Below are 288,358 nucleotides of genomic sequence, written 5' to 3'. Positions count from 1 at the left end.
TTGCTTTGCTATGAATGTTTGCAATATCATAAATTGCACTGTCTTGTTATGAGGTAATTTATTAACAATCAAACAGTTTATCATTTTTTAAAAGTTCTTTGTGAGTTCTTTAAGACTTAGGGTAGGATTTTCAAAAGTGCCTAAGGGAGTTTTTTGAAAAACTGACCTTAAATCTTAATTTTGCTGTCTCTGGCTTGCAGTACAGTCTATCACAGCAGGGCAAGTGGCTTGGCAAGGAGCAATCACACCACATTGTGCTGCAGTAAGGTCATTAAACTGTTGTACCATCCGCACCCCTTACCCCAAGGCTATTTGCATACCCAGTCCCCCTGCTCCAATGATTCTTGCATTATTTATCCACAGGGGAACAGCTTCAGTGTGGGCATCCCACATCAGAATATCCCATAGCTTATCTTGAAAACATGATGCTAAAAGATTCAAAACCAATAAGGGAAATTAAAAGGACTCCAACAGTTTTTTAATCCAATCTCAGAATTGGGAGGAGGGGGCTCCCTTGTGATTTTTGAACAGTTGAGATTGGCAATTCAGGAAGAAAAGACTTGGGATAGAAATTGAACTGGTGGTGCAACTACTGAAACTGTTAAGGAATACAGATACATTTTACATCTAGCACAGAAAGAGTCTCTTCAATGAGATTTTGTATCCCAGTAGCAGCTGCATTGATATGACCCCTTCTGATAATCTACTATCAGACAAATTCATGCGAGAGTATTACAGCGCAAATAGGAAGAGGCTGATAATTGTGTGTTATACTTGGGGATTTCCCACTCCATTCTCTTCTCATGCTATCATTTACCCACCTTTCCTAACACTAAAGACTGTCATTTAACTGAAAGCATGCACACACACAAGTTTCCAATCTGTTATTGAAATGTTAATATAAGGAACTGTGATTCTGGTCAGTTTCAGTCCAGTGTGCTCTGATTTTGCAGACTTAATGCACAACACAAAAACTCATCTCAAACCAGATAGTGTGCAAGCTACTTTGTTTATAACAACAAGAAATTCAAGGTGTATATACCACTGAGTCCCAGTCTGCTCTCACTTCCACTGATGAAAATCTGGAGGAATTTCAGTTATGTCAGTGGAACTGAGAGCAAATTATGGCCCTGGGGTTCAGACATTAGGCAAACCACGAGGTTACAAATGCCTCACAGCAGATGCTTTGTTTAGGCAATGAACGCACATGTATTGGCGCTACCCATCGCAGGGGCAGTACAATAAAGACTAACATGCACACAGGTTCATTTTCTCTATATTGGATAGGTTTTGTTTTCTGTTCTTCTCCCCTTTCCCTAACCCCAGAGCAGGGCCAAAACCATTCCAAGAGATCCCCCTCTCCACGAGAATGTGCTCTGCCCAGCATCAGCGTACCAGTAGGGGAGAGAGACTCTTGCTATTCAAGCCATTGCTCCAGGTCGCTCGGCTGCTTTTATGTTGACGCCCTGGGAATTCTCTCCTTTCACTTTAGTGAGTAATCTATTCCCAGGCGGCTCCTAGCATCAGGCACCGTGACGCCCCGGCAGACCTTGGACAGAGCATCTGAAGAAACCAGGCACAAAGTTTGGGATCCCAGATGAACTAGCATAGTGGAGCTAGCTCCGGGGGGCCAAGGAAGGAGCACCTTAAAACTTGGGTCCTTGCCCTCTCCACACATACACACAGGGGATCATACTGAGAATACAAATAAATTACACACACGTATACAAGGGAGAAAGCGTTTTTTTCTTCCAGCGGGCAGCAACACTGGGATTTAGGGAGATAGTCATAGAAAGAGTCAACCAAACTTCATTTCTTCCCCCAAACCTAACAGGCAGGGAGATCCTGAATGAAAAGCCCTCGCTGCCCAGAGTGCGGGGAGGAGGACGGGAGACATCCCTTTATTTTGTATCCAGGGGCAGAAGTACCTATGCCGCCCGCCCGCCAGCCACCCCCACCTTCCCCTCCCTTGGACCCACAGACGGTGAGCACTGATTTTGATCCCACACGGTCTCTCTGCCTCTTACCTAATTCCTTCATGTACTCGTCAAAGCCTTCGCTGCTGATGAGGCTCCACTTGCCTACAAAATCGTCTATGCTCATCGTGCCGGCTCGCTGGGCAGTGTCCGCGTCCCGCAGGAGGTGGAGGCTGGAGGACGGTGTAGGAGGCAGAGGGGGGCCAGATGCGTTTTTATCCAGATGCCCCTGACCATGCGCTGCGGCAGAGAACAAATGGGGACCGGCAACGTCAGGGGTTCCTACTCCCGGCCCTCGCCCCCTTCGCTCTCAGCCCGCGGGAGAACAGGGCGGGGTGAGGTTCACGCCCGCCCGCCAGGAGAGTGCCTGCCCGGGGGCGCCGGGGGAGGTGTCGCCCCGTCAGCGCCGGCAAGCAGAGACCTGCTGCTGCTCCGGTGTGAGTGCAGCGTCGGCATTTCGCCGGCGAGCGGGGGAGACGAGGTTGCGTTTCTGCCGCCTGGCCAAAGGCAAGTGCTCTGGTTACTGGAGCCCGAAGGAAAAGTGCACGTGCTCCGCGTTTTCCAGCGCAGCTCCCCACCCCCCGAACATCTGCAGCCCTAACAGCGTCACCGCGGGGAGAAGGTAACTCTAAACCCACCCACAGCCACCTGGGTCCTGCCAATTTGGTTACAAGCCTCCAGCGTGTCCCACGATCACTATAGTGTGCAAGGGCAGCACATATATACACGTCCAGACCCTGGTGCCTACTGCAGCACCAGTGCCGCAAAAACACTGATCTAGCCCCCTGCATCCTGCTGGATCCAGCCAAATCTTGGCCATATGACTACATTGTAGTGCCTAACTAAACAAGGCGAGCTGCTCTTACTGCAGGTGGACCTTCCTGCATTCTGACAAATGAATGCCACAAAACCACAGAATCTAGTGCATGGATCCTACTAGAGCCATTCAATTTTGAACATAAGGACATAAGCAGGAGCAGCGCCAGGGTTTTTGGTGCCCTAGGCGGGGGTCCTCCTGGTCAGCGGCGGCAATTCTGCGACGGGTCCCGGAGCGAGTGAAGGACCCGCTGCAGAATTGCTGCCAAAGACCCGGAGCGCTGAAGGACCCCCCCGCTGCCGAATTGCCACCGAGAGTGGCAAAATGCTGCCCCTCCAAATCCTGGTGCCCTAGGCAACCGCCTAGGTCGCCTAAATGGAAGTGCCGGCCCTGGACATAAGAAAGGCCACACTGGGTCAGACCAACCATCCTTCAAGCCCAGTATCTTGTCCTGTGACCGTGGCCAATGACAGGTGCCCCAAAGGGAATGAACAGACAGGTTATCATCAAGTAATCCATCCCCTGTCACCAAATCCCAGCTTCTGGCAAACAGAGGCTAGGGACACCATTCCTGCCCATCCTGGCTAATAGCCATTGATGGACCTATCTTCCATGTATCTATCTAGCTCCCTTTTGAACCCCATTATAGGGGTTCAAAAGGGTGGCCTTCACAACACCCTCTGGGAAGGAGTTCCAGAGGTTGACAGTGCATTGCATGAAAAAATACTTTCTTGTGTTTGTTTTAAACCTGCAACCTATTAATTTTGGCTCTCACATTCCAAGGCCTGAAAAAAGAACAAGTGTAGCTGCTCTTACTGCATCAGAAAATCCAGCACAGACTGATGCAAAATGTGGATTTTGCACCTGGATCCATGGAGCTTTGCAATTTCTGGTTCCAGCCACCAAACTGTACGATTTCTTATTAATTGTTTTTTATGGTAGTGCCTGAAGATCAGCCAAGAATGGGTTGTGTGAGGCACTGTACAGATACAGAATAGTAGACAGTCCCTGCCCCAGAGAGCTTACAATCTACATCTAAATAGAAAACGAAGATAGCCATTCCCACTACACTGGAAAAATTGAACCCCGCATGCATCCCAGCCTAATAACACTGGAAAAATGCATTTCTGATACCTGGACCTTGCCAATGTTTAATGACAATGCTCCCAAATTCTACTAAATAGACAAAATATAGCAGCTATTAGCTGCTGCGAAGTGACACAGAAGCACCACAAAAACATGTATCTGGCATCTCGACCCTGCTGAATCAAGCTAGTTTTTTTTTCCAAAATTCTACCAGCTAAGTAGAGGAGTGCAACCATTCCAGTTCCACTAAAAACTACAGATCCCAATGCATCCCTACTCAAAAGCATCCCAAAGTACATATGCAATTTCTGCAGTGGCTGGATCCTAACACTTTTTTGGCCCCAAGCTATCAAAACAGACAACATGTGGTGTCACTCCTACTTGACCAGAAAAATCCATGCTCCAGCAAACCTCAAGATGCACCAGGGTCTGGGGTGTTTGGATGCAGTAGAAACAGCTATGCTTGTTTTCTATTAATGCCATGGAATTTAAAGTTCAGGATCAAAAATTGAATGAATACAGCAAGATCCCTGTGCTGGTTCTAGGTTTTTGCACCAAGATACGTCAGGGTTCTGAATTGTTCAGGTGCAGTTAAAGCAACTGGTCTTGTTCTCTCTGTAGGCATTAGATTTTGCAGCAAAGCTAATCCATGAAGCTAGCTGGAAAAATTTGAAATTCCAAATTATTTATTGAAAAAAGAGACATATTTTTCACCAAAAAATCATCCCATTTTTTGACCAGCTCTAGCAATCAACCAGGTTTTTTAAAAAGATCTTGTACAAATCCAGTTGTTCAATCCCATAAACCAAGCAGTGCAATATTCCCTTCCTGGTGGCACTGGGTTGTCAATTACTGCTCTATATGTCCTTAATCTTCAGTAACCCTATTTTTTAAAATATGTGAATAATGTCTACTCATATGAAAGCAAGTCACATTGTTTTCTTGTCATTAAATAGCTAACTTTAGATATAAACACTTCAGCTTCCTCTTCTTTGATCTTTCTTGCTTGCGCAAGTGGATCTGAGTGGGTTTTAAATTAGCCTGATATTTGCCATCTATTTCATGTCACAGCAGCTACTATGCTGTTGGTCTAGTAGTCTTGATTTCAAAGAGAATAAATTAAAAGCCATCTGATTACAGATCAAACAGAACATCTGTTAGTCACAATCTTTAATATATTGGGAAGCATTGAGTCTTGTGACTGAGCACAAGACTGTAGGATACGCCTCCCTAGAAGCAGAAATCCTGCCTTTACTCTACCATTGCAAAATATTAATGTCTGATCCAGGACTTCTGAAGTCCTATCTGCAGAGAGTTTACGTGCACATAGACTTCTGGTTCACCCTGTTGGCAATACAACAGGGGAATGGAAAACACTCTATTTCCATCTAGTGGTGAGACAATATTCCTTTACCTGAAATCTAGGTATCCAGATAGAGATCTAGTTACCCATGTATCTACAGTGATGACAACTCTTGTGATTTTAGCATAAGTCTTATGATATTTGGTGTTTTTCTTAAAGTCCCAGCTCCAGGAGTCAAGGGAATATGGGAGAATCTTAACTTTAATTTTTTAAAAAGTGTCTAGCCCCACTAGTTTGCAAAGAAAGCTTGAAAATCTAACCTAACTGTACCCTAAGGCATTAAGGACAAATACAAATTGTCCCCATTTTTAAAATAAATCAAACGCATTTTAAGATAATCCTGTTATTTTTCAGGGGAAATGCAGTCTAATGATTTTTAAATGCTTGGGATTAGCAATGTTGAGTTGTAGCTATATCTCCAATAGTCAGACTTAAAAAAAACTTCCCTGACATGAGAAATACTGCTGGAACTGGTGATATCTCAGACAAGAGAAGAAACTTAGTAAGTGTGACCAATGTAGATGTATCTTTCTGCACACACGTACATTGCGCTACAACATATTATTTGTGTTTGATTACTGTAGTAAGATGAGGCCCAGAGACATAAACCCTTGGTATCAGAGGCCCGGTATGAGGCCTGAGGCTTGAGGTGAAGTAATGATCAAGACGTTGCTAACATAAAGCAAAGTTAGGCTACCACACTGGTAACATCTGACGACAATTACTTTACATAGTGTTGATATTGACCAAACATAGCAAATATGGGTGAATGAATTTAGGCACCTAAATCCATATTTAGGCACCAAAATAAAAGTGGCTGCATTTTCAGAAATGCAGAGCTCTCATTGGCTCCCACTCAAATTTCTCCTCAGATTTCTCTCTATAAATCCCTATTCACGTCTGAGTTCAGGTTGGCATCAAGTTTGAACTACCTTCGAAAGAGCCCCTCTCTACTGGCCAGCTTCCTCTCCATTCCAGCCACATCCAAAGGGAAGGAAAAGCTGTACATTTACATTGGAGCATAATGAAGCCAATCCATGTGCCAAGTATTGCAGTTTCAGTCTGGATAGGATGAGCACTTTGAGAGTGTGACGGACCTGAAATTCTGTGTGTGTCACTAGTCGATCATTATTGTCCAAGAGGAAGAGAATAGAATCAAATTCAGTGCAAAGAAAATACATAGCCAAAATTAGAGACACAATTTGACAGTTTGGGTACAGCCACAGAGGGATAGTACAGAAGCATGTTGTCCCCAAATAGGCAGATCCTGCTTGAGTTGTGTAAGGGTGGGGAGTAATTTTGTTGTTTATCACTGACTGCAAGGGCAGAAGGTGGGGAAAGGATGCAAAAAGCCCTTCCTTCTACACAAGACACCTGTGTATGATGCAGACAGATCATGGACTTTGATTGCAATGAGAGCTGGGAACTGGGGCCAGCTAGCATTACTGGCAGATGAGGTTTGTTCTAATGTGACAATAGTCTCACCTCCTGCATTCCAGCCAAGGGAGGAATTAACGTCTTTTAAAATTACCATAGATGCTGCTTGGGCAGGGCACCTCCTCCTCATCCACAACATATTGCTGGCTTGTGTGAGGCATAATTCTGTCCCAGACGTTGCCTCATTAAAATATCCATCTACTTAATCTGGGAGGAACCCGTATAAAGTTGCAATCTGATAGTGTTATGTGTAGGCTATATTGGGTAAGAGAGAAGAACTTCCTCTCCTCTAATTAATTATATGTCTAGAGAAATGGCCAAACTCTCTTTACACCAGACTCCTTATAGATGTGAGGTGCGTCAGCATCTACTGGAGCCTTGCAAAATTGTCCAAAAATATTAACAGCACAAACAAAATCGACTCACCTGCCCTTTAGCAGTGCAAAAGCTAATAGCATTCTACTCAGTCAGGGGTAGGCAGTCTATGGCACGTGTGCCAAAGGTGGCACGCAAGCTGATTTTCAGTGGCACTCACACTGCCCAGGTCCTGGCCACTGGTTGGGAGGCTCTGCATTTTAATTTAATTTTAAATGACATTTCTTAAACATTTTAAAAACATTATTTACTTTATAACTAAACTATTGTTGTATATATATTATAGACTTATAAAAAGAGACCTAAAAACTTTAAAATGTAAAATGAAACCTTAAATTAGAGTGAATAAATGAAGACTCACACACCACTTCTGAAAGGTTGTCGACTCCTGTACTAGGCCATCAAGAAAAGTTACTCACCTTTCCTGCACCATGAGTAAGAAGAATTTTGCAAGGCTGACTGTTTCTATTTCCTTATTGTATTTGGATAGTACTCTGTTGCCAGCTGTGTAGTCACTGGGCTAACAAGATGAAACATGAGACTCTGGTTACACAGCTTTTGTGGGGTAAGCCTTACTCAGTTCAAGAGGTACTATGATACTACATGGAGAATTGTGAAGCTTTGTGTGACCTTGATGTTTGCATGTCAATACTCTCGCTATCCTTTAGTTTACAGATACTTCAGTAGTGTCTGAGCTCTGGGAAGTGGGTTTTATGTATATGTAGGGCCCTACCAAATTCACAGCTGTGAAAAATGCAACACGAACTGTGAAATCTGGTCTCCCCCGTGAAATCTGTTTGTATACTTTTACCCTACACTGTAACGATTTTATGGGGGGAGACCAGCATTATTCTCAAACTAGGGGTCCCAACCCAAAAGGGAGTTGCAAGGTTATTGAAGGGACGTCATGGTATTGCCACCCTTACTTCTGCACTGCCTTCAGAGCAGGTGCCCAGCAGCAGTGCAAAAGCAGTAGTGCAATGCAGAAGTAAGGTGGCAATACCATACCATGCCTTCAGAGCTGGGCAGCAAGAGAGTGGCAGCTGCTGGCCGAGGGCCCAGCTTTGAAGGCAGCAGCACAGAAGTAAGGGTAGCAATACCATACCATGCAATCCTTACTTCTGCACTGCTGCTGGCAGTGGTGCTGCCTTCAGAGCTGGGCTCGTGGCCAGCAGCCACTGCTCTCCTGCTCTCCAGCTCTGAGGCAGTGCCAGCACCAGCAGCAGTACAGAAGTAAGGGTCGCAATACCGCAACCTCTCCCACACCCCTCTTTTCGGTCAGGACCCCTACAGTTACAATGCCATTACATTCTAATTACATCAGATTTAAATGTCTGAAATCAAAAAATGTATTATATTTAAAATCCTGTGACCATGAAATTGACCAAAATGGAATGTGAATTTGATAGGGCCCAATCTATGTGCAATCTGCTAAGATTTAAGTCAAAACAAGGTTGCTCTAACCCCGTGCCCAGCAAAGTCTCCCTGGTATCTGCAAACCACGCTACATGCTTTCTATCTCACCAACTAATATCCAGGAATCAGAGCTTGGTGTCCCATTCTGCCCTTGGATGTGTGCACCATATCTAGGCAGAGTTTTGCCCTTAGGTGGCAGGTTTCCCAAAGATGCATGTGGCAGAAGAATATACAAAATGATCCTAATGACCTATATTTGCTGTATATACAGTAATATGTATTTATGTGCAACCTAAAGAAATGACTTCTTAAGTGTCACCGTGAAATTCATTTGAGTGATCAAAAATCACACCTGAAGGTTTTCATCTTTGGTCCACAGCTAGAGAAAATTTGGCTTTATTTGTTCTGTTTTGGCTTTTTCTTCCTGTCAAGAATTTAGTCAGAAATTTCAAACTTTAAATTGTAAGGTGTAAACTTCGGGATTGCAATCAATGCAATTTAAATTCCACCCTAGCACTAGTCATCAAAAGGTATGCATGCTCCTCCCCACAGCTGCCTTTCTATTATAGTAGGGGACATATTCTGCCCACATACAATGGCTCCGAATGCAGTGTGGCTTCACAAATGTAGGTGGGAGTATAGCATGGCAAAATTGTCAAAATCAGTGGTTGAGATTTTCAAAGCCAAATAGGGGATTTAACCTTGCAACACCCATTGAAACTAATGAAAGTTGTGTGGATACATCCCCTAGGCAGTCAGCTTGGCAATCTCGACTGACACCTTTTAAAAAAAAATTAATGCATTTTAGTTTGATCATTTGATTAATTTTTTTTCAGTAAGAAAGGCCTCTCTCCTGCAATAGCTACACACAGGCAAATTCTTGTACCCCTGCAGAGTCCCTGTGAAGTCTCTGAGACTCTACCTGGCCACCAGCGCAGATCTAATTGCTGGATAGCAGCCCTTAGCCCAGAGGTGTAGTAGAAAACTGTAATTAGCCAACCAATTAATTTAAAAAGCATCCTGTGTCACATTTTATGATATGGTCAAGGCTTGATCAAAAGGCAGTTCCATTAATTATTCCAAGATCTTCTGTAAAGAGCAAAAGTTATGCCTTTAAAATTATTCCTTATTTATTTGGGGAGGAAGGGCAGCACGGGAATGTTATACTGGTAAATGGTGAGACCTTGCTGAGATAATCTCTAGTCAATTTCCTTGTTAGAAACAGAATCAGACTCTAAAGTACTCGAAAGATGAAAAACACGGTGGCCTGATGCTGGGTGACCTCATCCAATATTAATGTCGATGAGAGTTCACAGTCCGCAGCATCTCAAAGGCAGCGCTGGCATAGGGAAGCCTCTTGGTCCTTCAGCTAAGCTCTGGAGTGGGGGTGGGGGGAAGAGGAGGGAAGTGATTTCCAGACTGTTCCTGCCCCAGACCTGCTAGCTCCACAGAAACCACCCCGGGCAGGGGCTAAGCACCCTCTTCACCTGCCCCACCCCCCACCACTCTGAGTCCTGCCCCCAGGGAGTGGGGGCTGTTCTGTCCCCTAGGCACCCTCCTCTGCTGAGCCACCTCTCTGGCTGGTTCACTGAAGCCCCAGCAGTCAAGTTCCCTGGGCCCTGGTGCACAATGTATCCTTAGGGCTTAATCCCTTCTTGCCCGTTCTGTAGCCAGGGGACAAGAGGGGGCTGGGTTATGTCGGTGACCAGCAGCAGCCTGCAGGTGTTAGCTGCCTTTCGACACTGTGCAGGCAGGAAGGGACAAGCTGCTTCCAGCCATGGGGGTTAAGGGGGAGAAAGAGATGAACTCTGCAAAGACACAGGCCAGGTCATCCCTTCCCCCTCTCCTCCTCCCCTGCGACTGGAAGCAGCTCCCGACCCTTCCCTCCTGCACAGTTCTGAAAGGCTACTGCTGGCCAGGTTCTGGTGTGAACCCTGGCAGAAATCGGGGCGGGGAGGGCAGGAGATGTGACCCCTTGTGCCCTGCCACATATGTTGCCCTGGAAAAATGCATGCCAGATAGCGAGAGAGGCAGATCTGTCCCAGGGGCCCAGCCAGTCATGGAGGGCAGAGAGCGCCAGGCAGGGAAGGTAGAGTCAGTCGGTCACCCCCTACCCCCATGTGAGAGAAGGGCACGTGTGTAGGACCTCTCCCTTTGTAGAGGAGTAGGGTAGGGATTTGTGTCACCTCCCCTGTGTGAACACTAAAGCCTTAAAGAATAGCAGGTAAATAAAAATAATCCAACTACTCAGTATTTCTTTTTAATGGGGGCTCAGTCAACTTGATGTTAATTGGACGTTTGTACTGCATAATTGTACGTCTGACTGAATGCCATTGAACTCACTTGAATACAAGTAATTTTACCAAGTGTCCTGTATTCAGCACAGGGAAATATGGTCACCCTAATCAAAACTAGTATCTTGCCTCTGATACTGGCCAATAACTGATGATTCAAATAACAACAAATGTTACACATTGTGAAGGGAGCTCTTTTCTCCCCTTTGCAATGATCAGCTTGTCCCCTCCAGCATGAAATTTCATTAACTTTGCCTCAGTGCGTAAAACTAGAAAAATTGTTATTGATCCTAAATATCTAGTTTTTTTTAAACCCAACTAAAGCATTTGACAAGCCTGTGGCTTGTGATTGTGAATTCCACACTCTGACTACATACTGTGTGTATGTAGTTTTCACTTTGTAATTCAGTGTATGTAATTTTCACTCCATGCATCTGAAGAAGTGGGTTTTTTACCCACAAAAGCTTAGGCCCAAATAAATGTGTTAGTCTTTAAGGTGCCACTGGACTCCTTGTTGTTTTTGTGGATACAGACTAACACAGTTACCCCCGATACTTGATACTGAGTGTAGAAGTACTTCTATTTGTTCTCAGTTTACCTGCCATTAATTTCACTGAGTGTTTCTTCTCCTTGCGTTATGAGACAGCATAGAAAGGAAAGCCCAATCTGATTTTACTTGGTTTTATCAGTTTTGGACCAGATTTCTGTGCATCCTTTGAAGAGCAATACTAGAGTATTATCTTTTAAACTGTCTCCTCTCCTCTCCTGCTAATGAGCCATTCATTTATACTAATCAAAAGGCCGTTTTAACTATCAATTCAGATATGGAAAATGTGTAACCAGTCTAATTACTCGTTTTACATTTTTACAGTTATAACAACCATCAAAAAGAAATCTACATTATAAATATCAAAATCCTAGAATCTAGTACAGACACTTTTACTAAATGAAAAGGATGTTTATAAGCATCCATAGTTTGTCACAAACTTGAATAACTTATTTTATATTCTAAGGGATTGTCTACATATGGATGTGACCCTGTGTCTGGGGCAGCCCTCAATGAAAATGCAAAGGTCAGGGCAGGCTGCAAAAGGGAGAGCAGATATTCCCAAAACTGGGAGTTAAACTCACCAACCACTCACAAACTGTGCTTCTGATCCCTCACACAGGCTATCAAGCTGAAAAAACAAATCACACAGCCCCCTTTATTGCATTCCAGTTCTCTGGCTCCCAATCAGCGCATAGGTACAGCACAATGAGAAGTTATTTTAAAACGCTGCTCACTATACAAAATGTTCTTCTGACCCCAAAGGGTCAGCCATGGTCAATTTTAGTTTAGATCTTACTCAAAATATCACACTGCCAGCTAATGCTTTAGTATCTAAAACTAAAGGTTTATTATAAAGAAAAAAAAGAACAAGAAAAGAGTTGTTAAATGGTAAAGCACTCAGATACATACAGAGATTTCAAAGTCCATATATCAGGTTCTTAGCAGTATAGCTGAGTTTGCTGGCTTGAAAGTCCCTCTGGAACACATCCAAAGCTTGGGTCATTCAGTCCTTGGTTCAAAGCTTTATCTGTAGAAAAGTTACTCCAGAGGTGAGAAGCAGGAATGAAGACAAAATGGAGATGATGCAGCTGCCTTTTATATCCTTTGCTATCCAGCTTGTACTTCCTTTGTCCCAAACACAAGCTGCACAGCACATGGCATGGAAAAGCCTTACAGTTCTGTCCATAGGCATGCCCCTGCATATCTTGCTGACATATCAGGTGTATGCCCTGGCTCCTTTCAATGGGTTAATTGTACAGATGATGACCCTTGATGGGACGTCGAACAGGCTAGGCAGTGCTGATGCCAATCTATCTGGGGTGTCACCCAGAAACACAGCACAAGTTCAGAAATACAGATATACATATCTATAACTCACAATACAAAGGTGATACAAACGTATAAACAAGATTATCATACTTGGCAAATCAACATTTTCACAGATACTTTACATGGCATATCTAGCACGATTCATTGCAATGTTATAATATTGGTATTAATAATGATAATATAAAATGCTTCACAATTCCAAACAGCTTCACAATGGAGTTATTCAGGAGTAACTATTCCAGAATAGCTATTCCTGAGTAACTCCATGCATGGACCCCCTTATTGTGGAATCTGCTTTGGAAGTGGAGCTAAACCAGAAAAAGTCACTCTTACTCTGGAATAAATGTATTTCCTGTGAGGGCATATCTACACTAGAAAGTTAAGTTGACACAAGGTACTTACGTTGACCTAGCTATGGAGGTTTATACACTGCAATGCTCCTCCTGCCACTTTAATTCACCTGTTATGCTGACCTAATAAAACCACCTCTACGAGTGACATAGAGCTTAGGGCAATGTAGTTAGAGTGACACAGTGTCATCACCCTGGCCCTAGGTAGACTTCAGGAGGTATCCCACAATGCCCACCATTACCACTCTGGTCACTGTTTTGAACTCTGCTGCCCTGCAGCCAGGTACCCAGGTGAACACCCCTCCCCGTTAAAGGCCCAGGAAGTTTTGAACTTGCTCTTCCTGTTTGCTCATATAACAACCACCCAGCTGAGCATGCCAGCTCCATGCAGCAAATGTGCTCCTGCCTGGAGTAAATGGGAGGTGGTGGAGCTCATGGGTTTGTGGAGAAAGGATACTGTACAATTAAATTTCCACTCTAGCTGCAGGAACTTGCTGGGGGAATGTAGGAGAAGGGCTATGATTGGGACATGCAGCAGTGCCATGTAAAAATCAAAGAGCTGCAGCAGGCATACCAGAAGGTAAGGGAGGCAATAGTCACTCTGGTGCAGAGCCACAGACATGCCACTTCTAGAAGGAGGGGGCTGAGGTCAAGGTGATGGTATATGAGTGGGAGGCTGGTTGGGGGAGCAGTCAGGAAGAGTGTCAGGGTGCTTAGCCTTAGGCTGTAGAAAAAGAGGGCATGGTTTTAAGGAAGAATGAAAAGAAACAGAATTAAAACTTTCCCTGTATAAATAAACGCAGATACCACTGGCATTCACTTTTTCATATAGATGTAAACTGCACAGGTTAAATTACTGATGGAGGGTAAGAAATTGATACAATATTTGTGTGCCTACTGTCGATTATTCATTAAAGAGATTTACTTCTCTTGAGGAAGGTTCTTGTCTTAAAACAATACCCAGCTTTCAAAACATCTCTACTTTAGTAAACATTATGTTAAAATAAATTGCAGCGTTACATGGCTCTGTACAATGTTATTAAAAGTGAATCAGTGTCATGTGGACAGAGGGTGTATTTCCATTACATTGCATGTATTCAGAATTGGAATGAACTTTTATTATCTGGACAATATGACTTGGGTCTGTACCTCCACAGTGATCACAGATCCTCTGGACTCTTCCCCTCTGTCAAAAGAAGGAGGTGTCTGAAAAGCAATCAGGTTTCAGAAAAAAACTGGACCAGTGCCTCCAATTTCAAGAATCTCTGGGTATGTCTACATCTACAATTTTGCAGCGCTGGTTGTTACAGCTGTATTAGTACAGCTGTATAGGGCCAGCGCTGCAGAGTGGCCACACTTACAGCAACCAGCGCTGCAAGTGGTGTTAGACGTGGCCACACTGCAGCGCTGTTGGGCGGCTTCAAGGGGGGTTCGGGGAACACGAGAGCAAACCGGGAAAGGAGACCAGCTTTGCCGCGGTTTGCTCTCGCGTTCCCCGAACCCCCCTGCAAACCGCAGGGAAGGAGACCAGCTTGCATGGGGGTTCGGGGAACGCGAGAGCAAACCGGGGAAGGAGACCAGCTTCGCCGAGGTTTGCTCTCGCGTTCCCCGAACCCCCCTGCAAACCGCAGGGAAGGAGACCTGCTTGCACGGGGTTCGGGGAACGCGAGAGCAAACCGCAGGGAAGGAGACCTGCTTGCTCGGGGGTTCGGGGAACGGGAGAGCAAACCGGGGAAGGAGACCTGCTTGATTACCAGAGGCTTCCTCAGGTATGCTGGGATACCTGCTTATTCTACGGAGGTCAAGAAAAGCGCTGATGTCTACACTTGATTACCAGCGCTGGATCACCAACGCTGGATCCTCTATACCCGAGACAAAACGGGAGTACGGCCAGCGCTGCAAACAGGGAGTTCCAGCGCTGGTGATGCCCTGCAGATGTGTACACCTCCTAAGTTGCAGCGCTGTAACCCCCTCACCAGCGCTGCAACTTTGTGATGTAGACAAGCCCTCAGTCTTTCCACTGCAGCTGTAGTTACTTTTGCTCTGATATGCTCTTTTGAATCTATTGCCTCAATTCCATATTGGAGTGATAGTACTGAAATGTATTTACAGCAGAATTCATAAGAGCTAGTAGCTTCAGAGAAATTATAAACAAAGGGTATAAAATCCTTCCCTAAATGCACAAGTCCTGATATAAAGAGAAATCACTGTAGGGAAGCAGGGGGAGAGAAGCACAAGGGAGTTCTCGTACACCTCATACTACAGCATTCTGCATGTGAATTACAGCACTCTACAACAAATCATTAGATAAAAATGTAAATAATCTCTATCTGAAACAAATTCACATTTGAGATTTGTTTTAATTCTGTCTGAAACCTCCAATCATACAAAGCTTAACTAGAAAAGAAAAAGCATTCCAGGACCTCCCTACAGACACACCCTCCACCCCCACCACACACACACGTTCCACGTATCTTTGGGGCTGCAGCAATACCCAAGGCACTCCATTCTGTGAGGTATTAAAAACACGACAGCCACACATACACCCACCTGTGAAAGACTCATTGGTGTATGTGCTTGTAAATTCCCTGTTCCCTCTCCTTTAAAGATACTTTCCCCGGCACGTATCAAGTTTACCTCAGCATTACGTAGGTATATTTGAATGCATGTGGAATAAAAATCTACTTATGGAAACTGAATTTATCTTTATTCTTCTCCATCACATGGTGGCTGCAGTTAACCATAGCAATATGCGTGTGTGCATTGTTATAGTCAGGCACACACAGCAATCATTACAAGGTTCATAGCACAGGCAAACAATGCCAGGTTCAACACACTACAGCAACACAAATTATTGTGGCACAGTATTAAAATGCTCCTTGAAGACCTCCCTCAGCCGAATAATCCTCTCCCCCGTTTAGCTCCTCTTATAGCCTTGTGTTCATAACGCACAGGACAATACTGAAGAACAGTGCAGGGTCCATGCTTTCTGACAGAGATGGCTGGTGTGCAGGTCAGTTGAAAAGAGACTGGAAACAGAGTAGGATGCCCATGGAATGATGGGATTGAGAAAACCACATCATGTGATGCTGAACCTTCCCCCATCAGGCATTGCAAACCCTTTCCAAAACACCTTCCTACTAGTTGCACAGTGGAATAGCTACCCACAGTGCACTGTTCTGTCAGTGCAAGAACTGCTATTGTGGATGGCTCTGCTGACGCAAGGATCAGAGTGTGGACTTGTAACAGTGGTTTAATTACAGTGGTGGCTGTTCATCAACATAACTTAAGTGGACTTAAGGTAGAGTAGATATGGCCTGAGTTATTCAGGAATCGCTATTCTACACTCAATTCACAGTTTGCCTTAATCCAGAATAACTTTAATGTGTAGATAAATCCTTAATTCCTCCAAGGTTTCCCATTATTTGTATAAGGAGTGGAAAGACCAGGTTTTAGTCCTTTAAAATACTGATCTAGATTTGCCCAGTGCTACCTTTTGTGTTTTCTCCCACTTCATCCTGCTCTGTGTATAGTCAGGTTTTATTAATGCATTTTCAGTGTGCTACAATAGTAATCTCAGATCACAGTTTAAGCATTTCCTTTTAAATTTGCTATGAACAGGCTGAGTTCATGTTTGCCTACATATTGCACATATGCATAGGCTGATTATAACTTGTATTACCGTACTACATAGAGGCCTCAACAAGGATCATGGCTGCACTGGGCTAAGCACTATGCAAATAGAGAGTAAGAGACGCATCCCTGCCCAGAATGTCTTGCAATCTAAGGCTCCAATCCTGCAAATATTTATGCCTATGGTTAACTTTATTCACATGTTTAGGATTTAAAAAAAAACATATTACACAGTTCAACCACCAAGACAGTGTCATACAATTTCTTTTAAATAACTATTTATATAGAAGCATAATCTGCTACCAGCATTTGGAATGCTTGTGCAAATTTTACTTAGACAACTCATATGTTGTAATTCTATTGGTGTTTTCCCACATAGATTTTCTTCACTTTGGTACCGTTGCAGAAGTTTCAGCACAAGGTATACCAGGATTTCAAATGTTTGCTCCTGGGGTAACGCCCACAAAGTAATCAACCATGCCATGTAAAATATCTGCAAAAATGTCATAATTTACCAGCTCTGATAATCTTGTTTATATGTTTGTATCACCTTTGTATATTATGGGTTATAGATATGTATGCATGTCTGTATTTCAAACTTGTGCTATGCTTCTGGATGACACTCCCAGACAGTTTCGCATCAGCACTGCCTAGCCTGCTTGATGGCCCATTAAAGACAATCACCTGTACAGCTGACCCATTGAGAGAAGGCAGATACACCTTATGACTCAGCAAAGCATGCAGGGAAATGCCTACGGCAAGAACTCTGAGGCCTTGGCTACACTTGAGAGTTAACAGTGCAAAAAAAAGCCACCCACAGTGCTGTAATTCACTCCCCGTCCACACTGGCAAGGCACATACAGCGCTGTATCTCCATGGCTACAGCGCTGCAGGTACTCCACCTCCCCAAGAGGATTAACAGCTGCTGCGGAGTGGCTGAGATACTGGTGCTCCAGTGTAAACGGGGAGTAACCTTATTACGCGGTGATTGACCTCCGGAAACTCCCCATAATCCTTTTAAGTGATGGTTCCTCTCCTTGTTTTCTTGTGATGCCTCTCTTTGTTTTGTTGTCAACTCCATGCTCCCGGACCTGCTTATCAAAAAAACAAACACAGCTACTGTTTGCTGTGAATGAGTAGAGGCTGGCAGGGGGGCTCCCTTTGGAAGGCCCACACCTAATGTTTGCTTGAAGGGGGGTGGGGAAGAGGGAAGGGTCGTGTCCGTGAGGAGCTGCTTATCTGGTCTGTGAGAAAAAACAAACAGCTGCTGTTTGCTTTCAGTGACTGAGAGAGGGGTGGAGGGAGGGGGGTTGGAACTTGAAAGACAGCATGCTGACAGTGTCTGCACACCAAAAATCCACTCTCTCTTCCCCCACGCTCCCTGTTACACTCCACCTCACCACCCCTTTTTGAAAAGCACATTGTAGCCACTTGAATGCTGGGATAGCCGCCCACAATGCACCATTGCAAATGTGGCCACTGGCAGCTGGCAGTGTGGACAGACTGCAGCGCTTTCCCTACTCAGCTGTATGAAGACAGGTTTAACTCCCAGTGCTGTACAGCTGCAAGTGTAGCCATACCCTAAGGCTTCCAAGCCATGTGCTGGGCAGCTTGTGTTTGAAACAAAGGAAGCACAGATCGCATGTCAAGAGACATGCCTTTTATAAGGCAGCTTCTCCATTTTGTCTTCAGTCCTGCTTCTTACCTCTGGAGGAACTTTGCTACAAACTATCAGGAGGTAGCCATGTTAGTCTGTATCCACAAAAACAACAAGTCCGGTGCCACCTTAAAGACTAACAGATTTCTTTGGGCATAAGCTTTCGTGGGTAAAAAACCTCACTATCAGAAATATCTTCTGCCAAAATGTCACCGAAGCCCCGGAGCGGAATCCCCATCCCCCACCGCCGAAATGCCGCTGAAGCCCTGGAGCGAACCCCCACCACCGCGGGGCCCCATTCCGGTGAATCAGCTTAAAGTCTGCCCTGCTTGAATCAAAATCAGTTACTTAGTGACAGACAAGTAGAACACTGTAGAATCTGTCCTGAATTTTGTCTAAAATACTGTAGCTGAGTGACAGCAAATCTAGATATTTTAAACTTATTCATCACATTTATATTTACTGACTAACTTTAAAAACAATAACGTTGTTTAACAATCTAATGAAGTTTTGGATACCAGTGCATAGCATGTATGCTGAAAACACTATCTAAACTTAAATTTTCCATTTGTAACAAATTTCTTAGGCTCATCTTCATTATTCATATTAATATACAAATAGGCATGGCATTGATCCAGTGTGTGCATGGTCAAGAGACTGATGGTTTGTGTATATGGCTAGAGGAATTTATTTGTGCATACAAGACTTGCCGACCCTGCCAGAGTTAACGATTTTAGCTTCTCCATTATATTTTCCTTAGGCAAAATATATATTTATATGAATCATTCAGCTGTATGTTGAATTGGCCAGCATTTTGTCCATGTCTCTTTTTAAGATTTCATGTCAGTTATTAGTGAAGTTTCCTATGTAGTTCTGATGACAAAAGCTGCTCGCTGCTTTTCACATGCCTAAACAATTTTAAGCATAATTGTTCCTTTGATCTTCAAGCACCCTTTTTCTTGGTTTTCTCTTCTGCTTTAAGGTCTTTTGCTATGCATCTGGAGTTGAAAGCCGATAACATTTCTGCTGCTGTCAAGTTGGCTCCTTTCATTATCAATCTGTCTCCATCAGCTGTAAAGGAAAGATTGTAAGTTTTAGAGGTGATAAAGTTATAAGAAACAATTTAGCATACATTCAAACTAAAAATCAGTGTAAACACTCAGTTCATTCAGTTTACTTAAAAATATTCAGTGATTTCATATACCCATTACCATTGAATCTGTGCGCATACCATACATTAAGAACATGGAACACATTAAAATTAACTGCCCACAACAACAAAAACAGCATCCATCCCTGAACTGCCTCATCCAAACATAAGGAAAAGCTCCCCAGATATGATCTAGTTTCAGAACAGATGTCTTACTAAAGTAGTTCACACTATCCTCTGAAAGTCAGCAAACTTGGACTCTAAGGGTATGTCTACACTAGAAAGGTAAGTCGACCTATATTATGTCGACTTACAGCCACTGCTGTAATTACTGTAGTGGTACAGTTCCACACTACCCTCCTTGGGTCAGTGGTGTGTGTCCTCACCAGGAGCACTTCCACTGACCTAAGAGGAGTAGTGTGCAGAGCTGAGAGACCAATCTCTCAGTTCTGCTGGCAGCTCCCTACTGGGAGCCCGGCTGCCGCACAGACTTCCGGTGTGTTACCCTCCCTCCACTCGGGCGGGGGTGTGGGGGAGGGGAGCTCACAGCTGGGTCCAGGCACCTAGGCTTCTCACCACGGCTCCCAGACAAGAGTGGAGTCCATTCTCACCCCAGCTCCCAGGCAGGAGCAGAGTCCACCCTCCCAGCTGTCCAGGGGAGCTGGGGGAAGCTCGACTCTATCTGCCTGCTTTCTTGTTAATTTCACGGCTCCTGTCAACAGTTCATGTAAGTAACACAGTGTCTACCCGTACACTGCATCGCCATAACTACATCGACATAAGCCTTACGCCTGTTGTGCAGGCGGAGTTATAACAGTGCAGTACGGCACTGAGGCTATGTCTACACTTACCAGAGATCAATGCTGATGTGATCAATGTAGCGGGGGTCAATTTAGCGGGTCTGATAAAGTCTTACTAAATTGATCGCAGAGCGCTCTCCAGTCGACTCCAGTACTCCACCAGAATGAGAAAAATAAGGTAAATCGACGGGAGAGCATCTCCCATCAATGCAGCACGGTGTAGACACCACAGTAAATCGACCTAAGCTACGTCGATTCAAGAGTGGCATAACTTAGGTTGACTTACCACGGTAGTGTAGACAAGGCCTAACATCGGCAGGAGGAAGGCTGTTGTGTAGACACCGACATAATTAGGTTGACATAAGCTGCCTTACATCGACCTGTGTAGTATAAACCAGCCCTAAGGGAGTGGATTCCACATCTGAAAGAGACAAGGTGGGTGAGGTAATATCTTTTAGTGGACCAACTTCTATTGGTGAGAGAGACAAGCTTTCTCACCAACAGAAGTTGGTCCAATAAAAGATATTACCTCACCCACTTTGTCTCTCTAGTATCCCGAGATCAACAAACTACAACTATACTATATATTGTGTATAGTCAGTTTCAGTTTCCCCTGAAGAGGAAGCAAGTTAATCAGTTTACCCTGTTCGTGTGCGTCTTTACTACAGAACAGGTAAGAACAAACATTTTAAAACTTAGGAAAATTTCATTTTAAAACCTAACAATTGTCAGGGAGAACTAGGAACAAAATGTAGTGCCTAAAACTAACTGTAACTAAATTCCAGAGTGACTAGATTTTTCAAGTTGACAGTATCCCTCAAAAAATTATAGCAAGCCCAGCAGCATAATGCACTGTGTTGTGCAGTTACCAAGTTCTGGTCACAGAATCATAGAATATCAGGGTTGGAAGGGACATCAGGAGGTCATCTAGTCCAACCCCCTGCTCAGAGCAGGACCAATCCCCAGACAGAGGGCCTGCATTCGCAGGCTGCAAGGGCTGGAAATGCTTCCTTGGTAACATGCTCAGCACCTTAGGAAAGTGAAAAACTGAGAGCAATAGTTCCTAGCATCAGTAAAATAATCGCTTTTGGCAGAGGCTCTGCACAGCATTGAGCTTCATCTCTAGTATACCCAGGCAAGAGGTAAAGATGGGAAATAAATGAAGAAGGAAATACTGTAGACACACTGATTGAAAAATATATGTTTGACATATCAAAGCAAAACCTTTGCATTGTTCGCTAGAAATGGCAGCTGACCCGATTAAAATATGAAAGTTTAAAGGAAAACAAATAGATAATCATTAGTGAAGGAAAAAACTTAATAGACTGGGTTTTCTGTTGGACCTCTTAGAAGGCATCAGAACAGAAGGTAAAGCTCAGGAGAGAGGAGAATGACGGTGGATTAAAGCGATTTGTAAAGTGCCTCAAATCGGGGCTGCTCTGGGGTTGACAGAAACCTCCAGTATAAGTTAGAGGAGCCCACAGAGCTGGCTGCACATCTTGTAGACCCATTTCTGCAAACATTTATACATGTGAGTAGTCCCACTGAGGTGGCACAGCTCATATGACCAAGTTACTCAACTCATAGAATCATAGACTTTAAGGTCAGAAGGGACCATTAGGATCATCTAGTCTGACCTCTGCACAACACAGGCCACAGAATCTCACCCACCCACTCCTATATTTAAAACGTAACCTATGTCTGAGCTACTGAAGTCCTCAAATCGTGGTTTAAAGACTACAAGGTACAGAGAATCCTCCAGCAAGTGACCCGTGCCCCATGCTGCAGAGGAAGTAGAAAAACCACTAGGGCCTCTAACAATCTGCCCTGGAGGAAAATTCCTTCTCGGCCCCAAATATGGCCATCAGTTAAACCTTGAGCATGTGGGCAAGACTCACCAGCCAGCACCCAGGAAAGAATTCTCTGTAGTAACTCAGATCCCAACCCATCTAACATCCAATCATAGGCCTTTGGGCATATTTACCGCAAATAATCAAAGATCAATTAATTGCTAAAAATAGGCTATCCCATCATACCATCCACTCCATAAATTTATAAGCTTAATCTTGAAGCCAGATATCTTTTGCCCCCACTGCTCTCCTTGGAAGGCTGTTCCAGACTTTCACTCCTCTGATGGTTAGAAACCCTTGTCTAATTTCGAGTCTAAACTTCCTGATGGCCAGTTTATATCGATATGTTCTTGTATCCACATTGGTACTGAGCTTAAATAATTCCTCTCCCTCCATGGTATTTATCCCTCTGATATATTTATAGAGAGTAATCTCCCCTCAGCCTTCTTTTGGTTAGGCTAAACAAGTCAAGCTCTTTGAGTCTCCTTTCATAAGACAGGTTTTCCATTCCTCAGATCATCCAAGTAGCCCTTCTCTGTACCTGTCCCAGTTGGAATTCATCCTTCTTAAACACAGGAGACCAGAACTGCACACAGTATTCCAGATGACTGCATAAGTAGCTGCAGGATCAGACCTTAAGTTCTCAAGACTGAGAAGTCTACGACTCCAATATTATAAGCAAGATGCACAGAGGTGGACAGCTCTCTGAGGCAGCATGGAGCCACAATGACTTCAAGAGGGCTCTGCACAGGTACAAGGGTCCACTTGCAGACCTCTCATTTAAGTACTGGAGCTTTATGTTTGTAATGAAGTCAATCTCTTTTTTTTTCAGCATTCCCTTTCTTCCCAGTAGACCAAATTTTTTATGATTTCCTTCCATATCCATTAACCTGACTGATTCCATCCTACTTTTGCTCAAAAACATGTTTGTACAACATCTAACACAATACGGTTCTGATCCATAACTGGGATATCAAGGTACTACCACAATACAAATACAAATTACAGGAAACAACCACAAATATCTTCCAGTGTGAGTCTAGAAAGGCTACATTCCCTTTAAGATGAATGATAAGCTCCTTACCAAACATGATGTCTACAACTGGTTCAGATCCATCATGTCTTACATCTGTTGTCACTACGCAGCTGATATTGGAGGCACGAGCTTTTTTACTGTTTACATGTCCAAGAAATATTCTGACAAGATTAAAGAAATATAGATTAAGTAAGAATATACAGAAGATATTTCTGCAATTAATTTACATAGTTTGATGTTGCTAGCTAACCAAAATACAAACCAATTGGGATTTATATTTACTGCTCCAGTTCTACAAGGAGTTCCATAAGTGCAGACTCGATTGCATGATCATTTTAACAGGTTATTACTACAAAGAAATTTTAAAATCCAATTTGCTTTTTACTATTTTGTTTACTTGCTGCATTTCTTTTTGCGAGCTGGGATAATGCAATCAATCAATCAAATCAGTTTTATTTTTCTTTATAACCAATTTTACTTTCAGGTGGTCAATGTTTCAGTGTTTGGAGTTCAGAGAAATGTCTATTTTGTTTAAATATCTGTTTCCATTGGATTTTTTCCCCAACTCCATGGTAACATTTCTAATGATTTGCTGAAGTTTGTGTAATTTGTTTTTCAACATTTAAATTTTGGCATAAGTACAATTAACAGGGTCCCTTTGAAGACAAGTCAATCACCTGCAGGAGTCAGTAAGGGATTTCCTGCATGCACACCAATGTATTCTGTTGTGGGTTATTTTTATTGCCTTCCTCTGAAGCATCAGCGATGGCAACAGCTGGAGATATGACACTGGAACATAAGAACGGCCGTACCGGGTCAGACCAAAGATCCATCTAGCCCAGTATCTGTCTACCAACAGTGGCAATGCCAGTTACCCCAGAGGGAGTGAAGCTAACAGGCAATGATCAGGTGATCTCTCTCCTGCCATCCATCTCCATCCTCTGATGAACAGAGGCTAGGGACACCATTCTTTACCTTTCCTGGCTAATAGCCATTTATGGACTTAGCCACCATGAATTTATCCAGTTCCCTTTTAAACAATGTTATAGTCCCAGCCTTCACAACCTCCTCAGGTAAGGAGTTCCACAAGCTGACTGTGTGCTGTGTGAAGAAGAACTTCCTTTATTTGTTTTAAACCTGCTACCTATTAATTTCATTTGGAAGGGGTGGGCCAGAGCTCTTAGGCGGCATCAGGCATTCTCTCTCTCTCAAGGTGCTTAGTTGGCTGGTTCTTGCTCATATTCTCAGGGTCTACCTGATCACCATATATGGAGTGAGGAAGGAATTTTCTCTCAGGTCTCATTGGCAGTGACCTTGGTTGTGTTTCACCTTCCTCTGTAGTGTGTGTGGGTATGGGGTTACTTGCCAGGATTAGCTGGGTATCTCTAATCACTTAATCATTTACCTGGCATTGTGAGGGTCTTGGACACTGGTGCACCTTGGCCTCTCCTATTCCCTGCCTGTGGCTCATACTATCTAGTTTCATGAGAGCTGCAATACTTTGGTCTAATTTCAGTTGTTGGGTTTAGCGTGAAGGCACTGGGTGGTGGTGGCGTTGGCGACCTGTAATATAGAGGTCAGACTAGGTGATCTGGTTGTCCCTTCTAATCTTAACCTCTATTACTGTGTGTGCATGCACATGCATGCCTGCGGGTGTGTCCTAAAATAACTCCTCAAATCTGCTCCAAATTTGTGTTTTATGTTCCTTTAGTAAAGCAGTTATGTCATGGAAAAAGCACAATTATTTGGTCTTCAGGCAACTGATTACCAAAGAATATCAGCACTGTGTTTTTCCTCACTATTTCTAAGTATTGTAACACTAATAACTAGGGCCCTAGCAATTTCACAGCCATGAAAAACACATCATCATGGACCATGAAATAATCCATTTCTCGCAAAGGAGGCAGGCTGGCGGACGACAACTAGAGCCACCTCTGGGAGCCTCCGACTGCTGCAGGATGCTCTGGAACTGGACAGCAGCCCCAGAGATTCCTGCAGCTAGAGGAGGCTTGTGGAGTTGGATCAGATCTTCCCTGTGCTGCTGGGAGCATCCCAGCAAAGGGGGCTCCTAGCTGATGGTATGGGGAGGACAGAACTTGCGCTTTCCCTGCAGGGGTGCTCTTGGGTATCTCTCCTGGCTGCAGATAGCTCCGCACCTCCTCCTCCCTACTCTGTCCAGCTCTGAAGGCAGCACAGAAGTAAGGGTGGCAACTCCATGACCCCCCCACAACAGGTTTGAAACCATCCCACACATTCCCTTTTTGGATCGGGACCCCCATGGTTAAAACACCATGAAATTTTCAGATTTAAAAATCTAAAAATGTGAAATTTACCAATTTTCAAATCTTATGGTCATGAAATTGAGCATAATGGATCGAGACTTTGGTAGGGCTGTACTAATAACAAAGGCCCTAATCTTACAGCTGACTCCACATGGGCTGACCCTTGCACTCATGTGGATCCTCAGTGACTCTGGGATTGGGGCCTCTGTGCTTAGCATAGTAAAGTTAAGCACATGCATGTTTGCAGGCCTTAGTAAGTAGCTCTACACTTTGAGCTGGAGGTGCAAATTCTAGCTAGAGAAGACTTAACCCATGCTAGCGCTGACTGAGCTATTGTGCCAAAAATAGAGTGTAGCTGTGGCAGCAGGAAGGGCTACCCACCCACCACATGCTTAGCGTCTCAGACTACATAGTGTGGCTAGCTCCATCCCCTCTACTGCTACACTCTATTTTTAGCATGCTAGCTCAGTCCCAGCTCCAGCAGATATGTCCCCTCAAGTTGGCATTTACACTTTCCAGACATAGTGTAAAGTAGACATACCCAACGACACTGAAGCAGAAGACAGACTAGTTGTATTTCAACCCAAGTTCTGATAATTTGTTACAGGATACCTTTCCTGTGGAACTTCATTACAATATCTTTCTTTGAAAAGTTCATAAAAAATGGCACCTTGCTATTAAAGAATTGCCTCCTCAGTGTGTTCAGACATATATCTGCTTTCTGATAGTAAATATCATATCATCTTATTGTAGTGACAGTAATTTTCACTGTTGCATTTTACTCTCATCAGTGTAGTAAAGACAGCACATCAGAGGGGGAACTAGATTCTATTCCTTCTTTTACAACATCAACAATTGTTTGCTAAATTCATGTAAATTACATTTGAGCAAATGGAGTGAACACATCTGTGCAGAGAACAGGAGTATTTGTGGCACCTTAGAGACTAACAAATTTATTTGAGCATTATCTGTTCAGGTGTCACCAAACCACTAGTCTGAAAACAATGGGGTTGCATAGGTCTTGCTGGGGTCTTAAGTTGGCCAACTCTCATGATATTTGCTATTTTAACTTAAATATAAGAATGGCCATACTGAGTCAGGCCAATGGTGCACCTAACTCAATATCCTATCATCCAATAGTGGCCAAGGAGAGATGCTTCAAAGGGAATGAACAGAACAGAGCAATTATCAAGTGATCCAGCCCATCCTCCAGTCCCAGTATCTGGCAATCAAAGGCTTGGGGGCAAGGAGGGGTATAGGGGGATGGGCTGCTCCCCGTGAGGAAGGTATAGGGGAAACTGGCTGCTCCCTGTGAGGGTGTATCAGGGGATGGGCTGCTCCCCGTGAGGAAGGTATGGGGGGTGGATGGGCTGCTCCCCGTGAGAAAGGTATGGGGGGTGGATGGGCTGCTCCCCGTGTGAAAGGTATGGGGGGCGGACGGGCTGTTCCCCGTGTGAAAGGTATGGGGGGGGGACGCGCTGCTCCCCGTGAGAAAGGTATGGGGGGGGGCGGACGGGCTGTTCCCTGTGAGGAGGTATGGGGGGGGACGCGCTGCTCCCCGTGAGAAAGGTATGGGGGGGGCGGACGGGCTGTTCCCTGTGAGGAGGTATGGGGGGGGGACAGTCTGCTCCCCGTGAGAAAGGTATGGGGGGGGGCGGACGGGCTGTTCCCTGTGAGGAGGTATGGGGGGGACGCGCTGCTCCCTGTGAGAAAGGTATGGGGGGGGCGGACGAGCTGTTCCCCGTGAGGAGGTATGGGGGGGACAGGCTGCTCCCCGTGAGAAAGGTATGGGGGGGGCGGACGGGCTGTTCCCCGTGAGGAGGTATGGGGGGGACGGGCTGCTCCCCGTGCGAAGGCGGAATTGGGGGGTGGCCGCCCTCCCGAGCTCTCCTCACCGCGTGGTTTCCACGTTGGTCTGGAAAGGGCAGAACCGGACCATGACGCTCTTCACGTGCCTCAGCACCACTGCGGCCTTGGGCACGGCCATCTTCCCCTTGCTGTGCCCGGGACTACAATTCCCAGACGCCCCTTCGCTAAGGGAGGACGCAGAGGGCTGCGGTGCGCGCAGCTCTGTGGGAAATGTAGTGCTCGATGGGAGCGCGGCGCTGCGGCAGGCCCCGGATGCCGGAGCTCCTCTGCTGGTGCCCTAGGGGTACTCCCAGCCTGGCCCCTCCCCTCGGCCGGGGTCGCGCCTCTCCCGCTGCGGGGTGACGAAGTTTGCTGCTGGGGCTGCTGCCTCAAATGAGGCGTTTTCACCCGTGTACAGAAATTGTCCCCGTATTGGGATCGGACTCAGATGTTGCCCCGGGAGCAGTGGGATGGGTGCGGGGCAGTGTGCGCCCCTCCGGGTATCGTTCATTACAGTGCAATGCAATGAACAGAAATACGTGAAGAGCAGGACACCCCCGACCTCCTCAAAGCTTTCAAAAGACAAAGGGCAAAGATTCGAGTTCAGGGCAATTGTTCGGAAATTTGATTCTTTTCATGTTAACATTTTTATTTGATTCTTTTTTCTTCATCAAACTTATTAAACAGCAGGAGCAAAAATGTAGAACTATAAACATAGTATATATCCCTGCAATGGTGCCCTGTAGTTTGTTTGTACAGGGCCCCACTCCAGCTGGCTTTGTGCAGATGGACATTCATTGGCTTCAGTATGGGTTGTCAATAGAATTGCCAGCCCTCCAGGATTGTCCTGGAGTCTCTAGGAATTAAAGATTAATTTTTAATTAAAGATTATGTCATGTGATGAAACCTCCAGGAATATGTCCTACCAATATTGGTAACCCTAGATGGCACATGAAGTATCAGTTGCAGAATCAGGACTTACTGTAGTTTCTTGTAGGTTTCTCTGGCTTTATAGAATTTAGAATTGCAGGAGTTAAGGATATAAAGATCTATATCCCTGGCCATATATGGCCCTGAGCCTCTAATGCATTGCTGTGTGGGCATGGATACATCCATGCAGAGCTCACTGCAGGATCTGAGTCTATTTCTGTAAAATGTACCAATTGGTTTCCACCACTTCTCCTAGGAATTGTGTCTTGCGTTGGTTTGCCTGGCCTCTTCTGATAATAGCTATCAATTTTTTAAACAAATCTTTTTTATAAGAATGGTTGTATACTAAACAAGGGCAATCTGAATCATTACTATTATAAAATATAGAAGAGAGACCTACCGAAGAGTCTGATAGAAATGGAAATAAAGACTTTTTTAAAATAGGTGCATTAGAAAATATATAAAAGGAAGTAAGATAAACCAGCTAAATCACAAGTCATTAAACAAACACTGTTGAAGTTGATTGGAATGCAGCATAGCCAATGCAATTCATCAATTTTACAGTAGAGGGCAGAAACAACTTTTGCAAAGTTTTTGGGAGTTATATGCTATCTGAAATTGTTGGTAGAGTACTGGGATCCTAGCAAACCTTCGGTGTGGGAGCTTGGAATAAATCAGCTTTGGTAACAAATTTAAATACAGTGTGAAATTCTAGGGAGTCTTTCAATACTGTATTTAATTTTTACCTTGGTTGAAGTGCTGCTGATGCTTTTTTCCCCAGTAATTAACTGATGTACAAAATAGAATAGTTGGCATCACTTGGAAATGCTAAATTATTGATGTAATGTAGCTTTAGCTCTTTTTTTTAAATGTAGTCACTAAATTAACTCCATCTTTCTAGTGGAGATGCAGCCTAAACAATAAATTAAATAGTTAAACTAATTTCAGAAGTAAGTATTTTAAAACTTTGTCTCCAAATTCATTTATATTATAGCTTTGTCTTTGCAAAAATAAGTCTATGAGAGAAAGCATTGTAACAAACATACTTCTTAAGCAAAAACTCAGTGATTTAAAAGAGGATTTGCCTTAATAAGAAGTGCCAGATCAGGCACATAGGGGGCAAATAGAATGTTTTATATTTAAAAGGTGAAACCAAACTATAGAACTTCAACAATCCTTCTCTTGCTTCATTATAATACAAATCAGTAACAACATTTCCATCAAATATCAGAGGGGTAGCCCTGTTAGTCTGGATCTGTAAAGGCGGCAAAGAGTTCTGTGGCACCTTATAAACTAACAAACTTATTGGAGCATGAGCTTTCATGGGTGAATACCCACATTTTCATCAGCCTCTCTTAGAGCAGGATGGATCAACCTTGATTTGGGAATGCGGAAGAAAGGATGTATTTTATTGATCATTAAGAGTTCAGTTCTGCCAGGTGCTGGGCACCCTGTACTCCTGTTGATTTCAAAACAGGTAGGGCAGAAATAATCTTTATATGTGTTTTGATAGCAATTTCCTGTGGAATTTGTACAGTTTGCTGTGCAGAATCCAGGGCAAAGAGAACCTTCTACAATCATCTCCTCCATAATGCAAATCAGCCAACCTGTTGGCCTTTGTCATAATCTATAAAAGTTTTATCTTTCCTCTTAGATTTTAACCATCACTTTTGAAAGATATAAAAAAAATCCCCCTTTCACGAATTTTTTAGCTGCTTGAATGTGATTCATCCAACTTAAAGTAACATAAGGGAAGATATAAGTTTGATAACCTTAATACAACATATTCTTTCTTCCTCCCTTAAAAAGATAGAATCTTTCTATGAAATGAAGCCAAAGGAAATGACTGTAGGCATCTTGTTTGCTTAAAGAAGGATCTTCTCTGTACTTGATTACAACCAAGTACTAGAATGAATATGGAACTGAAGCAGGAATTTTAGTTTTGATTTTTTACAGTTTAAGCCCATCAGTGTCTCTGCTTACCCTGGACTTACACAGGTGTAACTGAGATTGAACTCTGACCCATAGTGTCTTAATTTGATTCCAGAATAGCTCATAACAAATTATCCACAAAGGACCTGAATCATTCCTTTCCATTCCAGCAGTTAATCTGAGAACTCTGAAATGTCTATGCTAGAGACTATTCTCCAAGGATTCACATTTGAAACCAAGTGATTAATTATTCTTAAGTACTGTATAGTGATAACTAGAGTATAGTTACTTTTAACAATGAGGTTGTAACATCTGTAACGCTGGTATCTCAACCTAATTGATTTTTATTCTAATTACTATTTTAGAGAGGCAAACTTTCTCAAAAGGAAAAATACAGTAGTCCCATTGACTAATTTAGCAGTCCATAGTTTTATATCTAACCAATGTATGCATCAGGCAGCAATTCAGCCCCTTCACACACCCTCATTATGGAAAGGGTGTTAGCCTGAGACAGTTGGAACTAGGTTTTACTTTACAGAAGATGCACTATCTGCAGTGTTCTACCCCCTCCACATTTATCATCTGCAATTGTGTAGTTAAGACAAAGGCACACTGAGGTTAAAAATAGTCAGGAGGTATTTATTAAGAGTAACAATAGCAGGCTAGGACTCCCTAAAAACTAAGATAACACAATAACAGCTTGGTTGTTAACACAAATGATGTAAATGGGGGTGAACCCCAGAGCCCCAAACCCTATACACAATTGAGTACACAGGACTTAACAACAAGGACTATACTATATCGTGCAGACACTGGACAGGAGAACAGGAACACAGACGGGAACCAGGTTCTCAGGGACAGGTGCCAGGAACAGGAACACAACAGGAACTGGAAATTAGGAACTTCGGTGACAGGTAAGTAGATCTTCAGTATGGTTTCTTCTGTCTTCTATTCTTTATTTCATCATCCTGCATGCTGAATGCAAATGCTATCTCACGTGATGATGGAACAGGTGAGTGGAGATAAGTTAAGGGAACCTTGGTAGACGTTAGTGGTTCACTTCGAGTCCTAATCCCTCAGGGCTCTAGCTAATAGCAAGGCTGGTACTCTGTGGGAGGGCTTCTATGCCTCATTAGGTTGACCTGCTTTTACAGCATCCAGAGACACATAGTGCTCCTAAGAGGGTGACACTCCCTTATATGCGTTCTCTGTTACTAGGCAGCTTCTACTGCCTCGAGACACTATCTTTCCCATCTTTTCCTTGTTTTGTTGCCAACCTTGAAAAGTTGAAGGAGAAGGGATGCCAAGATGGAGGACTGATTATCCTTTTGCCAATCCAAAATGGCGACTATGTACCCTTAATGAATTCAACCTTTTCTGCCCAACGACGAGTGGCAGCAAACTATCATTTTAGCTAGATTTGTCAGCCTGTTTTTTTCTCTTTTTTCCTCTTCCTTGTTCTGATCGTTTTTTCTTTTGGTCTGTCCCTTGTCCATTACTTCTTCTCACTTTCATTTTCCTTTCTGTAATATAATTACATAGAGAAATGCATGCGCTTCAGTGTTGAGATCTGGCTGCAGTTTCTTCAAAGGTCATGTTTGGTTCTGGAGTCTTGGTTCAGGCTCCTTTCTGCTATTAAGTTGATTCCTTCCCTTGGATCCTTTCATCTTTTTTTCCTGATTATTTCCCCAAGACCCTCTGTCACAGATGGCTACAGGCCTAGGATTTAGCATCTGGTAATTAAATTCCAAACACCTATTCCTAACACAAGGTACTCTCTGTATGAATAAAACATAATGCTGCCTGGGGGCAGCAGCCCTCAAAGAAGAGAGGTGAGCCAAACAAGCCCTGCCTGCCTGCCTGCCTGTTATGTGCAGAGGCAGTGTTTCCAGCTGGCTGCACAGAATGCCGAGTTTGGCTGTATAAAACAGGTCTTTTCTGGAAGCAGAGAAACACACACACCATGTCTACACTATAGGGACTATACTATCAGAACCCAATGCCATAGCTATGCTGACATAACCCTGTAGTGTAGTTTCAGCCATCTAAGAGCAGTAAGAACGTGTAGGATACCCTTGTTAAAATTCTGCACCAAACTGAAGGGATGACTTCCCTATCTCCCATGGAGGATCATTGACTTACCACTGAGGTAAGAGATGACTTGCCACTGAGGTTCATAAAAATACTTCAGAAGATCAATTACAAACAGAGGAAGCTAACAGGGGAGTTTCAGAGGGAGTAGTTCCAGGTGCAGCCTCGTGCGTGGAGGTAGCAGGGCTTGATGAATGGTGCATTTGGTCTATCTGTGGGTTGTTTGTTTGACTCTGTTTGTTCTTTATGTACCGGCTGTGGACCCCTGTGCAAACCCTGGGGGCTTTGATGAGCGCTTTGCTAAAGGCTGCCAGGGTCTAGTCCTTGGAACAGAAATGATTGGGGGGGGGATATGACAGATGTCTATAAAATTATGACTGGTGTGGAGTGTTATTTACTTCTTCATATAATACAAGAACCGGGGGTCACCCAATGAAATTAGTAGGCAGCAGGTTTAAAACAAACAAAAGGAAGTACTTCTTCACACAACACACAGTCAAGCTGTGGAATTCATTGCCAGAGGATGTTGTAAAGGCCAAAACTATAACAAGGTTAAAAAAATAACTAGCTAAGTTCATGGAGGATAGGGCCATCAATGGCTACTAGCCAAGATGTTCAGGGATGCAAGACCATGCTCTTGGAATGTCCCTAGCCTCTGATTGCCAGAAGCTGGGAGTTGACAACAGGGTAGGATCACTCAATGATTGCCTGTTCTGTTCATTCCCTCTGAAGGGCCTGGCATTGGCCACTGTCAGCAGACAGGATACTGGGCTAGAGGGTCACACCCTGAATGGCAGTTCTTATGTTCTTGAAGCTTTGATCAGCTCAGCTGTTTGAAGTCTGAGTGGTTAATTTACCTAATGAGGTAAATAGAAAGGAGCATAAACACTGTCAAATTAAGTGTAAAAATGTAATAAGAAAAGCCAAAAAGGAGTTTGAAGAACAGCTAGCCAAAAACTCAAAAGGTAATAAAATGTTTTTTAAGTACATCAGAAACAGGAAGCCTGCTAAACAACCAGTGGGGCCCTAGACCAGTGGTCCCCAATGCGGTGCCCGCGGGCGCCATGGCACCTGCAGGGGCATCTAAATGTGCCCGCGTCCTGGCGGCAGTTGAGCATCTGCCGAAATGCCGCCAAATTTTGGCAGCATTTCAGCAGCGACGCTCTCGATGACGCCACTTATTGGCGATATATCGATCCCCGAGCGTGGTTATATCGATTCTGGAACTCCATCAACCCCAACGGAGTTCCAGAATCGACACGGAGAGCCGCGAACATCGATCCTGCGCCGTCTGGACGGGTAAGTAATCCGATCTTAGGTATTCGACTTCAGCTACGTTATTCACGTAGCTGAAGTTGCGTATCTAAGATCGATTTCTCCCCCCCTAGTCTGGACCAGCCCAAAGAGAGGAAGTCAGAGAGGAGGCCTGGCAGTTCACAACCACCAGAGACAAGATCTCACAGCAGCATTCTATATGATTTGAGACAGATGAGGATAGGAAAGCTGTGGCCACCAGACAGAAGAGAAGGAGGAGGAATTTGTTGCTGATTGGAACATGGACAGTCAGGCCTAGTGGTGAAAGTGAGAGTTTTAGAGCTGGGTCCAGGAGGGGCAAAGTCCAGGAAATTAGATGAGGGTCAGTACCAGAGGAGCAGAAGCCAAATGCCAGAAGTCTGGTGCCAGAGAGGAGCAAAGACTGGAAGCAGGCTGGAGCAGGGACTGGAACAAGGGCAAGCACAGCAATAGGTGTGATACGTGGTGAGCAGCCGTTGATCTGCTGTGGGGCCAGACGTACTGGCAGGGCACTAAACCAGCCGCCAATCAGGGGCTGTGGCCACTCTGAGTTCTAAGGCAGTGCAGATGGGCTTATTGGTTGCCTAGCAGAGCAGTTAGTCAGGGAGCAGGCCAACGGCTATTCCTAGTTGGTCTGGTCCCTCACAGAATTCCATACAGCTAGAAGTTTCAAATAGATGCCACATCCTCAGTATGGAAACTATTGGAAGATACTGCTCAAGATCCAGCAGGTCCAAGGGAATGGAGAGATGTACAGAACACATGTGGACAACAGCTCAGTCCATCCTGTAAGGAAATTAATCTTTACCTGCAGAGTTCTCCAGCCATCCAAGAAGACAGACGATTCTTGTTGGAGATTCAGTACTTAGAAATATCAAAAGAACATTTTGCAAGAGATAGGCAGACCACAGGAGAGTGTGCTGTCTTCCTGGAGCCAAGACACAAGACATCACTCTAAGACTGTAGTCTTCTGAGGTCAATGCACAAGTGTCCATTGGTGATGGCTTATATCAGCACAAATGACACTACGTCACAGGATATCTCACAGATAATACACTTCAGGAAACTTGGAAGTGTGCTAAAGAAGAATGTCTGAGCCATCTTGTAAATCAGTCCCTTTAGGTTTTTCTTAGACAGTGGAAGACCCAGGAAATGCCCAGTTATCTACACGGGGTGGCTTATGTTCAGGGCCCAGTCTCTAGTCCTTGCAAGGGAGATCCCACCCTTGGCAGGCCTTTTTATGTCTCTTCTGATGAGGTATCAAAAAGAAAATAAATGTTCCAGCGCACCCAGGAATAATGTCTTCCTCAAGTCAACTCAAAGGGAAAAAGGCCAGCAGGAGCTTCTTACTCTGAGGATGCCTGTACAGTGATTTTCTAGGAGTCCTTCTGGGTGGGTAGCTGAATGGGGCTCACCCTGGAAGTTTGCTGCACTCCCTGAAGGATGGGAATTCTCCCTGCAGCTTCAGGAGTTGCTCCAGTCATTTCTTGCTCAGAGTGATCTCTCTCCCTAGCAGGGGCGCCATTTGAGGGTAGGCAGAGGGGTCAGGAGCCTCCCCCTGAGTTTCGTACAGGATGTGTGTGAGCTCCCAGGTGGGGCTCTTAACTAACTACAGCACAGAATTAGTGTGAAATGTAAGTTCTGCAGAGGAGATGTGGGCCTGGGGCAGGGAGTCAGTATTTTGTTTACAATCAGAGGCAGGGTGATTAAGATAAGAAAGGCCAGGTGATTAAATTAAGGATCTGGAAGATAAGCCTGTAAAACCGGAATCCCTGAGAAAGTGGGTGGGTGGAAGGGAGGGAGAGAGGAGGGGTTGTTTTAGAGATAATACAGGGGACTCAGAAAAACTACAACTAAGCCCTCTGAGGGCTTGTCTACACTTACATTTTATACTGCTGGCTCAGGGGCATGAAAAATCACCCCACTGAGCACTCTTTAAAGCACTAGTGTAGACAGGCTCCAAGCGCTGGGAGCTAATCCCCTCGTGGAGGTGGATTACCAGGACATCTGGGAGAGCTCTCTCCTAGCACTCACGCATGACCACACACACACTTCAAAGCGCTGCCACAGAAGCATTCCTGCAGCAGCACTTTGAAGTTTCCAGTGTAGACATACCCTCAGCCAAGGTTACACTCAGAAAAGGGGGAGATTTGGGGGCACAGGTGAAAATAATGGCCCAAATTCCAGGGAAGGGATAGCAATGATATAGAGAAGTTTCCACTCTACCTGTGGTACTTATGTGACCCCATCACTGCAGTACAGTGGTTCCCAAACTTGTTCTGCCACTTCCGCAGGTTCGGCCAATCGCAGCTCCAAGTGGCCTTGGTTCGCTGCTCCAGGCCAATGGGAGCTGCTGGAAGTGGCAGCCAGTATGTCCCTCAGCCCACGCCGCTTCCAGCAGCCCCCATTGGCCTGGAGCAGCGAACTGCGACCACTGAGAGCCATGATCAGCCGAACCTGCGGACATGGCAGGTACGCAAACCAGCCCGGCCTGCCAGGGGCTTTCGCTGCACAAGCAGCGGGACAAGTTTGGGAACCACTGCTGTAGTATCTGAGTGCTTCACAAGGTCTAACCTATTTCTCCTCACAGCCCCTCAGTGAGGTAGATCAGTGCTGTTATCCTCATTGTACAGAAGAGGCACTGAGGCACACAGACTAAAGGCCAGATTTTCAAAGGTATTTAGGCACCTAGTGGGATTTTCAAAAGTGCCTAGAAGGTCAGGTGCTTTGTAACCCCCCCAGATGCCCAGCTGCACCTTTGGGTTCCTAAAAAGTTTTGAAACTCTGTCCTTAAGGCACTGACTTGAAGTCTATGGGAGAAGTAGAACCCAGGTCCTTCAGCGCTAGCTCCCTATTCATCAGACCAGCCTCTCTCTGCTGCATGCTGGGAAAAAAAAAAAGAAGAAGATTCTTGTAGATGGGAGCAAAACCAGTTCTCTGAGACTCCTGCAAACAATTCCAAGAGGTTGGGATGGATATTATGATTGACAGCATGAAAAGCAGCACAGAGGTCAGTAAGGATGGAGAATGAGAGTCAGATGAGAGAAGATTTCGTAACTCCCAAGGGGTGACAGGTTCTTCCCCATGCTGGGCTGTAGAGCAATGACTGCTGTACAATTTTGCATTTTAACGGAAAACCATTTTGTTTTATCAATTTTTGTTCTTAGTTTGAGAAAAGGAAGGAATCAGAAAGTGTTGTATAAGTATCAGATGTGTTTATGCCTCAAATTCTTACGGTTTCAGCTATATCCAGGCCAATTCCAGAACAAAGAACAGAAATTGCATCCACAGAGTCCATAAAGTTGACAATTATTATCATGATTTGTATTATCCACTGGCGTCATTTGTGTGCTCAACACTGTTCATAATATGCCAGAAAATGTAGTCCAGGAGCCAATGTGTATAAAATGTGTAGCCCTAGATAAGATGGCTTAGATATTTAAGTATGAAGCATATAGTTATTAAGCACATGTAAATATTCTTCAGAGAGAACTGCATCTCAATCACTGTAGTGTTGTGTCTAAGTAACTAGCCTTTAAATAGAAGTAAAAGCAGTGTTGCCAGTTCTCATGATTTCGTCATGAGTCTCATGACAATTATTGTTTTCCTTAAAGCCCCAGCTCCTGGAGTCAAGTGGCTATGTGATGATTTCAGCCTTCATTCTTAAAGAAAAATAAAGTTTCTAGCCCTTGTGGCTTCTGGAGAAATCTTCAAAATGTGACCCCAGTGCACCCTAAAAGCTCAAAAAGCAGAAGGCAAATAAAAAGAACACCAAATCTATTATTTTTAAATAATCTTGTGATTTTAAAGCCAATATCATGATTTTTGATGACACTGATTCATGATTTTTGAACATTTGGAATTGGCAATACTGTGAAGTGACTTGAAGGTGTCAGTTTTATTCCTATTTAAGGCCAGTTTCTAGTCAATTTGTAGTGAGGTAATACCCTTAGAGCTCCAGATAGGTGCAGTATAAACTCACAGGGCCTAGGCCTGGTAGGATGTTTCCAAAGTTAAAGGATCTATTCCAAGCTTGGTGAACTGCAAAAAAAGTGATCAAAAGTAATCTAGATGTTTCTGCAATTGTTGTATTCAAGAGTTAGTAACAAAGTAAAAATATATATTAAAATTTTAAACTTAACAAGTGTCTCTTAAGTGACTTGACACAAGAGGTGAGAACATAGTATCAGAGCTGAATGGATCTAATATTAATTTAATTCTCTTTTTTTATATAGGAATTAGATACAGTGCTCCTATCATCGAATTTCTAAATTATCTGAAACAAACAAACAAAAAACACCTGGAGTTTTCAGATGCCTAAGTAGCCCCTGATATCATGGTTAAAGCTGCCCTCTCACTCCCCTCCCATCAAATCTGAAATGGCTCCCTTGCTCCCTAGCTTACTGCAGTTTCCTCCTTTTGTAAATGCCTCCTCCCTAACATACATGATTGACAGGGCTCTACACAGAGCCTCTCTGGCTCCTTCCTCATCAGTGTGAAGTCTATAAACCCATCATATGCCCTCCCCCTCAAAACTTACACAAGAGTTATGCCTGCTGTGGTGGGCATGCTTTCCTCATCCGTTGTAGTGTCTGCACTCCAAGAAAAGAAATCAGCATTAGTAAGAGCCTTGCCTGACTGATGAAGCACTTGGAACTGGTAGAGTTATAGAGCTAGGTATTAACGCATGATCCTCACATTTGTGTCCTTCATCATATGTAGCTATCAGAGCGGTGCATGATCCATAACCAGCAAAAAAGAGTTCCCTAATAAGTAATATCATACAGACAGACCCATCAGATGTGGGACTTGGATGGTGCTCGCCAAGACCTCTGACCAGAGGTACTTAAGTTGAAAGTTATTTCCTCATGAAAGGGTCTTCTCTCTAATAAAAAAGGAAGCCCATGCATCTATGGCCCACTTTGCAGCTAGGGCTTCCTTTTTTATTACAAAGAAGACCCTTTCAGGAGGAAATAACTTTCAACTTAAGTACCTCCATTAGAGGTCTTGGAGAGCACCATCCCAAGTCCCACATCTGATGCATCTGTCTGAAATATAAATTCCTCCCAAAAGTCTGGGTTGAAGAGCATCTACTCGTGACACAAAGGCTCTTTCAACATTATAAAGGCCATATCACATTTGTCTGACCACTGCACTTTCCATGGTTTCTGGTCTCTCCACAGGTCTGCAAGGGGGGCTGCAATGGCGACAAAGATCCATCAACACCAGACAGCCCATTGTGGGATGTTAAAGGGGACAAAATACTTTGTTGTTCTGCTCTTTCCTCCCTCCCCTGTGAAGAGGAGTTATCCAAATGGATTCCTGCCACCAGCTGAGTTTGCAGCTCAGAGGACATAGCAGAAAGGGGATAAAAACCTCAAACAAAAGGAACTTGGTATCTTTATGTTGCTTGGAGTGTGGAGGGCAAGGGTTTCTAGGAATAAGCAAGAGATCCCCAGCTGCTTAGTCTGGGTTAGCCCTAAAGGACATATTGAGCTTATCTAGTGTAGAAGCTTCTATCATCTTTTGAAACTTAAGACTGTAACTCATTTGTGTATACATGTCTGATGGTACATTCACCACTGACCAGCATGGATGGGGTTAAAGTGGCTTGAGAGGCCAATTAGTCTTGGGCTGCACCTGCTGGGCAACTAAGGGGAAATGAGACTGATTGAGAAGGAAGTTCACCTGGGCAGGAACAGGAAGGGCTTCTATAAAGTCTAGAAGCTGAGGCTAGAGCAGGGAGTTGCAGTGGGGAAGGCTGTAATCACATTATCTGATAAGGGGGAAGGGACTGGAGTCTAGGGAAGGAGCAGTAAGGTCTGAGAGGGAAAGATCTGAACTGCTGGTTTGAAGATCCCTGGATTGGAAGCTGGTGTAGAGATTGGGCCTGGAGGCCCCTCTCAGCCATGGCAGGAGTGGGGCAGTCAGCACAGTGCCAGAGCCTTTGAGGAAGGGAGATTATGATTAAAACCCCAGAAGGGAAGGATAATGGTGACTTGACTGGAGGGCTAAGCTAAGAAGGAGAGGTGCTGCACCTTGTGATGACCAAGAGAGGGTCTGCAGTGCAAATGACAGAGGCAAGAGACTGAACAAATGCTGGGTGGGGCACAGACAGTGATGAGCTAATTCTGTGGATGAGCCATGAGCAAGTTCCACCAAGTGGTGAGTAGCAGACCCCTTGAATATGTTTATTTGCTTTAACTGTATAATTTTTTCCTTTTTACTAAACTTTCATATGTCCTATTATAGTAGGGGTCGGCAACCTTTGGCACACGGCTCACCAGGGTAAGCACCCTGGCAGGCTGGGCCAGTTTATTTACCTGCCATGTCTGCAGGTTTGGCCGATCGCGGCTCCCACTGGCTGTGGATCGCAGTCCCAGGCCAATGCAGGTGGTGGGAAGTGGTGGCCAGCACACTCCCCTGACCACGCCGCTTCCTGCAGCCCGCATTGGCCTGGAGTGGCGAACCATGGCCTGTGGGAGCCGCAATCGGTCAAACCTGTGGATGTGGCAGGTAAACAAACCGGCCCGGCTTGCCAGGGTGCTGTTGTATCAACCAGGCAAGGTACTAACAAACTTCAACAGGACTTTATTTTCATAGTGGAAACCTCTGTTAGGCCTGAATAAAGATATAGCAGACAAAACCAGGTATGCCAACCTGACCAAAGTCAGGCTAACAGAGGTTTGTGGGTAATCCCTGAGTGGAAAACACTGAGAAGCAGCAGCATGTCTCACAAGCGCTGGGAAAAAGTGAGATAAAAGAGAAGCTGCATTCCTGGCATAGTACCAGATGTGCTGTGTTCGGGCAGCTCCTTCGAAGAACTGATAAGAGCCCTAGTTTCCCAGCCTCCTTGTTTTCACTCCCTGGTTTTGTTCGTTGTTTGTTTTGAACTCCCCTACATTTCTAATACCATTCAAAACAGCTTTTAAAAATCCATCCAACTTTGACTTTTGAGCTGGATTATTGGGATTCCAGTTAGGGTCAGTAATTAGCCAAGGTGCATTCAAATGAGCTGCAGATTTTTCTTTTACTTTTTGTCTTTCATCTTTTGTCATGAGAGTATCTAATAACTGCTTTACATTTGCCCAAGTGGGCACATGAGTGAAAAAGATTGTGCAGAACATTCTTTCCACTGCCTCAGGATTGTCTCATAAGTGAGGCATAGTGCGCTGCCAGTTAAACAAATTTGAAGTTGCAAACAGGATATGGGTAAAACCATCTCATGTTCCCCAGCAACCAGTAGAACCAGATAAGTTCTCAGCGAGGCTTGTCATATCAGGGGTGTCTCAGAAACATTTTTCCTCATGGAGTTAAGCAACCTAGTGGGGGTCCACAAGGGCAAGGACGAGGGCTGCTGTAATATTGGGGGTGTTTGAAAAGCAGCCCCTGACCAAGTTTGCGAAAGGCTGGCTGGAGGCTGCACAGAGGGGGTGAGGCTGCCTGATTCTTCTGAAGATGAGGGACCATCACTCTGAGCTCCCCCTTGATTCTCCTCTGTCCCTGAACTGTCCCTAACCTGCTTTTGAATCTTTGCACTCCATCAGGCGGGGAAAAACAGGAACAAATTGTCCTCCTCCCGGTGCGGCTCTGGGGCATATGGTGGGGGATTTTTTTTACAAGAGCTCTCCATACAAACAGCTTCAAAAGCTAACCGTCCCTTCATGGGTTTATAATTATACCATACAAACAAGTAATCCATTTGTCCCGGCCTAAGATCAACCAAAATATCCCTTAAGGAGTTCATCCTATCTGTGGAAAAGGTTTCACCCTCCGGCCAGTCTCTAGTCAGGAACAAATGAAAGGTAAATGATGGCCATTGGATCCAATACAGATTTCTTATCTTAAATTTAATTAGACCAGCTGTCTCAGAAATCTCTTTCCAATCTCTAAGTATCAGAGACAACGGGGCGTCCCCCGGGCACTTATTGCCAACTTGTCCCATTTTAATGAAGGGACTCTAACCCCTCTTTCCCGGGTCGAGGTAAAGGGACTCTAACCCCCACCTCCCCGCGTCGAGCGCTTGCTTACCTCTCCGGGGACTCAAACACCTGGACTGGGACTCAAACCCAGGCTGGGACTCTAACCCAGACAACTTGGATCCTGCGCAAACCTGGACTGGGACTCTAACCGAGACCTAAGTTGTCAGGGACTCTAACCCCGACAACCTGGACCCTACTCAAAGGGTAGGTAGACGTTGCTGGATTTCTACGAGCTTCAGCTGGTTCACAGAACACGCCTTATCGCCAACGCAGAGATCAGATCACCAGGCAAGGCTCCTCTAAACTGGAGGATGCGCGCTGCGTTGCCTCAGGGTCCGATCCCCCGCCGGAGAGTCAGACGGGTCCCGGCGGAGTCGCCAAAGATGTCAGGGACTCTAACCCCGACGGCAAAGTTCGTTGTCTGACCGCAAGAGAGACAGGCAACACCAGCAAGGTCCGATTAAAAGCTCTTTATTGACAAGTGCACGCATCAATAGAGAGCAGCTCGTCTCCCGAGAGAACCAGCCCCCTCTTACATCTTAGTATGAGCCTATATAGACAGTTCCATCGCGTCATAAATTATTCACTGGAGCAACCCACCCCCTTCTTCCAACAACTAGAAACTAGACACCTTTAGTATACATGCATGCCTAAAGTTAGAAATGTAGGGGAGTTCAAAACAAACAACGAACAAAACCAGGGAGTGAAAACAAGGAGGCTGGGAAACTAGGGCTCTTATCAGTTCTTCGAAGGAGCTGCCCGAACACAGCACATCTGGTACTATGCCAGGAATGCAGCTTCTCTTTTATCTCACTTTTTCCCAGCGCTTGTGAGACATGCTGCTGCTTCTCAGTGTTTTCCACTCAGGGATTACCCACAAACCTCTGTTAGCCTGACTTTGGTCAGGTTGGCATACCTGGTTTTGTCTGCTATATCTTTATTCAGGCCTAACACCTCTTTACCAAACTGCTGCTGCACCCTCTAACTCTCACTCCGCCTCCCCAACTCCTGCCCCCTCCTTCCTGTTTCCTGTCCTTTCAGACTCCCAACAACCAGTACTCCCAGGTTTAATAATTACAGCAGCATCTAAACACCACAATGCTTACCCTGGCAAGCAGTGTGCCAAAGGTTGCCTACCCTTGTATTATAGGATAGGCTACAAGTGTTGTCTCAGTGTGAAATCTAACTTGCAACTGACCTGGAGTGAGTGACTGGTCCTTGGGGACTGGGAGTAACCTGAATATTGCTGTGATTTATGGTGTAAGGGACCATCTGTCACAAAGGTATGCTCACCAATGTGACAAGATAGATCGGAGCACTCCAGGAGACTGTGGTTAGGCTGTTATAGTGCCTGAGGAGTTTTATACTTTTATTTGTATAAACTCCCAAGCAATTTGGGGTTTGTGCTTTGGTTCCTAACAGTCTACCCTGAGGCTGGTAGTCATGCTCTTGAGTTACTGTAGATAGTGTTACAAAGTACTGGCCACTGTGAGACACTCCAGTACCCTAGGCATGGACTATGTATTGAACTTGGAAATTGCATTGACCCTACAGAAGTCAATGCAAAACCTCATCGCGCCACTGGATTTTGGGACAAGGACTATGGGGCTTCACCCATTCCCTGGGATTCCCCAACTATGTCAATATGAAATAATTGGGAGCCATTTAAAAACACCTCACTAGATGCCCAAACGCCACAATCAAGGAGGAAGGCTGTGCAGGTTAAACAACTGATCTGGTTTAGAGGGGAAGTGAAAGTAGCTGTAAAAAATGTAACACATGAGACAGGCAGACAGCTGAAAGCAGAGTTTCTGACCCTAGAAGAAACATATGTTTTGGGTCAGGGTGCAGGCTGAAGAGAGAGTTTGTTTGTGGTGTGGTGAGCAAGAGAAGCTGTTTCCTGCTGTTTGATTCCTTCTGCATTCAGAGACATAAGACTTTGTACATTCTTTGTAAATAAACCAAACTACATCAAAGAGATACATGACTATCCCCAATCTCTCCTAACTAGAATGTTCCCAGCACTCCAAGCTTTGACTAGCTGTTTGGGTCAAAGAGGTGCAACAATATTTCCCCTTCTTCCTCAATTGTTGTGCTTATCACAGAACTTTCACCACATATTCCAGGTGCTTATTTATGCAGATGTGATTTGATTACCATTCAGTATTTTACAACACATTTTGTTTCATTTGATCTGTTTAACATAGGAACTAGATATCTTTTTAGTGAGATACTCTAAACTTACTTTCCACGGATTTAATTGTAATAGTGTATCTTGGTAAAAAGTGAAAACAATTTTTCACTTTTTACCAAAAAGGTTTAGTAATTGGATGTCTAACATAGTGATGGTGAGTGAAAATGAGGTAGGGTCTAAGGCTCAGATAGGGAAAGAACAAGCTTAAAATTACTTAGACCAGTTAAATGTATTTCTCAGGCCCTGGTGACTTGGATACATCCTAGAATTCTCAAGAAGCTGACTGAGGAGATATCTGAGCCATTAGCAATTATCTTCGAAAAGTCATGGAAGCTGGGAGAGATTCCAGAGGACTGGAAAAGAGAATAGTGTGACTTTATAAAAGGGAAATAAGGGCAACCTGGGGAATTAAAAACCAGTATCTTAACTTCAGTACCTGGAAAGAAAATAGAGCAAATAATTAAGAAGTCAATTTGTGAACACACAAGATAAGGTGATAAGTAACAGTCAGCATGGACTTGTCCAGAACAAATCATGTCAAACAAACCTAATAACTTTCTTTGACAGGGTAATAAGGCTTGTGTATGAGGGGGCGGGGGGAGTGGTATACATGGTATTGCTTGACTTTAGTAAGGCTTGATACTGTCTCGCATGACCTTCTCATAAACAAAGTAGGCAAACACAACCTAGATGGAGCTACTATAAAGTGAGTATATAACTAGCTGAAAAACCATTCCCAGAGTAGCTATCAGTGCTTCACAGTCAAGCTAGAAGGGCATATTAAGTGGGGTCCTGCAGGGATCAGTTCTGGGTCTGGTTCTGTTCAATATCTTCAATGATTTAGATAACTTCAAGTGTACTCTGCCATTTGCAGAGCATACCAAGTTGGGAGAAGTTGCAAGTGCTTTGGAGGATAGATTAAAATTCAAAAATCTCCACAAACTGGAGAAGTGATCTGAAGTCAATAGGATGAAATTCAAGAAGGGCAAATGCAAAGTTCTCCACTTAAGAAAGAATAATCAACTGCACACATACAAAATGGGGAAATGACTGCCTAGGAAGGAGTAACTATGGAAAGAAATCTGGGGGTCATCGTAGATCACAAGCTAAATGAGTCCACAGTGTAACACTGGTGCAAAAAAGCAAGTAATTATTCTGCTTTACTCCATACTTATAAGATCTCAACTGAAATATTGTGTCCAGTTCTGGGCACCACATGTCAGGAAAGATGTGGACAAACTGGAGAAAGTCCAGAGGACAGCAACAAAAATGATTAAAGGTTTGGAAAATATGACTTGCAATTAAAGATTTTTTTTGGTGGGGGGGACCTCTAGCCTGGAGAAGAAGATATGGGGGTGGGGTGGAGAAAAGCTGTGACAGCAGACTTCAAGTACACATAAGGTTGTTTATAAAGAGGAGGATGACAGAATACACCCCTGTATTCACATCCTACACACTATTGTGTAGCCTGTGACCTAGTTCACGCCCCATACTAAACTAGTCTTAACCAGCCTTGTGTAGCCCTGGGACTTAACACATCCCCACACTGAACTAGCCTGGATTAGCTTTGTGTGAAACTCAGGGACTTTCAACACTATAAAAATTAAGAAAAATTCTCCACTGCTAATAAGATGTCCCTAACAAGAGTTATAACACCAAGGGTTGTAAAGTAGATGCACCCAGGCACTGGGAAGTTTAGGAAGGATACAGAAGGAGCCCAACAAATGGTAAAATACATAAGCTCTGACCAGCAAATTTATGCTAACCATCTGCACAAACAAAGAAGGTCATAAATAAGTTACAATTTGAGTATGAAAGATGTAACTATTTTAGCAGGGAGGAGGAAACATACATGCCAGTGCATGATTGGTTTAATTTTGGTACCTGGGGGTATAGAATAAGGTGATAAGTGGTAGCTAGTTTTAGCTATATAATGTAGCTTAAAAATCCATGCTCTTTAGGAACCATCTCCAGACTGCAGTTCAAAATCATGCTGCTAGAACTGACCCCTCTGCATGACCATGACATGCACAGGCATCACCAGCACCCCCAGATGAGTGAATCCTGACTGACCATCAGGTGAAAGTTGTCCATATATTGGGAGTAGTGAGCATAAAAGATTCGTTTGGCATATGTATTCTGTGTATGTTGCTAATAGACATTTAGAGCATAGCTGTGTAAAGCTCTTTCACTGGGAAAAGGTTCTGCAGACCCATATGGCCCTGAGCACTGAGTAAGGTGGTACTTAAATTGATCAGGTTTTCCTTGAGCCCCATAGGTAAGGGTAGGTGCTTTACACCTTGTCATAAACAGAGTGTTAAGGGTTAATGTCTCTTATACCTGTAAAGGGTTACAAGCAGGAAACTGGACACCTGACCAGAAGACCAATCAGAAGACAAGATACTTTTAAATTCAGGTGGAGGGAAGTTTGGGTGCGAGTTCTTTGTTCTTCTTCTCTCGGAGGGTCTGAGAAAGACCAGACATTACTACAGGCTCTCTAAGTCTCTTTTCAAGTAGTGAGTAAAAAACAGGCAGTTTAGGTTTTTTAAATTGTTTTACTCTATTTACAATTGTGGATCTGGCTGGTTAACTTTTATATGTGTAGTTGCTGGGAATATTTTGATTTGTATTGGTACTGGTGGGAAAGTCTCTTTCTGGTGTCTGTAAGCTATAAGACCCTGTAATATTTATATCTTGAAGTTACAGAGATAATTCTTTACTTTTTCCTTTCTTTTATTAAAAGATTTCTTTTTAGAGAACCTGATTGTTTTTTCTGTTTCCCTTGTTTTATCCTAGGGGATTGGGATAACCCACCGGGACGGGTGGGGAGACGGGAGGGGGAGAGATAGAGATTTTATCTGTTTTCCTTGAATCTGTTTGCCTCTTGGTGGAAGGGAAGGGAGATGCTTCTCTGTATGGTGATTTAAGAGGTTAGATCAGTATCTCAGGATAGGGAAGTTCTGAGAGGGGGATGGTAGGGGAATGGTTTTTCTCGTTTTAAGAACCCAAGGGATCTGGGTTCTTGGGGTCCCCAGGGAAGGTTGGGGAGGTCAGAGTGCCCCAAAACACTATATTTGGGTGGTGGCAGCCTATCAGATCTAAGCTGGTAATTAAGCTTAGGGAAATTCATGCTAGTATCTCATTCCTGGACTCTAAGGTTCAGATTTGAGAGAGAATGCTATGACATGGTGTGCAGCGTGTGGGAAAGATAAGAATCCAAAAGCCAGTAAGATTATTAATTTGCTTCTCTGCTGTCTGGTTATAAGCAGAGGGAAAGGGTTTATTTTTTTTTAAACTGCAGCTAGAGAATTTTTTTTCTTGCTCCGTCTAGCTGTGCATAGGGAGGGCTATTAAGGTTTAACAACGGTCGTTTGTTAAACAAAGCAGCCTTAAGTGGTCAGCAACGCACTCTAGCCAGAACACATTTGTAAATGAAAGACAATTTCTTTTGCTTTTTAACGCTTTCGGGAGAGGCTAGGAAGTTAAAAGGACTCTGTTGCTAAGCAACCCCAGGAAGCCAACAGAGAACCTGCATTTCAGGCAGTAAACACCAGAGGGCACCCCAACACAAAAAAACGGGAACCATGACTTCCAGGGCAAAAAATGGATGCAGAGGAACAAATCAAAGAAGCAGACCACAGGCGACAAATGGAAAAAAGAGAAAAAGAGGTGGAGCTGAGAGAAAGAGAAGAAAAAATCAAAGAGGAAACCTACAAAAGAGAGCAAGCAGCCAAAGAGGAAACTTACAAAAGAGAGCAAGCAGCCGAAGATGCAGCCCACCAATGAGAGAGGGAGAAACACCAACAAGAAAAGGAAAAACAACAAAAACAGAGTGAAGAGAGGGAAAGAGAGAGAGCATGAAATGGACTTGGTGCGGGCCAAGCAGGATGCTCCCGCCAGTCCTAACAACCCTGCACCAATGATTGTTCCACATCACAAGAAATTTCCCACCTACAAGGCAGGTGATGACACTGAGGCCGCCTTAGAAAATTTTGAAAGGGCCTGCCTTGGGTACAGCATCCCTGAAGACCAGTACATGGTGGAACTGAGGCCACAGCTCCGTGGACCCATAGTAGAGGTGGCAGCTGAAATGCCTAAGGAGAACATGAACGATTATAAACTTTTTCAAAACAAGGCCAGATACAGAATGGGGATAACCCCGGATCATGCCCATCGGCGTTTCAGAACCCTAACATGGAAACCAGATGTGTCATTCCCCCAACACGCCTACCACATGGCAAAGAATTGAGGCCTGGATATCAGGAACAAAGGTTAACAATATGGACAAGCTGCACCTCCTGATACAAATGGAGCAGTTCTTAGGTGGTGTTCCTGAGGAAATAGAGAGGTACATCCTAGATGGAAAACCCAAAACAGTAATCGAGGCAGGGGAGATTGGAGCCAAATGGATGGAAGTGGCAGAAAAGAAAGCTACTGTAAAGGGGAACAAATACCCCAGAGGGCACACCGACAATAAACCCTATAACCAAGGGCAGCACAAGACCCCACTGACAATCCAAGGAAAGCCACAGACACCCTATTCTTCCACCTCGACCCAGTGACCAGTCAGCTGGAAGATGTTTTAAGTGTAACGAACAGGGACATATAAAGGCCAGCTCCCCAAAGAACCCCAACCAAGTGCAGTTCATTACACCACCATCACACCAAAGATCCCCAGGCCCAGATGCCTCTCAAATACCCTTGGAGCAAAGGGAAATTTTGAGAGTGGGCGGAAAGAAGGTTACCACGTGGAGAGACACAGGGGCACAAGTGTCAGCTATCCACCAATCCTTCGTCGACCCCAAATTCATCAACCCAAAGGCCCAAGTGACAATTTACCCCTTCATGTCACAAGCTGTAGACTTGCCTACAGTGAACTGCCTGTCAAGTACAAGGGCTGGTCAGGATTGTGGACTTCTGCAGTCTATGACAATTATTCCATCCCCATGCTACTGGGGGAAGATTTGGCCAACCAGGTGAAGCGGGCCAAGAGAGTGGGAATGGTTACACGTAGCCAAACCAGGCAAGCTTCCAGACCCATTCCTGTTCCTGAGCCGTCCACTGAGGCCCCGTGTGTGTTACAAGAGACCCAAACAGAGGTAGTGAACCTGGATCCCATGCCAACAACAGAAACAGCCACAGTGCTTCCAGTCCCAGACCAGGAACTGGAAAAGCAGCCAGCACCAGAACCGTTGCCAGCACTGACGACAGTGCTTGCAAATCCATCTTCAACCCCAACACCAGAGGGCGCCAGCGAGCCTGAACTGGCAGAAGCAGCAGACAACCACACCCAAGAGGCTCAGCCAGAGCCTGAAATACCCCCTGGTGCACCAGCAGAAAGCGGTTCACCAGCAATGAAAACAACCCCATCACCTACATCGCTTCCAGAGGGACCAAGTCCACAGTCCAAAGAAGAACTGGTGTCTCCAGCCTCAAGGGAACAGTTCCAAACTGAGCAGGAAGCAGATGACAGCCTTCAGAAAGCTTGGGCGGCGGCACAGAGAACCCCACCACCTCTCAGCTCTTCTAATCGATCCCGGTTTGTTGTAGAACAACGACTTTTATACAAGGATACTCTTTCTGGTTGGCACCAGGAAGACTGGCATCTGCAAAAACAGTTAGTGGTTCCAGCTAAGTACTGGGAAAAGCTCTTAAGCTTAGCCCATGATCATCCCAGTGGCCATGCTGGGATGAACAGAACCAAAGACCGGTTGGAGAATTCCTTCCACTGGGAGGGGATGGGCAAGGACGTTGCCAAGTATGTCCATCCTTGTGAGGTATGCCAAAGAGTGCGAAAGCCCCAAGACCAGGTCAAGGCCCATCTCCAGCCACTCCCCATAATTGAGGTCCCATTTCAGCAAGTAGCTGTGGATATTCTGGGTCCTTTCCCAAAAAAGACACCCAGAGGAAAGCAGTACATACTGACTTTCGTGGACTTTGCTACCCGATTGCTGGAAGCAGTAGCTCTAGGCAACACCAGGGCTAACACTGTGTGCCAGGCCCTAACAGACATTTTTGCCAGGGTAGGTTGGCCCTCAGACATCCTTACAGATTCAGGATCTAATTTCCTGGCAGGAACCGTGAAAGAACTGTGGGGAAATTCATGGGGTGAATCACTTGGTTGCCACCCCTTACCACCATCAAACCAGTGGTCTGGTGGAAAGGTTTAATGGAACTTTGGGGGCCATGATACATAAATTCGTCAACGAACACTCCAATAACTGGGACCTAGTGTTGCAACAGTTGCTTTTTGCCTACAGGGCTGTACCACATCCCAGTTTAGCGTTTTCACCGTTTGAACTTGTGTATGGTCACGAGGTTAAGGGGCAATTACAGTTGGTGAAGCAGCAATGGGAGGGTTTACACCCTCTCCAGGAACTAACATTCTGGACTTTGTAAGCAACCTACAAAACACCATCCGACACTCTTTAGCCCTGGCTAAAGAAAACCTAAAGGATGCTCAAAAAGAGCAAAAGGCCTGGTATGACAAACATACCAGAGAGCATTCCTTCAAGGTAGGAGACCAACTTATGGTCTTGAAGGCGCAACAGGCCCATAAAATGGAAACATCATGGGAAGGGCCATTCACAGTCCAAGAGCGCCTGGGAGCTGTTAACTACCTCATAGCATTTCCCAATTCCTCCCTAAAGCCCAGAGTTTACCATGTTAATTCTCTCAAGCCTTTTTATTCCAGAGACTTACAGGTTTGTCAGTTTACAGTCCAGGGAGGAGATGATGCTGAGTGGCCTGATGGTGTCTACTACGAAGGGAAAAAAGACGGTGGCGTGGAAGAGGTGAACCTCTCCACAACCCTGGAACGTCTGCAGCGGCAACAAATCAAGGAGCTGTGCACTAGCTTTGCCCCATTGTTCTCAGCCACCCCAGGACAGACTGAACGGGCATACCACTCCATTGACACAGGTAATGCTCACCCAATTAAAACCCCACCCTACCGGGTGTCTCCTCATGCCCAAGCTTCTATAGAACGGGAGATCCAGAACATGCTACAGATGGGTATAATACGCTTATCTACCAGTGCATAGGCATCTCCAGTGGTTCTGGTACCCAAACCAGATGGGGAAATACGCTTTTGCGTGGACTACCGTAAGCTAAATGCAGTAACTCGTCCAGACAACTATCCAATGCCACGCACTGATGAGCTATTGGAAAAGTTGGGACGTGCCCAATTCATATCTACAATAGACTTAACCAAGGGGTATTGGCAAGTACCGCTAGATGAATGCTGACCTTTCCTTGGCAGGTTCATCACCCATGCAGTGATGTATGAATTTAATGTACTTCCTTTCGGGCTGCAAAATGCACCCGCCACCTTCCAGAGGCTGGTAGATGGTCTACTAGCAGGATTGGGGGAATATACAGTTGCCTAATTCGATGATGTGGCCATCTTTTCTGACTCCTGGAAAAGGTCTTTGAGCGCATCAGGCAGGCTGGACTAACTGTTAAGGCCAGAAAGTGTCAAATAGACCAAAACAGAGTAACTTACCTGGGACACCAGGTGGGTCAAGGAACCATAAACCTCCTACAGGCCAAGGTGGATGCTAGCCAAAAGTGGCCTGTCCCAAAGTCCAAGAAACAGGTCCAATCCTTCTTAGGCTTGGCCAGATACTACAGGCGACTTGTACCACACTACAGCCAAATCGCTGCCCCACTGACCGACCTGACCAAAAAGACCCAGCCAAATGCAGTTAAGTGGACTGATGAGTGTCAAAAGGCCTTTACCCAACTTAAGGCAATGCTCATGTCTGACCCTGTGCTCAGGGCCCCGGACTTTGACAAACCATTCCTAGTAACCACCAATGCACCTGAGCATGGTATAGGAGCAGTTTTCATGCAGGAAGGACCAGATCACAACTTCCATCCTGTCGTGTTTCTCAGCAAGAAACTGACAGAGAAAGCCACTGGTCAGTCAGTGAAAAGGAATGCTATGCCATTGTGTACGCCCTGGAAAAGCTACGCCCATACATTTGGGGACAGCGGTTCCAGCTATGCTGCGCTAAAGTGACTTCATACTGCCAAGGGGAACAACAAAAAACTTCTTCGATGGAGTTTAGCTTTCAAAGATTTTGATTTTTGAAATTCAACACATTTCAGGAGCTTCTAACAAAGTAGCTGATGCACTCTCTCATGAAAGTTTCCCAGAATCCAGTAGTTAAAAAGTGTTCTTAAAATGTAGAAGTCTGTTATATACTTAGTAGTATATGTAAAGCTGCATGTGTTGTATTAATCTGGTTATTTTTGAGTTCTAGGAAGAAATCACCACCAGTGAGATTCCCCACTGTCTGATTTGGGAGGCATGTCATAAACAGAGTGTTAAGGGTTAATGTCTCTTATATCTGTAAAGGGTTACAAGCAGGAAACTGGACACCTGACCAGAAGACCAATCAGAAGACAAGATACTTTTAAATTCAGGTGGAGGGAAGTTTGGGTGTAAGTTCTTTCTTCTTCTCTCGGAGGGTCTGAGAAAGACCAGACATTACTACAGGCTCTCTAAGTCTCTTTTCAAGTAGTGAGTAAAAAACAGGCGGTTTAGGTTTTTTTAATTGTTTTACTCTATTTGCAATTGTGGATCTGGCTGGTTAACTTTTTATATGTGTAGTTGCTGGAAATATTTTGATTTGTATTGGTACTAGTGGGAAAGTCTCTTTCTGGTGTCTGTAAGCTATAAGACCCTGTAATATTTACATCTTGAAGTTACAGAGAATTCTTTACTTTTTCCTTTCTTTTAATAAAAGATTTCTTTTTAAAGAACCTGATTGTTTTTTCTGTTTCCCTTGTTTTATCCTAGGGGATTGGGATAACTCACCAGGACGGGTGGGGAGACAGGAGGGGGAGAGAGAAAATCTCTCTCTCTCTGCTTTCCTTGAATCTGTTTGCCTCTTGGTGGAAGGGAAGGGAGATGCTTCTCTGTATGGTGATTTAAGAGGTTAGATCAGTATCTCAGGATAGCCCAGGGAGGGAAGTTCTGAGAGGGGGAAGGTGGGGGAATAGTTTATTTCTCCTTGTTTTAAGAACCCAAGGGATCTGGGTTCTTGGGGTCCCCAGGGAAGGTTGGGGAGGTCAGAGTGCCCCAAAACACTATATTTTTGGGTGGTGGCAGCCTATCAGATCTAAGCTGGTAATTAAGCGTAGGGAAATTCATGCTAGTATCTCATTCCTGGACTCTAAGGTTCAGATTTGAGAGAATGCTATGACACACCGAGCCCTCGGTAAGGAAAGGGTGAGGGTGCCTAAATTAACCAGGTCATGCCTTGAGCCTTGTTAGGGTATGGGTGGCGTACCCTAGGGTCCTGACCTGAGAGTTTGGTCATCTGCTGGAGCATATGGTGAGAAACTTTTTGCTTAAATCTAATATAGTTAGGCATTTGTACACTTTTTTCTTGTAACCATTTGACTTCTATGCCCCATTACTTGTAGTACTTAAAATCTATCTTTGTAGATAAAACAAGTTTATTAACTAATCCAGAGTATTTATTCAGGCACTTCAATTTAACTGTTTGAGATCATTAACTGGCATATTATCCTCATTAATTTTAATGTACTTAAAATATTTGTACTGTCCAGGAGAGGGCTAGACAGAACAGGACATACACTTCTGAGGGGAAATCTGAGATTAGGGGTATGTTGGTGTCATCCTGCAGTATAATCAAGGCTAAGGAGACCCAGAGTTTAAGTCAAGTGCGATTGGCAGGCTGCAGTTACACACGCACACACGCACACTCAGGGTGTGGCCTGCAAGCTATTTGGCTGTTTGAGTGGACCAGATGGAAGGTACTTCAGCAAAGCATTGTAAAGCTCTCCAGGTTGCAGGGCAGGGGTGACAGCCCCACTGATCTGAACTGTACCCTGGTATATCAGTGATGAATTGTTCTTATCCACTGTGAGAACAAAACAGGAAGTAATGGTTTTTAATTGCAGCAAGGGAGATTCAGTTAGGAAGTTTTTACTACTATCTAATCTATAAGGGTAGTTATAAATTCTGGAACAAATAACCTAGAGTGGTTGTGGAATTTGTCATTGGAGGTTTTTAAGTACAGGTTAGCTAAACAGTTTTCAGGGATGGTCTAGATAATACTTAGTCTCCCTTCAGTGCAAGGGACTGGACTAGATGACCTATTAAGGTTCTTTCCAGTCCTACATTTCTATGATTCTATGTACCAATAGTAATCTTTTTTTATTTTTATTATAAAAACAGTATAGCAATTCTATGCATGCATAGTAACTTGTGCCATTTGTCCCCAAAACTGTCAGTATATTATATCTAGATAAATAGTTTCTTAATATTGCCATTACTTCTCACTAGAGCCTCATCTTTTGTTTGCAGTTTTATGCAGTTATGGAATCAGAAAAATAATTGATACAAGTGTTGCCACAGTATATTCTTGTAGTGTAATGTGCATCTATGGACACAAGTTTCCCAAAGTCAATAAGAGTATGTCTGTTGCTTCCACACAAGAATTCCAAATGCAGTGTAATCAAGGATGCACATACTTATTGCAGCATTATTAGATATAGATCTTAGCCACTTTGAAGTATTTGTCAGGTGTCTCCTTAATCTATAATATGATACATTAATTGGTAACAATGTAATTGCTATGTCAAATATAAGAAAATGATCATACAGGAGTTGTGCAGAAAGGAATTAAGTTACGCAATAGGTTTTCTCAGGAAAATTACCCCACACAATTCAAAGTAGGAACACAGGATGCTGCACAAATGATTCCATAGTAGTAAATAAAATGAATTGGAAGTTTTTAATTAACAGTGATCCTACAGTGTTAGCTACAGGAATGAGACTTCTAGAATATTATTCACTGTCACTGGAACTTTGCAATACGATAAGCAGACAGAGAATTTTGTATCTAGTTCTAGAAGTTTAACTATTTCAGATCAAGATTATAGATGCTTTCAAAATACCTGTCTTCTGTCTCCCAGAACTGAAGAAACCTCTTAATTTATATCAATTTTCATTGTCTTGAATTACTGATAGCATATTCTTATTGAATTCCCCTTTAACTTTGAGACATTAGCTAAGTTAAACATCTGAGCCTCTAGCAGGGCAAATTCAGTGCCCTCTATTCACTTGTTAAATATTTAAATTTACACACACTTGCATATAAATTTACAGCACTCACTTATGCTTAGTTTTGCAGCAGTTTATATAATACAACATGCATTGGGAGAAGGTTTTACTGATTCAATCACACTTGTCCCAACATAATAAAGGAAAAAAGCAAATCCCATTTTTAATGTATGCCAAAAACTGACACTTGTTGCCCAAGTCATGAGCAATGTGGTGGCTCATGTCCCCAATGAGATATTAAAAATATATTAGGTGCACTATTAAAATTGAGTGAACTTGCCTGAAGCTGGCTTCAGTGAGTTTTTCATTAGCTATAAAGCTCATTTCATGAGCTATTAAGGGATGTTTATTTCTTCTTTGTGATCTTATGCGCTGAACAGGCTTCTGTTATACATTCATCTATCCGTCAACCTTCTACCATTCTACAAAATTTACTGATCTAGAGATTCACCTGGGTTTTTGGGTTTGAGTGGCTTCAGTTCTGGGAAGTATGGGGCGGGGAGACGGACTGGTAATCTCCAGGTTTGGACCTTCAAGAATTTGACAGTCAGAATTGAATAGCAAGAACAGGAGAAGTGGTAGACACAAACATGCTGAAATATAGGTACTTGGGTGATCAATATGAAGGATGTACATCTCAGGTTTGGTACCTAAACATATTTAGGCATATCCATTATAAGGATTTAGGTGCCTGCCTTTAGGTACCCAAGTCTGAAAATGTTGGGCATACAATCATAGGTTAAAAACCAGTGTTCATTCTCTCTCTCTCTCTCTCATCATTTTAAAATATATTCCAAAAATAAATGCCTACATAGCAGTCCTTTTAATTTCAGTTTCAGGTTTGTGGTGGGGGGGTGTGTGTGTGGTTTTTTTTTTGTTTTTTTTTTTGTTTTTTTTTTTTTACAAGACTAAGCAGCTTGAACAGAAGTGAACTGTCTATTGATTTCAAGTATCAGGTCTTACAAAAAGCCAATGTCAGGCTGTGGGGGAAAGGAGAGAATAATTTTTGACAATGTTCGATCTTGCCACCTCTCTAACTTGATAAATAGAACACACACACATTTACTGCAAGTATTTCTAGTTTTGACTATTTATGGTTACTATTTGCAAATTTTTTTTAATTATTTTTATAAATTAAAGATGATTCCTAGCATCTGGCATGTGCCTCACTCCTTAGTAGAGGTGGACTGGAAACATGGAACATAATTTTTAAAATGAATATGTGGCCTTGCTCTTTTTTGCTACAATAAATAGTTCTAGAGTAATTCAAACAAGTATTCAGAACAATACCTGTCACTACTTATATTGTCACCTCTCTGCAAGTGGTGTCAGATTTGGGGAGCTTGCAGGTCAGATTCCAATTGGAGAACTTAGTATTGTGGAGGCTGGGCTTTTTTTCTCAGAATAATTTGTTTATTTAGACTTATATAAAGCCCTGGAACAGAGGAACAAACTGCCTGGAAGCAATCCACCCCCTTCCTCCCGCCCCCCCTTTTTTTTTTAAATGAATGTTAGTCAAAACACTAATACCTGTTTCCCAGGAATCCTAATGATTGACTCTAGTTAGAGATTAAGATAAAGAGCTAATTTTCTTGCTATTTGCCACAGCTCCCCAAAATAATTTGCATCACAAAACTAACAATACATCATTATTTAAACTGTACGTTGCTTGCTTGGTTAGAAAAATGCTTCCTAAAACTGTGCAATAGTTCTGCTTGGAGACTCCAGCCACAACAGTGTAAGTTCTTTTGTTCTGCTTGTAGCTCAAGGGGGATGAGGTCTTTAGGCACTACTTGTAATAGAAATAATGAATAACAAAATGAACTATCCTTTTTCATATCTTAGTCTGAAATTATATCACCAAAACATAAACCAGATGGGTTTATTCAAAACATTTTGTCCAAAATCCGTAGAATGATGCTCATCCTTTATATCTTAAAGGCACATACTCTATGAAGAGGGTGACTAAGCATGACAAGTGGGATACTATGCATTTAAGTTCACACAAGTAGATCTTTATGATAGCTGGCTATTGGGTTGAGTCTAGCTCACTGATGAAACCAAGGCCTTCACTAGCAACACTTCTGTCCCTTGTGAATCATTCATATAATCTCTTTACTTGATTGTAAGTGATCATCAGCTCAGACTCCTTTGCCCAGTATATTTCAGTTATTGATTCATGCCCTTTGGTTGTGGTATTTTTAAATCCAGAGAAATTTCTGCTGTCTTAAGTTCTTTCTATCTCCTCTCCTGGGGCTTTCAGAACATACAATACCTATAAACTTTAAAGAGATGACATGATGCTTCATCTCACTCAAATGCCTCATAAGTGAGGATTACTTAGCCACCTCTTCTGATATTTGATTTGTCATCATAGCTGGTGACCTTGTTGTTTCTCCAACATATTGTGAGTCCCTGGGGCATGTAATCAAATGTCACATGATTCATATTAAATGGTTTTTGCTTTACTTTATATACCTTCCAAATACCACTAAGAGAAATTTCTTGTGCATGACACAGTTGCAGTAGCAGTAATCTATACACAACACCCTTTCCTCTCTGACATCAGCTGGTAGAGGTAATTTTTTCCATCACTTTCAGATTTACATTGAGTTCATTAATCTCTTTCAAACCTGTCTTACAACAATAATATTCCATGGTAGGCCCAAATCAGCTATCTAAAAATTCAGTTCCCCTCTGGAGATTGGGTTTGTTTTTTTCCTGGAGTTAAGGGTGCTGTAGCTGATAGAATATTTGCTGCTTGTGTGGGTCTGACTGTGCCATGTTGTGTAGGCCTTTCTTCATGGTTAATTTCCCATGGCACTAAGGCTTAAGTCCCCTGTCCAGCAGTGAGAACCGCATAGGCAGACTCCCCCATGCAATGATTTACCAAAGTTTAATAACTTTACTGCGCATATGAATTTATGAAACATGCTACCACGTGCCAGTAGATGGCACTCTTTGTATTAACGAATGATTTTACATAAAACACATGTATAAAGAACTCTAATCTAACACTCCCTTAACACTTAGGCCTGACCCACAATTAGGAGGAAAAATGAGGCATTTTTAAAAAAAAAGTACCATAGAAAAGAGAAACTAAAAAAATCATAGGGTAAAAATAATCACTTACTACTTCCCTCCCGTGCGCTTCCCACCCCCCCGTAGTACTTAATTGTTTTTTGGCACTCACATACCATTGTGGCAAATATAAAAATATTTGTACTGAAATAAATATGGTACCAACCTATTCAGTCACTATCAATACATTACAGTGAATGTTCTTTACTTATGCTGACGTTCATGCAACATTAGTGTGCCATTCTCTAGAACATTATTTGAAAAGTCTGTCATTTTGCATCCACAGGGATGAACATTCCATAGAAATATCAGATGCAGTGAGCTGAAAAAGAGATGACATAGGGACAGAAAAATCCCAGTCAGTTATTTAAATTTTAAACCCTTCAGTACATAATCAGTAACTGCACCAAGATGAAAAAATCAGCCTCTGAAAACTGCTGAATTACAATGTTGGCAAGAAAAAAGGAACAAAGAGTAAATCACCAACTTAATTATTGAGTTGTAAAAAAGAAGTTAACCTAGGAACTTCTGAAGTAGGCTAAATTATAATGCTGTAGTGGGAAGCAAGAAACAAAACCAGAAATAAGTAACAGATTATATAACTCTGATATTTGTGGTATTATCAAAGTGAAGTAATGACAGCATATTTGGTAAATATAATCTACTGATTGTTTCTTTTACAAATACATTGTAGTAGCATGTATTTCTAGCTACATCTTTTACCAATATTTATGCATAATATTTTTCTAGGGGTATCAGTATTCCTCATTGTTAATGATTCATAACTTCTTAACTGTGGTTTTCTGATGGTATAACTTCATTAAAGTCTATAGTTATTCCAATATTAAACTGGAGGAATGCAGTGGTGATACAGATTCGAGTGAAATATTGGCCCCATTGAAGTCAATGGAAGTTTTTGCTTTTGATTTCAATGGAGTTAGTATTTTGCCCTGGAGACTTTACTCTCAGAGTGGATTTTTATACAGAAAGAGTAGGAGTAAAGGGGTGGGGGGAGGGATGGCCTGCTAAACCCAGGGTTATGAGTTCAATCCCTGAGGGCCACTTGACCCTACTAGTGAAGGCAGGAGGCTGGACTCAATGACCTTTCAAGGTCCCTTCCAGTTCTAGGAGAGATATCTCCAATTATATTAAAAAAAAAAGGAATCCGTTCAATCCTTCACAGCCTGCCACACAGATCTTGCCATATTTATGTATGAGGTTTTTAGATGTGACAGTCTTTTTCCCTATGTTCACCTTTTCTACAAGACTATGATAAATTTGGTATAAAGTATACCTTGTAAGGTAGATCATATGATAAACATCATTGTCCTGGTACAATGTGTGGCAATAGTGTATGTAAAATTATGAAATTCCTAGATTAAACTTACTGTACAGATAACAGGTACACAAATGGCTGAAACTGTACTCAGAGTAGTTATCAGCGGTTCACTGTGAAACTGGGAAGACATGCCTAATGGGGGTCCTACAGCTGGATCCAGTACTACTTAATGTTTTTGTTAATGACTTGGATAATGCAGTGGAGAATTATGCTTACAAAATTTGCAGATGACATCAAGCTGGGAGAGGTTCCATGCACTTTGGAGAACAGGGATAGAATTCAAAAGGACCTTTATAAATTGGAGAATTGGTCTGAAATCAACTGAACTAAGTTTTAACAAAGACAAGTGCAAAGAACTCCACTTAAGGCTGATCTACACTGAAAAGTTACAAGGTGACGCAACCCCACTGGAGACTGCACTAGGCTGATAGAAGAATTCTTCTGTTGACCTAGTTACCTCCTCTCGGGGGGGGGGTGGATTACCTACAGTGAAGAGACCCTCTTTTGTTGCTAGAGTAAGTGTCTACACTGAAGTGCTACAGGGCTGGATGCCATGCTTTCAGGAATATGTGGAAAAACTGAAGAGTCCAGAGGAGAGCCCAAAAAAACCCAACAATGATGATGAAAGGTTTAGAAAACCTGACTGATGAGGAAAGGTTAAAAAAACTGGGCATGTTTAAGCCTGAGAGGAGAAGACTGAGGCGTGACAGTCTTCAAATATGTTAAGGGCTGTTATGAAGAGAACTGTGATCAGTTGTTCTCCATGTCTACTGATGGTAGGACAGGAAATAATCAGTTTAATCTACAAGGGAGATGACTTAAGTTAGATACTAGGAAGGACTTTCTAACTATACAAATAGTTGTGGAATCCACATCACTGAAGGTTTTAAAGAACAGGTTAGACAAATACCTATTCTGGATGGTCTAGGTTTACTTGGTCTAGGGTAACCAGATAGCAAGTGTAGAAAAATTGGAACCGTCCCTATAAAATCAGGACATCTGGTCACCCTAACTTGGTCCCCCGTGTGTGTATGGTAGGGATGGCCTAAAGGACCTTTAGATGTCCCTTCCATTCCTGCATTTCTAGTATTCTGTGGGATCTCCTCTGGCCTATGCTGCCCTGACACTTCCTTGGTGCAGGAGAGTGTGATCTGCAGCCCAATGGGGAAAACTCATGTGAGTTACTGCTGATACTGGCCACTGTTTTGAAAGAGCCCCACCCAGTTCTCTCCGGCTGGAGAACTTGTATAGGCAGACTTCCTGTGGAGAAAGATTCAACATGATCTAGAATAAGTGGAGACATGTCAGATGCTGGCACTTCATTTCAAATGAGAATTAATTTGGAAGGATCTTACAAAAATTGGAGCACTCTCCAGTGTGTTGGTACTACAGGAGTCACCTTCTGGACTAGCTATTGCAACCAAAAACCAAAATATCTGAGCCTCATTAAAGCTATATCTAGTAAGGAAAGGAGTGGAAAGCATCTTTTCATTTTACATTTATTTTCTTTCCATCCTTCCCTGGAGTGTGTAGTTTGTGAACTGAGGCAGGCATTTCCAGTTGGTAAAAATAAAGGGATGAGAATATATAAAGTAATTGGTAGTGACAAGTCACAAACTGAGTACAGGCAGTTTGCTGTGAAAAATCTTCAAGTATAAAAGAAGGGAAGGTCTGTGATATTTCATCTTGCATGAAGAATGTAGTAGTGGGGAGGATCCCTAAGAAAGCCAACTTTTCCCCAGAAGAATTAAGTGCAACATAATAACCCGTATTACAACAAGTGACATACAGTATGTCAGCTGTTCACAGTGAGAAAAATAAACAACGTGTAAAACATTAGACCATACTCTTTTCCTGGGTTAAGGGAAGTCACTTTGAACTTGACTATCATGTAACATCAGAACTTTGGGGGTGGGGATATGGACAAGAAAAACAGTAGGTAAGAAGGAGAATCATGGGGTACATTTCACTGCTTGCTAGACAGAATAATAAGTGTATTGTGCTATTGTTAAACTCCAGCTCAGATGACCCTTTTGAGTGTCTAGCAGCACACAAGTATGTAAAAAGTTTATTGCTGTAATTGTAACTGAAGACTAAAAGAGGCTACAGTGGAGGTTAATTATAAAGGTTCCCACCAGGATTTCAGTGTTAGTTTCTTGTTGCCATTTGGGCTAGCGGTGAAGCACCACATTGGTATGTTTGGGAGATTTAAGCCCTCCATGGCAAAACAGCCTTGAAGGACCAACTCTAATACTAAAATATTAGTCTTCACATTTGGCTGACACTGTTCATATTTTCTTTAGTAGTGGAATAGGTGTGTGCTGCCATTTACAATGTTTGGAATATTATTGTAAAAAATTCTATTCTTTGACTTAGCTAAACAACCAGGAAATTTGATTAAGCACCTGAGGCTGGAAATGCAGTGTGCTGTACAACACATTGTCTTGACTGGGAACTTTTCATTTATCCTTTAAAAGGCTCAAATGAATGTTCTTTAGCTAGATACTCTCAGACCACTTTAACATAGCCAGCTGAGGTGTGGCATAAAGTAACCATTTGATATCCCTAATACAACACCTTTTCAGGGAGGTGAGTTAAACAGGGCCGGCTCTAGAAACCAACCCTCCAAGCATGTGCTTGGGGTGGCACTTTCTAAGGGGCAGCAACGTGCCCTCCTTATTTTTTTTTTCTTGGAGTGGCAAAAGCTACTCACCCTGTCAGCGCACTAGCCAGGATCCACGCCCTCTGCCCAGCCTGGCAGTGCTCCGCACAGCTCACTCAGGCAGAGAAACACCACACTGCCCTGAGGAGACTCAGAACGGCAGCGGCAGCAGGCCCTCCCAGGCCCCACTTTTCTCCCTCCCTCTCCAGCTCCTCACACACTCCGGGAGCCCCTCTCGCTGCCGCAGCCCAGGCTCGGCTACCCCTCCCTCTGCAGCTCCTCACATGCTCCGGGAGCCCCTCTCATCACCTGCGCTCAGCTCCAGGGCCTGGGCTGCGGCAGCGAGAGGGGCTCCCAGACTATATGAGGAGCCAAGGAGGGCCGGGGAGGGGAAGAGTCCTGCTGCCACTGTCTCCCCAACCCGGCATTTCCCCACCCCAGTGGGCTATGCAGGGTGCCGCAGGGCTGGGCAGGGGGCATGGATCCCAGCTCATGTGCTGACGAGGGGGGGGGGAAGTGGGGTCCCCTGGAGCTGAGCCTGGGCTGCAGTGGCAAGAGGGGCTCCTGGAGTGTGAGGAGGTGAGCGGCTGGTTAGGCTCATCGGTGCTGAGCAGGTAGCCCTGCAGCCAGAGATCCTCACCTTCCCACCTGCTGGGGGTGGGCCAGGGTGTGATGAGGCTAAAGAGCACCAGGTCTGGGGGGCTCTCCAGGTCCTCAGCCCCCAGCATGTTAGGGGTGAAGGCGGTGAGCACGAACTGATCCACTTCTGCCACCAGCAGCGCTGAGAAGCCCAGGGCGGGGGCCGTGTTCTCCATGCCACTCTGCAGCTGCACTACCACCTGTAAGTACTCCCACTCCATACTGCCCAGCAGCCTCACCCGCATGGGGATGGAGTCACAGCTGGGTCAGAGCTCAGCTGCCGTGTGCTGGTAGCAGATCCCACCTTTGGGGTTGGGGAGCCTAGTACTGGGGCAGCTGGGGAGTGGGTGAGGTGGGGGGAGAGAGCCTAGTGCTGGTGTCATGGGGGGGGTTACTGGTGGGCAGGGGGAGCCCAGGGCTGGGGTGTGGGGGCAGCCAAAATTTTTTTTGCTTAGGGCAGCAAAAAACCTAGAGCTGGCCCTGGAGATAAACAAGAAACTTCATTTGAAACTACTATAATTTATCTGCGTTTATTCATTAAGCACTACCAAGCTGTGTAATATATAGCTAAAGGTACAGTCCCTACCCAAAGGAGTTTACAATATTCTAGGACAGGATGGCAGTAATTTAGAGTGCTAGATTTCCTTTCTCCATCTTCCTTGTATTATAAATTGGGGGTAATGATGGTATTCTGTTGGTGTTTGGGGAGGGGGGACAAAAAGGGGAATTTTAAATAGACAATATGTGAAGATACTAGATATTAATCTTTCCAGCTCTCCTAATATAAGTAGCTATGGGTCCGAAAAATACCTGACCACAGTGTGATGGGTTGGATCACAGAGACCCCCCTTGGGACTGTCACCTGATGTGTTGAGACTACCTCTGAGTACATTTTCTCTGCCAGTTTGGGCTTCCAGAACGCTGCCTTGTCAAGCCAGACACACCAGTCTGCTCCAAAGCTGAAGACTGAAAATGGCTTAAGAAGGGCTCCTGTCTCTACACCCAGATAACCAGTTCCCAATGGAATCCAAACCCCAAATAAATCTGTTTACCAGGGCTGCCTGGAGGGGCAAGTGGGGCAATTTGCTCCAGGCCCCACAGGGGCCCCCACAAGAGTTTTTTTTCCAGGGCCACTGTAGCAGGGTCCTCCACTTGCTCCAGGGGCCCTGGAAAACTCTGTCATGGGGCCCAGGTCCCCGGAGCTGCTTCTGCTCCAAGTCTTCGGTGGTGGGGGGTCTTTCTGCTACGGGGCGGAAGGACCCCCCTGCTGCCAAATTACCGCAGAAGATCCGGCACTTCAGAGGCGTGTCCCACTTTGGCAGTAATTCGGTGTGTGTGGGGGCCCTGCTGCAGGTCTTCAGGGCACTTCAGTGGGGGGTCCCGGAGAAGAAGGATCCCCCACTGCCAAATTACTGCTGAAGCAGGGGACCCCTACCGCCAAAGACCCCAGGCCCCCTGAATCCTCTGGGCAGCTCTGCTGTTTACCTTGTGTGACCTGGTCAGGCCAGATGGCTACAGGAGAGTGATAAAAGGCAGATATATTAGCCCCAAGTTAAGTAGGTACCTTACCCAGGGAAAGGGAACAGGCAGTTCCAGAACAATCAGGAACTTGCTGGAACAAATTAAGGCAGATGGGCTAATTAGGACACCTGGAGCCAATTAAGAAGCTGCTAGAATCAATTAAGACAGGCAGGCAAATCAGGGCACCTGGTTTAAAAAAGACCTCACTTCAGTCAGTGAGAGGCATGTGTGAGGAGCTGGGAGTAAGAGGCACAAGAAGCTGAGAGTGAGAAGGCATACTGCTGGAGGACTGAGGAGTACAAGTGTTATCGGACTCCAGGAGGAAGGTCCTGTGGTGAGGATGATGAAGGTATTGGGAGGAGGCCCATGGGGAAGTAGCCCAGGGAGTTGTAGCTGTCACAGAGCTATTACAGGAGACACTATAGAAAGCTGCAATCCACAGGGCCCTGGGCTGGAACCCAGAGTAGAGGGTGGGTCTGGGTTCCCCTCCATCTCCTCAACTCCCTATCTTATATAAGAGGAGTTGATCTGGACTGTGGGTCCCACCAGAGGGGGAAGGTCTCTGGCCTGTCCCCTGACCCATTAGGTGGGCCAGGAGAGACTGTGGGGGATTGTTCTCCTCCTTTTCCAAATGCTGGCCAATGATGAAGTTGGCCAAGTGAATGGCAGGTTTGTGCCACTACAAAAGGAGCCACACTGTGGACTGCTGTGAACTTCTGAGGTGAGCAAATCAGCCAGAATGCACAGAACCAACCAAGGCAGAGGAGGAACTTTATCATACTTGTATAAAGCTTATACGAGGTAAACTCATAAATTGTTTGCCCTCTATAACACTGATAGCCACAGCTGTTTGCTCCCCCAGGTATTAGTCACTAAACTTATTAGTCAATAATAAGCAAAAAATGATTTTATGAAGTATAACAAGTAGAATTTAAGTAGTCCTGAGTAATAATAGACAAGTAAATTAAGTTAAACGATAAAATAAAACAAACACACAGGTCTAAGCCTAATACATTAAACTGATTACAGATACAATCTCAGCCTCAGATATTCCAATAAACTTTTTTCAGACTGGACTTTGTCCTAGTCTGGGCCCAATCCTTTCCCCTAGTACAATCTTTGTTCCGGCTCAGGTGGTAGCTAGGGGATTTCTCATGACTGCAGCCCTTTTGTTCTGTTCCACCCCCATATATAGCTTCAGCACAAGGCAGGAATCTTTTCTCTCTGGGTCCCCATCCCTCCTTCTAAATGGAAAAGCACCAGGTTTAAGATGGATTCCAGTACATGGTCACATGTCCTGGGAGACCCCAAGCCTTTGTTCTTCATGACTCACAGGAAGACTTGCAAGTAAACAGAGCTACTTATAAGCAATTGTCCTAGTTAATCGGAGCCATCAAGATTCAAAGCCACCATTAATGGCCTACACTTTGCATCATTAAATAGGGCTTCAGTTATATTTCATATTTCGGGTTTGATACAAGAATCATACATTTATACAAATTGGATGCCCACACTCAGATTATAACCTTTTAATGATACCTTTACAAGAGACCTTTTGCATGAAGCATATTCCAGTTACATTATATTCACATTCATTAGCATGTTTTCATAAAATCATATGGAGTGCAATGTCACAAACAGAAAACCCAGATGTTGCAGAAAGTTATGCTGGGTATCAAGTAGCTCTCAGTTTCACATCTAATTCAGTATGTAACCATTGTAATAGATCAACATTAAGAATCGTGGTGAATGCTCAATTTTTTAATGAAATGTAAAATTATTATACTCTTAATAGTTTTGACCATTACAGATTCCATAAGACTTTTCAGTGTTATGAGCAAAATCTGTTTAAGTAATTATATATGGAATGGATCAATTATTTCTGTCTGAATAGAAAGATTAGATGTGATCATTTTACAATGTTTCTAGCTGAATATTAGACCAGAATAACTTGCAATGAATAATTTAATGAATTTAGCCTTTTTCTGGTCTCAGAATGTGCATTAGCGGATCATTTCCTTGAATTTATTTGGCAACATTTTCAGTACTTAATTGTTGAAATTTGAGCTGTGCTGCTTAGTTGCAACAGGCCAGTGTGATGGTCCTCACTTGTGGTCTGGTTGGGGAGTGTGGCCTAGTGGTCATGGCCACAACACCTGACTGCCAAGGGGGTTGTGAGGAGGGGAGCTCGGGCCACCCTCCTTCATCCGGCTCCAACCCAGGGCCCTTTGAGCTACGTGTGGTCTAGCAACCATGGCTGCTTAAGGCTGTCCTCCCTGGGCCTCTTCCTCTTTGTTCCCTGCCCCCTTCCCCTGCCCTGGATCAGCTTAGCCTATGGCTTTTTCCTGTTGCCTTTATAGATTGACTTAGATGTAAAGATTTGCAAGCAGATTAGAAGGGAAATCCTTTCATAAAGGACTAGAAAAATAAGAGGCTGTTAAACAAATCAAATTCAAGATTTGAGAGGGCTGCAGTATTTGTGACAAGTTTTAACCAATTAAGTAATAGCTTTTGCAATGGGGGAACTGCCATCTGAGTGCGCCTAGAAACTGCTAAATTAGATGCCCTCTGGGAAAGCTGAGGGTAGTAAATAGACAAATTCCAGTTGCAATCTAGATAATAACAAATCCCTAATTGGCAGACATTAGTACTAGTAAAAAAAAAATTAATAAAAAGGATGATTGTTACTCCTCTGCACAGCTACAACTGTGCTATTGCCCAAAAATAAGCAATCTAGATTTACACCATATAAATGTGATTTAATTCTGCTATAGACAAAAGTGTCACTCCTAATTTACATTGGGATAGATTAGAGCAGAATCTACTTCCCACCTTCTCCCTGAACCCATCTGTAGCATTTTAAATTGTGTCAAACATCTTACTAAAGCTTGGAGGTTGTAGCAAATGGGTTCCTGCTTCAGTAACAGCTGGGTTAATTTGTGAGATGGAAAAATATAGCTCCCATGCTGAATCATGGAAATCAGTACTCACTGGATGGCTTGGGATTTTTTTTTTATAGAGACGGTTCTTTGCTTGATATTTTACTGCCAGCACAGCATAGAACTATACAGTGAATTCATCCTGTTTACTAGTTGGTGGGATTGTGGGTTTTTTTAAGCACATCTGAAATCATATTGCTTAACTGGAACTGCATCCACCCAAGAAACAAGATCTGACCACAAACCAGCCTGAGATGCTACCTGCAATTGGTTACACAGATCTTCTTAATATAATAGTCCCTAACCTTTCTTAGGTGCTTTCTTAGGGCGGGGCATTCACTCAGGCCAGGACTTTATAAAGCTGCGCACAAGCGACCAGGGAGCTTAGCGAACAGGAGCTGCTAACAGGGAGTTTTGCAAGGGAGTTCTCCAGGTGAAGGAGAAGCACCTACAGCATCTGTGGGGTAAGTGACTGTCTGCAGTGTTTGGGTTTGTGTGTGTGTTTGGGGGTTACTTGCTGTGTGCTGAGCTTGTGTTTGTCAGTCTGTTTGGTTTGTTTGTTTGAAGGACCGTGTGCTGTAGCTGGCAGTTGGAGGTGGAGCTACTAGGAAGGTTTGAAAGCTAGAAGCCTCTGGTAATTGGCTGAACCTTAACCAGTGGGCGGGGCATTCACTCAGGCCAGGACTTTATAAAGCTGCGCACAAGCGACCAGGGAGCTTAGCGACCAGGAGCTGCTAACAGGGAGTTTTGCAAGGGAGTTTGGAGGGGGAATAGGAAGGGAGGGGGTGTCCCTTGTCGGTCTCATCTGTGACCCACTGGTCCCCTGAACCCATAACCTGATCACATTGAAAACCTTTCTGTTTACAGCAGAGAGGACTTTGAGAGAGTTTGACAGAGGGAGGCTTACAATGGTGAGGAGGACCCGCAACACCTGTGCTAGCACTACTTCTGTCTCCTCCACCTGCGCCTGTAGCCAGACAGAGCACCAAAGCATGGATGCTTTTACCCAGATTCTGGTGTGGGCTTGCAAAGACTGTAATTTGCAATTTCCACTTACTGATATCCAGGCTGGGGGTGGCATCCAATGTGAAAGGTGCCTGCTGGTGGAATCTCTCAGGCAGCAGGTGGGAGAGCTACAGGAGGAGGTGGCCAGGCTGAGGAACATCCATGCCCATGAGCAATTCCTGGACAGTATCCATGTGGAGACAGCTGATGGTGCTGTCCCTGTTGACAGGACTACTGACACTCCAGTGGAGGAGATGCTTCACATTCCAGTGGAGGAGGAGGCTCAGGGCGGACACAGCCAGCTGGTTACTTCTAGCAGCAGGCAGTGCTCCACCGCTGCTGCGAACCCTCCTGTTGTGGTAAAAGATAACCATTATGCTCTTCTTGATACAGGAGAGAAGAAATCACCCCCAGTAGTTAAGGGGGTGAAGCCTCGTACCCCTAAGGCTGGGAGGACTGCTGCCACCACTGCTAAGAAACGTAGGGTAGTGGTGGTTGGAGACTCTCTGCTGAGGGGGACGGAGACACCAATCTGTCGCCCTGACCGTTCGTCCCGGGAGGTATGCTGTCTGCCAGGGGCCCGTATCCGAGATGTTACAGAGGCTTTGTCGAGGATTATCCGGCCTTCTGACTACTATCCCATGCTACTCATCCATGTAGGCACAAATGATACTGCGAGGTGTGATGCTGAGCAGATCAAGAGTGACTACAGGGCTCTGGGAGTACGGGTTAAGGAGTTTGGAGCGCAGGTGGTATTCTCTTCGATTCTTCCTGTTGAAGGTAGGGGTCCGGGCAGAAACAGATGCATCATGGAGGTGAATGCCTGGCTGCGAAGATGGTGTCGCCAGGAGGGCTTTGGCTTCCTCGACCACGGGATGCTATTTGAGGAAGGACTGCTAGGAACAGATGGCGTTCACCTTTCGAAGCGGGGAAAGGCCTTATTTGCGCACAGACTGGCTAACCTAGTAAGGAGGGCTTTAAACTAGGTTCGACGGGGACAGGTGAGCAAAGCCCACAGGTAAGTGGGGAACAAGACCTGGGAGATGGGTTGGTAACAGGAGGGAGCACGGGCTATAATGGCAGAGAGGAAGGAGGGTCAGGGCAAAGCTGGGAGGCGAGATCAAACCAGTATCTTAGATGCCTTTATACAAATGCAAGAAGTATGGGTAATAAGCAGGAAGAACTGGAAGTGCTAATAAATAAATACAACTATGACATTATTGGCATTACTGAAACTTGGTGGGATAATACACACGACTGGAATGTTGGTGTGGATGGGTATAGTTTGCTCAGGAAGGATAGACAGGGGAAAAAGGGAGGAGGTGTTGCCTTATATATTAAAAATGTACACACTTGGTCTGAGGTGGAGATGGACATAGGAGACAGAAGGGTGGAGAGTCTCTGGGTTAGGCTAAAAGGGGTAAAAAACACAGGTGATGTCGTGCTGGGAGTCTACTACAGGCCACCTAATCAGGCGGAAGAGGTGGATGAGGCTTTTTTCAAACAATTAACAAAATCATCCAAAGCCCAAGATTTGGTGGTGATGGGGGACTTCAACTACCCAGATATATGTTGGGAAAATAACACCGCGGGGCACAGACTATCCAATAAGTTCCTGGACTGCATTGCAGACAACTTTTTATTTCAGAAAGTTGAAAAAGCTACTAGGGGGGAAGCTGTTCTAGACTTGATCTTAACTAATAGGGAGGAACTTGTTGAGAATTTGAAAGTAGAAGGAAGCTTGGGTGAAAGTGATCATGAACTCATAGAATTTGCAATTCTAAGGAAAGGTAGAAAGGAGTACAGCAGAATAGAGACCATGGATTTCAGGAAGGCGGATTTTGGTAAGCTCAGAGAGCTGATAGGCAAGGTCCCATGGGAATTAAGACTGAGGGGAAAAACAACTGAGGAAAGTTGGCAGTTTTTCAAAGGGACGCTATTAAGGGCCCAAAAGCAAGTTATTCCGATGGTTAGGAAAGATAGAAAATGTGGCAAAAGACCACCTTGGCTTACCCTTGAGATCTTGCGGGACCTACAAAATAAAAAGGCATCATATAAAAAATGGAAACTAGGTCAGATCACGAAGGATGAATATAGGCAAATAACCCAGGAATGCAGAGGCAAGACTAGACAAGCAAAGGCACAAAATGAGCTCAAACTAGCTATGGGAATAAAGGGAAACAAGAAGACTTTTTATCAATACATTAGAAGCAAGAGGAAGACTAAGGACAGGGTAGGCCCACTGCTCAATGAGGAGGGGGGAACAGTAACGGGAGACTTGGAAATGGCAGAGATGCTTAATGACTTCTTTGTTTCGGTCTTCACTGAGAAGTCTGAAGGAATGTCTAGTATAGTGAATGCTTACGAGAAGAGGGTAGGTTTAGAAGAGAAAATAACGAAAGAGCAAGTAAAAAATCACTTAGAAAAGTTAGATGCCTGCAAGTCACCAGGGCCTGATGAAATGCATCCTAGAATACTCAAGGAGTTAATAGAAGAGGTATCTGAGCCTCTAGCTATTATCTTTGGGAAATCATGGGAGACGGGGGAGATTCCAGAAGACTGGAAGGGGGCAAATATAGTGCCCATCTATAAAAAGGGAAATAAAAACAACCCAGGAAATTACAGACCTGTTAGTTTAACTTCTGTGCCAGGGAAGATAATGGAGCAGGTAATCAAAGGCATCATCTGCAAACACTTGGAAGGTGGTAAGGTAATAGGGAATAGCCAGCATGGATTTGTAAAGAACAAATCGTGTCAAACCAATCTGATAGCGTTCTTTGATAGGATAACGAGCCTTGTGGATAAGGGAGAAGCGGTGGATGTGATATACCTAGACTTTAGTAAGGCATTTGATACGGTCTCGCATGATATTCTTATAGATAAGCTAGGAAAGTACAACTTAGATGGGGCTACTATAAGGTGGGTGCATAACTGGCTGGATAACCATACTCAGAGAGTAGTTGTTAATGGCTCCCAATCCTGCTGGAAAGGTATAACAAGTGGGGTTCCACAGGGGTCTGTTTTGGGGCCGGTTCTGTTCAATATCTTCATCAACGATTTAGATGTTGGCATAGAAAGTACGCTTATTAAGTTTGCGGATGATACCAAACTGGGAGGGATTGCAACTGCTTTGGAGGACAGGGTCAAAATTCAAAATGATCTGGACAAGTTGGAGAAATGGTCTGAGGTAAACAGGATGAAGTTCAATAAAGATAAATGCAAAGTGCTCCACTTAGGAAGGAACAATCAGTTTCACACATACAGAATGGGAAGAGACTGTCTAGGAAGAAGTATGGCAGAAAGAGATCTAGGGGTCATAGTGGACCACAAGCTTAATATGAGTCAACAGTGTGATACTGTTGCAAAAAAAGCAAACATGATTCTGGGATGCATTAACAGGTGTGTTGTAAACAAGACACGAGAAGTCATTCTTCCGCTTTACTCTGCGCTGGTTAGGCCTCAACTGGAGTATTGTGTCCAGTTCTGGGCACCGCATTTCAAGAAAGATGTGGAGAAATTGGAGAGGGTCCAGAAAAGAGCAACAAGAATGATTAAAGGTCTTGAGAACATGACCTATGAAGGAAGGCTGAAGGAATTGGGTTTGTTTAGTTTGGAAAAGAGAAGACTGAGAGGGGACCTGATAGCAGTTTTCAGGTATCTAAAAGGGTGTCATCAGGAGGAGGGAGAAAACTTGTTCACGTTAGCCTCTAATGATAGAACAAGAAACAATGGGCTTAAACTGCAGCAAGGGAGATTTAGGTTGGACATTAGGAAAAAGTTCCTAACTGTCAGGGTAGTTAAACACTGGAATAGATTGCCTAGGGAAGTTGTGGAATCTCCATCGCTGGAGATATTTAAGAGTAGGTTAGATAAATGTCTATCAGGGATGGTCTAGACAGTATTTGGTCCTGCCATGAGGGCAGGGGACTGGACTCGATGACCTCTCGAGGTCCCTTCCAGTCCTAGAGTCTATGAATCTATGAATCTATGATCAGTGGTAAAATAGTTAAGTGTTGACATTTAAATTTTAGGTCCCAGAGTTAGCACCCTAGTGAGGCAATTGGGGCAGCTTACACCTCTCAGAACCACCAATTCAGGCTGTGTGCAGATGCAGGCAGACAGCATAGCATTGGTTTATACTCAGTTTACATTCCTGAAGGTTTTCCTGACTACTGAAACATCTAGAATTTTTTTTAAAATGAAGCTTGGATTCTACAGAACAACATAGCACTTTTTCATAGTGACTAGCTAAATGAGCCACTGCAAGCCTGCCAATTCGGTATGTTTATTCCAGAGTAGCCTCACATGGCAATAGTTCAGCATATTATAGTACAGTGAGCATATAGCGAATATGGTAAAACTTAAATCAATAAGATTTGCTGACATACCTACAATTAATGGATCAAATACCTAATGCCATATATTTTTGGAAGTTGATTAATACAATTATTTCTCCCTCCTTCCAGATTTATAGTATTAATAATCACTTGGTGTGTAGCATAATCAAACTATGTGATATGAGCAGATGTATTAACAAAACCAATACATTAACTTTGTTTTTGTTCTACTTTATATTTGAAGTGACTGTGCATCGCTCAAGCACTTTCATATTAACTAGAAATATTCAATATCACATTTAATTCAACCTATGCAATAAAATGACCCATCTGTCACTTCATTCAATATGTTTATATGATGCAGTAATATTATGGGTTAAATCCTGTTTCTACTGAAGTCAGTGGTAAAACTCCTGTTGACTGCAATGTGTATAGAATCTAACCCAGTTTACTGGATCAGATCCTTTAACCCACCTCCTCCCCAAACGCCTGAGTAAACTTATGCAATGATAGAATGAAAACTCACTAAGAAGAAAACATCATGGGGATAATACAATGGACTCTTCATACACACTCTTAGTCTGTACTTTTTCAGACTCTGTCACAACCCAGCTGTTGCCATCTGCTGGAGAGAACTTTTGGCAGGCATGTGTTACAAAGGTCTGCCAAGCCACCAATCTGTTGAAAAAGTAAATCCTCAGAATTCTCCCAGACAGAATCGCCTTGAAAAAGGAGTAATTTTGTATGTCTAAGAAGAGTTCACATTTGTGTCTCGGTTTGCTGCCTGGATAGCTCTCTGTAGCAGTCTGAAGACTAGGAAGTGACTGTATTGGTAAAAATAAAACGCTGATTTGAATTTTAAACAGAGCTACTGTAGCTGTTATGAAAGCAACACCTTTTTGATGCTTTTAATTTCCTCGCAGCCCTCTTTCAATTAATAATCACTAATTTTAGATTAAAGTCCTCGGCTCAAGGGCTAACTGCTAGGATTTATTTAAAGGATAAATTACTGATGAAATTTTTCCTATGGTGGTTTCATCCACAAAGTTTCCCCAATTTAGCTAAGACTTGTCTTCGTGGAAAAGTTAACAGTTTTTTATACTAGTAGTTTGTCAAGTAGCTAAAAATAATCTGCATAAATTGACATCTTAAATTACATAGAGAAAATTCCATATTCCAGATAACAGATTCTGTTTAAGGTTGCTTCACGGTGAAGTATCAAATCCTTTTACTATATGACTAAATTTTAATGCTTTTTGCTGAACTTATAAAACGATCCCATTTTTCTTGCATGGATTTAAGTGTTTTTTTCCTCCCTTTTTCTGTCTGTCTCAAGCACGTCACAAAGACACAGAGCTACTGGTGCATTACCTCTAGAACTGTTTTCTTCAAAAGAATAAGTGATCACTCTACCGACATTCTAGGAATTCACTATGGAAATAACCATATAACATTAAATAAAATGCAAGCGAAAAAGTCAAGTGAAAGCACACATTATAAGGCATTATCTGGAGACCCAGGGTGTAGTCCAGAAAGGGAAGTCCACCACATTTGGAAAGTGATTTGTACTTCAGGCCTTGGTAAAGTAGTAGTTTTTTGTTTTTGTTTGTAAAGTGGCCTCCCCCCTTCCCAAAAAAGCTATTCCTGGGCTAGTGTAGTTAAATTTTAGAAATGTTGTATCCCATTTTTGAAGTTCTTTCAGAGTCTTATCCATTCTCATCTTAATAACAAAACCTTAAATTAGATTGCTCATCACTTACGTACAAGTAGATATTGCTTGAATCACATGCATACACACAGTTTTAGTAGATACATCAGTTCCAGCTTATTAAACCCAGCCGTTCTCTACATTTCCACTTTCCCCTTTTGGGTTCAGTGGTGGTCACTCTCACTCCATTGGTTAGTTACTACTAACCAGAGAAAAGTGGTAGAATTAGCATTTGTTGGGGTTTCCATGTTTAAGAGCTTGCCTATGTGGAAAATTAACATCCTCTGCAGTATAACTACTGCAATAATGCCACTTTCATTCCAGAATAGAGTGTCCACATGGGGACTTACAACAGAATAGCTACAGCAGTATAATTATACCAGCACAGTTCTACCTGTCAATTTCCCAGTGTAGCTGAGCCCCTATTTGGTTCTTAGGGCCTGATTCTGATTTTACACAGAGCAGTATGATTCTATTTACTCCAGTGGTGTATATCCTGACTTACACTGGTGTAAATGAGAAGAGAATCAGGCACATATGTATATTTGCAATCAGTTGCCCAAATTTTCATCACACTCCACTGATATTAGTAGAGTAGTTATGGAATTATATGGGTATAAATGATTCTCTGATTCTGTAAAGAGGAAATGCAATGCCATTGCACAAGGCATAAAACTATTTTGAAACACAAATGACTGGCTGGGTCCTAATGTAAATGCAAGTTTGCATCATTATCTTCTCTTAAGCATCAGAACTGGATGCCGTGGAGTACTCCAGATGTCCTTTTGAGGACATGGTTCATGTTAATGTGCTTAGGAGTTCGCAACCTTTGTAGGGCATGCTGAATTGAAATCCTATTCCCTTGTAGCACAGGAGCCCTGATAAACAATGAAACTTGTGAATTTACACTGTGGGGGAAGGAAAATGTGAGGCGCCTTTGTGGGCTATGTAGACACCCTTCATCCCATAAAATATAGCTCTAGCAGGGCTTCCAACACCCTAGTACATAGGAGCTTTAAAGCAGGAAAGGCTGCAAGACAGAGCAATATATGTAAAAAGTGATAAGGTATAAGGAGCACAAAACTCATTGCTTGCGTTTTGACAGTGAGTTCCCCAATCCAGGCGGGAAGTATTTAACATGGTGACCGCTAAAGGGAATGAGAGAGTGACTCCTCTCTCAGAATGGAGTATGTATGGAGGCACAGTTTAAAAGAAGGGACATATTGTCCACTTTCTGTGTGTAACTGGTTGAAAAGGTCTCATCCTCAGCTAAGCAAATAGTCATATAATTGGTAAAGGCATGAAGCAAAATATCATTTGCCTGATGAATGGCTTGTCTAGTTCTCAAATCCTTCTTTAGGAAGAAGGCCATGACTTGCACAGAGATTAGAACTGTCCTAATGAAATAAATCCTTCAAGGTGGTATCTTGATATTTGTTTCAGTTGATGAGGTCATCTGCCCTCTGGAACAAACTGCATATCTGTTCCACTGAGGTTCTCAGTATCTGCCACAGACCTCAGTCAGCCAGTCATTCACATGCGTATAGATAAAAATCACCTGGTATCTTTAATGAGTAGCCCTCACACCAGGTACGTGGTGAGGACTCTGGGTACCATGGACACATCAAAAGGAATGGTATCAATAAAAAAAAATGACATTTTTTATGAGAGCATCTAATATTGTTATGAAAACAGGCATCTATGAAGTTGAGACCCAAACCCGCCCTGTTGGGAAAGGGAGAGAAGGAGAGAGGCCAAAGTAAGTGTCCAGAATTTGAAACTTCTGAAGAAAATTCTCAGCATTCTGAGGTTTGTGCAAGGTGTCACAGTTCATGACAACTGCACCCATATTTCTCCCTTGCAGTCCAGCAAGGGCACCCACTATAGGCTCCTGGCTCCTCAGCCATCACCTCTCTTGTGTGGTGTCACAACCGGAATGAAGATGGTCAGACCTCATGGCTGGAGCAGGAGTTAGGCCGAGTCACGCACATTAGCTCAACGCACCCATGAATAGGTTAGTCTATTCTTTATACAGCTCAGGCCTTTGATCTTCAGACTCTGGGAACAGGACCCTTCCTCAGGATGTGGCTTCAGAAGACAGATTTTTTGCATAACCGGAGATGGAGAATTTGCATCATCTCTAGAGATTCCCCGGGCAAACCACTTGACACTTTTTTTTTGTCCTAAAAGTGCATTCTTGTCTGTCACATTGTTAAGTATAGTCCTTTAAAGTTCTAACATTTCCCAGGGTTCTCATAGCCTCTCTAGTGAGGGAGATGCAATGTACAATCCCAGCCCACAATAATATGTAACCTTTGCATTTAATACAACGGACTCCAAAGATACTTCAACTTAATTCATTAAGGCTTTTCAAAGATATTGCAGGAAATTGCTGTGTGTGTCATATTAGGGCAAAAACTCTTCAGAATGAGGTGCCTGAGTAGAAACATTTCGTTCTCTACCCTTTAGATCTTCTGTGGCTCCCAACTCCAGTAAGGCACTGCAAGGATACAACTGCAGAAGAGTCAGTCTTCTAGCAATACACTGGACATAACCAATCCTGGTGGGGGCTGCCTGACTGATTGTATTTCCTGAGAGGTGGAGCTAGCTACTACTTGGCCCAGCAGCAGCCAGAGCTCCCTGGCTGTTTTTGGTCCTGCTCCTGCCCAGTCTGCTGTTGTACCTACTTCAGCCCCTACCCTTCTCCATCCTTCACGTGCCTAGCTCTGGTTCCTGACCACCTCTCCAGCTCACCCATTGGTGTCAGATAGCATGTTGTCAATTATTTGGGTCTAGAGTCTGTTCATGAGGATCCATGCATCAGTCTTGCCAGCAATGGAGAGCAAAGAGACACCATGGTGGTTACCACAGTTGCTCATTGAGCATTTGTCACTATAAGTATAATGTTGGCATATTTCAGTTATTGTGGTATAATTTCTTGAAGCCAGGCATGTAAGAAAAACTCTAAGCTTATCAATGGGAAGATTTTCTGTGTTTGAAAACCTCAGCTGGAATGGCATCAAGGCTAGGAGATTTATTATTTTTCATTACTTGAACAGCCTTCAACACTTTGGATTGTGGGTGTGGCTTGGCAGTGCAGTAAATGTGGGAATTTAATGGCTGTTATCCAGCAACTCATCAAAAACTGTAAAAGAATGATTAAGTAGCTCATTAAAATGTTCACACCACCTTTATAATACATTATAAGAGATTTGCCATCAGCACTTGTTAGTATGAAAGTAGACTGAATTTTATTGTGAAAATAGAAAGGACTAAAGAAATGCTGTCTGTACCTTTAAGCAAAACTGTTGGAATGCTGCAATCCAGGTGTCAGGAATACAGACATAACACAGAACAATTGCACTGTTTAAGGGCAATTGGTGAAGTATTAGCCTTAGATCGATAAGAGTTAGTAAGGAAGTAGGATATGCATGCTGTGCCCCAGGTGAATTTTACTGTTTTGCTTTCTTTGTCTAATTCCCGCTCTTTTTTATCTGTATAAATAAGACTGTTTGGCCACTCACTGCATGGCCACTCACATTATCTGGGTGCTATTGGTGGAGCGCTGCGCTAATAAAACATAGTGATCTGACAAATTGTGAGTCCTGATTCTAACTTTGACAATTTGGAGGTCCCACTGAGATGACAACCATCTTCACTGGGGTTGTGTGATTCCTGACTGTTTTTGTAGGACGACCATGGCAGCTGGCACCTGGGCATTTGGCCCAAGCGGTCCTCCACTAGAACGGAAAGGCGCACGACCACAGTGAAGTCTACGCCATCAAACTTGTTGGTTCTCACTCTGTTCTGGTAGGGATCCTGGGATCTGACATCAGGAATCTGGTCAGGTAATTATTTCTGTGTTTTGTCTGAACTGAGGACTGTCCTGTCTGTGTCTATCCATCCTCTCTGTGGAGTGTTTGAGTTTGGGTGCCGTCTCCATCTGGGGATCGGCCGACCAAGGGGTTCCTGTCCTCGTGGTCTGAGTGAGTGAAATCTGCACAATTGCAGCTGCACCGAACCTTAGGTAAAACCCTTGGTGTGAAAGCAAAGGCGATTGAGGTAGTAGCCTGTGGGCTTCTTTTGTGGGTTGCACTGGGCATCGCTCTGAGGAACCCAAATTTCCTTATTGTGTGATTGGTGTGTGAAGTCCTCCTGTATGGTTAACCAGATGTCTAAGTCGAGGCAGTTCCCTAAAGGAACACCGGCTCATTTTATGTATTTTAGGAAGGGTCTGGACTCCTGTAAATTTCTGGAAAAATGGTCTAGGCTAACTCAGGGAGATCCCAAAACTCAGTGGCCAGTGTTAGGATCTTGGGACAAGGACTGAGTAGATATCCTAAAAGACAAACTCGGCCAATCTAAAACTAAATTGGCAAAAGAAGAGGTTGACTGTTTCATGCAATGGTGGGAAGAGGCAAATCGTAGATGGACAATCGAAACTTGCCTCTCTCAAAGATTCAAATGATAAGTTAAAAGCTTTATTGGAAACCTCCTCTCCCACCACTAGACCGAGCACTCCCCTTTACCCTGTTCTCCAAGCAGACCCGCCTTCATACTCCTGTCTCCGGGTGGGAAAAGACAAAGAGAACCCCTTGCTAGATTCCAGGGATGAGGGTGAAGAAGACGCATTAATTGGCCTGGCAGCCTTGCATCGAATCAATAGACGGCCTCCCATGTCCCCAGCTCAGGAACAACTGTCACCAGATCTCCCAGCTCAGGAACAATTCCCAGAGATCTCCAGTTCAGACTCATCCGGATCATCTGGTACTGCCTAGGCCCATTCCTCTGGACTCACTCTGCCTCGTAAAAGCTCGCACTTGGGCCTTAAAAATATCCAGGCTCCCCTCTGAATCCAGCATACTGGGGGCCAGGACGGGGATCCCACTTGGAGCTTTAAACCCTGGACTCGCCCTGAGCCCCTTTCAATTGTAAAAGGCTTTCCAAAGCCCTGAGAAAATCCTACCAAATTTGCAGAGGAATTTTTGTTGGTGTGTGATACCTATGAACCCTCTGAGGCAGACCTCCTGCAGCTGTGCAAGCTACTTGTAGCAGCCCCTAGTGAGCATGAAAAATGGCTCACAGCAGCAGATTGGCTCGCTGCTGACCACCACTCTACTTTACCAGACACTGGTCCTAATGCTGAACACCGAAAAAGGTGCAAGGAACGAGCTAAAAATCTACTTGAAGCCATCCCTCGGGTATGGACTCCTAAAACCAACTGGACGGCCATAAATGGCTGTAAGCAACAAGAGGGAGAAAACCCAGGCAACTATCGCACCCAGCTAACTGACATTTTTCTGCAACATTCTGGTATACAGCAACCAGATAGAAATGGACAGGGCGCCCTGGCTAGTGCATTTGTTAATGGCCTCCTGCCTGCTATTGGCAATATGCTAAAATGAATAAGTGTCGGTTGGGAAACCAAAACCATGGACAAATTGCAAACAGTGGCAGAGCACTGCCAACTTACTTTAAAAGGAAAGGAAGAGCAAACGGCTCAACAGTTAATGGCCTTGCAAATACAGCATTATTCAGGGCAGGGTAAACAGTACCAGGGACAGGAAAATACCAGGGACGGGGACGTGGTAGTGGGAGGGGCAGGGAACTGGATTTTCGGGTTATGGGGATGTTTGTAATTACTGTAAACAGCCGGGACATTGGAAGAATGAATGTCCAAGCCAGCCTGGTAACTCTGTGAATAACCAGTTAGACCCCCTGTCAGCACAGCCAGTCAGTCCCCAGCCTGCCTTTGCCCCACAGCAATGATGGGACACCGGGGAACTGCAGGAAATTTTAGCTCCTTTACTACCTCTCACCCCCACGGGTGAGTGTGTGTTAACTATCAATGATCTTTCTCTCCCTTTCCTTGTTGATACGGGAGCTTCGCTCTCTGCAGTTCATACTACTGACCTGCCTGCGGTTCCCCGCTCCGGAAAAACCATGTCCACTGTGGGCATTACGGGAGTCCCAAACCTTTATCCCCTTTCAAAGCCTCTACCGGTCCAGGTTGGTCCCCTTTCTGCGGATCATGCCTTCCTTCTCTCTGATTCTACTCCAGTAAACCTTTTGGGTCGGGATCTGTTATGTAAGCTTGGCTGCACCATATACTGTTCCCCGGATGGGGTCTATTTACAAATTCCCCAGTCCTCGCTGAGTGATTCTGTAGCCTCCCTGCTGTCTGAAACGTCCCTTTCTACTCCGGTTCCTTGTTGCCTGCTGGTCCCATCCCTTGAACACCTAATTTCACAGGTCCCATCCTTTCTCTGGCCAACCCATCCCTCTGAGGTGGGCCGCTTAAATACTGACCCCGTCTGCATTACTGTTGACTCTTCCAAACCCCTGCCTTGCCTATCTCCGTACCCTTTAAACCCTGAGGCAGAGGCTGGTATTGCTCTGGTCATGACTGCCCTGCAGGAGCAAGGCGTTATTGTTCCCTGTTCCAGTCCCTGTAACACTCCTATCCTCCCCATTTGAAAAGCTGATGGCAAGTCATGGCTATTTGTTCAGGACTTTCGAGCCATTAATCGTATTGTCATACCCGCTTTTCCTGTTGTCCCAAAACCAGCAACCATCCTGGCTTCTATCCCACTAGCTGCAACTCATTTTACTGTTGTTGATTTGTGTTCTGCTTTCTTTTCTGTTCCGGTTCACCCTGACTCCCAGTACCTCTACCTTTTCCTACAAAGGACAGCAATATACATTGACCACTCTCCCTCAGGGGTATACAGAAAGTCCATCTTACTTTTCCCAGGCATTAGCCCAAGATCTAGCTGACCTTGTTTTCCCATCCGGGTCCACTCTAGTCCAATATGTAGATGATCTACTCCTCTGTTCCCCCTCATTATCTGCCTCAAACTGATTCTTTAGTGCTTCTTACTGCCTTAGCAAACAAAGGTCACAAGGCTTCTCACTCTAAACTACAGCTCTGTCAAGCCTCTGTCACATACCTTGGTTTTCTCCTCTCCCAGTGTTCCCGTATGCTTTCTCCCACCCGTGTCCAGGCTATCCTTAGCTTTCCCCGACCCTGCTCCCCATGCCAGGTCCAAAAATTTGGGGGCATGGCTGGATTTTGCAGGCAATGGATTCCCCAATATGCCTCCCTTGCAAAACCTCTACAGGAACTCACTCGACTCTCTATGCCTAATCCCATGCCATGGCCACCTGAAGCAGAATCTGCCTTTGTTTCCCTCAAACAAGGTTTGGCTTCTGCCCCCGCTTTAGGGCTGCCAGACTATTCTAAGCCTTTTACCCTTTTCTGCCATGAACAATCTGGATGTGCACTTGGAATTCTCACTCAGGTGCACAGAGGCAAGAACCGCCCAGTGGCTGCTTACTCTGCCACTCTGGACCCTGTGGCCCAAGGCCTACCCCCTGGCTGCATGCTGTGGCTGCAGCAGCACGCCTAGTCGAAATGTCTGAATCCCTTGTCCTTTGCTCCCCCCTTACTCTTATGGTCCCTCACTCTGTAGAAATTCTGCTGTTACAACACAATACAAGCCACCTCTCCTCCGCTCGTCTTACCAGATATGAACTTCTACTGCTGTCGGCTTCATATATCACTACAAAGCGCTGTTCTCAGTTAAATCCTGCCACTCTCCTTCCCTTGTCTAATGACGGTGATCCTCACGACTGCCTTGCAACTGTCTCTATCACCGTCCCGCACTCTGACCTTTCTGATGTCCCTCTCCCTAACTCTGACCTTGTTTTGTTTACTGATGGTTCCTGTTTTCGAGACAACCAAGGTCATCTCCTTGCAGGATACACTGTAGTGTCACTCTCTGAAACCCTAGAAGCTGTGCCTTACCTTCTGTAACCTCAGCGCAAGCTGCTGAATTAGTTGCCCTCACTCGTGCCTGCTTTTTGGCGGAGGGATGTTCCGCCACCATTTACACTGATTCCCGCTAGGCTTTTGGGGTTGTACATGACTTTGGCACCCTCTGGCAAGCTCGGGGTTTCCTTACCTCTGCTGGTACCCCTATTAAAAATGGCCCCTATATCGCTGCTCTCCTGTATGCAGTTTTACTTCCCTCTGCCCTGGCTATTGTTAAGTGCCCTGGCTACTCGATGGCGGATACAGATGTTGCTAAGGGTGACGCATTTGCTGATGCCTCTGCTAAACATGCTGCTGCCGTAGAACCTTCCCCAGATGCATTTCTAGGTTCCCTCTCTGTTTCTATACCACCGCCGTCCCTCACTGACCTCACCCTGCTCCAGGACTCTGTCCCAGAAACCAAAAGACTCTTGGGTTGCCCAGGGTTGCTCTCTACATCCTGATTCCCTTTGGCATTCACCCACTGGTGTCATTGTGGCCCCCTTTTCATTCTACCCACCACTGGCCACCCTGCTACACAGTGTTTCGCATGTTGGAAAGGAGGGGATGGTCTCCGTTCTAACTAAGGCGGGATGGTGGGCCCCCCATTTCAGCTCTTTTGCAGCCCGCCACTGTGCCGCCTGTACCACTTGCCAAAGCCACAATATTGGTAAACCTGTAAAAGTAGCTCAGGGATTCCGGGGCTTGCCCCAAGCACCCTTCTTGCATTGGCAACTTGATTTTGTACAAATGCTGAAGTGTCAACGATATGAATTTATTTTGGTTATGGTATGTTTATTTTCTAGTTGGATTGAAGCCTTTCCTTGTCGCAAGGCTGACTCACTGTCTGTTGCTAAATGTTCGTTAAACCCTATTATGCCTGCCAAGGGAATTCCTGCCACTCTGTCCAGTGACCAGGGTACACACTTACTGGACAAATTGTCCAGCACCCGGATTGTATATTACATGTCACACACCTGCTGCATTGTCCCTACCACCCACAAAGTGCAGGGGCTGTGGAAAGGCGAAATGATGTACTTAAGAATAAGCTTGCTAAGATTTGTGACTCCACAGGGTTAAGCTGGCCAGCAGCTTTACCACTAGCCCTTATGGAAATGCGATCCACTCGATCCCAAAGGCATAAACTGAGTCCTTTTGAAATCGTTATGGGATGCCCTATGCAAACTGTGGCTACCATTACTCCAGTCCCAGACTTGAACTTGACTCACAATACGCTCCTTCAATATTGCAAGGGATTAATGCAAGCTGTAAGCCACTTCCATTCACAGGTTCGAGCCGCCTGGCCGACGGAACCCATCTCTGACGCCTGCCACAACCTTGAACCAGGTGACTGGGTCTACGTACGGCATCACCATCGAAAACACGCCTTGGAACCTCAGTGGAAGGGTCCTCATCAGGTACTGCTTACTACCCAGACAGCTGTTAAACTATCTGGCATCGCAGCATGGATACATGCTTCACAGTGTAAGAAGACACCCTCCCTGGTGAACCAATCAACACCTCAGAATGGTGCAGAGTCAGTTTTGACTCCAGGAGAAGACGTAGAGGAACAGCCTGCAATGCCTTACAATCTACGCTCTCGTAAGGGTTGCCAGAAGCAGAGGATGACCTAAAGCAAGGCCTAAGAAGAAGCAGTAGTGAGCCTAGCGCCTGCTGCCTGGCGGACATAAAACCATGACTGCAGTTCCCTCAGTTGAGGTTGTCAGAATCAGAAGGGCCCTGCCTCCAACATGCGCCTCTGGTGGCGCCTGTTCCTCAGCTGCTGGTGTCTTAAGGTCTGGAGAGCCCACAATGACAATTCTCTTATCCAGCAGCAAGTGTGGATAGCTCAGACCTTTAATATTTCTAAATGCTGGGTCTGCAGCCACATCCCAGCCCACTCTCAAGCTGGTGTTCCTGTCCTGACTATCCCATTCAATTCCCCAGACCTCACTGGAGGACCTCATCCATTTAACAAAACATGGAACAGCAATGACACTTCAGAAGCAGTGGGAATAAATGTATCTAAATGGATAAGTGTGGTGGAGGGAAAAGGTCATTGGTGTTGGGTGTGTAATGGGACAGGGCTGGATCTGGGAAAAAGCCGTTGCCTTCAGCATATTGTGGCAAATGGTGTATGGGATTATTCAAACAAAACTAAAGAGTGGTGGGCCGGGTATGACAATATGAATTTTTTCTCAATCTCATGTTCCCCCTACAGTAATCTTTTTGTATTATTTTTACTATCTTCCAATGCCATACAAACACTACCACTCCTCATAAGGAGGATTACCCTGTTCCCTTTGGAGGATATTACTCCTCATTTGTAGATACCTATGTAACAAATGGATGCAATCAATCCTTCCCGGCCTTAATAGGCCATCATTGGGTTTGTGGAACCAAAGCTTATACTGTATTACCAGCTAACTGGTCAGGTATGTTATCCCGCCCGATTCTTCCCACAATTCCAAGTACTAGAGTCCTTTCCATGAGAACATCTCCGTAATTTCAGGCAAAAAAGAAGGGACTTACCAGATGCCCAATGGTGTATATAAATAATATAAGCCCCTTAACCTGGGGAGAGGACATTGGCCGTTCCTTTATCCCACTTGGGGGAGTAATACACCATGCAAAAAACTCCTGAGGTTACAAGCAGTAGTTGAAATAATGGCAAATGAAACCGGATAAAGTTTAAAAACCCTGGCCAAAGAAACGGCCGATCCGACAGGTGGCCCTCCAAAACCATCAGGCATTGGACATAGTGCTGGCGGCCAAAGGAGGGACCTGTGCTCTCATTGGAAAAGAATGTTGTGTGTTTATACCTGACAATACCAATGAGGTAATAGAACAAATCACATATCTTCCATAAAGAACTCAGCTCTTCATGGGGAAGTGGCTAAGTAACCTGTTCAATTTCTCTGACATAGGGCTCCCTGAAACAACCAGTTTCCTAACTATCCTGTTTGGAATCTTAGTGATTTTTTTGTATGCTTTCAGTTAATCTCCTGTTGTATCCAGAATAGTGTCACCCAGGTGACTGCTCCAAAACAGTGCTAATATGATGATTTTGAATATCACTGATGAACAAAGAGATAAGGAACGGTTAATTTGTGGAACCTAGTAATTGTTGGTCATGGTATGCACTTGACCAAAAGGAGGGATTGTGAAAGTAGAATGAATTCTATTGTGAAAATAAAAGGTACAGACAGCATTTCTTTAATCCTTTCTAAGCAAAACTGTTGGAATGCTGCAATCCAGGTGTCAGGATTACAGACATTTAACATAGAACAATTGCCCTTAAAGGGTGCAATTGGTGAAGTATTAGCCTTAGATCAATAAGAGTTAGTAAGGAAGTAGGATATGCATGCTGTGCCCCAGGTGAATTTTACTGTTTTTGCTTTCTTTGTCCCTTTGTCTAATTCTCGCTCTTTTATCTGTATAAATAAGACTGTTTGGGTATTGTATGGCCACTCACATTATCTGGGTGCTATTGGCGGAGCGCTGCACTAATAAAACATAGTGGTCTGACAAATGGTGAGTCCTGATTCTAACTTTTGACATGATCCATATCAAGGCAGATTGGATAGGGTCATACACAGCTCTGGCCACATCACAGAAACCATGTTTCAGAGTGAAACCCTGTAGGACTTCATGGCTACCATAGTAGCCCAGAGAGCAAACCTTGCCACCATACTTTGCTCTACAGGACAATCCCCTACTCACCCTGTGTCTACCATCCCACCACGTGGAGGAGGGGTTGGACTTACGGGACCCAGAAAGTGGGTCCTTAACTATCACCAAGATGACAAGGTCATTCTCCTGTCGTATTCCGAATTTGCTTGCAGAACTCTATTGAAGCCTCCATCTGACACAGTCCATTTTATGCTAGTTATGGTTTTCACCCTCATCTCAATCTAGTCGCACCTGCATGCTTGCAGGTTTCTGTGGCAACAAAACTCATTATCCACCTTCACCGCACTCACCAGGAATTTATGGAGTATCAGGAAGCCAGCAAGGAAATGTAGATGTCATCCCAACAGAGATCACCAAGTTGCACCAACACTAAAAGTGAGGAGTAGTGAGGTCCGGCTGTTTGCTAAACATTTGAAATTCTCTCACCCATCTATCAAATTAGACCATCAATACCTGGGGGGTCTATTCAAGATTGCTGAACAAATCAACCAGTAGCATTCTGATGCCAGCTGCCCAAATCCCTAAATGTCCACCTGGTTTTCCATGTATCCCCTACTGATGCCTTACACAAAATCTTTCTTCATTGCTCATCTCCATTGCCTGCTCCTATGAAAGAGTAAAGAAGAATACGTAGTTGAGAAATCCTGGATTGTAAGCCAGTTCATGGTCAATTTTATTACCTGTTGGACTGGGAAGCTTAAAGCCAAGAAGAATGGTTTTGAGAACCAAGTGGGAAGGCCCATGTTCCAGAGCTTGTACATACTTTTCATCATAAGAATCCAGGAAAAACAGGCCCTAAGTCCTTAAAAGGCACCTTAAGGGGCAAGTACTGTCAGGGAGCCCATTGCAGCACTACACTGGATACAGCTGATCCTGGCATTGCTGCCTGATAGATTGTGCTTCCAGACTAGTGGAGGGTGGAGCTAGCTACTACTTAATCCAGCAGCAGTCAGAGCTCAATGGCTGTTTAATGCATTCCATGCCTATAGCTTCTTTGTGCCTCTTCCTCTGTCTATTCCTGCTCCTGCCCAGCCTGCTGTTATCTGCATTGGCTCCTGCCCTTCTCCATCCTAGACACCCCTTGCTCTGTTTCCTGACCACCTCCCCGGGTCACCCATTGGCTCTGGAGTAAGGGGGCTTATTACTTAACCCTCTTACTTCCCTGGTCCTTCTCGCATGAACAGAGAGCAACAATACCCGAAGTCCAAAGGTGCAAACAATTCGATGTTTGTTTATTAGGGTGAACCTTCAGCAAGCACGATTCCAGTTTCCTTCTTTAGTGTCCCCCTTCCCAGCTCTGACACTACAGAGCCTTGACTGTGTCCCTGTTCCCATCCCATTCCCATTTTCCCCTTTAGTAAGACATTGATTTTAATTCCCCCCCGACCCCCTTACTTCCTGATTGACTGACTGCAGACTATATACTAAAACCCTGAGTTTTGCTTAGCTATTCCTTAACCAATTATTTTACTGAAATTTAACTAACCCATCCTAACATATTGTAACATGGTTATTTAACCAATTATATTCCACCACCTTCATTGGTTTACACCCAACAAAATTAATTATACAGCAGACAGAAACAATTACAGAACTAGACTGACCATGCAAATAAACATACAAAACAATACAGAAGTGAGGATTTCACAACTACATCTGTACAGACATAAAGGTTCTCCAGCTGTGTCTATTGATAAGTGAGTTCTTGCCAGACAGGATGCTATCAAACTAAGTTTCCTTTTACATCTTCTAGGCTCTACCCTTCCTCTGGAGGTGATAGGAATATCAGGACAGGATTGTATTCCCAATAGCATCTTATTTCAATGTGACTAGTTTGGAATGTGAGGATGTGACCATACACTTCCCAGCTTATGGCTGCCTAACTATATCTTAGCTGAAGGCCTTAGCCTGTCACAGTAAGAGAAGATCATTACACAAACAGTGATTTTGATTCTTTCTTTTCTACGGGTATGGCTACACTTGAAATTTCAAAGCGCTGCCGCAGCAGCACTTTGAAGTATGAGTGTGGTCGGAGCACCAGCGCTGGGAGAGAGCTCTCCCCGTGCTGCACGTAAACCACATCCCTTATGGGTGTAGCTTGCAGCACTGGGAGCTGCACTCCCAGCGCTGCGGCACTGATCACACTGAGGCTTTGCAGCGCTGTATCTTGCAGCGCTCATGGGGGTGTTTTTTCACACCCCTGAGCACGAAAGTTGCAGCGCTGTAAAGTGCCAGTGTAGCCAAGCCCTACCTCTGTAACTAGCTTAGCGATAAGAATACACCTACATTCTTAAAGGATAGGCCTTTGCAGACAGGCCTGAATATCTATATCCTAACACTCCACCCCTTTTTTTCTTTTTCTTTTGGGATTCTTCTGCCCAGGTATCCCTGGAAAAGCATAGGACATATGGCAACACATTTCCTGATAGGGCCAGGCATCAAGTTGGAAGGTGTCGATATTCCATTTGTCCCACTGCCCCTCATATAGTATAGTGCCCTGCACCTTCTCTTGTACGGGTGTACCACACCTATTCCAATTAGTGTTTCAGACTTCCCATTATAGTGGGCCCAAGAAGGTTGGGTCCAGGTTGTCCTGCACACTGCGGGGTGGGGCGGGCTTACTACATTACTTATAGGTTATCTCCATATGCAGCGTAACACAAGTACAGTTAACAATATACAATGCACAGCAACACTGAGTCCTGACCACTGCAGTATGGTCCAATGTCCGAGCCACGACCAAAACAACACCTCTCCTCCTTCGACAGGGTTAAGATCTTAATGTGTCCAGTTGCTGGCAGCTGCAACAAGCTGCCTCTGCAAGTTTTACATGCTTTTGTCCACATAAGTCCATTGAATGTGCACAGAGAAATGGGTTAGTGTCCAAATCAAGTTAACCACTTGGTATGGAATCAGGCCGTATGCCCTGGTTCAATTATTCACAGCAATAAGATTTACAGATCCATTTGTGCACCAGAGTCCAGATAGCAGCATATAGATGTGTGTAGTTTGGTTGGGGGCTGGTGTAATTGTGCCCCCAGTAATATGTACACTTTTAGCAAAACACCTCATAAACAGTACACCCAATTGCCTACCCCTGCCATAGGCCATTGATCCTGCTCCTTCAGAGTCATAGGAGAGGGGCACAGCCAAACATTTTCTTTGATGTACACCATTTTTACACCCCTCCACTGATTCTCAATCAGCTCCTCCCCTTCTCATTATTCCCATAGGGCTTGTGGGGCCCTCCTTAGTTGCTGTTCCATTTCCAGGCACCATGGTAGCTATTACACAGGTGCTGGCCTTCTAGTTGAGCATTTTGTATTTCCATACACATCTCCCCCCCAGGTCAGCCTTTTGAAGCCATCCCCCACCCATGTCATGCTAGCAACAAGACACACACCACAGACAAACAACACAAAACATAGATCCATGGCATTTTGGGTTATTCTTCCACTGGCGCCAGCATGCTTGTAGAGTGTCTGAAAAACAAAAGAAACAATTTCCACCCCCCCTGGTGGGGACAGATTATTGCTTAATAATACAAATTTCTTTTACAAATTTCCTTGCTAATTGCAGGAAAAACAGAAGAATTACCTGCAGGCTGTCATTTTGTTCTGTAGTCAGGGTAATGAATTACTCCACTTACTGGTTATTTATGAGGTGATATGCCTCAGTTTTCCCTCTTGTACAACAGACCAGGTTTGCAATGTACCAAGCTTTACATTTATTTTTAGGTAATAGCTGAGAGACAGCTTCAGATTTCTGCTCTGTGTACACACACACACACACACACACACACACACACTCTCTCTCTCTCTCTCGCTCTTCCCCCCACCCCCTTAGGGTTAACCTGTTCCCCTTATTTTCAGGCTTGACTTTTTTTCACCTCCCTTTTCTGGAGGGCCATAATTTGAGTCTTCTAGTAGCTTGTTTTGCTGACCAGATGCATTCATTATTCTCAGGTTCTTTATGCTGCAAAGGGCAGTTTTCTCCTTCCCCCATCAGCTAGGTAATTTGCATTTACACAGAGGCTTTTTTGGCTTTTTCTCTGGATCCAAAGCTATTAGCAGCTTAGAGACTGTCTTAAAAGGGACACATTTCACTTCACCAGAGTTCTGATTACTTTTCACTTTTATCTCCTGCTCCAAAACACACAGATCTGAAAAAGAAAGCACAATCTATTGTAGACAGGCTTGAATATCTATGTGCTAACATCTGGCATTTGACTTAATTCTCAGGTATGCCCCCAAATGTCCCATGGTCCTGATTCTTTATGTCTCTGACCATTAGGCCTGACCACCCATGTCCCGATCACATCCCTGACAGGCATTGACCTCTGCCATATGGTTTTTCTGTTTAAAAGGAGGGGCTGCAGCTTTCGGGGTGGATGTGCAGCACACCCATCCCTTCCTGCATGGCCATTCTCTGGGATGATCCCTTTTAGTCAAGCACAAACAGCCCAGCATGACCAGGGTCTAATGTGCTGGGGATCATGGTTCCCTTACAAAAATTCCCCGATTTCAACCAGATGACCATGAATGATATCACTCTCCTGAGGCTGACACATAAAGATATAGACCAAATGTTGCATGAATCCAACCAAAACCCAGGATCATTTGCTGCCATGCTTTGTGTTGCAATGATTCCAGACTATTTGCTTCTGGCTTGGAGTAGTAAAGTGTCCTACTATGGAGGATGAAATAAGTCAGCCCGCCCCAGAAACCTTTTGCAAAGACTTTCAGAGTACCTCTAGGAGAGCTTCATGGAGATGTTCCTGATGGATTCCCGCTCCATCCCCAGACACATTAACAGACTTTTACAGTAGCTGTACTGCGAATGCATCCCAATTGTTCAAGGTAAAAACAAACATTAAATGCAATTGCTTTTAACCCCTGTAGTGTAGTTACAAATGTGCACTCACTAGAGTGCCTTCTTTGCCTTCAGGGTCCGGGAACAATTCACTCTGGGAAGGTATTGCCTCCAGGGTGATGAAAAGGTCCTGGCTGCTGGGGAGAATGAATTCTCCGCTTGCCTGCTGCACATTCTCCTCCTCCTTCTCCTCTTCCTCATCCACATTGTATGAGGCTCCCACCTTGCAGGTGTCCACCGACAGTGGTGGGGTAGTGATAGAGTTCCTCCCTAGAATGACATAGCTGCCTGGAAACCGAATTCTGTTGCCCAGCCGTATGTGATGTCACCATATCGGCAGGCACTCAATATAAAAGGCAAAATGCTACCTTGTACTTAAGACACACGTGCTGTCTGCTGTGAATTGCTTGATTCACTGTGAAAGAGTCTCCTTTTTGTTCTCAGAAATGTATCTTCTTAAATTATACTCTCCCTCCTCCCCCCCCCGCAGCTGCAAATGTTTCTATGCTCCTCGTATCATCTCCATCCCTGAGGCTATCGCAGATTAGGAGACAGAAAAAATGCACTCATGATGACATGTTTTCAGAGCTCATGCAGTCCTCCTGCACTGATAGGGCACAGCTGAATGCATGGAGGCACTGGGTGGCAGAGGCCAGGAAAGCATTCAGTATGAGTGATCAGAATATGCAGGAGCAGATGCTGAGGCTAATGGGGGAGCAAACGGACATAATGAGGCATCTGGTGGAGCTGCAGGAAAGACAACTAGAGTGCAGAATCCCGCTGCATCCATTGTGTAACTGCCTGCCCTCCTCGCCAAGTTCAATATCCTCCTCACCCAGACACCCAAGAACTTGGATGGTGGGGACCTAGCCACTCAACTCCAGAGGATGGCCCAAGCAACAGAAGTCTCATTCAGACAGCTTTGATTTGTAGTGTGGCTACAATATGCAATGTGGCCTTCCTCCCCCACCCCACCTGGGCTACCTTTGACTAGTCAGCATTGTCAGTGATCTCAGTTTTTTTTTAATAACTAAAAGAATGAATCAAGTAGTGGGGGTAGCCGTGTTAGTCTGTGTCCACAAAAACAACAAGGTGTCCGGTGGCACCTTAAAGACTAACAGATTTATTTGGGCATAAGCTTTCATGGGTAAAAAACCCACTTCTTCAGATGCGTGGAGTGAAAATTACAGATACAGGCGTTATATACTGATGCATGAAGAGAAGGGAGCTTTTTAGATGAAGAAAAGAAGTGGTTTTTTTACTCACAAAAGCTTATGCCCAAATAAATATGTTAGTCTTTAAGGTGCCACCGGACTCCTTGTTTTTGTTTGTTTTAAAGAATAAATGAATGGATTCAAAACACTAAGGACTTTATTTCTTTTGCCAGCTGTGGTCAAAGCGGGGGAGGGGAATTTGCTTACAGGGAAGTAGGTTCACCAAAGGGGGCAGCTTTGCATCAAGGACAAATACACACAACTGTCACACTGTAGCCTTGTCAGTCATGAAACTGTTTTTCAAAGCCTCTCTGATGTGCAGCGTGCCTTGGTGTGCTCTTCTAATTGCCCTTGTGTTTGGCTGTTCAAAATTGGCTGCCAGGCAATTTGCCTCAACCTTCTAACTCACCATAAATGTCTTCCCCTTACTCTCACCGATATTATGGAGCACACAGCAAGCAGCAATAACAATGGAAATATTGGTTGTGCTGAGGTCTAACCAATTCAGCAAACAGTACCAGCGCCTTTTCAAAGGCACATTCTACCACCATATTGCACTTGCTCAGCTTATAGTTGAACTAGTTTGTATCAACATGCCCCAATGCTGCCATGATATCTCAATTGCCACATCCCGTGCTTTCGGGAACATCTGTGTCCATGTCCTTCTCACAACCCTCCTTGTGCTGGTGGCTCTTAGCCAGGCTCTGTACATACTTCAGGATAATGTGCGAGGTGTTTACAATGCTCACAACAGCAGTGCACAGCTGAGCAGGCTCCATGCTTGCTGTGCCGTGGTGTCTGCATGGATAACCCAGGAAAAAAGGTGCAAAATGACTGTGTGGCATTGCTTTCAAGGAGGGAGGGAGAGGAGACTGACAACATGTACCCCAAATCATCTGTGACAATGTTTTTGCCCCATCTGGCATTGGGAGCTTAACCTAGAGCTCCAATGGGCAGTCAGGACTGTGGGATAGCTACCCACAGTCCACCACTCCGTGAGTCTATGCTAGCCATGGTATTGAGGATGCATTCTACTGACCTAATGCGCTTAGTAGGGACATGCACGATCAACTGTATAAAATTGGTTACTAAAGACCAACTTCTATAAAATCAACCTAATTTTGTAGTGTAGACATGTCCTGAGGAAGAATCGCTTTCCTTTAGAGATTACTTAGGGGAAATAGTCCAGAATAGCTATTGCACTTTAAATTCACACCCTGCTTTGAGTTTATTGCTATATAGGAACAGAAAGCAGGGTCAAAATGTTTGTTTTGTTTGGATTCCATTTCTAAGGTCTGGTCTACACTACAGACCTATATCGGTATAGCCATGTCGTTTAGGGGTGTGAAAAATCCACACCCCTGAGCGATATAGTTATATCAACCTTAACCCCCCTGTGTAGATAGCGCTGTGCAACAGAAGAGCTCCTCCCTTCAGCATAGCTACCGTCTCTCGGGGACATGGACACAGACAGGAGAGCTCTCTTCTGTCGATGTAGAACATCTTCATTAAAGGACAATGGCTCAGCTGCATCAGTGCAGCTGCACCAATGCAGTGGTTTAAGTTTAGACCTGCTCTTATTCTGTTGTGTTAACAGTTGATGTGACATAAGCCTTAACAAGAGAAATCAAAAACACAACAACAAAAGGAATTTCTAGTCTGAACATGAGTAACAACAAAAAAAATAGTACCCTGCAAAATTTGCTGGCAATCCACTTAGGCTCACACATTTCTTTCCCTTGCTGCAAAGAGATGGGCAAAAATTCACTGTGGAGGGCAACATATGAAGTAGATGTTGTGCTTGCTTGCTCCATTATTGTCTATTATGAATCTAAGATTTTTTTTCTTTGAACAGCCCTCAAGCAAGGATAATATTGCAGTTGTTTAAGATGAAAAGCAAAAAGGTTTTTCTCGCTCTCCTCCCAAGTTAACCCCTTGTGTGTGTTTTGTGTAAAAATGGAAATGTAAAATCTGACAACAGAAACATTTTGGGGTTTTTTGTTTTTTTTTAATGGCCATTGTGGAAAATAACTGGAATTACTGAAAACAGGAGATTATTTTATAGATTGATTCCCAGAATAGTTCCGTTTAAGATAGCATGTAACCTACAGTAATTTGCTCCTCTGATTGCTACTATGATGGTTATAGGAAATCTGAGGTAATGTGGAAGGTTTCAATTTATCAGTTTTTTAATATTAGCTTGTAGAAGTCAAATACAGAAGGTATTGTATTTTTTGCTAAATTCAACTAAGATATATTGCTGTCTACAAGTGTCATGTATGGCTGTAAATTCAGATATTGATTTTGATCATAGCTGGACATATCTGTAAGAAGAAAGTGTGCTTACATAAAAGCCCTTGTGTTTCAAAGCAAGATTACTATGGTTGTTAATGAAGTTGGTAGTAGGAAAATATTATAGCTATGAAAATGCACGTTGTAATTACTACTGTTATCTCTGTGCTTTTATATTCAATAGTTCTGTCCTGGATGCTATTACCGCATATTGATTTGGAGAACAGAAAATAGGCTTCTCAGTATTAAAGCAGTTTAGCTTTACTTAGAACAAGTCACTTCCTTTTTTTCTTTCTTTCTTCTGCTCTGGTTGTATCTTTAGATACCCATCTAACAACTGCTTTGATTTATTTTTAGCATTTTTTTTTGCATATTTAAAAGGGTGTTACCATATGGTGTGAGTAGCAAGCTAGTGTAGCAATTAACAGACAAAGAAGCTGATCTCTACAATTCCAAATAAGGTGGAGATTAGTTTCTGGTTCAAAACAAATGTATCCACATACACTGATACATAGAAAAGCCTGAGACATTTGACTATGCTTTTCAATTTTGAGTCACAGCATAGTATACAAATTAAATTCAAATATTATGGTGAGTTTTTTTTTAAATTCCGATTATATAAATTGAATATTGCTGGCAGCACTAGCTAACCAGCAGCAACCTTTCAGAAGCAGTATCCTGTATGGCTAATGGAGCATGATCTACAAGCTACATTTGCATCTAAATACAATGATCTATGCAGAAAATATCTGGCTTTTATTTATAATTTACAATGAGCTTTTCTATTTCTGAACATAATAGTTCCTTTTAAAGGAGAGGAAGCTTCATCTTCCAATTGAACAGCTAACTTCATATTGTTTGAATAAGGTACAGTATGCTGACTAGTCAAGATATGTTACGCAGAGGAACTTATAAAATGTAGATATAACAAAAAGTTTGCTTTTTTCAACTAGCCCCAAATATTTTAAATGCATTATTTGGGCAGAGCACAAACTCTTTTTACACTGTATCTTGATTAAGATATAAAGTACTTATAAGAAAAAAATATAATGAAATTATTTTTCTTTATTTTCTACATTTTGTTTTTGTAAATGACTTTCTGCTTTTATCTCTACTGGAGGCACAGTCGCCAGCTTCTAACAGAAATACATGACTAATCAAATTAGCATAGTGAGTAAGAGAGGCCCTAAGTGAACTCCACTTCCAATACATGGACAGTTGGAGGCGGGGTTTTCAAAACCAGGAAAAAATCTGAGTGCAAGAAATTTGATAGGCACATTACCAGTGTCATAAGTGATTGGCTATTACTGGAAGTCTGACAAAATGCATGTCTGATCTTCAGGTGAGATAATATAAGGAGGAGAGGGTGAAGCAGGGGATCATCCCTGCTCCCTCTTGTATGGAAGAGCTGTGGTTTGCTTCCTCTTTCCATCCCCAGGACCCTTCAGAGGCACCCACAACCAAAGGGAAACCTTCTCAGCCTATGTTAAGTCTCCTGCTGGATTTGTTTCTCTTGGGTCTGCCATGTTGTCAGCCAGGTCACAGTGCCCAAGAGCCTAGAGCCAGTTTTGGAACTAATCTCTATCCTTCTTCTCCTTTATTTGGAGACCTTTTCCCCCATTTCCTTGCAACACGGAGTAGAATTACTTGGGATTGTTGGGCCACAAAAGAGTAAACACTGAAACATGATCCAGTTCCACTCCATGCCACTTCACAAACCACTCTAAAATCCTTTATCATGAATCCTGCTCATGAAATAGTACTGACAGCAGAGATCAATGCCTGTCAGGGACATGACCGGGACATGTGTGGTCAGACCTAATGGTCAGAGACATTGGCGCTGGAATCAAGAATCAGGACCATGGGACACTCGGGGGCCTACTTGAGACTTGAGGGTCAGATCCGGGGATCAGAAGACAAATGCCAGAGCCAATGGGTGACTTGGAAAGGTGGTCAGGAAACAGAGCAGGGGTTGTCTAGAATGAAGAAAGGTAGGGGTTAATGCAGACACAAGAACAGACTGGGCAGGAAGAAGCTATAGCCATGGAATGCATTAAACAGCCAGTGAACTCTGACTGCTGCTGGATTAAGTAGTAGCTAGCTCACCCTCCACTAATCTGGAAGCACAATCTATCAGGCAGCAATGCCAGGATCAGCTGTGTCCAGTGTAGTGCTGCAATGGGCTCCCTGACAGTACTTGCCCCTTAAGGTGCCTTTTAAGGGCCTTGGGGTCTGTTTTTTTCTGGATTCTTATGATGAAAAGTATGTACAGGCTCTGGATCATGGACATTCCTGCCTGGTTCTCAAAACCATTCTTCATGGCTGAAACCCTCCCAGTCCAACAGGTAATAAAATTGACCATGGACTGGCTTAGAATCCAGGATTTCTCAACTATATATTCTTCTTGATTCTTTCATGGGAGCAGGCAGTGTAAAGGAGCAGTGAGGAAAGATTTTCTGTGTAAGGCATCAGTAGGGGACACATGGAAAACTGGGTGGACATTTAGGGATTTGGGCAGCTGGCATCAGAATGATACTGGTTGACTTGTTCAGCAATCTTGAATAGACTCAAGTATTGATGGTCTAATTTGATAGATGGGCGAGAGGATTTCAGATGTTTAGCAAACAACCAGACCTTATCACTCACTTTTAGTGTTGGTGCAACTTGGCGGTCTCAGTTGGGATGACATCTACATTGCCTTGGTATTGCCATTGACTTCCAAATACTCCATAAATTCCTGGTAAGTGCGGTGAAGGTGGGTAATGAGGTCTGTTGCCACAGAAACCTGCAAGTCTACAGGTGCAACTAGACTGAGATGAGGGTGTAAGCTGTAACTGGCATAAAATGGACTGTGTCAGATGGAGGTTTCGACAGAGTTCTGCAAGCAAATTCAGCATACGGCAGGAGAATGACCTTGTCATCTTGGTGATAGTTAAGGATCCACTCTCTGGATCCCCTAAGTCCAACCCCTCCTCCACGTGATGGGATGGTAGACACAGGGTGAGTAAGGGATTGTCCTGTAGAGCAAAGTGTGGTGGCAAGGTTTGCTCTCTGAGCTACTGTGGTAGCCATGAAGTCCTACAGAGTTTCACTCTGAAACAACATGACTCCAAAGGTTTCTGTGATGTGGCCACAGTTGTGTATGACCCTATCCAATCTGCCTTGACATGGCTAACAAATGCTGATGGTAAATCTCTTATAACATATTATAAAGGTGGCGTGAAGCATTTTAGTGAACTACTTAATCATTCATTTACAGTTTCTGATGAGTCACTGGATAACATCCATTAAATTCCCACATCTATTGCACTTGCCGATCCACATCGACCAGGCTGTTCAAATAATGAAAAATAATAAATCCCTAATCCTGATGTCATTCCAGCTGAGGTTTTCAAACACAGAGAAAATCTTTCCATTGATAAGCTCTTAGGATTTTTCTTACATGCCTGGCTTCAAGAAATTATACCACAATAACTGAAATATGCCAACATTATGCTTATAAATACATAGGGACAAAGATTCAATGAGCGATAGTGGTAACTACCATGGTATCTTTGCTCTCCATTGCTGGCAAGACTCATGTGGAGCAGCTGGAAGCACAGCACCAGGCACAGAAACATTAAGTTCAATCAACACAACTAGGCAAATGGCTCTGAGGCCAGTACGGTAAATGTTGTTCTTCCTGAATTGGTCTATGGCAGTGGTGGGCAACCTGCAGACTGCATGCGGCCCATCAGGATAATTGTGGTTTAAATTGGTTTAAATGACTTGCCTAATATCACATAGCAGTTGTATGAGAGAGCCAGGAATAGAACCCAGATCTCCTAGATCCCAGTTAAGGCACTAGAAGACCAGTTATTCCCTTCCTTGAACACCTTGGCTCATAGATTATGCATATGTATACATAGTTGTGCAGTGAATGATGCAGAGGTCATACAAATAACAGATATTCCTTTGCTAGTTTGCTATATTTTATTTGTGTCAGAAGATTGCAGGGAAGGGGCTTAATAAGTAGCCTGATTTTCAAAAGTGTTGAGCAGTCAGCAACTTTGAGAATCAGGTCAGTTACTTAGACGCCTAAATTTAGGCAACCTTTTTTCAAAAAAGTTGGACAATCCATTCATTTTTTCTTTTGGTGAATTTCTCTTTTAAATAAAGGACTCATGGTTAAGCGGGTTTCCCAAGGAATCTGAGGTAAACATTCAGCATTTATGTTTTATTGGAGTTAATGCAGATGTGCTGCAGAATCTGGTTGGCATATCAATTATATATATTGCAACAGAGAGCACTCACCTTCTTTGCTCCTTACCTTGGGTCCTCAGTGCAGATCAGATAAGAACATTTTGTCCTTAGGGTGTAGAATTCTTGTAATCCTTCACCAACTGGGATTTCCTACACAACATTCATGGTAATGGTACCATTAGTGCTGCTGCTGTTGTAGTGTGCTGGCGACAGAAATGAATTCTCTGGGCTGTTAAACAGAGCTTTCATTGTTCATTCATATGTGATTAATTGTTTATATGGCCATCAAGTTTCCCTCTGTAAATCTGATAGGAAAATAAGTTATAATGATAAAATATACTGTCACAAAATGGCCTTGTGTAGTTTTAATGACTAGAGATGTTTGAAGTAAACTCCACACTTGTAGTAAATTATTCCAGATATATTTTTATGATGGGTATTAGTATACAAATAACATTACTTGATTCAGAAGGGAACACATTGTTTTAACAGCCAGTTTTCATGAAGTGTGCTCCTATCATCACCATAACTGAAGTGATCTATGAATGATTGATTGATTTATCATGCCACTGAATGACAATGCGTAAAATATGCTAAACATTTTTAAAAAACATTGTCTGTGATCACCTTTTTGCACCTGACTGGTAGTCATGTCCAGAGCTGCTATTTTGGCTGGGAAGCCACAAACTGTGATCCAGTTAGCATTTCATCAATTCATAACTCTGGTTTTCAGTCTGTGGACAAGCCTTGCTATTTATAACAGAAATGAAGAAAGAGACCACTTTTAAGGCTCACTTTTTTGAGGGGTTTAGTCAAGGTGGTGAACTGTGGGGGAAAAGGCAGTGGCACTCTTCTATGACCTGCCCACAAAATAAACTCTGCCCATGAGAACTGCCAGAAAGATACACCATTCAAAGTATACTGTGCAGAAGTCCAAAATAAGATGATGTGTGCTTGCTAAACCCCACTGGGGTCCATGAGTGTGGATCCCACTTGGTGAGGTTTGAATATGACCACTGGCTCTGTGGACTCCCTGAGCCTGGCTATTTCTTGATTGGAGGGGGAAAATTATACTAGCACTAAAATGAGACCTCATTCAGTAAATTGTGAAGATCTCTGATCCTCCTGCTTTTTTGCATGAGCAAATAAATAGCTAACAGTGTTGATGTCTATACTATCATCACTGGACATCTGAATTAATACTTCACTAAGATGAATAAGGCAGTTCACACCTCTCAGCACTGTTGTTCCGAGCTCCCTGCAGATTTGCATAGACATCTTTGCATTATGCTCCATTGACACTTTATGAGATTTTCTTCACAGCCGTAATGACCACAGGCGTACTTTTTGTTTCCAAGTGGAAGCTGAACAAGCTAGCATCATCAGAGAGGTGCTGGGAGACCCTATCATTGTGTATCAGCTCATTCTGAGCACCGAATTAGCATTTTATCACCTCTGGACTGGACTACTCAAATGCATTCTAATGGCCCAATGTTCAGAGATGGTTAGTACCTGTAACTCCGTTTGTCTGCAATGCCAGAAGGCAAAGGCCTGATCTCAGCCTATTGAAGTCGGTGGGAGCTTTTCATTAACTTATAGGAGAGCAGAATCAGGCTCTTGAATGCCTGACAAAAATAACAAACAAATTATTGAACATATCACCTACGTGGAAGCAAATAGAAAGATAAATGGACAATTTGGCTGAGAAACAACTATATTTATATGAGGGTAATTATTGGAATTTTCCTCTTCAGTAATCAATTTTTTATATTAGAATTCTAAGCACTTTTGTTCATATGCTCACAAGAGTGACTCTGAATATCAAGTATTTCTAATAAGGTTAGGCTATTGATAGGCTTATAAACATAGAAATGCAATTCCCTCACTATTCATTCTCAGTTTCAAGTGTTTGTACAACCATTATTGCTGCTTACTTAGAGTCTTTTGAAATTGCTGCTGTTGTGTAATTAAAACTTACAATGCATTTATGAAAGTGCACACTGGAAAAAAAATCCTTCAGAACTAGCATCTCAGAGTGAAGATGGAAATTCTGTTCAGGGTCTTTCAACATCTTCTTTAAAAAAAAACACCATGCCCTGGATTCAAAGCTGGGAGTAAATTGGCATAGTTTCTTTGGCTTCAGTGGAGCTATATTGATTTACACCAACTTAGGATCTCGATCCAGGGGTTTAAGTAATTTTAGCAGTAGTATTAAAGGTACCTCTGAAGCCAAAATATGGCCTTGTATGTTTGCGTGACAAAGCTTATACAAATACAGCTTGTTGATGTGTTCTGTGAATCAGGGGTGAAAGTAATTTACAGGACCTACCCGTACTGCTGGAGTTCTGAGGGGGGCGTGGCCTCATTCAGAAGAGGCGTGGCCTCATTTGGAAGAGGCCCTGGGGAACGAGCTGTGGCTGGGAGACCCAGAGCCTTTAAATCAACCAGGGGCTCCCAGCTGCAGAGGTGGCTGGGAACCCCCCAAGGCTCAGGGGCAAATTAAAGGGCCCAGGGCTCTGGCTGCCAGGGGGAACCCCAAGCTTTGCAGGGCTGAGGCCGGGATTTAAAGGGCCCAGAGCTCCTGCTGCTGAGGGAAGCCTGCAGCCCTTTAAATCCTGGCCCCAGCCCGGCCGCCAGAGCCGTAACCGGGATTTAAAGGGCTCTGGGCTGCCTGCAGTGGCCGGGAGCTCTGAGCCCTTTAAATCTCAGCCGCGGTCAGGATTTAAAGGACTCAGGGCTGCACGCAGCCATGGGCAACCCAGAGCCCTTTCAATCCCCACTGTGGAAGTCAATGCGGTCCAGCACGACATACTGGCTCTTGCCGGTATGCCAGACCGGACCAGACCGGCTTACTTTCACTTCTGACTGTATGTATGTGTATGTGTATGAATGTGTCACAAACAATGCAGCTGCAGCCTGCCACTGACCAGCAGTGACCACAGCAACCAGCCTCTGTGGGCTGCTGCCTGCAGAGAGCCCGCAGGTGCCGCTTAGCTGGGTCTGCCAAGAAGTAAGTAACCAAGGCAAAAACCACAGCCAGCCAGCCAGCCAGGGAGGGAGTGGGGGGGGGGGGGGGGGGGGAGGGGAAGGCAAGAGTGCACGAAGGACAACTGGAATAGCCTTCATGAAATATACAAGATATTTAAAGAAAGTTTTGTCAGAGTCTGCAGGCAGGACGAAACAAAAAGAGATCTGAGATTGCACCTGCTGTCCTAAGGACATTTCAGATGTTTAAATCAATATATAAAGAGGGTGGATTGGAATGAAAACTACTATTTCTTTCAAAGGAGGCACAATAATTTCCCTGAATATTCAGTTTTCCCCTCCAATCCCTTTGTGGTTTTGTCTATGGGAGCTATTTGCTTTCCCTGTGAATCTTTAGTTGCTTTAGCAAAATTGCTTTTCCCAAAATAAACCCTAATCATCATGACACATCTTTCCACCATGTTCTCCATGTTTTTTGTGTTGTTTTTTTTTTTTAAACAGTAACATTTCAAAGAGGATCTGCAAGCAGTTTGGACATCACAACCATGATCCACTGCTGGGGAGGGAATGGGATAGATTTGAACTTGGAAATGGTTCCGGATTTTGATTGTGTTTAGGAGATCCCCTCATCCTGGGGGCAGAAAAGAACTGCCCCTGCCATGGTCACACACACCCAACAACAACTGAGAGTAAAATTAACAAGGATGCCAGAAACGGCTCCTAACTTTGGGCACTGAACTGCACAGGGAAAAGAACAGTTTAAACTGTTCTTTTGCAGGCAGCAGCAGCAGGCATCTCAGGGTATGTCTACACTACAGGATTATTCCGATTTTATATAAACTGGTTTTGTAAAACAGATTGTATAAAGTCGAGTGCACACGGCCACACAAAGCACACTAATTCGGTGGTGTGCATCCATGTACCGAGGCTAGCGTCGATTTCTGGAGTGTCACACTGTGGGTAGCTATCCCATAGTTCCCACAGTCTCCCTTGCCCATTAGAATTCTGGGTTGAGATCCCAATGGATGATGGTGCAAAAACAGTGTTGCAGGTGATTCTGGGTAAATGTTGTCACTCAATCCGTCCTCTGTGAAAGCAACGGCAGACAATCATTTTGCGCCCTTTTTCCCTGGATTGCCCTGGCAGACGCCATAGCATGGCAACCATGGAGCCTGTTTTGCCTTTTGTCACTGTCACTGTATGTGTACTGGATGCTGCTGACAGAGGCGGTACTGCAGTGCTACATAGCAGCATTCATTTGCCTTTGCAAGGTAGCAGAGATGGTTACCATCCCTATTGCACTGTCTGCCATTATAATTTGATGATGAGATGATGATTTTCAATCATTTTGTACCATTTGCAATTGGGAATTGGTGATGACGGTTATCAAGCATTTTGTACCATCTGCTGCTGTTATGGGTGCTCCTGGCTGGCCTCGCTGAGGTCAGCTGGGGGGGCATGGACAAAAATGAGAATGACTCCCTGGGTCATTCCCTTCTTTATGTTTTGTCTAAAAAGAGTCAGTCCTGCCTAGAATATGGGGCAAGTCTACTAGAGAGCCAGAGAGCACAGCCGCTCCGGGTCAGAGCCCCAGAGATCCCGCAGAAATGATGAGCTGCATGCCATTCTAGGGGGTGCCCCTGCAACAACCTCACCCATTGCTTCCCTCCTCCCACACCTGTCCTGGGCTACCATGGCAGTGTCCCCCCATTTGTGTGATGAAGTAATAAAGAATGCAGGAATAAGAAACTGACTTTTTAGCAAGATAAAGTGAGGGGCAGGCAGCCTCCAGCAGCTATGATAGTCCAGGCAGGACATTAAAGAGTGGGGGACAGAGGAACACAGCCTCTCACTGCTATGATAGTCCAGAGAGTACAGAATCTTTTCTTTAGACACGAAGGGGGGGGAGCTGATGGAGCTCAGGCTCCAACTGCTATGATGAGGACGGTTACCCAGCATTTTGTACCATCTGCCAGGAATGACAGGGAGTTATTCCCATTTTTACCCAGGCACCCCTGGCCGACCTCACCGTGGCCAGCCAGGAGCACTCACGGGATGATGACGAGGAGAGCTATCAGTCATTTGGTACTATACCATCTGCCACCAGGGAAGGGAGGGGAGAGGATGCTGCTGTTTAGCGCTGCAGCATCCTGTCTACCAGCAGCATCCAGTAGACATACGGTGACATTGAGAAGTGGCGAGAAATGATTTTTTCCCTTTTCTTTGAGGGGGGAGGGGGAGTAAATTGACAACATATTCCCTGAACTACTGGCGACAATGTTTTTGACCTTTCAGCCATTGGGAGCTCAGCCAAGAATGCAAATACTTTTCGGAGAGTGCAGGAACTGTGGGATAGCTGGAGTCCTCAGTCCCCCCCCCTTCCTCCATGAGCGTCCATTTGATTCTTTGGCTTTCCGTTATGCTTGTCACGCAGGACTGTGCTGAGTCCCTGCTGTGGCCTCTGTCTATCACAGCCTGGAAATTTTTTCAAATGCTTTGTCATTTCGTCTTCTGTAACGGAGCTCAGATAGAACAGATTTGTCTCCCCATATAGCGATCAGATCCAGTATCTCCCATACGGTCCATGCTGGAGCTTTTTTTAGATTTGGGACTGCATCGCCATCCGTGCTGATCAGAGCTCACATTGGGCAAACAGGAAATGAAATTCAAAAGTTCGCGGGGCTTTTCCTGTCTACCTGGACAGTGCATCCGAGTTCAGATTGCTTTCCAGAGCGATCACAATGGTGCACTGTGGGATACAGCCCGGAGGCCAATACCGTCGATTTGCAGCCACATTAACCCTAATCCGACATGGCAATACTGATTTCAGCGCTACCCCTCTCGTCAGGGAGGAGTACAGAAACCGGTTTAAAGAGCCCTTTATATCGATATAAAGGGCCTCGTTGTGTGGATGGGTGCAGGATTAAATCGGTTTAACGCTGCTAAATTCGGTTTAAACGCATAGCGTAGGCTAGGCCTCAGCCAGTGTCCCTAATGCAAGCTAGAGCCTAGAGGAGAACCCGGGGTGGGGGTGGGGGTGGGGGAGGGAAGGAATGCAGAGCTTTGTCTGCAGCCTGGCTGGAGGAGGGGGAAAGAGGAGCCGAGAAACCAATGTGATAGTGAGTTTTCCTCTTCCACCTGCTTTTATTAACTCTGCATTTAAGCTGTGCAGCCAAATGCTTGTATTTGTTGTGTATATTAGTATTGGAGAGATCCCCTCAACCCAAGGGCAGAAAAGGACTGCCCCTGCCGTGGTCAAACACACCCTCCCCTTGACTTCCTCCCCCCAGCTACTGTGAGTGAAATTAACAAGGATGCCAGAAGTCTAGCTCTGGGGGCTGAACCATCAGGGAACAGCTGAGTTTAAACTATTCTTATGCAGGGAGCAGGCTTCGCTCTCCCTCCCTCAGTCAGGCCATGTCTACACTTACAGTTTTGCAGCACTGGTAGTTACAGCTGTGTTCGTACAGCTGTGTAGGGCCAGCGCTGCAGTGTGGCCACACTGACAGCTACCAGCGCTGCAGTGTGGCCACATTTGCAGCACTTGCAGCACTGTTGGGAGTGGTGCATTGTGGGCAGCTATCCCACAGAGCACCTCGTCCCATTTTGGCGCTGTGGCTTGTGGGAAGGGGAAGGAAGTGTGCGGGTCTTTCCGCTTCCTGTTCCAATGCCCCGTGGTGCTTTGCTGCACATTCCGAGCAGTTTGGTGGCATTGTGAGTCTGCAGCGCTGGAAAGGGGGGAGGGAGACCAGAGCGCGCCGCGGGGCTAGCTACCTGCTGGAAATGGGGGGGAGAGACCGGAGTGCACCGCGGGGCTGGCTGCTTGCTGGAAAGGGGGGAGGGAGACCGGAGCGCACCGCGGGGCTGGCTGCCTGCTGGAAAGGGGGGGGAGAGACCGGAGCTCACCGCAGGGCTGGCTGCCTGCTGGAAAGGGGGGGGAGAGACCGGAGCGCACCGCGGGGCTGGCTGCCTGCTGGAAAGGGGGGGGAGAGACCGGAGCGCACCGCGGGGCTGGCTGCCTGCTGGAAAGGGGGGGGAGAGACCGGAGCGCACCGCGGGGCTGGCTGCCTGCTGGAAAGGGGGGGGAGAGACCGGAGCGCACCGCGGGGCTGGCTGCCTGCTGGAAATGGGGGGAGAGACTGGAGCACACCGCGGTGCTGGGCGGGAACCGCGAACCTGGCGCCCTGCACTCAAGTATCCCTAAATTCTCAACAGGGTTTCCTACTGCCAGATATATCACTGCTGCGTGTTACCTGGGAAGAGAGGGAGGGTCTTCTACAGCAATGTGGAGTCCGCCCTGGCCCCTATGCAGCTTGCCTTTGTGCAGCCATGGTCCCCCCACCCCTCGCTGCACACTGGATCGGACGAGTTAGCCTGACCGGGACAAGGACCACGGTGGCTCTCCCTATAAACTTGCGAAAGCACATTGCCCATGCTCTGGCTGCAACTTTTCAAGAGATTACCAAGGCAGATTACAGAGACGTGATAGAGCAAATCAATGGGCTATTCCACGTTTAGGCATGCATGCAGACAGCCATAACCCAAACCCTCCTCTCCCAAAACATAAAAATCTGCTTACCCCGAGCACGCTCCTCAGCTTCTTCCTCACCAGCAACTTCCAGCTGCTGCGACTGGCTAGCCTCCTCCTGGCTTGAGAAGAGCTCCTGGCTGCATGCCTCCTGGGACTCCGGGGGTCTCCCTCCACGCCAGTAGCTTCACTGTCGGCTTCCTCTACACCCTCCCCCACTTCTCCCTGCTCTGAACTCTCCATCGTGCTCCTAGGATTGGCAGTGGGGTCACACCCAAGTATGGCATCCAGCTCCTTGTAAAAACGGCAGGTTGTGGGGGCAGCTCCTGAGCAGCGATTTCCCTCACGGGCTTTGCAGTAAGCACTCCTCAGCTCTTCTATTTTGACCCTGCACTGCAACGCGTCCCGTTCATGGCCCCTTCTCAGCAAGGACTGTGATATCTGCCCATAGGTATCATAATTTCTCCGGCTGGAGCGCAGCTGTGCTTGCACAGCTTCTTCACCCCAAACACTGATGAGGTCCTGCAGCTCGGAATTGTTCCATGCTGGGGCTCATCTGGGGCATGGAGGCATGGTCGCTGATTGATTGATTGATTGCACTCCACACCTGGCTGAGCAAACAGGAAGGGGATTTTTAAAATTCCTGGGGCATTTAAAGGTGGGGTCAGCTGAGCCCAGGGCAGTGGAGTGTGCATGATTACCAGAGAGGCTTCTAAGGTATGCTGGGATACCTCCTTATACCACGGAGGTCAATAAAAGCGCTGGTGGGCGTCCACACTTGCTGACCAGCGCTGGAATCCCTACACCCAAGGCTCGACCGGGTGTACAGCCAGCGCTGCAACCAGGGAGTTGCAGCGCTGGCCGTGCTTTGCAAGTGTGGCCACATCCTATGTTGCAGCGCTGTAACCCCCTCACCAGCGCTGCAACTCTCCAGTGTAGCCATGGCCTCAGCCTCCTTTTCTTACCAGTCCTCTGTACCAGCCTGTATCAGCTTACTTTCACCTCTGCTGTGAACCCTCTGCTGTTGAAAAGAATGTATCCAATTAGAATGGAGGGTAACAAGGGTGGCCTCTCAAAGACCATGTGCAATAGTTTGAATGGTATAGTGAGTTGATGATACTAGTCAAAACCATAATGTATTATTTTATACCTGGAGGAAATTTAAGTGAAAAATATATCAACATAAATGTTTTATTATTAAAGGACTTCTTAAACATGAAGTGATTTAATAGATATTATAACTGTAATATCTTCCCAGTAATAAAGACAACCTTTGATTACTGGAATATTTTTTTATTTGGGAAGAGAAAGGAATGGACTCAGACTTTGGTCACTCTTTCCTAGATGTATAAATATACATTTGTTTCCTTAAATAAGGATGGATGAAACAGCAATGACAAAACTTACAGATACTTATCCACAGTTTCAGGGCTTTAGCATGAGTGCTCCATTTCAAACCTAGAGCAGTCATGCTGCTCAACTGTCTGCTACTTCTCCCAGAGCTGCTTCCAATAGCTGATTGTGATTGGGTATTTACAACACCTCCTTCAAATACACAAAACCCCTCTGTACAGATGCCATTCATCAGAGTAACTATTCCCAGTCAGCCAGACAGCTGTCAATCAAAGTAATTTGTCTGAACACAAAGCCAATCTGTCTGTAGTTGCAGGGCTTGAGCCAATTTAATTTAACCTCTTAAAGTTGAAAGGAATGTTTGCCCCTTTGACAATGGGTGAAATGGTGTCATAATCATTATCATTTAATTGATAAATGTAGACTTGGCACTTGAAAGTTAAACAGGCCCATTAGGACACTAGGAGTGAAATCCTTCACTGCAGAAGTGTGTCCTCATGAATCTGATGTTTAAATTTCCTGTAAGAAGTCTTCTCTCGAGTATCACATATATTGTAATGTATAGAAGCCTCCAACCGCCTGTTGAATGAATCTGGAACTGCTCAAGTGCCTCTCATGAGCAGTAAGCTGCTAACCAAAATTCTTCTTTCGGTCAAGTGGTCTGTGCTTTTTGCATAGGAAGACTTGGTCCTATCTCTGCTTTCACCATGAAGTTCTGAGTGGTCATGGTGTGCAGCATACTGACAATAATGTATAAGTAGGTGATTACAGATTAGTTACAATATCTTTACAACTTGTTACAATATTGTGATGCTGGCAAACCAGGTGCCAGCTTATGCCAAATTCCCCATGCCTCACTTGAATACTGACAAATGCATAGCTGGAATCAGTCTGGCTCACCTGCATCTTAGTATTGTTAAAATAGGTATTAGAGTTACAAAAATGTGCTTAGTGTTTATACTCTATTAAATGCCTGTAAATTGTTGCATGCATCTCATTGATAACATCTCTATCTCATATTGTAAGTTAATATGTAAGTGTTTTGTATTATAAGCCTCTATAACTGCATAAATCACCAGGCAGGAGAGAAACATTAACTAATGTGAAATAATCTCCAACAGAAGGTGTTATGACAAAGAAGGCCCATCAATACCAGATGAACTATTGTGGCGCATCAGAGGACAAAAGACTCTGGTCTCCCTGACCCCATCCCTCAGTGAAGAGGAGACATGCAAATGGATTTGCAACTTGAAGCAGAAGGGGTAAAGGAATAAAAGCCCTAACAAGGAGGAACTGCCTTTATGCTGGTTTGACTCTGAGGGGCAAAGGATGATTAAGCATAAGCAAAAGATCCCCAGTGCTTAGCCTGGGTTAGTCCTAAAGAACATGTAGAGCTTCTATTACTTTTCCTTTTTTAAAATCCACATCTCTGAATGATGTAGTTAAGAGGACCTCACTCCTAGTGGAGCCAGCACTAAGCTGACAGAAGAATTCTTCCCTGCATACCCACTGCCTCTCTGGGAGGTGAATTACTTACAGCAGACGGGAGAACCCCTCACTTTGCTATAGTGAGTGTCTACACTGAAGCATTATAACCTTAGCTACTGAAGGTATATGCCTTCTTAGACCTGAGTTGCCTGTTATGGATAAAGGCTTGTAAAATATTAAAAGTAACATTTAAATGACTTTTGACATGCTTCAAAATTGCATTACTTTCTTCTTCTTTTCCTTGCCTCCATTTCTCTGTCTACAGCCTACCTTCTCTGCTTATTAGCTAAAACCAGATTTTAAATAGAAAAAAACATTTAAAGCAATAAACTAGGGCCTGAAAAGAAATATGCCAAAGAAGAAATATTTCAAAGAATGACAGAGTACATGAAGTGTTATAAAATACTTTGGGGCTCTTAGAGCCAGTTTTAAGGCATTTATGATCCTAACGATGCACATAAGCAACTAAATATGTTAAAAAATCTGACCCTTAATGTATTGCATAAACTTGCATACTTTTTTTAAATAGCCAAGGTCCTGCTTGAGCAGTCTGTCTGTTGTGAAAATTTAGCTAATTGCAGGTTTATATGTTGAATATTCCCCCTATTGGGCCGTTAGCACACATTACAGATATAACATTTATTTTAAATTAATTTCTTGAATGTTCTTTTGGCTCCTTGAAATCTTTACTAAAGAGATCCTATAAAGAATCATTATGTGAGTTCACTGATACCAGAATTCTCTTTATAGCCTGTGACATCATTAATGTATTCTATGGCCAAACATTTCAAAGTTAGCTGTGTAAATATGGGTTTAGATGCCTACATTAAGGCAAACCAATGTGACCGATTTGGCCCATGGTTTTTAATGAAACAGAAAATGCCAGGGGAACATAACTATTCAGGAAAATCTAGTTAAGATTTGTTTATGTGCTGAATATCCCTAACAGCCAGGTTAGTGGGGGCATATGGTACATACGTTGGGATTAACTCAGTTTCCATTGTAGCATTATAGGTCTCTTTGAAATGGACAGCTGCTGACCTATTTTCAGGTGTCTTGGTGAGGGTGGTACAAAACCTTTCTGGCACCTCAAAACACAAGCAGGTAATATTTTACATTTAAAAAAAATGGTATCTATAGAACAGCAAATACTAGCAAGGTAAATCATAGAAGTCCTCTCTTAGAACTACATGTGCATGTTAATGTGGGAAAGAGCAGTCAATTTGCTACTCTGAAAAAGCAGTTTATTATCATGTGTATTACAGTTGCACTGAGAACACCATGTGGACCCCAAATGCATAGTAAGAGACAGCCTCTGCCCCCAGGGGCTTCCAATCCAAATAGGGAAGATGGACTAAGAATGAAAAGGGAAAGAGAGATGAAAATCTGGATCCACAAAGAGACCGAGGCATTGCAACACTGAGCATCTGTCACCACTAGCACCACCACCTGCCTGCTCCAGATTTTGTAAGGGCCCTGATCTGGTAGGTGTGCTCAAAGTGTGCCTCCTGGATTGAGCCCCACTGATGAGATAGGTCTGTGGACTGTACCAGTGCTTAAGTGTGTGATAGGCATCCGGATGCCCACAGTGAGGCTCTGTGCATGCCCAACAGCAGAAACCTAGGCACTAGGGGACTCTTATGGCAAAAATTTAGGTGCCTTCAGGGATAGATGGCAGTAGCAAAAGAAGGGGTTTTGAAGGTCTCAGTAGTGCCTACCTTTTTGGACTTAGGCACCTTTAGTCTTTTTGTGGATCTGGGTCAAAGTGACTGGTCCAGGGTCATGCAGCAGGTCAGTAGCAAAGCTAGGAGTAGAACCAAGGTCTCCTGATGCCCTAGTCGGTACCTTATCTATTAGACCATGTTGGCTGGAAGAATATTTTACTTCATCTTTGTTAGCACATCATTATTTGCTTGTTTCTTTATAGGGAAATATGCAAATTTGTATTCAGATGACATTTAACAATGTAGATGTTTTCCTTGAAACATTAGTCATGTCACATGAAAGACTGTGCCAGTTATCTGATATAGCACTTTGTGGATTGTTAAATTGAGTCTACACTGGGTAACTTCATAGCCCCAATTCACTGCCGGTGCACTTGTACCATTGGAAGCAGTAGTAGTAAAAGCATAACTCGTGCAGCACAGTGGCAAAAACCTGATCCCTGTCTACTCTATAGCTTCCACTATTGTTACCACCGCCGGAGCTGTACCTATGGTGAATTACATCTATGACGTTTGGTAGTGTAAACAGAGCCTTTGAGTTCAGAAATGTTCATTCTAAATCAGAACAAAAGACTATCTAAAACCAAGTATCAGAGGAGTAGCAATGTTAGTCTGGATCTGTAAAAGCAGCAAAGAGTCCCATGGCACCTTATAGACTAACAGACGCTTTGGAACATGAGCTTGCATCCAACGAAGTGGGTATTCACCCAGGAAAGCTCATGCTCCAAAAAGTCTGTTAATTTATAGGTGCCACAAGGCTCTTTGCTGCTTTTATCTAATACCAGTAATTTTAAATAGACAAATAGAAGCCTACACAAAGAGCATAGTATTAACCTTGTACATTAACAATAATGGAATTAAGGAGGACTTGGAATTTTTTAAAACTGTCCTACAAATTAAAAAACAGATGTGATTTAAGCTGTTTTAAGGACATGCTCCTGATGAGAGGGCACTACATTTGTCTCATTTCAGTATGGAGTATAATTTTTGTAGCTAAATTATGAACTGAAATATGTTTTTGTGTAGTGATTCTGCCAGACCTTTAACTACAGTGTTATTACCACAATAATGGTAAAATGATCTGCTGTGCTGCTTTAGCCTTTGAGTGCCTAGTGAGGTTATTAGAGAAAATTCTATACTTTGTTGTGATGCCTGTGGAAGGGCTGCCCTAGATAATAGGGCATGTAGATAAGACTCACGCAGTTCAAAATCTGCATTGATTTGTCATGTCCAGCACTACTTATGATGTCTGACTGGTTTGATTACACAGTGTAATAGGTGGGGAAGGAAAGGAAAGGGGTGGGGGTCAAGACAAGACAGAAACCAAGACTGCAAATTAAATACCTTATTGGGTCTTTAAGGATACATAGTGGCACATTTATGATTTCTACATTTGTGTACCCAGGTTTGGCCAGCTAATCCTTGAAGTAATCTAATGAGTCTAGTGGAATTACCTTAGGAATGAATTTGTCCTATTATGTTCTGTATGTGTCTGGTTAGGTAAATATAATGGCAGTAGTAACAGACTTTAAGGAGTGCACATAACGTAGTAGTATAGGGTGATGTTTTGGAAAACTGTAAGAAGTTTGAACAGCCTTCAGAAAATTGAGACTTAAACCTCTTTCCTAACACTGTGCTAAATCAAAAGCTTAGTTTCACCTGTGTTTGAAGTAGATTATACCACACAACCAAACAGATACACTTTGAAGCAGTAGGGCCTTTCTTCAAAGGGGAAATATTTTGTAAGCTTGCCTAGAGCATGTTTCCTTGCAGAAGATTTTAAATAGGTGAAAACCTGTAAAATCGTTCATGTGAGAAGCTATGAAATGTGTATATGATTTCTGCATCTATAGTAATGGCTTATTTAAATGTTATGCTGCCTGCAATTCTTTCCTGTGTGAAAGTAGAATGAATTAGATTGTAAAATTAAGAATAGATTAAAGAAATTTGTATGTACCTTTTAAGCAGAAATAAGAAATGTTGAAATACAGGTGCCAGGAAAAGAAACATTAGGCATAAACAATGGTGCTAATGGTGAAACATTAACAGAAGATAGGTAATAGTTAGTAAGGAAATAAGATATGCATGCCTAGCCCAGGTAAATTTATCAGATTCTGCTTCCTTTGTTATCTTGTTAAGGGCTTGGCTAAACTGGAGAGTTGCAGCACTGGTGGTGGGTTTAGTAACTGTCCACACCTGCAAGGCACATCCAGCGCTGGCTGTACACCTGGTCTGTTATTGGCCTCCAGGGTATTAGGAGGTATCCCAGAATGCCTGCTCACAATAAACCGGAAGAATGGCTGAACTCCGAGCTCCCCAGAGCTACTTATCTAAAAAAACAAACACAACTGCTCTTTGCTCCAGCAAGCGAGCGGAGGCAGGGGAATTGCTCTGGAATGTTCACAGCTGTTTGCTTGAGGAGAGATGTGAGTCCATGTTGAGCAGCTGCTTATGTGGTCTGAAGGCTATTTAGGAGTGCATAATTTGCATTTAGTGAATAAGAGAGGGGCGGGGAAGGGGTCAAAACTTTTAAAATGATTGAAGGTAGGTGCTGTGTATCTTCCAGTCCTTAGAACTTGCAAGGCAGGGAGCTGAGAACAGTGTCAGCTCCAAAAATCCACTCTCTCTGTCTCCCCCACGCTCCCTGTCACACTCCACCCCAGCCCCCTGTTTTGAAAAGCACATTGCAGCCACTTGAATGCTGGGATACCTGTCCACAATGCACCACTCCCAACAGTGCTGCAAATGTGGCTACACTGCAGCGCTTTCCGTACACAGCTGTACCTCCCAGCGCTGTACAACCATACCCTAAGTTCTCACCCTTTTATCTGTACAAACAAGATAGTTTGTGTCTTGCATGGTGCTCATTAAGTGTTACTAGCAGAGCGCTGTGCTAATAAAACAGAGTGGTCTAACAAACTGTGAGTCCTGAGTCTAACTTTGACACCTGTTTAATGGATTGAGTTTGCTTTACATCTTTAGATATATCCACTGGCTTGGGGCACCTGCAGTTTAATGCTGTATGAATGTATTTCACAATCATTTTCTGTAGTTTTTAATTAATTACTGTGGTTATATTTACATGTGAACTACAAAGAATTGTTTTTAAATCACTAAACCCTTTTAAAAATTATTTCTGAGGTATCCATAACAAGGAAGGAAGGAATATTCCTTTTAAAAAGTTAAAATACATTATATTATACTTGAGACATTTGCCACCTTCTTGAGAAATATGAACGGCAGACTTCTGGGTTTCTCTGGCTGAATAAGTGATACCACAAGCACCATCAGCAAAAGCTTGAAAGAAAAAAAAATGGACTAGAATTTTCAAAGGAGCCTGAAGCCATTACACTTCCAATTTCTACTGTTGTTCAGGGCAGTTGATATCTAACTCCTGCAGGCTTGGATTTTCAAAGAACTGTAAACCTTTATCATTCCCATTACATATAGGCATTTGTGATGGCACTGGCAAGGGAATCAAGGAGTCTGCACCTCAGATCTTGAGTTTAGCATGTCATTTTATTCTGAACCTTTAATTTGGCCTCTAGCTTCTTGCTAAGGGAGGAAGATCAACAGATTTGACCTGAATGCATGCAGGCAGCGGTGGAAAGAACATGGCCTTGCATTATAACAGAGCAGCTGCTCTCCCAATTGAGCATATTCATTGGACTCTCCTCCAATCACTCCTCAGGATCTGATTCTTCAGGGGGCTGGCTGCTCTCAGCCAGGATCAGACCCCAATTGTGGCAGACTGAGCAGAACCTCAAGTTTCCCCTTAAAAATTGGAATTAACCTCCTATATCATAGAAGTCGCTGCAGCATCTGTGGGCTAGGTGCAGTAGGAGTTAATACCTGCTTGATCATGTCCTGGAGGTACCCAACCTGTATTTTTTCCTATCTTGCTCTTTCTCATTTTCATGTAATAATAATGCTTAGCAAGTCTATAAGCAAGGAGATTTCCTTAGCTTGCACAAGAACCAGCCCTATTACCTCAGTGTTTAACAGAAACAGAGGAGTTGCAATAGTAATGTCACCAGCATTTCTTTTCAATATTCTTCTCCCTTTTTGCTAGAAAGCTGCTTTTGAACACTAATGGCCACAATCTGTTCACATACTTGGTAGGTAGGATATTAATTGAAATGCACATTGGTGAATTCAGAAGATCTATTTTTGATCTGTTCCTCAGACAGGTTTTGATTTTGTTTTCAAGGGCTTGTTCCTAGTTCTGGATAGATTCTTGTAATAGTCTCATATATAGCCATGTTAAAAAAAAATCAGCTTCCTTACATATAAGGGAGTGGTAACATAACATTTAACAGGTTTCAGAGTAGCAGCCATGTTAGTCTGTATCCATAAAAAGAACAGGAGTAATTGTGGCACCTTAGAGACTAACCAAAAAAAAAAGCTTATGCTCAAATAAATTTGTTAGTCTCTAAGGTGCCACAAGTGCTCCTGTTCTTTTTATAACATTTAACAGTTGAAAGCATGTTCCTATAAAAAGGTTCCTAGTTCACCAAACCTAGCAATATCTCCTGACCTTTGCTGTATCATGGAAACAAGATTTCTGCGGTCATTACATTTCTGATAGATAAAAGAAAGGCAGGTTGATGGTCTGACTAATCCGTGGGTTCATTTTGACATTTGTAACCAATACTATAATAATCCACACTATCATTCTAATAATTACACTCAGATCAGTTTTGATAACATTCAGTGGTTACATTTTTTTCTTCTAGACAGAGTAATTTCCTTATCCTTTTAGATGCCAGTTTTACATTTGAAGATCGTAATTTAAACCAGACCAGTCTGAAATATTTTGCTTAATGTAGTTATGCAAAGCAAAATCTTATTAAAAGTACATTACTCCCATTAATGTGGATTGTTCATAATTCTACATAGGCCAAATACTAAGAAATCTATCCACTTATTCTCAGATTTATACTACTTCTGGAAAATGACACACTGATTTTGACATGATTTCATAAATTAAAATATTTCTTGCTTGATCAGTTACATCCATTATATATAATCAGTTATATTAATCATGATGGTGGCCTGATCTCTTAAAGTCTTTAAAGCTTTCTGCCAATTTGTTGCAATTCTGGTACACAGAAGTTAGTTTAACAATGTCCTTGTCCCTATCCGTCGATTCCTAACCATAAAAATAAATAAAGCAATAACAGCAGCAGCCATTGCCAATAACAGAATCAAAGCATAAGAAACAATCAATTGTTCCTGAATAGCAACAGTGAAACTGTCAGTTAAATATTGTCACTTGCACATGTTCTCTTCATCTAAAAATAAATTGCTGGATTGTGTCACCAAAATCAACGAGCCTACAATACTACTGACTAAGGACTATAGGATTCTTGGTTGGAGATCTCTTTGTGGTAAAGTGAAGGACGTGCACACACTGAGCCTAATTTTGTCTTACTCCTAATTTACACAGGTGTAACTCCACTGAAGTCAAATTTAAAACTGTCAAACTGAGATCAGAATTAGGCCAACTGATATAGGCAAGCAGATGAGGAGACTCCCCTAACTGGTTACATCTGATCTAGTGTCTGATCACCAGTTAGGCAAATACAGCAGTTACCCCATCTTTTTTTCCTTTGTAACCTTTGAAGCAAGTTGAACCTTTTATGAAACTGACTACACTGATGGTAAAATTAAGAATTACTTTGTCAGTTGAATCAATTTCTCCCTCATGGAATACCAAGGTCTGATTTTTTTCACCTGGTTTTGTCAATAAATTACTCATCACAGTTATCCACGAAGACACTGGATTAATCAGGGCACAGAACTAACAATCATCGTTTCTGGTAAATTGGCCATGCTAGTAGTCATCTCTTTGACAGAATTATTTTGCACACATCATGTGTAATGCAATTTCTCATTGATTCTAGACATGAATTGCACTGGACAGAGTCACCCAGTCTTTCATAGAATTATTTGGACCAGAAGAGAGCTCTGTAAGAACATTTAATCCATACACCAGCCAGTGGCAATCTCTTTCTGGTACACTGAGTGGAAGCAAGGCCTTTCTACCAATTCCTGCATCTTATTAAAGGTTCCATTCATCACCCTAATAGCCTGATTTTCAGCAATGCTGAAGACCTACAGGTCCCTTGATTTCCAGTGGGATGGTGTATATTCAACCCCCTTTGAAAATCTGTTCAACAGCATACATATGAAGGACTCAGGTTTGGATCCACAAAGGGAGTGGCTCTCAACCGTTCCAGACTACTGTACCCTTCTCAGGAGTCTGATTTGACTTGTGTACCCCCAAGTTACACTTAAAGGTGCCTTGTTTACGAAATCAGACATAAAAATGCAAAGGGTGTCAGCCTACTATTACTGAAAAATTGCTTTCTTTCTCATTTTTACCATATAATAAAATTAATCAATTGGGATATAAATAGTATACTTAGATTTCAGTGTACAGTATATAGAGGACTATAAATAAGTCATTGTATAAGTTGATGTAACCCCTGGAGGACCTCAGTGTACTCCAGGGTATACATACCCCTAGTTGAGAACCACTGCACAAAGGTACTTAGCCGCGTAACACCCACACTTAGGTACCTAAGTTCTATTTTAGGTGTCACTATAAAGTTCAGTTCAGCTTCCACCTAACTCTGTGGCACCTAAACTCAGTCTGCACCTAACATTTTGCAGTACAAGTTACCCATGGCCCTAAGTTCCTGCCTCTGGGCACATGCAGTGCTCTCTCACTCTAGTGTCCAGGCCCCTGTCTCCCACCTAAGCACCAGAGTGATTCATGAACTGGGGTAAGATAGGCACTCCTCTGCCTAACTCAGATGTGAGGCCTGATCCAATAGGTGTGCTGAGAGGCTAACTCCGCACAAAACAGATGGGGACCGGCATGAGGGGATAAAGACAGTTGAACCTCCTTATTATCTTTAATCCAGTAGTTAAAGCATTCATGCAGGACGTGGAAGATGCCTGGTTCATGTCTCCCCTACATTTGATGAGGGAGAAGGGATTTGAACATAAATCTCCCAATTCTCAGATGAGTAACCTCACCCCTAGACTCTGAGATATTCTAATGTGGGGCTCCCTCAATCTCTCTGGTTGAACTTGTTCAATTTAACTAAATATTAACTGGGGCCATGGTTACACTGCAGGCTGGCAGTTACGCGGACCCCCCCCCCCCAGCAGCTTGCCACCTTCCTGTTCACTACTGTCCCCTGTGCAGGACACCAGCTACCTCCTGTACCCAGTGCAGATAAACCCCAGTGACCCATCGGTCAATTCCCCCTCCCAGGTGCAGTCGGGGCAGAAACACTCACCCCATTGCTCGCCATGCCTTCGCTTCCCTGGCCTCTCTGTATTATGTTAGGTATGTGGGAAGGATGCTACAAAAAGTCTAAAATCTCCTTCACTGTGTGATAATAAACAATGTAGCCTCTGTGTATTACATGTTTCTATCTATGTTTTTTTTAGTGACCTTGACTAATGCAGCTGGATCACCGGCCTCACGTCGCTTGCAGAACTTGAGAAAAAATCCGCGAAAATCAAAAGAAGAATTGATCAAAGCAGTTATGATTCACTACAACAGAGAAAGTAGGAAGACGCAGGAATGGAGAGAGAAAGGAATTGGCTACCAAAAAAACCTCAAAGCAGATGATAAGCCTCCTGGCTCGCCAAACTGAGTCTTTCGAGTCTCTCGTAGCCATGCAGGCAGATCTGTACCGTGGTAACCCACACCCCTCCCAAAGCTCTCTTTCTCGTTCCCCAGTATTTGCACAAAACACCTTTCTCCAGCAGCCAGTTTATTACCCCCAGCTGCCCCCAACACCTGTACGATCACCTACCAGCCCTGATAACTACAATTCTTACCCTGTGCACTCCACCCCCATTTCCCTGCAGCATAGTAATCCTGAAGTGCAGCAGACATTGAACAGTAATCCAAACAGGACATATTCAAACCTCTGAATGTACAGTCCACCACCCTAACCCCCCGGGCCTTTTATGTACTGTACTTTGAATAAAGGATTTTATGGCATTTACAATACGTTTTATTATTGCAGGAAATGGTAAATATTGTACACCAAGGTAGAAAGGAGCACAGCAAAGGCACCAAACATTACTGTTGGCTCTCAGCATCAAATTGCTCCCTTAAGGCATCCCTAATCCTTGAAGCCCTTTCCTAGGCCTCTCTAGTAGCCCTGCTCTCTGGCTGTGCAAATTCATCCTCTAGGCGTCGAATCTCGGAGGTCCATTTCTCACTGAATCTTTCACCCTTCCCTTCACAAATATTATGGAGGGTACAGCACGTGGATATAATAGCGGAGATGCTGCTTTCCCCCAAATCTAGCTTCCCATAAAGACACCTCCAGCGGGCTTTCAAACGGCCAAAAGCACACTCCACAGTCATTCTGCACCGGCTCAGCCTGTAGTTGAACCGGTCCTTGCTCCTGTCAAGCTTTCCTGTATACGGTTTCATGAGCCATGGCATTAAGGAGTAAGCGGGGTCTCCAAGGATCACAGTGGGCATTTCGACGTCCCCTACTGTGATCTTGTGGTCTGGGAAAAAAGTCCCGGCCCTCAGCCTCCTGAACAGGGCACTGTTCCGAAAGATGCGTGCATCATGCACCTTTCCAGGCCATTCTGAGTAAATGTCAGTGAAACGCCCACGGTGATCCACAAGCGCTTCCAGAACCACGGAGAAATACCCCTTGCGATTCACGTACTCTGATATCAGGTGGGGTGGGGACATAATAGGAATATGCGTCCCATCTATTGCCCCTCCACAGTTAGGGAAACCCATTTGTGCAAAGCCATCCACAATGTCCTGCACGTTACCCAGAGTCACAGTTCTTCTTAGCAGGGTGCGATTAATGGCTGTGCAAACTTGCATCAGCACCATTCCAACGGTGGACTTTCCCACTCCAAACTGGTTCGCCACTGATCGGTAGCTGTCTGGAGTTGCCAGCTTCCAGACTGCAATAGCCACCCGCTTCTCCGCTGGCAGGGCAGCTCTCAATCTCGTGTCCCTGCGCCGCAGGGTAGGGGCGAGCTCAGCACACAGTCCCATGAAAGTGGCTTTTCTCATCCGAAAGTTCTGCAGCCACTGCTCGTCATCCCATGCTTGCAGGACGATGTGATTCCACCACTCAGTGCTGGTTTCCCGAGCCCAAAGGCGCCGTTCCATGGTGCTGAACATGTCTGTTACTGCCACAAGCAATTGAGTGTCTTGAGCGTCAGGCGTTTCAATATCATCGTCTGACTCCTCACTGTCACTTTGCAGCTGAAGGAATAGCTCCACTGCCATGCGTGATGTGCTGGCAACATTCATCAGCAAGGTCCTCAGCAGCTCAGGCTCCATTTGTAACAGAAATCTCAGAAATCGTGCTGCAGACTCACAATGCCGCCAAACTGCTCGGAATGTGAGCAAAGCACCACGGGGCGTTGGAACAGGAAGCGGAAAGACCCGCACACTTCCTTCCCCTTCCCACAAGCCACAGCACCAAAATGGGACGAGGTGCTCTGTGGCATAGCTGCCCACAATGCACCACTCCCAACGCACTGCAAATGCTGCAAATGTGGCCACACTGCAGTGCTGGTAGCTGTCAGTGTGGCCACACTGCAGCGCTGGCCCTACACAGCTGTACAAACACAGCTGTAACTACCAGCGCTGCAAAACTGTAAGTGTAGACATGGCCTGGGCCAGAGAAAGAGTAAGAATAATTCTATATAGGCCTCTTACCTGAGAAATGGCAGATCCCTATTCTAATCCCTGCTCATCAGGTGAATAGAGGACTTGAATAGCGGTCGCCCACATGCTGGATGAGTGCTTTCAGCACTGGCTACACTTAACATGCTGGTTTTGTGGATCACATCATTGTTCCTGTTATTTTCCAGATGCCTAAAAGTTACTTTTGTGGCTCCAGGTCTGAGCCCTTAGGCCAACATTTGCAGACTGGGCCCTGACTCCATACTTAGGCAGTTGAAGAAAAACAGCCTGTTCACAAGTGCTGAACATCTGCAGCCGATATCTTGTTAGGCTGCTGCAAAGCATTAGTAATGTCAACATCTGGCTTCACATACTTTCCCTGATAAATCAGGTATTTGTTTTTGTCAGGTTCTTGAATAAGAAAACAGTTCCACAAAGGGACAATGGGGTTTAAGGATGGATTTCTAATATTTAGGCTAGGCAGAATTCAATTTTTAGAAAAAATTTAGTAGATAATATTGGTTTATATATAAGCACATTTCTTTTAATTTTATCGATTTAAACTTTTACTGCACAAAATTATGGAATTTAAATATTTTTTAAATTTATTTTTATCCATTTGAATTTTCACAGTTGCAGGAAACTATAGGGGGGCCTGACAACAGAGGCAGAGAATAATTAATTACAGAAGATGTTGCTATTCAAAAAAGTAAAAGCTGTATAACCATTAAAACACAATTTTTCGACATCACATGCCAAATATACAAAGTAAATATTCTTAAATCAAACTCTAATAAGTTCTCAAGCAAAATTTTTCTTACTTTGCCAATCTGTAAAGTTCAATTATCAACAATGGCAATTTTTGTTGTCAATTTGCATGTGTGTACAGTGCAATAGACATTTACGTATATTTACTCATAAAAATCTAACTTTCCAAGCCTATTTGTACTGATTTATACTTTTAGCACCCCCATAAATGATTTATAACCATGAAGTTGTATGCACTGCTAAAATAGGTGACTTCTATCCTTTTCACTATTACTTTCGTCTTTCTTTCCCTGTTCCTTTCTGTTTGTTACCTTTACATGACACATCTTGTTTAATACTAGATTGTAAGGTCCTTGTGGCACAGACCGTGTCATTTTATGCATCTGTACAATGTCTGCTACAATAAAGCTTTGATAGTGATTGGGGCCTTTGGAACACTTTTATGAAGTGCAGAATTAAGCATATGTAAAAGTCATTGATTTTTTGCTAGTCTTTTTGAAGGGTTTCATATTTATTTATATAAATATATTTATATTTATTGTGCTTATGTCTATGCATTTCCTTTCCCCCTTGCCTCCAGACCATCTCAAATACTACTTGCTCTGGTTTTGGCTTCTTACCATGACTGATTTTTCCTCTTGTCTTCAGTTTCCGAATTTCTCTCCTCCTTACTGATCTGTTCCTGCTGGAAAAGACTGCAAACAGTGATAAGTTAATGAGAAAACCACTCTGATGACCAGGGCCGGCTTTAGGAAGTGCGGGGCCCAATTCGAACAGTTTAGACGGGGCCCCGGCAGGGATTACTAAAAAAAAACAAAAAACCCAAAACAACAAAAAACACCTGTAGAAAAACACGTGGGGCTTGTACTCACCGGGCGGTGCTGAGTCTTCGGCGGCACTTCGATGGTGGGTCCTTCACTCGCTCCCGGTCTTTGGCGGCACTGAAGGACTCGGCAGCAAAGTGCCACCAAAGACCCAGAGCAAGCAAAGGACCCGCCGCCGAAGTGCCGCTGGAGACCCGAAGCGCCGCCAGGTGAGTAAAAATTAAAAAGGAGCCTCTAGCCAGGGAAGGGATTCTCACTGGGTGCGGGGCCCTCTTAGGTGCGGGGCCTGATTCGGGGGAATTGGTGGAATTGGCCTAAAGCCGGCCCTACTGATGACTATTTAAAAAGAAAATGTGTAATAATGGTGTTGTTATGTTTAAATAGTATAGAAAGATAAATCAGACACAATTCACTTATTGGCTTTGCACCTCTGCCCCAAAAACAGAGCCAAAGGAAATGGATGGTTCTATCTTAGGGCTTGTCTACATGGGAAACTTACAGTGGTGTCAGATGTGAATTTAAACTGATACAGTAATTCCTGTATAACCCCCTATGTGGACATTCTTTTTCTGGTATAAGAGTGCCATTTTTCATTTTAGTTTATGTTGCTTCGGAAGCGGTTTAAACTAACCCAGAAAAAGCCACTCTTGTACTGGGATAAGAGTGTCTATATGGGGGGTTATACCAGTATAACTATATTGGTTTAACAATACTGGTATAATTTTCCTGGTATATTTGGTAAAAGTTTCTTGTATAGACAAGTCTTTATTTTTCACTTTACCCATCAATTGTAGATTCAAGCTCAAATCTGAGGTCTAAGGACATTTGTGACATCGAGGTTAGGGTTATAGGGAATAAGGGCTTAATCTTGTGCCCACTGAAGTCAATAGCAGTATTTCCATTGACTTCCATAGGTGATGGATCACTTCATATGTAATTTTTGGGTGGAAACTATTATATTTTAATCCGTGGTTGTATAATTTCCCTTGAAAGAAACCAAAGTGAGAGATTTTCACTTTGCAGCCTGTCCTGCTTCTGCTGTTATGGTTTTTCTTTCTCAGTCAACGTTCTGCATTCCGACACTCTCAGTTTGATTGATACCTGAACCCTCTCTTCACCCAATCTGTTATTCAGTAATATTACCCCAAATTTTCTACAAATGACAGAAAGTTCAGACTCCTTCATTCCTGTTTTTAGTCCAATTAATCAAACACAGTGTGCCATATCCATATGTGCTGACTTGCAGCTAATGCTGGAATTAGAGGAGCCCTATTTGCCAGTGACGGGGAAACACTGGGAAATGAGGACAGTGATTAGAAGGAGTTTATGCTGTCCCCTCCCACCAACACACACCTCAGACAGCTGCTGGAAACTCACTTGAGAGCTAGCCACAGCTTGAGAATGGCTGGGCTAGTAAAATATTTATAAGAGCACTTAACAGCTTTGTACAAGATGAGCCATATGGCACACTGCTTTATCTACTATGTGTGTGTGTGTGTGTGTGTGTGCTTTTTGTAATAGTCTTTTTAGAGAAATGTAAGAAAACATATCTTCCACATACATCTGACTCAGAATCCTTTTCACAGTGTCAAAGTTCACTTAGGGCACAAACAAGCCTTCACCTTCCCTATCTGTCCTGGGCTGCTTTACATGTGTCCTCTGTTGTTAAGTCCCATAAAGATTCTCTTCTCGATGTACTAATACAGCATATGCGATATCTATTTATTTTTCAGCTAGCTCAAACAGCACTTTCAGTTTTAATTGATTTTTGTTTGATAATTTTCAGAGAAAACACTATAAAAATTTACAAGCTTATTGCAAGACAGAGGCAGCTGGTCTCTTACAGTTTCTTCTTTTAAAAGTGAAATGCAATAAAGGAATTGGCCATGGGTAGCAGTACAGAACTGACTGAAGCTTACAGTGACCACTCAGCAGGTTTCAGAGTGGTAGCCATGTTAGTCTTTATTAGCAAAAACAAGGAGTCCTTGTGGCACCTTAGAGACTAAGAAATTTATTTGGGCATAAGTGTTCCTGGGCTATAACCCATTTCATCAGATGAATGGAGTGGAAAATACAGTTCAGTCTCCCTGGCCACTCAATAACAGACTTAAAAGTGGCAATTCTTCAACAAAAACTTCAAAACCAGACTCCAGTGAGAAACTGCAGATCTGGAATTAATTTGCAAACTGGACACCATTCAAATTAGGTGTCATTACAAAAACTAATTTCCCCATACTGTTACTCACACCTTCTTGTCAACTGTTTGAAATTGGCCACTCTCATTACCGCTACAAAAGTATTTTTCCTCCCTTGGTATTCTACTGTTGAGAATAGCCCACTTTAATTGAATTGTCTCATTAGCACTGATTCCCCACTTGGTAAACCAACTCCCATCTTTTCATGTACAGTGTATTTATACTTGCTACCGTATTTTCCACTCCATGTATCTGATGAAGTGGGTTATAGCCAGGAAAGCTTATGCCCAAAACAATTTGTTAGTCTCTAACTTTCACTCAGCAGGGGCCATCAGTTCTTCACATTGCGTCGCAGAGCCATGCATTTGGAGGTGACAGACAGAGCGTCTGATGTTTGCAGTACGCAAGAGGTGCCTGCGTGCATGCAGCAGTCACTCACTCACTGCCTGGAATTCCTCGTCTCTGCAGGGGAGAGGGGCGGGAAGTGCAGGTATGAAGAGCCAGAGACGGTAGGTGCGTGCATGCAGTGAGCGAACAGAACCGGGTGCGTGCATGCGTTCAGCGCCTTGTCTCGCTCTCTCTGCACCCAGCTAGTGCACAGTCCGCCGCCGCACTTCTCCAGCCTGGCTCTGCTCTGCCCCGCCGCCAGCAGCCCCAGCGGCGCTGCATTTCTTGCGTTCACAAGCCGGGCTTTGGGAACATGCGCATTGCTGGAGCTCATCCTGTGCTGCCCGGACCGGCGGCTGCTGCTGCTCCTCCTCCTGCCGCCGCCGCCCGCTGCTGTCATTTTCTGCCCTGCGTTGGGGGCTGTCGCGGGCTGCTCCTCGCTGCCTGCCCCGCTCCGGGACTCTCCTGCAGCCTGCGGAGCCGCGCCGCCCCCCTGCGAGTGTTATTGTTAGTCTGAGTCCCGGGGAGCCCGCGCGCGGCTCGGCGCTGCTCCGGCGCGCGGGGCCAGCAGGGGCTGGCGCTGCCTGTGGAAGTGCGGGTCCCGCCGCGGCTAGCAAGACGGCAGCCCCCCAGCGGCGGTGCGGGGTCCCGGAGGGGGTTGGGGGGCACCCCCCGAAGTCCCGGAGATTCCGGGTAAGTTGGTTGCGGTTCCCAAAGTTGATGGTGGAGGGGGGCTGATGCATTAGCGCCTGGTCCAGCCTTGTCCCCCGTCCCCCCATGGGGGGGCTCCAGGTTGCTTCCCTGGGCTAGAGTGGGCGGGGCAGAGCGGGCACGCGTGGCCCATGGGCGGCGGAGGGGCAGTGCTGGTCCCCACAGAGCTGTTACTGTCCGGCAGGTGCGGGGCCGGCGGGGTCCCAGAGGCAGCAGCGTGACTTGGGCTGGTGGTGTTAAGGGATCTTCCCTTTGGGCGGCCGGGCGGGCTTGTGTCTGATTTGCGGGTGGGGGTGTTTGGCTGGAGCGCTGCTCTTTCCCTGGCTGGACGGGGGACTCTCTAGGGAAGGCAAAGCGAGCGCGCGTGGGGGGAGGGAGGGCAGGTTCGCGTGTGTGTGATTCCGGCGCCGTGCACCGCTCGGGGTTGGGCGTAGCAAGGTGGTTGGATTAGCTCGAGCAGTAGCCGCGCAGTGACTACCGAGCTACGAAGTATCGGATGCGCCTTTGGCCAAGCAATATATCCTGTGGCGCTGTGCTGTTGGATCAGTAGTGGGAGGTGCTGTGCTCAAATGGCTGAGGTTGTGACATAAGCCCACAAAGCAAAGGAATCCAGAGGGATCATTGTCACTCAGTCCCTGCCCAGAATTAGTATGAGCAGAGCACTCTCCTTTAGACTGGTGTAAAACACTGTCATGCTTTGACAGTATTTTACAACGCCTCGCAGGTACAGATGTCAGCAAGGTCCAAAGCGATGAAGAATCAGGACCAAAGTCTCAAATCAATGCGTATGTCTTGGCTTGCACCACATACGGCGATACACACAGCAGGCTGATTCTTTCAGCTTTGATTTTCCGTTCTGTTGTTGCTCCAGGTCAAATCCTTAACTGTCGTTTAATTCAGATACAGTTACATTGTGACAGACTCCAGTTGGTTTCACAGTGGCATCTGTTCTTCGCATTGGAAACTCTTTGAACGGAAGAGATCACCAAGGGAGAGCTGGATTTTTTTCAAAGCAGTGCAGAGAGCGTTACATGCACAAATTATACATAACAGATAATTTACTCCGTGTTTGGAACATTTTTTCTAATCTTTTTTTTTTAATCCACATACTGAAAAATAGACTTAACCGGATATTTGTGGAGATTGAAAGTTACTTGCGCTAATGGACCCAGTTATCTAAATAAACAAACAGTGATTTGTAGGTGGCTGAACCGTAAGACTTTGAATGATAGAGCTTTGTAATATTTCTTTTTAATCTGTCCCTGAGAGATTTGTTTTTAAGCAGAGTAATATATCAGCAGTGTTGTTGAACGCCTTAGTTGATTAAATTTGTAACAGGAGAAGAGCTTGTTGTGTACTGGCTCAGTATTATTTCAAATGCAGAAAAAGAGACAAAGATGTAGTTTTGGCAGAAAAGATGTTTCCCTAGCAGCCATGTTTCAGTTGAGTTTATCTGATGTATAGAGTATCATGTTTGTTTAGTTTAGACTCAAAACAAAATAAGGGTTGCTTGTTGTCTTAAACAACATGTAGGCAGATCTTCACTGGTGTAAATTGTCATGGCTCCTTACTTCAATGAAGCAAAGACAATGTCTTCTGTTAACTGAGGCTTTGCCCAATAATCTCTGTGTGTGCTAGATTACACTTTCAGCAGTAGCTACTAGCTATTTGGGGAAGTAAATTCAATAAAGGGAAGTAGTTTGTTACCAGATTTATTTACGTTGGGTGTAAAAACAGCTGAAATGTTAGAAACAAAGGTTTTACTACGTTCATGATTTTTAAACATTTTTAAACACCTGTACTACTTTGTTATACAATTTATCATTATAGCAAAAGCTCCTCGTTTTACTAAGAAAGTCATTAATCCAGATACGATACTTATTTAACAAGAGGCCAATTCTGTGGCATGCTGAGCATCTCCTGCAAGTGCCAGCTGTCTTCAGCTGCCATTGGAATCAGTGACAGTAAAATGTACTCAGCACCTTGCAGGATGAGCCCAAGGATTTAGTCTTCCATTTCAATACCCATCATGGACCCAGGTAGGGTCACCAGCTGTCCTGATTTTATCAGGACTGTCCTGATATTTACTTGTTTGTCCCAAGTCCCGACGAATGTTCAGTCGGGACAAGAATTGTCCTGATATTTTGCCCTTCGGTGCGCCCCCAGCTCCCCAGCTCCACCCCAGCCCTGCCCTAATTCTACCCCTCCCTCTCTCATTGGATCCCTCCCCAAATCTGCGCCCTGGCCCCGCCCTCCAGCCCATGCCCCCTCACTGCCCTATTGGACCCCTCCCCAAATCCCCGCCCGGGCCCCGCCTCTTCCACAAGCTTCCCGCTTCCCTCCTCCTCAGTCCCCTCTCCGGGGCTGGCGCTAATCAGCTGTATGGCGGCGCAAGCGCTGGAGGGAGAGAGGAGAAGCAGGACGCAGCAGCCAGCTCAGGGGAGGTGGAGACAGAGGGAAGGCGAACTGGTGCGGGGGGCGGGGTGTGGCGGTGCCTGTGGGTGCTCAGCCGCCACCAATTTTTCTTATGCTCCAGCAGCTCTTGGTTGTTTTTCCTTTTCTTTTTTTGCTTTTCTTTTTGTTTTTTCTTCCGCCGCCGGCTCTTGGTTGTTTTTTTTCGGTTGCTCCTCTGGCAACCCCCCCCCCCGCCTCCTGATATTTCACGTCTCTCATCTGGTCACCCTAGACCCCGGTGTTTCATCACAATATTATATGATTGTAAGATACTTTGTAAATTAACAAATACAGACACAGCTCTTAAATAAGAGGTTGAACTGAAGGCAGCGGGATTGCTTGCATGAGTAAAGTTTGCAGGATCTGACCTTTAACAAGCTTAAATATTTTTCTAATTCCTTTTGTGAAATGCCATTTAATAAAAAAAAAAAAAAAGAATAATCCATAGTCTCTCTTAATGCCTTTCAAAACCCATAGCTCTGCAGAAACCTAATTGCAAGGCATCTTAATATGAATGTGTTTTTTAGTTCATACATTGAATACAGAGGAATGTTATTAAATAGCTTAAGCTGTAAATTTAACCTAGCATTAGAATGATTTTAGTTTGATAGGAGGGACCATCTGGAGTCTAAATCATAAAAAGAAAATACTCCATAATCCAGAGCAAAAGTGTATTTAGTAAAAAGAACAAGAGTACTTGTGGCACCTTAGAAACTAACGAATTTATTTCCCACTATTTTGTGGGATCTACAAAAACAAAGCAGTTGAGGGCCTCTCATTGGCTGTCCAGTGGCACTTAGGCAAGGAGCACTTTTTCCAAGGGCTCTGCTGACCTCATTGACACACAAGGAAATTAACAAACAAGCATTTTTCTCAGCTAATTATGCTAAAAACTTTTCCCACCAAGTTTCTCAAAGGAGATGGCAAACAGTGAAGCTTTTCAAAAGTAGCACTTATTCCAGCAGTATATTGTTTAAAACTCCTCAGATGTGGGGAGGAGGAGGGATACTAAGGTTAGTAGACCTGGTACATTGTTAAACACATTTTAACACCCTGTTTAATAGAAACAAATCCTTAAGGTGATCCACAGTGTAAGTGAAGGCAGTCCACAGTGAGATCCCAAGTCTACAGCTGATAGTATGCAGGTCAACTGACTGGATCACATGGGGCTGCTCTGACTTTAATTGGGTTTCACATGGGCACAGCAGTTCTGTTGAGTGCTGTCAGATGCGAGATGAAGGCCTTAACTGGGTAAAGCTACAGGCCCCAATCCTGCAAACCTTTACTCTTGTGAGTAAAGTAGTTCAGTGAGGGTACTCACATAGGAAGAAAAGGAATTGTATCTAAATATTTGCATTGCTGCATATCAACATATCAAGCAAGAAAATAAAAAGTACAAGAGATCTTACAGTGCAGTTTACTTAATATTAGGTCTGTTAAGGGATTAAAAAATCACGATTAATCATGCAATTAAACAAGAATAGAATACCATTTCTTTAAATATTTTTGGATGTTTTCTACATTTTCAAATATATTTATTTCAGTCACAACACAGAATACAGTGTACAGTGCTCACTGTATATTTATTTTTGATTATAAGTGTTTGCACTGTAAAAAGACAAAATAAATAACATTTTTTCAATTAACCAAATACAAGAACTATAATGCAATCTCTTTATCACAAAAGTTGAATTTACAAATATAGAATTATGTACAAAAATACTGCATTCAAAAATAAAACAATGCGAAATTTTAGAGCTTGAAAGTCCACTCAGTCAATTGCTCAGACAAACATGTTTGTTTACATTTGCAGGAGGTAATGCTGCCCTCTTCTTCTTACAGTGTCACCTGAAAGTGAGAATAGGTGTTCCCATGGCACTGTTATAGTCAGCGTCACAAGATCTTTATGTGCCAGATGCCCATGCTTTAACTACCATTGCAGGGAACATGCATCCCTGTTGATGATGGGTTCTGTTTGAAACCATCCAAAGCAGTGTGGACTGACACATGTTCATTTTCATTTTCTGAGTCAGATGCCACCAGCAGAACGTTAATTTTCTTTTTTGGTTGTTTGGGTTCTGTAGTTTCTGCATCAGAGTGTTGCTCTTTTAAGACTTTTAAAAGCATACTCCCTACCTCATCCCTCTCAGATTTTGGAAGGCACTACAGATTCTTTAATCCTGGGTCGAGTGCTGTAGCTATCTTTAAAAATCTCATATTGGTACCTTCTTTGCGTTTTGTTAAATCTGCAATGAAAGTGATCTTAAAATGAGCAACATGTGCTGGGTCATCATCCGGGACTGCCATAACATGAAATATATGGCAGAATGCGAGTAAAACAGAGCAGGGGATGTACAGTTCTCTCCTAAGGAGTTCAGTCAACACCGGCTAGAAAAGTGCCATGCATATACCTGTTCTCACTTTCTGGTGACATAAATAAGAAGCTGGCAGCATCTCCTGTAAATGTAAACAAACATGTCTGTCTTAGTGATTGGCTGAACAAGAAGTAGGACTGAGTGGACTTGTGGCCTCTGAAGTTTTACATTGTTTTGTTTTTGAGTGCAGTTATGTCACAAAAAAAACTACATGTGTAAGTTGCACTTTCAAGACAGAGAGATTGCACTACAATACTTGAAGGAGGTGAACTGAAAAATACTGTTTTGTCTGTTTATCATTTTTACAGTGCAAATATATGTCATCAAAATATACACTTTGATTTCAATTACAACACAGAATAACAAGATATATATGAAAATGTAGAAAAATATCAAAAATATTTAATGCATTTAAATTAGTAGTCTCTTGTTTAAGAGTGCAATTAAAACTGATTAATCACAATTAATTTTTTTGAGTTAATTGCATGAGTTTACTGTGATTAATTGACAGCCCTACTTAATATTAATGATAATTAGCTTTTTACATTTGCAGAGCACTACATTAATCCTCACAAGACTCCCCTGCAAATTCATAAGTCTTACAATGTATATTTTACATATGGGAAAGTTGGTCTATAAAGAGGCAACTGGCCCAAGACCAGAAACTGCAAGTCAGTGGTATAGTAAGTAATAAGTGACAGGACTGAGATTATCACCCAGGAGGTCCTGATTCCCAGCTCTCTGCTCAATCTACTAGACACCCACTGCCACTCCTCTTTTATTTAGTTTTATTCATTTATGTGGTTTGAATAAATGTTTTTAATCTAACATCAATAGTAGATTATTAGGGCAAATGAGCACTAAATTGCTATGTCCCTGTTTTGTCATATACAAAGAGTGTTCATTTTAAAAGGTATGAGTGAACAGTAAAGGTGAAAGATAAAGATAAACAGTTTTCATCTGTCTGGAAGTATGCTGTGGGAAAGTATAAATGTGTAAGAAAATCTCTCTCCATGAATATGTCATTTAAATGTTTACATAACTTAAGGATAATACTTTGATATCAAAGATAAGCATGTAAAATCATGTTAGGATTCCTGCCAAAGGCTTCTTTTTATTTCTAAACTAGCTGGGGATGCATCATATCACTGGGTATGACCAATAATCTCCTCCTCCTACTGATTGTCAAGTGCTATTTCAACAAGACGTTGCGCAGAATGTTTGGTTAGTGTTGACATTTTATTTCTACTTCCTCAGTACTGGCTTATGATCTGTTGTTCATAGTAATTGTGAAGAAAATGGAATTCTGTCCACGTAAAAACATGGAATAGGGAAATGATTTTTTTCCTTCAAAAGGAAGATATGGAATTGGGGAATTAACATAAAAGTTCATTTGCTTACTCACTTGGTTTGCTAAGGAGGCTCATGCTTAAAACAAATTGTCTTCCCACAGAAGAAATCTGTTAGTGATATGTTGACCAATTTTAATATTCAAAGACCCTTTTGATGTCTTCAGATCATCAGCTTTCAAACAATGTATGACAAATCTAGCTCCTTTTATATTATTCCTATTTGTTTACTGTAGCATCCATGATGTATTAGGTGTTTTCCAGGCAAGGTGATGTCTAGGTCATGACTCTTTTCTGCCCTGAGCAGCTCAGAGTCTAAGAAGAAAAGCTCTCCAGTGAGCAAACAGAGAGTTCAGAATTTTACTGTGTGGATCACTGATTTCATAGCAGTATCACAATTGTATATAGGTGGTGTCCAATTCTTAAAAATGGATTTGAAATGATACTTTTGTATCAATGTCCATCAATACGAATTTCACTTTTATGTTAATATGTTTTCAGATAGTCATATATTTTAGCTAGCACTGACAGATAATGTAGATTGGTTGGAGTAAAGCTGTTGTCATCCGATTTTAAGAGCCATTTGTTCTACTGTGGTGTGATAAAGTAAATGTAGATGTTCCTTAAAGCTGCGTAATAACAATGAGTAATGGCTATCATTGATATATCACATTTTTATCCGAACACACACACTCTATAAACTTTTACAAACTAACTAATAAAAGGGTTGCAAGTGGCAATTGTTTAATGGTACATGACAATGCTTAGCTGTTCAGGACAGAATGAGAGGGGGCTCACTCATCTAGTTGGGGGGTGAGGGTAAAACCCAATAGTAGCATTGCCCATGATAGGGGGAGGCCAGACAGCACTCTGAAGCACTCTCCTGCAGTTGCCTTAGGATCCATGCAGAAAGTGCCTTCTTTCTCTGAAGGATTAACTAGCCTTGCCCAGTGTGCCAGTCCCCAAACCCTCCTTTTAGAAGAAAGCATGTGGAGGATTCTCCAGGAAGGAAGTGAACCTTAGGCCTTATCTACACTACTGTGGTAAGTTGACCTAAGTTACACTTCTCCAATTATGTGAATAACGCAGCTGGAGTCGATATAGCTTAAGTAGACCTACAGTGGTGCCTACACTGCACTGTGTCAACAGAGGACGCTCTTATAGATTCATAGATTCATAGATTCTAGGGTCAGAAGGGACCAATGTGATCATCTAGTCCGACCCCCTGCACAAAGCAGGCTACAGAACCCTACCCATCCACTTCTATAAGAAACCCCTAACCTATGCCTGAGTTATCGAAGTCTTCAAATTGTGGTTTGAAGACCTCAAGCTGCAGAGAATCCACCAGCAAGTGACCCATGCCCCACGCTGCAAGGGAAGGCGAAAAACCTCCAGGGCCTCTGCCAATCTGCCCTGGAGGAAAATTCCCTCCTGACCCCAAATATGGCGATCAGCTAAACCCTGAGTATGTGGGCAAGACTCACCAGCCAGCACTCAGAAAAGAATTCTCTGCAGTAACTCAGATCCCATCCCATCACCAACCACTGGGCATACTTATCTGGCGATAATCAAAGATCAATTGCCAAAATTAGGCTCTCCCATCATACCATCCCTTCCATAAACTTATCAAGCTTAATCTTAAAGCCAGATATGTCTTTTGCCCCCACTACTCTTGGAAGACTGTTCTGTTGACTTACCTTACTCCTCTTGTTCTGGTGGAGTACAGAGAGCTGTCTGCGGTCGATTTAGCGGATCTTCACTATACCCACTAAATTGACCCCTCTGCATCGATCACAGCAGCGTCAATTCCCGAAAAGTGTAGACATGGCCTTAGGAGGTTTCTTGTATACTTCCTCCCCTCCAGCTGCCTAATTCAAAGCTTAATGAAGTCAAGAAAGACTCCCATTGATTTCAATTGGCATTTAATCAGCCTCTATAGCTGGGAGTTGCACAGATATTTCTGTAACTCTGAACGTGGCCTGTTATGTTCTGTAGTGGTTTGGCTTTCGTTTCCAAATTTTCTCATCAATTATTTTCAAAAACAGAATTCTTAAAGTATTGCAATCGGTAAATTTAGCAAATGGAATGTTCGAGTTTTGGCACTATTCCACTGCATGATGAAAGTGATGACCAGTCAAAAGATAAAACATATGTGCATCCATGTGTGCATATATATTTATACTTTGCAGAACAACCAACAGGCCAACTTTGTTTGCTTAAAGAATCTGTTTAAAACATTTTGAAAAATGGAAAATTTAGAAGAGTTTTTGTACAAACAAAACAAAATCTCTCTATTTTGGGGTGAAAAGGACAACTTTCATCAATATTTTTCATTGAACAAATTCCAGCCAACTGTATTTTATTCTCCCAGGGCAAAACCTGTAGGAGTAATGTATGGCATAACCAGTTTAAGAGTCTATTAGTCAAAATGAGTAAGACTTGAGTGTAAGAAAAGTTACAGAAATTCTGCAATATGAGATTATATTATTCCCCAGTCTTTATCATCTCTATAAAGTCTCAGTACAGTTTCTGTTGATGGATGCTAAAAGAAATCTGCAAGGTGACTTTAAGACTTGCAGACACTGTTAGAGAAAGTACAGTACTATTTTATTAATAAAATCCAGATTTAACTCTCATTTCTTGGTGACTTGTGTCGAAAACCAGTTTAGCTTGTGTACAACTTGTGTACAGTACTACTGTACCGTGTGTAGAGTTTAAATGTATTTAAAAAAGGCTACTCAGCTGCAGATGCATTCATCTGGGAACTTACTCATAAATAATTGATAATCCGCTGAAACAGAATCTCTTCATTACTTCTTGGAATGATCACCTCTTCCCCCTTGCACTCATTGTTCTTTTAGAAAGTGCAACAGTGCTTTAATTAAAGCATAAGGCAGCCTCTTGTGTTCCCTGCAAAGGGCACATAACTAAACAGCATAAATGAAATGCATGACAAAGGATAAACATTTTATTTTCCTGTGGAAAAATGCTGTGTTTTAATGTGTTGGAAGAACCACTTAAATACTGTATTTGAAACTTCTTTTCATCATATCACAGGAGTGAGTTCTTACAATGGATTATTAAATCAATGAAATGTTGCTAATGTACTGCAATATAAAACATCAAATTAAGGATTACTTGTTGTAATGGAGCAGCTGTAATTACAATATTAGGACTTAAACCTGCCAGCTCCTACTCCCATGAAGAATCCATGTTCCTGTGAGTAGTCCCATTGTTGATTACAGTGGGACAATTTGCATGAGCATGGATTCCTCATGTGAGTCAGGGTTTGTGTGACTGGGCCTTATTTATCAGCCACAGAAGCACAATGATAAAATTACCATTTTTCAAAAAGCCATTATACTGTGTATAGATCTAATAACGTATATTTGTGATTTAATTTTACCATTTATCTTATTTTTAATGCAAAAACTGCCTAGCTGTAAGGAAAGTTCATCTTACTGATGACTTGATTGCTTTAGAGTTATTTGCCAAGTTTGCCAAGTTCTATAAGAGTCTTTAAAGCTTCTAATATTTGCTGCCAATTTCATAGTCTAACTTTGTACAGGAAATTTGAAGATCACATAATTAGAAGAGGAGCCTAACAAATCTTATGGCTATTTTAATGCAAGGTTTCAGATATTACTTTTATTTAATTGAAAGGTGAATGCTGTAAAAGCCTTGCCAATCTACTGTTTCTAAATGACAGCAAGTGTTAAGGAGTGACAGAAATGTACGCACCAGCGTGCTAGTCCCAGATCTCAATTTCAGGCTTCACAGATCGAACTTTTCCTCCTGGCTATAGCAGGAGTGTGCATCTGTGGCCTCCTCTGGAGTTATGTCTTCTAAAAAATATTGTTTGTGACCAAATGAAGAAAGGACATCCCTCAAAATGATAAACTAATTCTCTCTGAGATTAAAGAAAACCAGATCCTCATCCTGTCCCTGCAAACAAAGTTATTAAGCTTGCTGTTGTAACAGGATGTGCAGTCTTCTATCTTAACAGAGCTCTACTATGTTAAATTATGGCACTGTATTCAGAATGCCAGAATCTGTACCCAATGAAGCCAGTGGGAATTTGGCCATTGAATTCAGTGGCAGCAAGAGAGGGTCCATATTATTTACATTGTTTTGATTACTCACTGCCTCGGGGGATCATTAAAACTCCTTTCCCTGCCAGCAAACTTAAACCCAACTCAGCTCTCTGGAACATCTTCGAATAATCACCCCATTAACACCACCTGTATGTTTTCTCTTGATTATTGATGTAATGTCCGTTCCTGCAAATCCTTGCTCACATGAATATTTCTACTGATAACTAAAATGTGTGGCTCCTCTATGGCTTAGGACACCATGAGCACATCAGGCCCAGGCTTCAGTCCCTTCACTACTTCTCCGTCTATTTCCATTGCCGGTTTAAGGTTTTGGCCTTTCCAAGCTGAGTTGGAGACTGGATTTCTATCAGTGAACTGCCAAAATAGTTGTACTCATCTGGAGATCAGTGCAGATCACAAAGCATGTGGGAGCCAGGAACAAACTGTTTTCAGTTGTGGGATTCTGGCTTTGGAATGATCTTCCAGAAGAGATTCCATGAATCAAGATCTAACTGTCTTTAGATAAATGACATAAAACCTCCTTCCCTGATCATTTTTTTTTCAAGATAAGTGGAATCACATTTACAATATCAACAGCCTCCACTGTCCTCCTCCTATAAAATAACAAAAATTACATACCCTAAGCAGGGTTTTCTGTCTCCAGTAAAGGAGACGAGTCTACAAGAAGACATTTCAGGGACACATACATTTTTAAAAACAAGCAAACAAACTCAAGGGGATTGATGGTTTCTTTGTGCTTCTTGCACAGTGATTCCCATACTCCTGTGGGAATTCTGTGCCAAAAAAATTAAAAATTTTGAACAAAAAAAGTTACAATTCTGCAAAATTATGCACAATTTTATTTGTCAAAATAACACAATATAATCACACTAGTTTCAATTATTTTGGTAATTTAATTCAAAATACCTGTCAGCAAGTATATCTGTAACAATACAGACAACAAAAAAGATTCAGGAAATGTGTTTTGACAAGCAGATTCCTTACTAGACTAGGCATATTAATACAGAACTCTGAGTAATAATTCATTTAAACTACAGTACAGAACCGTATTTCCTGCACCCGTCAGAAACAGTGCGAAGGCTTGTGGGAGTTAGGGATAATGGAGGAGCTGAGGGAGAAGTAAGTAACTGGTGGGAAGGAGCCTGGGTATGAACTTGAAGGGTTGCTGGGTATGGGTAGGAGAGGCAGTATGGAACAGGTTTTGGGAGGTGGGGTGGGGAGGGAATGTTAGGGAGTGCCCCCCATGCAGACCCTAGCTGACCCCAACTTCTCTCATTCGCTCAGGTGCATCTGCTCCTATCCCCATGTGTGCCTGTACCACCATGTGTCCTTGCACTCCCTGATCACGTGCCCCTCCACCCCGGCTCAGATACCCCCTCCACCTGTCCCCATGTGTCCCTGCACTCCTATGGGTCCTTGTACCCTCTGTCCACGTTTCCCTCCACCCTCTCTCAGACATCCACTCCCCCCATCCCTATGTGGCCCTGTACCCCCCCATCTCTATGTGTGTCTGTGCCCCAACTCAGCCATCCTCCTTCCCCCTGTAGCTCAGTACCCCCTCCCCCTCTGCCCATGTGGCCCTGTGCCTGCACTCCCGTTCATCCCCTGGTCTAGTCTGTCCGCTCCCACTAGCCCTTATGAACCCCTGTCTGACCCCGCAGCAGCCCCACGCTGTCTGTCTCACCATAGACCCTGTCTCCTGACCTGGCCTGACAGGCGCTGTGAAGAAGGCAGGCTCTTTCTCTTCCCCATGGTAGCTGTGGCTGGTCAGGAGAGACAGCTCTGTTCAAGCACCACAGTGCCCTCTGTTGGTTAAAAGACAGAACAGCAGCAACTTTTCAGTGGACGCTATTTTCTGCACACAAAAAAAATTAAAAATATGCATGGTACATGAAATATGCACATGTGCAGTGGTGCAGAATTCCTCTAGGAGTATTCCCCTCTGCATAAGGAAAGATCCAGGTCTTCAACTTGGAAGGAGAGGGAGTCAGATGATTCTGTGGCATCATCTCCCCTTTCCCTTTCCAGGCCTCACATAGGCCACCCTGAAGGCCAGGATAAGGGGCCACTGAATTGGTCTCCCTGGACCATGTAATCACAATACCCCATGTAGCTTATATAAAAAGTCTCTGGCTACTCTTCCATCTCATCATCTGGAATAGCTTCAACATGAGTGCTAAGCTGCAACTCTGCTACCAGTCCTGGTTTGAGGGTTTGACTTCACTTCTGCAATTCTTTTGCCTTGCACCAGCATAGAGCTGAATTACTTGGACTTTATATGAATGAAGTGGCTATCACCCTACATGAATATATAGCAAATGTATATATTTTTCATGCTAGTAAAGTCTTTCTACATTAGGCATCAACATTCAGACTTCTGAGATAAACTTGTTACTAGAAAACCAGAAGTACTATAAATGGCTGAATATGATAATTATCAAGAATATACATATTTTATAGATTCACCTTCCCTCCCCTCCTTAGTGAGTACTGTATATTTTAATTTTCACTTCAAGCATTGCTATAAGTCTGGGTTCAAAAGTATCTCTCACTTGGTATCTCCTAATTGTTTTTAAAAAAATACAGTAACTAGAACTGACTGCATTGTGTGTATGTTTCCCAAGTATGAAAGCTATGAAATGCCTCTTCATATTATAGGCAATTATTCAATATAAAAAGTACATTGTTTTGTGATGATTCTGTTTCAGGAAGTGCATTGTTTTGATCTGTTTGTAATATACAAGATTATATCATTTAACTTAGCAGTGTCAGAGACTGTTAATTTAATTTTCCTTTATTCTCATTAAATGCAAGATAACTGATCCAACTCAGTGGATGATTTGAGCTAATACAGTGAACAATTTGAGCTATATTGTTTGCAGATCATTCATTATTTATTAATCTGACACGTTCGATGAGGCATACTGTAGATCTGATTGTCTAAGGAGAGAACTAAGGGGAAAATGAATACAGGGGAAACTAGATATTAAAATTCTGTTTTGCGCTTTGAGAAACTGTCAAATTATTGCATAATTTTAGTATTTTTTTAAAGTCAATTAACACGTAAAGTGTTGGAAATAACTCATGGCTAATTGGGCAGAATATCTCTTTCACAGCTTTTTTTTTCTGCGTTATTTGAATAGGAACATAACAATCAAATAAACACAAGAAGTTAAAATGAGTAATTTGAAGGGGATATTTTACAATTGACTTTTTTGTCACAACCTGAACCTTCCTAATTCACTGACCTAGTTACAGGGCGAAGCCATTTATGACATGCAGTGGTTTGACACTAGTACTGTAGTCTAAGTTATCTTTTTCAAAGAATGGTATTTTCAAAATTGGCCTCATAAAATACGTTGTAATAAGCAGTGCACTCTGACAGTAGTACTCTTCTCGCCTGCCTTTGTAGAGCCAGATAGATGTTTGGATATTTCTCTTATGTGTACCTTCACAGTTCCACATATCCTGGATGCAATCAGCGATGGATTAGTAGAATAAGCCGCTCACATCTACCATTCAATGGAGTTTGTAAAGAGTATTTTCTGATTATTTTTTTAAATGTACATTTATTAGCTGTTGCTGTTTCCTCCATTTTTTGACTCTCATGATCTGAGGCCTTTCTGTGTAGATTAACATGTAGCTCAAGGGAGTAATAATTTTTGAGTCCTTATTTAAAACATTGGAATAAGTCTTACATTAGTTAATAGTTTTAGTAACCAAAAATAATGAGCTTTGATTTAAAAAAAAAAGTTCAGAATTTTTCCATAGTACATTGTAAAATGAGTTTTTGTTTATTTTCTAACTGCAAATATAATTTCTTTGTATCTAGATAGATCAGTATGTTTAGAACAGGTTATTTAATATTTTTTTAGTACTTCCGGTTGGTGACTTTGAAAAAATCTGTTACTTACCAGTAATTTAACAGATTAAAGCTACCAGGAAATTGGGAAATGTTTTTTTACCCTAATATTTTATGTTACAACAGGATCCACTTAACTGGGATACCACAGTGGCCAGTCTGCCATCCCAGTTAAATTGATGTCCCTGTTATGAAGAGACCCCACTTTATTCATTGGCTTCAGTGGGAGCAGGATTTGACTCTCACTTTTTGATGTGACTGTTTAGTTTCATAACCTTAGTACACATGAAAATTAGCTGTTGTATTTTAACTGTTGTGGGTAGAATCCTGAGGTCCTTCCTCAGTTTACTCAGTCCTTATTTTTAAACGTCTCCCATTTAATATAGAAAATGTGTATAGATTAAATGGAGAATAATGTTGGAGAAATTGTGGTGAAAGAGGAGACTTGATATGTGTCCAGTCATTAAACAGTACTGGGATGTATTCATAACCAAATATTGCAAACTGTTGGGTATTTAATAGCACAGGATCCTTTGGTAATCCTCTTGGGGCTTCTTAGTGGAAATGGTCATGCTCAAAGATACGAAGAATTAAACTCTCATCTGCTAGTAGTTACTAGACTATGGATAGGCTCTCACTGGTAAAAGAAAAATAGTCCAAAATTAGAGGAATGGTTAAAAAAATATCACAGGTTGTTATGGAATAAAATCACACAAATTACATACCCAGCAAAATAGAAAGAGATACTTAGATACTGCCTGCAAAAATAACTTCAGCAGGCCAGTCCAATATATTTTTTTAAACTATTAACATTTGATAGACATGCCTGGCTTGATAAATATGAGTTGTCAGTAGTTTAACTCAATTTAATAAAATCCCCAGAAACAAAAGTGGTATAAAGCATCTCAATCTGTGATATTGAACCCCCTTGTACCCCCTATTTCTCCCTCATACCCAGACCTTCCTGCCGAGCCTCATCCTCTCACACTCAGAATGCCCGGATGAGCCCAACTCCTTCTGCACCTGGACAACCCTGACGAGCCACCCACACATGGATCCCCACCCCACTGAGCCCCACTCCCCCAGCATCTGGACCCCCCATTAAACCCCCCACACCCAGACCCACCCGCTGAGCCCCAACCAGTTTCACCTGGACTCTCCTGCAGATTTCCCTTACCATTGCACCTAGACCCCCCAACAAGCCCCTGTGCATCCAGATCCCTTCCCTGACACCTGGATCCCTCACTGAGCTGCCCACACCCAGATTGCCCCACACAGAACCCTCTCAGCACACATCTGGATCCCCTCACACTAAACCCCTCCACACTTGGATCCTGCCTTGCTGAGCCTGCCTGCCCACACCTGGTGCACCTGGTACAGAGGGGCAGGGCCCTGGGTGTTTCTGGGGCAGGCCCAGTTCTTGCATTGTGTCTGGGTTCGGTGCAGCCTCACTGCTGAGTCTGTGTCCCGGGTGGGGAGCTGCACAGTGATCTCCCACCTCTGTCCAGCCAGTGGCCTGTGCTCCCCAATGCCATGCTGGAGCCTCCACATTTATGTGGCAAATAATATTTGGTAGAATTTTAAAATATTGTGCACAGAATTTTTAATTTGTTGGTGCATAATTTTTAGTATTTTTGGCACAGAATGCCCTCAGGAGTAACTACTGTCTAAAGGAACTTAAGAAACAGAGATTTCTGTACTTGAAATCTGTCCAGAGATGGTTGTCTCATTTCTCCAATATATTTCTAAACACTGAAAGTGCGCTGTACTTAATTAAAACAACGCTCCTTGCATTGCAACTTTAGTTGATAGTTATTTCTTCTTTATTTGGAAACTATTGTATAAAAACAGCCAGTGCTCAGAATGTCATACATGTGTATGTAGTGAAAAATTTAATAACCCTTTAGCACCAACTGTATATATCTTAATTAAGATAAATTTATGCAAATTAAAGCAATCCTTTCCAAAGAGCCTGGTGTAAATAACTCATTTGTGTGCTGGGGAGCTGTGTCTGAGGATGGAAGAAAGGTCTGTGTGGGGAATATTACCTTTGGCTCTCTGCAGATGATGCTCCAGCCTAAAGGCAGGAGTGGTCGCAGACCATTTGCTGCAAATTTAACTTTGCCTCCTTTTACCCTTCCACATAAACCTTGTTATCAGATTAAAATCATGACTGGTGTGAAGAAAGTAAATAAGGAAGTGTTATTTACTCCTCCTCATAACACAGGAACTAGGGGCCACCAAATGAAATTAATAGGCAGCAGGTTTAAAACAAAAAGAAGGATCTTTTCACACAACGCACAGTCAGTCTTTGCCAGCGGATGTTACGAAGGCCAGGACAATAACAAGATTCAAAAAAGAACTAGATAAATTCATGGAGGATAGATCCATCAATGGCTATTAGCGAGGATGGGCAGGGATGGTGGTCCTAGAAGCTGGAAATGGGCGACAGGAGATGGATCACTTGTTCTGTTCATTCCCTCTGGGGCACCTGTCATTGACCACTGTCAGAAGACAGGATACTGGGCTAGATGGACCGTTCGATTGACCCAGTATGGCCGTTCTTATGTTTTTATTATTTTCATCCAACACTAGTAATGCAGACATTTAGCATAGTAGTTGCTTACATTGGAATGGGTTAGTGTAGTAAAACATTGTAAGTAGACTGGTGACTAAAGGAGATCATGGAAGGTTGACATTCCTAGGGAGGCAGAATTAAGATTGTAGTGCATAGCCTGTGGTGTATGGTAGTTGTGGTAATGGTAAGGTGTGTGCCTGTGGATGGAGAACTGGAGAGCATGTGCTTAATTTTTCACTTACTTGCTTTTGTTGGTTTGTATCCAGTATGTTGTTTCTAATTACTTCACAACTAAGTTCTTGTTTGTTAATTTCTTAGTTTCTTTTTAACGCTTAATCAGAAGGGGAGGGCAAATGTGAAGGTAGAAATGCAGCTGAAGAGACAATTTTTGGCTGTCAATAAATTAGGGATATAAAAGATTAACTGGTAAGCAATAGTCTTACTGGTTAACCCACCTTAACTGTTAACCCTGGGCTGGGTGGCTGGCTGGGCCGGGTGGCCAGCCAGCCCAGGCGGCCTTATGCCGACCCGAGTGGCCTTGCGCCCGCTGGCGCATCCAGAGCCGTGCCGCCTTGCCAGAGTGAGTCCAGCCATGCTGTCCGGGTAGAGCAGCTGGAGCCATACCACCTGGCTGGAGCAGCGCCGCCCAGCTGGAGTGGCCCTATTCATGCTGCCCGGCCAGAGCAGCCCCAGTGGATTGGCCCCAGACCCAGATGCTTAACACCTTTTAAATGGCATATTTTTATTCGTTTAAACGGTTAACTTTTTAAACGGTATTTACATCCCTACAACAAATATACATGAATCTTTAAGAGCTGTCAGGTGCATGTCAGTTCTTCTCTGTTGTAGAATAAAATCTGATAGAAAAGTCTAGCTCCTGATGGTAACAGTTTGCATGAACTTGGCCCACATCAATCAGCTTTGTGTTCACAGTGCACAGACTTTCAGTTGTAACAGCTAAAAGTTACCCATTATTTTAAGATAAATGCCAAACCACACTGCAGGAGATTGACTCCGATCCACCTTTTTATGTTTTGTGTACGCAGACAGACAATGATTGTTAAGAAATAGAACTACTGTGAACATTTCATCTTGTATTTTCCCTTCACCTCCTTACTGTCAGGCTTCCATTTTAAAGATGCATAATACCTATATTCACCTTGTGCTGTCCGTCAGTGAAGTGATGTGTCTTCCACACAGTTACAGATGGTCCTACAAAAGTGTGTACACAAGACCAACAATGTTACCTCTCTTATGACTGCAAATCTGAGAAACATGAGTGAAAATCCCATTCTTAACTGGATAACTCAGGTGTCCTTGACCAGTAACATAATTTGTTGCCTTACAAAGAGACTTGAGTTAACGAATACTAGTTAAAACTGAACTTGTTTGTTTAAGTACTTCATATAATGTCCTCTTTTAAAGTTCAGTTTTGACTATGATTGTTTCTGATTTCCTGAAACACATTGGTCATTGCGGAATAACAGAACAGGTGGTGTGTTTCTGATCTTAGCTGGCATACTAAAAAACCTGAAGTAATATCATTCCCATATTCAGGGAAGGAGGCTTTATCAACACAAACGGACATAGAGCTTTCTCACTCTAAAAGAGAAGTGTGTGGCACTGTGCATGTCTCTTAGTTTTGACAAAGCTAAGTGAAGAAAGAAGAAGTCTAGGAAGAAAATAGAGAAACTGAACTGCTTATTCTTTCTTTGCGTTTATATCTCCTGTAAGTTTCTGAAAACTTTTCCTACAGGAGCCCAGTAGTGGCTCATTTATAGCTGACAGCCTCTAAAGGAGCTGAAAAATAAGGATAATGCAAAATGATTTGCAGATGTCGGGTAGAATTTCAGTGTAGCTATTATCAGTGACTCCAGCCTTTTCATTTTATCAGGAAATTTTTGCATTAACTATAGTTATAGCTGCTTCTTGAGTTCACACTTTGCCAGTGGGGCAGAAGCAACATTACTGACGTGCCATATATTTTCCCCGAAGCTTCTCTATACACACAAAACAAAATTGAAGGGATATTCATGTTCATTTAATTATCTCCCATTAATGATAACAAGAGACTATTTTTAAATGGGCTGGGTCTGAGCTTTCTCAGTGATTCCTTCCCTGTGTATGCACTATTGCAACTGTTGTGATCAACAGAGAAATTGTAGCTGGGAAGGTCTGAGATAAAAATTCTACAGGTAAGGGCAGACAGCTCTCTGTAGAAGACCTGGAATTTTAAAACTTCCAGCTATAGATCAGAAGGAAGCAGAGAGTTGCCATTGTAGCGCATGATGCAAAACCATGCCCTTCACACAGGCCTTCCCCAAATTAGCTCCCAGTCCAATGAAGCACCTAAGTGCATGCTTAACTTGGAGTGTGTTAGTAGCCCCATTGAAGTCAAAAAGAGAAGCATGTGCTTAAGTGCTTCATCAGAGCTTACTGAAGGAATGACTGGCAACATTCTCCTAGAAGACAAGCACCAAGAAGTGAACCTGGTTAGGAATGAGGTAAATCCAAGAGAGAGGTCTTTTTTGCCTGGTAAGGCTAAACTGATGTGACCCCTCAGTTCATTATTTCTGGCATCTGGATACTATCGTGATGGAAGAAATAATGCACAGATTGACGCATATAGGAATAATGGAATAAACTAACAAACATTCTGATTAAAATTTTGGAAGAAGGCTTCTTGGAAATTTTAGTTTTCAACAAACCACTACAAAATTTGACAGGCATGTATGTACATATACAGTAGTTATTGCTGAAAAGATTTCCATGACAGCTGAAAAAGATCTTCACTTCTCAATGCAATGGGATTTACATGGGTATATTCCATCAGTGTTTCATAGCAATTACACGTACATATCTATCTTTGCAGAGAGGTGACAACACGTATAAAAATGACATTAGAAGCTACACTTACTGTTCTAACATGAGCATGTAAGCTTAATTTTTATTTATTGCTCACTAGATAGATGCTAACTGCTGAGAAACAATATACTGATACTTTTATCCTTTAGTTGTATGTGAGCTGGTGGGAAGCTGTGGTAGCAGTATCATTAGCTAAATGAAAAAAATCTGCATGTTTTCAAGAGCATATTTTATTTGCATTATAATAGATGCTGCTAACGTTCTTGATTATCTGGGATCAGTGTGCTCTGATAAAATATTCTGGATGGTTGTGGCATGGGCAATAGGCCTGGGACTTATACCTAAGAGCTTGTCTACACTTTCATTTTATAGCGCTCTAACTTGCTGGCTCAGGGGTGTGAAAAATCACTCCCCTGAGCGCAGCAAGGCTGAGCACTTTAAAGTGCTAGCATAAACAGGCTCCGAGCGCTGGGAGCCGTGCTCCCAGCGCTTGGAGCTAATCCCCTCATGGAGATGGTTTACCAGGAGTGCTGAGAGAGCTCTCTCCCAGCGCTCATGCGCGACCACACTCATAGTTCAAAGTGCTGCCGCAGGAGCCTTCCTGTGACAGCGCTTTGAAGTTTCCAGTGTAGCCATACCCTAAGTCAAGTTCTCGGAGTTAACTATTGAACAACATAGCATGCACAACATGATGAAAAACACGTAATTGGATGTTTAATGATTTCAGAGACAGCCTGAATAACAGTGGACCCATGTCAATTAATTATAGTTGAGGTTTTAGGTGCCAAATTGTGCCTGTCTATCTGTCTCTCTCTCTCTCAACCCCCCCAGCCCCAAACAAAACAAAACAAAAACACACCACACCTGGAAGCTAGGTAAAAAGGCCATAGATAAGGAAATTAATATTCTTAGACTCAGCATGGAGGCTACTTTAGCACATATCAGAAGCAAAGAAGGCCTGCAACTCCTACAGAAGACAGGAAGATAAGAACAAAAAATCAGTATGATGAAATGGCAAAGTTCAATAGGTTTCAGAGTGGTAGCTGTGTTAGTCTGTATCAGGAAAAAGAACAGGAGTACTTGTGGCACCTTAGAGACTAATGAATTTATTTGGGCATAAGCTTTTGTGGGCTAAAACCCACTTCATCAGATGCATGCAAGAGGTTATTCAAGTCTTATGGGTATCCTTCACAAAATTGATATCTAACCCTAGCAAATCCCATAGAAAGGAGTGTAAACTCAAACTATGGCGGGTCAAATTTAAGATGAAAATAAGAAGAACTAATAGGCAATTTGATGAGCTAATAGTCAAAGACATAAAAATAATAAGAAATTCTTTATATATCAAAAGGAGGAAATCTGTAAGAGAATTGGTGGGTCTGCTGGATCATCTGGGAGTTAAAGGAATATTGAAGATAGCAAGGACATTGCAGAAAAATTCAATTATTTGTTAGCTTTATTTTTTACTAAAGGGATTTTGGAGAGGTACTCTTTAGGTAACAAAGGGTATGTCTACACTACAGGATAATTCCGATTTTACATAAACTGGTTTTGTAGAACAGATTGTATAAAGTCAAGAACACGCGGCCACACTAAGCACATTAATTCGGCGGTGTGCGTCCATGTAACGAGGCTAGCGTCGATTTCCGGAGTGTTGCACTGTGGGTAGCTATCCCATAGTTCCCGCAGTCTCCCCTGCCCATTGGAATTCTGGGTTGAGATCCCAATGTAAAATCAGTGTCTCGGGTGATTCTGGGTAAATGTGGTCACTCAATCCTTCCTCCGTGAAAGCTACGGCAGACAATCATTTCGCGCCCTTTTTCCCTGGATTGCCCTGGCAGAAGCCATAGCATGGCAACCATGGAGCCCGTTTTGCCTTGTCACTGTCACTGTATGTGTACTGGATGCTGCTGACAGACGCGGTACTGCAGTGTTACACAGCAGCATTCATTTGCCTTTGCAAGGTAGCAGAGACGGTTACCATCCCTATTGCACCGTCTGCCATTGTAAATTGGCGATGAGATGACGGTTATCAGTCGTTTTGTACCATCTGCTGCTGTCATGGGTGCTCCTGGCTGGCCTCACTGAGGTCGGCTGGGGGCGCATGGACAAAAATGGGAATGACTCCCCAGGTCATTCCCTTCTTTATGTTTTGTCTAAAAATAGAGTCAGTCCTGCCTAGAATATGGGGCAAGTGTACTAGAGAACCAGAGAGCACAGCCGCTCCGGGTTAGAGACCCAGAGATCTCGCAGAAATGATGAGCTGCATGCTATTCTAGGGGGTGCCCCTGCAACAACCCCACCTGTTGCTTGCCTCCTCCCCCAACCCTCCTGGGCTACTGTGGCAGTGTCCCCCCATTTGTGTGATGAAGTAATAAAGAATGCAGGAATAAGAAATACTGAATTTTTAGTGAGATAAAATGAAGGGGAGGAAGCCTCCAGCTGCTATGATAGTCCAGGAAGTACAGAATCTTTTCTTTAGACATGAAAGCAGGGACTGATAGAGCTCAGTCTCCAGTTGCTATGATGAGGACAGTTACCAGCCGTTTTGTACCATCTGCCGGAATGACCAGGAGTCATTCCCATTTTTATCCAGGCACCCCCGGCCGACCTCAGCGAGGCCAGCCAGGAGCACTCACGGGCTGATGATGACGATGGATGGCAGTCATATTGTACTGTCTGCCACCGGGAAGGGGATGCTGGTGTTCAGCGCTGCAGCACCCCGTCTACCAACAGCATGCTGTAGACATAGAGTGACATTTAAAAAAGGCGAGAAATGTTTTTTTCCCTTTTCTTTTTGGGGGAGTAGGGTGTAAATTGACGACATATACCCTGAAACATGCAGGAAAATGTTTTTAACCCTTCAGGCATTGGGAGCTCAGCCAAGAATGCAAATGCTTTTCGGAGACTGTAGGATAGCTGTAGTCCTCAGTACCCCCTCTCTCCCTCCATGAGCATCCATTTGATCCTTTGGCTTTCCATTACGCTTGTCACGCAGCACTGTGCTGTGAACTCTGTATCACAGCCTGGAGATTTTTTCAAATGCTTTGTCATTTCATCTTCTGTAATGGAGCTCTGATAGAACAGATTTGTCTCCCCATACAGTGATCAGATCTAGTACCTCCCTTACGGTCCGTGCTGGAGCTCTTTTTGGATTTGGGACTGCATCGCCACCCGTGCTGATCAGAGCTCCATGCTGGGCAAACAGGAAATGAAATTCAAAAGTTTGCGGGGCTTTTCCTGTCTACCTGGCCAGTGCATCCGAGTTCAGATTGCTTTCCAGAGTGGTCACAATGGTGCACTGTGGGATACCACCTGGAGGCCAATACTGTCGATTTGCTGCCACACTAACCCTAATCAGACATGGCAATAGCGATTTCAGCGCTACTCCCTTCATTGGGGAGGAGTACAAAAATCGGTTTAAAGAGCCCTTTATATCGATGTAAAGGGCTTCGTTGTGTGGACGGGTGCGGGGTTAAATAGGTTTAATGCTGCTAAATTCGGTTTAAACGCGTCGTGTAGACCAGGCCGAAGATGAGGAACTGTCAAAGAGGAGTTTATTGGAAGAAACTGACAAATAGCAACAAGTCTCCAGAACTATATGGTGACACACAGGAGTTCTGAAGGAATGTAAGAATGAAGTAATGGAGCTTCTAACAAAAGTATGAAGTCTCTTATTTAAAATCAGCTACTACACAAGAAGATTGGAGGAAAGCAAATATTGGCTGGGGACTCTCATGAGTCTGCATTTTGCCATCTGAAAGGGAAGACTGTGATGCATCATGGGCAATGGAGTTCAACCAGGGATCCCAGTCTATAGAAGAGAATGGGAGCAGGAGTCACTCTGTCTTCCATGACATGCAGCAGCATTTCCAATTAGAAATATTTTTGGGTTTGAATTGCTGATGAAAAATTGACATTTTTTGGGGGGAGCGGGGTGGGAAGGAAGAGGATATTTTTGACCATGGTCGTCTGTTGTTTAATGAATAGGTGGGCAGGACCAGATTAAGACCTTTAGAGTCCCTTAGCATTGAAAAGATTATAGTGCCCCCCATATGTAATTCAAAATAAAAACAATACTACACTATAAAATACAATTTTATTTTTTGAAATGAAACAAAACTTACATGTATGCTGAAATTAAAATATCTTCTTTCTAGATTTTCTGATTGCAAAATTCTGGATAAATTCATCAAAGCTGACTCGACGAAGCATGTCCGCTTCCATACACAATAGGAAAAGTGAATCAAGTCTGTCGTAACACGTTGTTCTCTGAGGGTTTTTTTTTCTTTTCAGCTGAGAAAAAGAGCATTCTGCGGAGTAGTTAATCATCAATGTTAGAAAAATATGTAGTGCAATCTCTACATTTGGAAATACACATTGTATTCTGTCTTTCAGTATTGTGTCATGAAGACCAATGTGACTGAATTTCATTTTTCCTGTTTCATTAAACTTTGTGCACATATAACAGTGGAACTGCCGTACCTCTTTACAGAGATTCATGTTCAAGTCAACAGGTTATGAGTCAACTAGCTTTTGGGAACCTTATGAATATTATTCGTCAGATAAGTCCATATCGTTAAGAGAAGAAAATCTACTTGATAATTTTTTGTACATTTCACCTCTCCTCTTCATATGAGCTTCAAGTGTATCAATTATAGCGTAGTAAGTAGATACATGAAAATTGTCTCTAAGATTCAGTGCTGTTTCTGTTGCACTGCTATCAGTTGCTTGTTTTTTTTCTGATTCTCTTGCGGTACTGGGCTTGTTTGTAGTTAGTATCAGGCAAGATATCTTTTGATATGTCTTCAAATCTTTCGAAATCATTCCTCAAAGTGTGTAAGTGGTCTGCTAATGATTCATAGAGGTCTGCACATGTTTTCAAATCCAATTCTTTTTCTTGGGGAGCTTGACTTTTGTGATAAAAGTGTGGTAAAATTTCATTCCACATGGTCAACATGCATACAAACTCTAGTTCTTGCATCTTGTTTGTAATGTTTTCTGCCTCTCGTATAGTTTCTTCCCTTTGTGATTGATCTTCAGCTATACTTTCTAGTGCATCCAAAATCTTTGAGTAGGACTCCAGAATTGCACTTGTTGCCACTGCATGTGCCTCCCAGTGAGTATTAGAAAGAGATTTCAATACACGATCATTGCCCAAATATGTTTTAAGAACTGCCCATCGGTGTGTTGAGGCATAGAAAAATGTATAAAGTAACTGGACTGTTGAGAAAAACCTTACTGTCACTGGACAACAATCAACAGCACTGCAGCCAACAAGACAGAGAGTGGGCAGCACATGGTATGAATATGGCATATTTGTTCTGTTCTAAAAGCTTATTCTGCATTCCTTGATAACGCCCTGGCATGTTGGAAGCATTATCATAAGACTGACCTCTGCACTTTGAGAAATCTGTTTTGCAAACTTGGCACAGATAATGCAGTACTTGATTTGCCATTTCTTCACCAGTGTGGCTTTTCAAATTTAGGAATGTTATAAATCGTTCAACTGGTTTTCCATTTGTGGGAGACTCATATCTTAGTACAATATTCAATTGATCAGTATGGGAAAGATCAGGTGTAGAATTGACAGGTAAACTGAAGTACCCATCAGTACTTATTTCATCCACAATAACTGAACGAACTTTGTCACTCATTAGACCAATGAGTTCATCACATATTGTCTTGGATAAGTATGATGGGTTACCTTTGCCAGCATTCCCATATTTTGAGATATGGCCTGCTAAAAATGGGTCAAACTAAGTCACAAGCTCCAACAATCCCAAGAAATTTCCATTCTGCAATGATCCAAATGTGTCATTTGATCCCCGGAAAGGCAGACCACATTCAGCTAATGTTTGAATAACAGCTTTAACATGCTGCAAGACATGTTGCCAGTATTCATGCTCCCCTTTAATTTGTTCTTCCAATTTTTGTGTCAATCCAGAGCCATGTCTTCAATTTAAATATATCAACATTGAATCTCTGTGAGTAGTGCTATTTTCATGTTGTTCAATTAAAACTGTTCTGCCAGTCACTAAATCCATCTGCAGCAAACCGAAATGTTGAAGGTTTATATGCAAAAAGTTTGCAAACAAAACAGTACACAGACCCTGTTGATGATGAATACAGTAGCCATCTCGAGTGTATTTCTCACCATTCGCTTTCATTCTGAAAAATATTTTTTGTGGACAATATCTTGTTTGTTTGCCATTTGTAAAAGTCCGACATGATTTCTCAAATGGCCCAGTGTGGTGTTGACATTCATTTGGTCCACGAGCTATCCACTAAGCTACATCACCAATACTGAAATCCACCCACGTACCAGGATCTTTTCTCCTTTTACAGGATGAGCAGGTTCAGTCTCTGACACGTCCACACCTTCTAGAACAATGTCTGTTTTACCACCAGGAGTAGGATGATCAGTTACAGTCTCTGATTTCCTCGCATTATTTCGATCTACGTTAGTAGGATGCCCACCTGGTTTAGGTGGGGTTAAGTAATAAAAAGAGAACAGAAAAATGAGGGAAGTGTGTGTAGTGGAGTGTAAGGAAGTCTAACAAAGTTCTGATTTTTCCCCATGATGACTACTTCGAGGGTTTTTTGAAATATCAAATATCAAATTTTTTCTAAAAAATAAATCTTTGTTTTTTTGGTTCCCCCTGCTTTGATGGTGCCCTCAGCATGTGCTTAGTCTGCCCTGGGTGGAAGCATACAGCAGAGCTGCTTCTATCCTGGGCATACCCAGGCCAAAGTCTTTTGACTTTTGCTCCTCTCCTTCCACAGACATAGGTGCATCAGTCCTAGTGTGATTAGACCATGCAGTCTTGTCTCTAAGCCTATAACTATTTATTTTACAAATCCATACTTGCCAAAAACCTGTTCCCTCCTGATAGGTTTGTGTCTTCAGGTTTTCTCTGACTTGAGTGAGTGGAAAAGAATAGCGGAAAAAATGGGGGGTTAGCCTCTTGGATATTTCATGAGATGATTATATTATTTATAAATTACTTATGACTTTGATTCTACACACTTTCTCCCAGGTTATGTGTCTTGTGTAACTGAACAGTATGATTTATCTTAAATTGCCCAGCTGACATGCTTCATGAATCTCTGTACACTCTACTGATTCTGTTCTCTTCTCTGGCCTTCACTAGTGGACAAGAGACATTTGCAGAAAGTGATTTTTGCATGTAAATGTGTTCAAGCCAAAGCTCCAGAGCATATTGTTATAACATATGTACAATCCCCTAGATTTGGTTTACTGCCTAACTCAGTCATTGAGTCTATTTATTTTATTTAAATTAGCACTAAACTAAACAGTGTGTGTGTTTAGTTTTTAGGGGTCTCTTTTATGGCAGTCTTTACATCCTTACTTTACTATTTAAAGGCCTCTTTTTCCTGGAAAAATTTAGAGAAAAGCTGAACCATAAAGGGTCTTATGAGACAGGATGTTGTTTACAAATGGCTGTATTCTTATACTGGTCTGTTGAGAGGGAGAGGGTATATTAGTATTATTAATGGAGATTACCCATGCAAAATCTCATACATATATACTTGGAGTTTTGCATTTGACTTAAACTGGGAGCAGGACGGGAAGCCTGTAGTGATGCAAATTAGAGTCATAGGGCCATATCCTCAGCTGGTGTAAATCAGCAAAGCACCGCTGAAATCAAAGAGCTACACTACTTGACAGTCTGATCCTTGAAGCATATACACATTTCACTTTGAATATCCTGAGAGGAGCCCAATTGTTATCTTCCTGTGCACTCAAAATTCCCATTTGTCTATTTGGGATTGGGAGTTAGTGTGCAAATTAGAGAGAGATGATGCTCCACATCTGGAGGCTTATGAAGTACATGTAAGCACACTACAGCAAGAGCTGCATTTAAACCCTAAGGAGGTCAGGCAACTTTTGAATACTATAATGACAATTTTGAAATTAATTTCTAATCTTTTTGTAATCACCCTTTTTGAGTTCAATAGGTGCCTCACTCTCACACACACCTACCCACCCACCAACCATTCCTGGTGTCCTTATGTATCAAGTCTTGTGTTGGAATGGTAACAGGAAAATCCATGAAAGATGTAAAAGAGACTGCAGCCAAATCTGACTGACTAAGATACCAGTTACCAGGGTCAGGAAGTATCGTGAATGATGACATCTGTCATAGTAGAAATGCTCCTCAAACCAGTCCAATACCAGACTAGTGAGTTTCTTACCACAAATGCCGCTGAAAATGGATCTTTGGACACTAGTAGTTTTTCTGCCTTGTTTAGCTGCAATTCACTTGCCTCACAAACTATATATAGTTCCTTTGAAATTCTTCCCCTCTTTGCCATCTTGGGACAAAGTGTAGTAGCAAGGTAAGCGTGAGGACCAGCTAAGCCCCCACTTGCTCCCTGTGATCCATTCCCTAGACCCTGACACTAGTGGAAAGGAAGCAGTAGAACCAGACCCCAAGAATCTCCATCATATATGGGCTAGGATAAGTAGAACAGGATTTCCTAGAGGCAGAGTTAGCCCTGGGGAGCACAAAGCAGCTGCAGTGAGATAAATGTGTAGCCAGATACTGCTGCTCCCTTCATAGCCTTTGGGACCCAGCATATACTGAACACTTTGTGCAGATTGGTTTTGTCCCAACCTCCTCTCACCCTTCTTACCTGCTGTTCATCTTTCTTTCCATTTTTCTGCCTCCCCTTTCATCACCCTCAGTAATCTTCTTCCCCTTCCTTTTCTCTTCTCCCTTGCTCCTGTTAACCTCCTCCTGCCGTTCCCTCCTCACCTCTCCTTTGCCTGTTAATAAAAAAATAAGTAAATTAAAAGATGGAACTAACAAGACACACACTTGTCACCCTGATCACTTGTGTGTGTACATATTCATATCCTCTGCTTCTCATCCATTTTTGTCCTTTTATATTGTAAGCTCTTGAGGATAGGGTTGTCTTTTTATGTATATTTAGAAAGCTCCTGGCACATTTTGAGCCTTGCTGTCATATAATTAATATATTATTAGGTGATATTCAAGATACAAATTAAAAAAAAAGGGGGGACATTCACTGTCATTCAAGTATTGTTAATACCATGTAAGTTAGATTAACTTGCCTTTGAATGAAACGTTAAATATATTCACATCATTTGTGTACATGTAAAATATAATAGTCTTGTAAATAATTAATTGCATTTTACAGTTGTGACGTATGTCTCTTTTTTGCATATTATTTTGTGGGAAAGAGTTGTTCATTTGAGGGTAACAGTATTTTGATCAGGCATATATCAAGTGCAAAAGTTTGAGAGTTTTTACTTTGCTGGTTTCCATAATTACCAGATAGCTAATATGAGCTTGCCAGGTCCAACATGCTAATGATTGCTTTCTAGCTTTTAGAAAGACAGAAACTATATAGTAGCTATCTGAACAAGATTCTGCTTCAATAGTGTAACTAAAACGTGATACTGTGCTTTCTTAGCATTGCAAAACATACATGATGTCCCTGTTCTCTCAATACAGAAAATAATAAACTCAAAGGTAAATTTACTTTAGTAGTACTCAGATGGCTATGGGAATGCTGGGTCATCAATAATAGATGAACTCTTTGCAATTTTCTGAGACATCATGGAGAGGTATCATGAATCTTTTTCAGATAAAAGGTAAATGTTCTGTCTGATTTTACTTCTATTATAGTGCTGCATTTTTCTGCTTTGTTTGCAGATTTCCCCAGGAAAGCACTATATGGTTGAGAAGCAGTGCATTTTCTTCCTAGGTTGCCTTTACTGAATTGACTGTGTAGACTAAGCAGCTTGATTAAACTTAATTCTGCTAAATTTTCAGCATTATGTCTGAATCTTTTGTGTTTGGACCTGATTTTACATTCCAGACAGCATGTTCACCTCCATTCTGTGCTGAGCTGTTTAGAAGAATGTAAAAACAACAGTGCATAGAGAAGATTCTCAAGTATTGCACATGCTTGGTTTTCTGCAATCGGAGTGCAAAACTAGACTAATGGGGAATGCAACATATTGTTACTATGTTGCCAACCATCTTACAAATGTATACAATGAGTCTAAAAGATTTTTGTACAGTGTCTAGTTTCTGGAAGAATGGTCTTTAGCTTATGTTTTCTCTTTCAGTATAGTAAGGTCTTTAACCATTACGATAACTGCCATTACATTGGGTCTACAAGTGCAAATAGCAGTATTTGAAGGTAGCAAAAGGCAGGCGGTCGGAGATAGGCGAAACAAGAAAAAAATGCACAAAATGTTATGGCCTGGAGCAGCTGCAGTTTAAACAGATAATCCAGACTTAATGTTGAAACAAAGAAAAAAAATTCTTAAACTACTGAAGGATTCTGTATTTGTTTCTCCATTTCAGCACTAAAGTATTGTAGGTATGAAGTGGAATGAAATTAACAGAGTATTACTACATTTGGGACTTTGCAGATATGAGAGTGTAGAGAACGGGTTACCCCACTCTTGGGGGCGGGGAAGAATGGGAATCAGGAAAAAAAATTGGGTGCGCAACCTTAATTCATACCCTGTATGTATAGGGATTATGATAGAATAATTACATGACCACAGAACAATTTTCATTCCACACAACTCATGCCTCATTCAGCATACACAATAGACTATGCTCACTCAATGAGTAAGCTATTCAATATTTTGTTTTCTCCTCATTGTTCAGTGTGGCCCCATGCCTTATTTATGGCACTATTGAAACCGTGCTCTTAAGAAAGAATTATTAATTTCCTCATGGGTATTTCTTCATCACTATAGTTCCCATGTGCTTCAGAAACATTTTTCTTTTTTTACAACAGCTCTATGAGATGCGGAGCTATTACCATCCCTATTTTAAACATGGGGAATTTTGGAATACAGAGATTAATGTCAAAAGTATCTACTAATTTTGGGTGCCCAATATGAGACACCTAGGACCTGATTTTTCAGCCTATGTAGTAGTTTATAATATGTTCAAAGCACAGCTTTCATTGACTTCAGTTGGAGTTCTGGGCATTCAGATCTCAGGATCTCAAGGCAGGTGCCCAGAACACAGAATTAGTGATCATCTATGAAAAGTTTTGTTCTAGTGACTTGATCAGCATCACATAGGACAACAAGTTTGCCTTATCCATAAGAACATACTTTCTTTTCTTGCAGTCCCCTGCCTTGTTCACTACACTCCTTGCAGTGTCTGCTAGCAATGAAGTAGGAGTCCTGTGGAAACAACCACCTGCTTGATTATACAGTCCTGATTCATCCCCGCAAACAGGTCCTTCCTGTTCATTAAATGAGGCTCAGGGTCAAACTGACTGCCATATTTGAGTTCAGGAAGGAATTTTCTCCCAGGTCAGACTGGCTGAGACCCTAGGGGTTTCTTTTTTTTTTTTTGCCTTCCTCTGCAGCATGGGTCACGGGTCATATGCAGATTTAAACTAGTGTAAATGGTGAATTTTCTGTAACCTGAAGTTTTTAAACCATGATTTGAGGACTTCAGTAACTTAGCCGAAGTTAGGGGTCTATTTCAAGAGTGAGAGAGGTTCTGTGGCCTACAGCATGGAGGAGGTCAGACTAGATGATCATGATGGTCCTTTCTGACCTTAAAGTTGATGAGTCTGCCCTGGGACTTGGGGATTAGTATGAGATTCCTGAATGAAGGGATTGCCTGCATGCTGACTAACCACCTCTGATCTAGGGCTGGTGTATGTGTATAAAAAAAACAAATTATACTTAGTGATGTGGACTCCAATTATATTTGGATTTCCTCTTCCACTGGATGCCCACATGCTACTGCTCAGCAGAAGGGTGACAATGTGTCTGAAGGAGGGAGGCAGCAATATTATACAACATGCATGACTGCTGAAATGCATATCTGGATTGTAAAGGGTAGAATTCCATTTTGATTGATGGTCCCTATGTGGATTCCACTGTGCATGTGTATGCACTCAGTGTGCCTGGGACTGGAAGATTTTTGTTTAACAATGTCCACTGGTCCAGTCTCCTGTTCCTCACGCTCCCATGAGAGTGTATAAAGGCAGTGTGGACCGACCGCCTTTCCAGTTTCTTTCTACTGCAGCATGGGTCTGAGACAGGACCCTTTCAGTATCCACAGATAGTAACCCCAGAGGACTTTGACATCCCTACTATTTGGAATATCTTCTTTCCTTAAAGCCCTTATGGTGAATCCACTGTACATAGTCTTTTATAAGGATAACATTTCCATGTGGCTGCACCCTAAATTTACCCACAGAGAGATCTCAGATTTCCACCTGAATCAGACAGTCCACCTATCTACCTTATTTCCCAAACCAGACACCACTGATGGAGAGAGAAGCCTGCATTCCCTGGATATCAGTCAAGCAGTGGCATTCTGTCTACAAAGAACAAAGCCATTTAGGAAATCACCTCATATAATTCGCAGAACGAATGACAGAGGAAGCAGTCTCTTTCCAAAGACTTTCCAAATGGACTGTGGGATGCATTCTATTATGTTACCTGTTGAGAAAACACTCCACCACCACAGGGCATGAGAGGTCACTGTATTAGAGCCCAGGCTGTTTCTATAGCCTTCCTTTGAGATTTTCCTCTTGCTGAAATATGTAAAGTGGTTACATGGGGTTGAGTACATACCTTTTGAGACATTATACATTAGTCCAGGCTTCTGCAGCTGATACATCACTCAGCACAGTAGTCCTTCTGTCAGCAGTACCACAGAGGTCCTCACACCCTCCTATGCAATGAATGCTGCTTGTCAGTCACCCACAGTGAAGTACACATGGACCATCACTCAAAGAAGAAAGAAAAGTTAGTTACTTACCTAATACAATAACAGGATTCCTTTGTGATGTATTGACCTTATCTGTGTTCTACTACCCACTCTCTTTCCCCTCTGCTTCAGATCTTTATATATAGATTTGTGGTAAAGAAGGAATGGGACTGGCAGTTGGTCCATGCTGCCTCTGATGCCTTTGGATTGGAGCACAAGGAATAGCAGAACACAGTCACAGAGCAATGGACACTGTTAGAAAAACTCTTCTGGTCTCAGGCACAATGGAATATAAGTAGGGATCGCATAGTCTCAGAGAACTCGAATTACAGTACAAGGTAAGCAACTTTTTTACTTTTAGAGAAATCTCAACCTTATCCTTGCCTTCATTTTTGTATTTATTCCCAGATTTTCTACAAAATGTAGACATGTATCCAAGTGAGTAACACAAGTGTTTTTTCATGTCAGTGAAAGAAGAAGAGAAAAACTGAGCTGAGTGAGACTTTGCCATGGTATTTAATCTGTAAATATGGGTTTTTGTGTAGTTTGTCTTTTGGATATTTTGCAGGAGGCAGAGCAAGAGAATATGAATGAATGTGCACTTAAGTCATATATGAGCTACATGATAGATGAAGAGAGTTTTTGATGGCTCCATCTGGCTAGAAGGTTCTGTGTGATCTATTTTCTAACAGATGGAGAATAGCACTTAGTGGAGCCTTTTGAATATAAAAGCACTGGCATTATTATAGTGCAGTATCATTCAGAGCCCCCATTTCTTTCAGAGTGACAGGTGATGTTGCTGGTATGTGAGAGATAACTGATTTTCCCCCTGCTGCACTGAACATGTGCATGCCAGGTTTCCTTGCCTATGTCAGACCTATCCAGTTTCCTGTCATTCCTCACTGCAACAGGAGCTGAAGGAAAAATAAAAAGCAAGTTTCCATATGGAAAAACATATTGAATACAAAGACAATTGTGGGGGAAATACATGTGTTAGAAGTGTTTAGACACTGGATTGGGTTTCTGTGTGACACTTTAATAGGTATAGAAAAATGAATGAATGGAGACTAGTTCAGTCTTTTCTAAATGTGCAGACTTCTTCTGAAACAGCACTAGTAGTTCCTTTCTCTCATCCTACTTCTACTTCCTTCCACCTCCCCTTGTGTATACAGAATCCCATTGAGTAACCCTGCCCAGGACCTGCACTTCCCAGCAAGATTTCATTGGTTACCATGCAGCACAGCAACTGGGCCTCATAGCAATCTTGTATCTAAACCAAGAGTGGGCAAATTTTTTGGCCCAAGGCCACATCTAGGTATGGAAATTGTATGGAGGGCCATGAATCCTCACGAAATTGGGGGTTGGGGTGCAGGAGGAGGTGAGGGCTCTGGCTGGGGGTGCAGGCTCTGGGGTGGGGCTGAGGATGAGGGGCTTGGGGTGTAGGAGGGTGCTCCAGGGCTGGGACCGAGGGGTTCAGAGGGCAGGAGTGGGATCAGGGGTGGGGCAGAGGGTTGAGGAATGGGAGGAGGTCGGGGTACAGACTCTAGGTGGCGTTTACCTCAAGCAGTTCCTGGAAGCTGCGGCATGTCCCTCCTCTGGCTCTTATGGGGAGGTGCAGCCAGGTGGCTCTGCTCGCTGCCCCATCCGCAGGCGCTGCTCCCGCAGCTCCTGGAAGCAGCTGCATGTCCCGCTTCTGACTCCCAGAGGCCCGGCGCCGGCCAGGCAGCTCTGTGTGCTGCCCTGTCTGCAGGCGCCGCTTCTGGCCAATGGGAGCTGCAGAACTGGTGCCTGAGGCAGGGGCAGCATGTGGAGCCCTCTGGCTGCCCCTGCGCATAGGATCTGGGTGGCGGGGGGGAGAGACAGGTTGCTGCTTCTGGGAGCAGCGCAAAGCGGGGCAAGCCCGCAACCCCACTCCCCGGCAGGTGCTCGAGGGCCAGATTAAAAGTCGGGTGGGCTGGATGCAGCCTGTGTCGTAGTTTGCCTGCCCCTGATCTAAACCCTTCTCCATTTCTCGGGGGTTGATGCTGAGCTTCTTCTCTTGGGCTTAGAAAGACAATCTAATGTAGTCAAATTCATGTGTAATTAACTAATTCAGCCTCAGATAATTGCACCCAACTCTTGTCCTCAGTGAGAGTTGTGTGAAAGTATCTGAAGACAACATTTGAACCATAGATTTGTATCTGTGTTATCTATTGAATTGTGACTTAAAGATCCTGCTTGCATTGGGGAAGACTGAGGAAAGGCTATGCAGCAGTTGGGAGTCCTGGTTCAGTCAGAATTTCTGTGGTGTTCTGGGAATAGTGGAAACTTGCTATACTTTTTCTAGGCTGCAGGATGTGCTGCCCCCTGCATCAGCTCAGCTGGTACACGACAGAGGAGTATAGGGTCATGGTACTGCCTCTGTCCAGCACTCTTGGAGATCCATCATCGTTGAGCTAGACTGGAGAAGTACTTCTTCTCTTTGCTTTATAGCTGGCTGTTTATCTCTGACTCCCCTTAGTCCTGGACCCACACGAGGTCACTCAATTTTTTTCTGGCCCATAATGTTGTACACCCTAGAAACTAAGTGATAGCTTGCTGAAGTGCTAAAAGCACAGGACTGGATTATGGTATTACCACAAGCCCTGCATAATGAGGGCTGCTTTCCCCTTGCTCCAGGAGAGAGGTACGGGGACATAATCAGTGCCAATCCTTTACTAGGTGCTAGTGTAAAGCATGCCTGGTTGGTGTGGCACTCTGTCTCCCTCCCACAGCCGCTACACCAGCTAGAGATTGATGAGCCTGCTATAGCCTTGGCTGAGGGACGCGTGCCTTTTAGCTCACGCAGTAGATGCTTGTGCATTAAGCTCCACTGATGCCGATCAGGGTCTTTTGGTATTACAGTTGCTCTGTACTAGTTCTCCTCTCCAATAGTGGGCTGATCCACACAGGTGGAGGGTCCACCCATCTCCCACCCAAATGATTAGATGAGTAGTGGCCTGCAGAGGCTGCTCTGCTCCTACTCTGTGACAATGTGGACAGCCCATGCAGAGGAGCCTTATGCCCCTTGTGGCTTGGGTGGCCGGTACTAAAGGTCACAATTTGGCCCATAATGCTTTTTCATTTATGAAGCAGCCACCTTCTACCCAGAACTTGTATAGTTTTAGGCATCAATGTACTTACATTTCCAGCACTGCATTTCTTAAATGTCCACATGATATCCATTTGAGAGAGCCTGTAAAACTGTACCTAATGTATTCACATTCCAAGTGAGCCCCTTGGACTGGATTCTAACCTGCATGCATACAGGCAGGGAGTGCCATGTTGTTTGGGAATCCAGTATTCCTCCTACAGGAGCACAGCTTTGAATTTCTCAAAATGTGGGATGAGTTCCTGCACACCCATGATTCACCTGCAGTGGATCTCCTGAGGGCACCTTCTATGCCATGTCACCACCGCCCCTTTCACTGAGACCCCACAGAATCCCCTAGTGTTGGATTAAAAAACCAAAAATCTCAGAGATTGTAATGATACAGGAGCTGTAGGTAATCTCTCTCATGTTGCTTCACTATCTTAAGACATATTCTAGATTCATTGTGAAATAGGAACAATACATGACAGTTGACAATGCAGTATTTGTGGTTATAAATGTCATACCTCAAAAACCTGTTACTAGGAAACCAGAGGTCAATGGAGCTACATTATGCATCAGAAATAAAAACGAAGATCTCCAGCACTTGTTTGCTATTTTCTTAGTTTTATGCCAATATTACTCAAATGTTTTGTTTCATAAATAACTATGGGTTGTGTAATCTCCATTTCTTTTCAAGAGATAGGAAATATATCATTAATATGTGAAACTATGTATGTGATTGGTATAGTCTATTGAATTTCTGTCTTGGGTTTCAATATTTTGACTCTCTTTCTGACCTGCCTAGATTTATTTATTTTTGTTAGTCACAGGCACCTGAGATTGTTTGCCATAATATTCAATTTGATTTTGTAACTGACAGAATTTCTATTTGATTAATTGTTGTAGCTGTACTGCAGGAACAGCACAGGCAATGATGCTTTATAATTGCTTACTTTGCCTTTGGTATATTACCAATGCTCATTTCATTATTTATAAATTAATTACAAATGCATTCTTCAGGGGCAATAAAATATTCAGCAGACAAGGCTAGACTAGTAAGAGGTGGAGACATCCCCCTGTCAGTGGAGCACCTTCCTGCAGAACCAGAGCACATTTAGGGTATAGTCCAAAACTCACCTCTTTGCTTTACCTTTTCCATTGCACTCATTAGAGATACTTCTTAAAAACAATCATTTTATCTGCTTTTGGGGCTGCACCAGAGAAGAATAAATACAAGACTAATGCAGTTCCTCTGTGTTTGTCCTGCTCTTGGAAAGAGAAAGAAGAGAAATTTCAGGTCTGTTGATAAATATAAGGCCACTGACCAGTTTCTTCAGGAAGCACTAATTCCACACACAAGGATCTTGCAAGCCCTTCCCTCAAGGCACAGTTTCTTAATTCAAACAAAAACCTCACAAAGTAACACAGCAAAGCTGTTCCCTTGGCCAACACAGGCTGCAGGAGCCCAGAGGCCTTTTATCTGCACCTCACTCTGCTCCAGGTTCAGAGATAAGTGTTAGCCTCCCTCCTACAAATCCCATTTTACTGAGCTCTCTCAGCTTTTTTTTATAGGAATCAGCTGGGTCTGATAATCAAATAGGGCCCAGGCCTTCTATCTCCTAAAGGGCCACCCTGTTACAGTAAACCAGTCATTAAAATTAATACAACTTTGTGAGGCACTTGGATATCATGTTGACGGGTGTAGTTAAAATAAACAGAGCTTATTAAAGCAGTAAAGATGTAACATTTAAAACCATGTTAGCTGTCTTTGGTATTTTATCTTCTCCAAAGAATTAGTCTGTTTGGAGAGAAATTTCAGCTAAATATAAGGCTGCTCACCAGTTTTCTCATTGGTGAATGTTATATACTGTGTGTTACAAAGTAGGACAGGGGTAACTTCTTTTCATAAACAGGATAACTTTAAAGATGAAGTGAAAAACAATTGCTTTGACCTTGACAGTGAATGTGGAAGACCAGCTTTGTAGTGATTGAGAATGTAGCTAAGCAACAACTGTGTAGTATGTTTGTATTGGGGTATTTTTAGAAGAATTCTTCAATAATGGAGATGCCTGGACTACCAAATAGAGCTGAATAATACATTCTGAGAATATTCTCACCTTTGTGTGTGAAAAATTTGACTTGTAACGCACATTAGCATTAGCCATAATTTATGTCGGGGAAAAATACTGTATGAGCATATCCTCTTAAAGCCTGAAAAAATGATCATCTGTCATTGTCCCTGAAAGCTTAGGCTGCTTTAAACTTTATTTCTGTGAAAATTGCCTGTGTAAAAATGGCACATGTTGTGGAAATCTAGTCTTTTTGTGTATTCAGAGTCATTTCTGCTTATTTTAATATTAAAAATTGCTTTTTCAATACTGTTAATAGTTCTGAAAACCTAGCAAGGATAAGGCCTTCTCTATGCCAGTTTAACTAAACTAGTTTAGAAATGATTTATTTAAAGCAGTGCAAGTGCCTGATGTGGGTACTCTTATTTTGGTTTAAGATTGCTTTATATTGACGTAAGAAGTCAATTCCTTACAATTTAAGCTAATCCTTAGTAGGCACTTCTAAAGCTAAATAAACACTGACACAAGAGGCCGCACTGATGTAGCAAAATCAGTTTTAAAACCGATATGGTTAAATTTTCTCATGTAGACAAAGTCTTGGATTCTGTTCCTTTAGGTGCATAATTAACATAATTGCTTACTAAGTCTAATTGTTATCCTGTGCAAACCACATGAGGGTAGTGGATTTAGCAAGTGTCACTGAAGCATAGTTTGAAGACAGTGTGGTTGCATGGCAGTAAACTATTCTAACTGTACCTGCAGAATCCATATAACTTTTTTTCAGTGCAGGAGAGTGAGAATGAAAAAGCTAGTCTCATTTCTTTACCCAAGCTGTAAAATGCAAAAAATAAGTGAAAAATATAAATAGTAAACTTAGTGAATTAGCTTTTAAATTCTTTAATACTGCAAGGTGCTGCTAATAATAAGTTAAGAAATATGTTATATAAAAATATTTGTACTCTAAGAGTCTCTCTTTAAATTGGAAAAAGCATGAGAAAATAACTGTCTGTTTTGTTCCCTCTCCCACTGTTCTGTTATTAACTGGATTCACATGTTTAGAATCATGAGCTTTTCCTTCTCTATTTTTTTGGCCAGGAGCATCCATCAATGCTATAGATCACTTGAACATCTGACCTTACAGAGACTGCATGTAATTATTTATATAACTGCTTTTTTTGTTTGCTCTAGAGGTCAGGTTGGGTTTAGTTCAGTCTTATGTACAGACACTTGTAATTTGTGGAGGTACCAGTTCTGACCAATTAAACTGGATAATACCATTACATGCAGCTTTTATGGAAGTTATTACTTATGGCTTAATAATCCTGGATATGCTATGTAAAAACTCAAAATTACATCAGCATTAAAAAAAGATGTGTGATATGTTTTGCAAATGTGGTTGGTTGTGTGTGTGTGTGTGTGTTTTTATATATATATAATGTGTGTAAAGTTGTCTTTTATATAGATCTGTTTCATATCACATGTGCCTTTGGAGTTCTGTTTTTTAGTCATGATGGCAGTATTTGATTCTGTCATGGCTCAAATTCCTACTTTCAGCCCTGACACTAATCTGATATGAGAGGAAAAGATCATGATGTGTGCATGGCCAAAAATTCATTGAATTTTCTGTCCCTGTTTGAAGAAAGCTGTCGATCTTTAAGGTGAAAAATCAGATCTATAAAAGAAAAAAAAATCAGGAACTGAAAGAGACCTTTTAGCTTACCACAAATAGTAGAGACAGAGCAGAAACCACATCACAAAAAACTACTAATAGGACAGGTCTCTCTTCACCAGACAGCCCAATAGATTGTCTCTAGACTCATGCAGGCACGTACTTCCTATAGTAACAAAAGAAGAGCTAATATCCTCATTTAGCCAAGTTTTCTGTACTAGGCTAAAAAGAAAATGTGCTTTCCTTTAGTTACCCCTTTGGGCAATTAGCTTATTAATATGATGGTTTCTACTCTCTGGCCATTGAGTCACATTTCTTTGGCCAGAACTTTCCTGTCCAGATGTAGAACTAGTGAGTTTTCCCTTTATTTAGTGTGATTAATAGAGACTGAAATATATAGTTGAGGGAGATTCAATAGTGTAATATACATTGATTGTGCAAAATGGCAAAAGAATAAAGTGGGATGAAGCTGTGTAACTTATTGGATAAAACACGGTCTTTCAGTTCTGGGACTACAATCTAAGTGGGATGTATTTGCAGGTCTCAGTGCAGTTCACAACAGAAAAGAGGTTACATCACCAAACTATCATACATCATTTAATGCAACTAAGAGTTTGTGGCCTCTGTATAGAAGAGCTGCTGGTGTGTAGACTGAACTATACCTCACCTCTAGATAGTGGGATCCTGTCATGTCAGGGTTGAGGTCACGGGAAAGGCAGAATGAGGAATTTTCCCTGCAGCTGCCTGTCTAGCTTGGGGTTAAAAAATGGAATTTCCAGTTTCTATCAGCATCAATCTCATAATGTTCAGACACAATTATTAATTGAAAATGTCACAGAAATATATTTTGCCAGTGTGCATATAACCAAATAGCAAGGCCTGAAAGTTGCCCCTTATCCTTCTGTTTGATTGTCTAATTAGGCTGTCTTTAACAGGATCTCCAAAACAGAAGGGAAAGGAAGGGAGACATCTGGTAGCAATTTTCACATACTATACACAAGAGAACTCTTACAAAATGGGGTTTCACCCCTTAATTCAGCTTTTCCTTGATGGGATTCAGTTCCCCTCCGTTCAAGACAAACTGTGCCTTTTTAGGGTCATGGCATAGCATTTCAAGTGAGCACTGAGCTGCCCTTTGTGAACCCGTAGTCACTAAAGAACTTAAGCTGGTATGATGGAAAACAATCTTCCTTTTGTTAATTCAAGCAAGAGAGTCAGGGCACTACAATATTTGACAGTAGATGTCTCTTCGTTCAGGAGAGTATTTTGACCTTTTCCTAGAAAAATGTGTTTAGCAGCAGGAACTGCAGTTTTTGCATGGAATAAAGAAGGTTGATCTTTTCTCCCCCAAGCTTGTCCAAATGAGATTTCACAGTTCAGAAGGTAGCCACCTATTTCCCCTCCTCTCTAGCAATATACGGTGTATTAAAACAGCATTTTTTGTTTTAGTATCAATTTCATATTCATTGAGTTGATGCTTTTTAATTCTTGCTGTATTACTGAGCTGCACAATATTAGGATAAAATTCTGTTGTTGGGACATGCATCACTACATGTGCTAAATCCTGAGATCCTTGCACAATTTTTACTGAGTCTTTACTCAGGCGAACTTCACTGAAGTCAGCTGGGATCTGAGTAAAGATCTACTGATTTAGATGACTGATAAATCTATTGCTACTCATGCTTAAAACTGTAATAGTATATGTACTTTGGGGGTGATAGTGCATGTTCACATGTGCATGTTTTGGCATAAATTCATTCTCAAGATTAAAATGTTAGTTATATATAAGATTATAGAGAGAACGCTGCAAGAAGCTTCCTCTCTTACACCAAGATCGCTCCACCTCAGGGTATGTCTACATCAACAATTTTGCAGCGCTGGTTGTTACAGCTGTATTAGTACAGCTGTATAGGGCCAGCGCTGCAGAGTGGCCACACTTACAGCAACCAGCTCTGCAAGTGGTGTTAGATGTGGCCACGCTGCAGCGCTGTTGCACACCGCGGGGAAGGAGACCTGCTTGGAGGGGGGGTCGGGGAACACCAGAGCACACCGCGGGGCTGGATACCTGCTTGGAGGGGGGGTCGGGGAACGCCAGAGCACACCGCGGGGAAGGAGACCTGCTTGGACGGGGGGTCGGGGAACGCCAGAGCACACCGCGGGGCTGGATACCTGCTTGGAGGGGGGGTCGGGGAACACCAAAGCACATCACGGGGCTGGAGACCTGCTTGGAGGGGGGGTCGGGGAACGCCAGAGCACACCGTGGGGAAGGAGACCTGCTTGGAGGGGGGGTCGGGGAACGCCAGAGCACACCGCAGGGAAGGAGACCTGCTTGGAGGGGGGGTCGAGGAACGCCAGAGCACACCGCAGGGAAGGAGACCTGCTTGGAGGGGGGGTCGGGGAACGCCAGAGCACACCGCAGGGAAGGAGACCTGCTTGGAGGGCAGTGGAGTTTGCTTAATTACCAGAGAGGCTTCCTCAGGTATGCTGGGATACCTGCTTATTCCACGGAGGTCAACAAAAACGCTGGTGAGTGTCTACACCTGATGACCAGCGCTGGTGATCCAGCGCTGGATCCTCTACATCCAAGCACGACCGGGTGTACGGCCAGCGCTGCAAACAGGGAGTTGCAGCACTGGTAATGCCCTGCAGGTGTGTACATATCCTAAGTTGCAGCGCTGTAACCCCCTCACCAGCGCTGCAACTTTGTAGTGTAGACAAGGCCCAGTTGCCTCTGCTCATCTTAAAGGCTGATAGAATTTTGAGATACAGATTTACTGTGTTGTGAGCAAAGAGATAGTTCTTAGCTATATAGAGCAACTGTGACACTGGGGGAAATGCAATCTCTCAAGTAAGCATGTGTCAGGCTACTTCCTCTTAGAAGCAGCACCCAGAAACTCAATCAGCTAGCATGGACCATGAAGCATTGGTGTAACGTGCTGTTTTTTTGCCACTCTGCAAGTATTAATGAAGTTCAGCATGCAAAGTTCACTTCTGACAGAGAAGATCCTAATCTGCTAACCAGATGCAAATATAAGAGAGCCAGCCTGGTTGCTGCTGAAACCTGACCATTCTTCAGTACCTGGGAATCTAATCAGGCTCCAAGATGTGAGCAACTGGTGGACAAACACTCTCAATCAGGCAGTGGGAAGAGGCAGAGCCCCCACACTGCTGTCTCAAAACAGCATGAGTGTCTGCACACACATAACGGTTTAGTGTTCAAAATATAGAGTTTCTCTAGACATGAAGTTATTCAGGGATAGCTCTTCTGCTTTAAATTCACGCCCTACTATTCAAGTCCTTACCCCCTTCCTGAGGTTTGGTTCTATCTTTAACATAAATAATGGAACACAAACTTCAACATAAGCTTTCTCCTGAGCTTGGCTTGTTCTCATGGTTTCTCCCTGCAAGACCACCAGTCCCTGCCCTTAGGTACTTCACTTTCCTCAAAAAATCACTTTTATACCGTGGATTGGAGCTAATCAGCCCCACCAGGTCTGGCTTCCAGCATGAGTCACAAAACACTCCTGGCTCTCCCTACAGTGGCCTACACCCTAAAATCCTTCCACAGGTATAGGCTCGCCATATCCTCTGGTTCCTTCCTCTAACCCACCAGTATCCCCTGTTTTATTTGGATTCAAGTATCAACCAGATATGCCCCAGTCTTAGCCAGACACTGAGAAAGTTGTTCAGCTGCAACTTGTATAATCAGAAGAGATCATAAAAACATAAAGCTTATGTCATCATCTGAGGTGCTGGAACAATTTTTATAGTGGGGGTGCTGAGAGCCATTGAATCAAACTGTAAACCCAGTATATGATGGAAGCCACTTCAAACCGGGGGAGAGATCTGCTGCAGCGCCCCCTGCATCCCTGGTTCCAGCACCTGTTATCATCAGTATATTGAAGGCCATGCAGCCCGTGCTTCCTCACTGACACTTCCACGTTCATATTGAACAGGAGGGAGGACAAGATGGAGCTCTACTGAACCCTGCATGAGAGCACTGCAAGGGAAGAGGAGTAAGGGATCTGCCTAAGAGGAGAAAACAAAGCTGCTTAAGTTGTGGAGCTCTGGCTCCAAAATTCACCCATGATCAGTGATTTTGAAGACAGCTCTTAGATAATGATAGTCTTCCTTTTTGCCTCCACCTCTTTCCCCTTCTCCTTTTAACTTCTGCACTGTTTTGAGTTGCAGCAGTGGGAACACTAAACTGAAGATGTGGGTTTTACTCTTTGCTCTGATGCTGAAAAATTTATGGTTACTCCTCTTTCCTCTGGTAATGAAGTCCATAGCTTGGGCCCTGTTGCTGAGAAGGCCCTGCTTCCTGCTCTCTAGGGTTTCACACTTGAGGTTGGCATTTTTATTGTTCCTGAGAAGTGCAATTGCCAGGGAAAAAAGTTGTCATTGAGGAGAGTCAATTTCTATCCTATTGTTGGCACTTCCATGAAGAGGCTTAACACTGAGACTTTGAAATAGAGATGCTGTTATTTGGGGAGCCAGCACTGTGAACAGAGAAGTGGGGTCATGTTTTGCTGCGAAGGCTGGGTACTACATTCTGGATTAATAGATGCTTTTCTTATGTCAAAGTGCTTATACCCAGGTGTAATGAATTAGATGCTGTAGTTAAGCCTGGAGTTCGCGAAGACATGGGATCCTAGTTTTCTGTGATAAAGCCTCCAAAATTCTCTGAATAAAAATCCACCAAAATCTATGTCTTTATGCAATTAAAATAAAACACTGAACTTTTGTTTACCTAGCCACAATAGAGGTATCAGCTGAACACAATGTTTTATTGATATACAATGGAACCCTGTTTATCCGATCTAATTGGGACTGGGGCCAGATCAGATAATCAAGACTGATTAAGACCTAAGACTGAAATGTCAATTTCCTGTATTCCTGTGTGTGTGCTGGCGGTTCGATTAATCCGGAGAGGCGGATAACGGAGGGTCGGATACACAGAGTTCTACTGTATATGTTGTTATTTTTTCACAAAATTTAAAAACTAAAGATTCTCTGTAAAAAATGCAAATTCTGTGTTTTTCCATGGCAAGCAGATTTCTCGGGTCTCTGATGAAGACATAGATCACTGTGGCCAGGTCCATGTTTGATAAGGCAGAGTGAATAACCTTTTGTGATTCAAAGAGAAATTTTTTCTTCCTTGGAGCAGTTAACTAAAGATCCACTCTTTCATTCCCAATTGCGTGCTATATATATAATATAGAAAATATTAAAGAAACAAATTACAACAAAATCTGAGGTCACATATATCATAATTTTATTTTAGTATATCATAAAGTAGAGGGATCCAAGTATTTCTGGGGTGGATTTGCAATCACAGAGCTGCTACGGTGCATGTCAGAACCACAACAATTGTGGTGACTGTGAAAATAGGCTTACATTGCAAGAATGCCTAAGGTGATTACCAGACTGCATGAATGATTAATTTACCCTGCTTTTGTTTCACCTTTAATCCCAGGCCTGTCTCAGGGGAAAAAAAGGCAATTTTAGAAAAAGCTGATAGCTTTAAAATAAAAACTAAGTCAATTGTAATAATAGTCATCTTTATTACACAGATGTGCATTGAAACAAATCCAAGAGTAGCAAAGTGAGAGACGGTTTGCTACCACCTTCTTTGAAATGTGAATATAACATTAGAAATCTGTAGATGGTAATCACTGAGTACTTTGCAATCAGTGTATCTATTCACATTTTAAAAGGAGAATATTGTTTCTCTTGTAATAGGATGAACAGTGGAAAAATGGTAGTCTTCTTAACAGCCCTCCTTACATTTTAGAATGCTTTTGTTTTGTTGTTAAAATTGCCCCATGTATTTGAGACAGACTTCAGCTGAATGACTGCCTAACATGTGCTAGACATATATTGATTTTTTTCTTATTTCAAATGTTTCCCTTGGGCATAGTATTATTTATTCATAAAGCAGAAATGATGTCTGACAGGCAGTTACAGGGGTGTAAATCTGTAGTCCAGAAACAATGCGAAAAGCTTTGCGTTAACCCCCAAAAATCGATATGCTGATGTCAAAGAGCAGCCTCTTAATTCTGAGCACATGCTTGTGCAATCGTTCAGTGTGGAAAGGGAAATTTAAATAATAGTTTTTATTAAAACTAAAAGCCTATAGTTCATCTTTATTCCAATTTTCAATATTAGTTTTCAAGCCAGGGTGGATGGTGGTGATGGTAGCAGTCTGGGTTGATGGAAATCTAAGCTAGGACATCTCCAATTTCTAAGGCAGCTCTGCCATTGTCCAAACCCATATAGATGTATGTAGCATAGAACCAAAGGGTTAGAGGGGACCGCAAGGGTCATCTAGTCTAACCCTCTGCCAAGATGCAGGATTTGTTATCTTGTATGTATAAGTTAATTGAGGTGAAAATGATTTTACAAATTAAAATTGAACAACTCCAAGGTTGCTCAGGTAACCTAAACACCTACGATGCAATCCTAGCTCCACTGAAGTCAATGGGAATTTTGTCACTGACTTCAGTGAGGCCAGGATTTCTTTTCTTAAAAGTAGGCATGATGCATAATCACTTGATTCTAATATTTCATATTCATATTTGAACATGTATTGGAATACTATAATAATAAACTCTGAGCATTTAGAATGTGAGTTGAAATATTTTTGATAACCTAATCATTTAGGTGGAACTGGTCAGAAAATGGGGGTGTTTTCTTCAGAAAATTTAGATGAAACCAAATTTGTTTTGACTTGTCATAAAAAATCTGCAGACCGCAGATAACCAAGAAGTACTTAGTTTGCTGATGAAAACTGTTTCCCGCTCCCTCTTCTCCCTGGAAAGGTGATACTTCCCACAAAACTTTTCATTTAAAAAACTCAGCTTTCCATTGGAAAAAGATGTTACAGGAAATGTGCACCTACATGCAGACCCTCCCTCAGCAATGTACGCAGTCATGTAACTTTAAGCATGCGGATCATAACATTAACCATTGACGTCACATGCTAAGACTTACACAAGTGTTAAATATCAGAGGGGTAGCCGTGTTAGTCTGGATCTGTAAAAGCAGCAGAGAATCCTGTGGCACCTTATAGACTAACAGACGTTTTGGAGCATGAGCTTTCGTGGGTGAATACCCACTTCTTCAGATGCATGTGGTGGAAATTTCCAGGGGCAGGTATATATATGTGCATCCACCAATGTAATATACGCCATCATAGGCCAGCAATGCCCCTCTGCTATGTACATCGGCCAAACTGGACAGTCTCTACGGAAAAGGATAAATGGACACAAATCAGACATTAGGAATGGCAATATACAAAAACCTGTAGGAGAGCACTTCAACCTCCCTGGCCACACTATAGCAGACCTTAAGGTGGCCATCCTGCAGCAAAAAAACTTCAGGACCAGACTTCAAAGAGAAACTGCTGAGCTTCAGTTCATCTGCAAATTTGACACCATCAGCTCAGGACTGAACAAAGACTGTGAATGACTTGCCAACTACAGAACCAGTTTCTCCTCTCTTGGTTTTCACACCTCAACTGCTAGAACAGGGCCTCATCCTCCCTGATTGAACTGACCTCGTTATCTCTAGCTTGCTTGCTAGCATATATATACCTGCCCCTGGAAATTTCCACCACATGCATCTGAAGAAGTGGGTATTCACCCATGAAAGCTCATGCTCCAAAACGTCTGTTAGTCTATAAGTGCCACAGGATTCTCTGCTGCTTTTACAAGTGTTAAAGTGTCTTGCTGAATCAGACCACAGTAAGGAACTTCCTGATCATTTATTTCAAACACAGGAAGGGTGCTGGAAAACTAGCATGTGGTCATACAAAATATTATCATAATGCATATGCATAACGGGAACAAATTAAGATTGCACAGACAATCTTAATTCTGGCATTTCCTATCTTATTAGCTTTGTAACCTTAATATTCTTTTAATGTAGTTTTTTTGCCATGTAATATCATTAAATGAATTTAAACATTGTAGGGACTAAGATGAATAGACTTCTTTCTCTAAGGGCTTGGCTACACTTGCGAGTTACAACACAGTAAAGGAGCCCCAGGTGTCCAGGCTCACTACCAGTCCGCACTGGCAAGGCACGTAGAGCGCTCTGACTCCGCGGCTACAGCGCTACTGGTACTCCACCTCGGCGAGTGGAATAACGTTCGCTGCACCCCCGCTGGAGCGCTGCGGCACCCGTGTGGAGGAGGTGTTGCATTACTGCTCTCTGATCAGACCTCGGAAACGTCCTAGAATCCCCTTAAACCAAGTGGCCGTTCTTGTCATTGTTTTGAATCACTGGAGGAATGTGGATGTGCCCTTTGAAAGCTCCGTTTCTGACAGCTGGGAATGCTGTGTGTGAGAGAGAGGCGGAGGGTGGGAGGGAGAGATCTGCTGCTGTCTGGACTTACAAGACAGCATGCTGACATGCTCACAGCCCCCCCAAACCCACCTTCTCTCCCCCCACATACACAAAACACACTCCCTGTCACACTCCACTCCACCCCCCCATTTGAAAAGCACGTTGCAGTCACTATAGCTGCCCATAATGCACTGCACCCAGTGCCGCTGCAAATGCCACAAATGTGGTCATGCCAGTGCGCAAGCAGCTGTCAGCGTGGACAGACTGCATCGCTTTCCCTACTGTGCTCTCCGAAGGCGAGTTTAACTCACAGCACTCTGCGTCTGCAAGTGTAACCATGCCCTTAGTTAAAATGTTAGTACTCAGTGTTATATTTACAGCCAGAAAGAAGGCACAGATTAATCTTGTGAAGCTATGATATTTCCATGTGCAGGATATCTTGGAAGAGTTTGACCTCAGGGAAGGTTTTGACTTCTTCAATCACTAAACATTATGATACGGGCAATTTTAAATCACTCAGTTGGGACAGCCTAATCAGTGTCCACACCTACTGTGTAAGAGTGCCTAAGGCACACATAATTTATATTGTTTTTTACAGTGAGTGGTGTGTTTGTTCAAACAGAAATTTCACACTTATAAACACAGGCTTTTTGGCATTGTTAGGAAATCAAAGATATGAACACTCATCTTTGTGGGTCTCACATTCTAAAAATGCATATCAGGAGTACTACAGTGTTTTCAGACATCTAGATCTTATACCTTTTCTTCAGTGAATTTGAGACTCTGATCTCACTTCATTTAATCCAGACAATGCGTAAAAAAAATTGACAAAATTCTTTTGCAAAGCTTTGCTATGTATTTGCACTGGACACATTTTGCAGTCATAATTTGATGCAAGATGAAACATCATGTCACAAGTATGTATTTCCCCCCAACACACACAAATTACTTTAAAAGTCCATGCAGTATGGTTTATGTCTGCAGCTGTTCTTTAGTTAAAACCTTATAAGAATGACTAGTTTCTGTAAGAAGCAGATACAGAGTATTTAATTTAATAACAGGATGTGTAGTGTAGTGTTAAAGACAGTTGCTTGTTGAACATTAAGCATAATTATAATTGAACTGTATTTTTTCTGGTCTATTAAACTAGAGGTGGAATAACAGTTTTAAAATATCTATTGTATATTTGATATCTCACCAATTAATAAAATGTGTTTCTTCAATCTAAACTGAACTACGTGCATTTCCCCTCTAAACTGTATTCATCACTGCCATTACTGCTGTCAGGAACCTAGCTGTTTGCCAGGTCTCTTAGCTTCTAAATATTTTATTAGAGTGATTCTGTCTTCTCTTACCTACTGTAACATTACCTACGTTCAGTGCTATCTCAGGTACTTGTCTGCTTAAACATCTCAGTATCTTCATCTCATTATCTTCTCATGTCTTGATTATAGTAATTCGTTCCATATTGTCCTCGCTGCCAAATCTCAACTCTTCCTACTTCTGCACATCCAGACTGTGGAGTCCTGTCTCCTCACATATACCAAGAAACAAGAACGAATCACTCACATTCACAGAAATCTTCACTGGTGGGAGCAATAGCTAAGTTTGCAGTTTGAAAAAGGCTGTAACTTAATATAAAGAACAGTTGATGCAGGCCAATTCTCATTGGCTCCAAGGCACCTTTGAACAGCTTGAGTGGAAGACCAACAGGTTCAGCAGGATGTCCATTCTGTAACTTTTGGATGGCCTTTTGTGCTGCCTTGAGTGACAAAGGATCTACCCTGGGTCTGTAGCTGTGCGCCCTTGGGTCTGCAGTTGTGCAGTTTGCCAGGTCACACAACTCTAGACAGTCGTCAGCAGGTGTGTGGTTCAGCAGGCTTTCATAATGTGTGTTCCATCTGTCCAGCACCTCATCCGCCAATAAGCAGGATGAGCCATCTGGTTTCATGATGAGGATGTTCGAAGGCTGTTTATGGCTGCCAGCCAGTTGCTTGATAGCTCTGTAAGCAGGACACAGATAGTTGTAGTTTAGGCCATTCTCTGCTTTGTCAGCCAGGGAGTTGATGTAGATTGCACCATCAAGTTTTGGCATGGTCTGGGAAATGTCTTTCAGCCATGTACGTTCTTGGACATCTCCCTGCTTAGCATCAGAGAGGCTATATATATACTTCCTAAAATAAACTTGTATTTTGCCGGAGGATCAACTAGTCATATTTTAGGTTATGCACTGCAAATTTGTTAGTTTAATTTTTTGTCTAACCAGACTATCACTTGTCTTTCTGGCAAACAATTGGCTCTGAGCAACCTGGCTATAGCTCAAAAACCTAGACCTAAAATTAAGTCCTGGACCCATTAATGTCAGTAGCGAAGCTCCCATTGACTTCAGTGAAGCAAGGATTTCACTCCTTATCTAACTCTTTTCCAGGCATCACAGGTCTAATCGGAGCACACTAACTGGCTGATGTTCAGTAATGCATATTTCATGCTCCCAAGAAACTCTCTGTGTGACTACATCAGTGAGGCCCGCCCATGTGCCAGTCATGACCAACTGCTCCAGTTTGTTGCCATCCTCAGCACTTTCCCCTCCCCTGCCCTAGATGCTGCTCAGTTTTTTTAGCTCAGCTACCAGCTGTTATGCCTGATTTCATTTCACTATCCCAGTTTTCTCTGTTGTTTTTTTACTTGCTGGGACAGCACTTATACATCTTGCAGCATTCTGGATGCAAGGATTTTTCCTAGTCTGTGGCAGAGACTTTACCCACACAACAGATAAACAGCTGACCAAGAGCTGTCTTAGCAACCTGCACATCCATGATCTGGAATGATCCCTGGGTAAGGTCCAGGTCATTCAGGCTCTCTGTTTAAATCCTTAGTCTCTTTTCTCAACCTGCAGGTGGGGCATGATAGACATTGTCCCTTTTGATGGTGGGTTTAGAGCAGTGGTTCCCAAACCTGTTCCACTGCTTGTGCAGGGAAAGCCCCTGGCGGGCCGGCCCAGTTTGTTTACCTGCCGCGTCCACAGGTTCGGCCGATCACGGCTCCCAGTGGCCACGGTTCGCTGCTTCAGGCCAGTGGGAGCTGCTGGAAGTGTTGCAGACTGAGGGACGTACTGGCCGCTGCTTCCAGCAGTTCTCATTGTCCTGGAGCGGCAAACCACGGCCACTGGGAGCCGCGATCGGCTGAACCTGCAGATACGTCAGGTACACAGACTGGCCCGGCCCGCGAGGGGCTTTTCCTGCACAAGCGGCAGAACAAGTTTGGGAGCCACTGGTTTAGAGTACGTCTACACTGCAATGAAAGACTCTCAGCTGGCCCGGGTCAGCTGACTCTGGCTGTGGGGCAATACAATTGCCTGGGCTCTGGGACCCTGCGAGGGAGGAGGGTTCCAGAGTCCGGGCTTCTGCCCAAGCCCCAATGTCCACACCAGGGATAGGCAACCTGTGGCATGGGTGCTGAAGGCGGCACGTGAGCTGATTTTTACTGGCACTCACACTGCCTGGGTCCTGGCCACTGGTCTAGGGGGCTCTGCAGTTTATTTAATTTTAAATGAAGCTTCTTAAACATTTTAAAAACCTTATTTACTTTACATACAACAGTAGTTTAGTTATATATTATAGACTTATAGAAAGAGACCTTCGAAGAATGTTAAAATGTATTACTGGCACGCAAAACCTTAAATTAGAGTGAATGAATGAAGACTCGGCACACCACTTCTGAAAGGCTGCCGACCCGTGGTCTACACTATGATAGCCCCTGTGAGCCTTGAGTGAACTGATCCAGGCCAGCCATCTCTCTGCTGTGGGTCTTTTATCACAGTGCAGATATACCCTTAGTGATTCCGACAGCTGACAACAAAGGAGCTAGATTGATATCACCAATCCTTTTTTCGCTCAGGCTGCCAAACAGTTATCAGATGCCAACCTTTAGTTAGTGCTAATCTGGGCTGGAATCAGACTGTTAGTTTAGATGTGAAAGATGCCATATTTCATGACCAGTCTCTTAAGAAATCTAGTGCCTCACATCCAGCACCACTTTTAAAACTGGAGCCATTTGCCCAGTCTGCATGTGCAATCATGCATATGTATTTACACTGACATGGCATGTGGTCCACCCAGCTCACTGTTGCCTTTCTTAGCAATGCTGGGAGCTACACTCTGGATTAAAGTGAAACTGTGTGTGCTTCTGCATTTGATAATTATAGAATGCTTCCCCAGTTAAGGCTTTATAATTTTGGATACGCTTAGCCAAACAACATAGTTGTGCTTTATCTATACAGTACTTGCCATCTTAATAGGGGAAAACATGTCCATAAATGGGAAAATCCTGTTTCCATTTGCATTGTGGCAGTATTGACCAAGGGAGTTCTTAAGCAATGAATGCTTAGTATGGTTGCTTGCATGCTGATATACAGCATGTTCTTCTGATCTACAGCTATTTCATAGCAATGCTAGAATCTGAGTGACAGCAAATTGAAAGGTTATTGTGTGTATTCTGTTTCCTCCAGGTATAGATGTTAATCAGTTATGAATGGGTGTTCATGGTAATTTTGTTTGAAATGGTATGCAAATATTTAAAAGTAATTCATATTTTTAAGTATAACAGACCTTACCAAAGAAATACCTACTTTTGCAAAGTATTATTCCATTGATAAGGATCTACTGATGACAGTGCAATGAAAAGATTTCTCTCTTCTCTATTTTGTGGTCTTTTTCAAATTTTAAAATTGTTTTCTTCTCACTTAAGTGACACTTCAGCAGTTTTTCTGAAAATTGTGGGTGGGTTAGTTAGACATTAACCACAACACAAGGAGGAGGAAGAGTTTAACATTCTTCTGTTCTTTAGCACTTCTTGATTGACAATAATTGATATGTATAACATTCTTGCTTCTCTAAGTAGAGGATGACACTTGCTTTCTTGCTTATGTACATTATACAGTATTGAAAAAGGGGTATTGTGGGAAGTTCATTAATAGGTCATAAGACATACAGGAAAAAGCCCATTCACAACATCGATGTAGAATAAAAGACAATGCTGCTTTTGAGATTATTTTCTGTGGAGAGGTACAAATCAGATGTTAATATCAACATTAGTTACTTAGCTCAGATGGTCATGTTGTTTCCTCTGCAGTTACCAGATGCTGTCTCAATGCTATATTGTATAATAGATTTGGATCAAAGGTAAAAATATATTGTGTCAAATGGAATAGTATCCAACTGAATTAAAGATAGAGCATGGTGTGTGTGTAAAAACCAAAATCAGACTCTGGGATGGCTGGTGAAGACCTGTTTGTACTGATCCTTTATATGTCAAGACTAATTTATTGTAACTACTGTTTTCATGTTTTATTAAAGTATAATTAGTAATTAGCTTATGAACATGAGCTACTGAGATAGTGATGTCCTGGGCTTTGAAATTAAACTATGAAAAGTATCAGTGAGCATTTTATTACATGTGTACTGTTTCAGAAGATATTGGGGTTGGGGGAGTGAAAAATAATGTGTTAATACAACTTGGTGTGTGTGTTTGTATATATGTATATGATTTCCTGTTGACACAATGGGAAATACCAGTATAGTATGTTAATCACATGGTTATTGTTAACTGAATGTACCAGCTTTAAGGGCAATATGTGTCTGTAGGTATAGTAAAATTATACATAAAAAGTATATTAAAAGAACATTATTAAAGTTGCAAAGAGAAACACTTAAAAGTTAGAAAATGTCAGAATATCTGTGAATCTCTGATTCAGCCCCCTTGTGTATATGTATTATGATGCAATCTTTACATCCATGATCACATACTATTTTTCAGCGGAATAACCCAAGCCTCATTCAGTGCACAAGATGGATGATGCTCATTGAACGAACAGCTTTTCAATATTTGTTGTCTCTTTCTTGTTCAATGTGTGGCCCCATGACATATTAACAGCACACTATTCAAACATTGCTCTGACAACAGAATGATTAATTTCTTTGAGTTCCTGTGCTCTGAGTAATTCATAAACACCAATACACTTATTTTCATAACTTCCCTGTGAGGTGCATTTGTCATGGCATAAATCCTCACTCTGAACCTTAGCGTCCAAAAGATGGGGTACCAGCATGAATTCCTCTAAGCTCATTTACCAGCTTAGTACTTGTAGTGCTGCCACCAACCAGGAATTCCAGTGCCTGGTACACTCTGGTCCCCCCAAAACCTGGCCCAGGGACCCCCAAGACCCAGACCCTCTGGATCTTAACACAAGGAAAGTAAACCCTTTCCCTCACCATTGCCTCTCCCAGGCTTCCCCTCTCTGGGTTACCCTGGAAGATCCCTGTGATTGAAACTCCTTGAATCTTAAAACAGAGAGGAAAATCCACCTTCCCCCCTCCTTCTTTCTCTCTCTCTCCCAGACTCTCCCTGAGAGAGAAAGTAATGCTAATACAGAGAGAAATTAACCTCTCTCTCCCCCTTCCCTCCTTTCTCCCCACCAATTCCCTGGTGAATCCAGACCCAGTCCCCTGGGGTCTCACCAGAATAAAAAAAACAGTCAGGTTCTTAAACAAGAAAAGCTTTTAATTAAAGAAAGGAAAAAAAACAGTAAAAATTATCTTTGTAAATTTAAGATGGAATATGTTACAGGGTCTTTCTCCCAGCCTAAGTATACAAGTACAAATTAAAATCCTTTCAGCAAAATACAGATTTGAACTCCTTCCAGCCAAATACACATTTGAACTCCTCCCAGCCAAATACACATTTGCAAATAAAGAAAACAAACATAAGCCTAACTCGCCTTATCTACCTAGTACTCACTATTCTGGACATATAAGAGACTGTATCAAAGAGATTGGAGAGAAACCTGGTTGTACGTCTGGTCCCTCTGAGCCCCCAGAGTGAACAACAACCAAAATCTAACAGCACACACAAAACTTCCCTCCTTCAATATTTGAAAGTATCCTGTCCCCTGATTGGTCCTCTGGTCAGGTAACAGCTAGGCTCAATGATCTTGTTAACCCTTTACAGGCAAAAGAGATATGAAGTACTTCTGTTCTATTAACTCTTATTTATCTGTTTATGACAGCATTATCACCCCAATCTTCAGGGAATTAAGTTGCAAAGCTCCAGCAAGTGTCTACCGAGTGTGTGAACTGCAATATTTCAAAGAATTTGACCAAATTTGGCCACTACCCTGACAAATGTCAAATTCCTGCTCTAAAGCCTGGAGGTATTACAGATTGTCAAAAAAAGGACACCAGATTTTTTTAACAGGAACAATATACCATATTTTAATCCAGCCTCATCAGAAATAGAACTGTTTTGACTCATATTTTCCAAAATATTCAGCCTAGGTAAGACACCACATAGTTACAGTTTGGTAAAGTTAAAAGCAACAGAAAAGAGGGTCTTATAATGGGAAATGTTGGGCAACCTTAATCATAGCTGTGCTACCAGCCCTGCCTATAATAAAACCTATATCATGGCCCTTACAGCTGATACAGCTCTAAAATAATTTCTAAAATAATGCTACAATAGGTTTTATAAAATATCTGGCATATACCTAATACATAGGTGTGTGTTGTGGTATAAAAGTGTTATCAGTACTTATTTGGGATGGCATTTTTTTTAAAGAATGGATCTATGCATTAATCCAATTCTACAGGGCTCACAGGGAACTATAAAAGCTATAACTATATATCTTTTCTGTGTATAGAAAAGTTGTGGTTTTAAGGTCTGATATCACAGGCTGTTCCAAGGTAAGGAAGGCGTTCCACTGAGGAGCTGGGAATTTCCCTTTCGATGGTATAAATTTTTTGTTTCTATAACAAAGTCTAAAGTCACAACATTGTAATGTATATAAAAGTTGTTATGGCTCCAGGATTGAATAGTGTTCATTTTGGGCCTTTAACATGCATAATTTTTAAGGGACAATTAAAGACTGAGAGCAAATTTGTCCTTGTGTAATGCTATTCAGTTCTGTTGGTTTACCCTAAGAATGAATTTGCATTGGTATTTCAGTCTTACCTCTGAATTTCCTTTTGTTTATGTGGTACAATTGTCATACCTTGATTGCAACCTTAACATTATCTGACCATAATTTGTGGTTTAATTTCTTTATTGTAGTCAAAGGGGAGCCGTTGATATGCTATTGAAGTGGAAATATTCTTCAGAGCCAGTACTAGAGTAGGGAAGGTATATGTTGGCATGCTAAATCTGCATTTTATGATTGCAGTTGAAAACAGGGGAAATATTGGTTCCTATCAATATACCATCTTTTGTTTTTAATCTTAGTTCTATTTAGCATGCTGTCATCAGTGAATTTTTTAAGGTTTAATATTCTTGTATTGTATCAAGACTGAGTGATATTCTTAATAAACATTCACAGCATATACACTTGGCACCTGTTCCTGAAGTCCACGTCTAACAGAAATCCACATTAACTTACATGAGCTCTTTGCCTACCACAACCTTTCTTTCTAACTGTGGCAGTAGTAACAGACTAGAACTATACATTATTTTTCTCCTGTCTAATAATTGCCCTGTGGTAATTTATAAATGCTTTGCAGTGCTGGCTTTTACAATAGCTTAGTAGTAATTCTTAAAATTCTTTCAGCAGGATTCTTTACATTTAGGATGTAGTAAAAAATCTGGTAATTGTTTGTTGTGTAGCAGGAGAAATCACTATTGAAACGTAAACCCTTGGGTATAATCAGGAGGATATTTTGCTACAAGTGCTGCTACATTATGGCATGTAAAATTTGGAGCTTTTTTCTTTTAGACAGTCATCTTCTACATCATACATTGCTGTAACCATTTCCAGAATTTTTGAAATGGTTGTTTTCCAGATATGCATTAATATTGACAAGAGCCCTTATTTCTGGTTCATAGTAGACTACATTTTTCAGTATGGATTTAATTCCACCAGGAATCAGGGTAGTGAAATGTGCTGTATGGCAGCTGGCACAACAGCATTTTAATTCAAATAATAGAATCCAGCTGGTGGGCAGTTGACGGATTTTTGAGACAGACATGACTTAGTACAGATCTTCCTTATTTCTTTAATAAAACGTATTATCCTGGCATATTAACCAAATGTTGATGAAAATACCAAATGTGCAGACCCAGTAGAAGTAAAACTGATTATATGAAATCATTAAGGGAATTACAGTGGGGAGAAAATGTAGTTTTAAAATCATATGAACGAAATGTATGCAAACTCCTCTCTCATGTGCACTTCACAAAATTACCTCTGATTTGCAGATATACTTGTGATTATTTGATACAAGATCTTCTTTGCTGAACCCATTGTATGTAACCCTCACTGCTATTCATCTTTTTTAACTGCCTGCTGTTGTCACTGGCAACCAAAGACCCTTCGAGGTAGATGTTAATTTCTATGCTATGGCTATGCTACAGAATAGTGACTTAAAAGTGATTAACTCCAACAGAAGAATACATGCCTTTTGTATGAGCATTCTGTCAGAATATTGTTTAACACAACACTTTTCCAGCAATGCCTGTTTATATATTACTTAAAGCTGTAACTATCCCATAGAATACATTTAAGGAGATTCTTACTGGCATATAGGATTGAAGATGATGTGACCCTCATACTTTGTAATGGTGCTGCATAGGTTGCCATACTGGAAACAGATCAACAGATGCTACACTTTTCTGATGACTTTTCTTGTGAATTTTGATATACTACCTAGAATAAATAAGCAGCCATGACAGGAGACTCATTCTGACTCTATCATATTTCAATATTATAGAAAGAAATGACTCATACTGCTGAAAATAATAGTTGATATTTTTTCAATACACTATACATCATTGTCCATTTCTGCCAATGTAGTTAATTTATCAGTGTACAGAATCTGCTAATGGCACTTCAGACAGTTCCAGCACCCCTGCTGTGTTGCTGTTATTTGAGTGCTGACTGTGTTCAGTGCAGTCCTAACGTGAATGAAAACTGTAGGTCAAATCTTGGCCTCACTGGCAAAATTTCCATTGACTTCAGAGGAGCCAGGATTTCATCCATGGTCTCGTCTCTGCTCTGCTTACAATTTAAGGCCCCAGTCCTGTGAAGTGCTGATTGCTTTCAACTTCCATTGCAGTCAGTTTACATTTGAGGGAACTCCAGTACCTCACAAAATCAAGCCCTCTGTTAAAGAAAGTGTGATACACTGTGTCCAATCCTGCAAACTCTTATTCTCGTGAATGGTCTTTACTCCATCAAACTGTTCCATTGAAATCATTTCCAACCCCATTAATGAGGACTTCTCATGCCAGTACTAAAGGGTAGAAGGATCAGCCTCATCAACATTTATTAAAAATACCTGATATATAGGCTGAAATTTCATGTGGTCAGAGTTTTGTTTTTAAATAACAGTTTTTAATGGTAGCTTTATCTATTCAATATGTCGTGTGTCACCATTGAAAGGCTTACAGAAGGATCTGAATACACTGATTGCTAGCTTTAGCTCTGGTAATAATTTAATTTAGTTATTTATTACAGCTCTGTTCTGTTAGGGCACCTTTCTCTAAGGGGTGAAATAAATGTATTTGAAAACCCAAACCAAATGTATCCTGATATTTCAATAAAAGTCTTGGAAATGTAAATAATATTCATCAAGTGTATTTATTGTTTTATTATTTCCAAGATGTTTTTGTGATCTTCATGCTTTCTGACAATATTATGCTGGGGAGATGTGTATATGATTTCTTTAATTAGATCTTTATTTGGCTTGTCTGTTTCCCTGGTATATAAATGCCTTCTTGAAAGGATAAATAATGTAAAAAACCTAAACAAAACCCAAAGTACTCCTAATACTTACATTTTGGTAAAGGTGCTGAACACTCAGGAAAGAAATCAATTATTTTGAGTTAAGAACAGGGATATAATGAGGAGTTCTGAAATTAAGAAACTAAGAAGAAACTAAGTAAGAAAGGGTAAAATATGGACTGAATATCAGGAAATTTTCATGATCTTTGAAGCTGTGAAGCAATTAACCTAGGAAATATGGACATTCATTCACTTTTGACATTTTTAAATTATCCTCTCCCAGTCTAGAAAAGGGTGTTGTGAGGAATAATTCTACATTTGCGGGGAGATGGACTCTGTACACTAATTAGGTATTTTCCATCTTAGAATCATTTAGAGAATCAGAGATGTCAATCATTTTGCAGCAAACAAAATGAGGCTGTGATGAATGTTATCAATACAAAATGTTGGTTCCAGTACACACATATTGTTTTGAGTTGAAATGTATATATTTTCACTTGGATTTGTTGGGTTAAATGTGCTTGGGGCAGCAATGCACATAATAAGTTGGTTTTAATGAAACCTTATTGGACTGGCAGTATTTATTTCAATTAATACTGCTAGGTGGATAACAGTGGATTAAGCATTAGTCATGCAATTTATGTCTGAAGATAACAGCCCTTTCAAAACTGACTAATTAAGCAGCCTATTTATAAAGTAATCCAATAAGTGTTAGAATGATTGGTACTCTGTTCTTGCAGACAAATAAGCTCATGTGTGACACTGCTTACACAAGAGAGACAGGGAGATGAGGGAATATCTTTTACTGGACCAACTTTTGTTGGGGGAAGATACAAGTTTTCAAACTACACAGAGCTCCTCTTCAGGTCTGGGGAAGGAAGCAGAGTGTCTGGGACAAATTGTTAAACAGAAGAGGTGTAATGCGTGTTGGAGGTGATCGCTCTGGCCGAGCAGTTGGGGGTTAGATTGTTGTTTGAAGTGGGCAGTGAAGTGTAGCAGGCAGTGTTGTGTGTTAGAAAGGGTTTGTAATGAGCCATATACTAGTGTCCCGTTAAGTCCATGGTTTCTGGTGTCTAGCAGAGTTATGAATTTAAGTTCCCAGGGTTGCCTTTTGAAGGAGCTGTGCAGTTTTTGTTTGGGGGCAAATATTGAAAGATCTCTTTGTGAAATGAGTCACCCACGGTGATAAGGTGTTCTTGTCTTTTATCATTTTTCTGTGTGACTTCATTCAAGAGTGTAGTGATTATCTGGTTTCACCCACAAAGCTGCTATTGGAGTGATTTGATGCAGTAGATGAGATGTTACTCAGTATGAATCATCCCATTTGCTTCACATGAGTAGTTATGTACTTGCTTACTTGTTTATGGTATTTGGGCCTAAAACAATAAGCACTCAAAAGAACTCATTAAGACCCTGATCCTTCAAACACCACATGCTTAATTTTTCTAGCATGAGTCATATCACTGATTTCAATTTTTTTGATTTCACATGTAAATCAGGAACCTCCTCATATAAAGAAGAGAAGGCAATCAGTCTTCAGTACAGCTTTCATGTTGCTCTGTAAACAATTGGCAAAAGGAACTCAAATGTTCTGCAGGCGACATCCTTCCCTGAAAACAGTGTATGTTCCATCCAGGGTGATGAGTAGCGTGAAAGTGCTCTCAATGGGAACCTCCACTATGCTTCAGAGGTTGTTTTTGATGTGGGATATACAGAAAACACACCCACCTGACAGCATTTCAGCGGGGTTCCTGTTTGTCCTTGGTTTCATTTAGAATTATAACAAAGTATTTGAGCATCCATGTATCAGTCTCCTCTAAAGATCCACCCCCATTGCTAATTTTCATGTATGTTTTCTTAGGACTTATCTACACTTACAGTGCTGCATCGGTGCAGCTGTGCCCCTGTACTGCTTAGTGAAGGCACTCTTATGCAGATGGGAGAGCTTGATGGGTTAGATCACAAAACCCCCCTTGGGAGCTGCCACCTGATGAGCCCAGACTACTTCTACCCCTGCTTTCTCAGGACTCCAGCTCGGGACCCCAGCACCCTGTCTTGCTGAGCCAGACACTCCCGTCTGCTCCAGCACAGACCCAGGGGCTGAATTACTTGCCCCAGTGCTGCAGGTTTACCTGACAGTAGCTAACAGAAGTGTTCCTGTCTTTAACACTCAGATGCCCAACTCCCAATGGGGTCTAAACCCAAATAAACCCATTTTACCCTTTATAAAGCTTATACAGGGTAAACTCATAAATTGTTCACCCACTGTAACACTGATAGAGAGATATGCACAGTTTTTGCTTCCCCAGGTATTAATACATATTCTGAGTTAATTAATAAGTAAAAAGTGATTTTATCAAATACAGAAAGTAGGATTTAAGTGGTTCCAAGTAGTAACAAACAGAACAAAGTAAGTCACCAAGCAAAATACAATAAAATGTGCAAAGCTATATCTAATTAAACTGAATACAGAGACTCTCATCCTTAGAGATGCTTCAGTAAGTTTTTTCCTCAGGGCTTGTCTACATCAGAAAGTTGCAGCGCTGGTGAGGGAGTTACAGCGCTGCAACTTTGAAGGTGTACACATCTGCAGGACACCACCAGCGCTGCAACTCCCTGTTTGCAGCGCTGGCCGTACTCTCGTTTTGTCTCGGGTGTAGAGGATCCAGCGCTGGTGATCCAGCGCTGGTAATCCAATGTAGACAGTTACCAGCGCTTTTCTTGACCTCCGTGGAAGGAGGAAGCCTCTGGTAATCAAGCTGGTTTCCTTTCCCGGTTTGCTCTCTCGGTCCCGGAGCCACCCAGCAAACCGCAGGGAAGGAGACCTGCTTGCTCGGGGTTCCGGGACCGAGAGAGCAAACCGGGAAAGGAGACCAGCTTCGCCGCGGTTTGCTCTCGCGTTCCCGGAGCCACCCAGCAAACCGCAGGGAAGGAGACCTGCTTGCTCGGGGTGCCGGGACCGAGAGAGCAAACCGGGAACGCCGCGGTTTGCTCTCTCGGTCCCGGAGCCACCCAGCAAACCGCAGGGAAGGAGACCTGCTTGCTCGGGGTTCCGGGACCGAGAGAGCAAACCGCGGCGTTCCCGGTTTGTTCTCTCGGTCCCGGAACCCCGAGCAAGCAGGTCTCCTTCCCTGCGGTTTGCTGGCTGGCTCCGGGACCGAGAGAGCAAACCGCGGGGAAGCTGGTTTCCTTTCCCGGTTTGCTCTCTCGTCCCGGAACCCCCCTTGAAGCCGCCCAACAGCGCTGCAGTGTGGCCACATCTAACACCACTTGCAGCGCTGGTTGCTGTAAGTGTGGCCACTCTGCAGCGCTGGCCCTATACAGCTGTACTAATACAGCTGTAACAACCAGCGCTGCAAAATTTTAGATGTAGACATGGCCTCAGACTGGACACCTTCCAGGCCTGGGCACAATTCTTTCCCCTGGTGCAGCTCTTTTTCCAGCTCAGGTGGTAGCTAGAAGATTCTTCATGATGGTTCCTTCCCTCCCTTTGTTCTGTTTCACCCCTTCATATGTCTTTTGCATATGTCTTGTTTACTCTCTGGGTTCCCACCCCCTCCTTCTCAATGGAAAGACACCAGGTTAAAGATGGATTCCAGTTCAGGTGACATGATCACATGTCACTGTAAGACTTCATTGCCCACTTGCCAGCACACACATATACAGGAAGACTTACAGGTAAAACACAGCCGTCTGCAGACAATTGTCCTGGTTAATGGGAGTCATCAAGATTCCAAGCCACCATTAATGGCCCACACTTTGCATAATTACAATAGGCCCTCAGAGTTATATTTCATATTTCTAGTTTCAGACACAAGAGTGATACATTTATACAAATAGGATGATCACACTCAGTAGATTATAAGCTTTGTAATGATGCCTTACAAGAGACATTTTACATGAAGCATATTCCAGTTACATTATATTTACTCATTAGCATATTTTTATAAAACCATATAGACTGCAATGTCACAGAGACTGCATACCATATACCAAAACCATATAGACTGCAACGTCTTCCATTAGTGTAGGTACTCCACCTCCCTGAGAGTTGGTAGCAATGTTGATGGGAGAAAGCCTCCCGTCGACATAGCACTGTCTACACTGGGGGTCAGGTCATTATAACTGTGTTGCTCACGGGTGTAGAATTTACAGACATAAGTTGGTATTGTAGACCAAGCCTTAGAGAGTGAAAAATTTGCAGACTTACCAAAGATTTTAATAAGAATAGTCAACAACTTATTCAAACATATTTTCAATATATGGAAACTTGTCTACAAAAGAAAATACTCATGTTTTGGCTTTAGCTTTCCTGGGAGTTCCAATAAATAGTTGTTTTGTTTTGTTTTTCTCTGGAGATTTTGTCGGTGTTTCAGTTTTTCCCCCTTTTAATCCTCTTGTTTTCTTATCTCATATAATTTATATATGTGTATAATATTCAGCTGTTTAAGTACATGAACACATACTGGTCTTTGATCATATTTTCCTTCCTAACAAATGGAATTAGAAGTAAAATAATTTGTTTTCTATCCACTCTTGAGTTGTGTAAATGCCATTCATCTGCTTATCAGTGTGTGTTGATAGGGACATATGATGTGGCATATGTGATTAAGCTAATTCTGTCTTTAACTTAATAGAATAGTTCACACTAAACTTAGTTGTTGGTGAGCTGAATAAGAAATTATGATTCTAGGCTTAGGGCACATTCCCATGAACTGAGTTAATATGAAACTGTGTTTGTTCAATACAAAAACAAAAGGAGAGGTCCCTGTCGAGTACTCCATGAAGAAGATGTAGCCCCAGGTATCTGCAGACTTTGCAGTCCCACTATGTCCTACTTCCCCTGGGTCCTTCAGTGGAAGCCAGGCTGAGAGCGGGAAATTAGAACTTCATACCGGTTCTAATATGACTTCAGACCAATCCTGCTGTGAAACTTAATTCAACAGACTTGGCAAAATGGTAAGAAAAAACATGACCTGTGAAACAACCAAAGCATTGTTTCTCGCAGTGTATTACATTATCTCATTATATTACATTATATTATCTCAATATCTTTGTGATGTAGATTCCTGAAATTAACTATTATAAAGATGTTTTTTTGATCGCTAATGTTCTCTTTTAATCAGAGAGGCCTATCATGAAAGCATAAAGCTGGCTAGTGTGTTGTCCAAGCTATCGTTGGGATACCTGCAGTAACTTCTTACTATAAACTACATTGACAAATATTGTTACTGTTGTTGCCTGTCTGTTGGGCAGTAGCAAGTGTCCAGGGGGTTGCTGATCATCTTCCCCCTGGAGGAGAAATAAGTGACATGTATGGGCATATTCTATGTGTAACTTGTTTTACTTATACATCCATCCATCCTGAAACAAAGGTAATCAAACAGCAGGCACCACTTAAAAGGGCATCCTATATTACTCTCCCTTTGCCCCATTGCATCCCAAGAGCTCCAGGAGGTATTATAGTCCCCCTGGGATGATACACCCACATTTGTTCCCAGTGCATAATGTCTAAATGGCATAGTGTAGCTCATAACCACTCTGAGCCTCAGGCTGTCTCTACACCAAAAATGCCTGTTGCTATAGGTAATCCACCTCTCTGACAGGCAGTAGCTAGGTTGACTGCAACTAGCACTGTCCATACTGGGGGTTAGATCGGCTTGGATTTTTCATACACCTGAGAGACATAGCTATGTTGATGTAACTTTTTGGTGTAGACAAACCCTCAGTTGCTCTCATGTAAAACAGGGATAATGCTTCCTTACCTCACAGAGAGGTTGTGGGGATCATTTTTAATGTATGTGAGTTGCTCAAACTGTGGTGATGAGTGCATAGAAAAAGTTATAAATAAATCAGAGTGATCATTTTTTTAATAATCCCCAAACATAAGTGTTGTTGGACATTATTTTCATCTATTGGAAATGGAATCTGTTTAAAACTAACACAGATCCTAAAGATCTTTATGGGGATTTTTTAGTGCATTGGTCAGTCTTACTGGGTAACTAAAAATGTTACAGAAAATTGTATTTGGGAGAACAATGAAAAATAGGATGTAGGAGAGAAAAATCCAGCTTGGCATAAAAAGAACAAAACCTTAGACTGAAAACCTCTATAAACAGATGCACATTTTTATACAGATATCATATTCTTCCAATACAAAAAATAGTTCAGCCACACACACAATGAATGGTATGTTCACAAAGACACCTTTTATGTGTCCCACTTTTACTAAACCAAAGGTGATAAATTTCAGGTGTAACCAAAAGCATTATGCATGTATAGTAAAAGTGTCTATTTTGGAATTGCATTACACGTAGATTCAGTGTTCTGCTTACTTTAATTTCCCCCCTGTTTTTATTTGAAAAAGCCCCCACAGAGTTACAAGGGCAAATAGCAGGACACCTAAAAGAGTTCTTTAATGTTTGATGGCAAGATGTTCTCATAATGTTTTATGCGCATTTAAGTAGGATAAATATTAAAGGATAATGCTATACACAATATTGAGGTTTTAGAGAGGAGGCAAATGGGGACTTTTATGGCTTGTGATGGAGGACCTTTTATATAAGTGCTTCAGAAATTAGATTAGGGTGTATATCACATGAAATGTTCTCTCAATTGTGCTGTAAATTTAACTGCAAGGTTCTCTTGAAATGAGCTCCTGTGGTCAGCGAGCAAGAAAATCAATCAGTGGGCGCCTTATCACTCTTTTCTATATCCTTGATAGGTCTACAATTAAATTCAGCCTGAAAGGTCACAGTGTGGGGTATACATCAACCTCCTACTAACCCTGTGTGTGATACTGCCACTGAGAATGAGTTAATAAAGACATCAGTTGGAACTGCAGGTTTGTTCTCCCTAACTCTTTTTATATATATTATATATACACACACACACACACACACACACTTTTCACTTCTAATTATACCTTTGTGTATTAAGTTAATAGATTTCTGCTGAGAATTCCAATGTAATATTCAGTTGAATACGCAGCTGAACTCCACATTTGGTTGGTAATAATATTTAAAGTAACTTTATAATTAATATTTATACCCAAGTACATCAGTGAGTCATGATCATGACTCATTTTCAGACCATGATGATGTTCGCAGCACGCAGCAGCAGGCTTAATTTCCAAAGGTACCAGGGTTTCTGAAGCGCTGTTTGTATTGCACACGGTTGATCCAGATGGGCAAAATGCAAGTTCACTCACTGAGTGTTGTGCAAGTACTTTATTATTGAAATGCATACAGACCTTTTTTAGAAAAATAGTGGCGAAGCTATTTTATGTTTTATCTGTATTTTGGTTTTGATTGGGAAACCTTACATTATACAGAAAGTGAGCTACAAAAGGACCTGTTATCTATAAAATACAGTGCAACATGACATTCTGACTGTTAATGAATGCAGTCCAGGGACATGCCAGAGAAACACAAAATCCAGCAATCTTTTCCCAAAAGCCAGATGTGTCTTAAGAGATATTGTCAAACTGGTTCAGGTCTGTGGGAGTTCCATTCTTGAAACTTTCCCTCACAAAAATGGTTACTGTAGACATCTCCCTGCTTGGCTCAGACACCCATTTCCAGGAGTTCACAGAGCAAGGCAAATGGACTCCCAGGAGATCTCTCTCCATATTAATAGTTTCAAACACAGAGCAATCCAGCACACTTACCAGTTTCTTTCCAACATCAGAGATCTCTCTTTCAGAGTAATGCTGGACAACAAGACTGCAATGCGTTATATAAATTGCCAAGGAAAAGCTAGATGGCAGTCCTTATGTTCAGAATTTATAAAAGTATGGAATTAGTGCATATCCTGTCACATAGAGATCTCAGCAGATTATCTACTGAAGCTACAGAACATCATAACAGAGTTGCTGAGCAGCTATTTCTGTCACAACCATAAGTGGGAGCTGAATGACACAGTATTTCAGGAGATTTGTGTCACCTGGGGCTCTCCGGAGATAGATCTCTTCACGACTCTGTTCAGTGCAAAATGCAATGCTTTTGGGTGAGTCAGAACTACCTGGGAGACACCCTCCTTACTGCCTGGCCTCATGTCTTACTCTATGCTCACCCCCAATTCCGTTGCTCCTCAAAGCCCTGAACAAGCTGAAACAAGAGATTGGTGCCATCCTTATAGTATGATCATGGCCGAAGGCAGGTATGGTTCCCAGATCTAGTTCACCTATCCCTGTGACCACCCCCTCACCTTCCTCTGACAGCGGACCTCCTCACTCAGGAATCAGGCACCATGACCCACCCCAACCTCTTGTCACTTCACCTGGAGGCTCAGCTCCTAGATGGCTCTCTGGCATAGAACAGGATTGCTGTCCGGAGGTCCAAATAGTACTACTGAATAGTAGACAACCCATCACAAGGAAAACTTACTTGCAGCTGTGGAAACATTTTCATATTTCCTCCTCACACACATTCTGGATTACCTGCTAAATTAAAAAAACAGAGATTTATCAAAGAGTTCAATTAAGCTTCACCTGGCTGCCATTACAGCATTTCATTTCCTGTGCCCCAAATGACAGGTTTTCTGTTTTCACTCACTCAGCCACCAAAATATTCATTGAGGGTCTATCTAACTTTTTTCCCTCACATCGGAGAACCTACTCCACCATGGGATCTCAACTTATTCCTCAATAAATTGAGGAAACTCCTGTTTGAATCTGCAGAACTGTTCGCTGCTTTGTTTGTCCTTTAAGACCTCGTTCCTCATAACAGTCACCTCAGCCAGAAGGGTTGGAGAATTAGGAGCACTGGTGGCTGATCTGCTATACGCAGTGTTCTGTCTCGATAAATTGACTTAAATAGGAAACAAAGATGGGGACTTAAAGTCTCATCAGACTTTCACATCAACCAGGTAATTCAGTTACCAGTGTTTTACCCCAAGCCTCACTCCTCGAGAGAGGGAGCCAGTCTCCAAACTCTGGATTTAAGAAGAGCTCTTGCCTTCTACCTTGATAGGACTAAGTCCTTCAAAGCTTCTTGATGATGTCTTTTGATGAAAGAATGAAAGGGCATTCGATTTCCTCCCAAAGACTGTTGAAATGGGTTCAGGATGCCTTTGGGGTGTTCTTCACCTAGGTTGATTGCCCATTCCACCTGAGTTCAGTCTACTTCTCTGGCATTACTAAAGAACTTATCCATCTTGGACATTTGCAAGGCAGCCGCCTGGTCCTTAGCACTACACTATTGTGCATACTTCCAGGTCTAACACAACCTTTGGTGAGGCTGCTCTTCAGACCATACTAAATCCATATCCTCAGCACGACCTCCCTAATCAGGAATAGGTAACCAGCAGACAATGGGTTTCTCCTCAGCGTGTAGCTCTAAAAGGTTGGGGCCTGAGATTGGAATTTTTATTCACCACCTCAAGTATTTCCTAGGAACTCTACTCAGCTTTGTTTGTCCCAAAGTTTCCTTCTTGTCTGGCACATTATTTAGAATAGTCATTTGAAGCTCATTGCACTTCCCCAGGCTTACACTGGTCATGTCTCCTCCCTAGAGAAGTTACATACTATCCCACAATAAGACATAAATATTGCATTTATAATACAATGGACTCCAAAGCTACTTAGAGTTAATTCAATAAGATCTCTCAAAGATATTGCAGGAAATTGCCATATCTGTCACAGCATGGAACTAGGAATTTAGGAAAATATAGGGGACAGGAGAAAAGCAACTGTGAACAAAGTCCCTAATTCAGTACAGTTAAGCACAGGTATAACTATATTAAGTACATGGGTAATTCAACTGAAGTCAAAGTTGTGCTTAGGTACCTTCCTGAATTGGAGTCAAAAGCCTTAAATTTAGTCCTGAGTGAAACTAATTTGTGTGTGTGCGTGTGCATGTGCGCGCGGGCATGCCCTTTCAGTTGTCCAGGCATATATATACTGCTTTGATTAACTCAATAACTGTTGTGTTATGCTTCAGTGAAGCATGCTCCCACCAGCAATTCTTATAGGATAGTGTTTCATTTTCTTTTTAAATAATCTATTTTGGTGATCTATGTTGTGGGCAGAGCATTGTTTGTTTGGATGCCGTTTTAATGTACTCTTCTGGATAGGGACAATGCCCTTAGTGAGTCAGAATCTGTGTGCGCAGGCTGGATGTGGGGGAATGATTGCTTAGACCCTGGGTCAACCTAGAAATAATACTATGGTACTCTGGACAACTGCAATTTTGCCCAATTACGAGGTACAGCAATATTCAGATCAGACTTTGTGCTTAGTTCTTCTCCCCTCTTATTTATCACTACTCACATTTCTTTGCTGCAGCTGGTGCTTTGAAATAAACACCCTTTTCTGGATTTCAGGGTAAAGCATCTGCCATGCTTTTTAATTTACTTCATAATGAAAACTCAGAAGTTTGGGTTTCACAGGAAATCCAGTCCTTTTTTTAAAAATCCATTTACAGTATATGCTGGTAGCCATATTTCTTTAACAGTTAAGTGAAAGAAACGAATGCAGATGACAGTTTTCTCCAAATACAGCATGCAAGTCTTGCTTTCTGGATCAACCATATTAAGTAGTAGGGTTGTACCATGTGTAATAAGTAGCAAAAGCATTTGCTTCCTCTTCCCGCAAAAAATGAGATTAAAATATTCTCACCCCGTGTGTGTCTTTTACAAGATTTCTCTACTCCATCCCCATAACCCAGAGCTATTCCTATTTATTAAAAACGTGTAACATGTATGAATAATGTCTAAGATGTATTTTAATTACATTTTCAGAAATGCATGGAACTGATTCTTATTTCACTGGTATTAGTCCAAGGACTTCACATCCTGATTTACCCTGTTGTGAGATCCAAATCAGGCCCCCTATACCAAACAATAGCAGAAGTCAGTACCATAAGAATAAGTTTACTGTACAAAAAAGAGTATGCTAGATAGAAAGGGGGAAATGACATAAGCGTGTTATTCAATCAAGATTTAAGGTAGAAATCCAAAATTGCACACTTCACAAAAAGCAAGAGCTTAGGTTAAATATTAGACACATCAGAAGGAGGCTTTTCATCCATTCCTGCATGCCCCCAGTGCAGTCCTGACTGAGAGAGATCTGGAGATAACAGTAATATTGTGCACATATGTAGTGGAGGAGAGCATGGTAGAGGTACATATTGAGATGTGTGCATGTCAGAAATCCATCACACATGATAATATAGGTAGTTGTACCATTATAGAATTGGTGCTTTGTGCGTAAATGCTTTCCTGCAGTGTTGGATTTTTCTAGTGCTATGTTCACTGCTGGGAGAAGAAGGATCAAAACTATGGGCACCTTCTACAGAGCAACATGTAGTTTTCTTGTGTTTTATTACTCAGCAAAATGACTTCAAAGCTACACCCCAGTCGTTTGGCAAAGCTCTCAGTCCATAAGGAATGAAGCCTCTCCAAGGAACTCATTCCACAAAAGCAGCTGAAAGCATAGAAAGCAAAGAGCCTTATATTGTATTTTTTTTTCAGGTGTTATTTTAATCAGCTTTATGGGAGTTCTGTAGAATCCAAAGTGAATATTTTTACAGAATTACTGACAGAATCTTGGGGTCTCTAGCCAATTAATCCCTGATATAACTCCATTGAATCTGACCTATGTTTTCTAGTCTGCAAGAGTTTCCTAACAAACAATTCTGTGTGTAGTTCTACTAATGTGACTCAGCAGATGGGATCCTTGAGAATACATTTATTTATGGAAGATCAATGTTTTAAAACCAATAGGACTTAGTATTTTTGCCATCAATATTCTCTCTCTTCCCTCTTCCTTTGTATGCAGTTATTTTTTGGTGTGTGCATTTTCTTAACATGAAAGAATTCAAACAAGCTGACTCAACTGTTACTTTGTATTGCCAATATATCTAAGGAAAGCTTATGTACATTAATTTATGTTTGCTGGGATTCATGAGTAAGGCTACATTTTAGTCACAGGTATTTTTAGTAAAAGTCATGGACAGGTCACTGACTGTAAACAAAAATTCACAGGCCCGTGACCTGTCCATGACTTTTACTAAAAATACCCACCATGACTAAAACTTGGGTGGGGGAGCTTGGGGGGGGGGGCAGTCCAGGGGAACTGCGGGTGGTGGGGGAGGTGGCCTGGGACCCCTGGCCCTCCGCTTCCTAGGAGCAGCAGAGGGGCCATGCCAGTGGGAGCTGGGGAGCCCCCCACTCTGAGGTAACATCACCACACACTCCCCAACCCGCTGCCCTCAGCCTGCTCCCACACACCCAAACTGCTGCTGCTGGCCCAGGGGCTGCCCAGCTTGGGCAGCCCCTGGGCCAGCAGCAGCCGCTGCAGAAGTCACAGAGGTCAGGGAAAGTCGTGGAATCCGTGACCTCTGTGACAGACTCGCAGCCTTACACACCTTCTAACATCAAAAGCAATAGTACAACAGCCATAAAGATGTGCCAGTGTGTGAAAAGCAGAAGTAATTAATTCCCCTCTTCTCTCCCCCTTAGCTAGAGGTAATGATTGGTTGGCAGCAACAAAGCAATCACTGTTACGTCTTTCATTGTACATGGCATTAAAAATGTGTACATGTTCTGTAATTATACACCTTACTGTATAGTCCTGTGGTTAACTACAACTTGAAAATTATATAAAAATAATAAAATTGGTATAGTGTTATAGTGAAAGTTCAAGAATAGTGTTCAAAGGTGACAGTGAAATTTATTAAATTAACATTTTCAAAAATTTAATCGAGATAATTACAAGTCTGGTTCAAATAAAGGAAAAATACACTACTTTTAGTAGTGGATAAAGTAATGACTGACCTTATCCTTGTCCCATATTAGTAAGGAAGGCAGAAAGGAATACTAGCTTGCTCAGTTATGCGATGCAGAGTGATGATGGCCCTCTGAAATTGATTGTACAGCATAAAGAAAACCAAAAAAACTCTGATCCCATTTGTTGCTGCTATTATGGCTTGGTGAATGAATGGTAACTTTTTATTGCAGGAAATAATGGAATCTTTGCCCTTTTACATTGATGTACATAATAAACTTTTTGGTAATGATAATGGGGCCACAAGCTATTGCCTAACTCTCTCACTTTTTTTTTCATTCTTTTAGTTAAATTACTTTAGTTTACAGCCATTGCTTCAGGCCACAGTAATTTGGAACTTCTTAACGGCCTCCAAAAAAGGATTTTTTCTTCCACACAGTTACAAGATAACCACATGGCCATTTTTGTCCCTTGAAATAAACATAATAAGATTATTTTTTATATTACAGAAAAGTGATTTCTAATCCTCATGTAAGAGAGAAGTCTGCTGGTGGTCAGGTTAGAGATAAGAATTCACAATGACCATCTGTATCAAAATTTTATCCACAGTAAGTTTAAAAAAAAAAAAAGCTGGTTCAAAGGCTCAGCATTTTTTTCATAGCCAGTGTTGTTTCAAAGGGGTTTCTTCTTGGTTCAGCGACTCAGGGAGGACTCAAAGATGCTTTCTGAGTTCATCTAACTCTTTACCTTTTCATAAAATTTTTCATCATGCCACCCGATGCATCAGATAAGAAGGCTCCAGCTGTTGTGAGACGGATTAACGGAATATAAATGGTTGTCATCTCCCATCTGAATTTGTTCACATTGGTAGAAAAATTAGCAGGCTCACTCACAAAATATGAACTTCTTATTTCTCCCCCTAAAATAAGATGGGTAATGATATGGTTTTCTTTGCCCTTGATTCAGTTCCTTCTACTATAAACTGTAACTTGACGAAAACATTTCACATTATTTAAAAAGCGAACAAAAACAATAAACTGAGCCAGATAGAGAAATAACTTTAAAAAAAGCTTTAGAAAAGTGTGAACTCTTATATTCTTCATTGGATGCAGCTTGAGCCCTTCAGAACGCCTGTGTTCCTGAGTTTCATCCCAGATGGGGGAATATATTTACTTGACTTTACGAGTGATTCTTGCTTAGGCTATGCTATGACCCCATTTGAATTTGGTTTCTATGAACAGTCAAATAGTCAAGGGTTTATTTGCATTAATACTCATGTAAAATGAATTTTAAGCTTATATGCTTGAGTATTCTCACCAGAAGTAGTGTACTGTATATGGTTTAGGATGTCTTGTGGTATCACAGTGGAGCAGTGTTCTCAAAACTCCTTGTGTTGATCCTTTGCAAAGAGGCAGTGAGATGGGTCTAGGAAGGGTTCGGCTACACCCTTTGCAGCTATGACTGCACAAGCATATGCTATTACTGTGTGTGAATATGACTAGATGACATTTAAACTCTGCACCTAGCTAATAAATTTTGCAGCAGCCTAATTTTTTATATGGGAATGATGCCTTAGGCAAGACCTGTGTCATCCAGAGACAGTAGTGTGTGTCTTCGCGTGGATGTGGGTGTTGCGTAGAGCATTGTGGGTGTTACTGGAATACTGCTAATAATAATAGAAGATGTTTCTATTCCAGTGGTTTGTATTAATGCTGTAAAGTCCCTCCAAGAAAATCTCCCATCCAAATACTGACCTAACTTGACCCTGCTTAGCTTGTAAGGTCTTACACTGCTCAGGGTAGTAAAAGACTAAACACCTAAAGATTGTGTTGCAGACACAGCTATATCTTAGACCCCTTTTGGTCTCCTTCGATGCACCCCTTAGGTGATAGGCCTGGTTTCCTGCATCCTATTGTGGGTGGAACCCTTTGGTCCAGCTACTCTTAGACTGGTTCTTAGGGCTGCAGCATTCCCTGTTTCCCAATCAAGTTGATCTGACAGAGCCAATTTTGTCTGGCACTTGTCCGCCCTTTTCCTCCAAGGACTTATGATAGCTGCTGAGTAAAGTGACTCAAAAGCAGGAATTTCAAAACAAAGCAGCTTTTAATTACCAAGGAGAACACAGTACCTGGAAAAATGGGTTAATGCAACTAAGAGTCCTATATGCATATTTCCCTACCTAAGCTTAACTTCTCTATATTCATATGTCAAGTAGATCCAGTTTATTCCCATCTCTGTGTTGGGAGAACCACCCTGCTTGCTGCAGTCCCCATCAATCAGTGCAGCTTCAGTCTGCCGACAGCCCCTACACTTTTCTAGGCCTAATGTTTGGTATCTTACTTTCCATCCTAGTCTTAGCCTTGGGACAAGTAAACCATTCTCATCCTGCCTGGAGGCAAGCAGGGGTTTTTCCCAATAAACAGCTTTTCCATTATTTCCTGCAGGACTCTTCCCTGTATCATTGTTTCACCTTTCCTGCTTTGTTCCTGTAACAATCCCTTTTGATCTAACTCCTTAGCAAGTAACCCATCAGAAACAAACACAGACACTTGCACCATATTCATAAAATAATAATACAGATATTTCCCAGTTCATTACAGGTTGGCATAAGTAAGTCTTTGCACAGACAGAAATTGATGAGAGTGCTTCTGTCTCATTTTCATTACATTTCTGGATATTTCTTAAATGATTTCTTACTACCTTCAATGACCCTTGACAACACAATTCCAGTTCCCATAGCAACACCTGTTGATGGCAATAATACCGCAGCACTTCAATAAGCCTTCCTACCCCAGGTCACGCTATGCCAGCATGCCAGAATTGGGTTCAGTGTACAAGATTCTCTTTCTCCTCTTTTCTAATGGATGTCATGTCTGGAATCAGTTCCCCTGATTTGTGCAGACTGATTTCGAGAATCATAGAATGTCAGGGTTGGAAGGGACCTCAGGGGGTCATCTAGTCTAACCCCCTGTTCTCACTCTTGATTACGGCTCATGATACAACTAGTTATATGTGGTCTCAATATGCACCAGCAAGATATTGTATTGAGTCACTATTCAGGCTCTAAGATTTACATATGTCTTTTGAATGAATCAATGAATGAATGAATGAATGAATTTTTTCCGAATGTTCACATCACTGAAGAAAACATTCTTTAGACTCCTTGTAATCTTTCCAAAAGTGCAGTAATTCTACATAGCTTCATAGCTTCACGGTCTATTTAAAAACATTTTAAAATGCATTCAAGAGATTCTTTGCAGAAAGTGAGTGTAGCACTAGATACTGCCATGAATGTAGCTGGTTTTTTGTTTTTGTTTTTTAAGTAGCTCAAGTCCCTTAGTTGCCTACTGCCTATTTCTTTGGTATTTGCTTCCCAACAGAAACATTCAAAGCAGTGCTATTTAAAAAAAAAAAGTCTCTCACTTTGCAGAAGTGTTTACAAGATTCCATGTGGCTTCCTCTTGGCAAGAAGTTCATTTGCTGTTGACACGTAACTAAGCATCAAGATGGTTATACGTCCTGTTGGGTCTACAATATTTTATTTTTCTCTTTAATGTTCTCTCTTCTCACACATTTAACTAAGAAGCTTTAAGTCACTTGTACTTTTTTTTTTCTGGTGTGCAATTTATAATTGTGGATCTTTTCCACATTTATTATTTCTTCCTTCCCAGTTCTGCAGTGAGACATTTAAAGCTTGTTCAGCCAATATGGTAAGTTCCACATTCTGACAGATGGCTAACTCCAAGCTGGTGTTACTTTCACACACACTCTTGTTTGTTGGAGTCCAGTGTTCTGTTGTTGTTGTTTTTTTTTAAATAAGGCATGAGGGAGACTGGCTGAACTGTTCACTTTGCTGTTTTAAGATTTCAAACATTTAATTCTAATTTAATGTATAAATTAATGTAATTTATGTAAATTTTTGTATGGCTAATCTCTAATGAGGAGGATAGCCATGACCTTTCTAAAATCTTGTATTTATATTTCTGAAAGTTCCAGCCGTATGGAGCTCCTGAGCTCTATGGGTAAGAAAGAAAAGCTGAGTTCCAAAGAAACAAAAGCAAAGCTTTGTGAATTGTAAATAAAGTGTACCAGTTTATCTCTAGATAGCCCAAAACAAAAGTTCTAAAAACTGTTCCAGTCATCTCAATGGGGTATCAGCTTTAGCAGTTTAAGGCCCCCCAGTCCTGCATGAAGCTTTGTGTGGGCGGACCTATGCATATAAGCTTCTATTAATGGCATGGGTGCAGGGTCTGGCTGTGCGAATCTCAGTGCAGCGTTGGTGCCAAAATATTGCCCTCACTAGCTACTTCACTACTTATAACTTCAGCCAATCTATCCAGCTACCCTGTTTATCCCAAACTGTCTGCAACCATTTCAGATGCTGGAAGCTCCGCCTTCTGCTTCACCAGCTGCCAAAACCATCAACTTCCTTCATCACAACTTCTACAATACATATGATACATCTGATAAAATGTTTCCACTCTGAAAACTAAAAATGGAGGGGCTGCGATAATTAATTGCATTGAATATTACATTAAATAATAAAAGGAATACTTCACTGATTGTGTTATTCATTTTCATATTTAATTCCATAAAAACTGCAATTTTTAAATTTACCTGAAGCTGCCACAGAACATCCAGACTGCTGTGCTGGAATCCTGCAGAATCCAGAAGCGTCTGATTGCAGCATTTAGGTCAAGTTTGCCTCAGAATATAAAGGTTCTTGGCTACTATTACAGTGCCCTGGCTTGGCAATGGATCCTATGTAAATATATACTAATGGCTGCATATTAGTACTCTTCAGTTTAAGTCAGAATTACTGTTAACGTTACATTTTTTATTTGCTAGGGTGATTTATGTAGTCCTTAGATGAGTAGGAAATGGTTTTCCTGTCCTGTGAAAATGTTTGAAATTTCTAAAAAATTTCCCATCCCACATTATGACAAAATCAACATCTTTCAGTTTGTTTTGAGAAATGAGAGAGACTTCCCCTTCCCCCACCCCCAATAGCCAGGTGTGTACAGTAGTCATCTAGAGTGTGGGAAACCCAGGCTCAAGTCCTTGCTCTTCCTGATTCTGAGGAGGGACGTAAACCTGTATTTTCTCCGTCGTGAGGGGGAGGGGTGCCTGAACCACTGGACTATTGGCTATTCTGGGTCCATGCTCTCATTTTGACCAGAGATTCCTCTCTTGACCTGACAAATCTTCCCCAAAAAAGTTTTTTTGAAACTGATACATTCCTGTAAAATGTTTTGGCAGATGAGCTGCCATTTTTTGATGAAAAAGCAGTTTTTCTGTAAAAGGCCCAACCAGATGTCATCCTAAGCAAAGCTCTCTGGTACAAGTTATTGCTACTCCTGTTCTATTGTGTGAGGATTCAGGTACTGGAAGGATGATTTTCCTGTATCTGCCTTTTGACATAAGACATCCTTGTCCAACTTCCATAGTACCTTTGAATGGCTTAGTGAGTTCACTGTTACATGTTACTTGGCATGTCATATTTTAATAGAAACTCTGAATGATGTTCATAATTTTCTGAGGGACTTCAGAGTATAGCAACTTCCATAAAACTGTTCTATGCATTGTATCAAGGGCATTTTGGAAATATATAAAGCCGTGATTGCCATTCAATTGATGATACATATGGTCTCTATTTGATCTATACATGATTTCTCCTGTCTGAACCCTACCTATTTTTTTCATAACCTCGAATCTACTCCTTTCTATATTCTATCTAGAAGTACACATGTAAATACCTTACCTGAGATAGACAGCAATTGAATGTCCCTCCAGGTTTTACGCTGACTGAGCTTTCCTTTCTTTTTCAGCTTCACTATGTAGTAGAACTTCAGAGTTATGAACACCTTGGGAATGGAGGTTGTTGGCAACTCCGAAAAGTTCGTAACTCTTAACAAAACATTATGGTTGTTCTTTCAAAAGCTTACAGCTGAACAACTTTGAAACTTTACTATATAAAAGAAGAATGCTGCTTTTGACCAATTTAATTTAAATGAAACAAGCACAGGAACAGTTTTCTTACCTTGTCAAATCTTTTTTTTTTAATTTCCCCTTTTTTTTTAGTACTGTACTGTAATTTTTTATTTTATTTTATTTTATTTTTTGTCTCTACTGCTGCCTGAGTGTGTACTTCTGGTTCCAAATGAAGTGTGCGGTTGACTGGTCAGTTCATAACTCTGGTGTTCATAACCCTGAGGTTCTACTGTATGACACATCTTTCTCATTTGTTTGGTATTTTTTCTTCTTCTCATATCTTTTTGTAAGAGGCCTATCAAAATGTCTACAGTCTTCTTCAAGTCTGCCTTAAACTTTGTTGGAATGATATCTGGATCTGGTGCCTTTCCACTTTTTAACCATTATCTGTCCTTTCTACTTCTACTCTTATGATAGATCCTAGTTCGACATCTAGATCATCTCCTTCCTCTGTATCTGGGGGATTAGCTACTATCTCACCATTCAGTGGACTTACGTCTGTTTGACCCAACTGTCTGTTCAGTTAGTTACTGTGGATTTACATTGGTGTAAACGAAAGCAGCATTTAAAGCAGTAAAAGTGTTACAGATAGAGTGTTGGTAATGGTTTTCATAAACATTTTAACCACACTTTATACCCTCTTTAGTGAGGGTCAAACCATGTGCAGCTGAAACTATTTTCCAATAATTTTTATAAAGCATTTCCTAGCATAGTCTCTTGTGGTACAGACAAGGCATTAATGTACTGTTGCTTTGGCATACATAGGAGATTTATGTTGTTTTGATTCAGCGATGAATCAGGCAGGAGCTATCCGATGGTGTGAGTGGTATTGTTAACACATTAGTTAGTAGGAGAGCTGGAAGCTGTGAGCTGGAACAGCTGGGAGAGGAAATGAAGAGAAATGCAACTGAAATACATAGAGGTAGACAGCTTGAAGGAGAAATATAGACAGAGAAGCACTGAGGGCAAGACAGCCAAGGAGTGTTGGTAGAGTGCCCAGGTGGCTAATTTTTGACTGGAAAATCTGGTCGAAAAGGGGACCTGACAGGGAAAGAGGCAGGACAAGAGTGAGGTCTTGGGGGGAAAGAGGCAGGGTGGGGAAGTTCCAGCACTCCTGCTGGAGTGTCCAGTTTTTCAATATTACAAAGTTGGTAACCCTAAATGTTGGTTGCATTTACAGAGGTACTTCTAAAATCATAAGGCTTGTCTTATAAGTGTGTTTTCTTTGTTGTATTGTATTATAGTGGAGAATTATAAGGGTAGACTTGTCTGGACTTAACATTCCTTCAGTAGCTGAAGCTACTCCATGATTGATAGTGATGGAGCAAGATTATGACGATGATATATTTTGTGTACTCTACTTAATTAATTCAAAAATAAAAGTCAGAAGGGGAGAAAGCCAATACTATGTCTGATATCAGGATTCCTGACATGCTTTGGAAAGAGCCTTTTCCTATAAATGTTGCAAGCATTTTTGCATGATTAGGCCAGCTCTTCTTCATCTGCCCAGTTGGTTTAAAAATAAAATGTTTTCATTGTATCAGGCACACACATCTCCCCGATTGTAAATGTAACCGCAGTTTTCTGCCCAGATTCTCCCAGTACCAGCATGTGATCATATTTGAAGGGAAGTTAAGATTTTCTTCCTCATCACAAAACAATCACTGATTTATCAGAGACAATGGTCAGAGTCCGTTAGGGAAAGCTCACAGCTGTCTGCAGCTGTTCTAGCATATTTCTCTCAGAAGGGCCCAATGTATATTGAAAAGGAAGAAAAACTTAAATGAAATACATTAACAACTGTTGGGAGAGAAACCAGCATGAAGAAGAATTTTGAACGCAACAAAACTATTTATGTAAATCTGCTAGAGTTATACTAAATGACAGGTATAACAACTGATAGCAGTCTTTGTTCCTTTTTGTTTATGTTGAGTTTACTGGTGCACTGGAAATAAGAAACTGCTTTCTTGCATCCTGCACTGCCATGGTTATAAGACTTCAAAAACTCTTCATGGCTCAGTTGGTTGGTCTCAGAATAGGGCTTCCACCATCAGCATTCTAGCCATCTTCCCTTCCTCCTGGTCAGGCCTCAAGCCAAAATTGTGGGTGGGAAATAGGAGTCTGCTTCTGAAAACCAGAGCGTTTTTGTTTTAAATTGTGTCTCAGTGCTTTAAAGGTGAACTGAAAATGTTTTCTTTTCCAACCCTTGCCCATATATCTATGTCAGTTAATTCCCCTGTCAATGCGGGATTGTCCCCCAGAGTACATTCTCCAGTGGTTTGTCCAGTCCCCTTTGCTTTGTGCCATTTAAAAGGCCATCCTATACATATGGAGTCATATCCCTGTTCTAAAAAATCCCAGATGTTCCAGTGGCCATGTAGGGAAGTGACTGAGTATGGTCACCACCCGCCAGGCAGGCTTGCTTTCAGTTTTTCAGATGGAGTGAATCACAGAGGGAAAAGTGTAGCTTGTAATGACACACAAACAGCAGGTAGCTGGAGAATTCATCCACTGAAATGAAGAGGATTGGATAGATGAAAGCTTCTCTGTGGCAGTCTGTCTCAGATTTGGTTTGGTTTGCTGTATCTATTGCACTGAAATTACTAGAGAGGCTTAAGTGATTACCATACAGAGCCCCCATCTTACATGGCTGTTTTTTTTATGTCAAAGGTTGATACAAGGGAGTGGCAGTGAATTTCAGGCCTCTGCCTCTCTACAGGAGTCCCCAAATTCCTGACATGCTTTTCAAGATGGATTTTTTTGAAACCCAGTTTAGGTAACAGTTTTATTGGCAGAAGCCAGCCTATGTGATTAGGGCATAACCTTTAAAAATCAAAACAGTTTTTAAAGCACTTCTTTGAGGCTTTTTTTGGCAACTATAACAAAAATTTGCTCTGTCCACATTAACTGCCACTTGCTGGTAAACGGTTCCATAAAAAAGTTGATTTTGAAAACCATTTCAAGTTTGGGGACTTTTGGAGCGTGGATGGAACCTCACACTGTCCTGTCAAAACCTGCACTGGACCGGTATGACTCTTCCAAGTATAGTTAAAATTGCTACCCTCTTATTAACAAAAATCTGGGTCGAAGGATCTTCTCACGTATTCCAGCAGCTCTCACCTACTGAAACAGTAACTGTAATATTATAGATGCTCCACATTTGAAACTACTACACCTCAACCTCAATATAATGCTGTCCTCGGGAGCCAAAAAATCTTACACATTATAGGTGAAACTGCATTATATCGACCTTGCTTTGATCCAACGGAGTGCACAGCCCCGCCCCCCCCCAGAGCGCTGCTTTACCACGTTATATCCGAATTCGTGTTATGTCGGGTCACATTATATCGAGGTAGAGGTGTATGTATTTTATAATTGTAATTGTAAGATAGCATTTTGCAAGAATGGTTTAGAATTAGATTCAGTGGGTATAGGAGCCTGTATCATGGATTGTTTCATTCTCTATATCCAGGAAAGACTGCTTATTAACAAAATATACAAAAAAAGCTTCAGTTTGCTTCAGATCCCCCTAAGCTATTTTTCCCCTTGCAAATCCCTGGTTTTCCTTGCAATATTGGGTGGCAATTTTTAACAGACCTATGCCTGTCCAGGTTCAGCACTTAAGTGTGCTGTAAACAGTTTATACAAAGAAACAATCCCATTTGTTTGTAAGATGACTTATATAATTGGTATATTTTCCTGTTCAAGTATTATTAAATTCTAATAATTACCGCTTACATAATGTGAGTGGCTGAGTTCAAGTGTTTTGTGTGTGACATTTTTGCTGACTACCGGTGATATGGCCTCTGTGCTGCACCAGTCTTGGTAATAGAGCAACTACAATTAAAATAGGTCTGTCAGGATCAGGATTCAGAATAGCAAGCCAGCAATTAGAGGCATGATGCAGAACAATCGAAACTGAGTGACAGAGTAGTGACACAGGTGATTGATGAGTGAAAAGGAGCAGTCAAAATTCCAGGGTTCCTTTTCCTGCAACTACTAACGTAAGTCTTGTCATGGAATGACAGGAAAGTGTTAATCTCATCTCCTTATGACATTTGTCATTCTAAAAATTAAATACCTAGTTACGCCTTTTCTGGTGGATATCTTACCAGATACTAGTATATCAATTCCATTTCCAAATTCTTCTGTTCACTAGTATTGGCATATTATTTCTAGCTCACTTTAATCAGATCTGACATTTTAAAAAAAGCATGATTCCCTTGTGCTTTTATAGCTTGGCAATTTGATTTGGATAATCAGATCTGGTCCATATTTCCAACTAATTCAAGAGAGTTCCTTCTGGTTAGCCATGACAATATGAGAAAATGGATAGCTTTGCAATATTTTAAGCCATTTCTAAATACATTTGAATGTCATGAGTCCAGAGAGAGATTTGATTTGAAATCTAATTAAGGAGTGAAAAACAACATAAAAAAGCCCTACTCTGTCAAGACCTTCATCCTGTTAAATGAAACAGAGCACAGCACTCTTAAAATGATACAGCTGACTGAAGAAGGCCATAGGGGGCTGTAAATATAAGACATCCTATGTTTGTGAAGATTGATTTCATTCTCCAATTTTTTATGAATTTTTATTTTAATTTATAAAAATTAGCAAGCTGAAGTTGAGGGTAGATGGTACCAAAAAAATCAAGGGAACAGCAAGCAGATTTGTAAAGGGCTATCGGAAACATACTGACTAGCAGAGATACTCTCATCTATTGTGACTATATTTGTAAAACGACATCAGGAGTTCTAAATATCTGATGCTTAATGTGCTTCTAGTTCATAATTACAATAATGTAAATCTGCATGCACTACAACTTTACATTACCAATGGGCAGTTCAGAAAATATCTATAGCCTTGTAATACAGGATGTCAGGATACTACACTGGGTATGTTACATTACAGACACTATCGTACCAACATAGCTAGGTTGGCATAGTATTTTCACAACCCTGACTTTCTCGATATGAAAACACACCTTTTAGTAGTAAAGACATAGTCATAGGGTATGTCATTAGTAGACTTTCTTACCTCAAGTTAATTGATTGCCAGTTAACTCAATGTGCATAACAGGTTTGTTAATGTAGGACCCTCCCACACAAACAATGGAGCCTGTAATAAATGTAGACTGTGTCCACACTAGCCCTAAGGCACATGTCAAGATTCTTGAGTTAATTGGCGATCAATTCTGTCAAAGTATGGAAGTCTAGCAGAGAAGACAAGCCCCTATTTTCATGGTTAAAAAAGCCCTTTGCTTCCCAGAACCCTTCACATCTTTCACACACCTAACCAACCAGCCAGACTATCATCTACAGTTCCCTCTCCACAGGTGTGCCTCCCAGCCCAGATAGACAAACATGGGCTAGCTTTGCTTGCATGCTAAAAATAACAGTGTGGACATTGTAGCATGGATGGTGGCATGAGCTCAGACCCAGGGAGATTTAGTTAGATTTTTGTAAAGGTTTACTTTGATTTGACATCTGTATTTCAGTTACTCATAAAAGTTCAATACATTCCACATCTTTCAATATTTTATGTCAAGAAGAAATTCTAAAGTTTACACTTTATTCTGGATGTTGTATAATATATCTTTTTACCTACATGTATGTAAGTAAAGTGTGTGTATGAGAGTGCAAGAGAAAAGGAGTATATTACATTTTTCATAAGATTTGATCAAATACAATTTCCCTGCTAATAGAATATTGAAAATTCTAATAACTACACTGGTAATTCCAAAGATTTGTAATGTGTTCCTGTGATTACTTTTCCTAACATGGGACAAACCTTCTTTGACATTTTTAAAAACAAACATAGCTTAAAGGTATTCCTTTTAACTTCCAATCTGTAGTTCCACAGTCATTCTTGCATTCAGTGCTAGAGTTCTTTTTTCGCCATCCAAACTGCCCTAAGCAATGTCTCTTTTTCCCTGGATGTTATGCTCTTTTAAATATTCTTCTTTAGTTCTTAGTGTTCGTGTAAAGAATGTATGTAAGAAATTCACTGGTGTAAATCCAGTGACATTGAAGTTAATGAAGTTCTTTGGCTTTGCATTGCTGTAACTGAAATCAGAATATTATGCACAACATTTAAAAGCATTTTCCATGCCTCTGGAAGTTTATATAAGTTTCATACTCTATTAGGGAATAATGGCCTCATCTTTATGTGTCAGAGGAGATGCTGTAAAAGCAGTTACCAAGGCATAAGAAGATTCAGAATAGCTCAGGGTCACACAAGCTCAGAGGAAAAAAGAATGTGATAAATTATATTAATACTAGCTCTTAATCTCTATATATTATTTAGCAATACAAATCTATCTGGGAAATACAATTTGGGTAAGTTGCCCTGAGTTTTTGTTGTGAAGTACTAAATTCCCCATAGAAGTATCTCTGCCACATTGCACTAGGTCTGTGGTTCCCAAACTTTAACAACCTGTGAACCCCTTTCACTAAAATGTCGTCTCGTGAACTCCCTCCTAAAAATGAATATTTCCAGGGGTTTTCTCCTTTACCTGAGTATAAATTATAAAAGCAGTGATCTTGGAAATATAAAATTTGTTTTGATGACATGCTTATTACACACTATTTTTTATTATTATTATTATTATTTATCATTACAGTATTTTTATTACATTATGAAAATGGCAATACTCTTCCAAGATCTCACTTTCATACCATGTATCATTTTCAATGACCCTGTTATAAGACAAGGCTGCTATGTTTCATCAAGAAGTATGAGATATGAAACCAGCATGAAGGCATTTAAGAAGCCAACTTAAAGAGTTTCTCCTACACAAGCATTCAGGTCTTGAGCTGTCTAGGCAAACAATGCACATTACAACATAGCTTAAACTTGTTCTTCTTCATCATTTTTAAAACTATACTAGCTGCCTATTTAATTTTAAAAACAGCAAAAAATATCCATCTCCCTTTCAATTTCTTATAAGGAGTCTTGAAGTTTAAATCTCCTCAGTGTGATAGATATGCTTGCTGTAATCTGCTTAACTCTTGGAAGTCCAGGGGCTCCAGGCTGCTGGCCTCATGGGTCCCTAGGGACAGCTCTGTCCGCCATTAAGGAATTTTTTCCCAAGAACCCCCTGTAACATTTCACGAACCCTAGTTTGGGAACCACTGCACTAGGTGCACCTAGGTGCATGAGTTTTTGTTTAAAAATCTGAGAGGACAGAATAAAAGTAAAAATACCACTGAACTGGGATGAGATTGCACAGAAGACATTCCTAGATATCCGCAACTATCTTCTAGGCTGCATGGGAAAGACTTTGAGCTCCTGGTAACTGCCATTTAATCATGCTATTCTTGAAAATACCACCTCCAACCCAAGGTATTTAATGAATGACATCTCAGTCTGTTGATGCTGCGCTGCCATTCCCAGATGTTACACACTCAGGAGAAAAATGTTACAAGAATTAGTGGAAAATAATACTGACGCCCACCATTTTCAGATATAGTACAGGGTTTAAAAGGGAGGAGGGGAAATAAAGTTGGCCTACAGTATGACACTCTTGCTGGCCAATTCTTAGGCCCGGTCTATACTTAAAAGTTAGGCTTACATATCTGTGTCAGTCAGGCATGTGAAAAACATTTACCCCAATCAACGTAGCTATGTCAAATAACCCCCAGTGTAGATGCAACTGTGTCAATGGAAGAATATTTCCATCAATGTAGCTATCCTTGCTCATGGCGGTGGTGTCCCTGCACTGACAGGAAAACCTCTTCCGTTGCTGTATGCTGCATCTGTACTGCAGGGTTATGCCGGCATAGCTATGGCATCTTCGCTATGCTGGTATGGTCGCCCTTTGTTGTATTGATTCTGTTTGGTTCTAGCAATGAATATGTCTCAATGTATGTAAGATTTAGGTATTGTTTTCCCTTGCTATTTATAAAGTTGTTCATGAGTTCTGGCCTCCTGGCATTTCTTTAGTTTGAGACATTTTCTTGCTTTCAGAGAAGGGAAAAAACCCACTGAAGCAGTTTTTTAAATGTATAAAAGTATAAGGATTTTCAAATCATTTATACAACTCTATAGGGAAAAAACAGGTCAGATTTGAGGTCCATCAACCCTGACACTGCCCCTTTAAGCTAAATTGTATTTTCCTCTGGAATATTTTTTGTACATTTCAGATATTATGTCAAAGAAATTTTACACCTAAAATTCAACCAGGTTAACATCATTAGATTTCTGTTTCCTAAATCAAGGTTAAAAACAGAATCAAGGCACCACTTGGAATACTTGTGTGTAATGTTAATAAGGGAGTGTTGTGGTTGTTTTGTGGCAGTGCTTAGAGGTCTCAAGCAGCATATTGGTCCCATTGTGCCAGGTGCTGGTAGATATGGTCCTTGCTCCAAAATGCTTGTAGTAGAGACTAGGACAAGTGTTTTGATTATTTTCTGATTTACCTCTGGATAAACTTAACTACCCTTCAGAACAGGGGTTTTCACCATTTCCAAGGCCAGAACAAACCATTGTGATGATCCAGTCTGATCTTCTGTATATACAGGCCAGAGAACTTTCCCCAAATAGTTCCGAGAACACATGTTTTAGAAAAACAACTAGTCTTGATTTAAAAATAGTCAGAGATGGAAAATCCACCACAACTCTTGGTAAAATTGTTCCAAAAATTAAATATCATCGTTAAAAATGTGTGCCATATTTCCAGTCTGAATGTATCTAGTTTCCTCCTAGCCATTGGATCGTATTATACCTTTCCCTGCTAAATTGAAGAGCCAATTGTCAAATATTTGTTTCCCAAGTAGGTATTTACAGACTGTAATCAAGTAATCTTTTAGCCTTCTCTTTGTTAAGCTATGAATAAAAAATTTGGGATGGTCATTTGGGACTGTCCTGTTCTATCATGTCCTTAAAAAAATGCTTGTACATTAAGGGACAAGTTCTTACTTAGCTTCTGTGCACTTTTCACTAACACTACACTCCCACTAAAGTTTCCTGAGTGAGGATGTTAGGATTTGGCCTAATTCAAATTACTCCTGATGCACTGTTTTGTTTTGTTTTTTTAAGTTAAGAAATTCCCCTTCCATCTACAAACTAATCTTCTAAATTCAATTGCAAGCACCTAATATTATTTGTTCATAGGAACCTGCAGCCATTCATTCTTTAGAATAACTTTTTAAAGTAGTGTTAAGGTCCCATAATGACAGGCCTGGAGAATGAGGTATTTTATCCACAGAAGTGACCAAAGCAACAGGTGCCAGCTATTAGAAGTTAATAAATAGGTTTAGCTTGAACTTCAGCAGTATAGGTGTCCCATATTGCGCTGTCAATGAGCATCTATACTGACCTGGCAGGACCTACTCTGGACAGGTGGAAGGGCCCCTGCCAGCAAATTGCTAAATAATACTGATTGCAATGGGAAATTATTGTAATGTTACCATAATTCATCTGGGAACTGGAACACGTCCACAATCGTGCTCCATCCTGGCTAAATGGTCCCTGAATGTTATTAGTGGCGATCAGCTTTAAGAAACAGTATTGTTTCCTCCTGCTACATATAACGCAGTGGTTTTCAAACTGAGGTACGTGTACCCCTAGCTCTTGTCAGGGGTACGCAAGAAAAATCCTGTAATGGCAGACATCACATCATGTTATCCTTTACTGACCCTTTTTTCCCCTGTTTTTATAGGTATATTCTGACCCTATCTCAGATAGAGGCATGCAGTAGGTTACATTATTTGGGTAATCAGCCTAAAAAGGTTGTAAACTACTGATATAAAGTAAACTTTGGATATTTAAAAATCTTCCAGTTAAATTAACTGTAAACAATATCAAAGTCATGTGTTCCACATATGGGAATACCCCAAATCCTTGTCAGGCTGGCTCGAAACACTGAAGTCAATGGGAGTTTTGCCATTGACTTAGTGTTAGTGGATCAAGGATTTTACCCCTGGTTACTTCACTTGGCCTTCCCAACTCAGAACTGCTCCAAGCGAGGTCTGAACTGTACTTTGCCTGAGGCTGAGGCTGTGATTTTGCAAAGAACTATGCACACGAGTTCAGTAAGACTATTCATGTGCTGAACTTAAAAGCACATACATAAATCTTTGCAGGATCAGTGCCTGATTTTTGTTCCAGTTGAAAGGAGAAGAAGTAGAACTGTGAAGTTAACTCTGGGCATACACTATGCCCTGCCTTCCAAAATATATTGGTTGAAACTTAAGAGCATTTATTTGATTCTTAAAGGTAAAAATTTACACAACTGCTTTAAAAAGGGATGGCTGGTATACATCATTCATTGCCAAAAGAGCTTTATGGGGAAGAGTGTAATAAATTTAAGAATTTTACTATCCTCCTCTGCATATTGACAGCTGTAAGCATCTGCTAAGAAAGCCATTCATTGTTGGTAGAATGTTTCTCATAAAGTACTTGTTTTGGAAGGTCATCAACTATCATGCGTTCTGGAAAAATTAAATTGTAATGTCGTTTGGAAAAAGTGAACAGACAGATTTGTTTGGAGGATTTTTGATGTATAACTTCAGACTCTCACAGTATAAACCATAGTATTAATACTCTATTCCAGAAATTAAGCCTTAGCAAAAGGAGCAGAATTCATAGTCAAGTTTCAAAACAAAATACATAGCAGACCATTTAAAACATACATTGCTATATCAGTGTGAGATTTCTCTTCCAGATGTTAATCTTTATGATTTGAAACAACCTTTTCTGCCACTTACATTATATCCCAAACAACTCCTCCCCTATTGCTCTCACAGGCACCCACATATCTGAAATAGAAAAAGCATGAATCAAGTTGACAGAGAGTATTCTTCCTATTATATGTTTCATTTCATCGTTAAATGTAAGGTTTTGTGCATAATGCACTAAATAATTTTTAATGGAGTTTTGGGCAATCAAAAACGCACCAGTTTTTCCCATCAGTTAAACTATCCCAAGGACAGGGTAAAAGTACAGGGTTGTACATTAGAGGAGTGTCTTTGTGATACTGTTCATTCTCTGTTCTGACAGAGAAGGCATTGTTTGCTCCCTGTAATATGCTTGGCAGCCAAATAAGGTAGAGATTTGTGCTGCGCATACAGAATCAGAAAGTAGCAGAGTGGACAAGAATATCAGAATTCCAAGAATTGGATTAACTAGAAGACGGAATGTTATAATGTGCTGCTAATAGCTTTTCATGGTGTCTTTGGTAGAATAGAAATGGGTTCCTGGATGAAGAAACCTTTTCAGTTGAAGGTAATATTTTCACTTTTATGGTAGCACATTAGTTAATGCTGTTTAATCCATTATTAATTAAAAATGCACACAATAGGAACAGAATAGTTCAGCAGTCTGCAGCATTCTTTGGAAGAATCGGCAGTTTAGAACAAACAGTAGCTTGATAATACTGGGTCTTGCAGAAATTGAGGATTATTTAAATTCAGACCCGTTCCCCTATTAGAGCAGCTCCCATTACCATTAACGAGAAATTCTTTATGTGCTCCCATCAGGGGAAGAAAAGACCATTTAGTCTCTCAGCCTTCATTTTATACTCAGCAGCTACTGTATATATGCAGTGTGACTCGAGGATTTTGCTAACGGAGCTGCTTTTCTGTATGGCCACTAGATAGGATAAATAGCTCTGCATGTTACCAGATACAGTTCTCTGCCTCTCAGGTGTTCCCTGTGGTAAAAAACATTCCACATTGTGGTGAAAAATTAACATTTGTTCCACATAGTACTGCAGAAAGAAAAAAACAGCTTGTGTTTATTAAGCAAAATTTCTTTTGGCATTTTGTGATTGCAAATTGTGCTAAGCAGTTGTTTATGTAGTAATGCATATGTATTTCCCCTATGTCCTTACCAGTTAAATGGCAATTTTTTGTGCATTTCTACTTTATTTTTCATTTTTCTACTTCTATAAAAAATATATTTTGTCTGAGCAGTTACAGGTTTTCTGGTTGTTTTTGTTATTGTCATCCTCTGTGAATGTTTCAGTTGTAAGAGCATTATTGGAAGTGTTCATGCTGCATTAAATAGCCATTTTTGGTTTAATAAATACAGTATGAACATGATTTTCAAAAGTCAGTGACTAATAATTTTGGGTGCCCAACCTGAGATGCCTTCAGAACTGAGCTCCCACCCTCAGAGTCAGGTTCTCTTAAGGTGTCTCAAGTTGGACTTCCAACATCTGGAGAACCTAAAATCACTAGTGACTTTAAAAAATCTTGGACTTTGGTACTTAAACAGAAAAGAAATCAGAAATGAGGAAAGTCTGCTGCTCACAATAGCAAATCTTGTGATATACCTCTCCTTTCGTACTGTATATCGGAGCATCAACTGTTGCACATCGGAGGCTTTCATTCAGAAAAACATTGCCAGTACCATCTGTGTGCCTGGTACCATGTGCCAGTTCCACACGGCACACTCGACTTTGTGCTCCCGTGCTGTTTTCATCTCCAGGGAACCACCATTTCAAATAGCAAACACATCACTTTGTATGGGAAGTCGTTGAAACATACGGATAATGACAACAGCAGCCGTTGCCTATCACACTGAACAAAAGGCTGCCAAAAACAGTAGGGATTACTAGCTGACCAGCTAAAGAGTAGGGAACTACAAGCTTACTACCCACAAGTCAATCGCCACACTAAGCCAACAGTTAAGGAGTGAAAAGAAAATATCATTTGGCCACAAGAGACAGAGATGGTGATAGGATTTCACTTGAAATACTGTACCTGAAAATAAATACTGTTGGCAGTACAGGGTCTTCCCTTGATGTACACATGTAACTCCTATGAATCCTTATAGAACTAGCGAGGCAGCTACAAAATGGAGTTGGGTCAGAACTAATAGAAAGAGCAAATCTTGAACCAGCCTTTTTGCTCCCTGCTAAGAACAGTCATCCCTCTTGGCTGGCCTGCCTGAAGTGCTCTGCCTCCTGCTGCTTCTGGATCCTACCACTTCCTTCATGCTGGGAAAGAGAACAGACCCAGGGGTCTAGGGCAGGAGAGGCCAGGACTGAGGAACTTCTGGCCCAAAGCCTAGAGCAACTTTTGCAGGCAGGCCAGCCAATGAGAGTTTGTGGGCAGAGAGCAGGAGAGAAGAGTTCACAGGTCAGGTTTTGGGGAACCTCAGGGGGATTTTGGGGTTCTCTTTATGGGGGGGAGAGGGTGGAAATGTAGGAATGGAAATTGGATTCAGAGAAGGAGGATGGGGAGTGGTTAGATTCTCTGGCCACGTCCAGACTACTCGCCGTATCGGCGGGTTAAAATCGATTGCTTGGGGATCGATATATCGCGTTTAATCTAGACACGATATATCGATCCCCAAGTGCGCTTATATCAATTCCGGAACTCCATCAACCCCAACGGAGTTCCGGAATCGACACGGAGAGCCACAAACATCGATCCCGCGCCGTCTGGACGGGTGAGTAATCCGATCTTAGATATTCGACTTCAGCTACGTTATTCACGTAGCTGAAGTTGCGTATCTAAGATCGATTCCCCCCCCCCAGTCTGGACCAGCCCTCTGAAAGAGTGTATTCATCCGAGAATCCCAACCAGTGCAGAGTGCTGAGGACAGATACTTTGTTCTTCTGAGTCCTAAGAGCTAAACATTTGATAGTCCATTAAAAGTTCTGAGAATCTTAGGGTGGTAAAATTCACTTCTGCTGATGGTGGTAATAGAGTTACACCTGCTCATCCCACTAGTGTATTTAGCCCATTCTGTTTAATCTTGTTAATTTCAATCCTCTACTAACTCACAAGAGCTGATCTAGCAAAAGGAGTTGAGGTGCTCAAGGTGCACACAAACACACATGCACTTTGTTTATCATGTTGAGTTGTGTCAGTTCCAACAGCTGGGTATTAAAGATCGTTGTAGCCCTCACACTATGGAGGCTTTAATATCAAAGAAATAATAACCCCCCACACATGCCTGATAAAGAAACATTTGGAAGCAAGAAGTCTTTTTGTGAGATGGGTCCTTTTAACGGTTTGTCAGCATTGAAGCTCCTGAGTTCTGGGGAGTGCAGGAACAGCTCCCTTTGTGCATTCCTGGGGAGGGGAAGGGTTCACACATCATCTCAAAGGAGGATGGGATGGTCCTACTTTCCCTCTGCATTAGCCTGTAGGTGGGGAAGGACTAAGCTAGACCCCATATTGAGCCATTTATAGAACAACATCAGTGTTTGAACTATGCCATTTGTAGAATATCAACAGGCAGGAGAAATCTTTGTTCTTTTGATTAAGGAGACAAATTCCAAAAAGCACCTACTCTGACCTAGGAAGATATTTCAAAGCAAGAAAAATATAAATAAATCTGGAGCTGCTTGTTAGATAAATGATGGGTCTCACTTGCCATTCACTTCATTGGAAGCAGGATTTAGTGTGTGTGTGTGTGTGTGTGTGTGTGTGTGTGTGTGTGTGTGTGTGTGTGTGTGTGTGTGTGTTTTCTAGACTAACATTAGGAGTTTGAACCAACAAACAGGAAATTCAGAGTTAGAGCTTGTCTACACACAAGAGGCACTGAAAGAACTAGACTGGTTTTGTAAAAAGTGACACAGAGTCCTGTGGCACCTTATAGACTATCAGAAGTATTGGAGCATAAGCTTTCGTGGGTGAATACCCGCTTCGTCAGACGAAAGTTTATGCTCCAATACTTCTGTTAGTCGATAAGGTGCCACAGGACTCTGTCGCTTTGTACAGATCCAGACTAAGACAGCTATCCCTCTGATAGATTGGTTTTGATTCCTGCCTTTAGTTATTTCAGTGTGAGTCTATGTGAGGACATTCTTATTTTGGAGTAAATTTTCCCTGTTTCGGTTTAACCCTTTGGAAGGAAAAACAACAAAATAATACATCAAAGTAAGGCACTCTTATGCTGAACCTATGTATTACCTGGCTTTGGTTGGTTTAAGCCCAACATTTTACATCACTTTTTGTACTGGAGTTTCATCTCTTAATAAGGATGTTGCTTAATTTGCCAAACAATTACATAGCTGTTATTCATTCAGTTAATAAAAGATGCTGGGACAGACATATGTGCACCAAAATGCGCTATCCACATAAAACTCTTACTTAACGTTCGTTTGCTGAATGCCAGATTTTTAATGTATATATAGTAACCATTTCCTCTGCCGTGTATTAGACAAAACAGGCAGATTTAGCTTGGAGTGGAATGCTTTTGGCTTTCACAGTTATATTTTCTATGCTGTACTAGTATTTAGAAGCAAAAAGATGGCTCTGTGTTTATAACTTACAGGAAGTGCTTGCAATAATATTTTAACCACTACTTCATTTTTCAGCACTCAAGCTTTGTTTTCCCGTTGGGAGGACCTGCATGACAACCTCAGAGGACACTCCTGCCAGGTAGGAGACACCCACTGAAAGTAAGCTTTGTTTTGTTGGCTTGTTTTGATTTGTTTGTTTTATTTTATTTTTTTAATTTTGCACTTCCTGAATTTCCATATTAAATTATTTTACATGGCAACTAGTGTTTTTCAAGTATGAATTACATATACTGTCATTTTATCATCCTGTGCTAACAAACGTGGTGAAAATTTAATTGCATTATACGTGGGGTAAGGACGTTTTTAAATAGTGTTGTAGATTACAGTATTAAAATTGCAAGCATAATTTTTCCTGCTGGCTTTAAACTCTCTAGGATGGTGGTCACGGGGGGAGAGACATGTCATATGTTCCTTGTACCTTTTATATAGCAGATCAATGAAATACTGTACTGTATTCTTCATTAAAGGATGGGGTAAAAAAAATGAGAGCCAAGGTTTCCTTTCTGGTTCCCCATGAGAACCACTACTCTTCCTCCTACTATCTTGCTCTTCCTCAGTTTCCCCCATCATGCAAGTTCTCTATTTCCTAGCTCCGTGCTCACTTCTTCTCCATCTCCTCCTTCCCCACTTCTTAGAGCTTTGTTCTCTTCCTCTTCCTCCTAGTCTTCAGAGTAGCAATGAGTAAGCTACTCTCTCTGCAAGGCCATCTTTCCCCTGCTTTGGTCCTTCGGTCCTCCCTCACAATGACAGGGAACTCAGCTCACTACTGCTGCCAGGGAACAGAATTACCGGGAAGCTTTGACTTATTCAGCAGCAGACACCTTTTCTCTCTACACCCCTCTGCTGCCATGTTGCAGTCTCTGCAGCTGGCGACAAGTGCATGCTGAGTAGATGGATTGGACAACACTGCTTTACCCACATAAGTTCTAGGTTCCAGTCTGCCTTTGTAAAGGAAACAGGACTCAGAGGCCCAGTATACACTGAGAAAATTCACCACATCAGTGTGTTAATGAACACAATATAATTGACAATGTAAACATAGTTTTGCCTTTAGCGTGGTCAAGGACTGTCATGGTCAAAAGCATGTTACTGGTGATAGTTAACTTAGAGGTTAGATAGTTAACTTAGAGGTACCTTGTGTGCATGAGGTGCGAAGTCATGTTTAATGCCCTGTTAGTCAAAATGTGTGAGCTAACAAGTTCTCTAGCGTAATCCATATCCCCCACACTAGGAGACACTACTGCATTCTCCTCTGAGGGTGAAGGGCTTTGAGGATGTATGGAGGGTCGGGGACATGGCCTTGCAACTATGTAAAGCGTAAGGTTCAGTGGGAAAACTCAGTTTCATCCCAGCAGGCTTTGAGCATCCATGCATATATCACATTTGGTAGATGTGCAGATTAACGAGCCTCTGATAGTGTGGCTGATGTGATTAGGTCCTAGGATGGTGTTCCCTGAATAGATATGTGGACAGGGTTGGCAATGGGCTTTGTTGCAAGGATAGGTTCCTGTGTTAGTGTTTTTGTTGTGTGGTATGTAGTTGCTAGTAAGTATTTGCTTCAAGTTGGGGGGCTGTCTGTAAGCGAGGACTGGCCTGTCTCCCAAGATCTGTGAGAGTGAGGTATCATCCTTCAGGATAGGTTGTAGATCCTTGATGATGCACTGGAGAGGTTTTATCTGGGGGCTGAAGTTGATGGCTAGTGGCATTCTATTACTTTCTTCGTTGGGCCTTTCCTGTAGTAGGTGATTTCTGGGTACTCTTCTGGCTCTGTCAATCTGTTTCTTCACTTCAGCAGGTGGGTATTGTAATTGTAAGAATGCTTGATAGAGATTTTGTCTGAGGGGTTGGAGCAAATGCGGTTGTATCTTAGAGCTTGGCTGTAGACAATGTGTTGTGGTCTGGATGAAAGCTGAAGGCATGTAGGTAACTATAGTGATCAGTAGGTTTCCAGTATAGGGTGGTGTTTATGTGACCATCGCTTATTAGCACTGCAGTGTCCAGGAAGTAGATCTCTTGTTTGGACTGGTGCAGGCTGAGGTTGATGGTGGAATGGAAATTGTTGAAATTATGGTGGAATTCCTCAGGGGCTTCTTTTCCATGGGTCCAGATGATTAGGATGTCATCAATGTAGCGCAGGCAGAGTAGGGGCATTAGGGGACTTTTTTGTTGGAGTATTGCGACTTTGAGGTCTGTAATCAAGTGACCAGGGAGGTTGAAGTGTTCTTCAACTGGTTTTTGAATGTTATAATTCTTCACATCTGATTTGTGTCCATTTATTTTTTTGCGTAGAAACTATCTGGTTTCGCCAATGTACATAGCAGAGGAGCATTCCTTCAAAAACAGACTCCAACAAGAAACTGCAGAATTGGAATTACTGTGCAAACTGGACACCATTAAATTAGGCTTGAATGAAGACTGGAAGGGGATGGGTCATTACACAAAGTAAAACCTATTTCCCCATGCTAATTTTTCCCCTACTATTACTTACACCTTCTTGTCAACTGCTGGAAATGCGCCATCCAGATTATCACTGCAAACTTTTTTTTTCCGCCTGCTGAGAATAGCCTACCTTAACTGATTACTCTCATTGTAATTAGTATGGCAACACTCTTTTTTTTCATGTCCTCTGTGTATATATATCTTCCTACTGTATTTTCCACTACATGCATCCGATAAAGTGGATTTTAGCCCACAACAGCTTATGCTCAAATAAATTTGTTAGTCTCTGAGGTGCCACAAGGACGACTCGTTCTTTTTGCTGATACAGACTAACACGGCTACCAGTCTGAAACTTATTTCTTTAGGCATGCATCTATATACATTTCTGACCAAGTAAGCTTTCTCTATTGGAATAACTAAGGAAATTTTAAAATTTTGCTTTTGTTACTAAAAATGGGAGAACATCTGTTGGTACTTGCCTTACCTTCTCCATTTCTTTGTTCTAACTTTTGGAAATTTAGATTTTATATATCAGCCTCAGAGCTGAAAACATGGATCCTTTGGTTAAAACAAATATTGATTTTGTCATCCTTATTGTTCAGGAAGAAAATACGAAAACAGGAGAGCATGACAAAAGGGAAGGGCCATTTCCCTTGATAAATGCTTTCATTAGAGCACTGACTAATTGTGAATCAGCTTAAGAGTGTCATAATCTGCTGTTTCTACTGAAACATAGCAGAGCAGCTTAAAAAGGTTTTTAACGGGGAAAATAAGACCCATCTATGGAAAATGGAAAGAGCCAAATACTTTAAGTAGTCAGGAGAAAAGTGGGATAAAATGGATTATTTTCTAGACAGGAAAAATAAAGAGCTTTTTTCATAGAATTGTTTGAAGGTCATCAAAACCTTGACTGCTGGTATCCCAGAGAGAGTGAGTGCTAATGAATCAACAGTTTTATTCATTATCTTCTAACCAGTCTCTGGACAGGTAGATAATCCAAACCTCATATATCTCCATGCTTGATCCATAAACTGTTATGGGAGGGTGTGGATTAGTTTAAAGAGAAAAAAATATTTATTTTCCCCCTTGTGATGTGTGGCTGCTCAGTCACTTCCATTAATGTACTTTACTGTAAAGTACTGTTTGTAGCACACACAAATTGGGGGTAGGGAGGGGGGAGGTGGCATCAGATACGTTTTTGGGAGTGGGTGAATAACGTTGCTCTTATAAAAGAAAACAGGACGATTTGAATAATTTCAGAAAAGGTGTATTTTGATGGAGAAAGATACTAGGGAAAAGCAAATGCTTCTCCAGCAATTTAAAGTCTCTGAAATGAGAATATAAATTTCATGGATATAGGGCATTAGATAAAAGGATTTTAGTGAGAGAGGAAGTAGTACTCTTGAGGGGAACAGATTGTGCTGGTAAGCACTTCTTGTGTTGGCCTTTATTTTAAATATTACTTTAGAATGGAGCCTGTAAATCTAGGGATGTTAACAGTTTGGGTGGGAGAAAAGAGGCTTTTCTGTGTAAGGTAAAGTAGAGGAATAATTCTATTGCCCCAGCTATTAAAATAGTTTTAAGATCAGCTTTAAAATTCACATTTACAAGAGTGGTATAGTACAGCGCATTGCAGTTAAGAGAAAGGGGAAGTTGGAATCTGTCCCAAAAACCTAGGTTTAAAAAAAAAAAAGTATATAGTACTTCCCCTTCTGATCAGGTGGGGTGGGGGGAGAATGAGGGAGAGAAACTGCTAGCCGGCTAATAAGCTAACCCTTTCATTGTTTGTTTTGGAGAGCCTTTTAGAATACAATTGAAGAGCCACATCTTGAGGTGCTTACACAGGCAAAACTGACAAGTACCTCATGTTTTGGCCCTATAATATTTTAATGCAAAGAGAAATCAAGTTCATCCTAACTCTGCCTCTTTGGTCTTATGTTTTTAAAATGTATTTATTTTACTATAATAAATTAGTTAATACAATATGAGTGTATTATAAATGGGAATTTCTCATATGATCTTATATACAAGACCCATCATCTCCAGGCTTGAGTTTAATATATATATATATCAAAGGTACCTGTAAAACAAGCCAGCTGTGAAAAAAAGTGGCTCAGAAGCTTTAAAGTTATGAATGTTTAGATTAAGCAAGTTGAAACTTTTTCTTCTTAGATCAATTCAAGCCTACAGAGTAGTTTAAAATGCTGGGAGACTGATTTGCTTCAACCTTGCTATGTTCATAGCTATAATTTAAACACAAAAATCAAGCCAAGTCTGAAGACTGAATGTAACTTATGTTAGGAATTATTTTGTATTATATATTGTACTAATTGACATAAATAATGGTATACTATATTTTAAGTAATAAGTACAAATGGACAATGCTAAGGTTGAGCTCAGAATTTATCCTAGATTGAGAGTACCTGATTTCCCAATTTTAATATTGCGTAGACACTGTTGCACGAAATTTTCTTTTTGGGTGGACAGTCCTGGTGTATATTTTAAGACTAAACTTGCCAATGGAGCTTCTAAATTTCACAGTCTGAAACGGTATGGCTTTATACCATATGCCTCCAGCTGTCCTTGACTAAGGGGCTTGTCTACATTACTGCTTAAGTCAGTTAAACTTACGTTGTTCAGGTATGTGGAAAAAAGTCCCGCTGAGTGACGTAAGTTACATTAACTTAGATGTGGAATAATTACGTGGACAGGAGAGTGCTCTTCCATTGATGTAGCCTGAAGACTTCCTGAGTTTTCAGTCAGATACACCTGTTACTCTTTATTTGGCAATTCATATAAGACGCAGTTTTAGCTTTTCATACTTATATAACTCATGAGTAAACACTTAAACTACTTGACACTAGATAAATACATCCTTATTGAGCAGGATTTATACTAATACTGTCTTAATCAATAAGTGGTCATGGACATTCAGTATCATTAAATTAAATTATTTTCCTAGAAAGAGTTCCTATAAAGCAGCCAATTCCATTTTAGTGTTCCCAGTTAAGTACAGTATACTGTAATAATATTTGACAGTTATCTAGCACATCTCATCCCAAAGCACTTTATAAATATATACTATAAATAATCACTGAAGTATAGCAGTCTCTGGAATGCAGAGAAACAGCCTTCTTGTGCAAAACACTGCTCAGTGGTGGGAACCTTTGTGCACTGATACATGTGGAAAACCCCATCTATTACAGAATGAACCAATAGGCTCTTGAACACGCAGACAGAGCTTCAATTTTTGTGGTCTGGGGTGAAAGTTTTACGAAAGTAAAATGCATGGAGCTCCGTCCATTTACCGTAAGGATGAAAGGCTAATCCAGTTTACCTAGATTGGAACCTGTAGAGTATTTCAAATCTGATGTTTCCACCACCGAGCCATTCTTTCCAGCTAAGTATAAAAGCGCCATTTCTCTCTGTATACCTTTACTCTTGTTTTATTTGTAACAGTAGTTATTTGTTGCTGGATAAATGCTTCTTCCAAACATCCGTTTTGCCCACTCCTTTTCACGTGTCCTGGAAAGCCTCCCACCTCACTCTGGATTCTGTGGAAGGCAGCAGAGCAGGGGCTATTTTCCTCCTTTGAAGTGCTGTTTGTTCCACCAGGTGGATGGGGTTCTTTAATAATAATCATGCTTCACATTTTCAAAGCACTGTGTGAAGGTTAATTTAATTTCTCCTGTGAGATAGGTAAGTATTGTCTCTGTTTTACAGATGGGTAAGTGGAGGCACAGAGCTATTACTTAGGTCACCCAGTAACTTCACTGCAAGGCAAGAACAGATCCAAATACCCTGACTCCCACAAGACCATCTTGCTTTCCTGACACCTGTTGGGGAGCAAGGACTTAGTATTTGTTGATCATGACTCACTGTGCAGCACCTCAAATACTTCAGTTGATGTGAAGGGGGCCAGGCCCACATTTTTAGAGATCTTGAGGCAGCGGCTGCCCTCAGCAATGCAACATCTAACTAATTTATAGTCTGTCTCATTTTCAAAAGAGATTTAAATATTTAGGAGCCTAAAACCAAATGACTACAAATCAGCTAGGTGTTGCAACACTGAGGGCAGCAATGCATAAATATCTTGAAAAATCTGGATGCTCAACATCCATCAAAATCAACTCTCTCTGCATGTTCATTCTAATCAATTATAAATTACTTTAACAATGTAGATTTTATAGAACTCTGATTAGCCTGGTGGGATATGTATGGTTAATTACTCTCACGTTAAAAATTTATACTTTATATCCAGTCTGAATTTATATAGCTTCGACTTCCAGCCATTGGATCATGTTATGCCTGTCTGCTCTGCTGGATTGAAAAGCCCATTATTAAACATTTGTTCTCCATGTTGGTACTTACAGGCTGTAATCAAGTCACCTCTTAACCTTCTCTTTGTTAAGCTAAATAGATTTAGCTCCTTGAGTTTATCATTATAAACGATGTTTTCTAATCCTTTCATCATCCTCATGGCTCTTCAACACCCTTCTTGAAGTGTGAGCACTAGAACTGGACATAGCATTCCAGCAATCACACCAGTGTCAAATACAGAGGTTAAAGGGGAGACTACAATGGGTCGTACTGAAGGGTGAACTGTCAGGCTGGAAGGAGGTTACTAGTGGAGTTCCTCAAGGGTCGGTTTTGGGACCAATCTTATTTAACCTTTTTATTACTGACCTTGGCACAAAAAGCGGGAATGTGCTAATAAAGTTTGCGGATGACATGAAGCTAGGGGGTATTGCTAACACGGAGAAGGACCGGGATATCATACAGGAAGATCTGGATGACCTTGTAAACTGGAGTAATAGTAATAGGATGAAATTTAATAGTGAAAAGTGCAAGGTCATGCACTTAGGGATTAATAATAAGAACTTTAGATATAGATTGGGGACGCGTCAGTTGGAAGCAACAGAGGAGGAGAAGGACCTTGGGGTATTGGTAGATCACAGGATGACTATGAGCCGCCAATGTGATATGGCCCTTAAAAAAGCTAATGCGGTTTTAGGATGCATCAGGCGAGGTATTTTCAGCAAAGATAAGGAGGTGTTAGTATCGTTATATAAGGCACTGGTGAGACCCCTTCTGGAATACTGTGTGCAGTTCTGGTCTCCCATATTTAAGAAGGATGAATTCAAACTGGAACAGTTTCAGAGATGGGCTACTAGGATGATCCGAGGAATGGAAAACTTGTCATATGAAAGGAGACTCAAAGAGCTTGGCTTGTTTAGTCTAGCCAAAAGAAGGCTGAGGGGGGATATGCTTGCTCTTTATAAATATATCAGAGGGATTAATATTAGGGAGGGAGATGAATTATTTAAGCTTAGTACAAATGTAGATACAAGAACAAATGGGTTTAAACTGGACACTAGGAAGTTTAGACTTGAAATTAGACGAAGGTTTCTAACCATTAGAGGAGTGAAGTTCTGGAACAAACTTCCAAGGGGAGTAGTGGGGGCAAAAGACATATCTGGCTTTAAGACTAAGCTTGGTAAGTTTATGGAAGGGATGGTATGATGGGATAGCCTAATTTTGGCAATTCATCTTTGATTATCAGCAGATAAGTATGCCCAGTGGTCGGTGATGGGATGTTGGATGGGATGGGATCTGAGTTACTGCAGAGAATTCTTTTCTGAGTGCTGGCTGGTGAGTCTTGCCCACGTGCTCAGAGTTTAGTTGATCGCCATATTTGGGGTCGGGAAGGAATTTTCCTCCGGAGCAGATTGGCAGAGGCCCTGGAGGTTTTTCGCCTTCCTCTGTAGTGTGGGGCATGGGTCACTTGCTGGTGGATTCTCTGCAGCTTGAGGTCTTCAAACCACAATTTGAAGACTTCAATAACTCAGACATAGGTTAGGGGTTTGTTATAGAAGTGGATGGGTAGGGTTCTGTGGCCTGCTTTGTGCAGGGGGTCGGACTAGATGATCACATTGGTCCCTTCTGACCCTAGAATCTATGAGTCTATGAGTCTATGAGCTTATTGCAGACTAAAAGAATCTTCAGTTTTAAAGTATTGTTTGTTATTTATCCTCTTTTTTTTTGTAGATTGTCTGGTTTAGTACAATTGATTCCACTTAGTAGCATTTCTGAGACATCGCTGAGAAACCCCATATAAGTGAACATAATAGTCCATGTTTTGATTAGTACTCTGTGCCATAGTAACAGTAAAGGTTTTTTTAAAAAAATCTATATTGTATTATAGTCATGAGCACTCTGCTGGATACCAGCTTCTCCCTTAAAAGGTCTAACAACCATTGCTTAAAAAAATCTCTTGGACTTTTTCAGTGCCTTTGATGTGGTTTGTGATATGTTTGAGTTTAAACATCTCTCTGAAGTCGCAGAGTCTACTCAACGGTAATACTTCCAGGAAATCTGATTTTTGTTAAGATTTGTGGTCAAAAGCAATAAAGTGTTATGGGCTAATTTATGTAAAAGCTACTTTATTGGAGCTATTTATGCATTTTATAATGTGCCGATTTTGAGATGAGGAGTTCCAGACATTCTAAGAGTGTGTGTGTGTATATATATATATATATATATATATATATACACACACACATACTCTTACTCAAACATCCTGCCTATGGGTGAATTCAAAAGATTTTTCACCTCTTCCACATCAGTCCAAGACTGGATGCTGGTAATTTTTCCCATCCTGTTCAGGCCTGTGATTTTACACATAACGCAAGGACAAATCCTCACCAGCTCCTTTTTCCAGCACCTGCATATGTTCTGAGGGCGAACAGATGCTCTTACATAGTTGTACACCCTGTAGATACACTGCTATTTTGGGCCAGATTATTATCTCTGTGTGAACAGCTGCATTTCCCAACCTGTCCTACAAACAGTCCACATAACATGTAAAATCCAATTTCCTCCTCCCTGGGTTTTGGCTTCGTTAAAGAAATATAAGAAAAAAGATCAGCTCAAACCTTTGCCCCAGGCTTGGCTACTTTTCAGGTCTGTTCAGCCCACACCCTGGATCTCTCTTCAGAGGCCTACTCTCACTTTTGTATCCAAAAAAGTCACCTGCCTCCAACTGCAGAACCCATTTAACCCTCTTGCACTTTCTAACCTGCTATACCAGTGTAACTAACTACGCTGGAGCTGTTCCAGATATACATCAGTGTAACAAAGCAGAATCTAGCCTGTGTTCTGCATCCTCTCCTCCTAAAGACAAAGAGCATCACTGTGTCGGCATCCACTGACTCAAGATGTGAGTGCGCTAAGATCATGCTCAGTCTTGGGTTCCCCTGAGCTCCTAGTTAAAGCCCCCAACCAGTCTATCTGTTCATTTTCATGAAAAAATAGCTCTGATAGAAATAAATCTCCATTTTTTACTAAAATCTTTTAAAGAAAAATTATCAGAAAGGAGTGTTGCCATAGGGGCTGTGGCAACTGTCATTGCTGTCTCCCAATAGTCTGGAGCAATCTGGATGCAGAGTTCAAAATTGCTGTCTTCATCAGGTATCTATATTAGGATTTATTGATAAATCTTGCCCACTGGCGCAGCTCTGTTGTTGGCAGCAGTGGTGAGCACACAACTGCAGATGAGGCAGCCACCGCCACCAACATATTTGTCACCTCCTAACCCTGCTCAGGCAAATAAACAATACAGTGGTTAAAATGCCAGCACTACCACCCTTGCTGCCGATACCAGCTGTGCGGGTGTTATCAGTAGTGGGAAACTCAATGCCCAGAACCCCTAATGCAAAAAAGGCTTTGAAAGTAGTTGTAGCTAGAGAGTAAACCATGGACTGGATTAGTGATGGATGTATGTCAGTGAAGTATACAGTCACTGTGCTAACTTGATTCTTTAAACAACAAAAAATACTGTGATTGAGTTAAATCAGTGCAGTTAAATTAGAAGGACATAATATGCCGATTGCTTACTAAGAGACACAATAGAGAGTATCAGACTTTGAGGAGATATTGTTTCAATAAAGCCCTGTTAAGAAAACAGTTGCAACTTCATTCCCGATAAGTCTCAGACCCTGAGAATTTATTCTCATTTTATCTCCTTATTAATTAGTCATGACATCACAACTGTGCATGATGGTTTACAAAACTAAAAACACACAGAGATTGCAGTCTACATTAGACACAAAACAACAAATGGATTCAACAAAGAAGGGCTACCTCCCACCCCAAAAATGTGATTCCTGTTGTTATGTTGTGTTCACTCAATTTGTAACTTGTATGTTGTAAACCATTAATAATTAACTTGGAAAAACTACTGTGTCACCACTGGGTACAATAATTAACAGCAAAGCTTTGGAACAAAGACTAACCCTTCCTTTCCAAGGGGCATTTAAATTAAAGGACTGGATTTAAGGGAAGCAATACTACTTAGTGACACCCCTGATCTTTCTACATGTTACTGCTTGTAAGAATCTTTCACCATATGTGGTTGTTGCCTGTTTGAAGCCATTTCTTATGGGTTAATGACACTAAAGGTTGGTTTCATTGTTTGTAATAAATGATGAACCGTTGACACTAAAGCTCTACTTCAACTTTCACATTTCTGTAGCCCTTCATTATGGATGCTTAATGGCTATCTAGACAGCATTTTAACAACATCTTTAAACAAATGAAGGGCTACTAGTCCTATTTCTAGTGCAGGTGTTAGGGATGTTTGTGTGTGTTTATTGGAGTTGTTTTTTGTTTGTTTGTTCTGGGGTTTTTTTGTTTTGTAAATGGAGAGTAGCTTTACTGCAATAGAACTGATTGTCTCTGGTTTTGAGAAACACCCAAAGCCTTCATATAAACAAACAACTCTGTAGGCTCTGAAGTCAGGACTTGGGGTTTACGTCACACAAAGCACCAACATCAAATCCTTCTGGGGGGCTTCCCCAAACACAGGCAGTGAGCTGGTTTCCCCAGGCATATGACTGAGGAGGATTTCACTGCATTTGTCTTTGTGCACTGAAAAATCTGACTTCAGGCCTAGAGATTTATGAGAATGTAAGTCTTTAGGTTGAAGTCAGACATCCTCTCATACTGTTATGCACTGAAGTCAAACCTTGGGGAACATATCTGACGTTTGGATAACAGAGTTTGACTGCATTCACCAAAAAACATAAAATCATAGAATCGTAGGACTTGAAGGGACCTGGAGAGGTCTTCTGGTCCAGTGGTACTCAAAGCCGGTCCAGCGCTTGTTCAGGGAAAGCCCCTGGTGGGTCGAGCCGGTTTGTTAATCTGCTGCGTCCGCAGGTTCGGCCGATCACGGCTCCCACTGGCCATGGTTAGCCGCTCCAGGCCATTGGGGGCTGCAGGAAGGGCGGCCTGCACATCCCTTGGCCCGCACCGCTTCCCATAGCCCCCATTGGCCTGGAACGGCGAACCGCAGCCAGTGGGAGCTGCAATCAGTCGAACCTGCGGACGTGGCAGGTAAACAAGCTGGTCTGGCCCGCCAGGGGCTTTCCCTGAACAAGCGGCAGACTGGCTTTGAGAACCACTGTTCTAGTCCAATCCCCTACACTCATCACATGACTAAATATTATCTAGACCACTCCTGATAGGTATTTGTCTAACCTGCTCTTAAAAATCTCCAGTGATGGAGATTCCACAACCTCCCTAGTCAATTTATTCCAGTGCTGAACCACCCTCATAATGAAGAAGTTTTTCCTAATGTCCAACCTAACCTGCCTTTGCTGCATTTAAGCCCATACCATCTTATCCTATCCTCAGAGATTAAAGAGAACAATTTTTCTCCCTCCTCCTTGTAATAACCTTTTATGTACTTGAAAACTGTTGTCATGTACCCCCTCAGTCTTCTCATCTCCACACTAAACAAACCCTATTTTTTCAAACTTCCCTCATAGATCATGTTTTCTAGACCTTTAATCATTTTTGTTGCTCTTCTCCGGACTTTCTCCAATTTGTCCACATCTTTCCTGAAGTGTGGCACCCAGAACTGGACACAGTATTACAGCTGAGGCCTAATCAGTGCAGAGCAGAAGAATTTCTTCTTTTGTCTTCCTTACATTCCTGCTAATACATCCAAGAATGATGTTTGCTTTTTTTGCAACAGTGTTACACTGGTTTCAGAGTGGTAGCCATGTTAGTCTATCAGCAGAAAGAAGGAGCAGTACTTGTGGCACCTTAGAGACTAAAAAAAATATTTGAGCATAAGCTTTTGTGGACTAAAACCCCCTTCACTGGATGCATGCAGTGGAAAATACAGTAGGAAGATATATATAGATATATATATAGATATATATATATACACACACACACACAGAGAACATGAAAAAATGGGTGTTGCCATACTAACTATAATAATGAGAGTAATCAGTTAAGGTGGGCTATTATCAGCAGGAGAAAAAAAAACGTTTGTAGCGAGAATCAGGATGGCCCATTTCCAACAGTTGACAAGAAGGTGTGAGTAACGCGGGGTGGGGTGGTGTGGGGTGGGGAATTAGCATGAGGAATTAGGTTTTACTTTGTGTAATGACCCATCCACTCCCAGTCTTTATTCAAGCCTAATTTAATGGTGTCCAGTTTGCAAATTAATTCCAATTCTGCAGTTTCTCATTTGAGGTCTGTAATCAAGTGACCAGGGAGGCTGCAGTGTTCTCTGACTGGTTTTTGAATGGTGTAATTCTTGATGTCTGATTTGTGTCCATTTATTCTTGTGCGTAGAGACTGTCTGGTTTGGCCAATGTACGTGGCAGTGGGGCATTGTTGGCACATGATGGCATATATCACATTGGTAGATGTGGATTTTAGCCCACAAAAGCTTATGCTCAGATAAATTTGTTAGTCTCTAAGGTGCCACAAGTACTCCTTGTTCTTTTTAGTGTTACACTGTTCACTCATGTTTAATTTGTGATCCACTATGACCCCCAGATCCCTTTCCGCAGTACTCCTTCCTAGGCAGTCATTTCCCATTTTGTGTGTGTTCCTTCCTAAGTGGAGTACTTTGCATTTGTACTTTGCTACAGTAACTCCTCACTTAACTCTGTCGTCCAGGTTAATGTTGTTTCCTTGTTACATTGATCAGCAATTAGAGAACATGCTCATTTAAAGTTGCACAATGCTCCCTTATAACAGTGTTTGGCAGCCACCTGCTTTGTCCACTGTTTATAGAAAGAGCAGCCTGTTGGAACTAGCTGGTGGGGGCTTGGAACCAGGGTGGACCGGCAGCCCCCCTATCAGCTTCCCTAAGTTCCCTGTGCAACAGCTGCCCAGCAGGCTATCAATTGCTGGGCAGTTCAGCTGTTCCTCCCCACACTGCCCTGTGCTGCTTCTGACCTCTGCCTTGGAGCTGCTCCTGGGAGCCTCCTGTTTGCTGTGCAGCGGACAGGGGAAGAGGGATGCTAATGTTGGGGTGTCCCTCTCCTCTCCCTCTTGCCCCCCCACAGAGCAGGGGGGACACGACAGGGCTCAGGATGGGGGGAGCTTGATGGCAGCAGCTGCTGTCTCAACTTGCTGATCTACTTAAAAAGGCAGTGTACTACTTAGAGTGGGATCAGCCAACTTAAAGGTGCAGTGCACGTCTCTGTGTATGTATGTCTGTCTCTCTCTGCCATACTGTCTCTCCTCCCTCTATTGGTGCTACCTTGTAGAGTGTGAGTCTACATTAACAACAATGTGTTAACCCTTGAGGGCTCAGCCAAGTGCTAGTTCATCATTTAGTAGTAAGGCTTTCCCTGGGAAATATCCCACCCTCTTCTACCCTCTGACTTCACCACCTCAACCAAGCTTCACAATTATCATTTCTGTGTACAGTATTAAATTGTTTTTTTTTAAAACTTATACTCTGTGTGTGTCTGTGTGTGTATGTATGTGTGTATGTAATATATATATATATATAATATATATACACACACTACTACCTCAATATAACGCCACCCAATATAACACAAATTTGGATATAACGCGGTAAGCAGTGCCCGGGGGGCAGGGGGGCTGCACACTCCGGTGGATCAAAGCAAGTTCAATATAACACGGTTTCACCTATAATGCAGTAAGATTTTTTGGCTCCCAAGGACAGTGCTATATCGAGGTAGAGGTGCATGTGTGTGTGTGTGTATGTATATAGTCTTTTGCCTGGTGAACAAAATTTTCCTGGAACCTAATCCCCACCTCCCATTTACATTAATTCTTATGGGGAAATTGGATTCGCTTAACATCGTTTCACTTAAAGTAGCTGTAACAATGCAGGACTCACCCCAGCAGCACCTCCTGGTGGTCATCTTGGGAATTAGCTCTCCAGCCTCCTGAGCACTCTCTGAATACCAGTGTCCCACTGCTGCTTGGCCCCCATGTCCCTCCCTGGACTCCAGTGCCCCTTTATCTGGGGTGCTGCCCTCTGGCAATACACCCCCTAGTCTCAGGGTCTCCCCTCCCCAGGAACCCCCACCTCACCTCAGTTGTAGGCGACTGCCAGTCACCAACTAGCCCCCTCGCCCTGGGGCAGACTGCAGTATAAGCCATTTATCATAGGCAAGGTTGGGTCTGGACCTGTTGCCTCTCTCTGCAACCCAGTGCTTCTATGGGGCCTTGGACATGGTCCTGCAGCCTGGGAAGTTGCCATCCTGGAGCTTCCCCAGCCCCTCTTGCCTTTCCCTGGCACTGCCTCTCACTAGGCACCCTGAGCTTCCCCGCAGCCAGGCTCCTCTCTCTGAAGGCAGAGAGAGACTGTCTGTGCTTCTGGTCCACTGGCCTTCTTATACAGGCCAGCTGTGGCCTGACTGAGGCGCAGCCACAGCTCTGGCTGTTTCCCCAATCCACTGCAGCTTTCCTAGCAGCAGCCATCTTGCTGTCTCAGCCCTCTCCCAGGGCTGATTTCAAGCCCTTCAGGGCAGGAGTCGGTGACTACCCCACTACAGTAGCATTTTTCAGGAACGTAACTACAATGTTAAGTGAGGAGTTATTGTATTTACTTCACACCATTTCTCCAGTTTGTCCAAATCATTTTGAATTTTAATCCTACCCTCCAAAGCACTTGCAACTCCTTCCAGCTTGGTATTGTCCGCAAACTTTATAAGTATACTCTCAATGCTATTATCTAAATCACTGATGATGATATTGGACAGAACCAGACCCAGAATTGATCCCTGCAAGACCCTCTTGATATGCCCTTCCAGCTTGACTGAACCACTGATAGCTACTCTCTGGGAATGTTTTTTTAACCAGGTGTGCACCTGCCTTATAGTAGCTCCATCTAGGTTGTATTTCCTTACTTTGTGTATGAGAAGATCATGTGAGACAGTATCAAAAGCCTTTTATAAAATGAAGATATGCGACATCTACCACTTCTCCCCTATCCATAAGGCTTGTCACCCTGTCAAAGAAAGCTGTTAGGTTGGTTTTACATGATTTGCTCTTGACAAATCTATGTTGACTATTACTTATCACCTTATTATCTTCTAAGTGTCTGCAATATAATTAATCTCACACAGCATTTGGAATAGGTCACCAGCTAGCAACTGGCTTTAAACTGAGCAAGAGGCTAAGAAGCAGAAGTCCCAAATTCTAATCTCAGTTATGACCTTACTCTTTGCATCAGTTTCCCCAAATATAAAAGAGGGATAATGTACTTTCTCACCTACCCCACAGGATTGCTGTGAGGCTTAGTCAATAGGTATACATCACTGAAAATGTCAAATACTCTAGAAGTGCCAGTTAATAATTATTATAATTATTCTGTGAAGAAGATTTGAAGCCCAAATTTGCATGTTGATTTAGGTCTTGAAAGTAAACCTTTCAAACAACGTGTCTTATTTAGATCTTCTGTGGCTTATCTTGGAAGATAGCTAATGTAACACCAATATTTAAAAAGGACTCCAGAGGTGATCCTGGCAATTACAGACCGGTAAGTCTAATGTCAGTACTGGGCAAATTAGTTGAAACAATAGTGAAGAATAAAATTGTCAGACACATAGAAGGACATAAATTGTTGGGCAAAAGTCAACATGGTTTCTCTGAAGGGAAATCATGTCATACTAATCTATTAGAGTTCTTTGAGGGATAGTTCAGTGGTTTGAGCGTTGGCCTGCTAAACCCAGGGTTGTGAGTTCAATCCTTGAGGGGGCTCTATGGGGATTTAGTTGGGGATTGGTCCTGCTTTGAGCAGGGGGTTAGACTAGAAGATCTCCTGAGGTCCCTTCCAACCCTAATATTCTATGAACATGTGGACAAGGGGGATCCAGTGGACATAGTGTACTTAGATTTTCATAACACCTTTAACAAGGTCCCTTACCGAAGACTCTTACATAAAGTAAGTTGTCATGGGATAAGAGGGAAGATCCTTTCATGGACTGAGAACTGGTTAAAAGACAGGGAACAAAGGGTAGGAATAAATGGTAAATTCTCAGAATGGAGAGGGGTAACTATTGGTGTTCCCCAAGGGTCAGTCCTAGGACCAATCCTATTCAACTTATTCATAAATGATCTGGAGAAAGGGGTAAAAAGTGAAGTGGCAGTTTGCAGATGATACTAAACTGCTCAAGATAGTTAAGACCAAAGCAGACTGTGAAGAACTTCAAAAAGATCTCACAAAACTAAGTGGTTGGGCAACAAAATGGCAAATGAAATTTAATGTGGATAAATGTAAAGTAATGCACATTGGAAAAAATAACCCCACCTATACATACAATATGATGGGGGCTAATTTAGCTAATTTAGCTACAGTGAATCAGGAAAAAGATCATCGTGGCTAGTTCTCTGAAAACATCCATGCAGTGTGCAGAGGTGGTCAAAAAAGCAAACTGGAATCATTAAAAAAGTGATAGAGAATAAGACGGAGAATATATTATTGCCCTTATATAAATCCATGGTACGCCCACATCTTGAATACTGCGTACAGATGTGGTCTCCTCATCTTAAAAAAGATACACTGGCATTAGAAAAGGTTCAGAGAAGGGCAGCTAAAATGATTAGGGGTTTGGAACGAGTCCCATATAAGGAGAGATTAAAGCGGCTAGGACTTTTCAGCTTGGAAAAGAGGAGACTAAGGGGTTGGGGGATATGATAGAGGTATATAAAATCATGAGCAGTGTGGAGAAAGTGAATACGGAAAAGTTATTTACTTTGTTCCCATAATATAAGAACTAGGGGCCACCAATTGAAATTAATGGGCAGCATGTTTAAAACAAATACAAGGAAGTTCTTCTTCACACAGCACACGGTCAACTTGTGGAACTTCTTGCTTGAGGAGGTTGTGAAGGTTGAGACTATAACAGAGAGAACTGGATATATTCATGGAGGTTAAGTCCATTAATGGCTATTAGCCAGGATGGGTAAGGAATGGTGTCCCTAGCCTCTGTTTGTCAGAGGATGGAGATGGATGGCAAGAGAGAGATCACTTGTTCATTACCTGTTAGGTTCACCCCCTCTGGGACACCTGGTATTGGTCACTGTCAGTAGACAGGATCCTGGGCTGGATGGACCTTTGGTCTGACCCAGTACGGCCATTCTTATTTTCTTATCTTCTCTCTCTTTAAAGGATGATAAGGAACATTAGTTCACCCTCAGGAAAGATCAGATCTGACTGTTTTGAATAGTAAGTTATGTACTTAGGCACAGTAGGTAAATTTATAAATCAGGCAAGAGACACACTCAGATCAATTTTACCTGTTCAGCAGATGGTATTTCGTGATACGCAGCAGCACATGCCTGCTGAGACCTTAAGGCAAATATGGTCTAAGTCAGTGGTTCTCAATCAGAGGTCCGTGGACCCTTGGGGGCCATGAGCAGGTTTCAGGGGGGCTGCCAAGCAGGGCCAGTGTTAGACTTGCTAGGGCTCAGGGCATAAAGCTGAAGTCCCACCACATGAGGCTGAAGCCTGGGGCCCTGAGCCCTGCCACCTTGGACTGAAGCCAAAGCCTGAGCAACTTACCTTCCTGGGGGCCTCTGTGGCATGGAGACCCAGGCAACTGCACTGCTTGCTACTCCCTAATGCTGGTCCTGGCTTTTACTCTATTTGCAGAAAACTGGTCTAAGTCAAGTATCAGAGGGGTAGCTGTGTTAGTCTGGATCTGTAAAAAGTGACAAAGAGTCCTGTGGCACCTTATAGACTAACAGATGTATTAGAGCATACACTTTCATGGGTGAATACTCACTTCGTCAGATGCATGATGCATCTGACAAAATGAGTATTCACCCATGAAAACTTATACTCCAATACATCTGTTAGTCTATAAGGTGCCACAGGACTCCTGGTCTAAGTCAGTGGTTCTCAACCTTTCCAGACTACTGTACCCCTATCAGGAGTCTGATATGTGTTGCGTACCCCAAGTTTCACCTCACTCAAAAACTACTTGCTTACAAAATGTGACAGAAATACAAAAGTGTCACAGCACACTGTTCCTGAAAAATTGCTTACTTTCTCATTTTGTTTCTATGAAATTTTAAGTTTATACTGACTTTGCTAGTGCACTTTACGTAGCCTGTTGTAAAAGTAGGCAAATATCTAGATGAGTTAATGTACCATATGAAGGATCTCTGTATATCTTCAGGGGTACGAGTACCCCTCGTTGAGAACCACAGGTCTAAGTAACGTTGCCATAAGACTGTCAATACAAAGGCAATTTCTATTTTAAACTCTGCATAGCTCCCACTTTGTTTAGATCCTATGTATTAACATTTATCTAGTATGAAAATTATAATAGACTTACTTCAGTAATGGGCTAGCTGATGTAAAAAAGACATTTTAAAAGTTCCTGGGTTGATTTATAAAAAGACTTGCACTTTTCTAAAGGGGTTTCAGAAGGATTTTGCAAATAAGTTTCCATGTGGGCTTCAAAGGAAGGTAAAACAAATAAATAAACCATCCTACAACAGATGGAAGTAGGGATAACCAGTTCCCAGGGAAAGTTTACTCTCCTAATCTAGAACAGAGGTTGGCTCATATCCTACAGAAAGAGAATTTACCTTTCAAAACTTTTTTAATATTTACTGTAACTCTGGGTAGTTGTTCCTATATATTTTTTTTAAAAATCCTTTTTTGAATCTTGCTCAGTTCCTGGCTTAAATGATATCTTGTGACCATGAGTTCCACAAACTAATTATGAGTTGTGTTTAAAAAAACATATTACCTATTATCAGGTTTGAATTTGCCACCTTTCAATTTCATTGAATGTGGGGTTGCCAACTTTCACACAAATCCAAACACCCTTGCCCTGCCCCCTGCCCCACCCCTCCTCCAAGGACCCGCTCCTACCCCGCCCCTTCTCTGAGGCCCCGCCCCCATTCAATCCATCTCCCCTCCCTCTGTAGCTCTCCCCACCCTCACTCGCTCATTTTCACCAGACTAGGGCAGGCGGTTGGGTGCAGGAGGGGATAAGGGCTCTGTCTGGGGGTCCAGGCTCCAGGGTGAGGCCAGAAATGAGGAGTTCGAAGTGCGGGAGGGGGCTTTGGGCTGGGGGGTGGAGCCAAGGGGTTCGGAGTATGGGAGGGGCTCCGGGCTGAGGGTGTTGCAGTGTGGGAGGGGGTATGGGCTCTGGGGGTTGGGACACGTGGGGGGAGGGTTCCAGCTCAGGGTGCGGTCTCTGGGGTGGGGCTGGGGATGAGGGGTTTGGGGTGCAGGAGGGGGCTTTGAGCTGGGACCGAGGGGTCCAGATGGTAGGGAGGGGATCAGGGCTGGGCCAGGGGGTTGGGGCACAGGAAGGGATCGGGTGCAGGCTCTGGGTGGCATTTACCTCAAGCAGCTCCTGGAAGCAGCAGCATGTCCCCCTCTGGCTCCTAAGTGGCAGTGTGGCCAGGCGGCTCTGTGTGCTGGCCAATGGGAGCTGCAGAGCTGGCGCTTGGGGTGGGAGCAGTGTGCAGAGTCCCCTGTCTGCCCCTACACATAGGAGTCAGAGGGGGAACATGCCACTGCTTCTGGAAGCTGCGTGGAGCCACATCAGGCAGGGAGTCTGCACTAGCCTCACTGCGCTGCCGATCGGACTTTTAACGGCCTGATCAGCAGTGCTGACTGGAGCCGCCATTGGGCATTCCAGTCGAAAACCAGACACCTGGCAAACCTAACTGACTGTTCGCTTGTTCTTGTGTTGTGAGAAAGGGTTTATAGAATTTCCTGAACTACCTTCTGGTCTCCTTTTGTAAAGATCTTTGAGATCTATAGATCAAAAGCACCATGTAAGAACTAGGTATTTTATTACAGTTCATTATTTTGTATTATTTTATTATGTCCCTTCTTATTTGTCTCCTTTTGAACAGAGAAATAGTCCCAGTCATTACAAATCGCTTCGTATGAGAGGGTTTTTTCCATGGCCCTAGTCATTGTGATCTGTCCCTGTACCCCTCATTTTCTGCTGTAGCCTTTCTAAGATGAGGTGACTAAAACAGAACAGAGTTTTCCAGGTCTGGACATACGATTAATTTGTATAATGGCATTAATATTTTCTGTAAATTTCTCGTCTCCACCCTTAAACATTCTAACATGTTGTTGGCTTGTTGACCTCTGCTGTGCATTGAATGGAGACATTCTTTCAGCTTTTCAGTGGTGCTCAGTTCTTTTCCATAATACAGTAAACTTAGAAGCCAGTAAGATGTATAAGCAGTTCAGTTTATTCTCTCCAATATGCATTGCTCTGCTTTTGTGCACACTGAATCTCATCTGCCATTGTGATGTCCCATTCATCTGGCTTGCCTAGGCCCCTGTAAATTCCTTACAATCTTCAGTAGTTGTAACTAACCAACATAATTTGTGCCATCTGCAGATTGCATCAGCTTATTGCTCTTCCTTGTTCAAATCACTAATATATTAAACACTTACCAGCCCCAGAACTGTGGTAACTCCCTTGTTAATCTTTTGTCATTTGAAAATTGACTATTTATTTTCCTACTCTTTGTAGACTGTCTTAGCCAGATCCATGAGAGTAAGAAAAGAAATAAAATTTTAAATACAATTAAGAAAAAATAAACTAGAAAAAGTAATCAGTGAGATTTGATATCTCTATTAATGATTTTATGTGTTCAGATGAGTCTCTGCCATCACACAGCAGTCACAACAATGAACAATTTAAAAAAGTTCTATAGTAAAAATGTTAGAGTAGGTGAGTGCAGTCGAGTACTAGAGGCTTAAAGGGAGTTTATCTCTAGCAGCATAGAAGAGTTATAGTGTGTGTTGTTTATAAAAGGTATACGGAATCAGTGAGAGACAGGAAGACCATTCCAGAGAGCTGCAGTGGAATGGTAGCAAAGGTCTGACCTTTAATTAGGGTTGGAAGCTGAGTAGAATGAAGTTTATACAGAGAGATGAAATTACAAAGGTAGTTGGGTCCTGGTTATGAAGGACCTTGAAGACAAGGATAACTGTTTTTGTAGAGCATCTGAACAGTGTGTGTGTGACGTGATTATATTTGTCTGTATAGGTGAGAGAGTATGATATCCCCATCAGCTACCATGTAAACATATATAAATAATTTGCCACATTTAAATATGTAAAGCTTTCAAATTTACTGACATCTTCTCCTTTCCAGCCATTATGCAGCTGTTCTTCCTTTAATCTGATCAATTTTGCCTCTGTCTCCTGTCTGGAGAACTGTTACACTGTATCTGATTCATCAAATTTCACACTCTCTTTCAAATCCCTGCTCAGGACCCACTTGTGTGGTGATGCCTACAAAAAAAAGCCTGATTGGTCAGAAACAAAAAAAATATATAAATGGTTTGTAACCAACAAGTTAGGCACACTTTGGCCTATTTAGTTATGTGATATTGTTACTGATACACTTGGCCTCCCGTCTCATACCCCTCTGTTGTTTGTCACTGTCACTTGTCAGATCTTATCTTTAATTTGATTGTAAACTCTTTATGGCCGGGCCAGTGTATTTCTATTTGTTCGTACAATGCCTAGCACACTGGGAGGTCTGGGAGTTATACAAATACAGATAATAATGTGGTGGAGTAGAGAGGCAGAGCTCTTTCTTTCAGGCACAGTTCCTGACTGATATCCCAGCAGATAAGCCACATCCTATGAGAAACTTAATTGGGGCAGAATCACTGCTGATAGCTGCTGAGAAGAGCAAAGGCTGAAGGAAGAAAATGCATTTTCAGGCACTAGGCTATCCATTTTCAAGTTAAAGATTTTGGACTGTGGGCAAACTTCTGCCTTCAGATAAATGTGTTTGGCCTCTATTAGTGTCCAGAAAAGCAATATGTTCATATGAGACCAGAATTTGGTCCTATTGAGGAAATGATCCCTTTTACTCATATCTGCAGATTATAAAGTGCTAGTCCATGACACCTAAATTAAATATTTATATTTGAATAACATGTGAAATTATTTTCTTTGAGAAGTCCATTTTCTTACGCAGATATTCGTACCATGATTCTTGTGTGTAGATCTATTCGTGATTTACCCAGGTGTGAGGAAGGATCTGGAAAAAACTGTCAGATGATAGAGTTTACCGGAATTGAAAACTAAGTTTTCGTACGTTCCCTTCTGAAGAGTCTTTTTTCCATAGTGTATAAACAAAATATCCCAGTTAAATCTTGAGGGAGAAGACCTGTTTTTCATTAGCTGTGAAGATTTTCAAAATTACATTAGTTGCAGTTCATTAGATCTTATAATCGTGTTTGCTGTGTGACATTATCGGGGAAAAACCCTGCTTGCAAGTCATTCCCACAGGACTAAAGATTAGCTTTCACTACCTCAGTCCACTGGGACAGAGTGTAGAATTTACATTTCCCTTTTTGCGGCAGGAAAGCCAAAGAGTTATCTGTAAACAGTGCCAGGAAATTGAAAACATTTCAAACAGTTCATTTTATTTTCTTACATTATACTGGATTGTTTAGATTAAGAAGTGCAGTATGCTGAACAGTACTGAATGTTAGCCGAGCTTGAAGGTATAGTTCACAGCACAGTTTAGCATATCCAGAGTTGCTGTCTTTTTGTCCATTTCCTCTTTCTCTAACCAGACCTTCAGTAACATGGAAGGGATGACATTATGCTAAAGTTAAAGATCAGGATAAAAAGAAACAAAGGAAAATAAAATGAGGGCTTGATCCTGCGAGGTGCTGAGGAGAGTTGAAGGCCCATTCAGAGAAAAAAAAATGATAAGGGATATGAAATCTGGCAAAACACCAGGACTTTCAGGAGGGCTAATTAAGTTTCTTAAAGCTGTATACAAAAAATGTATATAAGCAACCGCACCCCAGAATCCATGAAAGAAGCCAGTATATCATTGTTGCCCAAACCAGACACTCTCAATTGTGTGCTACTCATTTTGACCAATGTCACCCAAGATGGTCAATTGGGATTAATACAATTAACCATAAGTATTACATTAACACTTGGCACTTCCACAGCGCCTTCAGTCTAAGGATCTCAAAGCATTTTGCAAACATTAAACCATTAATCCTCTCACCTCACTCAGTGTAGTAGTTAAATGCTGTTATCCTCAATTTACAGAGAGGGAAACTGAGGTTTTGTGACTTAAAGCCACACAGCAGCTATTCTACAGAAGTGGCAATAGAATCTAGAATATCTGATTTCCAACCCATTGCACAACATTCTGTCTTAATACATTTTAATGTAAAGATTATTTAATGTTTTAATAGAAACCTTATTTGTTTGTTTTTTTCCAGTAGCACCCACAATGTGCTGCTAGATGCATGGTGATCCCCAACCAAATACTTGATAATGTATGAAGAGCAAAATTAACAGTGCCTGTGCATACTCGAAAGAGAAAAGGATGGTATTCAAGTAAAAACACAAGGGTTAGGACTCTGGAGAACTGGTTTCAATTCTCAGTTCTGCCATACTTCCTTAGTGACCAGACTTCCTTAATCCCTCTGTGTCTCCGTTCCCCTTCTTTAAAAATGGGATAATTGTATGTCCTTTCTCCCACCCTTTGTCTGTCTGTTAAAGCTCCTTGGGACAGGGACTGTGTCTGTATATGTATAGGGCCTTGCACAATGCAACCCACATTGTGATGTGGGCCTGTAGGCCATAGTGTAATATAAATAAGTAATAGTATGTTGCCAGATGTTAAAAATCACTTGGTAGAGTCAGCTGATTTTGATAAAAGAAAGCCTGAGTCATAAAGGCAGAATACGTAAAGTGGACTGTAGTGTGAATTTTTATACTTTCTTATTTGCCAGCCACTCACCTGAGTGAGTGACCTCTTATTCAGAACACTACCTCAGTTAAATCCTTTCTAACACTTCTTCTGTAATGTCTAAATGGTCCTAAACATTACAATCCCTCTTTATGGAATCCACATCATACCTCTAGCCATTGCTGTACTTCTCTGGAAGATGTTCCATTATTCAATATATTGTCATTATAACGTGTTTGATACTTTTGGATCAAATGTTCAGAGGTGATTTTAGTGACTCTGGGTTCCCCTATTTTTGGATGCCCAACTTGAGATACATTGAAGGGGCTTGATATCCAGAGAGTAGATGCGCAGCACTTTCTGAAAATCAGGCTTCTTCTAAACGTCAAATTAGGCATCCAAAAATCACTAGTCACTTTTGTGTATATACACTTTTGTGTATATTTTCTTAATAGAGCCAAGCATTCTGTTTTTGTTTAGTCATGTTTTGTTGGGGGTAAACAGGAGAGTTGTGCTTTTTAATTGTTGCCACACACTGGACAGACACTTGAATCAAAGTCATTAGACCCACAAGTATTTCTAGGTGGTCTCCAACAAATTACCTCACACAGACTGCATGTGCCATATTTGGTAGCAGCACAGGATATCCTGGAGGAGCATATTTGTCAGGAGACAAGAAATCAGGTCCCAGAACAGGTGAAGCTACAGTGGGCTCCTAATAGTGTGCCAGACATAGGGAAAGATTTATGTAAAATGTAGCAGAGAGCACAAAGCATTAGTGTGTTTTAAACTCCAGTATGTTCACATTAAGATACTATGTAATATGAGTCAACAATGTATTTTAAAAGGTCTTTTATCATGTTTTATGATTTATTCAAATTCCATTTAAGTCAATAGGAGTCTTTCCATTGACTTCAGGGGGCTTTGGATCAGGCCCTAATAGACAATATTACATGTATCTGTTTTTGGAATAAGGGGAAGTTCTGTTACTTAAATTAACACAACCAATGTGTCAATGTACAGGAGAACATTACTTGATATACTTTATTTAGAACACAGTCCCACAACAAGAAGAGAGAATTTTTTAAGTATATTTAAAACAAAGGATCCTATCAAAAATATTGCTTCATTACTAGATGGAAATGGTAAAATTGTAATTAATAATGAAAAAAAAGTAGAAGTATTTAATAAATAGCTGTTCTGTATTTCAGATAAAAACTGATGATGTAGTCATATCATCATTTCACTAGTGTCTCAGGAGGATGCGAAACAGCAGCTACTAAAGTTAGACATTTTTAAATCAGCAGGTCTGGATGACTTGCATCTAGGACTTTTTAAATAGTTGGCTGAGGAATTTGCTGGACTATTAGTGCTGATTTTTTATAAATCTTTGAGCATAAGGAAATTTCCAGAAGAAAGCTAATGTTATGCCAATATTTCAAAGGGTAAATAGGATGACCTGGGTAATTATAGACCTGCCAGTCTGACATCAGTCTTGGGCAAGATAATGGAGTGACTGATACAAGACTCAATTAATAAAGATTTAAAGGAGGGTAATGTAGTTTATAGCAATCACCACTAACTTGATATTTTTAAGTGAGATGACAAGTTTTGTTAATAAACATAGTAGTGTTGATGTAGGATACTTAGACTTCTGTAAGGCATTTGAATTTGTATTTGGCACTGATGCAACTGCTGTCGGAACATAGTGTCCGGATCTGGTGCCCACAATCAGGAAGGAGGTTGATAATTCAGAGAAGGTTCAGAGAAGAGCCACAAGAATAATTAAAAGGATTAGAAAACCTGACTTACAGTGATAGACTCAAGGAACTCCAGCTATTTAGCTTAACAAAGAGAAGGTTAAGGATGACTTGGTTACAGTCTTTAAGTACCTCCATGGGAAACAAATATTTAATAATGGGCTCATCAGTCCAGCAGAGAAAGGCACAGGCACTAGCTTTTTCCTTTGTCTGGGGATACTTAGCCCCAGCCCTGCTCCACTCCCCTTTCCCCATTCCTCCCTCCCCCCGCCAGTTTAAGGGGCAACATAAACTGAAGTGACATGTGAGTAGATGCCAATGATGAGATTAAAGGGCTAGACAAAGCCAGAGCCAGGAGTGGGGATAAAGATTTTCATAGCAGTGCCATGGATGGACTGGAATGAGGAGAGATGGAAAATGAGAGGCAAAAAGATGCATTGGTCAAGCTGAGAGGTAACTAAGGCCTAGACCAGTGGTCCTCAAATTTTTGAGGCTAGTGCCCCTGCTTCTCCCTTTCTGTGTCTCCACCCCACCACCACCACCACCCCGAAGCCAGGAGCGGGGCTGCGGCTCGGGGGGAGGAGGGATGATGCAGACAGGATAAAGGGTGGAGGCTGGGGCCAGGAGCAGAGCTTGAGGCAGGGGGCGGGAGCAGAGCCTCAGCCTGGCCACGGTGGAGGCCGGCAGCTGGACTCTGCTCCTACCCCCATTTTGGGCCCCAGGATGGGAACAGAGCCATGGTCAGGGGTGGAGGTGAAGGTGAAGCCTCAGCTGGGCACGGTGTGGGCCAGCAACCGGCCCCCCAGCCAGTTGCACAGCCAGGGCCATAGGTGGGGTGGGGCTGGGTGGCCCTTCCTCCTCGCCCCCCATGGGACCTGACCCAGGTCTGCTGCGTCCCCTAAATATTCCTCTGTGCCCCCCAGGGGGGTGTTTCCCAAAGTTTGGGGATCTCTGACCTAGATTAACATATTGTCTCCTGAGCTGAAAAGGAGGGGACAAATATGAGATATTCTACAGTAACAAGCAGAAGTATTGGTGAGAGTATGGATTTGAGGGCAAAAACGAAAGGCTGAGCCTGCACAGGAAGAATGGTAGTGCTGAGAGTAACAGAGAAGGGGAGTAAAGGAGCAAATTTGGAAGGAAAGTTAAATTCAGCTGTACATAAGTTCATCTTGAGATAGAAGCATCTGAGATATGTGAAAGTGCATGATTGAACCTCAGGTAAGAAGGGAGTGCTAGAGGGGATCAGGGCCATTGTATAGGTGACCACTGAGAAATAGATTTGGGAGTCTTCAGCATAAGCTGTATTTGAATCTGTTGGAGTGAATAAGATCATTCTGGGGGAAGAGTGTAGAATGAAAAAAGATCTAGGGACCTGGGACAGAGTCCTGGGGGACTCTGACAGAGAGAAGAAAGGTGGGAGTCTTAAAGAAACCCTTGAAGAGCTTTCAGAAGGGTTTGCAAGATAAAAATCAGGAAGATCCTGAGCAAAGAAGCACAGGTAGGAAACACTGATAATGGCAAAAACGATGGGAAGAATGGTAGAAAAGGATAGCTCACAGAAGTTAGTTATCCAGAGGTAAAAAAATATATTTTTAGCAGTGAAGCCAAGGCTTTTGGTCAGAGCAATTTCAGTAGAAAAAAAACAGATGGGTGGGAGTGTCAAAGAGAGAATTGGAAGACAGGGATTCGAGGCCACAAAAGGCCACTTGTTTGAGGTAGTGTACACAGAAGCAAAGGAAGAGGCAAGAAAAGAGACAGCAGTTAAAGAGACAAGTGGGACCATGAAGGTTTGTTTTGTCTAATATTGGATTACAACTTCATGTTTCAATGAGAAGTAGCCAGAGGACAGAACAGTAAAGGGGTGGGGGGAGAGGGAGTGTGGGGAAATTTAACCCAGCAGGATATAACAGCATTTTCTGGTACATTCAAGGGGTGTGCGTGTGTGTGTGTGTGTGTGTGTGTGACTCGTTTATTTTGACAAAGAACAGGAAGACAGGAGAATTGTAATTTATGTAGCCTCTGCAGTGACAGTTCTTACATTTCATTGAACATAGTAAATATGATTTGAATTTTAAATAGAAATAAGCTTGCTGCATCCTAACAAGTACAGAAGCTGTTTGCTATCAATGGGCTGCCCACGGTTCTGAGAAATTGTCCATTGTTTTCTTTTTTCTAATGCTTCTTTGCTGGGTTGTTCATGGAATCACCAGATTTCCACTTTTTGGGAGAGCACAAATCTGTTGATCACAGGGTGAATTTGGGTCTCTTGGCACGTCAGCATTTGTTGAGGGAAAGCCAATTTTTAATTTTTCTGTAATGCTATAGATACAAGATTTCACAGAGGTTTGTTTTTTGTATTTTTTAAAAAAAGACATTTAAGGCCCAAATATGATTTTGGTTTCTTCAACTTTTGGTTCATCTTGAGTCCCCTTAAAAGGGAATGATTTTCAGACGGCTCACACTCAGCACTTTGATAGCAAGGCCTCTTCAGCTTGACTCAAGTTGAACACCCAAAAATTGATGTATCCCAAGTCACTAGTGACTTTTGAAAATCTAGGCCTAAATCTCCTTTTATATTAACTCTAGCAAATGATTCATATGCGCTCTACAAAGGAGGAGAATTTTGAAGATGACATAAAAAGAGTAATTGGACTGGCTGCTACAGCATTTGGAAAACAGTTCAAGATCTGGAATGCTAAAGACATTTTGATAAAAACCAAATCAGCGTATATCAGACAATGGTCATGCTGATACTGCTGTACAGATTGGAATGCTGGCGTATGAGGAAAGCCATTGAACAAAAGATTTTGACTGCTCAGATGAACTGGCTGAGGGGAATACTGAGAGTTTCAAGACTTTAGAAAATAAAAAATGAAGAGATAAGAAAACAGCTAAGTGTTAGACCCTGAAGGCCTCAAACCTGGGTCGTGGGAGTCATCATATCCCAAACCTCCACCCAGCAGCTCACAGACAGGAGCTGGGGCCAGGGCCCATGAAGCTCAAGCAGGGCACAAGCCCAGCCTCCCCTCCCCCACCACTCTGATTTGGAGTGCTCCAGGCTTTTGGTTGGGCTGCAGACCCTATTTAAGCCAGAACAGGAAGCAGGAAGTTGTCTGAATAACTAGGCTCCGATCCCCTCGTGTTCCAACTTGGCCTGATTCCTGGTAGTTGGTCCTGGATCTTGGATCCTCAGCCCACGCCTGAGGTTAACTCCTAGGCAAGGCTGCCCATGCCGCAGCTTTGACACTATGGCAAGAAATAATGCTGTTACAGAAGATTCAAGAAAGACAACTGTGATGGTTTAGACATGTGTCAAGAATGGACCCAGAAAGGATACCATACATGGCAATACATACCAGAGTACAAGGAACCAGAAACGGAGGAAGACTGAAGATAAGTTGGATAGATGTGGTGAAGAGTGACATAGAACAAAATGGTTTAAAGAAAAATGAAGCCATGAAGCTGGTACAAGATATGAAGTCTTTCCACCCCCTTTTTCAGCCCATTGGTGCTTTTGAGCTCATGGACAGCAATAAAAGAGAGACAAGCTAGCTAGGCTTTTTGAATATAGCAGACATAACAGACTGTTGGAGAGACTATAGAACCTCTGCATGCTGTGTCTGTCAGAGTGGTTTTGCAAAGCAGAGCTGTGATAGTTTGATGACTAGGAACACACAAACTATCTATAAGTCATGTTCTTATATAACCTAGCAATCTAGTGCAGCTTGATAATGGTAGTCCATTCCAGTCACTTTTATTCAAGCACCAAAACAGGCCCAGTCATGCAATCCCTCTGCATGTAGAATTCACATCAATGCCATGTGGGGAAGACTTGCGACACTGGGTCTTAATTATGTTCATGTCTAGTTACTGTAGCAATTCTTAAGAAGCAATTTTTGTCTCTATTTGTTCTCCTTAAATAGACACCATCAAGTCAAGCAACTTTAGATTTTGTAAATTTAAGAATCTATGATATTAAAGAATTCAAAGATCTAAATATTAAGAGAAGGTTTTTTGTGAGACTAAAAAAACATACCCTGATGACAGCAGGGTTTTGATGGGTGCTGTTGGGATGTTTGAGGAGTGGGAAGGTTGGATTGTATTCTCTTTCCCAAAATGAACACCCTCTTGCATCGTTTGAAACCCAAACATTGCAAGTGTATTAGCGCATAGGAACCTGAAAGTGAAAGTCACTGGAAACTGGCAAAAATGACACTGGCTAGTCTCAGGAGTACAGATGCCATTGTGATGGATGCTGTATAAGAACCTACATACAGACAGAAGTTGAAACAAATGCAGAAAATAAAAAAGCATAAAATCGTTTTAATAACTGTTTTTTTAAATGTACAGTTAGAATCATAGAAATGTGCAGCTGGAAGGGATCTGAAGAGGTCATCCAGTCCATCCTCCCATGCTGAGGCAGTACCAAATATACCTAAACCATCACTGACAAGTATTTGTCTAATCTGTTCTCAAAAACCTCCAATGACAGGGATTCCACAATCTCCGTTGGAAGCCAATTCCAGAGCTTTATTATCCTTATCGTTGGAAAGTTTTTCCTAATATCTAACGTAAATCTCCCTTGCTGCAGATTAAGTCATTACTTCTTGTCCTTCCTTCAGTGGACAGGGAGGAAAATTGATCACCATCCTCTTTATAACAGCCCTTAACATAGTTGAAGACTTATCAGGTCCCTCCTCATTAGTCTTTTCTCAAGACTAAACATGCCCAGTTTTTTTAACCTTTCCTCAGAGGTCAGGTTTTTTAAACCTTTCATCATTTTTGTTGCTTTCCTATTGATTCTCTCCAATTTGTTCATTCTTTCTTGATGTGTGGTGTCCAAAACTGGACACTATACTCCAGCTGAGGCCTCACCAGTGCTAAGTAAAATGGAACAATTACCTCTTGTGCCTTGCATACAACATTCCTATACACTAGAATGATATTAGTCTTTTTCTTAACCACATCACACTGTTGACTCATATTCAGTTTGTTATCCACTATAACCCCCAGATCCTTTTCAGCTGCACTATCACCTAGCCAGGAATTTCCCATTTTGTAGTTGTGCATGTGATTGTTCCTTCCTAAGTGTACTTTGCATTTGTCTTTATTGAATTTCATCTTGCTGATTTCAAACCAATTCTCTAATTTGTTAAGGTTGTTTTGAATTCTAATCCTGTCCTTCAAAGTTCCTTTAACCTCTCCCAGTTTAGTGTCTGCAAGCTTTATAAGCATCCTCTGCACTCCATTGTCCAAGTCATTAATGAAAATATTGACTAGTACCAGACCCAGTGGAACCCTACTAGATTTGCTCTTCCACTTTGATAGTGAACCATTAATAATTACTGTCTGAGTACAATCTTTCAGTCAGTTGTGCACCTTTCTCATGATAATTTCTTCTAGACCAGGGGTTTTCAGGACAAAATTTTTGGTGGCCTCAGAGTGCGGTCAACAACTCTTGCTGGTGGCCAGTCTCACACTTTTTCCCTAAATATTTAATTAGCTTTAAGAAAAACAAATAAGTATGCACATATACACGTCCAAATCATTGTAATTTATTTATTGCTAGCTAGTAAGTCTGTTGTAAAAAGTAAGTCTGTTGTAAAAGTCTCACTTTTCACAGAAGACTTACTCAGCCCCAGCAAGCCTGGGGTCAAATTAAACCCTGGATGGGGGGTCACAGTAGGCAGTAGGGACCAGGGGCGATGGAGTTAGGGGGGACTGGTGGAGATAGTGGGGGACCAGAGCCCAAAGCCCCGTGGCCAGGGGACAGGGATGGAGCCTGAAGCTGGGCAGCTGGAGCCTGCCGCCTCACCACTCCAGGGATGAAGCCCAAAGCCTGAGCCCTACCGCCCCCAGGAAGATGGGAAACTCACCAGCTGCCTGCTTCTCCAGTGTTGTGCCCCAGCTGTCTCCAGAGAGGGGCAGGGCCAAACCCCTGCTTGCAGCCCCAGCAGCCAACACCAAGGTGGTGCATCCAGGAGCAACAGGGAGGGGGAGGGGCTGCTGCTTTTCCCTCTCCCTACCCCCCAAGTAGAGCCCAGGAGGCTGTGGCTGAAAGAAAAGCAACTGGTGGCCGCATTTGAGAAACACTGATCTTGACCACATTTCCCTAGTTTGCTTATGAGACTGTCATATGGGACTGTGTCAGAAGACTTACTACAATAAAGATATATCCTATCTATTGCTTCTCTCCCATCTTCGAGGCCAGTAACCTTGTCAAAGAAGGCAGTTGGGTTGGTTTGGCATGATTTGTTCTTGACAGATCCTTGCTGGCTATTCCTTATAACCCTGTTATCCTCTATGTGTTTACAAATTTATTGTTTATTAATTTGTTCCCATACCTTTCCATGTATTGAAGGTAGGCTGACTGATCTATAATTTCCTGGGTCCTCTTTGTTCCCCTTTTAAAAGATAAGTACTGTATGCCCTCCTTCAATTCTCTGGGGACCACACCTGTCCTCCATGAATTTTTGAAGATAATAGCTAACTGTTCCAAGATTGTTTCAGCTATTTCTTTAATTATGCTAGGATAAAGTTCATCAGGCCCTACTGACTTGAATACATCTAACTTATTTAAATATCTTTAATCTGTTCTTTCCCTATTTTATCTTATGTTCCTTTTCCTTTGATGTTAATATTAATTGTGTTGAGTATCTGGTCATCGTTAACCTTTTTAATGAAGACTGAAGCAAAATAAGCATTAAACACCTCAGCCTTCATGACATCATCAATTAGTAACATAATATACATGCCTTAGGGGTTGCTCAACTTTGCAGTGTATGTGTGTATAATATATATGTATGTGTGAAACAAATCAAACACATTTCCTGGGTGAGTGTGGGGTGGAGCAGTGATTCTAGAATGGGCACAGTGAATCAGAAGTACCTCAGCAGTAACTGATGAAACAAACTGGGTTTCTGTAATACATGGGGAAGTTTGGTGTGAAATCTGGTCTGTGGGTTGACAAGCAGGAGTTTCTGTGGTAACTGCTGTATGACTTCCTCTGTACAGTTTGTTTGTACAGGAAGGCCCAAGAATGTGGAAAGGTTCTAGGGACACATAACTTTTAGACCATATTTAGAGTTTTGCTAAAGCCAGCGATGGTTCAGTTTTGCCTTCAGTTTAAAGAATAAGCTCTCTGGAAAAGGTGATCAATGTAACCTAAGTGTGAAGGGAATGCACCTTTAAGATCTGTTTTGTGTGCTCAGTTATTGTGCAACGTCAGGAAAATTAAGGCATCAGTGTTGTAATAATAAGAAAAAATCTTCAGCAACTACTATTAGGATCACGAACGTGTGGTTTCTGCCCCCATGTTGTTTTTAAATTCCACTGGTAGTAGGTCTGTAAAGTGAGCACATAAAATATAATTAATCCAATGCTGTCTTAAACTAGTCTGATTATATTAACTTTTGGGCATTGCTGATGTGGGCTATGTTCAGAGTGGTGACCTATGGCTGAAAGCTTTCATATCCCATTGTTAACCCATCATATTATCCAACTAACTCTTAACTCCAGTTCTCTGAAGCCCCACTGTGCTTTTGTTATCCAGGCATTCAGAGTAGTTTAGTTTGCAGAACAAATTTATGATTTATTTATGATTCATAAAGAAAACCACTGAAAGGTAAAACCATCAGCTTTTCCTACCCTTTTTTTTTTTTTTTTTCGGAAACTGCTTGGTAGTGTTAGTCTAGATGGCTTATGACTGAATTTTAATGAAGCGGTTGTAAAACACCAACAGCAGACCTATGAGGCTGAATTAAAATACCATGTTCAAAATCTCATTGTACGCCTCCCGGCTCAACCGCTAAAGTAATATTATGCTGCCACCTTGTGGCCATGGCTGATGCATGTTTAATTTAGCACCAAATATTTCAGTCAGTTGAATGATATGTTTAGCTAAACATTGAGATACATCTTTTCCTGCAGGGATGTGCCTTTATGCAATGAACAGATATGTTGCATAGCATTCCATTGGTATGGTTGGATAGTTTTTGAGACAGATGTATACCTTGAAAAATAACTAGAAAAAATTCTTGTTGAGATCCAAGTGGAATAAGATCCTTGGTTTATTCCCAGAATTCAGACACCAACATCACTGTAACATAGCTACTGTAACTAGGTGTTAGGCTCTGACCACTTGATTTGTAGAATTTATGTTGAAAGGGGCATGGATCAAAAACTCAGATCCAGATATTCCCAGGCTTCAATGAAATTAAGATATAGATCCAAATTTTGCAGCTTGGGCTCATCTCTAGTTTTCTGCCACATAAACTGTTAGTGATTGCATTGAAAGGAAACTTCTAAAAATCAAGGCAATCCTCTCCAACTTTATTTCATCTCTTAGTCTCTGAGCCTCATAATACTCCAGAAGTCCAGAGCACTCAGAATCTTCAGCTCCACAACATAGTCCCTGTGGCAGGGGCAGCTTCCACAGCACCCTTTTGTGACCACTTCAGCACTGCTCATCCTACCTTACTTTCCCTTTCTCTTTTCAATTGTCAGCAGCCACCTCCAACATGATCTGGTGCTGCGGTGACTTAGCCCTCTGACACAAGTCACACCAGAGTTCCTCCCCTTCTGGGCTATCAAAATTCAAATATCACAAACTCAAAAAGGAGGGTCATCTACCCGTCTCTTTGACCAGGCTCTGCCCTTCAGCTCAGGGTCTGTCTCTTCCAGAGAACACTTACCTGGGCTCCCTGCTTCAGGCCTACATTCCCTCCAGGAGGCTCTGTCCGACAACAGTCCAACTCAGCTCCCTGGCACCAGCCAGGCTTCTTTCACTAAGTGAGAAAACAGAGATCTGCTCTCCTTCCCAGTCAGCCCCCAACAGAGCCAGGTTCAGATCCTGTAGCTCCTCCCTCCAGACCTGACACCTACTGCAGGTTTAGCAGGGTGGTGCTGATTGAGTGCAAAAGCTCTCATTAACCCTTCTTGGCCAGTGGAGGGTTGGTACATCCCCATCACACTCCCTTTCACCTTCATCACACATTCACCCACATTGCACACCTCCAACTTTGCTAAATCATGCTCAAATGAGCAACTTGAACACCAACCTCAGACTTATTGTAGGTGGAAATAACACATTATTCACTCTGAAAGTAAAGGTATCTTTTAATGGTAAGATGTCTTAGCCGTACTGAGGTTGGAGGTAAGATTGTACATTCAAGTTTATCTTTGAGGAGTTGGCTATATGTCTTATGGGCTTATACATGACACATAAAAAAGTATATGAAAATTCCCATAATGTGCAATACTATTCAAGGACAGAGTTGGGAGTGTGGGGATATAATTGCTTCCCAGTTGCTGTGGCAATTGGTTTTGAAGTGTGAGCATCCATAGCCATTAACATTTTATCCCACCAGATGTAACTGCAAATGTCCTTCCTATCCATATGTCTTATCCTCGTCTTTATTATTATTATTATTATTATTATTATTATTATTATTATTATTATTATTATTATTCAGAATTTGGTATCACACATAGTGTGCTACAAGCTTTCTAAATGCAGTCAACTTACAGTTCTTTCTCTGAAGAAAGTACTATCTAAAAATATCTTACAGTCTAAAAAGGTTTTCAGAGATTTTTCAAAACTGTCCAGATAAATAATATCCAGTCAGTGAGATACCCACAGGTTACACCTATTTAATGTATTGGGAGCATCTCACTGGTATTTCTATGCAAAGGTCAAAGTAATGAAGTCTGGTGATCTTTTAGAGACAATAGTAGTATTTTTAAGCTAAGCAGTTGAAAGACTGCATATACACCTTCATTTTTAGCAACCCTGATTATATTTAGCACTGAAATATAATCGTGCAAGCAAAAAATACCTTCCTTCTAAAGCAAATAAACACCAGAGGGCAGCACAGTAAAACATTTCCTTTAGCAGCAACAGCTAATCCTTAAGAAACGTAAACTGTTAAAAATAGTTTGAGATTGTTGAGTGGCCACTGGCTGTTCCATAGCTAAGCTTGGCAGACTAACGATCTCTTTCTTTGAGAAGATAACTGATTTTTTAGCCAAAGGAAATGCAGTAAATCTAATCTACCTGGATTTCAGTAAGTCATTTGATACAGTTCCACATGGGAAATTATTAGTTAAATTGGAGAAGATGGGGATTAATATGAGAATTGAAAGGTGGATAAGGAACTGGTTAAAGGGGAGACTACAGTGGGTCAGACTGAAAGGTGCACTGTCAGGCAGGAGGGAGGTTGCTAGTGGAATTCCTCAGGGATTGGTCTTTAACATTTTTATTACTGACCTTGCACAAAAAGTGGAAATGTGCTAATAAAATTTGTGGATAACACAAAGCAGGGAGGTATTGCCAGTACGGAGGAGGACCAGAATATCATACAAGATGATCTGCATGAGTAATAGAAATGGGTTGAACTTTAATAGTGCAAAATGAAAGGTCATGCACTTAGAGCTGGGGTGGGCAAACTTTTTGGCCTGAGGGCCACATCTAGATGGGGAAATTGCATGCAGGGCCATGAATGTAAGGCTGGATCAGGGGGTTGGGGTGTGGGTGCGGGGTATGGGAGGGGGTATGGTGTGCAGGAAGGGGCTCAGGGCAAGGGATTGGGGCAGAGGAGAGTGCGGGGTGTACGAGGGGGCTCAGGGCAGGGGGTCGGGGTACAGGAGGGGGTGTGGAGTGCAGGAGGGGGGTCAGGGAAGGGATACAGGGAGGGGTGTGGCGTACGGGAGGAGGCTCAGGGCAAGGGGTTAGGGGCTCAGGGCAGGGGGGTGAGGTGCAGGAGAGGTGCAGCAGAGGACTCTGGGCAGGGGATTGTGGTGCAGGAGGGGGCTCAGGGAAGGGGGGCAGGGGTTTGGGGGCTCAGGGCAAGGGGTTGAGGTGCAGGAGGGGGTGTGGAGTCCAGGATGGGGCTCAGGGCAGGGGTGCAGGGAGGGGTGCAGAGTACGGGGGGGCTCAGGGCAGGGGGTTGGGGTGCAGGAGGGGTGCGGTGTGGACGGAGGTTCAGGGAAGAGGTGGGGGTGCAGGGTGCAGCAGAGGGCTCAGGCCAGGGTGTTGGAGTACAGGAGGGGTGTGGGGTGTGGCAGGGGGTTGAGGTGCAGGAGGAGTGCGACGGGGACTCAGGGTAGGGGGTTGGGGTGCAGGATGCAGGAGGGCTTTGGGTTGCGGACTCTGGCCCGGCGCAGCTTACCTGGAGCAGTTCTGGGGTGGCAGAGGCATGCAGTGGGACCAGGGCAGGATCCCTCCCTGCCCTGGCCCCACGCCACTCCCAGAAGCAGCCGGCACCATGTCCCTGCGGCCCCTGGTGGCGGGGGGCCAGAGGGGTCCATGCACTGCCCTCGCCTGTGGGTACCTCCCCCGCAGCTCCCATTGGCTGGGAATGGCGAACTGCAGCTGGGAGCTGCAAGTGGCCGCATGTGCAGACACTCAGGTAAACAAAGTGTCTCGCGGCCCGCGAGGAGCTTACCCTGTACATGCCGCAAATCTAGTTTGGGAACCCCTAGACTAGATAATTGCAAAGATCCCTTTTGACCTTAAAGTCTATGAGTTCATAACATAGTAGTTTGAGTTAAGACTATTGTTTTAACTAGCAAGCTAGTTAAGTTTCTATACTGTGCTCATTACCATACTTATCCCATTCTCTTAAGGACTCTAAATTACCATAACATATAAGGCAATGTACATCATACATCATCGTACAGCATACAGCTGAATGAAAAACATAGTTTAAATGGCATTTTAGATAGGAGGAGCAGCCCTCTAGTGGTTTATCAGTATCACTAAAAGCATATAGAATTTAATCTATATATGTACAGCTGGGTATATTTTAATGGCAATATTGTTTATATATAAATATCTCCTTTGATTCATTCTGTCTGATCCCTCTTTTTTAAAAAATGTCTTTGTTACGCTCAGTTCCCGCTTATTCCATAACATTTGAGTGCTGTACCAATATCTTCAAAGTCTGTAATCTTCCTGTGGTCCTCTTGGTTCCATGCCTCAGACTCCTTTATCACTTTCCTTAACTCAGCTATTAACATTGCTAGCAAGGCCAACAATTTTAGAATATATATAAATAAACCCACCATTAAAATATTTATATATATAAATATATATAATATAAAGAAATATGTTAAAATATTTTTAGTCCCTTTTCATTGCTATAATCTCAACCCCCAATGTTTTAAAAACTGAAATTGATAACCGGCCACATCATAATGTAGCACTGAACTTTTGGCTGTGCTGGTTTCTGTCCTGTAGGGTTTCATAATCATTTTATTCTTCATCAGCACCTTGAACAAGTAACCAGTGTCTCCAGTAGTCACCTCTTCCTTTTCATTGATAGTGAAGGTTTTACGTCTGTACTTTGTCTCTTTCACAGTGGAATGACTCCAGTTTCTGTCCTTGGCTGCCTTCTCTTCTCAATTTATCTTCTGACCAGTAGGGTTTCTCATTTCTAGCTTCAACTTTGCTCTCACTCTTAAACAGCTGACATTCAAACAAATATCTCCCTTGACTCACTCTCTCTGATCCCACTTTTTTTTTAAATCTCTTTGTTGCTCTCAGTTCTCTTAGTTCCTGCTTATTCCATAACTTTCTTCAAAGTCTGTAATCTTCCTGTGGTCACTTTGTTCCGTGCCTCAGACTCTGTTATCACTCTCCTTAACTCAGATATTAACTTTGCTAGCAAGACCAGCAATTTTAGAATATAATTGTAGAATAGGAAAAGGCACCTTTCCTGCCATATATCCCCATAGATATTAAATAATCAAGTCCATTGTCTTGGGGACCAACCAGGATTATTCCCTGGGGCTGTATGAAAAAATCATATTTAATTTCCATGAAAAATGTCAAATAAAATGAACATTTTTTATTTCATTCAAAAAATTATTGAAATTTTTTATTTTTAAATGAAAAAATCCAAATGCAATTAAATGAAGACGTTGTTTGTTTTCTTCTCTTTTCTCCCCATTTTTTCCAGTGCATAAAAAATGGGGGAATGCTGCCAAGAGGGGCAAGGCAACATTTTTTTTCTCACATTTTCTTTGTTTGTTTGTGTTTTTCCTCACCCAGTGGAGCAAAAGGAGGGAAAGCTAGAATTAAAAACTAGAGAAAGTTGAGGGAAAGAGTTTTTCCAGGTTTTAATTCCCACTTTCTTTCCGTTTTTTATTTTTGTCTCTTTTTTCCCAGTAAGGGGAAAAAGGAAGAAAGTGAAAAAACTGAAAAACAAAATAAAATTCATCTAAAAATTCCCAAATAAAAAAATTTGAAACTTTTGATTCAATCAAAAACCCATTTTTCATCAAAAGTTTCCAGCAAAAATTTTGAGCCAGGTTTATTGTTCCTTCCAGTATATTATCTTGTGTTTTTAAAGTGCCAGGTAATGAGTATTTCACCACTTTCCTTTTGAGACTGTTCCACAGCCTAATACTCCTCACTATCAGTAGAGCCCTGCAAATCAGTGGATATCCACACACCATGTTTGTAGGTCACAGATGTGGATACAAATTTTGTATCTGTGCAGGGCTCTAACTACCAGATAATTATTTTCTGACATTTAGCCTAATTTTTTCCTGTCTCAGTTTCATTCCATTACTCTTCATTACATCCATGTATCACAGTAACTCCTCACCATCCTTTGTATTCACAGCTTTTAAATATTTGTACTTTATGTCTCCACTTTTTGTCTCACGACCAAGCTACAGATATTATACTCCACCTTAAAGTCAGGCCTTCTAGAGCCACAATAATTTCTATTGCTCTTCTTTGAACTTCATCCACTTTATCAACTTGACCCACCTTATATCTTTTCTGACTTCTCTCTCAATACCCTGTTCCTCCCAAAACAAATATGTTGCAATTGAACAGAGTAAATATGAATCCCCTAGCAAGATATCCTGAGTATTTATTCCCCTTTATGGACCTGGTTTTCCTGCACCACTGAAATCAATGGGACTTTTGTCATTGATTTCAACAGGAGCAGTATCAAGCTCTATGCAAATCATCTCCTTATTACCTTGATCACCTTGATCAATCGGACTTTCAGGCCTCGTATAGATTGCACTGATCACACAATATGTCTTCCATTCTTCTTGTATCCTGGCCTTCCTTCTCCATGTGCAGCCATGTCTTTTCATGATAAAATCTTCCCATCTTTTTGGAGATCGGCCGACTGGTCATTTCAGTTCCCATGGGTACCACTTGGCAACAGCTGCAGTCCATCGATTGTCAGTGAGCCTCACTATGTGCCCGGCCCATCACATTTTACTCTGCCTGCTCTCAAGGATGACGTCCTGCACTCCACTCTGTTGTCTGATCACTTCATTGGGGGCTTGGTCACTACAGATGGCAAATCAGAGACAGCGGCCAAAAATATTCAACAAGGCAATCTTGAAAGCAAACATTTCCAAGGAAGACTGGAGTCTTATAGGAGATAATTGTGATGAGGATTATAAAAACTTCACTGATAAATTGAGGCAATGCATGAAACTAGCTGAGAAAGAAAGACTGAAAAGAGCAAAGGGAAGAATCTCAGAGGAAACGCGGAACTTCTTAGAGAAATGGAGGAATATGAAACAGAATGATGGTGACAAACTTGAGTACTTCCTCCTTTGCAAGTTGATAAGAAGAAGACTAAAGGAGGACTTCAAGAAGTACCAAAATGAAAGGCTCTTAAAGACGGCTGAAGATTGGAGAAGCCTCAAAAAATGCAAAAAGGAATTGATGCTGTACAGGTCAACAATAATGGCTCTGAAGAACAGGGACGGAAAACTAGTAATTGACAGAACAGAGATGGAAGCGGTTTGCAAAGATTCTACACTGAACTGTTCACATATCAGATAAATGTCCCAGTACCAACACTTCAACAGACCAATGAGCATTTACTCCCAGTCCTTGTCAGCAAAGTCTGACATGCAGTTCACCAAATGAAGGAAGGAAAAGCTCCAGGTAAAGATGGACTGACAATCAAAATGATAAGAGCTGGAGGCCAAGACCTCTGGGAAATCCTTGCTCAGAGGTTTGGCTGGTACTTGGCAGTGCAGAAGATACCATCTAGCTGGAAGGAGTCCAACACCATTCTGCTGTACAAGAAGCGCAATCGTGCAGATCTAAAGAACTATCATCCCATATGCCTGCTCTCACATATCTACAAGCTGTTCACCTTATTACCATTCTTATCATTTTGAGATTATGTCTCCCTATTGTTTGAAATCCTTGCTTTTATGAAAAAAATTTATCTCATCAGCTTTACTGATGTTGAAAATTTGAAAGTCTACTTTTCTGCCCCTACCTTTCCACCACCAGCAAAAGCCATCTTTATCAAAGGCTCAATCTTGCTATCTCATAGGAGATCCAAAAGAAATAACAGTTCCTGAGATCAATGATGACCACCAATGGGTGTGGCTCCCTGTGCAGAGAGAACAAGGAGTACTTGTGGCACCTTAGAGACTAACACATTTATTTCAGCATAAGCTTTCGTGGGCTAAAACCCACTTTATCAGTTGCATGCAGTGAAAAATACAGTAGGAAGATATATCTACACAGAGAACATGAAAGAATGGGTGTTGCCATACCAACTGTAATGAGAGTAATCAATTAAGATGGGCTATTATCAACAGAAGAAAAAAAACTTTTTTAGTGATAATCAAGATGGCCCAGTTTCCAACAGTTGACAAGAAGGTATGAGTAATGGCCCATCCTGATTATCACTACGAAAGTTTTTTTTCTTTGGTTGAGAGTTTTGCACTGGCATAATAGTGTAATTTTGCAGAGCTGTAGTGTAGTAGCTAATTGAGATTGCAGCTAATGAGTGCGCTGCTGCTGCGGAAATATAAGATGGGATCAATTCTCAGTCCTTCATTGAGCTACATCCAGCCCTTGTTCTTGGTTGTTATGTTTTCCCTCTGACAGAGAAATGTCATTGACCATTTTCTAATCATTCTAGCTCATCGTCATGTTTCCTCATCTTGAACTCTGTTTGCCAGGTTATAAATTAATGCTGCATATCCTATTTTGAAATTATGATGGCATAATGTAATCCATTAAAAAAACCACTGTTTTGAATACCAAAGAAAAACTTCACAATATATGAATGGCATTAGACTGAACCGTATCTCAAGGGCTCCTGCAATGAACAAAATAATTTGATTTATAGGCTCTTGTGTAGCAGAAGTTGTGTTGATTCAGGTAGTTGGTGGGAGGGAAACCCATCTTATCTCTTCTCATGTGTTATTCTTGACAGTTTCTATTCAGCTCAAAAGTCATTTTGGATTCAGTTTTATTATTCTTGAGCCCAGGGCAGTCCAATAAATGTAATAACATTTCACATAGAGAAAATTAACTCTAATTATAATCCCTCTGTAGGAAGTGTTTTGTGCTATTCCATTTAGATTTACCATGCTTGTTTGACATTATTAGAGCTGGACCGAATTTTTCAGACAAAATCTTTTTTGACTGAAAAATGCACGTTTGGGTTGACTGGAACATTTTACGACTTCATGTCAAATTCACTGAATGGTTTATGTCAAAAATTAAACAAAATATATATTTCAAAGAAGGTAAAACATTTTGTTTTGACATTTTTAAAATAAAATATTTTGACTTTTTGATTCAAAATGACTTTCATTTAAAATTTTACTTCAATTTTGTTTTAAAAAACTTTAAAAGAAATTTAAAACTGTCATAACTGTCCTACTCAGATCTGAACCTTAGAGTTCAGAACATGAGAAGCTGGCATGAAACCTCCAAACTTAATTACCAGCTTGGATCTGATATTGCTGCCACCAGCCAGAATTCCGGTGTCTGGCTCACTCTGGTCTCCCCAAAACCTTCCCTGGGGAACTCCCAAGACTCAGATGCCCTGAGTCTCACCACAAAGGGAAATAACCCACTTCCCTTCTCCCTCTTTACCTCCTCCCAGATTTTCCTGCCCTGGGTACTCTAGGAGATTCCCTGCTTCAAGTCCTTGAAACACCGCACCGAGAAATCAAATATTTCTCTCCTCTCACCCAGAGGTTATGCAAATTCCGGCTTAGTAAATCTAATACAAGAGATTCTCTCTTCCCCCCTGTCTTCTTCCTCCCACCAATTCCCTGGTGAGCTGCAGACTCAATTCCCTTGAGCCCCCACTAAAAAAAAAATCCAACAGGTCTTAAAAAGGAAGCTTTATATAAAAAGAAAGAAAAAGACATAAAATTGGTCACTGTATCAAGGTGACAATATACAGGGTCAATTGCTTAAAAGAAAAAATGAATAAACAGCCTTATCCAAAAAGAATACAATTTAAAACATTCCAGCAACTACACACATGTAAATACAAAAAAACAATATGAACCTATTGTCTTACTATCCTTGTACTTACAACTTGGAAACAGAAGATTAGAAAGCCTGGAGATAGAAAGATCACTCTCAGAGCCGAGAGGGTCACCGAACCAAGACAAAGAACAAAGAACTCACACCCAAACATTCCTCCACCCAGTTTTTAAAGTATTTTGTCTCCTGATTGGTCCTCTGGTCAGGTGTTTCAGGTCACTGTTTGTTAACCCTTTTATAGGTGAAAGAGACATTAACCCTTAGCTATCTGTTTATGACAAAAACTTCAAGTAAATTGAAATGTTTCATTTTAAATCAAACAAAATGTTTCATTCAAGCAGAAACAAAATATATTTTACTTTTTCAGTTTGCTGAAAAAATATAATTTTGGGTTGACCTGAAACAATTCTTTTTATTCATTTTCAGTTCAGCCCTTAAACCAAAAAAATGGCTATGCACACAGCTCTAGTTGTTTAACAGATGGTCACATGTAGGCAGCAGACACTGAGAACTGGGAAGAGAGGAGGCGCCATATAAATCATTTTTTTTCTTGCTAACTTTGCAGAATGTTTAGTTGTGTTTGAAAATGCACTTACTAAAATCATCATTAACAATTATAGATGGAGAATGGGCTTCTTTGCTACCTGGCAATTGACATTTGAAGTTATTTTTCCCAAAATACAAGTACTGAGATTATGCTACTTTCATCTATGTGACGATTGTTGATATTTGATCATTTCTGATAATATTTGACAGGTTTTTTTCTATGTTACTTTCAGGAGCTTACTGAAGATGTATTTTTGTTAGTCTTCCTGTTCTTGGAACAGTTTTTTATAGAATCATACAAATGTTGGTCTGGAAGGGACCTCGAGAGGTCATCTAGTCCAGCCCCCTGCATTATAGCAGGACCAAGTAAACCCAGACCATCCCTGACAGTTGTTTGTTCAATCTGTTCCTAAAAACCTCCTATGATTGGGGATTCCATAACCTCCCTTGGAAGCCTAGTCCAGATTTCATCTACTTGTGTGGTTAGAAAGTTTTACCTAATGTCTAATCTAAATTTCCCTTGCTGCAGATTAGGCCCATTATTTCTTGTCCTACCTTCAGTGGACATGGAAAACAATTGATCAGTCCTCTGTATAATAGCACTTAACATATTTGAAGACTGTTATCAGGTCCTCCCTCAGTCTTCTCTCAAAATTAAACATGCACCATTTTTTAACCTTTCCTCTTGGTTCAGGTTTTCTAAAAGCTGAGCATGTTTAGTCGTTAGTTTTGTAAACCATATTTGAAGATCTCTTTTGACAGACCTGTAATTGTCAGTCTATCTTCAAAGTCCATAACAATTTCTAAAGACATTTTTCTCTTTGCAGAAAGAGAAGGTGCTTTCACCACAGATGCCAGCATTCTCCAAGGATTAATCCCTTCATCCTTAAGTTACACCAGCTCCTGTTAATATCATGGGACCTGACGGTGGTTTCCTAAGCAGTGGACAACTTCATGTCATTGTGTGGGGAAGTCTGGCAGCTGTAACAACACTCTTATTCCTTACTTTCCTTATCTTTCTATGCTCCAGCTGTGACAGGTAAGACTCAGCGTGTCAGGAGGCAATAAAGATGAGAAGCAGGAAATGTGACAGAGGGAGTCCTGTTGCATTTTTCATTAAGGTATAAATAAAGGAAAATCCTACTGTCATCATAATATGTTCTCTTCAGTTTTAGGGTAAATATTTTGATGCCTTGAGTATAGCATGGATTGAAGTCATTTAATTTACAACCAAGTAGCAAGAATGGCTGAAATTACAAAAATATCCTAAAAATGGGTCACAAACCAAAGTAGTTTATTAGCCAGTTTTCTTCACATGAAATCGCAAGCCCAATAGCAAGGATTTTTAATGAATCTGTGAATTCGGGGGTCAGACCCTATAACTAGGGAATTGCTAATATAGTACCTATTTTTAAAGAAAAGGAAAAACGTGACTCAGGAAACTACATGCCTGTTAGTTTGACCTCAGTTATATGCAGGGTCTTGGAACAAATTTTGAGAGAGAAAATAGTTAAGGACATAGAGGTAAAGAGTAATTGGGATAAATACAACACGGTTTTACAAAAAGTAGATCATGCAAGATCAACCTGATCTCTTTCTTTGAGAAGATAACTAATGTTTTGTACAAAAGAAATGCAGTGGAACTAATCTACCTGGATTTCAGCAAGGCATTTGATACAGTTCTACATGGGAAATTATAGTTAAATTGGAGAAGATGCGGATTAATATGAGAACTGAAAGGTGAATAAGGAGCTAGTTAAAAGGGGAGACTACAATGGCTCAGACTGAAAGATGACCTCTCAGGCTGGAGGGAGTTTACTAGTGGAGTTCCTCAGGGACTGGGTCTTGGGACAAATCTAATTCAACATTTTCAGTAATGCCCTTTGCACAAAAAGTGGAAATGTGCTAATAAAATTTGTGGATGACATAAAGTTGAGAGGTATTGCCAATATGAGCAAGGACAGAAATATCATACAAGAAGATCTGGATGACCTTGTAAACTGGAAAGAATCCCGTGGCACCTTATAGACTAACAGACGTATTGGAGCATGAGCTTTCGTGGGTGAATACCCACTTTGTCGGATGCATGTAGTATTTCCACTACATGCATCCGATGACGTGGGTATTCGCCCACGAAAGCTCATGCTCCAATACGTCTGTTAGTCTATAAGGTGCCACAGGACTCTTTGCTGCTTTTACAGATCCAGACTAACACGGCTACCTCTCTGATACTTGTAAACTGGAGTAATTTAATAGTTCAAAGTCATGTATTTTGGGACTAACAACAAGAACTTTTGCTGTAAACTGGGGACGCTTGGGGCTTGGTCCTGCTTTGAGCAGGGGATTGGACTAGATGATCTCCTGAGGTCCCTTCCAACCCCGATATTCTGTGCTTCTATGATGCATCAGTTGGAAGCAACAGAGGAGAAAGATCTAGGTGTACTGGTTGTTCAGAGGATGACTGTGAGTCACTAATGTGATGCAGATATGAAAAAGACTAATGCAATCCTAAACACATCAGGTGAAGTATTTCCACTAGAGACAGGGAAGTGTTCGTACCATTATACAAGGCACTGGTGGGACCTCATCTGGAATACCTTGTGTAAGTCTGGTCTCCCATGTTTAAGAAAGAATAATTCAAACTGAAACAGGTGCAGAGAAGGGCTACTAAGGTGATCAGAGGAATGGAAAACCTACCTTATAAGAGGAGATTAAAGGAGCTTGGCTTGTTTAGCCTAACCTAATGCAGGCTGAGGGGAGATATGATTACTGTCTATAAATACATAAGAGAGAAAATACAAGAGAGGGAAAGGGATTATTTAAATTAAGTGCCAGTGTGGACACAAGAACAAATAGATATAAACTGGCCATCAGCAAGTTCAGGCTTGAAATTTGATGAAGACTTCTAACTAAGGCTGTTGATTAATCACAGTTAACTTGTGATTAACTCAAAAAAAGGAATCACGATTTAAAAAATTAATCGTGATTAATCGCAGTTTTAATCTCACTGTTAAACAATAGAATACCAATTGAAATTTATTAAATATATTTCTACATTTTCATATATATAGTATTCTGTGTTGTAATTGAAATCAGTGTATATTATTTTTTATTCTAAATATTTCGACTGTAAAAATTATAAACAAAAGAAATAGTATTTTTCAGTTCACCTCATACAAGTACTGTAGCACAATCTCTTTCGTGAAAGTGCAACTTACAAATGTAGATTTTTTTTTGTTACATAACTGCACTGAAAAGCAAAACCATGTAAAACTTCAGAGCCTACAAGTCCACTCAGTCCTACTTCTTGTTCAGCCAGTCGCTAGTACAAAGAAGTTTGTTTACATTTACGGGAAATAATGCTGCCCTCTTCTTACTTACAATGTCACCAGAAAGTGAGAACAGGTATTTGCATGGCACTTTTGTAGCTGACATTACAAGGTATTTATGTGCCAGATATGCTAAACATTTGGTTGACCCTTCATGCTTTGGCCACCATTCCAGAGGACATGCTTCCATGCTAATGATGCTCATTAAAAAGAATGTGTTAATTAAATTTGTGATTGAACTCCTGGGGGGAGATTGTATAATTCATGTTATAGCAGTCTCAGATGATGACTCAGCACATATTGTTCATCTTAAGAACACTTTCACTGCAGATTTGACAAAACACAAAGAAGGTACCAATGTGAGATTTCTAAAGATAGCTACAGTACTCGACCCAAGGTTTAAGAATCTGAAGTGCCTTTCAAAATCTGAGGGGCATGAGGTGTGGAGTTCTCAGAAGACCAGGGAGCCCAGGGCGGAAGAGAGAGTGAGTGGTATTCTGCTCTCGGTGTTCAGTGCTCCGATCACTAACCTGCCCACGTTTTCAGGCAGAGCAGAGATAAGCAGGAGATAGGCAGGAGATGAATGTTCCCTGACACTGTTATCTGGTGGGTTGAACTAGGCAGAAGCATATGGGAGACAGAAGAAGCAGTAAGCAAAGTATTACATTGATATACCTACAAGTTTCACCTTTTTCTCATCCCTCTTTGGAGCTCCCCCTGAAGTTAAGAACAAGGATCAAAACTTCAGATTTCACTAGCAAGCATGGTACTAAGCAAAGCTTTGATTTGCCACTCTACGCTTAAGATTTCCTTTGTTACTAGAGAGCCTCATTCCACCAAGACCAGCAGCTTTTCTGAATATAAATACTTTGGTTTTCAAATTAGAATTTCAAGCCCTTTCCAAAACATGTAAAATCAGCCACACTGGTGAAGTGATGGTGACTTTCATTGGCTTTAATGGATCATGCAGCTAAGTGAGGTGCAGTGTAGTGCTTTAAAATTTTACTCTTTAAAATCCAGTGGGCTTTTCTGAAAAAATTCTAACAATGATGGGTTAAGTTTTGAGCAGAAAAACTTGTATCTAAATTTTGTTTTATTTACACTAGTGTAAATCCAGAGTAATTCTATAAATGTCCATGGATTTCATCTGGATTTTACATCATTTTAAATGAGAGCAGAAACACATCCATAATATTTACAGCTGAAAATAGAGCAATGGTTGCCTGAGCTGTGCAGCCTGCATCTGACCCAGAATTGATGTCTAATAAGTAGATTGAGGTTGATCTCTTTATATGAACAAAAAAGAGTAAAAAATTTTAAAAAAATATTCAAAAATTATACATTAAAATTATGAAAATCATAAAAATTACAAAAATCATGTATCATTTTTTCTTTACTGCTGTAAAAAATGTGGAAATGCTCAACAAAGAATATTGATGTATACCCCAAAGTGTGGCTTATGTAGTGGTCTATGAGAATGTCAGGAGAAGCAGACAGTTTCAGCACACTCCTGTCAGACCATGATTGCAAGTCATTAAGGCTAAACAGGTTATTTTCTTAGGTGACCTGCCTGAACCACTGGAAGAAACCAGTCTGAGGCAAAAGGAAGACTTCATATCTGGGTTCTGTAAAAAGGCTACTTAGCAATATGGTAATTGGGGGCCAGAATCCCAGAAATGCATATGAAAGGTGGGGTACAGCAGCATAATTATAACTAACAAATTACAACATTTCCATAGACACCTTACTTGATCTCCTTTGTACAAGATTTGGTACAACTATAAGACGTTGGTTATAACAGTGATTTATATAGTCCCAGTTCACGTCAGTAATGTCACAGAGCCTAACTTCCCTGAAAGGGAAAAACAGATTGAGGCACTCTCTGGAAGACAAGTTGGGACCAGGCTGGGCCCAAGAGCTCCTTGGCTTTCTGAAAAGCATGTGTAAATTGGTTCTGCTCTTAAAAGGCATACCCATCTAATCTCATTCTTTACTACAAGACCTCATTAGCATTCCCACATTTGTCACAACTGCCTCTATACAGATATGAGTTAAAAATCCTCTTGTTCTTAATCAAAGTTCTGATTAATGAATATTGCTCTATATTGTATCTAATAATGCTTGAGTCCCTGAGACAGTGCCAGAAACAGGAAGCAGCAGAAAGCTTTTATGAGAATCAATCTGTTGGATATTTCTAACAAGTTATGCAAATACATTGTTTGAAGTTATCTAGTGATGTTCTTCAGTAATTCAGCATGTTGCTAGTCTGCATTCTGTATTATTTATTACAAGTTACTTTGTGTGGCGAGTTGTTTACAAACTATATACAATTTCTTCATAGCATACTTTTTGGAAATTGTTGATGAAATATTTGATGACTTAAAAAAGTTTAAAATCTGCCGTGCTTAAAATGCTTTGTCAAAAAAGCTTTGAGAGAACAAAGTATTTGTAAACATGAATCACATTCTGCATGGTATGAACGTTGGTATGGATTTAATTGATATAATTACTTGTTTCACAATTAAGTAGAATTTAGAGATATAGGCAGATTTCTGTTGTGGAAAATGCCATGTGTCTCCGAGTATTTGGAGTAGGTGACATCATTAGTCTCCCACCTCACCTCCCTGTGCCTTCCCTCCCCACAGCAGTCTTTACTCCTCTTTTCCTCCAGATTAGACGTTTCTATTTGTCAGCCTCATAGCTGTGTTTCAGATTAAGTGATCTTTTTCAGAAAGCGGTGTTGGGACATAATTAATCCCTTCTAAGAATCTGTAGATGATAAAGCATATCTGAAACACATTCATTGTATAATGAAGTACATGCCACATGGTGCTACAAATTACATTGTTAAGTGTTTTGCATCTTAGAGTGCCCACTCTTTATCCACTTGTAGGTATTTTTTTAAGGAATCATCAACTATGCTGTTAGTAGGACTTATGTGGCCCATAGGACCTTTAGAAAGCCTCCTTTAATTCCTCAGACTGTAGTGTTCCTTAAAAGGTGTTGCCCTGGCCATTTAAGGAGATAGCTTCATAGATGACAATCTGTCACAGAAAATACTTATGTGAGAATTTCAGAAAGTGACAAAAAGAAGGGTTAAATTGATATTTTAAAAAAGTTAAAAGAGAACTGGATACATTCATGGTGGTTAAGTCCACAAATGGCTATTAGCCAGGATGGGTAAGGAATGGTGTCCCTAGCCTCTGTTTGTTAGAGGATGGAGATGGATGGCAGGAGAGTGATCACTTGATCATTGCCTGTTAGATTCACTCCCTCTGGGGCACCTGGCATTGGCCAATGTCGGTAGACAGATACTGGGCTAGATGGACCTTTGGTCTGACCTGGTACGGCCGTTCTTATGTTCTTATATTTTAATGTGGTTGTTCACAAACTTCTCCATTCTGTGAATGGATGTTAGAACAGGAAAACGTATTGATGAGACTGTCTGAAGCTGCTTGCTGCCCTTCTATAGATAGTGGCAACTCCCAGGTTAATAATCTATGTTTTAGTCTGAAGAATAAAAGTGAAGCAATATGGTCAATAGTGACCATCAGCATACACATTTTACTAGGGGTCTACTGGATGTTATTAGCATATTACATTTTTTAATTTTTTTAATTTATTTTAACTTTTTTTATTTTAAGGGAAAAAAGGCCAAAACATCAGAATGGGGACCATGAAAATCTGATGAATGTGGTAAATATTGTTTATTTATTACAGCTTTGTCTTTCTAGTGGTTTGTATTGAGCCCTTTGCCCAAGCCTGGGCATGCAAAATAAAATATTGCAGGTGAGAAGACAGAAATAGACCTATGGGTTTAGGGGAATTAATGGGAGGATTTGTTTGAGATGAGTACAGTTGATTCCACTTAATAGCAATCCTGGTATTAGCAACTTCTATTTAATGGCAACATATTTCTGGGAACTAATCCCATCCCATTAACATCAGCATTGCTGGGATTCAGATATTAGCAATGGCATGCCACTTACTAGCAACTTTTGTTAGAAGAAAAGCACCACCTGCAGCCCCAGAAGGAAGCAGCGGGACATGCCGAGCACCCCCTGCAGGCAGGTTTGTGAGGCTATAGCCAGGGTAAGGAAGTGCTGGGCTGTGTCTTCTCCGGCTGCAACCCCATAAACCTGCTTGCAGCTGGTGCTCGACATATCCCAGTATTTCCTTCTGGGGCCTGCAGCCCAGCAAACCTGCCTGCACAAGGGAACCATACAGGAAGTAAGGGCTGGAAATGGATGCTGTGGGCAGAGGCAGTAGTGGAGTGGGGAACTGCAGCCCAGCAAATCTGCCTGCGCACAGGGACCGCACAGGAGGCAGAGCAGTAGCATGGAAAGGGGCTGCAGCCTGGATGCCGCAGCAGCATGGTACCATTCTCTGAGTTGCACCTTGCTGGGGGACTGCATGCAGGGAAAGAAGCACTGGGATATGAGGCCAAGCCCCCAGAGAGTTCAGTGGAAGGCTTGGGTGAACAAGGATCAGGCAGCATCTGCGATATCAGGCAGTGTCCTGAGGCTTTAGCATGTCCAGCGTAGTAAAGGGCAAGGTGACGTCTCAACATTTAATGCTTACCTTTGAATTTTTATTGCATGGATTTAAGTCAGATTTAATTCAACTTATGCAGTAATGACATAAATAACAATGCTATTTTCACGCTGAACATAAATTGGTCAGAAAACAGGTGTGTATAGTGGTCGCCATTAAAAAGTCAACGTTTACTCAAAATTATCACACAGGGATATCAAAGAAACTGCAGTCATTTTGTATTCTAATATTGTGGTTGATAAGATACCTCTGTGTGGTAACTAGGTAAATGTTGACTTTTCACTGTACGAGTTTCTGATTTCATTTACACAGACTAGCTCCACTGAGTTTGGTGGCCATGTGATTTGCACATGATAGCTTAGAGTACAGTTGTATCCTGTATATGGCAAAGTACAATAGTATAACTTGTGGGAATTTGTCCATCTGAGTGTGCAAAATAAGTGTAATTTACACACTGGCCACGCAGTAGCATAAGTAGCCAAGAAGAATGGCAGCTTGGTGGGCTATTTTCTCTACACCTTCCTGTTGGTAGCTTTTCCTGCTACCCTAACCCCATGACTTCCACTTTTTCCTCACTCGGTCTGTAAATTACACTTGCTTTGCAAACCCATTAACATCTGTTTTTTGACCAATTTATACTGGAGAACATTACCAGTGAGTTTGGACTCGAGATTTCCATGGGAGTTATATCTGCTTTACTCTTGGCTGAACTTCACAGTATAAGTAGATGCAATTAGTGATTTAATATAACATATGCATGAATACTTTAATATATAGGGCCTGATTCTAACTTACACCAGTTTTAGACCTGATACAGAGCAGTGTGAGATCAGAATCAAATCCATAGTTTGTGTATGCAGTAGCAGTATGTGTATCTGTATAAACACATATATGTCCAGTTTCAAATTAACTGCACTACATTCACAGTATTATTCTGCAATATAGTTTATCTCTTGCTCTACTTAAACGCTAGGTAACCCTTTAGATTTTGTTTTTCAGCCTTCAGATAAGGAGATGTTCAGCCATTCCATCACAAGTCTGGCTATAGATCCTCTTGTCAGCAGTGACCAGAATGGGGGACTGAGTAATGGGGATGGTAAGTACTGCAGTACTTTGAAAAGGAAAGAGAAAGAAATACCATACTCTTTAATTAGTTTGTTTTGTATAGCATCCTTTAGATCTGCTTCACTTTGTGCAGTCTCTTGGCCCCATCCTGCAAATATCCATGTGCTTAACTTTATGCATGTGAGTAATGCCATTGACTTTAATAGAACTAATCACATGAGTAAAGCTAAGCACATGTGTAAACATTTGCAAAATCAACACCTTCAGGTGTAAACTCTTCAGGGCAGGAATTAGCCCTTCTTTTAGATTTCAGCAGCACAAAGGCACATTTCGGACTGGATGGGAAACGAAATTATAAATAATAACAATATACAAAGCTGTCCTGTTACCAGAGTCATTTGAACACATTATATATATGGTCAGTAGTTTGGAAAAAACAACAACTTTCTTGTTGACTTGAACATATTTTTGTATTTTAGAAAACTGAAACATGAATAAGCTCTTCCTTAATTCCTCTTGCTTTGCTGAACACTCAGAATGATTCACACCCATGTTACACCAGAAAATACTGTACTCAGCTGAAACTAAAAATAAACATGCTCTCAATACAGAGCTCCCAGGAGCCAACTGTTTTTCCTCTCTGGGTTAGACGCTGACACACTGGGCTGCATTCCCTAGTTTACAGCTAAATCCCTAATCTCACTGTGAGGCTGTAAACTAATCCGTTAAACCTTTAGCCCTCAAAAAACAATTAACAAAAGGAATTTTGAAACCTAACCTTTCTTAGGGCTGATATCATTCCCTCATACTGATTGGTGTTTCACATTTTGGTGTATTTACCTCACAGAGTGACTCAATACGCTGAGGAGGCACAGCAAAGCCAGAAGGGGAGTATTTACAAAAGCTTCCATTGGAAAGTGCATGCAACTGACAGAACCAGTTACTAAAAGGAATACTGTCTAATTCAGTTTTGTAAACTATCACAAACTTCACAGTTGGTGTAAATTGCCCTTTAAATAGCATGGACAGATTTGTTTTAATTTGTAATGTCTTTCATGGCTCTGTCTGCTGCTTCGCTGGTGTTTGTGTGGATCTTTTCAGCAAGGGAGCATGGTCAGGCCTGAGAGCAGCACTGCTTAATGTACTCAGGTTTGTCCCTCTTTCCTCCCCCTGCTTCCACTCTGTGCGCACGCTTGCTACCTAGCCAGCCTCTTCACTTTCAATGGCCTTGGCAACAGCAGCATAGAGATGAGCTTTCAAAGTTCCAAACTGTCCCCCGTTCCCCAGTCCTTCCCTGGTTCCTGGTGCTGCCCAGGAGCTGCATCCTGGGAGTGAAAAACACCTTACCACATTCCCATTGACCCCTGGGTTGCAGGAGAAGATGGTTCTGATCCTGCCCTTTACCCAATTCCTGTTGTTCCCTGGCTTTGTTCAGGGATCCCAGGAGGGAAAGGAGTCTTCCTGACACCATCATTCCCAGCCTGAAACTCAGAAACATACTCAATTATGTTGCTGTGTTACAGGTAAACATCCTCTTGTTGGGCTGGGGCAAAAGTGTATGCCCAGAGCAGGGTGTGAAAGCGGTCATCATCCTTGGGCACGGCAAAGTAGAGCTGACAACCAGCAAAATCAGTGACACTGATTACACACAAAGTGCAGTCAAATCCATACATTAGACTGGAAAAGTGGAGGAAAACACCACTTTTTCTCTCCTTTTTTAAGCTTTTGTCAGTGTGAAGTGTTGCTAGGAGCTAGTAAGTAAAATAACCTCATAGAGAAATTATTTTCAGGTAGATGTCCCTTATAAAAGCATCTGATAAAATCTTGAAAGTGTTTTTATGGATTTGTGTATACTGTATATCTGACTGCCAGCAAACTTCAGTGCATACCTACATGTGCACAACCAGATAACAAGATCTGTAAATTCCATTCCAGGAGTATTATCTCTGAAAATAACAAGTTATTGTCATGTTCTGAGATGTTGGTTACATATTCTGCTTAATAGAACAGATTGCCCTTTTTTTCTTTTCTTTTCCCCCCTAAATCTAAAATGGACTACCTTATTTGTGGCTGAGTTACTAGTAATCCCTCATCTGTAGGATTAAGGTTATCAGTTCATATTATGCATTACAGTATTAAGAAAAGTACTTCAATAAAGAACTCGTGGAGTAATGAATGTGCCCTGCAACCCAGCTGACTTCAGTAGGGTTGTACAAGCTGTGGGTCAGGTCAGAATTAGGCCATTCTGTTAAAGTAAGGGCCTTTCTATTTGTCTCAGAGAAATGAGCGAGCAGAAACCAAAGATCCAGCAGGACTTTTCAAAAGCTGAGTCCAGGATCCTCACCAACATCCTCACTCTTAACCCCAGCAGTCTCTAATATGCAAAAATGGATAGCAGCCATTTTTGAGAACATTACATATGTTGCATCTACTCGCCCATTCCCTGGGCTCACTATGAGCACTGCTGCTGTGTAAAGTGTTTTGAGAGTCATTGCATAAATAATGTGCTGTGAAACCAAATGATCTTATCTGGTAAGTACAGCAATGTCTTTTTATTTAAAACCTGAGAATACTGTGAATGTCAGAGAATTCCAAGTTATCTTTTCTCACTGTAAATAAAAAATAGTAATGCAGAAACAAAGTAGATTGTATGCTTATTTAATCTAACCTTCCTGTAGTCAGGAAGAGTTGGTAAATTATTCTGTTTTATTTTTTTGTAGTTCTCTCAGAAGACAGCACAACGGCCTGCATCCAGCCTTATGAAGAAGTAAAAACGTCTGTTTCTGATCTGTTAGACCATCAGGACGCTCTGGGAAAATCAATAAAATGTCACCAGAGCCGGGAGCTTCCCAGAATTCCTCCTAATGATGCCATGGAAACCATCCTCTCCCCAAGAAATATTGAAAACGATCAGAGTCTTGGAATGGAAGGGCCTTATGAGGTCTTGAAAGATAGCACCTCCCAAGAAAACATAGTTGAAGACTGCTTGTATGAAACTGTGAAGGAAATTAAGGACGTGGAAGTAGCAGCCAACACTGAGAGAAGCTGTGGCAGCAAACCAAAGTCTACACCGACAGTTGCCGAAGATCTGGACCAGATTCCTGAGTGCAGGACTGAATCAGCAGAATATGCCTCCGTTGACCGAAATAAAAAAAGTCGGCAAAGTACTAATTCAGAGAGTCCTCTTGGCAACACTCCAGACATGGAAGATGAGGCTCCACCTCCTGTACCTGTGAAATTTCTTGATGAAAATGAGAATGTTCAGGAAAAGAGAGCAGAGGAGGAAGAAGAGGTGACTGAGGGGGCTGGTGAACCTGATAAGGTAAACCTTATACTGACAATTGTATAATGACAGAAAAAAGACCCTATGTACGTAGATGGTGGTCATAGAGCTGAAAGTTTAAAAATCGTCTTTTATTTAAAAAAAACATATTTAAATTAAGGTCATGCATGGCTGTGAAATAGTAGAGGTGTGAAGCATACACTCCAGTCTCTCTGGTGAGGACAGTTATCCATACCAATCTGACCTCCAGACTGGATTCATGCAGTGTGCTTTAAAATATTCAGAAATTGCAGGTAGCACAAACTGCTTCTGCCTGCTTCCTCAGTGCTGTTAGATGTATGGAAGCTCTCACGCTAGTTCTCTAAAGGCTGCACTGGCATCCTATTCATTTCTGTGACTTGGGGTCTTTTTCCTTTAGTTTTTGCTAATAGCTTATGCAAATAATACCTAGATGTACAAAATGGAGAGCAGGGCTTCTTGGCAGAGGCCATTCTTACTTTGAAATGCACTTCCCATATTGGTTTAACAACAGTCCAACAAAAGTTTACAGGCAGGTATGATGAGGCACAGTCCTGAAGTTCTTATAGTCCAGAGGCCAGGTTCTCTGCTGTGTCTAAGGCACAACATAGGAGGGGACAAAAGTGACTTTAAGCTACCTTTTTGCCACCCAGATTCCACTTGCATCAGTGGTTGGGATGGCCCCCTGATGTAAGTTAAATGTGCCCTAGGAGCTACTCTAACTTAGGGTATGTCTATACTACCTGCCGGATCAGCTGGCAGCAATCAATCCAGCGGGGCTTGATTTATCGCGTGTAGCTAGACGTGATAAATCGACCCCCAAGAGCCTATACTCCACCAGGCCAAGAGGCGCAGGCGGAGTTGATGGGGGAGCATCAGCTGTCGACTCACTGCAGTGAAGACACCGCAGTGAGTAGATCTAAGGACATGGACTTCAGCTACATTATTCACGTAGCTGAAGTTGCATAACTTAGATCGATTCCCCTCTTCCCCCCCCCCGCCCAGAATAGACCGGCCCTTAGGCATCTTCCCCCTGGCTGACATTAAACTGCTCTGTAGGCTAGAATGACCATAGAGTTCTTAACAGCGTTAAGATTGATCAAGTTTCACAAAAGGCTCAAATTAAATTGTAGTGTTTTTTTCCCCATTGAGTTTGGGGGCTTTAGTGAGACAAGAACTGCTTTGGTCTTTACTTGTAAATATAGACTCCTAAAAGACATGATTTTTTATGGTCTAATCAGTGCTTTTAAGCAATTTTGGAGACTGTGTGATCACCATGGCAAAAATGTTAGCCTAATGATCAAAGTTAACTTTTCCCAGTAGTAGGGCAATAATGTGTCTGAGCAGTTCATCACTTTGCCATATCCTAGTTCTTCTTGTACAGTCAAATCTGTGCTGGAGGCGACCAACCGTGGAAAGGGAAACGGAGGCAGGAAGTGCCAGCCATGCCACACTTGACCAACAGTACGTGCTACAGGGCAGCCACACCCTTATGATATGGGGTCATATTATTTGTTATTTGTGAGTGTACAAATATTGGGTATTTATGAGGGCTGTCAATTAATCGCAGTTAACTCATGCGACTAACAAAAAAATTAATCACGATTAAAAACATTAATTGCGAATAATTGCACTTTTAATAGAATACCAACTGAAATTTATTAAATATTTTGGATGCTTTTCTACATTTTCAAATATATCGATTTCAATTACAACACAGAATAGAAAATATACAGTGCTCACTTTATATTTTTTATTACAAATATTTGCACTGTAAAAATGATAAACAAAAGAAATAGTATTTTTCAATTCACCTCATACAAGTACGGGAGTGCAATCTCTTTATCATGAAAATACAAGTTACAAATGTAGGGTTTTTTTGTTACATAACTGTCCTCTAAAACAAATCAATGTAAAACTTTAGAGCCTACAAGTTCACTACATCCTACTTCTTGTTCAGTCAATCACTAAGAGAGACAAGTTTGTTTACATTTACGGGAGAGAATGCTGCCTCCTCCTTAATTACAGTGTCACCTGAAAGTGAGAACAGGTGTTCGCATGGCACTGTTGTAGCTGGGGTCGCAAGATATTTACGTGCCAAATGTGATAAAGATTCATATGCCTCTTCATGCTTCAGCCATTGTTCCAGAGGACATACTTCCATGCTGATGATACTCGTTAAAAAATAATGCGTTAATTAAGTTTGTGACTTCCAAAATCTGAGAGGGATGAAGTGTTTGTTCAACTTTCATGATAAAGAGATTGCACTACAGTACTTGCTTGTATTAGGTGAATTGAAAAATACTATTTCTTTTGTTTTTTACAGTGCAAATATTTGTAATAAAAATAAATATAAGTTGAGCACTGTACATTTTATATTCTGTGTTGTAATTGAAATCAATATATTTGAAAATGTAGAAAACATCCAAAAATATTTAAATAATGGTATTCTATTATTAACAGCACGATTAATCACATGATTAATCGCTATTAATCCTTTTAATCACTTAGCCCTAGTATTTATTAAAATATTAACAAATCTAGAAGTTTCACAAGTTTTAATGTGATTTTGTCTGAAATGTGTATTGGATATACATTACTTGCTATTTATTATTGGTAAGTCTCTTATTTAACATGTTTCAATCATCCAATCAGGGAGCAGATAAACACCATATAATATAGGTGGCTATATTAGAGTTAAAGTGGACAATTTACACACAACTCATAAGCTCAAAAATTATTCATCAAGACTGTTCAGTGTATACTTGCAAATAACAAGGTTACTAAAAGAAAATCAAGATTGCTTTGCTAATAATTAACCAAAAAGAGCTAAATATATAATAAATATTATATGTAATGAAAATTAACACCAACCCTAATATTTATGGGGAAAATTTGTCAGTATTAATAACTTTATTCCTGTCAGGTGTGAAAAATCTTCCAAAAAATCATTTTATTTCATAGTCGTTGATACAAAGAGATGTATTCGCTGCTCTGTAGCTCCCCAGTCCAGAGAATACAATGTCAGAATCTGCTGGGACTGGGAATTGATTAAAATGGTTCACGCTTTGAAGAATTAATCAAGAGATGACACATACAGATCCCTAAGTGCGAGAGAAAAGGTGTTTGTCTAATTAAAATTTATTCAGAGTAAAAGTCATCCCGAGTTAGAGTTCCGGCAGCATCACATGTTTCTTGCCATGTACATGCATAATGCATTGAATTGCAGGCCTGTTCTGTCCTTGAGAACTACGGCTGCAGCACTGTTGAAAATGGGAACTGATTGAATATTGTAAGCATTGTAGATGGGAGTTGTTGTAGGATTTTTTTAATTCTAATTTCCCATTCCTCTATTTAGCTTTCACTATCAATGCACAGCAGCATCTGCTGGTTCTGCTGTAGCAACAAAAAAGGGAATGTTTATGTAAATGTAATGTTTATCTTTGATTTTGTTGTTAAACCAACTTCACGAGTGACACCTTCATTTCCTCAGTTGTGAAGCCAAAGCCTCCAACCCAGCCAACATCAAGACATCAGCCACAACCATTTTGCAAAGGTTCCATTAATGTTTTAACAAAGAATGGTACCTCCATTAACTCGTGTCTCTTTTAAGGGGATATTATTCCCTTGAATTTGTTTAAACTAATTAGTTTTAATTAGAAATAATCCTTAAATGTAAATAGTGTGATATGGTAAGCCTTACATAACAGCCTGGTCTTAATTGTTCGTGATTGTAAACCTTTTGCAGACTCATTATTTCACTGGAAATCTAACTGCAGGAATCCTATAGAACACAGTACATTTAACTATTGAATTGTTTTTACCTTTCTTTATGAAAGTTAGGTTCAGAACAACACTGGTGCACTAAAAAGCCATACTACCCTCAGGGCTGTTTATCTCAAAAGCAGTAGCATAGATATTAGTTGACGTAAAATAGAATGGAGTGAGCAAATACCCATGTAATATATATTGATTCTAAGGGGAATGCTGTATTACAGGTTTCACAATGGTCACTGTTAATGAGGGTTTTTTCTCTTACAGAGGCTTAGTTCACTGTCTTACAAGTCTCGAGAGGAAGACCCGTCTCTGACAGAAGATGATGTAGGTTTCTTGCATGAAATTTAATAACTAACCAGAAGATTTTTTTTTCAGACTCAGATCAGCATAAGTTGTGCATGATTAAGTGGGGTCTAAGAAAGGTGAAAATTCTCTATAGGGAGACTAAAGTGGTGGATTATTTTTTCAGTTTATAAAGCCAAAGTCATAAAATCTGAGGTGTTTTAAAGTAGAATGTTGCATTTTGGTTTTTCATACCTGTTACTAGGGGGTTACTGCCTTGTAAAGAAATAATGCCAGTAATAATTTGAGGCCAGAAATAGTCCAGTTGATTTCAATGAGGAGTTCTGCTTAAAATTAATCAATGGCCCAATATGACCTGTTTTTTTTAAGTGCTCCCCCACCCATAGTGCTGGGGAAATGTAAAATAGATTTAAAACATAATAAAGCCATTTGGAATAGAAAGCCATCCTCTAAAAATTTATACAAGTAAAACAAACTAAGGGGATCCAATAGGGAAGGAAAAGAAAAGTTAAAAAAAAAAAGAGGCCAAGTGTGGTCACCTCCAGTAACCCCATGAAATATACAAATATTTGTTGTCTAAACTAAAAAGCAAACACAAACTTTACAATACACCACATGATCTCATGTATTCTATTAAGAGAGCCACAAACAGGCAGTCATCCTTGAACTTGGGTTCCTTTAATTTAGCCTGAGAATCTGTGTGTGCATGAACATGGTATTTCAGGAAATCTATTAGTAGGAGAACTTTCTGTCTGTATTTTGTATTGTTTGCAGGAAATAAGAGATGGGAAAGATCACCACCTGGAAAGTGATACATCCGTTAATTAAAAAATACAACAAACTAATAATGGAAGTGTTTGCACTGCCTATGTGAATCACAGGTGCACCTGCAGCACTCGGTGTTGTCTTATGATAATGCACATCTCTTGTTTCTTAATTCACGTCATCCAAATCATAAGTGACCCCGCATGTGTGTGAAAGACCCAAGATGCAACAGAAGAGCTATGCTTCCATTAACAAAGGTGGTAGGCTCAGAAAACCCACATAGGTGAGCTGTACCCCTGCTTTATGCACTGCAGGGCTCTCTGCTTCCCGGTAGAGAAGGGGTATAGACAGAAGTGGAACCACAAAGTCAAATCCACATGCAGGGTGGAGCAGTGAGTATCATCCACTTCTGCATCACATACCTAAAGCAGTGGCTGTGTGCTGTCTACTGCATTCTGGGGTTCAGGATTCCAAGTCTGGGCTCCAGGCCTTTTATGTGGGCTTGTTTGAGTACATGACCCCTTTACTCAGCTCTGTGTTTTCTGAGATTTGGCTCTTTTTATTAATTATTCCCTTTGAAAGTGCCATTTTATTGAACCATCATGCCCTTGTTTGAGGTTTATTATATCATAGCTTCTCAGGCATGTTAATTTTGTCATCCGCTAATGGGAATTGGCTAGTGTGACCTTGGGTGTTCCCTCTCCCTGTCAGCCTCCAAGACATGCTGACAAGGGTTTGCTTTTTAACTTGCAGTCCTAAATCACAGAGGGACTAAGTCTGTGGCCCTTGCTCATGAAGCAATCCCACTGAAGTCAAATGAGTAGAGTCTGCAGCATCAGGCACAGCATTAGCTCTAGTTTTATTTAATATCACCTTGGCTGAGTAAATTTTGTCCCCCATTTTTATTTTCTCTTCACATCCTTGGTCCCTCATAGAACCTGTGACTACTATAGTTACAGTGCAGCCTCTATCCAAGGATAAAAGAGTAGCCATTCTGTCTAAAATTCGGTACAAATTACATTCCACCCCCTCACACACACATTGCTTTCCAGAAGCTGAAACCAGTCATCTCCTTGTCACACCCACAGTCAGCCAGAAAATAGTGAATATTGAGGTAAAACTTACTGTAACTCTATCAACTTTCCCACAGGGCTGGCTATCTTTTGTATACAGATTGGACTACAAGGGATTATGTTTAATGGTTGTTTTTAATAAATAATGTTTTCTCCATAAAGAAAAATCAATGCATGTAGCAGCAATATATTTTTCCATGCCTGACTTCAAAACAGATGTTCTTTACGATGCTTAAAAATTAAATCGCTCTCTCTCTCTCCCCTAGATTTCAGCTATGTACTCTTCTGTGAGTAAACCAGGACAGGCCATCAGAATGCTGGATTCTGCTTACACTAGTATTCAAGAAGTTGTACCTCAAAGGTCCCCATCTATTTGCAGTGGCCTCTATGCTAGCGTAAAGGACTTGGAAAACACCTCAGACATTACCAGTGTGCCTCAGTCAGCGGATAGGCCAAATGGGGAGTCAGAACCAGACTACGAAGTTGTCCAGTCAGCAAGCCAAGAGGAAGAAAAGACCTTATCAGTGCCTAACACCAGCCAAGCTGTTTTTCAAGGAGAGAATGACTATGAAAGTATAGGGGACTTGCAGCAAAACTCTAGGGATACCACCAGACTTTAATTGCCCTGGCCACAAGATTACGGCAGGTATTATCAACAGGTATTTTCAACAGATTCATGTGAAACAAAAACAGGAATATTTTTCCTTTTGAACAACAGAAAGTCAAAGTATAAGTACAGAACAAAAGTTAAAGGCAAGGAAGCAAAGCATTTTTCATTCAGGCTGCACTATCTTGCTGGGGGTGTGAACCTCACTAGAACAATTACATCAGTTCAGAATTTATATCAAAAGGGTTTAAAGGATCCTTTATTGCTAGAGTTTCAAGACAACCTGGGAAAGAGTACCACATTTGTCACCTCAAAGTAATCATTTCTGAAAAATACTGTCATTAAAGAAAACCAGCTTTACATTTTAAAATATTATTCTTGTCATTAGCTTCAATATATTTCTCAAGGATCGTTTGCCTTCAATTTCAGCCCTCCTCTTCAAAGAGCAAATCTCAGATTGTCTTAGTTCCATACTTCAACTCAGACTTTTTTGTGGGGCCAGGAAAAATGAGTTTAACTTCTCTACATAGGAGAAGCTCTGTATTTCAGTATATTAGGACTGTGAGCTCTTGCAGCCAGATGTGATCAGAAATAGAGACAGAATATTAATGTGTTCCATTCCATTTTCATTACTGCAGTAGTCTAAACAAAGGTACTTCAGTTCACAAGTGACTTATATCAATAATACTTGAATTCATTTTATAGCATCCATGTTTTTTTAAGTCAAGCTTTAGAACTTGACTGTCAGTATTTAAAGACTGGTATTTGTAGGGGTTGTTTGTTGCCTTTTTAGAATTATCTGGGAGCATATTGCTTTAAAACTATAGCCTTAACATTTAGGTTCTGTCTCTCACACACATTCAGACTTACACACACAGCATTTGGGCAGCTGTCATGTTACATCTGAAGGGTTGTGCAAATGAATGTCCAGTCCACATTAACGCAGCATTGACCTCATCTTTAAGAAATCTGCTTCTTTTAAGTTACTCGACTTAGATGTAATCAGATCAAAATGTAAAAAACATATTTTTTTATTATGAGAATTTATTTACTGGGTGTGGTACGTGGGGGTTGATATTTTAAGTTTTATACTTACTTCCTAACAAATATTCCATGTTCAAAAATATAGTATATTATCTTGCCATTTTATGTAACCAAAAATATTGTGATTTTAAAAACATTACCTATTAGTTATAATAGAAGCACATAAATTTATATGTTCATTGTTACTAGGCTTTGTCTGATTTCTAAGCAGGTATATAGATTATGCCTTGCTGTTTTTTCAAAAATCAAAATCATTCAGCCTCTGCAAAGACCACTTTGTTAAAAGGCAAAGAGAGAAAAGAAGAGGATGAGAAATGTTGAGGGAAAGCCACTAGTGCTCACCATTCCTATGCTAAAAAGTAATGGGGAAAGAAAACAGCGAGGGAGGAGAAGAATCTCTTGGGATGTGATGGTAATTGACCGTTTTGGCAACCAGTTTTAAAACCAGTATCATTCTAGAGAATTCAAGTTACATGGTTACTAATAAAAACAAAGTGTATGGCTTAGGGAGATTACATAGATAGGTGTTTTGCTGGTTCTTTTGTTTCTTTCAACATACCATAATGGGCCACACTAAGAACACAGGAAAATGCACCGCATCTGGTGTGTGTGTGTGTGTGTGTTTGTATATGCAATATTATGTAGTGTGTGTTTGAAAATGTTTGTTTTTGCTTTAAAAAAAAAAAGAAAAAAGATACTCATACATTGAGATTGCCCCACTTAGTGGTATAATCATAGAATCTCAGGGTTGGAAGGGACCTCAGGAAGTCATCTAGTCCAACCCCCTGCTCAAAGCAGGACTAATCCCCAGACAGATTTTTGCCCCAGATCCCTCAATGGCCCCCTCAAGGATTGAGTTCACAACCCTGGGTTTAGCAGGCCAATGTTCAAACCACTGAGCCATCCCTCCCCCTATATCTGTTTCAGTTGGTATTAAGGAATACTGGTAATTGTTACCAGGGATGTATCAAATCTAACTGGGTATTTTCATAACTCATGGGCACAGTAAATACTTGGTCTCATAAAGCACTACATACCAAACATGAATTTGTTTAATAACACACAGTTATAAAAGTGATTTTTTAAACTGTAACCAGTAAATTCATTCATTCATTACTATACAACACACATTAGAATTATTTTGTGAAGCAGTAATACTTTTCAATGAAATCTTGCAGTATCAGAGCAATGAAAACTTTCTGGATCCTGACCTCTCACTCAGTCTGGGACATTTGGGCTGTGACTTTTTTCTTGTACCTACAGAGGCAATTCAGATTAAGCCAAAAGTATCTTGGGCCTGGCTCAAAGTCCTCTCAGTACTTTCATACTTGTGCCAGATTCTCTGCCTCCAGTTCATTGTTTCTGCCTCTTCCACCTTTCAAAGCTGATTTTGGGGGAGCTGCAGCCAAAATCTTTCCCCCTATTTCCTTTCCTCAAAAATTTTGGAGGGTGGTGCCCTAAACAAGGGCCCCTGCTGAGATCCTTCTTTGCCTATTCTTCCCACCCCCATCATGGCAGCACAGGTCAAGGGACAAGAGGCATACCATTTGCAAGAAGATCTTCTCAGGAGCCACACGGGGAGATCTGCCAAGACTACTCCCTAAAGTGCTCAGAGTCTGGGTGGCTAGTTGGGGCATTTATATCTCTTCAAACCAGCTGAGATTCCTTTGTGGGAGTGGATCAGTGCTCTTCAACTGTTGGAAGCCAGCAAACAGAACAGTCCTCCTGGAGAAGGACTCTTCAGGGGCAAGTCCAAAATTCCCATTCAACCTCCAGGTCCAATCCACCTTTAAAGAGAAATGTGCCAGGGTCCCATTCCGAGTTCTTACCTGGTTAATTTAATCACTTGACAAGGAATCTGGCATCTCTTCTCACTCCTTTCCAAGAGTAAGATCTAGACTCTTAGCGATGCTTCCACTGCATTTCCTCTTCAGCTGTATATTGGAGGAGGCGAAGCACCAGAGTTCAGCAACGTCCTTCAGCAGATGTTTCAAACTAGGATCACAAAATAGATGAATACTAGTACTGTAAGGCAGAGGGACATGCTTTGCCTGGCCTTACTTCTCTCTACCTTTCCATGCTCACTACATCCCAAATGTCTCATATTAGGGGTGAGGTCAGTATCCAGAACACAGAATTTGCTATCTGATTATTTTCTTTCTAGGACCTGCTCTACACTTAAAAGTTTTGCTGGCATAGGTATATTGGTTAGTAGTGTGAAAAAAATCACACCCTAATCAGCATAGCTGTGTCAGCAAAAGTCCTAATGGAGATACCAGTAAAAATGTCCTTTGGCTGGAATCACTAATTTCTTTCAGGGAACTGGGGTAAACTACGCCAGTAAATCACTCTCTTTGTCAGTATAAACTAGTATCTCACAATACAAACTCTCTCCACTAGGAGTGTTTGCTGATTTAGTTTTACCAGCAAATCTTTTCTAGTGTAGTCAAGGCCTAAAACTGATCTCGCCGCAAAGATAAAGCCACAGAGTATCTATATCACATCCTTATTGAGGCCCAGGTACCTAGTTACCAAGATAATTTAATCTATTCATAATCTGATCTACTGATTAGTATTCAGTGTTTCCATACCACTTCATAAGCGTTCATTTAGTACAGAGGTAGAGAAGAGGTGACCAGCCCCAGAAGCCCCTTAGACAAGTCAGAACTGACTGCAATTTGTAGGAAGAGAAACTAAATGTCTTTGCAAGTCAGAATGGTTAGTCTCAGAATGGGAATAGTCATGTCACAATCTTTCCAGAAAGATAGATGTTACAACAAAGCCTTGCAATGAAGAATTATTGATCTTCTTTTGTAAATCTTTAGTGATCCAGTGAACTTTCAAGCCAGGCGCATTCTGGGTCTACATCTATCTAGGATTAATAGTTGCTCGTGGTCTTTTGCATTAAATACACTTGTAAACTCGCTCATATGCAGCACAATTCATAGTATTAGAAAAAAAATTGAAGGAGGGAAATAGGTGCTGTGATTCAAACTCTTACTGGACACCCAAAGCTGAAATCTTCCACAGTAGCAGTTGGTTAGGTGTCAACTGCTGCATCCTTCAGGACATAACATATTGTGCCTTTAGGAATCCATCTTCCAAGGATTCTTCTGGGCTATATACTTTTCCGTGGATCCCTGCACAGCTTCTGCTGATAGTCTAGCTCAAAATTCTGTATACTTGGTATTCTCTGTTGTTAAACCTTTCAATGGTGCTTTTTAAGATGCTGGATAAATAGTTTCAATGTGCTTTGTCAAAGCTGAAACGTAAAGCTGTGACATATATCATTCTCTGTTGCAACGTGTGCTTTCCAGAACTTAGCTTTAGCAGTGTTATTCTAACTGCAAAACTCTCTAACAATGCTTCCTTTTTCCTCATCAGCTCACACAGATTCAAAACGGAGTCCTCACACCTCACAAGCCTAGACTGGTCAATCAGTATTTTAAATCAGCCAATCAGAGCCAGTGCCTGGACTTAGGATCAGCTGGACATATGAAGGTGTGATCTGTACATTATGAGGTTGGAATAATATATAAATAGGGCCCAGTTCAGGGACTTACCTCCCACTCCCAATTCCGTATTTACATTTTACTTTGTAGTCTAATGAAATATAGTCCTGAAACATGAATTGGAGTCAAATTCTGAGGTCCTTTCTTTGCCTTTAAACAGGCAAACTCTCATCTAATTCAGATTTGAATCACTGACTTCAATTGGAGCATGTCTGAGTAAGGCTATTGGACTTTGCCCGAATGAAGAACTTGGGATGTAGCTTCTAGCAAAATACAAGAATTCAGAAAGAACGACTCAGCATCTCAGACAGTGGTTTGTTGCGCTATTACAGATCTCAAACCAAACACTGTTCTGAGGGAAAGAAGCTCAACTTTTGCTGACTTGGATGAGCATTGCAACTGTTTACACCTGTGCAAAAGTTGGTCCCTAGTGTCTCTCTGTAGGATGGTAGTGATGGAGGACATTGTGAAGGGAGCTCTCTGTCTGAGGAAAGGCAGGAAGATATGTTTCAGCATCCCTTTCCAGCTAGCCATAGCTTATTGTGATAAAGGAAATTGGTAGATTTATAACACTGAAGAGATAAATGGGACAAGGGAGTTCCCAAACTCAGAAAGTTATCTGAAGTCCCTTCCTTGCAGAATGGAGAGCCCCATCATATATACCACTGAATGGGTCAGTATAGAAGAACACATGCTCAGAATTCTTATGTTCCCCCCTCAACCTAGAAACATACAATAGATTTATTTCCTACATGCCAATTTTTCAGTAGTGCTAAAGCATACCACATGCACTGGGCATTGCACTTCTCTTGAGGGCTAGTGCAAACGTGAATGGTGAATTCTGATTGTGATCAGTTTCTGATGTGACCCGGTGATCAGTTTACGAAACATAACTGCACATCTTGCATATGTAAACCACTGGTCAGTGTGTATTCATGCATCTGTTCTCAATCCACAGAGGACATGAGTTGGCTACAGTGCCTGGCTGTCTAGTTCAAGCTATAACAACTCATGCTTTTAGCTCTGGAGGGCCCCAGTTCAAACCCTTGCCAAGCTGGCAATCATCACACACAGGCTGACAAAGTGCCTACAGCTAAAGATATAAACAGATCACTGTTTCTGCACAGGAGTTATTAGGCTGATCTACTGTATGTGCTGTTGTCCTGCTGTTCATTTTTTAAACTTATGGCTTTCAGTTACATTCTTTTTATCCTTTTAATAATAGTTGCTCACAAGTTTTGTATATTTACAAACCCACTGGCTAATTTTAACAAGCATGAGTACATGTTTGTAACAGAAAAGATAAAAGGAGACTCTTTGGTTTAAAAGGCACCTATGTTCAAAGGGTAGCTGTGTTATTTCTTCCTGTTTGTATAAAAATAACAAACTGTTCAGATGATTGGAGGGTACTTAAAGTTGATTTTGTTTTAAGGATTCTATTATTTATTTTATGTGGAATGACTTCCTTTCAGTACAATATAATGTTGCCACCTCTTGCCTTTTATATGAATCTCATAAAATGTAGTGTTGGTGGGAGGGTGTTTAGTGTATCCAGCTCCTGGAATCCTGTGATGTCTTGAGATCTCAGCTTTTTAATGTTTTTTAATGAAAATTTCTAATGCCTCATAGTTTCAGAGAAAAGCTTGAAAACATGACAAAAGTGTAACCAAAAGGGTCTACAACCCAACACACAAATTTTATTGTTTTCAAAGTCATGATCTCTTTAACACTGGGAGTTGGTAGTGCTGAAGCTTTGACTTCGTAATGCCCTGAAAGAGACTTAAAATATTTCATTTCTGGCTTTCACTATAGGTTGGGTTTGTAACTTTCATCATTTATCTAGCTGTTTAGTTGTTGGTGTTTTTGTCACGTTGACAGCAATCGGCATTTTAACAACATTTTAGTCCTTTTTGAAATATGACTTAGCTATCAGAGTGTACGGACGCTGCATCAGATTGAGAACTTAGAGTGGAATTTTCAACAGCTGCTAACTGATTTAGGCCCTATGCTCCTAAGTCACTTAAGTCCTTTTGAAAACCACAGATCCTGCAGATCTTACTCAGGCGAATAGCTGTCACCTTGGCAAGCAGCCCAGCTGACAAGCAAGGATTGGTGAAACATAAATAGACAATTTGATAAAAATGTATTTTTAAAAACACACCTCAGAGGACAAGAACTTTTCAGGCTCAAGCAAGCATGTGCAGTCTCTCAAATACCAGAGGACACTTGCATTTGGCTTTTATCCTTGAGGCTATATCAGAACTATTACTAAGCCCATTCCTCAGGGTTTCCCTACAAGCAACCAGCTCCAGTCTACTGCTCTGGCTTTGTACAGGCAACTGGATATACTTAGTAGCTGCTGATTTGCACCTGTGTCTCTCTTAATTATTTCCACCTGCACCTGTCTCTACTCCTGGAAGCGGCTGTTTGCTTCACAAGCTTTAACGCATACCAGGAAAGCTAGCGGATCCTCCTCAGGCAGACCAGTTCTTCAATTTAAAGAGAAGGATGTTGAGAGCCAAACTGCTAAACCAGAAAAGGTGGTTTCTTCTTGGGGGTGAAATGTAGAATGCTATAGCAACTGGAAGAAGAATAAGAAAAGGGATGACAGGTAAGTTTCATTTATGTTTCAGCCATACCACAGAGATGCATTCCTCCCAGGAAAGATTCCCCTAGCAGGAGAGACTGCAATTCAAGGGGAACATTCCCAATGCCTAGGAAGAGGTGAATACAGCTCCTTCCATCTCTCTTCAGGAGTCTTGCTCCTGAAGGTTTTGGAGTTCTCAAACTTCATTGCACTGCACCCCCCTTCTGACAACAAAAATTACTGCAGGACCTCAGGAGGGGGATCAAAGCCTGAGCCTGCCCAAGCGCCAGCACCCCAGATGTGGGGGCCAAAGCCCAAGGGCTTCAGCCACAGGCAGGGGTCCTATAACCTGAGCTCCACCACCCAGGGCTAAAGCCTTTGGCCCCAGGTGGTGGGGCTTGGGGTTTGACCCCGGGCCCCAGTAAGTGTAAGCCAGTCCTGGTGACCCCATTAAAATGAGGTTGTGACCCACTTTGGGGTCCCCACCCACAGTTTGAGAACTGCTACCCTAAACAAAAAGATGCAATGGCAGGAATTTTCTCCTCCCTCTGCTCCATGCTGTTCTCTGCTAGCTTTTTCTGGAGAGCCCAGATAAACAAAATAAATAAATAAATAAATGAAAACTTGTCTTCTAATTAGACAGCACTGTATGGGAAATCTCCAGTGGACAAGTTTTGCGATTGCAGTGATGGGAATCCTATTTAACCACTGCCTTCAAGGTGTTGATCCACACAGTGCGCTAATAGACTGTGACTGAAATTAGAATTGGCCTCCTTAATTTCAGTAGGATTATTCGCAAACATAAGAGTTGCAGGAGCAGGCCCTTAAATACAAAGCAGCTAATTCGTGTTTCTGTGAGTATTCTGTGTATTACAACTGAAGTGATAAAAGGTTCTTTATTTCTCTGACCCTAGTCTACAATTGAGCATGACTTCCATTGCAGCCAATGGAAAAAGCTCCGTATTTCTATGGGGAAATGTTATTAATAGTAGCTATTACAAAGAGTTTGCCTCGATAATAATTCTCCAAGCATTTACTTTAAATCAGGTATAAAAAATAGCTAGACTTCAGCACAAAAATCTTTATTTATGCATGAGATATCGTATTCTTAAAGCATATGGGGTTTATAATTGTAATTATAGGCACTTGTTTTTAGTTTAACTATTGTTCTATAATGGAAAACATTTCTTATTGGAATGATTTCCTCGTAATGGTCTATTAAGGAACAAATAGTGTTTTCTGGGCTATAGTTGACTTTTTTGTCACTGAAGCAGAACTGCAAAATA

The 288,358-nt window shown here is 42.0% G+C and overlaps 3 protein-coding genes across 9 annotated transcripts in view; 1 reads left to right on the top strand and 2 right to left on the bottom strand.

The window, feature by feature from the left end:
- The window catches only part of LOC115646906 (fatty acid-binding protein 5-like), a 9,894-nt gene extending 7,692 nt beyond the window's left edge, over positions 1-2,202 (bottom strand). The window contains exon 1 of the mRNA XM_030553344.1: positions 2,028-2,202. Within this exon, the coding sequence (XP_030409204.1) occupies positions 2,028-2,103 (76 nt within the window). The 5' untranslated portion in view covers positions 2,104-2,202. The remainder of the gene's footprint in view (positions 1-2,027) is intronic.
- A 16,210-nt stretch (positions 2,203-18,412) lies between these two features.
- On the bottom strand, positions 18,413-27,408 carry MRPL53 (mitochondrial ribosomal protein L53). 2 transcript variants are annotated; one of them, XR_003999169.1, is made up of 4 exons: positions 27,297-27,408; positions 23,168-23,280; positions 20,520-20,654; positions 19,268-19,354 (listed from the first exon to the last, which is right to left on the bottom strand). XR_003999169.1 is itself a non-coding variant. In XM_030553343.1 (3 exons), exons 1-3 carry the CDS (start codon positions 27,386-27,388, stop codon positions 19,227-19,229), a joined length of 333 nt encoding a protein of 110 aa, XP_030409203.1. In that variant the 5' UTR covers positions 27,389-27,408; the 3' UTR covers positions 18,413-19,226. The 2 variants fall into 2 exon arrangements, 1 of the variants encoding a protein (XP_030409203.1); XM_030553343.1 differs by lacking the exon at positions 20,520-20,654 and having other exon boundaries at positions 18,413-19,354.
- Positions 27,409-124,695: 97,287 nt separating this feature from the next.
- Positions 124,696-281,602, top strand: PAG1 (phosphoprotein membrane anchor with glycosphingolipid microdomains 1). Of its 6 annotated transcripts, XM_030553338.1 has the most exons (11): positions 124,709-124,774; positions 157,281-157,486; positions 163,425-163,479; positions 189,837-189,956; positions 217,111-217,174; positions 261,983-262,194; positions 268,129-268,180; positions 270,038-270,134; positions 272,824-273,425; positions 277,446-277,505; positions 279,589-281,602. In XM_030553338.1, exons 6-11 carry the CDS (start codon positions 262,070-262,072, stop codon positions 279,940-279,942), a joined length of 1,290 nt encoding a protein of 429 aa, XP_030409198.1. In that variant the 5' UTR covers positions 124,709-124,774; positions 157,281-157,486; positions 163,425-163,479; positions 189,837-189,956; positions 217,111-217,174; positions 261,983-262,069; the 3' UTR covers positions 279,943-281,602. The 6 variants fall into 6 exon arrangements, with proteins under 6 accessions (XP_030409199.1, XP_030409198.1, XP_030409197.1 ...); XM_030553337.1 differs by lacking the exon at positions 189,837-189,956 and having other exon boundaries at positions 217,111-217,194; XM_030553339.1 differs by lacking the exons at positions 157,281-157,486; positions 189,837-189,956 and having other exon boundaries at positions 124,696-124,774; positions 217,111-217,194.
- The last annotated feature ends 6,756 nt before the right edge of the window (positions 281,603-288,358 follow it).

This window comes from Gopherus evgoodei, chromosome 2 (assembly GCF_007399415.2).
Source record: "Gopherus evgoodei ecotype Sinaloan lineage chromosome 2, rGopEvg1_v1.p, whole genome shotgun sequence".
Taxonomy (NCBI): domain Eukaryota; kingdom Metazoa; phylum Chordata; order Testudines; family Testudinidae; genus Gopherus; species Gopherus evgoodei.
The sequence above is the reverse complement of the archived record's forward strand: the minus strand, read 5'-3'. Positions and strand labels throughout refer to the sequence as shown.

Bases quoted from the DNA above. Each gene is read 5' to 3' on its own strand.
- PAG1 (XM_030553339.1), top strand. From the start codon at position 262,070: ATGGGACCTGACGGTGGTTTCCTAAGCAGTGGACAACTTCATGTCATT. The intron at 268,181-270,037 runs GTAAATATTGTT...TTTGTTTTTCAG, and splicing joins ATGAAAATCTGATGAATGTG to CCTTCAGATAAGGAGATGTT. The intron at 273,426-277,445 runs GTAAACCTTATA...TTTCTCTTACAG, and splicing joins GGGCTGGTGAACCTGATAAG to AGGCTTAGTTCACTGTCTTA.
- MRPL53 (XM_030553343.1), bottom strand. From the start codon at position 27,388: ATGGCCGTGCCCAAGGCCGCAGTGGTGCTGAGGCACGTGAAGAGCGTC. The intron at 23,281-27,296 runs GTGAGGAGAGCT...TAATCTTGTCAG, and splicing joins ACCAACGTGGAAACCACGCG to AATATTTCTTGGACATGTAA. The intron at 19,355-23,167 runs GTAAGGAGCTTA...TTTCCTTTACAG, and splicing joins AGTTGTAGACATCATGTTTG to CTGATGGAGACAGATTGATA.